Raw genomic sequence first — 258,241 nt, 5'->3', positions numbered from 1 at the left:
CGGCGGGAGGGAAGGCGAGGGCTCCGGCGAGCGCGGCGCGCGGTCTGCGTGTGCCGGAGCCAGCGCCAGCCCGCCCGAGCAGCAGGCGGCGAGGGGAGGCGGCGGCGGCGGCGGCGGCGGCGCGGCTGGCGGGAGGAGGGAGGCAGGAAGCCCGTCACGGCAGCAGCCCCTCCCGCCCAGCAGCCGGCCGGCCCCGGGAGCCCTGCGCAGGCGGCAGGCGGGGAGCGCTCCCGGCCGGAGGGTGCTGAAACGGACAGCTCCCGCCCGGCCCCAGCCTGGAGCCGCCGCCCCGCCCCTCCGCCGCCCCGGCTCGGCTTTACCGCTAGGGAAGGGGCTCCGGGGCCACCCTAGTCCTACTGCCCGGCCTGGGCTCCAAGGGAAACGGGCAGGGAGAAGGACCCGGAGGGAGGCTGTTGATCCCCCGGGACGTTCTCGCCAGGAGACCAGCCCAGCCCAGCCCACGCACCCCTGCCCCAGGTCCAAAGCTGGATCCACCCAGCGAGGATCCACCCTAACCCTAACCCATTGAGACTGGTGTCGCTGGCTGCCATCTGCCCGAGTCCGAACACCCCCTGCGTGGCTTCTGTGGGTCGGGGGGGGGACTTAACCAACAGGTAAAGGTTCGGTGGCGCCTGGGGCAGAGAGAGACGCCCACGGACTGGAAAAGCGGAGGGCAGCCCGGGCCAGAAAGGATTCAGCCAAGGTTGCTGCAGCAAACAGAAGTCCCCAAACCGAGACTGGGCAGGATGGAGCGGAGAAGCTGTTCCAGGGGCTCCTTGTCCCACCTGTAGCCCTAGGAAAAACCCTCAAGGGATGGAAAACCAGCCCAGGGTGGGGCTGCAGAGCCACAATGTCCCCAGACAGCCTGGGCTTTCCCTGGGCCAAGATTTGTGTGGTTGCTGATAGAAGGAGGTGAAGGAAGGGACTGGCACATGTTTAGCAGCAGCACCACGTCTGATGTCTGCATGTTGTTTCCCAGCTCCTCCAGTTGCTTCTGCCCTGCCAAGCCCCAGAGCAAACCAGGGCCCAACACAGCCAGAGGGGGGTACAGGTCTGTCTTTAAGAGTCCAGGTTTCTGGAGCCAGGAAGAGCCAGGCCTGCGGAGCAGGAACTGAAGAGGAATCGAACAAAAGGTTCCAACTGTGAGACAAAAAGTCTTGTACATCGTCAAGAGGAAAAAGGAGGTTTCAGCTGAGGAAAGAAATCCCTGAAAAACTGCCAGAGGCCTCAGAGGGCTTTTCAAAGAGGGGCAGCAAGAGGAGGACAAAGGGCCCCCAACCCCAGTGGTCAACTCATTTTAGGCTTGGCTCCGTGGAACACATGTCGATATTTGGATTTTATTGTCTGTCTTAGCCCTAGATGCACCCCAAGGCTCTGGCAGTAAAACCAACCCCTCCAAGGACATCTTAGCAGCTGAGATGTGGGAACTGGAGGCTAAATTTAGGGGGCTGGAGGATAAAAGATACAAAGAACAGTTACAGAAATTGGGTATGTCTAAAGTGAAAAAAAGTGACATGATAGCAGTGTTCCAGTATTTGAAGGGCTGCCACAAAGAAGAGGGGGGTCAAATTATTCTCCAAAGCACCTGAAGGCAGGACAAGAAACAATGGATGGGAACTAATCAAGGACAGAAGCAACCTAGAATTAAGGAGAAATTTCCTGATGGTGAGGACAATCAATCAGTGGAACAGCTTGCCTTCAGAAATTGTGGGTGCTCCATCACTGGAGGCTTTTAAGAAGAGACTCAACCGCCACTTGTCTGAAATGGTCTGGGGTCTCCTGCTTGGGCAGGGGGTTGGACTAGAAGACCTCCAAGGTCCCTTCCAACTCTGTTATTCTATGTTCTTTGAGAGTATCTTGCTGACTTTGGCTGCTCTCAAAAAGCAAATCCAGGCCCAGGCTTAGCTAGAATTTGGGGGAAACTCCCCAGAACCCCCTGGACTGTAAGCGAAAGTTGGAAGTTGGAGAACAAGCAGGAAGAAACCATGTCACATTGTGGTCTTGAGGCAATGGATTGACAGGTCTAGGAGCTGACTTTGCCTCAAGGCTACATTTGCCCTTAGCAGATTCCTGCAAGGGAGGAAGCAGTATTTTCATGTTATCACAAGTCACCAAAGCGTATAAAGAATCCTCCCAGATCTGGCGTATTCCAGAATTTTCTGATTCAAGGAACAAATAGCAACTTTCACCTCCCTCTCGTGAATTCCTCAGAGGCACTGACAAAGCCTGTTGAGCCATAAGAAAAAAATATCCCCAAATGTGTGCAGATTTATTAAACATAATGTCACAAAAAGAGTGGGGAAGGTTTCAAGTTACCCCAAATCCCTAAATACTCTACATCCGTCTTTCTCAACCTTGGCAATTTTAAGTCACATGGACTTCAATTCCCAGAATTCCGCAGCCAGGTTTAAAATGGTATCCAAGGGAAATTGCAACCATTTCTAAAAATGTAAAACCGACAGTGACCCAGAGTTGTTTAATTGGAATCTGCCATGTTCCTTTTCTTTAGAAAACAAAGTGAAGCTGGTCTTGTGGATTGTGGAAAGGATTCTGGTGGGCTGGACTCTCCGGTCTCCTTTGCTTGAAGAGTTTTCTAGACAAGGTGCCATTTTCCAGGCCAAGTAAATATTTCAGCTGTCATCTGGAGAGGAACTGCTAACCTTCCCGATGCTTCTGGCAATAACCACCTTTCTTGCTGTGACAGGTGGAGGCTGAACCAGCCAAGAAGGAGAATTTAGAAATTAATGCCTCTTCACACTCATAGTTCCCTCAGGTCAGAAAAATAAAAGGCCTCTATACCCCAAAGCACAACCACTCACCCCAATTCTCCAGAATGCCTGAAGAAACACTGTCCTCGACTTACAACATTCATTCAGTTACTGTTCAAAACTACAACAGCACTGAAAAAAGCGACTAATGACCATTTTCCACACTTATGACCGTTGCAGCATGGTCACGTGATCAAAATTCAGACCTTGGCAACTGACTCACATTTATGACAGTTGCCACTCCCCAGGGTTACATGATCCCCTTTTGTGACCTTCTGGCAAGCAAAGTCAATGGGGAAGACAGATTTACTCAACAACTTAATTGTTACTAATTTAATTGTTGATTCAGTCAAGTACTGTGACAAGAAAGGTCGTAAAATGGAGCAAAACTCGCTTAACAATCATCTCATGAGCAATAGAAATGCTGGGCTCAATTGTGGTTGTAAGTCAAGGACTCCCTGCACTCAGTCTAAAAGAGCCATACTCGGATAGGAGATGGTTGATTAATCAGCCAGACTGTTTGGTTTGGTGTCCTCCATAAAGGCCAATGGTGAGGATATGATCTTCTGGTGTCTCTCTGATCTTGCAGGGAAACTGGACTCGGCTCTCCCTGAAAAAACATGGACTACACAAATCCTAGAAATTAATACCCTTCAGAGCTTGAGAAGGAATAGGCATCTCCCTCCCAGAAGAGGCTCTGATGTGCTTTGGAATGGAAAGACACAGCAGGAGCCATGAGAGAGATGATTTGGCAGGGGGTAGCAACTGCTAAAGCATATGAAGAACAGTTGCAGGAACTGGGCATGGCTAGTCTAGTGAAGAGAAGGACCAGGGGAGACATGATAGCAGACTTCCAATATTTGAGGGGCTGCCGCAGAGAGGAGGGGGTCAAGCTATTTTCCAAAGCACCTGAAGGCCAGACAAGGAATCATGGATGGAAACTGAACACGGAGAGATTCAACCTAGAAATAAGGAGAAATTTCCTGACAGTGAGAACAATCAACCCAAGGGACAGAAGTTGCCTTTGGAAGTTGTGGGAGCTTCATCCCTGGAAGCTTTCAAGAAGAGACTGGACTGCCGTCTGTCAGAAATGGTGTAGGGTCTCCTGCTAGGGCAGGGGGTTGGATTACAAGACCTACAAAGTCCCTTCCAATTCTGTTATTCTGTTATTATTCTGTCATACCCAGATGTGATTAACTACAATGCACATACTTCTGCTTCAGCCTTGATAATGCCAGTCTTACTAGATAGGCCAGATGGGAAACACAACCAATGAGCTCTCCCTTGATGTCCTGTCTCCCAAGGTCATTTCCACACATTCTTGGAGAGCATGGAAGGTGAACGCAGATGGAGGATGTTGGGAAAGCTTTGCCCCAAATATCTGGAGTGGGAGGGGGGGCATATTAGGCTTTTCTGGTATCTGACAGGGTGAACCTGTGGATATGCCACCCTTTCTACCCTTGTGTACTGTGCATATCATTCTCCTAACAATAAAAGCACTGTCAGAATTATAGCCAAACAGGGCCCGTGAGAAATCAGCAAGCTGGGGAAATATTAGTGTACGTAAAAAATATCTTGCCCATCTCACACCCTGGAGGGGCAAAACCATCCCTACTGGCTCTTCTGCACAGCCGTGGAACGTTTCCCCCGAGGACGGCTTCAGCATCCCTTTCCTGCTGATTGGCTTGGATTATGACTCACCTAACCTTTTGAAACACGCTTCTGCCAAAATCACTTTAGAACTGAAGATTTATTTAAAGCCTCTCTCTGTGTATGCATTATGGAAACAAATTATTTGCTTGGATATGGTCTATGCACTATGTAAATGACATGCAGATATCAACACGTCATTATTATTGCTAAGTGTCTGGTAGACTTTATCTGGTTTGGCCCTTTCGGTTCAAGTCTGCCTTTGTCTTTAGTGAGGACAGTGGAAGGGAGACTGACTTCACTAAAGAGGCTTTCAGAAAGGAGGCCCTCAAATTCCAGCTTTCCAACACTTGGTTCTCAGGGCCAGGAAGGGCTGGGTGGGGGCTCCGGCAAATCTAAATTTGGATATCTTTTCAGTGGAAGTCACTCTCCCTTCCCACTCTCCTCACTAAAGGGAAAAACAGAATAACTGTCAGGTCTGTCCCGACTTGGACACTTAGGAAAGAAAGACCCCTGACTCCATTTCTTTGAAGTGAACGATTCTTTGACTAGACTAGAGTCAAGTGGCTACAGTGAAAGTAAAGCTGGATCTGAGTATTCCTGCACAAAGGTTACAATTTTCCCTTTCCCCTGGCCCTTTGACCAGTTCATCAGTGTCTAATACCATTCGTGTTTGATGTTTGATTTAGGGCCTCTCAATGTAGTTTAGCATTCTGTTCTCAGTCTATGTGTCCTTGGCAGCTGGTTTATTCCGGATCAACACCTCTGGTTCCTGTTAGTGTGTCAGCTTGTCTCCCGCCCTCCTTTTCTTAACCATTCCCATGCCCAACCGTTACCTTCCCAATTGCCAACCCTAACCCTTGCATTTTATGGCAGGATGCCAGCAAAGGGAATAAGCTGAAGGTGGCAGGCCTGACATTAACAGAACAACAGAGTTGGAAGGGACCTTGGAGGTCTTCTAGTCCAACCCCTACTGAAGCAGGAGACTCTATACCCGTGATGGCGAACCTATGGCACGCATGTCACAGGTGGCATGCAGAGCCATATCTGTGGGCACGCGAGCGTTGCCCTATATTAGCTCCAGTGCGCAAGAGCACCAGCCCCCCACGTTTTCGTCCTCCCCAAGCTCCAAGAAAGCCTCTGGAGCCTGGGGAGGGCGAAAAACAGGCCTATTGGGGCCACCGTGCCAGCGCAGGGGGGGTCGCGTGTGCATGCATGGGGGGGGCGGGGTACATTGAATTATGGGTGTGGGCACGCATGTGCGTGACCTCCTGTGCTCCCCCTGCTTTTGGCATGCAACGCCAAAAAGGTTAGCCATCACTGCTCTATACCATTTCAGACAAGTGGCCAGCAGCAAAAAAACCTCTAAATTGAACCTGGTATCCACATCAGGTTCCTCCAGATTTTGGCCCCCCAAGGCTCATCCCACTCTCCCTCTCCATTCCTCCCTGGAAGTGCCTGGGTGTTCCTGCTTCTCAGACAGATAATTCTCCATTCCTGTTTGAACTCACCTGAAGAAGAAGTGGCCACTATGGGGAGACCGGGATTAAGCAGGAGTAAAATGCATCCTGCTGAGATGCTCTGATTAAACTGATATTATTTGTTTTTTCAGTTTTTCTCTTAATGTGGAGGTTTTTCATGATTTTTACTCTGGAGGGCTTATCTATACAACACTGTTAACCAGCTGTGAGGGCTGCCCTACAAGTTGAACTTTACGTAAGGTGACACATCCTGGGAGACTCCTCACCCCCACAGAGGAAGGGTGGGCTGATGGAGATGGACCAAGAAAAACAAAGAGTTACAGTGGGAGGTTCAACAGAAAAATCTGCAGTGGTGTGAAAAATGTTAGCCTACTAAAGTTGATCAAGAAAGGAATAAAACATAACTCTGTCAATCTGATGGCATTTTTATTAAAATATACCACTTAACTCCACTGATCACCTCTCAAGGGCCCACACAGCCATAGAGATCCGCACAAGAAGACCTTGGGGCAGTGGTGAAATGTAAAATGTGTTACTACTGGTTCTGTGGGCATGGTTTGGTGGTGGGGTAATGTGACTGGGTTGGCATGGCCAACTTTTTTTTTTAACTTTTAAAAGCATTTTTTCTACAACTCCTTCAACTAAAGAGGTTGCAGAAAAATGCTTTTAAAAGCCTTTGACAATCCCAGCTGAGCTGTGCGATCATCAGAGGTGGTTTTTTTAACTTTTAAAAGCATTTTTTCGGCCGAAGAGGTTGTAGAAAAAATGCTTTTAAAAGTAAAAAAAAAGCCTCTGATGATCATGCGGCTCAGCTGGGCATGGGGGGAGGGCAGGGATTTTTGCTACCGGTTCTCCAAACCACCAGCCGCCATCGCTACCAGATCGCGTGATCCGATCCAAACCAGGAGCATTTCACCCCTGCCTTGGGGACCCGCAGTGCCAAAAGGAAACAGGCAATTCCAGAAAGAGAAGCCGTTCCCAGGGAGAGGCAATTAGGGCCCAGGCTCTGGAAAAAGCCTTTCACTCCCCAAATGGCAGCTGCAGGTGGAGCTAATGACAATTTAGTTCATTGTGGAGAGGTGGTGGGAGGCAGAATAACAGAGCTGGAAAGGAACTCAGAAGTCTTCTAGTCCAATCTCCCTGCACTAGCAGGAGACCCTAGACCAGTGATGGCGAACCTTTTAGACACCAAGTGCCCAAACTGCGTGCACATGCCCAAACTAAAAGATATGCGTGCGCATGCGTGCCGCATGCATGGACATGCATGGACATGCACACATGTGCAAGCATGCACACATGTGCAGCAGAGACCTGAAGACTAGCTGGCCGGTGGGGGGCGGGGCATCCCAACACTGCCAGCACGGCAAGAGGTAAGATCTTATTCTTTTGTGAGCTTCTATTTCGTAGTTTGCACGGAAATAGAAGCTCATGAAAGAAACACCACAGAGATCTGACCTGGGGCTCTGCGTGCCACCTCTGGCATGAGTGCCATAGGTTTGTCATCACGGCCCTATACCAGTGGTGGGTTGCCCCCAGTTTGGACCGGTTCACAAGAACCGGTAGTAAAACTGGCAGGAGGCTCCGCCCACTGCCCCGGATGTCGTCATAGGCGATCTGCACATGCGCACAAGCTTCTGCGATCCCGTTGTGAACCAGTAGTAAAGGTAAGTAGAACCCACCCCTGCCCTATACTATTTCAGACAAATGGCTGTCTAATCTCTTCTTAGAAGCCTTCAGTGATGGAGCCCCCACAGCTTCTGAAGCAGAGGTGGGTTCTACTTACCTTTACTACCGGTTCGCAACGGGGCCGCGTTTGTGTGCTTGCTTTGCTCGTATGCGCACGAGCTTCTGCACATACGCAGAAGCTTCCTGATGATGTTGTGGTCGGTGGTCGGAGGCTCCCGCTGGTTTTACTACTGGTTTTACTACTGGTTCTATAGAACCGGTCCGAACCGGGGGCAACCCACCACTGTTCTGAAGGCAACCTGTTCCACTGGTTTATTGCTCTCATTGTCAGGAAATGTCTCCTTAGTTCTAGGTTGCTTCTCTCCTTGATGAGGGTATGGCCATCCATTGTTTCTTGTCTTTCCTTCTAGCACTTTGGAAAATAGGTTGATGCCCCCTTCCTTGTAGCAGCCCCTCAAATATTGGAACACTGCCATCACGTCTCCCCTAGTCCTTCTTTTCACCAGACAAGCCACACCCAGTCCCTGCAACTGCTCTTTATGTGTTTTAGCTTCCAGGCCGGCCTAACCATCTTGGTTGCTCTCCTCTGCAACTCCTTGACATCTTTTTTATATTGTGGTGACCAAAATTGGATGTGGTATTCCAATAATGGTCTTAGAAAGTGGCAGTAAAAGGGAAGGGAAGGGAAGAGTTAGAGTTATCACCCAAAAATACAGGGAAGCTTTCTGGGGAGAAGAGAGGAGATTAAATTAAGAGAGAGAAAGAAGAACTCGGTCAGTGGAAGAAGCTACTCCATGGTGAGTCCTCTGCAGGGGGTCTCAAGAGAGGCTGGGGGCTTCTCAGGGACAGGCGTTCTTGTGGATTTTGCTCCGAGCAACAGCTGGAAGAAGACAACCTCTTTGGTCCCCTCCAACTCCACCAATCAGAGATTTTGTTTCACAGATTTAGAAGGAAATTTCTCTTGAAAATTTTCCCCACGTGCAAAAGTGCACAGTTCTGCTGCCACTCCTTGGATTGCAGGAGGAGCCCCTGATTTATTAATTCCCTGATTAATCAATTAGGGAAATGATTAAGTCTATTTCCCTGAAGGTAGAAAACATCTGCTTTTCTCCTGGGAAAACATCTCCAGTTTATAGCTGCCCATGTTCCTTCCCTTCCCTTCCCTCTCCTGCTCCTTCCATTGTCTACCTGTTCTTATTTTGTAAGCGGGAGGGCAGCACTTCTCTCAGTTAATTGAAGGGAGCCAATCTGAAAGAAATTAATCATCTGAAATATGAGATAAAAATACTAGAACTAACAAAAAATAATCAGCTTCTTCAGCAGCTGTGCCATATTGCTGACTCACACAGAATTTGAGAATGACAGAAGAGCCCACCCCAACTAATGTTTATCCCGAGCAATTCTTCTACTGTTTATTTTTGAATGGTATCATTCTAATTTCAGGACTTTCCTTTGACCTCTGGTGAATTTTACCACATTCCAGCTGTGAAGAACCTTTCAGATTTTGACCCTGTCTTTTATGGAGTTGCTGGTTCCTGACTTGCTTCCGGGAGGAGGCATAGCTGGTGTGGAGAGTGTTTGCGTAGCTGCAGGTGTTCTGTTCTCATGGATTTCTAGGAATAGAGGCAGCCCTGCTTTGCTATGGACTTCCTGAAGCCCAGAGAAGCCAGCTGCTAAGTAGGCATCATTCTCTGGGAGATATTCCATGGCTGCAATGGATCTATGCCAGGGGTGTCGAACTCAAGGCCCGTGGGCTGGATCCAGCCCATGGGGCACTTAGATCTGGCCCGCGGGTCTGCCCTGGAAACAGTGAGGGACCAGCCCACAGTGCCTCTGCCAGGGTTGCAGGAGGCCATCACAGCCGAAAACAGAGCTCAGGAGCCCGTTTTCTCTGGCAGAGCTCTTGGGCCGCCACAGGCATCCCTGACATGAGTGACATTGAGCTGGCCACGCCCCCCTTCCCCCCCAAGGTCAAACACAACCCTGAATGAAATTGAGTTTGACACCCCTGATCTATGCTCTGTCAGCCCATTTCCACAATGAAATGAGATTGGTAGAAAGAAGTATTTTTTTCCTTTAAAAAAAACCCCTTCTTTTTTTTTAAACCACACAGCCAATAGGATTGCTGTGCTGCTTTCCTGTCTTCTGATACCTCAACTGATTTTTCAAAGCATTTCTGACATTTGATGCAAAGAGAGCATGAAAGGAGAAAGAAATAACATTTGTGAGGTCCTGAAAATGTGAGATGGAGGATCATTTCAGATCTTTTCACCATCAATGGAACAGAGAAATGAAATGGTAGATTATGCTTAATATTTCAGCCCATTAAAGCGCCATCTCTCGACTCTCTACCTTTTGCCTAGAGTTGGTGATATATACTGAAGTCAGTCAAAAGTGGCAATAGGGCAGAACAAGCCATTTAGAAAAAGGAATTAAATTAAACAAAAATCTTAATACTGACCAGGTAGAATCTTTGTTACAAAGATGTTCTAGCTTGCAGATTGTGTTAGAGGAGTTTTCTGGTTCAGGGTGGATGAAATGTTACAAGGAAGGGAGGGAGGGAGGGAGGGAGGGAGGGAGGGAAGGAAGGAAGGAAGGAAGGAAGGAAGGAAGGAAGGAAGGAAGGAAGGAAGGAAGGAAGGAAGGAAGGAAGGAAGGAAGGAAGGAAGGAAGGAAGGAAAGGTTTGGGGCATGACATAGTGAAGTTCCAGAAATGCAAGAAATTTCAAATTTAAAAAGAAAAACTGATTTTTTTTCTACTAATCAGAGCTTTCTGGTTATTTGTAGGATCCAGGCCCTGGTTTCAGGCTGGGGTTCTATATGGAATCAGCATTGATTGTGCTTGTTGATGTCTTTTGATGGAGGTGGGCTAGGTTGATGTGTCCATCCGAATGCTTTTTAATTTCTTAGCAGCTTTTGATACAATTGACAGTTCTGGGTCTCGTCAATTAAACAGCATCCTATTGTGGGACTCTAGCAATACATCTCTGTTGCAGGGCCTGCCCTCTGGAGTGACATTTCCTGAGAGGCTTATGGTTGAGGGTAAAGATTCGTTCTCTGAGCTCATGGATTGGTTTCCAAATGTTTTGTTACCAGGCAAAGTAACATCTTCAGCGGAGTTTAAACTCTGCTAAAGATGTTGCCTAGCCTGGTAACGAAACATTCAGAAACCAATCACAAGCTCAGAGAACGAATGTTCACTGTCATCCTACACCCAAGCTACAGATATTCACCACTATTGTAGGCTTATGGTTCTCACCCTAATGACATTTAGGGAATCACTAAAAGCTTGGTTGTTCTCCCAGACTTTGTGAGGGGATTACAGATTACAGATTAACAGAGTTGGAAGGGACCTTGTAGGTCATCTAGTCCAACCCCCTGCTCAAGCAGGAGACCCTACACCATTTCTGACAGATGGCAGTCCAATCTCTTTTTGAAAGCCTCCAGGGATGAAGCTCCCACAACTTCTGAAGGCAACTTCTGTCCCATGGGTTGATTGCTCTCACTGTCAGGAAATTTGTCTTTAAGCCCTACATGGCTTAGGTCCAGGATACTTGTCGGACCATCTGCAACCAGCAACAGCTCCCCATCGCCCGGTGCGTTCACACAGGGAGGGCCTACTCAGGGTGCCATCGGCTAGACAGTATCGACTGGCGACCCCTAGAGGCAGAGCTGCTCCCACCCTCTGGAACCAACTTCCTCTGGGGCTCCGGTTGGCCCCTGACCTCCGCACCTTCCTCTGCGACTTAAAGACATGGCTGTTCAGCCTGGACTGGGGGGGTTAACATGTATTTTAACATGCTTTTATTTGGATATTTTATTGTTGTGAGCTGCCCTGAGTCCTACGGAGATAGGGTGGCATATAAATCCAATAAAATAAATAAATAAATAAATTTCCAGGTTGAATATCTCTTTGGTTTGTTTCCATCCATTATTTCTTGTCTGGTCTTCAGATGCTTTGGAAAATAGCTCGACCCCTCCTCTCTGTGGTAGCCCCTCAAATATTGGAAGACTGCTATTATTGTCTCCCGTGGTCCTTCTCTTCACTAGACTAGCCATGCCCAGTTCCTGCAATCATTCATCGTATGTTTTAGCCTCCAGTCCCCTCATCATTTTGGTTGCTCTTCTCTGCATTCTTTCTAGAGTCTCAAGATCTTCTTTATAATGTGGTGACCAAAACTGGATGCAGTACTCTAGGTGTGGTCTTAGAGTCTCCATTACCTAAGGAGTGCCTTGCTGCATTGTTCTTCTGGTGGGCACTAGTTTCCTTATATATATTATTTTCCTTCTTATTTTAAGCCACCCACGGTTTTGCTCAGGATTTAGGCAGCTTCAGAACTGGATAAACAAACAAACAAGGGCATTCCTGCTATACTTTCAGCAGCTCCTGACTTAGCCTGAAAGGTCAACTTAAGTTTATTACTTGGAGTCAGCCAAATCTAATGCAAATCCTTTCTGCCTGCTATCTCTGAGCTTACAATTGTGCTCCTTATTTTAGGATCGGTTCTCCTAAATTTCTCATAATTCCCTTATGAAAAAGAACTTCAGGGCCAGTGAATGTCAAGTAGTTGTTTTTGTTGATCTTTTGCCACAAAAAGAGAGGCATAACTAGTTCTGCTCCCTCTAGTTCATATTTTATTAACTTGCATGAAACATATTTGTTCTTTGAACTCTTAATGGCTCCTAACATTAGGTGGACTTCAGCCAGAGATTTTTCTCAGTTTATAGCAATGTCTAACATGGAATATAAATGGGGCAAATACTCCCCACAAAAGAAAAAAAAATTCATTATCTGAAAAAAATGTCTATAAGAAATACATAAAGAAAAAAAATGACAAAAATTATTTGATTCAGAATTGAAGAAACCTCTTGGATGAGGAACAAAACATTTTCAAGGGGAAAAAAACCTCAAGAAAGTCCAGTTGCATTTTGGAAAAGCACCTTTGGGACAACCATGACCTGGATGATTGAGAATCTCCATCAACATTGGATTCATAAAAAAGTGGCTTTCCATTTTCCTTAAGTTGTCCCCACCGAAAGGAAAATGGAATTGTTTTGTATATAAATCCACAATAACAACCAACATTGATATTATAGACTGATGATGAACATAGTAGATATGTAAGGGCTGAAATTAATTGGAATGACACCAAGTTTTTGATTTTGGGTATATAATATACTCCAAATAAAAATAAAGCTATATTCTACAAAGGACATATGGAACAACGAACAGCCTTGTCACATGAAAATTGGTGTTTTCAATTTTGGGGAGTGGTAGAATCATTGGAGTGATTTGCCCATAAAAAGACAGAATTTCTGTGAAAGGAATTAACCCAAGGCAAGTAACTGAAAATATTTTTTGAAGTGATGGGCAGCTTTGAACTTGTAGATATATGGAGACATAAAAATTGTGATTCCAAAGTATGTACTGTACATGTTTTTCTGAAAGACACAAATCTTTTTCAAGAATAGAGAATATTTTGGACTTCTAAAAAGCTTGTTACTTATATTGATAAAATGGAGATATTGCCAAAGACTTTTTCAGATCGTAACGTAGTAGTAACTCTAACGTAAAAGAGTGCAATTAGAACATAAAAGCGAAGCTTTGCTACAAATGGAATTAATAATAGAGGACTGGGAAAATAAATTGAAAGAAAAATTTGACAATAATTTTGATAAGCACAGTATGGATTAATAGTATAGTCTTTTATGAGAGGACAATTTATGCAGCAAAATAATAAACTGAAATGCCAAAGAGAAGAGAAGACGCAAACAATTTTAATGGAGAAATAGATGAAACAGGAAGAATTAAGAAGGAAAAAATGTCTCACAGCAAACTGAACTTTTATAATGCCAGCTTCCTATGTTAACGATAAGATAAAAAGAAATAAAATTGAACTTTATAAAAAAAAAGGAATTTTGAATTTTCAAACATGCCAGGAAAATAGTTGGCATATAAATTGAGAAAAGAACCTGAGAAGAAAATATTAAATTATAAACTGGGAAAACTACAGTAACAGACTATGCAAGTATGCAAAGAATATTTCTTCAGTACTATACAAAATTGTACAAAGGAGACGACATTTCCTGGCATAACTGGATGAATATTTAAAGAAACAATTTCCCCCCAAAGATAATGGATAAACAAAAGTAGATGATGAATGGACCTATAACAGGAAGGGAAGTGTGAAAGCCTTCTAGCTGTCTAGACCAGGGGTGGGCAATTGTGACTCTTTTACAACCTGTGGACTTCAACTCCCAGCCGTCTCAGGAATTCTGGGAGTTGAAGTCCACAGGTTGTAAAAGAGCCACAATTGCCCACCCCTGGTCTAGTGCATCCATTTTGGAGCAAGAAATTCAAGAGGATAGTAGCTACTGTACGTATCATCAGATATTCTCAATTGGTTACAGTTATCTGAATTAATCTCAATCATGCCCTCCAGTTATGACGACGACAATCCAGTTATGTTGATTAGAGTGATAACATAACCAATGACAGCTCTCCATGGCCTACTTCTGGTAGTGATGGTGGTGGGTTCTTCATCTCTGGAGGTTTTCAGGAAAAGGCTGGAGAGCCACTTCTCCAGGATGATTTCATGTGTCTCCTTTCGGTAGGTTGATCTTGATGGTCCCATCCAACTCTGCAGCTCTATGAGTCTATGACAGTGTCCACCTTTCCAGCCTACGTGACCACAGAACAGTTTAAGTAGGGATTATGAGAACTTCAAACCATCACATCTCATCCTCCTTTTTAGAACAAGAATGTTTTGAAGGAACAAAATGAGAACACAATCTGAACAATTCTCCTAAATTATGTAGAAGCTTTGGACACCGTCAAGAATTCTGAATTTACTTTTAGAGTTTATACTGTATTTGGTTGTTTGTCATGTAAGGCTGTGTTGAAAAGTCCAACACAGCCTTTGTTGCACAGATTTCTGGAGAACTTGGTAGTACAGTGGCACCCTGTTATTAAGCTGGTTATTAAGACCAGCTGCCTGCAATTACTGCAGGTTCGAATCTCGCCAAGGCTCAAGCCTTCCATCCTTTCTAAGGTAGGTAAATTGAGGACCCAGTTGTGGGGGCAATAAGCTGACTTTGTATAAATATACAAAAGAATGAAGGCTGTTGCTTAGTGCATTGTAAGCCACCCTGAGTCTCCGGAGAAGGGCGGCATATAAATCAAATTTTAAAAAAAAAACAAAAAAAAACCAGGGTGATATCTTCTCTTGTGGAAATGACTTGCAATATCTGTCTGCCACCACCAACCTGCTTCTCAAACTGTTTTTCTGAGGAAATTGCTTTGGATACCTTTTACTTCTTTGAATCTCAGACCAGCAAAAGGTGTTCTATGAACTTTCTGGGGTACCTGCTATGGGAGGGGTTGTGTAGGAGCAACAGAGCATAATGCTTCATTCAATCACTGAACTCCCACTGGGGTTCTCCCATTGGCCATTCAATTGATCCCTAACTTTTGATTGAAAAACAGTACATTCACACAGTAAGACACTCAGCTTCATGGCTGGGTAGGGCTTGAAGCCAGTCTTGGCTCCAGGCCAGCAGCACCTCAGTTTTAAGAGTGCTCCTTCCATCACCCCAAGTGGATGTTCTCTGAAGGAAGCTGGTTGTCCCATAGATGAGCTGAAGGAATGGCAGCCAGTTGGGTAGAAAGGCGAGCAGATCCTTCTTGCTCTATCCTATGCTAGTCTCAGTCTCCCCCTCCCTGCCTGGTCCTACCCAAACAGATGTCTCCCGCTTTGACGGAGTCACTGGGGAAGAGCTTCAGGCTTCATTAGTTGTTACCTTTGAAAAAGCTGACTCACATATTTTCAATTGCAATGTTTAAACCGTGTCACAAAAGCCAAATACTGTATATCATTTGGGAGTAAAATTGCGACAGCTGTCCTTCTCCTACCTAAGGCTTTTGGGAAGTAAGCCATCCACACTTCAATAGCTGATGGATCTGGTCTACCCCACTGCTCTCTCCCATTGCTCTTCAGGGCCCAATTCCGGAGCATGTTAATGCCAGGAGCATTTGAATGAAGGTGATAACGGAAGGCTCATTATTCCATTTTTACACTCCATTCCACAAAATGTGGTGTACCAGAGCATTGGAAAAGTTGCCCCCATTTTCAAGGGATTTCCCCTTTCAGAGAGAAATGTTACAAATTGAATTGCCATGTCCTGCTCTACTTCTTTAGCAATTGACCCCACCAATCTTCCACTGCCCCCTCTCCACAGCTAAACTGCAAAACCTTTGGTGCAGACGAGGCAGAGATGAGAAAAAAGTTGTGAGAAGGGGCAAACGGCTCACTTGGAATGCTTCATGCAGTTCTTGTGTATCACTGCATTTCTTTATGATGGCTTTTTTTGGGGGGGGAAACTTCTCCTGTGTTTTCTTCTACAAATGCAATAAATGCAGCTAGCAATTATAAAGATGACAAATAAAATAATTGCAATATTCCAGTAAAAAAAAATGCTCTAGCCAGCCAAGCTGGGGAATTTTGGGAGTTGAAGTTCAAACACCTTCAAGTTGCCATGGTTGAGAAACACTGCTCTAGAGGTAGCACATCAAATGCCTCTGGGAAAATGGTTTTCAGAGGTAGTGGCATGGAGCCCTTCCTTGACATAGCTTCCCTTGCCTCTGGTCAGCCACCAAATGTCCTTCAGCATGAGGGACACAGATAGGGTTCAGCAGACCTCAGCAACGGACCTCCTAATGCAACTGTTTGGCCTCTCTATTCAGGGCTTCTTGAAGACACGGACCAATAGATCATTTGGGTGTCTCCTTTTCTTGGACTGGACAATCATTTGTTCAGGGTGGTACAAGGATTCCTGCTTCGGACAGGGGTTGGGACTCGAAGACCTCCAAGATCCCTTCTAGCCCTAGGACTCTATGTTTCTGATTCTTATTGCATCATACCATGCCAAAGTAATTCTCCTCATAGTTATTTGTCCATTTAAATGGCGCAGTAAAAAGTGGGGAAACCCCAAGGGCCAAAACTTGGGACTTTAAACTGATAAGCTTTACAGCTAATCCTTGCTGCCCTCTAACAAATATCTGTGCTTTGGATTATGGAAAAATGACATTTCATTCATTCTTAATTGTACAATACTTTGTTTGTTACATACAGTAGTTTTGTGTTCCCTTTAGTTGTTTGAGCAGTGTATAAACTACTGTATGTAACGAACAAAGTATTTAATAAGGCTATTTCATTCATTCAGATCTCGGATGTCTTCTGCTTGTGTTTCCTTTATTTTTTTGAGCAGTATAATTATAATCATATATTGTTAATATGTGTGCAAAGTTCACCATTCCATGGACAGAGCCTCCCAAGAAACAATGGGACATCCTGCTTTGCTGGACTACAAAATCCCAACCATTCTGGGATGGCTTGTGGGCCGAGGAGAAAAATTGAATAGTCTGACATTCCCCAAAATTTTGTCCACAGAACAGTAAACTTCGGACATTCCTAGCTCATGTTTTTATCATTTTCTCCTTTAATGACTCAATTAGAAAATTACAATTCAGTAACAATCTTTGGAGAATTCCAGGGATGATATCCTAGGCCCATGATGGCGAACCCATGGCACGCGTGCCACAGGTGGCCTGTGGAGCCCTCTGTAAGGGCACGTGAGCCGTTGCCCAGCTCAGTTTCACTGCGCATGTGTGCGTGCCTCCCACCGGCCAGCTGATTTTCAGGTCTCTGGCGCGGAGGAAGGGCGCATGTGGGAGGCGCACGTACATGCGTGGGGGGGTCACACATGGGTGGGACAGGGGTAGCACGGGGGAAAGTGGTGCACCCCCCCGTGGCGCCCCCCCTCATGGCCCATTTTTGGTCCCAGGAGACTTCAGGGAGGCCTGCTAGGTCACACACACATGCAGGGGGGGACATGGGTGCATGGGGGGGGTTGCACGTGCATGCATGGGGGGGGCGGGGCACATGGGGGGCATTGCAATATGGGTGTGGGCACATGCATGTGTGACTCCCCTCACGCTCCCCCCACTTTTGGCACACGATGGCAAAAAGGTTAGCCATCCCTGTCCTAGGCTTTGGGGGGTTCTATTCAGGTTTGACAGGTCTCCATGCTGTGAAATTATATTCCAATCTGACACCAAATTAGGTGTTTACGGCTTCATTGGAGCCATTTACATGATTGCTTTTACATCACAGCCTCCTTAAATCTCCTACATTTTTAGCCCAACAGGAGAAAAGAGTTTTAAAATTGACAGGTTCACATATCATCCGAGTTTCCGGAAGGTTTGGTAGCCATAAAAATGGAGGTGGTCAGCTCAGTTAATAACCCAATTGGCAGACAGAAAGTGTCTCACTCTTGCTTAGTGTAGGGGCCCCTTCTAGGAAGTCCAATTAACCTTCCCCAAAATGCTGCTGTCCGGAGAGAAGGATGGAAGAAAAGAAGCCATTCTGGAACTCTCCATCCCATCATACTCACAGGTCAGTATTCAATTTGCTTCATGCCCCATTTATTTCCTAGGAGGAAGAGGCAACTGGCAAATGGGTCAGAGCATTCGCATTGCAATCAGGTCGTGCCCATAAGTCTTTCAAGATTTCCAAGAGGCAGATTGTTGTATGTACTCATAGTCCATGGAGGATGTGAGGAGATTGAATGGAAGCCTTTGGCCCCTGAAATATGCCCCACAAGGAGTAATGTACCATCCCACAAATCAAAGACCCCGCAGGCCTCTCTCACGCTTGTGTGCCAGGACACCTGTGATCATCAATTCCACCACCCTCATCAAATCCAAAATTCCTGTGTCCTTTTCTGGCTGAGAATAATGCATAATGGGGCAACCGTTACTAACAGCAACCGTGAAGAAGGAGGTTTGGACTAACAGTAAACAGTTCAATTAAGTTGCTGACAGAGTGTGCATCTGCCGTAAAAAAAAAGCATGATAAGAATAATAAGAAATAGTATGGAAAACAGAGATAGATGCTCATATCATAATGCCCTTATATGAATCACTGGTGAGACTGCATCTGGGTGATTGTGGGCATTGCTGGTTCCCACACTTCAAAAGGAGATCGTGGAGCTGCAGAAGGTTCAGAGGAGGTCAAGTTAGAGGGTCAAGGAGCTGCAGCGGCTTCTTTATGAGGATCACTTGGGGCTTTGGGGGGTCAAGTTAGGAGAGGAATGATTGCGGTATACAAAATTATGCCTGGTGTGGATACAGTGGACAAGTGTCTCCTTTCCCAAATGCTATAACCAGAGATCACTCAATAACATTGAAATCCTGGAGAAGAGGTCAGAGGCAGGGGTCCGATCCAGCCTAGCACTGCTTATCCTCTTAAGTCAGGGGTGTCAAACTCGATTTAACTGAGGGCCTTATCAGGGTTGTGTTTGACCTCGGGGGCGTGGCTGGGATGGACATGGCCAGATTGACATCAATTGTTGAGGCTCCTGCAGCCCTCTGCCAGCAAAAACGGAGCTCAGGGAGGCTGCGAGCAGCCTTCCCAGGCTCAGTTTTCGGCCACAACAGCCTCCTGCAGTCCTCTGCCAGTGAAAACAAAGCTTGGGGAAGCCATGCACAGCCTGCCCAGGCTCTGTTTTTGGCCGCAACGGCTTCCTGCAGCCCTCTGCCAGCAATAACGGGGGTCTTTGTTTTTGCTGGCAGAGGCACCATTAGCCAATCCTTCGTTGTTTCCAGGGCAGCCCCGTGGGCCAGATCTATGCATGGGCCTTGAGTTTGACACCCCTGTCTTATGTGTATGAAACCACCTCTCTTATTTCAGCCTTGTCTCTCTTCATTACCCATCATCTCTAGATAGCTCAATTTAAATTTTGGTGAAGGAATAGGCTTTCCTGGCCTACCTCTGGTCCCCCTTCTCCTCTGGTGCAAAGGCTAGCCTTTGGAAAGAGCCACAGAGATCCAGCTATATTAGTTCAAGTAGCATAAAGATGTAGTTACAAAGTTGTTCATGAGCAGGAAAGCTGCCTGAGTCTGCTACCCATTCAACAACTGTACCCACTGAAGGGTGCTTGTCTTCTGGAGTGAAGATAGACAGCTGCTGGCATGTCCAGCACAACATTGGCACTGATGAGTCCGTGCAAAGAGGCCACAGAGCCCCTGGTTTTTGGGAAGTGTGTCCCCCAAATGAGAGTTTGCCTGGTGGTTCCCGGCAGCCAGAGCTGGTCCTCGGGGCCAAAGGGCCCCGTCTCACAGTAGAGGAGATGGTTGAGTGGCAATGGGGCATGGAAAGAGGACACCATGGTGCACCAACATGAATTAAAGATCACTGATTCAGCCCATAAACCTGCAGGGTTAGATGAAGCCCTGAACAGACCCAACATGGTCCGAGGCTGCAGTAGTTATGCCAAGCCATGGTTAAGAGCATGTGAATGTTAGAGGCCTCCTGAGAAGAGGACCTTTCTTGGCACTTCTGTTTCTTACACTGTCCTAACTATTACCTCTCTGCAGCCATTGAGGGATGAGTATGACAAATGTATAGAAACGGCTGGACCGCATTTCTCTGGGGCATCACCCTGCTTATTCTACCTTGACTTTGAGATGTGGCAGCTTCTGCAATTCTCGGTGTTTCTCAACCAGGGCAACTTGAAGATGTGCAGATTTTAGCTCCCAGAATTCCCTGGCCGGCAGGTTTAGGGTTCTTGTCCTGATTAAACTGAACCCTCTCCTTGAAATTTGGGGAGCCCTGGAAAGGCAGCCAAGATCTGATAAGAGGGGCCTGCCTGGAATCTGTGGGTCTCATTTCTACAAACATCCATCCGAGTGAAAGAGCGTGTCACTGGGCTTTTAGCTTCCAAAACTTTTAGTCTGTTCCTTTGCGCCCCAAGGCTCTGGCCCAAAGCTTTCTCCTCGGAAGGAAGGAAGGCAGCAGCTGAGGAAGGAGCCCACCATTCGTAGGTGCTGCCAAACTCATCCACATTTGAACGCCTTGCCGGAGTTTCAAAATACAGTGTGCTGACATTTTAACATAAGAAAGAATGGAAACAAGAAGCCACCCACATCCACCAAAGTGTTTAACTCCACAGTAATATATTTGAAAATATGGTACATGCTCCCCAAATCAAGAATATCTACATAGAAGAATTCAAGGTGGCTTCAGGCAAAATGTGAAACTTGTGAAAAAAAAAATCACACGGGTGCTGAAGTGGCCGCAGAGCCTGGCCAACCCCGACCGGTATCCTGGTTCCCTTGGCAGCTGGTTTCCTTTCTCTCCCAAGAGCATCTCTGAAGGGCTGGTGGAGGCAGGAGGCTGGAGCTGCTCCATCACCTCTTTTGTCAAGAGCAGGAAGGCGGACTCTGCCTGCCAAGGACTGGCATTGCCTCCCTTTGGGCTGCACCTGTCACTCATCCCTGCACCCCCCAATTCTGAGATCTTCTTACAGGTATTCAAGTGAATTATGCCATACTCTCTTCAATGGATTATTGCCAAAGGGTAGTGGTGCTGGGGAGATGGGCTCATGGTGTGGTCTTCGAGGGCAACTGGTTGCAAAAGGAGAGTCCCAAAACTGAAGCTGCCATCCCAGTCCAATTTTCTGGCCAACCTGCCATCCTCGTGGCCCATAAGTCCTCCTCCTTAACTTCCCTGGGATCAGGTTGTCCAACTTCAGAAGTTTTCTCTTGCCCTGGCCCTCACTGAGGTGGTGAAGAAAAACCCTTGTTTCTCCATAGCTTTAGTGGAAGGAGGCAGAGCAGAACGATCTTCCCAGAATATTTACAAGAAATCTATTTCTGACATACACAGAACATTAAGCCTTTGCATCAGAAGTGAACTTCAACATCAGTCAAACAAACAAACAAAACAAGAAGGCACTCTAGGAAAAACAGCCTGCAATTTGTCATTTGAACACATCACAAATAAAATATTTTTTTTTTCAGAGACGCCTGCCTTCCTCTTTGGGCACATTGGCATTTTTCAGCCGTGAAGAATGTTGGTACCAAGTAATACAAATACTGGCAAGATTCTAAAGACGGCACTTGGAGAGAACACATATGGTTTGGGGTGACCAATTGTGGAAAACGCAGACCTTGGAAAGAGTTTGTGTAGTTTCAGATGCCTGGAGAAATTAGTCAGAACCGAGATTCAGGTTATATCAGATAAAATCATCCCAAATGTGCTGTCCGTCTCCAATGAACACACTTTCTACCATATGCTCAAGTCACCAACAAAGGAGTTGGGGTGGGTGGGTGGGTGGGATTTGGCTAATTCTTTCAGAATGATTAAGACCATTTCAGTCTTGTGGAATAGGATCTCCCCCCCCCAGGAGATCAGGACCCCTCCCATCCTTTGAAATTGGATGCTGCAAATTGTTAAAGAGCTCGTGGGCTAGGATGGTGGCTGAGCCCTAGGGGTTGAGATAGTATCTTCTGGTCAGCTGCATTTTTTTTCTTTGATATACATCTATTTGTTTTAATTTTTACATTATAAACTGCCCAGAGTAACTGTGGAGTGGGGCAGCCTCAAAACTGAAACAAATAAATAATAACATAAACAAAAGCTTGTTTTTAAAAGCCAAATTTAACCAAAGACTGCAAATTACCCTAATGACATTTAAATGCCCTCTTATTATTTATTTTCTCCTTTTGGGCTTTTTTCTCCTGCCCCCAAAGCAGCAGAGCCCTAAGCTACACAACAAGTAAACCCATCAACTGTATTAATTAGTGGTGGGAAGGAAATTTGGCGCTAAAGGTGTGTTCACAGCCACTAAAGAGGGAGACAGTCATTTTAGAAACAACTTTAGGACACAAAGTTCTCTACACCAACAGAAGGTTTGTTTCTGGCCTGAACAACAGGGTTGTCTGCTGTGTGTGTGTGTGTGTGTGTGTGTGTGAATATAGTGCATAATGTAAAGGGGGGGAGGGCTTTGATCCCATGGTTGTGGCCACCATGTTGATTTTTTGGACTCTTGGACACCTTGGAACAACAACCAAACAATAATATGGGGTCACAGTTGCAAGCATACATGTGGAGGCTATGAAGCATGCTTAGCATTCCAAGACACAAAAAGAATCAGGGTTTCAGTTCAGAAAAATTGCAAAATACAAAGACAGAAGTAAGTCTCCTACTTTGAGGCCAGAGTCTTGAAATCAGACAGAAATACACTGGCTAGAGATTCTGAGAATGCCAGCCGCTCTTTACCTAGAACCAGTGGGAGTCCCTCTGTGGATCAGGGTGTCTCTACCATTTGCGCATACAAAGAGGAAGGGACACTGAAAACCATCAGCCACCTCGGCTCCTACCTGGGATCGTGTGCACCATCAGCCCCGGAAGACTAAAGACCATGAGAGTGAGCGTGGGGTGGGTTCAGGCATACATTCACACACACACACACACACACACACACACACACACACACACACACACAGAGCAACCTGGAGTTCAGCCCTACGAATACAACAGTAGGAATATTTGCCAGGTGGCCTAAACGTGAATGACAAACTCAGGATTAGTGTAGGAGAAGCCTGCAAACTCGTTCTGGTCCAAATTCATGATGAAGAGTTTGTCCGTGGGCGTGAGTTCCACAGGCTGTCTTGTGAACTCCTTATCGAAGTTGGAAGTGTCGTGCTTGTCTTTCTGTTGGATGAAAAAGCAAAAGAATTAAAAGCAGTGCGAGGGAAGGCACAAGGAGGAGCCCCCAGCAAAAGGGGCCACATCACCCAAGTGCTGGGGAAGGGTGAGGGGGTCCCACTGCCGTTGCCTGGCTAGGAGCACCTCTCCAGATCAGTACTTACACAGAGACTCTGCTGGTGCAGGAGGAAGCCACCACAAGGCTTCCAGAACAGCCAGGGGCCCAACCCAGATGCGGCGGTGGTGGCAGCAGCAACGGAATGGAGGAAGGGGCTCCATTTGCTGAGTGGCTCCACCCTGCAGATGCCCTCAGCAAGTGGGGCCCTCGGGTGGACTCCCCTGCAACCAAGCTGAGAACTGCCTGAATTCAGGAGCAGCGTGAGGAGCCACAGGGGCTGTGAGGAAGACACAACTGCTTGTTCCCCTTTCAAGTTCAGAGGGCCAGAACAACGTTGTGGGGCTCACATGATATGAACCAAATGCAGAGGTGAGAATTGAGCAACCCGAGAATAGCCGTTTATGTAACAGTTAGCGAAATCCCCATTCTTTGTAGGTAAAGATACAAATCCTGCCTACATGATGCCAAGTCATATGCCCTGCGTCTCTGGACACAGAGTGCCTCCAAGAGATTGCTCAAAGTTGGTTAGATTTGAATGCAATGGAAGAAAAAAAAAAGATGAAGCCACACTAGCTACATTCCATGTGAATTAAACTGAAAGGCCAATAAAATGAAATCTGATTTATTATCTAGCCTCGTCCGCAGCGTTGCATCCAAAGACCAAGAGCAGCTCTTGAGTTCCACCGGCTGATTTTCATAGGGCAACGATGAAAGGCTGACTTTCCAGCCTCCCCATGAAAGAGCCTGGAAATTAAGCCCACAAAAAGTGGCCTCTTTCAGGCCTCCACTGGTTTTTATGGCCAATTAACTGCAGGACAATTTAATCATTCAATTTAATTATTTAAAATAAATAAAAAAATATTTGGATTTTTGTCATTCACATTTTATTTTGCCCCTCCTTTTGCATCCTTTCTTCAATGATTCTATTCCACCATTTCTTCGACATTATGTAACTTTTGTCCTGTGGCGAGTTGACCTGTGGTGAACTGGCTGTGGCGAGTTGGCCGAAGCGAATTGTCATAGACCAGTGATGGCTAACCTTTTTGCTATCGCGTGCCAAAAGCTGGGGGAGTGTGGGGTGGTTGCGCGCGTGCGTGCCCATAATTCTATGCGCCCTGCCCCCCCCACGCACACGTGCACGACCCCCCCCCCATGCTCCCCCTGCTTTTGGCATGTGATGGCATGGTGGGCACAGTAGGCCCGTCTTTTGCCCTCCCCAGGCTCCAGAGGCTTTCTAGGAGCCTGGGGAGGGCAAAAACAGCCTTCCCCACCTCCCTGGAGGCCCTCTGGAGGCTGGAAACGGTCCATTTGCTGACTTCCGTTGGGCCCAGAAGGCCCAAAAATCAGCTGGCCAGCATGCACATGCGTGCTGGAGCTGAGCTAGCGCAACGCTCGTGTGCCCACCAATATGGCTACGTGTGCCACCTGTGGCACGTGTGCCATAGTTTCGCCATCCCGGTCATAGACTCTGCTGAGCAACACAGACCCCCATTTTGCTTTGAACATTGGTATGGAAACAAGCATACAGCTGTAGGAAAGGGAAAATCCCCCTTCAGCTCAACTATGGGAGGTCCTGAAGCTTTCTACCTCACCCTTGCTCCACCTAGGAGAATCCTCCACAATCTGGTGCTAGTCAAATGTGTTGGACAGAGTCTCATCATGACAAAAGGGCCAGGGGAGTTGCAATCCATGGCCCGAGACTGGGCAAGGTTACTCTAGGCCAGTGTTTCTCAACCTTGTAGCTTGAAGATGGGTGGACTTCAACTCCCAGAATGCCCCAGCCAGCTGCTGGCTGGGGGATTCTGGGAGTTGAAGTCCACCCATCTTCAAGCTTCCAAGGTTGAGAAACACTGCTCTAGGCCAAAGAACCAGAAGACAGTGGCCCCTTGTTATTGTAGGTGGTTGTGTCAGTTATTACTGAAAGGTAAAGACAGTTACTGATGAAATCATGTGGACATGAAGAAGCCGGAAGGAAAATGAACTGAAAACTATGTTTCACCTGTTTCCTTAGAAGGGTTACAAGGAATGTGTGTGTTCTCCTGGGTAACCTTCCCCATGTTTTTTCTCACAGTCACTCAATGGGAAGTGTGGAGAAGCACAATTTGTTATTTCCATCTCTCTCCTGCTTTCTCTCTTCCAGGAACCCTTTCTAATTGCCCAAAAGGACAGCTGGCTCCGAGCAAAGCTGTGGGCTGATGATGAGTCATGGGATGACCACATGCCGCCTGATGTGACAGAGAAGCTTTCGGGCAGGTGTGGGACCTTGGCCAAGGCCTCCCACAGAAAAATTGCTGTGGGCTTTGAAAGAGCCAGTAAAGGAAAGTTGTGTTGTTTGTAAGCATCAGAGAAAACTGGAGGCACCTTCATCATTTGGGCTGAGAAAAGAGCAGCCCTCCTGCTTTCCTTAGGCACCATCGGAATATTTGGGAAGAAGTCAAGGTCATGCCATCTCCAGTGGTGGACGCTTGGACAACTATCCCACATAGCCATCACATCTCGTCACGGACTCTGATGATGCAATTTTCAATTGCTTAAATTCCCGAGTCCTGAGTTGATTGAGGGCTCCATTTCTGTGGAGTTGGAATGTTAAACTTTTATCTCCAAGACCCACATTCTCCAGGTAAGTGCTACTACACGGGTCTTGTATTGCTCTCCCTGAAGGTCTGGAGGAAACCAAACCATCAACTCAATGGTGGTAGATTTTAAATTTTGAGTTAGAGGGTAGCATTTTGGGAATAGAGTTCAATCCCTGCTCAATGCAAGAACCCTAAAGAATCATAGAAAAATTCTGGGGTTTTCTATTCAGAATTTTTAACACTCTGATGCAGATTACCTAATATTTTGTAGAGTTGGAACTAAAAACACTCATACCTGAAATTTCAAATTTTTACAGAAGGCTTTATTCCTTTCTTTTATAAAAAATTGAGGTTAACATATATTTCTAAGGAAGGATCCTAAACCTTGCTGAAAGTTCATTTTGAAGTTTTCACATATCAAGTTCAACAGTTTGGGCCCTAATGGTTTCTAAAAAGTAATAAATGTAATGTAACTGTTAATGCTATCAGATTTGAACTTCTGAGCAGAGATTTTGCTTTCAAATTATTCCCTTCTCGTTGAAGACCTGTTTTAGAATAAATTGAGGTTTCCTCAAAATAAGATTTACTTTTTATTTTATAACTGTTTCTGGAAAAAAAGTTGGCATAACATAAACAACTCAAAATCAAACTGGTAGTTCTACACCCCACAAGCATGATGTGGGAAAGAACAAAAGAGAAAGGTATGCATAATCCAAACTTTAAAGGATCTTTCTTTCTTTCTTTCTTTCTTTCTTTCTTTCTTTCTTTCTTTCTTTCTTTCTTTCTTTCTTTCTTTCTTTCTTTCCTTTTTCTTTCTTTCTTTTTCTCAAAAACACAGACAACTTCAAATTCCAACAGAAAATATTTCTTATTCTATGAAGAATATTAGCCAAAACAAAAATATTTTACAGCGTCAGTCAAATTACACACAAACTTTTTGGATTTTAAATATCAGCTTAATTTTAGTAAAATACTAAATTTTTGACACAGATAAAGCACGGTGGGACATATGGAATTTGTTAATTTGGCAGCTGGACAAACGGCACCCCCCTCCCCCAAAATACTTGCAAAGGTGCCACACAGGGTTGATACGAATTAAACATAAAAACTAACATGGAATGGTAGATACAAGGTTGACCATTGACTCCAAGATGGAAATTTTGATGGCCAGGTTGGGGACTCCTGAGACAAAGTGATGACGTTTTGCTGAAATGTGCCTGGGCAAGGCAACCTGAGCTAAAAAAAGAAAAATCAAAAGCAGAAGTTGCTCCATAAACTCAGTTCCAGCAGCCAATTCCCCCTCTCCATGGGAACCTTCTCATTTTCCTCTCTTCTAGCACTGAAAACCAAACCAGGGCTTCTCAGTTCTGACTGGCTCTGGAGGACCTTCCTGGCCTCTTCCCTTTCCCTCCCCTGGAGCCGTGTCCCCACAAAGCCTGGGGTTCCCTCTTCTCCACTCTCCAGAAACACCGAATCCCACCTTCTACTGTGCCGGGTCACTTGGTCCAATGTTGGCAGCGCTTCTCCATCCTTTCAGGTGCCCGTTTTTCTCTGAACTGAACCAGCCAGGAAGTATCATTATCCTCAAGAGGAGGCTGTTTTCTTCCACCTGAGACTCTTGGGAGCCACTCTCTTTCATGCTGGGACCATCCAGGGATTCCCCCAGGAAACCTTCCTGGCTATCTACAATGATGTTGTCAGCATGGCTGGGGGAGACCAGAGAGCGTTTGTCTCTGTGTGCTGCTTATGATTTTCAGTTAGCCTTGGGAAGGCCAGATCCAGTTCCAGGACTTCTTTTATGTGTGAATTTATTAATGCAAATAAACAGAATAGTTAAGAAGAACATGAGAAATGGCAATAACTGATGGTGGAATTCCTATGGAGCCCCCTCCATAGGAGGACAGCTGTGTAAACTTCAAACATGGCCCACATGGGGACAGAAGCTGCCTGCTTCTGCCTCCCTCACCCCATCTAACTGGCATGACTTCCTTCAAAGGGTCTGGAGACCGTCCTGGTCCCCCATCTCAATCCCCTAGGATTTCTGGGAATAAGAATAATAAACATCCTGGAGTATGAACATCTACTGACAGGCTTCACGGATTCCCTGACATTTGGGGAACTAAACGCAGGCTGTACCTGAAGGCCTCTGGCAGCCAGTTCTGAGTCATTGTGATTTTTGCAGGTGCCATGGAAATAACAGAGAATTGTCTCTCTGTGCAGATGGGCTGCACATCAAAGTGAAGCGAGAAGACCAGGAGGCAGCATCCTCTAAGCAAGGGACCAAGGAGCTGAGCCAAGTCGCATCTTGCAAAGCCAGAGCACGTCCACTCCTTTTGCCAACTGCTTCCTTGGGAAGAAGCCGAGTGGGGTGGTGGAGAAGAGGAGAGCGCCATCAACAGGTGCTCAAGATCCAGAGGCATTTCGCTAACTTTAAAGGAAGTGGGTCTTTCCAACGCTTGTCTCCTGCTAAGCCTCCAAGAGGACCTGATCTTTATAGACTCACAGCCATAACCCTTCAGTTGCTCTTTCTCTTCCCTGTGCCACAGATGCAACCACACTCAGTTGCAGCTCAAGTCTTTGAAGGATGGTCATTCCAGTATCACCACAAAAGAAAAAAAATATATATATCCAAAGCATGACAGCTAATGGTTGCAACAGAGGGTGCCACCACACAGCAGCCGGGACCAAATGGAGATGGCCATGGGTGTGCAAGGGGTGGGGATGGGGGGGGGAGGGGGAGGATGGTCTACTTAGCTCTTGACTTCAGGCTTAAAAAACTCAGAGTTAAGAAAGGAAAAGCCTTCAAATTCTGATTGGTCAATGTTCCTGATGACTTCCTGGTCAGGTGGAGTTAAGACAGGTGGATGGCGGGTGAAAAACCGGTCGAAGTTTTCAGCATTGCGTCCGCACTATGAAAGGGGAAGAAAAGAACTCATGGCAGGTGGCAAAAGGAGCAAAGGAAAAAAACCTGAATGCAAAAAAGTTGGATGCAGCTTGTTATGTCCCTCTTGCAGCCTTGCCAACCACCCCCACCCCCACCCCCGCCCCGCAATCTGGGCTGCAGGCAAGTCATTCCTCATGAGCAAAATAAGAGAACCGAAAAGAACCAATGCAAAATCCTTATGGCCCCGGTGGCAGCAGGGAGCAACCCAGAGTCACTGAAGTCATGGATGGGAAGCTGGGGACGACTCTCGGCTGGCCTCAGCAAGTAATTGCAGGAGGAGAATGGATGGCGAGGCAATTACTTGCAAGGCTCTGCCAGACACATGCAAGGCTGCTACATGCAGAGCTTCTCTGGCTGCTCAGAAAACAAATAAAGGCTGCCTTGGACTTCTATCCCACGCTGCTGCCCAGTTCGCCAGGGCTTCCCATGCACAGGACCCCCAGGGAGTTTCAGCCAGGGCTGCAGCCGCTTCACACGGGACGCCAGGCATTGAGCACCAGGGGCGGGGGTTTTCCTCTTTTATCTGCATGCAAGCCCACTGTGAACAGCGAGGGTCTTTTGACATTGAAAAAGCATAAAGAAATTGAGCGGACAATTTTTCTGAAATGAAAAATTCTGCAGCCATTTCTTCAGGGAAAGGCAGCATCGCAACCGTGCTGAATTTGGTGCCTCGGTGGGAGAAGGGCCACCCTGATGTCTTTCTTCGGGATTCAATGGAGTTTAAGGCATCAGGTTAGAAACCGGGAGGCAGGGAGTTCTAGTCCCACCTTGGGCGCAAAGCCAGCTGTGTGACCTTGGGCCAGTCACTTTCACTCGTCTGTAAGAAGGAGGCTCTGGCAAAGCACTTCGGAAAAACCTTGCCAAGAAAACGGCAGAGACTTGTCCAGGCAGTCTCCAAAAATCAGACACAATTGAAGGGAAGAAAAAAATATTAGAAGCTAAAAAATCTGTTAGGAAATGATTGCACAGAGAAGAAGAGCCTGTTTATACCCATCTCTTCTCCCTCTTGTCATTAGTAAGAGCAAGAATTTCTCTGACACCCCACCCCCCTTTTGCTTTGAAAGACATTCCAAATTTGCCTTTATAAACGGAATAACAACTGGTAGGAAAACACAGGAGAATTTTTTTGCCTGGCAACTGAAGGCAAATGGTGGGAATCCCATTTGACCAGATCTGTTTAAGAACCAAGCCATAAACACTTGTCAGTCACAAAACCCTGGAGAATGTTGCAAATGCACCCAATGAGGGCCCTGGGAGGGTCCAGAGAAAAAGAGGCAAGAAGGAAGGAAATGCTACTCTAGCAAACCGATGCAGGGCTGCCTACAGGTAAAGACTCCCTGATCCAGAAAATCAGACATAAATAATGTGAATTGGATTCCGGCCTAAAACTTTTCCAGCGCAACAAGATGCTGAAAACCTCTCTGTCACTCTGGAAATGGGCTTTAGGTTTCTGTGGCCAGACAAGGTCTGCATTCTAGTCCACAATTCAAACTCAACATTACACTGCAATTGTGATTTTAACAGATTTAACAGATTAACAGAGTTGGGAGGGACCTTATAGGTCATCTAGTCCAGGGGTCTCCAACCTTGGTAACATTAAGCCTGGAGGATTTCAACTCCCAGAAGTTGAACTCAGGATTTCAACTCCCAGCTTTGCTGGCTGGGGAATTCTGGGAGTTGAAGTCCTCCAGGCTTAACATTGCCAAGGTTGGAGACCCCTGATCTAGTCCAATCCCCCCACCCAAGGAGGAGACCCTACACCATTTCTGACAGATGGTAGTCCAGTCTCTGAGTCTGCTCCCCTTTTGGGGGTCTGTTACAACCTTCTGGCAAGACAATAGAATAGAACAGAATTCTTTATTGGCCAAGTGTGGTTGGACAAACAAGGAATTTGTCTTGGTGCATATGCTCTCAGTGTACATAAAAGAAAAGATACATTCGTCAAGAATCATAAGGTACAACACTTAATGATAGTCATAGGGAACAAATAAGCAATCAAATCATATCAAATCAAATCAATAAAAATCAAGGCAGCAGTATTTTCACCTGGCAGCTTTTTAAAAGGACAGAGAAAATTCCCACATAGGGCGATGCCTGGTTTGAACCCAGAATCCTTCCTAGAAGAATTCAAGTGCAATCAGCCAAACACAATGAGAATATCAGCTCAAGCAGTCTTGACGCCACCTGGCAACATAAAAAGAGTGACCCACCCATTCCCTTCTTTTACTTGCTGGAGAAGAAGTTGAAGCTTTTGACTTGGTTTCCCCCAGCTGGGATTCTGTAATCCACCATTCCAGTGGTCAGATTGTCCAGCCTCCAGATCATACCTTGGAAGCCAAGACAGGAAGCCACAAATGGAAGAGACAGAGCCGCATTTGAAGGGCTGTGCCGAGTAAAAGCTTGCCAGTCAGTCCTGCTGGCCTCACAATGATGGGCTCTTCATTCGTGGCTGCTTTGATCAAAGCAGCTCCAGAGCTTCCCTTGCTTGGCATGAGGTTTCCGAGGAAAAAAGTGGAGCTTCAAAGCTTCCCTCTTCCCTGCTCATGTACACAGCTTGAAAGCTCACTCAGCCTCGGTGGCGGCTCTTCATGGACTCTTTTCAAGCCCCCTTGATGGCTTCTGAGCTGTCATTTGCTGAGACAAATGGATTTGCATCATCCGTAAACTGAGCGGTAGGAGTTGAAATCATCCAAGGCTGATTCAAAAATGCTTTTTTCCAAAGGGCAGCTGGACTTCCTTGGTTTTGTCTTTGAAAACATTTTGCTTCCCATCCAAGGAGCTTCTTAGGTTCTCTTCGAGAAAAAGAGATGGATCCTCATTCTTGGATGAGAAGCGAAACGTTTTCAAAGACAAAACCAAGGAAGTCCAGCTGCCTTTTGGAAAAAGTACCCTTGGGACAACTATGACCTGAGAATCTCCACAGACATTCAAGACTAACTTTTGCAAACTGTCCAACCTCTTTAGGCCCTCACAGTTGCTGACTGGAGAAAGGTGATGCTGCTCTGAGCTTTTGGGCCACAACAACTACACAAAAGTTCACCGCCCAGATTCCAAGAAGAGGCTAATCACAGGAGAACTACATCCTGAAACAGGGTCACTGCCTCCTCACCAGTCAGCCTGCTTGCCATCTCCCAGCCCAGCCAAACCAGCACCCCTTCAGAGACTCCCTTCTGGAATTCCCTTTGAGGGAAGCAGCTACAAACACAACCAGGACTCCAGTCGACAAGAAGGCAAACAAGGGGGCATGGAGGGGGTGGGTGGGTGGGAGTGGTGGGAACAGAACCAAGAAACACAACATTCCCTTCCACTCATATTATGGTGATTTCTTACCACATTTTCTGGACAATCTAATTTCCTTACTTCCTTTCCCCCTCTTCTCTCTCCAGGATTAGAACATTTTCAGTAGCGAGGCATCCTTCTACCTGTCCCATATTTCCAAATTCAAATACAGCATTTTAGTGCACACAAAGATGAGCAGAGTCTGGTTCCAGAGAGGCTTCCTTGTCTTTCTTCAAGACACAGGATGGCAATTTCAGCACCAATAGAATATTTGTAGTTCAGAGTTGAACTGTAGGGTCCTTGGTGCTCTCTGAGCTCGGTGGTTTGCTTGCAGACATTTCATTATCCATCTAAGTAACACCATCAGTGCTAGAAGGGAATGGGGTTTCCTCTCCGTTTATTTACAACTGACTGTTGGTGTTGATTAGTGTTCTCAGTGGCTGCTTGATTAGGCTGTTGTTTACTGTTTGGTTTTATTTTGTCTGAATGGGTTGTTATAACAGAGAGCAAACACCACTCCCCACTAGCACTGATGATGTTACCTAGTTGGGTAATGAAACATCTGCAAGAAACCACCAAGCTCAGAGAGCACCAAGGATTCCACATCAACGTTTCCTGGCAAGGGGCTCTGGCTTTTCCTTGACCCTGTTTTTAGGAGAAAAGCCTGGAAGAGGAACATCTGTGTGCACACACATCTTCCGTGCAACAGGAAGGCCTGCCTATTCGGATCGTCTGCCAGAGAACATATAGGCCAGATGGTACTGAGGCAAAACTGCCAACCAAGGCATTCTTCCAACCACTACATTCCTTCTGTCGGCCTCTTCAATGTGGGGTGACAAAAGAAGAAGGTTGTCAGAATTGCCAACACAATGCAGGGAAATTCTTTTGCGCATTCTTTGGTCTCTCATTGTGCTCAGTGTTGCAGCGACCCCAAGGCCACCAGGAAGCAGCTCCGTTTGGAAAGGAAGGAAGAGTCCCTTCACTTCCCCAGGTGCAGGAGGAGCCAAGCATCAAACCTGCCCCACGTTTGGCACTGAAAAGCTCACAGCCCTGCTGAATTGGGCGTACTTGCCTTCTGAAGAAAAATGCATTTAAAAGTCTTCTAATTATTGACTACGTAAAACGATTTACATTATAATATAGCTATCTATACCTCCTCTTGTTATTTTTAAACAGTACTTCTTTTAGCATCATCTTTTGAAAAAGCTGCTCTTCTGTATGAAACAAAAGATACCCATGCTCAAAATGTCTTTCCACAGGAGTCCCAGAAAACACGAATCTCTCCTCTCCTAGCCAGAGAGAAGGAACTGGCACCTCCGTCTCTATGATGTGATCTCTAAGCCCATTATGACTGATAAGGGACTCACTACTTGCCCCCCCCCACCTTTCCATTGGAGATTTGCCTGACAAAAATCCAACACCCAGCCACCCCCACGGTTTACCCAGGGGTAGAGTCATCCTTGGCTCCTGGGTGGCCCCACCAGTCACCAGAGCTCTGGAGAAAGGCGGAGGTGTATGCCGAAATCCACCAACCATGGAAACCAACCAAGTCAGGGAAGAAGCCGGAATGATTCTATTTTTAAGTGCACAGGAAGCTGAATTAAATCTCTCCCCTCTCCTGATGTACATTTTGAGAAACGCAGGGATAATTACATGAAGTTCATTTGCATTAGAGATTGGAGGCAATCAGAAAGCCTGGAACTGGGTTCCTTGTTTTGCAACATGTGAGAGGTGGTCAGATTTTGGTGGTCCAGTCCTGGAACGGACTCAACAGTCTGACCTGCTATTTGATCTCCAAGGTAACCAGGAAGCCATAATGCTACATGAAGGCAATGGTGCAGTATAAAGAACAGCCCTCCCAGCTTTGCACCAGAAGAGGGGCAAAGCAGGGCTGAAATCCAGCAGGTTCTGGAGAACCGGTAGCGAAAATTTTGTGTAGTTCAGAGAACTGGAAAATGTCACCTCTGGCTGGCCCCAGAGTGGGGTGGGAATGGAGATTTTGCAATATCCTTGTGAGATGTAAATGCCTTATTCCCTAATGTGTAAATAATGTATATATGGGACATCGGGGGTTAACTTATTCTTTGGTTCCTAATGTATTCATAATTCACCACTCCCATTCTTGGCTCCACCCCTTGTATATATAAGGAGCCACCTTCACCATTTTCCTTGCTTCTATCTGTGAATATTCAGTGAATATAGAATGCCTGTTATAATTAAAGAGAAATATATTTAAACCTCTAACTCTTATTATCATTATTGAGTCTGATCCTGAAAATATTGCAACAAGCTGGTAGCAGAGGATGGTTAATTGACTCAATAAATACTTAAAGATGTCTAAGAAAGATAGGCCCAACACCAGGGCCTACAGCAAAGAAATAGAAACTGAACAAGAAATAATCAACGAATCCACAAACGCGATTTCGAGAGAATCCGAAGAATACACCACTGAAGAAGAAGAACTAATAAATGAAAATAATGACCAGGAGGAAATCGAAATAGAAAATAACGAACTCAGGTCAGAGATATTAAAACTATTAAAAAGCCAGAAGAATGATGAAAGCCTCATCGCGAATCTCCAAGAAATGCTGAAAAACAGCGGAGCAGCGAGAGAGAAAAACATTGCTAAAGAGAAACCCAAAGACCAAAAAACTGTGAGTGATATGACTACAGAGAAAGTCGTTATGAAAAAGAAAAGATGTGATCCCGCGCGAAATTTTGAATGGCAGCCATCTTGGTTCCAACAAGCCTCCAAAGTGAGCGAAGCAGAGCCAATCAAAATGCTCAGTTCAAAATTTCTGGCGCGAAAAACGTTATCAGACAACGAAAGCGAAAAGGAAGATTCAAACTCTTCAGAAGAACCAGAATCAGAAAGCGAAGACGACTTAACGAAATCCCAAGTAAAGTCAGCAATGAAGACGCTTTTTGCTGCATTTGGGCCAAAATTAAAAATTTCCAAAGCGACAACGAAGAAGCTAGAGAACAAGCCGATACCTCAAGACCTGCACGCTCCCATCCTGACTTCGAGAGCGACGACGCCCGAGCCCAGAGAGCCATGTCGATTCCGCCCTACACCGCAGACCGGATCAAGTACCAACGCACACAAAAGAAAGAAAAGAGCAGTCGCCGCCATCAAAACTCCAAAAACCGAGCCAGAAACCGACTCGTCTGAAGAGGAGCAGAGCGAGCGAGCTGCAATGGAGAGAACCTTCCACGACGACGCCAAAGAAGAAATGAGCAACGCGCATGTGCGAAACTACGTAGACGGTCCGGAAAGACTTGAACTGGCCAGAGAACCGCGCAGACTCGTTGCGAGCATCCCCATGCCGTTTTGCAATTTCCTGCACTTGCGAGACCACGGACTACCTCAGGTTGTAAGTAATGGACAAAATAATGTGGGAAACTTACCCAGTGACTTCCCAAAACTTAGAGTTGATGGCATTAATTTGCAAGAATGGTATCAACAGCTTCAGGTTGTCTTTATGAAAGAAAATTTACTATTCTTTATCACTAGTCCTCCAAGAAGACCTTGGACTTTAAAAATAGATTGTTTACATCATAGAGCATTTTTCTTAATAATATCTAGCGTGTCTCCTGCAATGTATCATAGCATCAAACCAAACCTAACTGTTTCAGAAATAATTCAATGCATGTTTAATCTGTTTCACAGCGATAGTGTAGCTACCACTACAAGAATGTCTAAGGATTTCTTTTCTTCCAGAGTAAAACCAGGGGTTTCCATAAGTGAGCATTTGATATCTCTAAACAAAATAAGAGCTGAGCTGCATTTGAGGGGGGAAGTGATTTCAGATCAAACAATGAAAAGTGTTATTATCAATTCACTTGATTCATCATGGGATAGTTTTATGTCACACTTAGACACCATCAATCTAGGATATTTATCCATAGAAAGTCTATCTAACAAATTGATAGCAGAAGACAATTCAAGAAAAAATCGTTCCAGCAATCACACAGAACACAAATCTTTTAGGAAGGTAGCTTTCCAGGAAAAATACAATGAAGCTTTTAAATGCCATAATTGTGGGTCCAGGGAACACAATAGAAGAGACTGTCCCAAAATCTCAAAGGAGAGACATAGGTCAGAGTATAGGAGCAAATACAATTATAGACAGTCTTCCACAGATAGACATAAATATAGAAGCCCACCAAATTACAGAGATAGTAGAGGGGGTAGAGAAAATTCAAAAGAGAGAAAATCTGGTTCACTGAATGGACTAAATAAACAAGACAGCACTAAAACACAACAAAATGAGAACAATAATTGGCTTATTGATTCTGGGGCAACCAACCACACCACTAATAACAAAAATATATTGTCTTCATTTACAGAAGATAAATTTGTAATAAAGGTAGCTAATCAAGAAAAGGTTCAAGTATTAGGCAGAGGAAATGTGACCTTGCCTGGCCTAGGAAAAATAGAGGGGGTATTGTTAATTCCAGAAATACCTCATAACATACTAAGTGCCATAAAACTAAGCAGAGATTCTGACATCAATATAGTTTTCTCAAAGGGGAAAGCAACTTTAGAGAAGGACAAAACAAATGTAGGCACTGTGATGATTAAAGGAGGCCTACCCTATCTAATAACAAAAGAAAGATGGTTACATAACATTGATTCAAATATGGAAGATTGTATTGAGGCAGATGATGAAAATGTTAGTAACAGTGACAATGATGAATGTAAAATATCTCATGATCACGCAAATACACACAATGAGAAGAAACCAAGAATAGGTAAACCAATTCATGATGAGTGTGCTCACATCTTGCATAGGAAGTTAGGACATGCAAGTTTTCCTGTAGTACAAAAAATGACTGAACACGCAGAAGGTGTCAAAATAAAAAATTGTGAAAATTATTTGGAATGCTCAGTATGTAAATCCACTAAACTAAAAACTAGTCCCAGACCAAAAAAATCCAACAGATCAACTAACAAAATTTTTGACTTAGTACATATGGACCTAGTTGGTCCATTAACTCCATCAATCACTTATAGAAAACGTTACTTCCTAACAATAGTAGACGATTACAGTCGCTATGGTTTTGTTTACACATTAAAACACAAGGATGAAACCTTTCAGAAATTTAAGGAATTCTACAAACGCATAGAAACACAACATAATATCAGAATAAAACAAATTATGACAGATAGGGGATGTGAATTCATGTCTAAAGAATTCTCCCAATGGTTAAAGGATAGAGGAATGCTACATTTCACGTCTAGTCCATTTTCTGCGTTCCAAAACGGGATTGCAGAGAGAAAGAATTCCACACTACAAACCATGATTAGGTGCACATTAGAGGATGCTGGTTTAGGCAAACAATTTTGGTCAGAGGCCTTACATTATTCAAATTACACTCAAAATAGAACCTGGTCCAGTATTGTGAATAAAACACCATATGAGGTGATGTATAATAGGAAACCCAAATTAGCACACATGCACATATTTGGAGTCACTGCAGACGTACACATACCTAAGCAGTTGAGAAGAAAGGGAGAAAACGTATCCAGAAGATTAAGATTTATGGGATATGAAACTGGCACCAAAGGGTACAGATTCATTGATAATAATAACAAATTTATAGTCTCCAGAACAGCTGTGTTCCATGAACAGGCCAATTGGTCTAAATTACATCTTAATGAAATATTTCCAAATAAATGCAAAGATACAAAATCTTGTGAGGAAGGGACAATAGAAAATCAAAATATCAACAAAAATAAAAACAAAACCAAAACTTGGACAAATAGTCAGCACAAAATAAAGACAGACACATTAACAAAAAAGGAAGCAAGATATTTGCATGATAACCATAGCAAACCCGAAAGAGCTATTAGAAACAATAGAAATCAAGTACCAAATAAATACAGAGATTACATAATGCATATGGATGGTGAACAAATGACACCTAATACATATGAGGAAGTATTAAAACTCCCTCGTGAAGAAAAGGAAAAATGGGAACTAGCTATGAAAAAAGAGATGGAAAGTTTGCAAGGATTAAATGTGTTTACACCTGCGATTGCACTTAAAGATAAAACGATTATAGGTACCAGGTGGATTTATAAAATTAAGAATCTAGAAGGAGGCAATACTCTATACAAAGCTAGATTGGTTGCACAAGGTTATGCACAAAAATATCCGGAGGACTACACTGACACATACTCCCCCACAGTGAGAACAGAGAGTGTTAAAACAGCTCTAGTAGTGGCATCTGCACTCAATCTTGATGTATTTCAATATGACATACAGACTGCGTATTTACACGCAAAACTAGATAAGGAAATATATGTAAGAGCACCACACAGTCAATACACTAATAAGAATGAAATTTGGCTATTGAACAAGAGTCTATACGGATTAAAGCAATCTGGCAAAAGATGGTACGATTGCTTGGTAAAAGTACTTAAGACCATGGATTTCAACGCTACCACTGCTGATAACTGTTTCTTTGTAAAAAAGAGTGATGATCATATTGAATTTGTATTAATTTATGTAGATGATATTTTATATATAGGAAAACACAAGGAGAGAAGAGAAACCTTTGTAAATAAGCTAAACGAACATTTCTCGTTGAAATCTCTAGGTAAGGTAAACAAATACCTTGGCGTACAAATTAACAAAACTAGAAGAGGATTCAAACTTACTCAGAAAGATAAAATCATTGAACTTCTGAACAAATGCAATTTAAACAATGCCAAACCCTGTGACACTCCTATGCAAACTGATTTCCTTAGAAACACTGATGAATCTTCCCCTGAATTCAAGGATAATACATTTTATAGATCAGTCATAGGTTCACTTCTTTATATATCTAATTGGACCAGGCCAGATATTGCATTACCACTCAACTTATTGTCAAGATATGTTAGCAAACCAACAATGTATCATTGGGAAGCAGTCAAAAGAATTCTAAGATATCTGAAAAGTACATTAGACTTTTGCTTAGTATTAGAACCTAGTAATGGTAAAGAACCAAAACTTACATGTTACGCAGATGCGGATTGGGCTGGAGATATATCATGCAGAAAGAGCACTTCTGGTTATATTTTTCTATTAAATGACTGTCCAGTTTACTGGTACACTGGTAAACAAGAACTGGTAGCCACTTCGACCACAGAAGCGGAATATGTTTGTTTGTCCAAAGCTGCAAATAATCTTGTATGGTTTAATGATTTGATTTCAGATGTTTGGAAAAAACCTGCTTTGCCTTTTGTTATGCATGAAGATAATAAAGCAGCCATTGAAATATCCAGATCCGATGCCATTGGACAAAGGTCCAGGCATATAGATATAAAATTTAAACATGTGAGACAATTGTCTCAAGATGGATTTATCAAAGCAGTGCATTGTGATACCTCTGAACAATTAGCTGACATATTGACGAAGCCTTTACCTTCTAAACAGCACAAATATTTAACATCAAAATTATATGTCTTATATTGTCCTGAATCTGAATGTAATTGGTGTTGTATAGCGAACCGGCATTTAGAGGGGGATTTGTGAGATGTAAATGCCTTATTCCCTAATGTGTAAATAATGTATATATGGGACATCGGGGGTTAACTTATTCTTTGGTTCCTAATGTATTCATAATTCACCACTCCCATTCTTGGCTCCACCCCTTGTATATATAAGGAGCCACCTTCACCATTTTCCTTGCTTCTATCTGTGAATATTCAGTGAATATAGAATGCCTGTTATAATTAAAGAGAAATATATTTAAACCTCTAACTCTTATTATCATTATTGAGTCTGATCCTGAAAATATTGCAACAATCCTTCCCCCAGGAGTGGGGTGGGAATGGGGATTTTGCAGTATCCTTCCCTTGCTATGCCCACCAGACCACACCACGCCCAGCAAGCCATGCCCACAGAACCGGTAGTGAAAAAAAAATAGATTTCACCACTGGGGGAAAGGAAGCCTCTCCATTTGCCATGCCAATCCCCATCTCCCTCCAACAGGCCAGGAGAGGGCCCTGGAAGAGGGCAGGAAGGAAGGATGGAAGATCTCTCCCCCACTAGGATGTTTTCAGTTTTAGCCTCCAGCCCTGAGATCTGTTAGGGCTTTGTCATCTAAGGGCTAAACAAATCCAAGACAGATTAGCTTTCAGAGAGGCTGCCAGTTTGCTTCCCAGTCCCGTTCAAGGTCGTGCTGCTCTTGATCTTTAAAGCCCTACATGGCATAGAATTAGTTCCCTGAAGAACTGCCTCTTCCTGGTCGCATCTACCCATCCCATCAGGTCTGGCAGGAAGGGCCTGTGGTGGGTCCCGTCTGTGAGGGAGGTCTATCTTGATGGCGTTTAGGGGAACAGCCTTTTCTGCCTCTGGAACATCCTCCCTCCTAAGGTGAGGTTGTGACCTTCCTGACAGCTCTTGAAACCTGAGCATCCAAGAGGGAGCCTGTGCCCTGGCTGTTTTACATCCTATCTCCCATCTTGTGATCTTGCTTGCTTCGTTTTGTTCCATCCAGTTTGTTTTCACTGGTCTTATTGAATGTTTTAACCCCTGGTTTTATTGTTCACTGCTCAGAATCACTTCGCATGAGATGAGCAAATTGATGATAATTAAGATAGTTTAACCAAATGGAGTCGAGGGTCTTTTCTTTCCTAGGGACCGGGCTGGGGTGGGTCTGATAAGGAGTCTTTAATGTGCTTTCCCTTTGCACCATTTCCCGACTGACCTCCACGAAGGCCATAAGGCATATTTGGTTAACAAGACGGCAGTTCTGGATTCTGCAGAAGGTAACTTTGAGCTTGTCTCTTTTGTGAATGAGAAATAGCAACTGTGCTTTCTTCAATGAAAGGCTAGAAAGTTCCTACCAGCAAAACTCAGTCTCAGCATAGAAACAGAAGTGGCAAAACAATGTTGTTGTTTTTTAACCAGAAAAAGCAGGGCGATATTTAGGGACAATACAAAGTGGCTCTAGGCTGTTTCCTTGCCAAACTGACCTCTCTTTAAGGAGCAAAATCACCTCCTTTTCAAGCAGAAGCAAAGATTTCTGTCCCCTATAAATATCACAATTAGCAGAAATGCCTGGAAATAAAACTGTCACTCTCAGTGCCACATTAATGTCCATACCAAGCTCCAGAATAGTCCCCTAGAAGAAGAAGATTTATTTTTTACGGCTCACTAAAGAATCACCTCCAGTATTTATAGCTAGAGGAAAATTGACTTGCATTTATTTACAGCTGCTGATATCAAGCTCGGAAAATAGTCCTTTTATTTCAACTGGTCAGAATTTGCTTTCAATGCCAAAGATGTGCTTAAAAGTCTGAAAAACCAAAAAGTGACCCCTGCCACTATTTATTTTCACCGGTGGTTGAAAAACATCACCAGGCCAAGAGCAATCTGTCTGGAGGAGACCCCAATCTTTCCCGACAGCTGGCAGTCCTGGCGTCTACAGAATGTGACCCCCCACTCAATAGAGCAGATCCCTCCTTAACACCAAAACTGCAAAGTAGCCTGATCTAGTTGGTGTAATAACTATTGGTGGTTAAACATATTGAACCAGTTGAAGTTTAGTTCCAGGAACACGGAAGGGCAAAGCAAAAGAGTAAGGGAATCCAGAGTAGAAATAGACGCAGGAGATGGATATGGAAGAGGAAAAGTCAAAGGGAGATTGGGAGTAAGGAATGGAGAACGTTGCAGAGCAACAGGACACGAGAACCTTGGAAGAAGGTTCTTGCAACTTCCCTTTGGGAGAACATAGCCTAACAAATGGACCTGGCTAGAATTCATCTACTCATGGGCTTATGTTTTGCTTGAAAGAATTTTTAATTCTACCAATCAGAGAATCCTTCTAGACCACGGGTGTCAAACTTGCGACGTCACGTTGTCATCACGTGATGTATCGCGACTTTTCTCCCCTTTGCTAAACTGGGGGTGGGCGTGGCCAGCGTGTGATGCATCCAGCCCACGGGCCAGGAATTTGACACCCCTGTTCTAGATCCTCTTTCTGGAGTCATGATGGAAGATCCATCTTAGAAAGTGCTGAAGGGACAGTCCTCTTCCTTCTCATGGTCACCTTTTTATGGGATGCTACAAAGTTCTCTCTTACTCACTGTACACCTGAAGTGAACAACTGGGCTACTCACTGGGTAGCTTAGATGGACATTTCATCAGTGCATGGACAATACTCTGCTCAACTCTTATTTTCTATCTACAGTTTCCAGGGAAGTCGAAAGACTTTTAGGTTGATATATGAAAATAGTTTGGACTGAACAAACTACAACTTAAATCCAAAATAAAGGTAATATGGATACATTTCAATAGTATAAAGCTCACAGTTGGATTTAGACAAGGTTGCTCTCCTTGGACTATTTGGGACTTCTCTTCAAGTTAACCCTAAATGGAGAAGCTTGGAGGGCAGTGGTGGTATTCAGCCGGTTCTATCCGGTTCGGTCAAACCAGTAGCGGCGGCAGCAGTGGGCTCCGCCCACCTGCCCAGACGTCATCACATCCTGTTTTTGACGTTCTGCGCGTGAGCGGAAGGTCCTGCGCATGCATGGAGGTGGCACGTGCGCTCACATTCGTGAACCGGTAGCGAAGGTAAGTGAATATCACCCCTGTTGGCAGAGGACCCGGCCATATCTAGCTCCACAATGAGGCAAAGCCAGGGTACGCAGCAGAAACATACCTTATCTAGCTTGCTTATCATCATAGGTTTGATGATTAAAATGAAAATATATATTGCAATATAATGATATAAACCCTGGTCATTCATAATTGTGTCCTGAGCTGGACACAAGAAGGACACAGTTTGTGTTGTAACGTCACAACACATTTTCCTCCTTTGGCCTCCTCCATCCCCCAATCCATCCAATAATTTTCACTAGGAGGGAGAGACAAAAAAACAGAAGGGAGCCACCGGAGAACTTTCTATTCCGAGAGTCCATGTGCAACAAAGAGCTCATGTCCTGAATAGCGGCTGATTTCTCATTGTGTTTGACTGAATTATTGCTTCCTGCTGAGTAAGCAGAGCTGCTGCAAAGACTGTAGAAGGAAGTTAAAAACTCCAATATCTCCGCAAAAAAGGAAAGGGGAGAGAACTAACAGAATGTCGGCAGGCAAGTTCAAAAAGTGAGAGCTCAAGGAGAGATTTCAGGTTTCTCTACTGAAAGCAAGCACAGATAGGAATTCCAAACACAAATCAGTAGATTGTAAAAAAAAAAAAAAAAAAAAAAAAAAAGCTTACAAAGTTGTTAAAAAAAGAATTCCAGTAACTGTTGTACTTGAGATGGAAGATATTTACAATAGTTTAATTTTTGCATGTTTTTCTCCCTTCTCCACAGTGTGAGAGCTTTGAAGCCATTCTCTCAATCAGAGGGATGGTTTTCTTCACAGGCTGTTTGCTTCTGACCTAATCAGAAATAGTTTTTCTACCACTTTCCACCAAGTCTATCCCCACTTCTTCCTTCTTGGAAGAGCCTAGTGCTTTCCCATTCCCTTTCTCCTAACCAGGAGTTTTCTCTCAAATCTGAAGAATTCTCCTCTTCTCTCTCCCCCCATCTAGTCATCCTACAGCAGGGATCCCCAATCCCCAGGCTGTGGCTCACTACTGGGCCATGGCCTATTCGGAACCAGGCCGCATGAGAGGTGAGCTGAAGCATGTGCACATGCATGTGCAGCTCCACTTGTGCAGTGTCCCAAAGGCTTCTCTTCTCTCTTGTGCGAGTGAAGCTGTGCGCACACATGTGCACAACTGGCTGCCACTCGTGCAGCCCAGTTCCTCTCTCCCCCCACCCAGTTGGGCTGCCAAGCCACCTTTCTCAATGTCCAAAAGCAGACCAGTGAGAGTAGAGGCTGAATGGGATGAATACGCCCTGCTCAGCTTTGCTGAATCACCGAGGCTGCCTGTGCAGGACACCTGATCTGCTTTTGAAGTGTTGGGCAGCCTCGGTAAGTCTGAAGGAGCACAAGACCACACCCCCAAAGGCTCCTCTTCTCCACGCCAATGGATGAAAGGGTTCAGGGGAATGACCTCACACTGTTTCAGGCCTTTCATCTCTTTGCAAAAGCTTTTGGCATGGGGAAGCCTGAAGGAGCGTGAAACTCTACCCCAAAGATTTCTCTTCTCTCTTGAGTGAGTGGAGCTGTGCATGCATGTATGCACCCTGGCCCAGTTCCCCTCTCCTGCTCCCCACCAAGCTGCAAGTGTTGGGAACTGTGTCCTAAAGGAAAAGGAATTCCTTGCTTCTCATCCCAGGGAAACAGGAGGAGGCTGCAGGCAGCAGTCATCTCAAACCTTAGTAGTTCATATAATCACAAAGGCATTGCTTGGGGTAGTATTTATCTTCTCTGGTTTACCATTGGCTTATGGTTGATGTGCTAAGGGACAATAACATTCAGAAGTTGATAAAGAGTTCTCCAAACTCAGAGTTGTATCTCTGTTGGAAATGAGATTGTTTGGGATGCTTTCAGGTCAGAAAACCTAACAGTGGGACAACTGAGCGATTTCTGCTATGGAAGGGAGGCTCCTACAAGAGATGAGATGAACCATCTTCATTAAAAGGTCAATGAAAACTAGTAGAATATCCAGGACTTTGGCATGTGTTAAATCAGCAATCTAATCCAAGGATACCAAAGGACTATATAGGGAGATAAGGAGATGCACCAGACTGGCTGATTTGGTAATTAAAATTTTGGCAAAGCAGCAGATTTGCCAAGTAAGGTCCTTAAATAAGGACCTCTTAAATAAGGTCCAGCTGGGCAGTTGCGATGATGCAACCATAAAAATTCCTTGTCTGGGAAGAAGGAATGTATAATTGGCCCCTCTGATACTATTCAAGAAAAAGGGGAAGATGAATCTCTAAAGGTCATCTATCTGAGAGCCAAGGAAAACATTCTGCTGCTGCTACTGCATGAGGATCTGTTTGCTGTGCCTTCTGGTTCCCAGAGTATCACAGTGCACTGTTCATGTGGGAGGAAGGTCATAGGGAACAAATATTCAGACTTGCATGAAAGCCAGGGGTGAAATCCAGCAGGTTCTGACAGGTTCTGGAGAACCGGAAATTTTGAGTAGTTTGGAGAAGTAGCAAATACCACCTCTGACTGGCCCCAGAGTGGGGTGAGAGTGAAGATTTTGCAATATCCTTCCCCTGCCACACCCACCAAGCCACATCACGCCCACCAAGCCAGGCCCACAGAACCGGTAGTAAAAAAAATTGAATTTCACCACTGATGAAAGCCCATCACTTTCTTTGCTCTGTGAACTAGGAATGTGGGTGAGTGAGTATTAGCCCCCCAGAGTTCTTGAGAGTCAGTTTAAATTATTAAGTTTAAATATTTCTCAAAAGATTGAGGGGAAAGGGGATAAAGATAAAATCTGGGAATGGCTTACCACTAGAACATTAAAATAAGAAAACAAAGGCTTGATTTTGTCTGCTCGAGGGCAAGCTATTCAAATGAAGGCTAGAACAGAAAAATCATCAAATGATTCAAAGTACAGATTGTGGAAAGAGGCAGAAGAAACAGTAGATTATAGCCCGTGCAAGAAGATTGCACAAACTGATTATAAACAACATAACCCAGGAAAATTACAACTAAAAACAATAATTTTGAATTGCCATGTAGTTCTTTCAAGGAAGCAAGGGAATTGCATAATGGAATTGTCATGCGTAAACCCTACATTCCTCCAAATTAGTTCTTAATCCTGAACATCATATCTCTTGTCTGAGAAAGAAAATATCTTATTACAAGTGTCCAGAAAGAGGCCTACTGCTCCGGGGCTATAAAAGAGAACGGAGAAAGAAAGGAAAGGAACTTACAGCTTTGGGCTTGAAGGGAGGCTGGATTTCTTTCTGCTCGAGTTTGTCCCAATCAATATATCGGAAAAAGGCATGCTCCTTGATATCTCGTTCTCCTTCCGGGCCGCACCCCAACCGCTTAGCTGGATGCTTGGTCATGAGCTTGGGAAAAGGAAGAGAACATGGTTCACCTGCCAGCTTTCAGAATGAGAGAACCAGGTTAATAACTATCATCCTCAACCTCTAAATTGCTTATTTTCTACAACATAATCCTGCTATCTGACCCTTTCTCTCCCTCTTCCTCTCTTCCTCTCTCATCTCTCAGAGGGAGCCCAAACAGCTTTTCTGGGACAGACTGAGAGGAGGGCAAATTCAGTTCAAGAGATGCGTTTGAAAGAGTCAAAACCAGCATTTTCAATTGTACACTGAAACCTCTAATACAGGTCGTGCCTGGGTAACGACAGTAATTGGGACTAGAATTTCTGTCACTAAACAATGTGACCATAAAACACAACATCTCATGACCACATCACTTAGTGACAGAAATCAAGGTAATCCCCATTGCTGTCATTCACTGAATCCCACAGCAGCAGGTCTCCTGTGGAAACCTCAGAGCACTGGAGATTGCCGTGTGTGAGTTGGAGAGGACCTCCTCACAAGCTTTGTGAAGGACTCAGAAGCATCGTAAGAAGGCAGCACATGATTTGGAGACATGTGCACAGGGCCTTGGGAAGAAGCAGCTGCCTCACACAAGGCCAGGCCAGGCCAGATGCATAGGGCCAGCAGTGGGAAGAAGAAGATGGTGAAAGTCAGCCAGACAGGTGGATATGGTAGGAGCTTTGTGCTGTGGTGTCAGGGTAGCTGGCTATGGTGCGAGGCTCGATGTGGCACTCGTCGGTGGCAATGGTGGTGCCAGGAACACTGGGGCTGAATAGGGGCTTGGTACCTTCAGCAGTCTCAGCTGGCTGCTGCTGCCCCTGAGCCTTTCCGTCAGTCCCAGGGCCACCAGTGCTGCCCCCCACATGCACACACGACTGCATTTCAGGCACTTGGCAACTGGCTTGCAGCATTCGGCAATCACACAACTGCATGTCAGGGTTCTCCAAAAGAATCAAAACTCCAAGGCAGGCATTTTCCTCAAAGTTTGAATTTATTAGAGATGTCATATTGGCACATCTGGGAAAACCCAAATCTGAAATCCCCCTGGGTTTTCCCACCCAAAATAAAATCAAGTTCCTTTCCCCTGCATCCACATGTTCATCACCTGGTCCAATCAGGTCACTGTCCCAACTGTAGGTGACTTCCAATCACACCTCCCCAGGTGCTGGCTGAACATCCTTGACTCCCAAGGGAAAAATGTTGTTATGACTACACAGCTCACATTGTCTCCACCCCCATCCTGTTCCTACAGCTTGCCCATCCACTGCTGTGGCAGCCCTGAAGACTCCAATTAAAGATGGCTCCAGTTTTTGGCAAAAAAAATGCCTCTAGGAGTACATTGATTTGCTTAATGACTGTGCCATTCACTTAAACGCTGCCATTAAAAAGTCATAAAATCTGGTCCAGATTTTTGACTGTCTTGACATATGATGGAAATTTTTGGCTCCATTATGGTTGTGAAGTTGAGGACTATCTGTAATTCTCCTTTATTATAGGCTATGTTAACTGAATCTTGCAAGTCTGAAAGTATGAATCCCACTGTCACTTTTTACCATCTGAATAGTCTGGATGGATCTTTTCTAAGGTTTCTTTCTCTGCCTGTTACTTGGTTGCAGGCTCCTCTCCCTTTTATCTGCTCATTGCTTAGGCAATATCTCTACCTCCCTCTTCCAAGGTTGTTCTCGTATTCTGTAAAGTTTAGCTAGTGGTGGGATTCAAGTAATTTAACAACCGGTTCTCTGCCCTAATGATTTCTTCCAACAACCAGTTTGCCAAACTGCTCAGAAAGTTAACAACTGGTTCTCCCGAAGTGGTGCGAACTGGCTGAATCCCACCACTGGGTCTAGCCCAAGAACAACATCACACAATCCAGCCAAAGTTCACTTGTTTACTTGCTAACACCATAAAGAGAGAATCGTGCTAGACTAACCTACCCTACTATAATCTAATGGATGAACCCTGATAGATTCTAGAGAGTGGCTGTCCTAAATCTCTTCTTCTTCCCATGATTCAACTCCAGAGTGTGCTGTTTGTTGTTTCACCCCGTCTTTGGAAGGTGCTCCATTCTCCCTGGAGAACCTGCTGTGTTACTGTAGTGTGTCACATCACTTCCCCTTCTTAGACACATTCCATTACCTATTCCATTACAAGTAATGCTGCATGAATGGTCCTTGAACAAATGGTCCTAAGTGAGGACTACCTGTAACCAATGGAAGATCCAGAAGACTGGGGTTATCTGGGTAAGATGGCTCTTAGGGAGCACCAGGCAGACTGGATTTTTGGTTAAACTGCAGTTTTCATGTAGTCTTTATCAGCAACACCAAGGAAAGCGCATTGTAACAGTCTAATCTAGAACTTCCTACTCTGAAGTGGACAAAAACTCTTCTGGTCCAGCTGGTTATGGTTTAGCTGGTTGCTGAACAATATTCTATTGATACAACATGGAAAGTGATGGTGTTTTGCAGCTCTTGTCACCACCATTTACGTCGGAGGGTGAGGTCATAGGATTCCATCATGTTCACTCTTGAATCCTGAAACCACTGGAGTCCAAGATGTTGCTTCAACTGCTTCATCTCAGTAAATCAGGGAACCCCTAAGAGTGGTATCCAGAAAACCATCTTATCCTGCACCCTCATCGTCTGGAGTTGCAGAGCTCAATTAGGCATGTGGGAGGAACTGCCAGACATCTAGCAAACAGCCCTGGTGTTAGGCCAGATGCTGCAAAGTTAAATGAGATGCCCAAGGAAAATTTCACGAAACTGTTCATAATCTTACATTTAAAATCCCCAAACTGTTATTTTACAGCACTGGGGAAATTTGTGTCTAGCCATCATTCTCAACTGGCGAATCGACCAGTTAAGCATCATTTAAAATTTAGGATTAGAACTGGAAGGGCTGCTGGTCCATGCACGCTACCCCTCAGCTACTTATCATTTGAACACATAAAAATTCACCTTTCAGAAGATCTACACCAGAGGTCTTCAAACTTTGAAGTTTGAAGTTTGAAGACCTCTGATCTACACAAACCCTGGTGGCATTCCAAGAGGGGCAATGTTGAAATGGAATTAGAACATAGAACAATAGAGTTGGAAGGAACCTTGGAGGTCTTCTAGTCCAACCGTTTTATCAAGCAGGAGACCCTATACTATTTCAGACAAATGGCTGTCCAGTCTCTTCTTAAAAGCCTCCATTGATGGAGCACCCACAACTTCTGGAGGCAAACTGTTCCACTGGTTGATTGCTCTGTTAGAAATGTTCTCCTTTGTTCTAGATTGCTTCTCTATTTGGTTAATTTCCATCCATTGTTTCTTGTCTTCCTTGTTAGAGCATTAGAAAATAATCTGACCCCCTTGCCTTTGGAGAAGCCCCTTAAATATTGGAAGACTGCTATCATGTCTCCCCTAGTCCTTCTTTTCATTAGACTAGACATACCCAATTCCTGCCACCATTCTTCATATGTTTAGCCTCCAGCCCCCTAATAATTTTTGTTGCTCTTCTTTGCACTCTTCCCAGAGTCTCAACATCTTTTTTATATTGTGTTGACCCGAACTGGATGTAAGTATTCCAAGTGTGGTCTTACTAAGGCTTTGTAAAGCAGCACTAATACTTCATGTTATCTTGATTCTCTCTCTCTCTGTTTATGCAACCTAGGATTGCATTGGCTTTTTTGGCTGCTGCCACACACTTCTGACTCATATTTAAGTGATTGTCCACTAGGAATCTAAGATCCCTCTCACAGTTATTGGCATTAAGCCAGGTTTCACCTGGTCTGTACCTATACAGTTGGTTTTTCTGGCCTTACTTTTATCAAAATCTTACTTTTCATCACTGGAGGTTTTTAAGAAGAGACTGGACAGCCATTTGTCTGAAATTGTATAGGGCAGGGGTCTGCAACCTTAAACACTCAAAGAGCCATTTGAACCCATTTCCCATATAACAAAGAGATAAAGTATCTTATTATTCACATCTTAACAGCGGCACATATAGCGTATGCTCAAAACTGGAAATCCGAACTTCTACCAACAGAAGAAAAAATAATTGCGAAAATAACAGAATGTGCAGAAATGGACAGACTTACAAAAGAATTGCAAGAGAAAGACGATACTGATTACTATTTAGTCTGGCAAAGGTGGTACTCCTGGTTAGAGGGAAAGATAGGACCAACAAATAATACATTTTGTCAATCTAACCAAGAAACACAGACAATCATGTAAGAGGCAAGATAGAATGATGGTGTAGATAAATACCTAGAAGGATGTCTAGAAAATTATATAGATGTAGTTGATATTTTTATAAAAAAGAAACCTTGGATATGTATAAATGTCTAAATAAGTAAACATCTAAAACAGATATGTATAGATAAAAATAGACGAAATAGAAAACAACCACCGATGCAACAGCTTTCAGAAGTCAGTCAGTGGACTGAGTTAGTGTTGGTCTGTTTTTTCTTTTGTATTGTCTTAATGTATCCATGTTTGTATGTATTTTTGTTTTGTGTTTTTGTTTAATTTATAAAACCTTAATAAAAAAAAGAAAAGAAAAGAAAACACCGGGAGCCACAAAATCCTTCCCGTGCCTGACTATTTCTTGAATGGCCACAAAACTAGCATATGTAGTTGAATTAAACGTTCTGTTTTCTTCTGAAATTTTTCTTTTCTTGGATTTATCCATGGTTGGCCTACCGGGGGTTGAAAAGCTCAGTAAATCGCGTGCTGGCGGGTTTCGTACGTTGGCGGTTGTGACGCATATTTTGAGTGACAGGGAGCCACAGCAGAGGGGTGAAAGAGCCCCATGCAGCTCCAGAGCCACAGGTTGCTGACCCCTGGTATAGGGCTTCCTGCTTGAGCAAGGAGTTGGACTACAAGACCTCCAAAGTACCTTCCAGCTCTATTCTGATTATTATTAATAGTAGCATTATTTATATTGAATTTCATTTTGTTGGTGATCAGGAGATCAGTTGTGTACAAGGTTGTTGGTTTCAGTTGCATGCATACTATCTGGAAGGAGAAGATGAACACAGAAATTCTGGGTTTGCCCAATGCTAAAATAACTCCAGTTTACTGTATAATACATCCTCGTTGTAGTATCCTATAGCAGGGAGCAAGGTACACGAATGGTTGACTTGTTTAGGCAAAGCTGGTCAAGAGAGGATAGAAATTCTGTGAATGGAGATTGGAGCTTTAGTATTTTCTGATGGGGAGCAGGCTAGGGGGAGAGCCTCTGCCTCCTCAAAGGAGCCCTGTCTGAGCAGACCCCCATCCCCAGCAAGAGATAAGAAGCCGAGCCTTACTGTGGAGGAAATATCTACGAGTCTACAGCATCAAAGCAATTAAGTGCAAATGCTGCCACCCCGTTCAAAGAATAACGATCTGTTCTTGGAATCTCTTTTTCATTAACACCAAGAACACGAAGGAATTGGCAGCCTCCGGCCCTGAAGGCTTTGGCTTAATGAAACAGCTGGTTCTAAGCAAAAGCGGAGAATGCACAATGGCTGTTTATCTTCCCCAGCCTCCTCCTCCAGCCAAACCCTCTCTGGCAAGCAGGAGACGACACAGTGAATCTGGCAGCAGCAGAAATGTTAATATCCTGGCCGTGGTGTTTGGCTTCCTTCCTTTCTGAGATGGAAGACAGATGGTAGATCCAAAGGCTTGATAAACCTCGGAGGAAACATCCAAGAGGGACCCAAGAATAGCAGACCAGCCTTCTTTTCAGGCCTGTCGGGAAGGAGCCACGTGCAGGGAAGGGCTAGGCTGAGAGTTGAGATCTGGCCAGGAAAGAGCACCATCAGGAGGGCAGCAAAGAGCCTGCTCACCAATGTGAGCAACTTACAATATGCTCCTCAGCCAAGAGACAGGCTTCAGCAAAGGCTGTGGTTCAATCAGAGGTCCAAACTGACGGCCTCAGAGTGAAGGGGAAGCCTGCTGCGCATCTGAAGGGGATGACAGTTGACACCCAGTTCAAGAGTCCCAAATCCTTTCATTGTCTGCTTATGGGAAGCCTCATTTGGCTGAGTGGGAGAAACCTTGTGAAGGTAGAGGCAATAACACCAACCGGTAAGTAGATGTTGTGGGCTGTTGGCCGCTGGTCCCTCCAGCAACTGGATCAGATGAGGAGGAGGCATGGGAGTCAGGGTCAGCATCAAGGCAACCTGAGAGCTCCGAGGGAGAAGAGGGAATGGAGCTGGCAGAGAGAGAGGGGTCCAGTGCCTGATGCGTGGATGCACAGAAGGCAGAGCAGAGGAGAGCAGTGGAAATCTATGGGCTGGTCCTTCGGAAGGAAGATCCCCCGCTGCTAGCGAGGCCCCACCCTAGCTCTGGGGATCAAAGGCAGGGGTGAAGATGAATAGATGTGGCAGACAACTATTCATCTCCCTGCCGGACAGACTTGTTAGCCTGAAGTGAGAGAGAAACTTTTTGCCGGGGCTGCTGGCGCTCCTAATAAAGGAATCATTGAATTAACTTTGGAGGGTTTGCCGTGTTTGGGGAGCTGGATCAGAATAGTAGAGCTTTGCTCCAGGTCCCACCTAGCAGGAGCAGGATGAGGCTCAAAGGAAATTACGATGTGCAAATGTCAGCCCTTGGCAAATTCGCACATCCTTCTTATTCAATTATTCCCACAGAGCAGAATGAAGAGGCTGAGTGGATTGTAGCATCTGATTGCAGGGGGAAAGGCCTGATCGGAAGAGGGCTGGGCCGGAAGTGCTGGCTTCTTCACGATGGGGAGGATGGAGAAATGGCTGTCTCCTTCTGCAGCCTGAAGAGGGTTCTGTGCTACTCCCCACCCCCGGCGCTCTGTGGCTGTGTCCCTTGTCACAGAATTAGCCATTTCATACCGCACCAACCAAGCTCCCACTCTTGGTGTCTCTTTATATACCCTGCAGAAGCAGCTCATTGGCAGAAGTGAGCTCGGTGGAATTAAACTTGTGCCATATGCGATGGAGGCGGAATGGCAAGTGGTTCCATTCCTAGCTCTTCGTTGCCAAGCGCAGGGCTGCCTCCTCCTCCTCCTCCTCCTCCTCCTCCTCCTCCTCCTCCTCCTCCTCCTCCTCCTCCTCTTCTCCAAAAGGGAGGGACATGGTTTCAGGAGGCAATACTTCTGCCCAGCCACCCTGCATTGATGAACTTCTCAGCTGCTCCGAGGATGAAGCAGGATGAAGCAGGATCCTCCGACCAGGATGAAGTTGTGTGTGTGTTTTCAGCAAAAGAAATTTCTCAGATGGATACACTGGTGTTGGAGGGGGGTGGGGAGCTTGCCAGGCACAGCACATCTCAGACAGCTTCAGCTGGTCTTGCCTCAGTTAAGCAAAGCTATTTCCAGCCAGTTGAGACTTTGCCCGTGGAGAAACAAGCCACACCATCAGCTCCATTTGGGAACATGCCAGCCAGATACGCTGCTACTCAACTGGCTGCAGCAGAGGCTGCCAGAAGGGGCACCGGTTCCCTTTGCCAGGGAGCAGCAAGCTGGCTGTTGCACTGAGCATGTGAGCACTTCCTTGGGAGTGGGGGGTGGAGGGGAGGCAAAGCTTCTTGATGCTGCCAGTCTGTTCACCTGGAAACAGGGTTATTCCAAGCGCCTTTGAAAGTCCCCACACAGAGGTGAGAGCAAGCGCTCCTGTTTAGGTGTGACAAGCCAGGGGCTCTGGGGCAGCTGAAAAGAGACTCCAGAGATGATAGTAAAAGCTGTTGTTGTACAAAGCATCTCTTTCCATGAAAACACGGCGCACACCTCTTTCACAGCCAACTCCACGCGCTACCAAAAGGGGAAGATTGGAACCACTTCCACAAAGCTTGCTACTCAAGTTAGTATAGTCCCATCTGTGGAAAAGGAGCTCACAGTTTGAGTGACAGGACTGCTTCTTTCATTGCAAGCCCTCCGGTGATTTCAGCAAGAACTCCAGATCCTGAGCAACCCAGTTTCTGGGGATAAAGACTTTGGGGGGTTTAGAGTTGGGAGAGACTCGGGGCTCACTTAATATTGTGTCCTGCTCAACCTGCAGTGCAAGAGGTGTCAAGAACCACAGGACTGGGATCTGAAGTGCCAGATCAGGGTTGGCCCCATCTCAGTTCACCAGTGCCTGTCTTCTTGGCATCTGTCAGCACCTGAGGAGATTCCCTTGGCCCTGGTAGCTCAGGAGGCCTTACGAAGACCTCAGAAGCTGCAGTGGCTGATCAGGGCCAGAGGCTTCCTTTGCTCAGAAGCAGCTGAGCAGCAGCCAAGCATTCTAGCTTTTCGAGCCCTCCCTTGGAGGGGTCTAGAACCAGCTGGGCCTCAGGATGCGCACCCAAGTTCTCCTTTTCTCTTCTGCTCTGGGTCCATGTTCAGCAGCTGGAAGTCACCTCCTTCTTCCTGGGAATTGCTCCGGTCCTCCCTTGCAGCCAAAGTTGAATGCATTGGCCAAACAAATATCTCACTAAGAAGCAGCTTAAAAATAAACATGGCTGCTTTTCCCAGAGGCCATTCTCCTTTTTCGCCTGGGGCTGATGGGTGTGTGTGTGTCTGTCTCCCCAGGCCTGGGGTGGGTGGGGGAGGCATGCATGCAACACCTGGTATCAAGAAGGCGTGTTATAGGAAGGATCCCTCCCCTTTTGATCATCAGAGAACACCTGCTGCGGATGTTGCTCTGAATACTATTGTAGCCAGGGCTGCCACGAGGAAGGAGATGGCATGGCATCATCAGGTTTTCTGAGGGGTATATTCAAGTTCACACTGCATGATTTTGGTGCGTACACAAATTTAGCATTATGTAAGTGTGTGTCATATTTTCCTCCAGCCCAAAATAAAGGCAGCAGTGCGACAGGAAGGGAGGGTGTCCACAGCTTGCTCCCCCTCCCCGCCCTTGCCTGCTTCGGTTGCTTTCCATTCAGCCTTGGCATTTGCCAGAAGTGTGAAAAGCCATTACTGAAAATCCAGCAGATGTTTTAATCAGTCTTATCTCTTGCCAATTTGCAGGGAAAGGAAATAAAACTGATAGGAAGTTCATCATGGTTATCTCTAAATTGCTCCCCCAGGAGAACCAGGCACAGCTTCCTGGAATGGTTTCAGCCACAGTCTGGCAGAGAGGCTGGCTCTGTCTTGGTTCCCGTCCCCACCCCCCACCCCGGATTCACTGACCGCAGGGTCTTTGCGGCCCTCCAAGTAGAAGGAAGCCCTGAGACCTGCTGGACTCTTTGCCCAAAGCGAGGGAAGTAGGGAGGGAATGGGGGTCCCCCCTCTTGGAAGCCCAGCCCCTTCTGTCCAAAGGATGCACCTTGAGCAGCAAATGCTGGGCTGGGGGGCCTGAAGAACAACAGTTACTCCCCTCCACTGTGCCTTGGCCAGGTTCCAGGACAGAGTCTGAAAAGCCCCAGAGCCAAGTGGGCTGGGTTCAAAGGAGGACTGGGCAAGATAGTTATAGCATTAGCAATAGCACTTAGACTTATATACTATTCCATTGTGCTTTAATAGCTCTCTCTAAGAGGTTTACAGAGTCAGCATATTTCTCCCAACAATCTGGATCCTCATTTTACTGACGTCGGAAGGCTGAAGGGCTGAGTCAATCTTGAGCTGGTCAGGATCGAATTCCAGGCTGTGAGCAGAGTTTGCCTGCAATACTGCATTCCAACCACAGAGCCACCAGGGATTGTTTGTTAAAGGATGTGGAGACCTACAGCCTGCCCCACAGAGAGAAAATGGGAAGGAGAGGATGCCCATCTTCAAGATCTACAGCAGCGACCCCCAATCTTTCCAGTTTGGCAGACTAGTGGCATGGGGGAAGAAGGGATGGTTTTGTGTGAGTGGCAGGCATGCACGCAAGCACACACAACTCCATTTGTGCAAGTGGCAGGCACCTGCATCTGTTGCTCACACAAATGAAGCTTTGTGTGTAAGCACATGTGCCTGCATGCAAGGGTACTTGCCCACCACTTGCGTGGCCCGGTTCTGAACAGGTCACGGCTGGTAGTGGGACGCAGCCTGGAGGTTGGAGAGCCCTGGTCAGAAGGGTTGTCCTGTGGAGGAGGGCAGGACCAAAATCAGTGGAAGTAGATGCAGGTTAGCCATTAGGAGGAATCCTTAGAAGAGCAAGGGTCATCGAAGGTGGGCCAGATGGCCTCATTTGGTGCTATGAGCCCTCTCACCGGAAGTCTTCAAACAGTCAGATCACCTTCTATCCGAAATACTTTGGCAGGATCCTTCCCTGAAGAAAGGGTTGGGCTAGATTCCCCCTGAGATCTCTTCCCACTTTATGCTTCCATGACTTGAAAGTAGCTTTGGCCAAAATATTTGCTTCCTCCCATGAAAAGCAAAACACACATCTTCGTCTATCTGTCAATTGCTGAGACAAGGTCTGCACAGTCTGGGAACGTCCCTCAGGATCCGAGGAGATTTGGCAACAAAGGTCCCATGGGGAACCTCAAGGCACCGAATTCACAGAAAGCCCAGCCAGGTTTTGGCTGCCCAGCCAAACTGGGCAGAGCTCTTCCCCCCCAAGGTCTGGGAAAGAGAAGGGTGGCTGCAGGGGCAGAATGCTCTGCAGGCCCTGTGCGGAATCACCAGCCATCAGCCAAGGGTCTCCGAGTGGCTCCTCACGGCCCCTCTGCGTAGACCCCTCCAGACAGTGGTGAAATGTAAAATTTGTAACTACTGGTTCTGTGGGCGTGGCTTGGTAGTGGTGGTGGGTAATGTGACTGGGTGGGCATGGCCAACTTTTCTTTTTTTTTTTTACTTTTAAAACCATTTTTTCTACAACCTCTTCGGGCGAAAAAATGCTTTTAAAAGCCTCTGATGAGCCCAGCTGAGCCGCACGGTCATCAGAGGCTTTTTTTTTACTTTTAAAAACATTTTTTTGGTGGAAGTGGTTGCAGAAAAAATGCTTTTAAATTTTTTTTAAAGAGCCTCTGATGATTGCGTGGCTCAGCTGGGCATGGGGGGGCAGGGATGTTTGCTACCGATTCTCTGAACCACCCGCCACCATTGCTACCGGATCGGGCAATTCGGTCCGAACTGGGAGCATTTCACCCCTGCCTCCAGAGGAGTTCCAGTTACTGCAGCCAAGCGGGCACAGGGAGTGATGGGCTCTGCGGGGTAAGTGGCCCAAGATGGGAGTGCTGATGAGTGGGGGGAATGAGAAAGAGGGCCATTTGAAGCAAGAGCTAACCACTCTGGGATTCCCTGCATTGCCTAGAGCAATTGGACTGAGAATGAATGAATGAATGAATGAATGAATGAATGAATGAATGAATGAATGAATGAATGAGCAATGATTAACAGTAGCCCTGATGATGTTACCTAGTTTGGGTAATGAAACATCTGCAAGAAAACCACCAAGCTCAGAGAGCGCCAAGGACCCCTCATTTCAACCCTGAGCTACAAATATTCTCCTTTATGGGAGCAATGACTTGAATGCACCAGAGAGGGAGAATACCACTTTCTGAGAAAGTAAACTGCCCAACATCCCACAAGGAGCCTCACAGGCCTCCCCCAAATCCAGCCCCTGTGGAACAGCTTTTTCCCACCACGCCAGCCGGCCCCCAACCTAGCCTGGATTGCCATGGCACTTCAAAATGGCCACAAGTGACCTGCACCTCTTCTGCAAACCTCAAGGGCTTTGCATCACTCAAGGGACACATTTGGTTTTCAAATGCCCCCTCGCCAAAGTTTCTGGGGCTGCCCAGATTGACCTGTTGGTATGGGGGTGGAGCGCTGGAAGGGATGCTTAATGGTGAGGAAGCCCAATGGTGGAACCTCCTCTGATCTTCCAGCAAGAGAAGGTCGCCAGTGCATATGGAGGGCAGAAGGGAGAAGCGTGGCTGGATTTAAAAGAAAACCCAAGTCAGTCACAGTGTCTTGGACTTCAATCACTGAGGCTATTTCAGGATTACTTAGCCTTTACATTGTCAATTACTCAACGGGTGGAAAGACTGGAGCTGCAAACCTAGCAAGACCCCCTCACTACTTTTGCTGACAACAAGAGAGAGAGAGAAAATTTGGTCTCAGCTTTAGCTGTTCCCTTCCAGCCTCCATCCTGCCCGTCTCCTGATCATTCTGGTCACTACTAGGTGAGGCATTTTCAGGAAAATCCTAAGTGATCTGTTCTGTCCACTCCAAAGGGAGGAGGGGAATATGTTTCATTCGGCACTGGAATTTCCATTGTAAGAGCCTTGAGCTGTTTTTTTATCCTGTCCAAGCTGAGCCAAGGAAATGCCACGGGGCCCCTGCTGTCCCAGCCATAAATCCAACTGGAGCCTCATAAAGCAGAAAGCAGAGCCTCATCAGCCCTGCACGTGGGACGGTTTCGTTTGCAACAGGATGCAGAAGAAGAGGAGAGACAATCGGCAGTCCAACAAAGCAGCTCCGATGGCTGTTGCAGCAGCCGGACTCTTCCGGTCTGGGAGTGAGGCAAGGGAGCCAGTAGGGCCAACTTGTCCCACTCAGAGAAGGTGGGAAATTCAGTGCCATGTCCCTCCTGTGTCACGGCACCCCATCGTAGCTACTGCTGCCTATCCACAACTCAGCCCCTCATGCTGTGAGTGTGGGGAGAAACGTGCTCCCTCCTCCCCAACCCCAGGGGAGCTGAAGGCGTCACTCACCCCCTTGCAGATGGCCACTGCTTCTTTGCTCATGGATTTGGGATAGGCCACGTTGTGCTCCATGATCGACTGGAAGAGCTCGTCTTCATCTTCTCCTTCAAAAGGTGCCTGTGTAATTGGGGAGCAGAAGAGGAAGGGGTTTCAGAGGCACCCACTCTTTTCTCTAGGGAGCTCTGGGGATGCTCCACCTCAAAGGCAACCCCCCCCCCCTACAGCACAAGGCTGGATTACCTGCCCCGCCAACATCTCATAGAGCAAGACGCCGAAGGCCCACCAGTCCACCGATTTCCCATAGGGTTGATAGGCAATTATCTGAAAGACAACAGAAACCACATCACCATTATAGCAAAGGTCCCCATCCTCTGATCCACGGCCCGTTGGGAACAGGGCCACAAGTGGTGGGTGAGCATCTGAAGCTTCATTTGCACATGCATGTGATTAGGTTGAGAATGCAAACCTGTCCGACCCCCACCCCTCCCACTGCATGCCACCACACATCACTGCCGGTCCATGCAGCCAAAAAGGTTGGGGACCACTGCATTATAGGACTAAGTCCATAGTCCTCTTAGTTCCACAGCCATGTGGTAGCAGCACTTTGATAGGAAATGTGGATAGGAGGGGAATTGTGCCCATCCATGGTGGCCAAATATCTTAAGGAGCCTGGCACCACTTTTTCTGACTAGCACATTTGATTAAAAGGCCAACGTTTTTCATGAGCTGCAGCTCCCAGTTACAAGAAAGGCAAAGGAAGGCTGGTTGCTTAGGAGTCTTGCGCCATGGGAACCGATCCTCCACAAAGAAGGAGACACGGGTTTCTGAAATGGCAAATCGTCTTTCCACCAAGCATGACCCCCCCAGCACCTGCTCCCTTATCTCGCTGTTTGCAGTCCTTATGCTACATATTTGTAGAATATTTATTATCTGACTTTCACAGCAAATACCCACAGAAGGGAGTTTCCATGGAAATAGAATGACACATCCACAAATAAAAGAATTCCACAAGAACAACAGGATATAATTATATAAATTCAACCAAATCTATACCTAACTTCCTCAGAGCAGTATTTCTCAACCGGGGGCATTTTAAGACGCGTGGACTCCAATTCCCAGAATTCCCCAGCCAGCATGGCTGGATGGGGAATTCTGGGAGTTGAAGTCCGTGTGTCTTAAAGTGCCCACGGTTGAGAAACACTGCCTTAAAACACCACATCTTTTAAAAGGATGAAAACAACATTAGGCCAGCCTCCACTGCCCGTGTAAGAGGAGACAAGCGTTCCCACTCGGGAGGAAAGGTGTCCTTGAAAAAGGATGGACTGCAATGAGGAAACCAACCTATCCTACAACTCCACAAGGCTTTACTGAAACTTAACTGGGCCAAAACAGAGCAGCCACAAGTACAAATCGTAAGAGCTTATAGTTTCTCTCTATGATGCATGAAGCCTTTTCTTGAATGATTGAATTTCACACACCTGTACACCAATAGTGGGTTTCAAAACCCACTGCTACTGGTTTGTTCATGGGTGTATGCTTACTCGCGTGCACGCACAACATTTCTGCGCATGTGCAGAAGCGTCCGCCTTGGTGGACAGAGCCTCCCACCACTGCCGCTACCAGTTTCCCTGATCCGGGGCAAACCGGTAGCAACCCACCACTGCTGTACACTGATTTATGGTAAGTGTGAGGTTAAATATGCATGTAATACTCCAGTATACCACTAGAGATAGTCCTCGACTTACAATACTTCATTTGGTGACCGTTTGAAGTTACAATGGCACTGAAAAAAGTGACTTATAGTAGATAAAGCTAGTTAGAAATAAATTAATGCTAAGAAATTAGGATTAGTACCACTTTATAGAATCTTAGTAAGACCACACCTGGAATCCTGCGTCCAGTTTTGGTCACCATATTACAAAAAAGAGGTTGAGACTTTGGAAAAAGTGCAGAGAAGAGCAACTAAGATAATTAACTGTTGCAGGAACTGGGCATGGCTAGTCTAGAGAAAAGAAGGACCAGGGGGGACGTGATAGCAGTGTTCCAGTATTTGAGAAGCTGCCATAAAGAAGAGGTCAATCTGTTCTACAAAGCACCAGAAGGCAGGAAAAGAAGCAAAGGATGGAAACTAATCAAGGAGAGAACCAATCTATAGCTAAGGAGAAAGTTCCTAACAGTGAGAACTATTAACCAGTGGAACAGCTTGCCACCAGAAGTTATGGAGGGTCCATCAGTGGAGCTTTTTAAGAAGAAACTGCCCAGCCACTTGTCTGAAATTGTATAGGGTCTTCTGCTTGAGCAGGAGGTTGGACTAGAAGACCTCCAAGGTCCCTTCCTGCTCTATTAGGATTCTGAAATGTTCCTGGTAGATGGTCACCTGGTCCTCCAATGACTTTGGGACCACCACCAATCTATTCTCTATTCTTTCTAGGAAAGTACAGTTCACAGAGTATAGGCCCGTGATGGCGAATCTATGGCACGAGTGCCAGAGGTGGCATGCAGAGCCCTCTCTGTGGGCACGCACACCATTGCCAGCTGCTCTTCTGGTTTCTGGCATGTGCATGCACTCCGGCCAGCTGGTTTTTGGGTTTCTGGCACTCTGGCACGCGTTCTGGTTCGGGCACTCGGTGCCAAAAAGGTTCGCCATCACTGGTATAGATAAGCAAACTTCCTAATTCCTATACTCAGGAATCTCCCAGCCATCTTGTCATGATCCACTTTCAGTTTTCTACATCCTGATGCTAATTCAGAACATGCACCAATAGCTTCTCTTGATTGAGATAATCTACAAAAATACAATGGTCATCTTTTCAGCCTGCGATAGTCACAAAAACTCTCTCTGCAGACGTTAAACCACACTGCAGGCTGAAGAGCGTTCTGTGGCATTCACAGCATTATTGCCCCCAATCCAAAACTCTTAAAGATTATACAGCATGACACCATGGCTGTGGGGGTTAAAAGCCCAAAAAATCAAGCAGAATTAATAGAAAAAACATTCCATCGCTTTTCTGCAGAAGTTCATCTATCAGGGCAACCATGGCAGATTTTGTCCCCAAACCCTGCCTGAATCCAGAGTCAGAATAACTGATGCCTTCCCAAAGTGTCTAGAGCTGCAAGGATAGCCCATTCTCAACCATCCTGCCCCCTCCCCAAACTAATTGTGACTGGGTAGTAATTGGCAACATTCAGTGGAACCAGGGAGGGCTTCTACAAGAATGAAATCATTATTGTCCCTCCTTTAGGGCTAGTAGATTTTGGAATGTAGACCTGGCCTTGGGAAGGGTAGAAAAGATTATTCAGTCCTGAGAAACGGGAATTCTCAAGGCTCTTCTTCAATATCAACATGTTAAAAGCATCAACGCTTTTTCTGTCTTGCTTCAAAGCCCAACTTTATATTTCATAGTGACAGAAATCTATTGCCTGAACAATTCTGTTCTTTATAGATACAGATCATCACTTCTGAATATAACAAAATAACAGTTGGAAGGGAGCTTGGAGGTCTTTTAGTGCAAAGCAGGAGACCCTTTGCCATTCTAGACAAGCACCTGTCCAATCTCATCTTAAAAACCTCCAGTGATGGAGCACGCACCACTTCTGAGCCCAAGCTTTTCTTTGATTAATTGTTCTCACTGACAGGAAATTTCTCCTTAATTCTAGGTTGCATCTCTCCTTGATAAATTGTTGATCCCAAGACTGGCTGCTCTTCCTACTTTATTTGTTTAATCCTCTAAGTCCCTTTTTTTCACTTTGCTCCTTGGTTTTCATTATTTGTGGGCTTGTGGGTCCTTTGCATCTTCAGCTTTTCAGATGTTGTGGCCTGCCAGTGGCCTGCGCGGATTGTTGCTGATCCCGACGACGAGGAGGCTGGTGTGGTGCTGCGCCAGCAGCCTGTGCAGCCGGCGCTCGAGTCGGACAGCAAGGAGGCTGAAGAAGATGTGGTGCCAGAGGCAGGGATTCAGTCAGGGCCTTCAGAACCTCCAGAGGCCCCTTTAAGTGAAGAGGATGAAGAGGAGAAGCCTCTTCTCAATGCACAGGCACGCAGAGTTGCCAAAAGGCAGGAGTGGTTCTTCAGGAAGATGTCTCCTCGAGAGTAAGGCTTGGGGCTACTTGGCCACTCCTTAAGCCTATTTAAGAAAGAACGCAGCTTGCAACAAGCTGCAGGAAACAACTTTAGTTCGCTAATCATCGCGTTGGGATTTCTCTGCAACCTTGCTTCTGGGTTTTCTGCCAACTCCAGTAAGACTCTGACTATCTTATCTGTGGAATTCTGGCAGGCTGTTAAGAACGCTTATTAACAGCCGGCGTTTGCTAAAACTGTGTTATTTGAGTAAACTAAGTTTTGTTTAGAGTTTGTGTGTGCTTGTTCTTTGGGATCCGTAGCTGGGGCAGAACATCAGAGTAGCATCAAGTAGCACAGATTAGTGATGGTTCTTTGTCCAGTTTTAAAACCATGCTCATCTTCTTCCAAATCAGGTCCCTCAATACATACTCTGCTTAATATATGTTCTATTATGTTCCTTTCTGAGAATATTTCTCATTCTGGGCTTTGGCTTCTCTTCCAGGCAATTTTCCTCCTCTTCTGCCATCCAGTTTGCTTTCTTCCGTTTCTTGGTCTTTGACAGTTTCACCGTTTCATCCTTAACAACCTCTTTGATTGCATCCGCAGTTTGTCTGGTTCTCTATAGGCCATCCCCTTTAAGAAAGTCCAGCTGAAGGAGATGATGATGTAATATATGTAAATATAACAGTATATAGGGGATCAAATATGTGTATATAGTTAGCAAGGTGTGCTGAATATATAAGATATTTGTGTTATACTTTAGTACAGGGGTCTGCCCCTGGCTGGGGAATTCTGGGAGTTGAAGTCTTCCAGGCTTAAAGTTGCCAAAGTTGGAGACCTCTGCTTTAGTGTGTATGGCGGAGATAATGCCAGGATGGTCACACCATGTCCAATTTCTTTTTCAAAATGATATATATATAAATAATAATAAAAAAAGAACATCCAGCCGAAGGAGAAGCCCAAGATATGAATACTCTGCAAGTGACTAAAAATGGCAGACAGCTTTCTCTTGAGCCGACGAAGCACTGAAGTCACACAAGGTTTTCGGGAACCAGGGAAGCCACACTTTTAAAAAATACAGCCTGTTTTCAGCAGTTTGTCATCTTGAGGAAGGACAAGGCCATCCATTTTTTTTTTAGTAACAGGCAGTCTGTCAGCTTCGAAACGGATCAGGCCTGCCGCAACCATCTTTGTTTCTCAGTTGGGAGGGGGGAGAGGTTGGAATGTCAGACCAGACAATAACAACAGATCATCCTGTGGGAACCAAGGTCATCTCAACAGGTGCTGGCCAGAGACTAGAAGGAATTGCCAGGGAGATGCCAGAACACTCAATTGGACAATGTGACCTGTGACAACGGGGGAGGGAATGATCTATTCTTTAATTATACTGAAACCGAGGGAAATAGTTAGAGCTGGTTTTGTTTTCATGAGTGCCGAAATGATCTATTCAATAAAACAGTTCATTGAGGAAGCTGTTCGTCTTGGAGTGCTGAATTGGTTGGGTACATTAGTCGGAACCTTCACACAGTCCCTACATAAGAATGATTTCTGACTTAAACAGAAATCTGGGTTAAAGACAGAGTTAGGGAACGGGGGATGCCCTGTATCTATGAGGTTCAGGACGTGAAAGCGATTCTCGTTGATCTAAAAATGGAGGGTTCAAGATCCTATCATGGGAATGGGGGAGGGAGCCTTTGTTCTTCTGCTTTGGCTGACTTGGAACCTGCACACGAGCAACTCTTCCCCAGCGAGCCCCCCCCCATCTCTTTGCTGTTACAACTGAGCTTTTCGATGCCATTTCTGGGTGCTCAGCCTGGCGATCTCCGGGTCTGAAGGCAGCCTTTGGGTTGTTAGCAATGCAGAAATTCTTGGCTTGGCAGAAACTGTTGGGTCCTTTCTCCGCTTCCTGCCTGTTTCTTGGGCCATACAGTCCAGCTACATTGTCCTCTTTCCACCGTTGTCATTTCGGTCTGCAGGCAAAAGCAGCACATCTGGGCTAGAGAATTGGGTTTGTCTGGTCCAGTGAAAAGAAGGACCAGGGGTGATGTGATAGCAGTGTTCCAATATTTGTCTGCAATGGTATAGGATCTCTTGCTTGAGCAGGGGTTGGACTAGATGACCTCCAGGGTCGCTTCCAACTCTGGTATTCCATTATCTCGCTTGCATCTTATTTCAGCTTGAACTTGACCGTCAAAATCATCAACCTCCTCCTCTTCCGCCTGAGTGGTTGGAGCATAAACGTGGATGATCGACATGTTGACGGGTTGTCCACAAAGTCTAATGGATGCCCTTCCTTTGCTCTCTCCTTCCTATGAAAGCAGCCCCCCTGCCCCTCCTTTCCTTGCGGCGTCCCGAGTAGCAACCAGAACCCTCTTCTGATGGCCAGTGTCAAATTCTACTCCGTTTCCATTCACTGGTGCCTGTCAGTGTGTGGCTGTTTGATTTCATCTTTCAGGGAGTTGAGCTTTTCCCCACTTCCTGCGTTCCCAGGTAGCTCTGCCTTTGCAGCTTTGGCTTTTCTTTTTCTGCCTTGCAACATCTGCATCTGGACCTCCCGAAGGCTTTAATCTGGCCACATCGTAGCCACCATAAACACCGATGGGGCTCCAAAAGGTCCACAGCTCTTCCTCAGTGGCTGTCATTTAACATGAGGAGCCCATCATCTGGCACTCAGTGTCAATCATTTTATGAGGCCAGATTGAATGGCTTGGGGGGGTTGTGGCCTGCTACTTAATGCAAACCATTACATAGTTTATTTGTCTTAATTACAGATTTCTATTCTAAAAAGATTCATGTATTCAAACATGAATGCAAATTACATTTTAACTGAAGTGAAATATACACAGACTCGATCCAGTTTATTACCAGGAGAGGAGCTTCAGAAGTCTTCCTAACATCTCCAGTTGCTCTCAAACGAGACCAAGTGATTCCCAGGCAGCCTGGAACAAGCTGGTCCTTCCCACAAATGGCGATTCTCCAGGCTTTGAGGGGGAGCAGGCTCCAGAGAAGGCCAAGGCCAGTCACTTGAAGCCTTCCTCATCATCCTTCTTATCTGCTTTGCAGCTTTTCTAAACCATTTTGCATTAATTGTCTCATAAAACACTCTAAAGAGCAGAATTATGTCAAGAAGGCAGTCAAATGATGTATGCAAAGCAGCTAAATCCAGGCAAGTATTTCAAAATAAAGGGTGCCACCTAAGTCCAGCAGTCCTCTCCCCTGCCCCTTTTTTCCTTTCCCCTGTCATAATCCAACTTTTGAGCTCTCTGGTGCTTTTCTCCGGAAAGAGGAAGCACCAGGAGGCAGATCAGAAGGGAGATAAGTGGGCAAAAGCAGAGGACCTTTCTCTGATTTCTCCCTCACTTACTGTCCTCACACAACACCCTAAGCCAGCTGAGTTGGCTGCATTCATGCAACTTGCTACATCTGCTCTGCTTTCATTGGAAGAGTTTTCTGTAGCTTTTTGAGTAATCCAGCTGGCTTCTCTTTGGGGTTCCCTCTGACACATGTGGACATCCAGCCAGGATGAAGAGCGGGGAGGCCAAGCATGTAGGCTGGTCTTCTGCAGAGCTCCCTGGCCTTGTGGTCCAGCTGAAGCAAGAGCTCTGCATTTGCCCAGCTGGAAAGTGCATGTAAAGGAAGGCAGCCTGACCTTGGAGATGTGGAGGAACTAACAAGCCATGAAGATGCAAGTTCCTCAGTCTCAAGCTTGGAAAGCTTGAGGAAGAAACTCAAAATCACCCCATCTGGATTTTGTTTGGTCTTAGATGAGGCAGAAGGAACCTCTGAACGTCTTTCAAGATTCTGTCACAATAACCACAATAAAGTGTCATTCTTTGGATCTCGGCAATACTATTCTTGACTGGCCTACCTGGCAGGGCTGACAGTGCCCTGAAAACCCTGCACGTGCACAGAAGCCCACGCAAAAAACCGGCTGAAAAACAGCCCAGATCAGAGGCTTTGAGGCCAGCCTTCCAGCCTTCATTTTGGCTCTCTGGAGAAATGCCACCCTTAAGACAGCACCTCAAATGCAGGAAAGCTTCTGTTTGGGAAATATGCAAGGAAATCCATTCATCTCAAAAGCCCTTCTTCTTCACCAGGAGTGCAAATGCCTGCAGGCTGGGCTCTCACCTTTCCCTCTTTATTTCCCAATGCAGCAATATGAAAGTGTGTGCCTGGAAAAAAATTATTTTGGAGAAAATAAGGAAAAAGTTTCTCCCTCCCATGAAATCCTGGGCATTCCCGACTTCCGGCGGTGACGTAGGGCTGTGGCGGCACAGGAGAGGAGCGCTCTCTCTCTGTTGCCAGTTTTCTGAGCTTTTGGTGCCTTATTTGGTGAAGACCGATCTTGGAGAGATCGGGAATAGAGAGGGGAAACTTCGGGGGAGGCGTGGAGAGGTGCGATCTCCCGCCGTACTGAGAAGATCCCTCAATCCAGGCTCGGGAAGAAGCTAGCTGGTGAGCGCAGCTGGCCCAGAGGCCCGACAAGCCGATTGAGACCAGCGGGGAAGAGGAGGAGTGAGTACAGTGCAAAACTGCCGAGGGTGAGCAAGCGAGGATCGTTATCTTGGAGTATTTTGGAGCATTTTGGCGCAAAACTGAGGAGGAAATAATTTTCCGGAGGAGCAGCACGGAAGAGAAGATCTCAGAGCGCAAAGGGTGGCAACTGAGGAGGTGAGCAGAAAGGAAGAGGACGAGACAGAGACAAGCGGAGAAAGACTTTAAATAGTGAAGACGAAAGTGAGGAGAGGTGGATTTGAAGTGCAGAGATTTAAAGACTTAAAGAAAACAAACATTCCTTGTATCCTCCTTTTTTTCTGGCTGCTCTAACGGAAGGAGAGAGGTAGTTTGGCAAGAACAAATTGTGGACTGTGACTGTGCAGATTGGAGATTGCCATATTGAAACAGGAAAGACCTCTCTTTTGTTGAAATTATGATGAAAAAGACTTATAAAAGTCATAGAAATTGAATAGAAAACTGAAATATATTACTTTTATATAATCCTCTTTTTTAAAAAAAAACATAGATAATTGCTATTGTTATTGATATTTATTGCAATTAAGAATCATAGTGATATTTGTGTTTATTAATAAATAAGTTAGTATATAGTATATAGTATATAACAGTATATATAGTAAATAATAAATTAGGATTCACAATAATTGTAGTGCTATAAAAGTAAATAGTGGGAATTAATTGAATTAATTGATTTGTAAAGCCTGTGATTATCTATTTTTATATATCTATATTTATATCTATTTATATTTATATTAGCTATTTAGATTAATTTATATTAATATATTGTAATATCTATATTATACTCTAGCTTATATTTTTATTGCATTTTTATGAAGTATTTTATAAGAGATAATTAATTAGTTAAAGGAATCTCACTTAAAGAAAATAGATAAAGTAAATGAGAGACTACTGAATTGAATTTTTTACAAGTGAAAAGGAAAGGGAAAGAAAGAAATTAGACAAAAGTTGGATGGTGATTTGGGAGAAAGTTGATAAAATACTGGTGGAACAATATAGAATCCTGAAAGAGATGACGAGCACTACTACGACAACGTTGAAGACTGCGAAGAAAACGACATCAATTTTAGCTGGACCATCGGCCTCACCGGTGTCACAGAAAACCCTAGAGGGAATGTTTGCATCAGAGAAACAACCTAGCACACCCAGTTTGCCAACAATGCAGGCTACTTTAATGTCAATCCAGGAAACAATGGTCAAAATGCAGGAGTGCATGACCAGAAACCACGAACAATCTAGAAAAGATATGGATGAGGTAAAGAAGGAAGTTAAGAACGACATCCAAAAGATTGATGAAAAAATAGATCTGATTCAAGAAATTATTCAAAAAAATGATCAAAAGATAAAAGAAATAGAACAAAAAACTGAATTGACAGAAGAAAAGTTGGAAGCATTGGACATAAAAATGACGGGATTAAATAAAGAGTTTGAGAACACAGTAGCTCAGCTGGAGATGGAAAAGGCGGCATTCTTCCTGCGTTTTCAAAATGTAGTCGAAGAAAGAGAAGAAGATTTGACAATGATAATGGCGGAGATGATAGCTGAGGCTCTCCAAAGAGAAAGGGAAGAAATAATAAATGAATTAGATGAAGTGTACCGGGTACACACAAACTACGCCCGACAACACAAACTTCCGCAGGAGGTACACATAAGATTCGTGAGAAGAAAGGTGAGAGATATCGTTTATAAAATAACAAAGGATGAACCTATGCTTTACAAGAATAAAGAAATAATAACTTTGAAACAAATTCCCAAGAGAATAAGAGACTTGCGAAAGGATTACTGGTTCCTGGCCACGTTGCTAAACAGGAGATATATACCTTTCAAATGGACGATACCCGAGGGAATGTTGGTAACATGGCAGGGAAGGAAAATAAAGGTGGATTCGCAGAGTAAAGCAAGGGAACTATATGACCAAATGATGGCCAGTGAGATAACACACGATAGCAGAGAGGAGGGAGGAAGAAGCATTAAAGGAAAACAGAGACAGGAACGTGAAAGAACCCCACCACAGGGAGGAAAAGAGGAGGAAGGAGAGACTCAGGACGAAGGAGGAGTACAAACAAGAGGCAAAAAAAAGGAACTAGAAGAAACAAAGAAGAAACAACGGGAAAGTCAGTAAGACATGGAAAGAACCCTAAGAATTCTATCAGTAAATGTAAATGGTCTCAACTCACCATCTAAACGACACCAAATTTTCAAAAAGATTCTGAAACAAAAGTCCGATATAGTATGTCTCCAGGTGGTACACATAAGAAAACAAGATATAAATTACATACAATATAAGAAATTAGGAATAACATATTCATCACTGGCAGAAGAGAAAAAAAGAGTAGTAGTAGTATATATTAAGGAAGGGATAGATAGTAATATAAGATATACAGACACTGAAGGTAGAATTGTGATGATAGAGTTAAAATTTGACTTCAAAAATATATTATTGGTTGCGATATATGCACCAAATAGTAAACAATTAGAATTCTACAAAAAAATGCATGAGAAAATCATAGAGCAAAAAATCGAAAATGTATGTCTAATTGGAGATTTTAATGCCATTTCGGATGTAAAAAAAGATTATAAATCTGACCAGCAAAATAAAAATAAGAAAAACATATTATCTAGAACCTTTACAGAAATGGTCGAAGAGTTAAACATGATAGATAGCTGGAGGTTTTATAACCCCGAAACCAAGAATTTCACATATTACTCGAATCCACACAAGTCTTGGTCCAGGTTAGACATGGCATGGGTATCTGGTATGTTAATGAGAGAGATAGAAACCGTAGAAATCTTATCAAATGATTGGGCAGATCATAACCCAGTAATGATGACGTGGAAGGGGCATCAGAGGAAAAAAAACAGATGGACAATGAATTTACAGGTAATCAAAGAGAAAGAATATAAGAAGTATTTGGAAAAAGAACTAGAATTGTTCTATAAGGAAAATACAAAACAACACACCTCCCTACAAAATTTATGGGACACTACTAAGGCGTATGTAAGAGGCCTTACAATAGCATATAATGCAAAAAGGAGAAAGGAGAGAGAAAAAGAATATAATAAAATACGGGAGGAAATTCAAAATTGGGAACATAAATTGCAAGGGAAACCAGGAGATGAAGAAATAAGGGTGAAGTGGATAGCGGCAAAACATAAGCTCAACATATTAGAACAAGGGAAATATGTACTAAATTTGAAATATATAAGGCAGAACTATTTTGAGCATGCAAATAAACCAGGGAGGTGGTTGGCATATAGGCTAAGGAAAGAAAGGGGAAAAAGAACAATCCAGAAATTACAAGATGATGAGGGGAAGATCCAACAAAGCATAGAGAAGAAAAAGGAAATAATACTTCAATATTATCAGAAGCTTTATGAGAAGGACATAGCAACAACAGAGGAAATTGAACAGTACTTAAAAGGAGAGGGGGTACAAATATTAACAGAGGAGGAAAAAGAATTACTAAATAGGGAGATCACGATGGGTGAATTAAAAGAAGCATTGAAGAGACAGAAAAATAATAAAACCCCGGGGACCGATGATTTACCAACAGAATTTTACAAAACATTTGGAGAATTATTAAATGGAATATTATTAGAAGTGCATAATGAAGCCCTGTCGGAGGCAAAATTACCAAACACATGGAAGGAAGCGTATATCTCCCTAATACCAAAAGAAGGGGCAGATGCCACATTAATAAAAAATTACAGGCCAATTTCTTTGTTGAACACCGATTACAAGATCCTAATGAATATAATCACTAATAGAATGAAAAAAATATTACATAACAAAATACATCTGGACCAAAACGGTTTCTTGCTCACAAGACAAATAAAAAATAATTTAAGGATGGTAATGGATGTTTTAGAGTATTATGAAGTGCATCCAGAAAGACAGATAGCCCTGATCTTTCTGGATGCACAAAAAGCATTTGACCAAGTAAACTGGCAATTTATGAAAGAACAAATTAAAAGTATGAATTTCGGCGATAAATTCACAAAAATGATATCATCAATATACCAGGACCAAAAAGCATGTATATTGGTAAATGGGGACCCAACAGGATTTTTTGGAATAAATAAAGGAGTAAGGCAGGGATGCCCGCTGTCCCCCTTGCTTTTCATTTTAATGTTAGAAAATTTATTAATTAGAATTAGGGCAAACAAAGAGATACAAGGACTAAAGATTAAGAGAGAGGAGTACAAGGTCCAAGCATTTGCGGACGACCTTGTCTTTTTTATAGAAGACCCAATAGAAACAATCCCCAAGTTAATAAAAGAAATTGAAAAATTTGGAAGAGTAGCAGGCCTAAAAATCAACAAAGAAAAAACAAATATGATAACAAAAAATATGACAGCAAAGCAAGTAGAGCAATTAGTAAATGTTTCACAACTACAGGCGGTAAAGAAAGTGAAGTACTTAGGGATCCATTTGATGGCTAGAACAGTAACAATAAAACAGGACAATTATGAACCCTTGGTCCAGAAAATTAAAGAAGATTTAGATAAATGGGGGAAGCTAAAGTTGTCCCTTCTGGGGAGGATAGCAGTGGTAAAATCCAACATATTTCCAAGACTCCTTTATTTATTCCAAACGATCCCAATAAAATTGGATAAGAAATTTTTTGATAATTTGGATAAAATAACCACAAAATTTGTATGGGAGGGGAAAAAATCGAGAATAAAATTAAACATATTACAAGATGATAAAATTAGGGGTGGTTTCGGTTTTCCAGCGTGGCAAAAATATTACAAGGCTGCCAGTTTACTATGGATCAAGGAATGGATAACTTTGGAGAATCAAAGACTGTTAAAGTTGGAAGGACATGACCTAATGAAGGGATAGCATGCCTTTATTTGGAATTCTGGAAACAAATCATACAAACATTTTAACAATCATACCATTAGGAAATCTTTAATTAGTACCTGGCAACAAATTCAACGTAAACATTATATGAAAATCCCTGGTTGGCTGTCGACAATAGAAGCAACCACCCACCCAAACATATTATCAAAACAAAAAATTCTACGATATAGAGAAATATTGGATACACAGGGTAAATTAAAAACTAGGGAAGAATTAAAAGAACAAGGAATAGCAATAGACTGGTGGCCCTACTCACAAATAAAAATAAGATACAGGAAGGATCAGGAGGAGGGGGGGAATAGATTTGAAACAAAATAGGTTGGATAAATTATTAGAATCTAAAGAAGGGAAATTAATTTCAAAAATCTACAAATATTTACTTGAATATGATTTGGCAGAAGAATTAGTGAAAGGGCAGATGGTATCATGGGCGAGAAACATTGGCCACAGTCTACAGCTAGAAGATTGGGAAAGAGTGTGGGAAACTAACTACAGTATGACAAAATCGGTGGCTTACAAAGAAAATCATTATAAGATGTGGTATCGATGGCATCTGGCCCCCGCAAGACTTGCGAAAATGTACCCAAATGTAGATTCGACCTGTTGGAAGTGCAGAAAAACACAGGGAACCTTCTACCATGTTTGGTGGCTTTGCCCGGTCATTAACAAATACTGGAACAAGGTAAGGATATGGATAAGAGAAATTACAGATTGTGAAATTGAATTAGAAGCTGAGATTTTCCTATTGGGCATGATCAAAAAGAACATCCGAAATGACATAAAATACCTAATACTTCATATAATCACGGCGGCAAGATTAGCACTAGCACAATTTTGGAAAAGCGATCAACTGCCAACAGACCAGGAATTAATACAAAAAATATATACATGCGCAGAGATAGACAGACTAACTTTAGAGTTACAGGATAAGGAGGACTCTAAATATTATGAAACATGGAATAGATGGTACCAATGGATAAACCAGAGGAAAGGAAATGGGTAGAGATGAAATTTAGAAGAAATTAATATAACAAAAACAGCACTGTCAGAGGTATAGAATATGGAATATTTTATTGTATGTTTGTATATATGTACATATAATATATATAATATATTTATATAGTATAATGGAAATTAGTCAATAGGTGACGTTTATGTACTGTATATGCAAATTTGTTTCTCAATTGAGAGAAACTTGTATGTTTTTTAAATGTTTTTTCTTTTAAACAATAAAGTTTAATTTATTAAAAAAAAAAAAAAAGTCCTGGGCATTCCCCAACTGCCAGCATTATTTGCATGAGGAAGGAAAAGGGATTGCAAACAGTTGTCAGCATTTCTGGGGGTTATTTAAATGCCCGTTTCTTGCCCTCTCCACCCTGGCATGATTGGCAGTATTGTATTGCAGCATGTGGCCCATCAAAACCATCAAAAAGCAAAAGTTAGAATATTTTGGGTATGTGATGCGACACCCAGAAAAATATGGCATCCTTCAGTTAACCCTCCAGGGAAAGACTGAAGGCAAACGAGGTCCAGGCAGAAGAAGAACATCATGGCTTCAAAATCTAAGGGACCAGTTTGGACAAAACTCAGCAGCACTTTTTCGTGTGGCTGTTGACAAAAATAGGATGGCCAACATGATCGCCAACGTCCAATGACGGACATGGCACAAGAAGAAGAAGAATGGGACCCATCGTGGGTGTCTTTTAGATGGCAGCTCCAGACCTCCTGGGATTGTAGCCCTGATGCAGCGGGAGGCATGAAGTGGGGGAAGGCTCTGTGGCCACTTCCTTAAACCTGAGATTTGCCAGAAAAGAAGTTGGAGGTTAGACAGCCACATAGGTGTCTCTGCCTGCAGTTACACCTGAAACGAGGAGGAATTTATTTTTCGCCTTTTCCATCTTCTCCAAGTGATGTATCCACGTCCTACCTTTATTTTGCTAAAATTGTGGGGTGCAGTTTCAGGTCTTCCTCTTTCATACACTTGAAAGAAAACAATTAATTAAAAGCAAAATGTAAGAAAATGAGCATTTTAGAGATGCAGCCGTGTTGCCCAGCAAAGCACATGGCCAGTTCTTCCGTTCCAAAAGAGCATTAATCACCCTGGCAGGGCTCCCGTATTAATCTTGGCAGAACAAGGGAAAATAACAGGCATTAGGGATAGTAATTAAATATCTCCCTGGGAAGCATGGAAGGATGCGCAAAATGGCTCAGTGTTACTCAGAGAAGGAGCAGAACTATTTTCCTTGACTCAGATGCTCATACAGCTTTCATAAAGATCACCAAACTGATTTTCCTTATAGCCCATTTCTCTTCCTTGGAGGACAAGCGCCAGCGACAATGGAGTTTTAATTAAGGTTCCAACCAATATTTACTCACTTAAGCATCCTCACTTTGACTAAAAAATTAATCCCAATTAATCACGGCATGGCCCATGCATGCAGTCCATGCATGCGTGCATACAGCAAGTAGAGAGACTGAAAGGCCAAGGATTTAGGGATTGCATAGCCACCTTCATTATTGCTGAGTAAATAAGCAGCAATGACACCTCAGTCTGAGGCACAGCCACATGCCACACCACAGAAACTGCCTTTGTATCCTCTTGGCTTCACCAAGAGACTCTTCAAAGGCCTGAACTGAATTCACCAATTCTCATTGGCTTCTATCGGCTTCTCTGCCTGGCAACTGGTTGGCAAAACTGTTTGCTCTCTTCCCTCCCCCACTTCCTTCCCTCCCACTTACCCACACAGCTGACACAGACAATGGCACTTAAGCCAGTTCTTGCCCTGTGGGAAGACTCCTAGACTTTTGGTTGCAAGTGTGAAATATTGAAATTTTTTTTACTCAAACTAACCTCCATCTCATGTAATGCAGATTTGGGACTTGGGATGACCTCTCATCGGTTGGAGCCTTTGCTGAGAAGTAGCAACAAAAGTTTAAGGTAGAGACAGGAGATGCCTTTGGCTCACCTCAGGAGCAATGTAGTCGGGCGTGCCACAGAAAGTCTTGGTGGTGACTCCATCCCAGATATTCTCTTTGCACATGCCAAAATCAGCAATTTTGATATGGCCCTCGGAGTCCAGCATCACATTGTCAAGTTTCAGGTCTCTGTAGTGACAGAGAGAAAGAGGGAGGGAAGGAGGGAGAAGAAAGAGAGAGAAAAAGTGAGTGAGAGACAGAGAGAGAAAACGAGAAAGAGAGAAAGAGAAAGAGAGAATAGAGAGAAAGAGAGAAAAGAGAGGGAGAGAAAAAGAAAGGAAAAGAGAGGGAGAGAAAAAGAAAGGAAAAGAGAGGAAAAGAGAGAGAAAGAAAAGAGAAAGAGAGTGAGAAAGACATTCCTGCGATCAGACCTTGGAGCTGAAATGTGAAGCTTCAGAAATGTTTTCCATTGAATGATATTTAGTTGGAAGCTGAATATAGGTCGTCCTTGACTTATGGGACCCGAATTTCCATTGTTAAGTGAAGTAATTGTTAAGAGAGTTGTGGCCAGTTTTTATGACCTTTTTGCGATAACTCCCTTCGCCTTTTCGCCACCATCATGTATCTACGTCGGTCACGGTATTTGGTGGCCACGTGGTCAAGATCCCTGGCTGGCTTCTGATGAGAAAAGTCGACGAGGGGAGCCAAATTTGCTTAACAACCACCTGATTCACTTAACAACTGTGGCAAAAAATTGTGGTAAAATTAGGCATGAGTCACTTAACAATCACCACGCTTAGCAACGGAAGTTCTGATTGTGGTCGTAAGTCAAGGACTACCTACATTGTTGGATGATGGCTGAGGGTGCGAATGGCAGGCAAATGGCGGAAAAGGTGAATAAACAGGGAATCATAGGCATTCAGAGATGCATTTCTGTAATTTTTTTGTCTTCTGCTGAAGTACGGAAATGCCCCCCCCCAACCCCAGCCCCAACCCCAACCCCGTTCTTTTGGACCTGGAGGGCAGCAGAGCCTTCCCTGCCCTCAATACGAGTCTCATCTAGTGAGCTTCAAAGGCCTCTTTGGACAGGCCCCATCAAGGTTTAGGAGAGGTCTGGAAATGGAAATAAAATCACGTTGCTGAATTCTCCATCAGCAGCAGCAAGCAGCTCTCTTCCACTGGAAAAGCAGAAGCCTCTGCAAGCGTGTGGAAGGTCAGAGCAGCCAGTGCCAAACGCAAATGCCGCGGAGTCTGGCTCTCCCTCTTTCACGCTGTTCCAGCCCGTCCTTCTTCCCTGGAGCCCTAGAACTGAAATCTGGGGACGGGGGTGGGTGGGGAGGCAGGCATTGCTTGTCTCCGAAGGGGAGGCTTGAATGCCTGCTTGGCTGTGCATGCTTCCAAGGGATCTGCGAGACGAGTGCCACTCTGTGCAAGAGAGGGTCTGTGGAACATCATCAAGGCGGGCACAGACAGCCCTGGTTCAATGACACCTGGAGGCACACAGCCGCCATCTCTCGCCCTACAGCTGCCGCCGTGCCATTCCCAACCTGCTGCCCGTAAAAGCTGCAGTGGGGTGGGGGGGAAGGCAGGCAGCAGAGGAGGAGATGCAGAGTGCTGAATGAGCGGGGGAGGGGAGGAGCAGGGAACAAAGGCAGCCCCCTTTTCGCTCCGGAGATGAGATGGTTGCTTCTCCAGGAGACACCGGGGCTGCTTCTGAGGCCAGGCCCAGCGATGAAATTTACTCACCTTCTCTACCAGTTCAGAAATGTGAGCGGGCGCCTCCTCCAGGCATGCGCAGAGCCTTCTGCACATGTGCAGAGGGTCAAAAACGGGACATGATGATGTCCGGCCGGGTGGGCAGAGCCTCCTGTCGCTGGCTCTACCGGTTCACCCAAGCCAGATAGAACCAGCTGGATTTCACCACTGGCCAGGCCCCCTGTGGCCCCCTTACAGCTCTCTGGGGCCTTGGCTGGGCTGCCGGCCTGGGGGTTTTTGCTGGTATCTGATGGTGTCTGATGGTCCTACTCTGCATTTCTGCTGCTTTCCCAGAATTCCCATTGGGGGATCTCCAGATGCTTCTCAGATGCCAGTCTAGAGGGAGCAGAGCAGATGAACCCCAGGAGTCCCTGGCCTGCCCATCCCCCCTCTGTGACTCATCAGTCCGCTTGTGTCTCATCAAGACTGCCGAAGTGTGAGATGCCAAGGAAGGGGTGCCTCCAACCCCTTCCTCTGATCAAGACAATCCCAGTGGGGCTTCCAAGAGGAGGAAGGCTTTGGCTGGCGGTGGACGTGGGCCACAGCAGAGCCTGGGAACTACAAGGTTGGGAAGTCATAGAGAGGAAAGCAGCCCACCTACCGATAAATGATCCCTTTGCAGTGCAGGAAGAAAAGGCCCACGGCGATCTCGGCTGCATAGAACCTGCCAGTCAAGAACGGAGAGTCATGGAGAGGCCAGGAGGTGCCACCTCGGCCCCTGGCACAGGAGGCCCTTGGCATCATTGGTCCTCAGAGGGAGAGGGAGATTTATTTGTTTGTTTGTTTGTTTGTTTGTTTGTTTGTTTGTTTATTGAATTTTTATACTGCCCTTCTCCCGAAGGACTCAGGGCGGTGTACAGCCAAAATAAAAACCAACAATATAAAAGTTAAAAACAATTTAAAATTATTAAATAGTTTGGCCAATCATCTAAAATAAAATAACCCATTCCAATAAAATTTTAGGCCAGCCCTGCTTGATGGAATAATAGTGTTTTAAGGGCTCAGCGAAAGGTACGAAGGTCGGGAATCCGACGAATCTCCGGGGGCAGCTCGTTCCAGAGGGCAGGTGCCCCCACAGAGAAGGCTCTCCTCCTGGGGGTCGCCAGTCGACACTGTCTAACTGACGGCACCCTGAGGAGACCCTCTCTGTGGGAGCATACTGGTCAGTGGGAGGCTATCGGAGGCAGAAGGCGGTCTCATAAGTACCCAGGTCCTATGCCATGGATGACAGAAATCCTCACAAGCACACACCCCTCTGCCCTGGCACTGCCCTGGAATGGCAGTGGTGACTTACACAGCGTGGGGCTCCTTGAATCGCCCGACCTGTTGGATCTGGTACATGAGGTCACCACCGTTCACATACTCCATCACAAAATACAAGCGATCCTGAGAGAAAAGGGGAGAAAAACGGTGGAGGATGCTTAACCAAAGTCAAAAGAAGCACCACGCTGGGCCTCTTGGGTGCCCTGCAAGCAACGTTTTCTTCTCAGTTGGAAAGACGCTGCCACGGGGCATCTTTGGGGCTTGTACTGCAAAGTCAAGGCAGTGGCTGTAGCTGTGCAATTGAAGCATGTGCCACGCGTGTCAAAAACAAGCACAGTTTTGATGGCCTCTGGTGACCTCCTCCTTCAGCCTCTCCTGTGTCCTGACTTTGCATCCAGCAGGAAGGAGTTCCCGTGTCCTGCGGGATGCCATTCTGTGCAGCTGAGCTGAAAAAGTCGGGAGGAGGACAGGTCCTCACCAGGACACCGTCAGTCTGTTGCAGCCACTGCAATAGACAATTTAAAGCCCGATGAAAGGAAGGATTTGGTTGCCTTTTTGGTATTAAAAAGTAAAAAAAAAAAAAATCCCTTTGACTTCCTTTTGTGGGATTAGATGTATTGCAGGAAAGCACAGCTGGTGCGAGAGGAGAGGGGAAGGATGAGGATGAGGACTTAAAGGGGACATTTCTAGATTAGAGGAGAGACAAGGCAAAGTGGGAAGGGTGGATTTGGGCTTTGAATTGTCTTTTAATTGGCTCCCTTGAGCTCCTTTGTTCACAACCACCGTGGAGGAGATCAGGCCAAAGTTGTGTCCTGTAGGACTTCCGAAGCAAGAGGGGCAGAGCCTTTGGGCCTGGTTGAGGCAGGGGCATCTACCCCTGGGGGTGGAGTGGGGACAGAAAAGTCCAGATGGCGGTCACAACCGTGCCACTGAAGACCTGCCCTGCCCTGACAGCTAGAACAATTAACCAGCGGAACAGCTTGCCTTCTGAAGATGTGGGAGCTCCATCACTGGAAGTTTTCAAGGAAAGATTGGAAACCATTTGTCCGAAATGATATAGAATAAGGGTATCCAACCTTGGGAACTTTTAAGACTTGTTTTTGTGGTTTGGCAGCAGCCTGCAGAGCTGGCAGCGGAGTCAGAGAGTGATGAGGCTGAGGAAGAACATGGGCCAGTCCTGGAGTTTGAGGAAGGCCCAGATGAGAGCTCTGTGTCAGAGGCAGAGATGGGGCCAGGGCCATTGGGGAGTGAGGTGCGGACTCCAGAGCCTCCAGAGGCAGACAGTAGAGAGGCAGAGGAACAGGAGGAGCCTGTTCCTAGTGCACGTATGAGAAGAGCTGCCAGAAGGCAGGAGCAGCTACAGCAGAGAGTACGACTCGGGAGTAGGGCCAAGAGATGATTGGCCCCTCCCATTAGGCTTAAAAGACCAGCAACGGCTCTTGGCCTCTTTGCCGGAAAACAACGTTGATAGTCTTGCTGCATAATCTTGTCAGCGTCTTCTGCTTTTGAACTTTTGCCAAGAGAAGCCTTTGACAGTTTGCCTAATTATACCAAAGTTGGTGATTAGACTGAAGAATTTGTGTTATGAAGAGTTTGTTTTAATTTAGTTTGGACTACGCGGAGAATGAGTTAATTCTCAGCTGTTCTAATAAAGTCTGTTTGTTTTGGAACTGTTTGCGTCAATTATTACCTACTCGGGCCTGGGTCACAACACTTGCGGACTTCAACTCCTAGAATTCCCCAACCAGCCATGTGGCTCCACAAGTCTTAAAGTTCCAAAGTTGAACATTCCTGGTCTAGGGTCTCTTGCTAGAGCAGGGGCTTGGACTCCAAGGTCCCTTCCAAATCTGTTATTTTGTTATTCTGCCCTCCCTTTTTACACAAATTGCACATTACATGTATGTACAAATGGAGCGGGTGCCATGTGGCTGCAGGTACCACCTTGATTCCCCCACCCCACCCCTGATGCCTTCAGTTTAGGAGAGCTACTGGAGCCTCATCCGAAAACTCTGCCGAGGGCATCTCACACACATCTAACATCTGTAGATCAGCTGGGAGCCTCTCAGGCTCCTGAAATATTGAGCAATTGGTTAACACCCACCCACCCCCCAATACACCCATTGCTGAGATGGAGAGAGAAAGTTCCCGTGCATGGAATGAGCACAACTGCTCCTTCTCGTCCACTTCTGCCTCCGGCCTGGTTGCTGCTAATACCCTTTGCTACAACCTGTGATTATGTCCCCAGTCCAATTAGTGCTAAGCCCCGGGCAGGTTTGCGCCGTCTAATCCTCTTCAACCAACACACTTCAGATGTCAGAAAGAGGCTAGGCAAGACGGATCTCAGCAAGCCGGCCTTTCATCACCAAGATGGGAGAGTTCTGGCGGTTGCCAGCGGGCTTTGCCAACTCCAACTGCTGAGCTGACGTCTCAGGGTAATCCTCTAAGCCTCCATTGTTGCCGTCCAAGAGCTGCTGCTGAGGAAGGGCTGCTCTCAGCATGGCCCCTCTGCCTTTATCCAGCCGCCAGCTGGAAACAGCTGGAGAGAAAGTGCTTTGCGGGAGCTGCGCCTGGCGTCCTTTGCTGCGTGGAGAATGGCTCGCTGCCCTGAGCCAGAGGTGGGAAAGCTCCTCCTTCATGCCCTTTGCCCCCCCCAATTCCTGCTGCCAACATCCAGCGTGTTAAATCGCTGCATTGCAGTAGCAGAGTTGGCCACTTTGGGGGCAAAAAGGATCCCCCAAACAAAGGCATTCGGCGCTCTTCATTCTTAATCAGTCCTCCCACCCAAATTGGGAAGGCTTCCACCCCGTCTCCGCTATCCAGTCTCTCTGCTTCCCCCGGGGTCACTGCACCCCAACCCCTCCAAAGGATGCCAATTGTTTTACAGAAACATGGCCCACCTGCTGCAGGGAAGTTTTCTGATTTCTATTGCTTCACTTTATCGTGGTGGTTTTATCTGTTGATGTCCTTTGAAAAAGGCGTTGTGAGGCAGGTTGGCAGAGGAGTCACTTCCTTGCACTCATGTTGGGCATACACAGAGCAGCCTTTCTCAACCTCAGCAACTGTAAGACGTGTGGACTTCAATTCCAAGAATCCCCCAGCGATCTCTGGAAGTCCACACATCTTATAGTTGCTGGGGTTGAGAAACAAAGATATAGAGAATTAGAAAGAAGATTGAAAGTAATTGATGCTAATTGAGGTGCAGAATAGAATTCATATCTGCAGGTCACTCCAAGATGTAGCAAGTTCCTGCCTCCAAGCCCCCTCCCCCCTGGCTCAGTCAGTGAAATTAGACTATTGGGATCAGGTGGGACTGCGGCCCACCTGGCCTCCTTGCATAAGCTCCTTGTGGCTATTGGGCTAGTGCTGAAATTCCCCAAACAAAGAGAATGGACAACTTTAATTGATTTCTCTGGAAATGGATTCCAAGTTAGCTTCAGAGTTCATGGCCACCATGTTCTAGCCTAGAAGGTTATGGGGCCAACTCACAATAGTGGCCCCTCATTAGACTTTTTGGATCCTGGGACAGCGAGGATGTAATCTGGAATTGGGTAATATCAATCTCTTGATATGGTCAGATCATTCCATTAACTCTAGAGTTGGAAAGGAGCTTAGGGCCATCTCTGGAGCTCTGGCTTGCCCGAGATCCTTCTTCTCCCAGGAGGAAATGCCCCTGGCTTTGGCTCAAGTTGCATCTGGGTGTTTCTCTTTCTTTGCAGTTCTAGTTGGGTTCCCTGGGGAAGGTTGAAGAAAAGATGGTTGGCTTACAACAGGGGTCTCCAATCTCGGCAACTTTAAGACTTGTGGACTTCAACTTCAGCTTTGCTGGCTGAGGAATTCTGGGAGTTGAAGTCCACAAGTCTTAAAGTTGCCAAGATTGGAGACCCTTGGCTTACAGCTACAGGGGACGTTGGACAAAATGGACTATTTGGGCCTCTCTTCAGACCACTGAAATGGCAGTGGTCACACTTTTAGAAGACCTCTGCTGAGACTGGAGCAGAGGTAGTGCATCCATTTTAGTCTTTCTTTATATTTCATTGATGATGGTATCCTCTTAGACCATCTTTGAAGTTTAGGAGTGGGAGTTTTAATTTATATTATTTCTCCTCCTTTCTCTAAAGAAAGGAGGAGAGAGTAGAGAGTAGAGCCTAAAACTCTACTCTCTGGGTTCTGATTTAACACCTACGTAAAGGCACTGAGCAGCAGCATCGGTTGGCATGGGATCAGATAACGCCATGCCAATAATACCCACTTAAGCATCTTTATCCAAGGCTGAGTAAGTGAGACCATTAAGATTATCTCCGTGTCTGGAAATTCTGGATGTGGAAAAGCAGACTTCAGCTCAACCTAACAAGATGGAGTTGCTGTGGGCATTAGGGTCCTCTGTGGGTGCTCTCCACCTTTGGTCCCGGATGGGGTCACCATCCCTTCCACAGAACTGTTGTGTAACTGGGGCCTTCTTACACTTTCGGCTCCTTTACACAAATCCATCTCGTGCCCCACTTGTTCTTTTTTCTGAATTGGGAGGCCTTACTCATTTGAGACTGGTCTACTATGGTGCACCAAGGTTATGTGTGCTGATTTGGCCTTCCTTGCCTGCTGTTGTCTCAAGCTATCCACCAAGCAGGAGGTTGGACTAGAAGACCTCCAAGGTCCCTTCCAACTCTGTTATTCTATTCTATTCTATGTCCAGTTATGCAGGGTTAATCCCCTTCCTTTTGGCCAGGAAACATGTCCCTTTTCTGCCAGGGTTTCTCTGTTCCTCAGGACTTTTCTCTCTTTCCTGCCAGTCCTCCTTCTGTCCTTCCCTTAAGTTTGCTGCGTCTTCTGTGCCTGTCCTTGACCTTCCTGCTGCTGAACAGCCCTCACTGTCCAATCTCCAGAGGGCATATCATTCTCGCTCAGATGACTCTGTTTTTAGCCAATGTCTTCTTTGGTCTTTACACAAGGCAATTGTGATCATCCAGGTTAAATTTCCAGCACAAGGAATACCCTTCAAGGGACAAGTTTCTCAACTCAATTGGGGAGCTTTTGCAGGATTTAGGATGAAGGGTTGTCGGGGAGCTTACCATGGTTTGGAAGCAAGAATGAAGCTGGGTGAGGAAGGGGGGCTTTCCGGCCAGGGCCAGCACTCGCTTCTCCACCATGGTGCATTCCACATCATCGTCTTGGATGACCACGTCCTTCTTCAGAATCTTTACGGCATAAAGTTCATCCGTTCCTTTCCTTTCCGAAAGCATCACCTGGAACAAGACGAAATAAGGTGTAAATGAGGATTCTGTCTGTCCATACACATAAGCTTAAGGCCCCAGGACTCCACTGTTCAGTCAGTCCCTAAGGTTCTAGGACAATTCGTTGCGGCCAACTCGCCATGGCCAACTCGCTTCAGGACAACTCACTGCACGACAAGAGTTACACTAGTATCAAAGAAATGGTGGAATAGAATCATTTTTAAAAAGGACAGAATGAAATGTGAATGGAAAAATTAAAATATTTTTTTATTTTTTTTAAATAATTAAATAGAATTGTTAAATTGTCCTGCAGTTATTAGTCCCATAGCGAGTTGTCCATGGTGAGTTGGCTGTGACAAGTTGTCCCATTCCGTTCCCCAAGGAGGGAGCTGAGCAGGTTTGACAGCAGTCATAATCTGAATGAATGTTACTCATGAACAAGCAAGAACAAGTGCAAAGAGATATAGATTACATCTTGGAGAATAACCCATCCCTTCCCCTGGCCCCACACCTCTGGTTTCAATAGACATAGAGGAATACTCAACACTTGGCCTGTGTCCTACCTAGGAGCATCTTTGAGCTGACCTGATGCTGAGAATTCTCCACAAATGGAATGCAGATTTTCCCATACAACCCTTTTTACACAGTGGCACAACCTGTGAATATTAATCTAATAGAAGAAGACAACCTGAATCCTGCCTAATGACATCCAAGCAGGAGCCTCAGGTGATCTCTCTCCAACCTGTCCATCCTCTGTGATAGACTCATGTACTGAGATCCAAGATTAAAAATGAGGATGATGACAATTTATTAAATTTATTATAGCTATCCACTCCAGAAGACTGGAGATCTTTTTCAAAGAAGTAAAGAGCAATTAATGTGGTAGGATGCTGTATTGATTTTTTTTACATTTTATATGAGCGTTATCTTCTCTTGGTGTATCTGTGTGTGTTCCCTTTTTCTTCCGTATTCTATAATTTGAGTAATAGCTTGGAATACTACAACCCCCCAAATGATAAATGAAATTATATGACATCCTCTCCCCACAAATAAAACAAATGATTTAACTGGTGTCAAGGTTGTGTAATAAATAACGATGGCACTTACTCTTAATGACTGAATATTTAGTTGCCATGAGCATGCGCACACACACTTGCACATACCCCTGTGACCTGATCCACAGCTCAAGAACCCTGATCTAGAGAACTGGAACTATTAGTTTAACAAACCTTGTTTCTCATTAAGTCTTCATGGCTGTCATTGCTAACCTTTGTGATTCAGGATTAGTTGTTGAGATTTATCAAGTTCTACCTGGCTTCCTCCCTATTTCCCTGGTGCTGGGCCAGAGGAAGAGAGTTAAGGAATCCCTACCTGGTCAGAATGTGGAAGAGGTTCAGCTTCCTGCCATAAACCGAAAGTGGAGAGGGAAGGAATTTGGGGGAGCTTGGGCTGGGGAGAAGAAGATGAATAAAAGGGGGGAGGGAAACAAATCAACAGGAACCAGGTCTGTCAAACTGGAATAAACCAGCCACCAAGGACACCTGGCCTAGAAATGGAATGTGAAACTACTTTGAAAAGCACCCAGCTTCAAAGCAGTTCCCAAAATTGGGATGGCTGTTGGACACTGTTGAACTGGTCAAGGGGGGCTGGCTAGGGAAAGGGGGAAATTGTAACCTTTTGCACGGGAACACTCAGATCCAGTCTTCCTTTCATTGCAACCACTTCTCTTTAGTAAAAGAACCAATCACTTCAACTGAATGGAATCGAGGGTCTTTCTTTCTGAAGGATCTAAGTTGGGGCAGGTCTGACAATCAGGATGTTGCAGCAATATTGGGACGCTCCTACCCTTCTCCTTTGCTTAGATGCCATGGCTGTCCCCTCACTCATCCTGGCAGCAGAATCTGTGCCCTGGTTTCTAGGCATTTAGTTCATGTAGGCACAGGCTTTCTGAGACGTATGAATGGAGCCTCACTTAGCTGCCCTGATCTAGCTCCCTTTGGCCTGGAGGAGAGCCCTTCCTCACATGGCCCATGGATCTGATGTGAGACATGGATGGCAGTGCTGGGGCACACAGGTGCAGTGGAAACATGGGTGGTCCTGCAAACCCTCTGAAGATTATCTGAAGCTCTGTTTATCTTCTGCTCTTCAGAGACCTTTGCCTCACAGCCACCCCATGAGAGGGTCTTCTCAGAAGGGTGGCTACACTGAGATCTCCCAAGGAGGCCCATGACCAAGGAAGGCCAAGGATCAGAACCTTTACCTATCAACAAATCAACAAGTGCTCCCAGATCAACTGTAGCTCAGATGAGGCCCCCATATCCCTGAATGGGATGGCATTCCCATGTTTTGGCGGGACAATTTTCACTTGCTTTAGAGATTTAGCAAAGGATGGGAAAGCAAACAAGAGGTCATCATGAGCAAATTGTCTCCATTTTGACTCTTAATTTCTCCCAAAAAAGTGAAAAAAGGACGAAGCTCTTCAGCCCTTCCAGCATTAAGAGCCATGGTAGCGCAGTGGTTAGAATGCAGTACTGCAGGCTACTTCTGCTGACTGCCAGCTGCCTGCTGCCTGCAGTTCGGCAGTTCAATTCTCACCGATTCAAGGTTGACTCAGCTTTCCATCCTTCCGAGGTCAGTAAAATGAGAAACCTGATTGTTGGGGGCCATATGCTGACTCTGTATACTGCTTAGAGCGGGCTGTAAAACACTGTGAAGCGGTATATAAGTCTAAGTGCTATTGGAAGAGATGTACAGTCCAGCAGTTGGTCAGGAGGCTGAACTGGGCTCCACAACCAGGGGACAGTTCAGCCTCCCGACCAGTTGCCTATCGCTCCTTGCAGTATATCTACCCTCAGTCAATCTCTGCTTGTTGCTACTATTAAATGAAGCACATACAGTACATGATACGCCCATCATTCTGCAGGGGGTGCGGGAGAGCTCCTGTGGAACAAATATCCACATTGAGAATCGCAACCTGGGTTTCTTCTTGAAAATGCAGCTTCATAAGAAGGTGGGGGGTTTTTTTGGCACTGAGGCTGCATGGAGATCAATAGGCATGCTTATAAATTATTCACGAGGCCTCTAAGACTCATGCGAGGGCAAACTGTCCTGCAGGATCCAGCAGGTTGAAAACATAGAATAACAGAGTTGGAAGGGATCTTGGAGGTCTTCTAGACCAACCCCCTGCTCAAGCAGGAGATCTTATATCTTTTCAGACAAATGGCTGTCCAGTCTCCTCTTAAAAGCCTCCAGTGATGGAGCCCTCACAACTTCTGGAGGCAACGTCTGTTCCACTGGTTAATTGTTCTCACGGTTAGGCAATTTATCCTTAGTTTTAGGTTGCTTTTCTCCTTGATTAGTTTCCATCTGTTGTTTCTTGTCTTGCCTTTTGGTTCTTTGAAAAATTGGCTGACTGCTTCATCTTTGTGGTAGCCCCTCAAATATTGAATGACTTCTATCCTGTCTCCCCTAGTCCTTCCTTTTGCTAGACTAGACATACCCAATTCCTGCAACCATTCTTCATATGTTTTAGTCTCCAGAACTTTAATCATCTTAGTTGCTCTTCTTTGCACTTTTTCCAAAATCTCAAAATCTTTTTCATATTGTGGTGACCAAAACTGGACGCAGTATTCCAAATGTGCACTAACTAAGGCATTGTAAAGAGATACTAATATTTCAAGTGATCCTATCCCTCTGTTTATGAAACCTAGGATTGCGTTGGCTTTTTTGGCTGCTGCCGCACACTGTTGGCTCGCATTTAAATGATTGTCCACTAGGACTCCAAGATCCTTCTCACAATTACTAGTAATGAACCAGAGGTGAAATGCTCCTGGTTCGGACCGGCTCGGGCAAGTAGATAGCGATGGCGGTGGGCAGTTCGGAGAACCAGTAGCAAAAATCCCTGCCCCCGCCCCCCATGCCCAGCTGAGCCGCGATCATCAAAAGCTTTTTTTCTTTTAAATGGCTCTGACGATCCCAGCTGAGTTGCCTGCCGATCAGGCAACTCAGCTGAGATTGTCAGAGCCTTTTGAAAGCATTTTTTTTACATGGTTTTACATGTAAAAAATGGTTTTAAAAATAAAAAAAAAATGGCCACGCCCACCCAGTCACATTAACCCCCCCAACAAGCCACGCCCACAGAACCGGTAGTAACAAATTTTAGATTTCACCCCTGTATTGAGCCAAGGTTCACCCAGTCTGTCCCTGTACAGATGTTTTTAAAACCTTACTTTTCTCTACACTGAATTTCATTTTGTTAGGTGGGGCCCAGTGTTCCAGTCTGTTGAGATCCATCTTCTGGGGTGTTGGCTATTCCTGCCAGCTTAGTGTCATCTGCAAATTTGATGAGTTTTAGAATAGAATAGAATAGAATAGAATAGAATAGAATAGAATAGAATAGAATAGAATAGAATATAGAATGTATAGAATAAATATAGAATAGAATAGAATAGAATAGAATAGAATAGAATAGAATAGAATAGAATAGAATAGAATAGAATAGAATAGAATAGAATAGAATAGAATAGAATAACAGAGTTGGAAGGGAACTTGGCGTCTAGTCCAACCCACTGCTTAGGCAGGAGACCCTACACCACTTCAGACAAATGAAGACAAACCATCAATCGTATCTTAGAGAGTCTGTAGTCAAAACAGTTGATGGACAGATCTCCTTCCTGCGCCAGAGTTCCTTGTTGCAACTTCCATTTGGAACAGCTCTCTTGTCTTTATCAGCCATTCCCCTGTGGCCCAACTTAACTGCCAGCCCGATAAAATTATTTTTAACAGTTGCCCATGAGTTCATCTTCTGGAAACGCTCGGTTCACAGCTGTTGCTGCTCTCTCTCTCCCCCCTCCCCTTTTAAATTCTATGTTTCATCGGACAAGCTGCCTTCAATCCAACCGGAGATTAAGGGAATAAAGGAAACTGTTCCTCCAATGTCAGGTGTTAGTCGGGACCTGCAAACTGGCAGTTTGGTTTGGTGAGCATGTGGGAATGGATCTTCTGCATGGAACTGGCAAGGGTTGCCCTGCAAGATTTGGCAGGGTTGGCCCACGAGGTCGGCAGGAAGTCATGAGACACAGGAGAGCTTTAGAATAATAGAGTCGGAAGGGACCTTGGAGGTCTTCTAGTCCAACCCCCTGCTTAGGCAGGAAACCCTACACCACTTCAGACAAATGGTTATCCAACATCTTCTTAAAAACTTCCAGTGTTGGAGCACTTACAACTTCTGGAGGCAAGTCGTTCCACTGATTAATTGTTCTAATTTGCTTTGGGTCCTATCAATTAAATAGAGCCACCCTATGGGACCCAGAAGGCACAACAACTTCTTTGACACAGTGCCTGCCTAAAAGTATCCTCTCAAGATCCAGTAGCCTTGACCCTGTTGGGTCCAAGGAGGCTGTTGGGTTCAAGAGTTGATTCTTCACCCAGGATGACAGATACATCCACCGTAAACAGATGGTGTTTTGTTCTTGACATGCTGTGTGTTTTATCCTTTTATTGTTGCTTTTATGCAGTGACATTTCTAACCCTGTTAGATGCTCAGAGTCACTCATGAGTGGGCAGTTATATAAATTGAGTAATTAAATAATGAACAGCAGAGAGCTTCTGTGCTTCAAAACTACTGTTGACGTGTGCGTAGCCTTGTAGATTAATATTTTGTTGTTCCCTTTGTCCTAATTCCTTAACTTCAATCCTCCCTGCCTGGAAATACTAATAGCTTCAGATGTAGAAAGAGGGAGATAGGGTTATTCTGCCTACCTATGTTCCATTGTGTCATGCAATTTGGGGGGTGATCTGGATGATCACTTGGGTTGATCTTGTGCCTAATATTTGCCCTTGGTCAGTTGCCTGAGCCTACTGGATCAGAACTTTGGGCTGCCTTCACAAACTGACCAAAGACCAGCCAGTCACGTCTGAAAGCATATAGTAGTATGCCCAAGAATTGTCGGAACTGCCATCCTGAGCTTCAGCCTTGTTGTGCTAGATGCCAGCCTGCCATAAACTGGGGTGTGTGTGTGTGAGGGGACTGCCGGGAAGGGGGAAAATTGAAACTACTCATCATGCCATCCCAAGTCATCGGCTCATTGTCCCAAGGCCAAAGGCCTGGGAGGGAAAATGAAACGGCCTGCCAATCTAGCGGGGACTGTTACCTAAACAAATCCTTTGAATGTAACTGGACAATAGGGAGATAGCAGATACCTTTTAATTCTGGCTTTGCTGTACTTTAACCACTTGGTCTTTATAAAACTATATCTTTCACACAAATGGAGTCGAGGGTCTTCCTTTCCTAAAAATCCAAGTCGGAGCAGGTGTAATATGAATTAAGAATCAGGCGGGCCTTCTACCCTTACCTTCCTCCTTTCCTTGGGCTGGAAACAGGGTTTTCCAGACTCAGGGATGAAGACAATCAAAGAAGAGAAGAGCTACAAATCAAGACATGTTGGACTCTCACCCAAGCCCTAGAAATGAGTTGGATGTGGGGCTATGGCCTTGACTAAGATTGAATCACTTTGCTTCTTTCAAACCCTAATGCTTTTCAACTTGCCAATGAACTGGGGGGGAAGGGGGAAATGGAATGCCAAGAATGTATGCAGAGATTGGGCAAGTATGGAAACCATCAAGGTCACCCCTGCAGGTGCTGGAGAAAGAGATGGACTATTCCCATAACAAGAGGACATCTCATAATTGGACAATGTGATTACCCAGGAGTGGGGAGAAGAGGAAGCTATAGTTTAACATGCAAGCATTTGCGTGGGAAAACCAGAGCTGGTTTTGTTTCTTCAGTACCAATATGGTGTATCCAATAAAGTTTTACTTTTGGAAATTCAATTCTCCCGAGTGTGTTTTTCATCCTGAACACTGGCGAACAATCATGAAGGTTACAAAGCCTTCAGTGACCAGACCCAGGCTAGGTGCTCAGGAAACTGGTGCTTAGGAAACTGAGCTGATTCCACACCCATTCCATGTCTAATAAAGAACTGGGACTGGAAGAGAAGGAAAAGGGTTTTGCAATCTCTCTCTCATCCAAATCAGCTCATTTGTACCTGCCTGAGACCTGCCTGAGACAGTTTTGGAGGAAGAGAACACCACTGGCCATTCCAAAAAAGGAGCCTGTCCTTTGCCCAGTGGACCAGCCCGGGTCAAGATGAACAAAGCTGCAATCCAGCTGTGGGTGCAGGACAGAGGCCAAGTCCCCTCTGAGAGGGGGCCACACAGCAGGGCAAGCCAGCCCATGGCTCTCCTCCCAGGGCTTCTCTGGCACTTCAAACCAGTTGCCATGGCTTGTAGATTTATTATAATAGACCAAAACTGCAGCACATCCTGCCAGGATCATTTCCCACTGTGAATCACATCAAGGCAAAGGAAGCCTTCTGAAAAAGTGCCACCATCACCCTGCCAATTATTAAGACACACGGCTTCAATTTGCTGGGACAATTGCTTTGGAAGGAAGCACTGCCAGGCCACCCCAGCTCATTCCAATAAAACCGACACCTTCTCTGGAAATGAATTATTCTGGCATGCAGAGAATCACCACCAGGGAAGCTCTGGGACCTGGTGAGGCTCCTCAGGATGCAGTCAGTTCTCCTCCCAGCTCTCACACCTGGCCCTTGGACTCTCCTTCCAGGTGCAAGGTGGGAAATCCCTTGGTGGAAGCAGAATGCCCTTCAGCTGCCTTCCACATCCAGGCAAACGGGAAGCAAGAGGTCAAGGTGGGAGAAAGAGAAGCAGAGCCTAAACCTAGGACTTGGCCTAGAGGCAGGCTTCAATTTATTTATTTAGCAACCATTTGAAGTTACAAAGGCACTGAAAAGAGCAACTTATGACTGGTCCTCTCGCTTACGACCGTCGCAGCATCCCCACAGTCACATGATCAAAATTCATCTTAGCAAAAGGCAGCTTGGTAAAATGCAGAGCCATGGTGGGGCAGTGGTTAAGAGTGCAGAACTGCAGGCTACTTCTGCTGACTGCCGGCTGCCTGTAATTTGGCAGATCGAATCTCACCAGGCTCAAGGTTGACTCAGCCTTCCGTCCTTCCGAGGTGGGTCAAATGAGGACCCAGATTGTTGGGGGTGACAGGCCAACTCTGTAAACCGCTTAGAGAGGGCTGTAAAGCACTGTGAAACGGTACAGAAATCGAAGAGCTATTGCTCTCCCTTTTTCTTTTCCCTGAGCCAGTCTATGGAGCTGGCTTTATTGGGGCCAGAACCACCTTCTCTAGGTGTGTCAGTTCTTAAATTGGCTCTGAGTTGGGAAGGGCAGCCCCAAGTTACGGTCCATGGCTACAGCTACAGTGTCAGCATTCCAGAAAACCCCCCAACTCTAAGTAAAAACTCTGAAGCAAGCGTTTTTCAAAGTTCTATTTTTTTTTTTTTTTTAAATTTGATTTATATGCCGCCCTTCTCCGAAGACTCAGGGCGGCTTACAATGTGCTCAGCAATAGCCTTCATCCTTTTTGTATATTTATACAAAGTCAGCTTATTGCCCCCACAAACTGGGTCCTCATTTCACCTACCTTAGAAAGGATGGAAGGCTGAGTCAACCTTGAGCCTTGGCGAGATTCGAACCCTGCAGTAATTGCAGGCAGCTGGTCTTAAGCAGCTTAATAACAGGGTGCTTTAAACCCTTGTACTACCAAGGCTCTTTACTAGAATAGGTAAACTGGCACATCTGGGAAAATCCGAATCTGAGAGGTCCGGGTTTTCCCTCAGTAAATCAAAATCCCCAAAACCATCCCCTCACTTCTCAGTCGATCACATGCTCCAATCAACCGCTGTCCCATCTCGAGATCTCATGCCGACCACTCCTTCTCCAGATGCAGGATCGCCCTGACCTTGACAGGAAGAATGCTATTATGTCTACAGACAACCCCTCTACTAAATCCCCCCTCCTACTTTCCCACACATGAGAAGGTGGCAGCATGGAAGCTTCCGGCCTAATATGGCTTCCAAAGCTGACATACAGCTCTCTTGGATTCTGCTCTAAATAGAGCTTGGCTTGCAAATAAGAGAATTATTGGCACTTTCTTAATGTTAATCGTAGCAGTACTGAACACAATCAATTACTCTGACTAAGTGAGGAATCCTGCATTCTACACCTATGCGTTTAGCTTTTGTTTCCTGAGTGAAGCACTTCCCATTTGTCTCTTGTTAAATTTCATTCTTTTCTGTCTATCTCAAGATTGCTTCAAGCTGTGTATTTCTGTCTCCGAGAGCATTAGCTGTGACACCCAATCTCCTATCATCCTATTCTCCCCAGAGACGAAGAATGCTTTTTAAAAAATCCTTGTCACAGATCTGCTCCTACATCAAGATAACAAACCAAAGAAAAACAGTTTCGTATATCAATGATGCGTAGTCAATTGGAAATGAGGCAAATAATGTAAATCCTTATTCAATTGTGACCTAGCAAATCCTGAAAAATAAGACTGGCAGACAAGGCTCACACAGCGTGCCATACCACAGCAAGCTGAATGCACCAGAAAACAATCTCTGAAGTGTAAAACAGAAAAAATTAAATCGACTAGACTTCGGAAACAAAAAGCCATCCCTGGAGATCAGGCACCAGTAACCAAACCTTCCTCTGCTGCTTCCCCTCCCCTGCCTCCGCCGTGCTGCTTATCTCCTCCACCCCTAGGTTGCACGTCTCTTGAGACCCTCACCCACCACCCCCCAAGCCAGGACAGTCTCCAGGCCCTGCCTAATGCCTCCCTCGTCAGCAGGCAGGGCCATCCCCCTGCCACCTGCTGCGTGGAAACGCTGCCACGGAGTGTAAAGCTGTAATTTCCCGGTGTGCAAAATTAAATGGGGAGAGATATGGGAGGGCTTGCCACCGCTGTAAATCTTTTAATAGGCAAGCCTTGTACAGAGACTTGTGCGGGATCACACAGGTTGCAAGCCAAACCCCGGAGCAGCTCATCTTCCCAAAAGACGCGGTTTGGCATCAGCAGAAAAATGACTCATCCGAGAAGGCAGGACTGGGGCCGAGAGATAGTTGCCTTAAACCAGCTCCAAGCCTCGCTGCTCCCCCTCCCCACTTCAGAGCAGAGGCAGACTCCTTCCCTTTGCAGAACCTACAGAGTCTCCTCAGCTCCAGCACAAAGGAGAAAAGTTCAGGAAGGAGCCAGCCAACCCTCTCTTCCCCAAAGCCCTCTTGGCCCTCTTCTCCTTCGTCCTGTCTTCCTCCCGTAATCAACTGAGCAGGGTGCAGGCTGGCCTGACACTGAGCTGCAATAGGAAGACTCTAGAAGCCCCCCCCCCCTCCTAGTACCCTGGAGCAAAGAAGGACTGGCATTCCAAGGAGAGCCTTTGGAACCAACAATCCAGTTCAAACAGCCTTCCTTCCTTCCTTCCTTCCTTCCTTCCTTCCTTCCTTCCTTCCTTCCTTCCTTTTCTCCTTCCTTCCTTCCTTTCCTTTCCTTTCCTTCCCCCTCTATACACGCACACATATAATTTTATTGTAAAAAAATTAAAAGAAAAACTAATACAAACTATCATAAAGTGAGAAAAAGAAAAGAAACTGAAAGAAATAAAAGTTAAATGTGGAAGAAAGGAAAACAGAAAAGAAAGGGAAAAGATACAAGGAAGCAACTTCCGATCTTCATCACAGCAGTTATAAATACAATCATAAATTTACCTCTTACTCTACAGTCACAATGTTTGTCTTTTTTCCTATAATAGCCATCCAAACCATAAACCATAAATTTATTTTTTTCTGCTTTGTGAATCAAGTCCATAAGGGGCTGCCCATCAGCAGTAAACATCTTTTCTCTGATCAAAGAAGTCAATTTAGCCACCTCAGTCAGTTCCATCATCTTCACCAACTCTGCCTCCATTGAGGAAAAGGCCGAATCTTTCCATCTTTCTGCATACGATAATCTCACTGCAACTACCGGTAACTACCATGTACAAAACAAAATTCCATGACTTTTTTTCCAGCTGTTTTTCCTCTGATCTCAATTGTATATTAATTTTTAAAATCCTGGGATCAGCGTATGTATTTGTATTCAGACTCTTCTAGATTTTTACGCTTCCACAAAACATGGTAAAATGTCCCATTTCACCTTTCCAGCATACATTTGAAGTGTTTTTTATATATTCTGGACAATTTCTCTGGTGACATATGCTCAGGGTGCATCCTTTTTACATGTTCAGCATTTGTACACAGTTCTTTTTCAAACTCAGCCTTACAAGTTCAAAACCATAAATACTTCTGCCCACTTTAAATCTTTCTCATAGTTGGAAATAAAAGAACCATTGACAATTATATCCCTCTGCCACCAGTTCTTCTCTTGGTTTTACAGGTAGTCCTCGACTTACAACAGTTCATTTAGTGACCGTTTGAAGTTACAACAGCACTGGAAAAAGTGACTTATGACAGTTTTTCACACTGTCACATGGTCAAAATTTAGACACCTGTCAACTGACTCATATTTATGACAGTTGCAGTGTCCTGGGGTCATGTAATCACTTTTTGCGACTTTCTGACAAGCAAATCACAAAGTCAGATTCACTTTACAACCGGGTTACTAACTTAACAGCTTCAGTAATTCACTTAACGACTGTGGCAAGAAAGGCCATAAAATGGAGCAAAACTCACTTAACAAATGTCTCACTTAGCAGCAGAAATTTTGGGCTCAATTGTGCTCATAATTTGAGGACTACTTGTATTTTCCGTTCCCCTTGACAAAATGTTATTATCTCATGATGTTTGCCATTTGTGTTAGTGTATTATTTCTTGTCTTTCAAATGCCTCTTGTGCTGAGCCACAAAGGCGTTTTCAGGCCCAACCTGGGTTTGTATCTATTCCATGTTCTCAGCCTGGTATGATGATCTAACATGATGATTTTGAAAATCCACATTGACCTTGATTCTATAGTATCACAAACATCCCTGCCACCCAAATCTCGAGTCCTGCTCTTCTAACTCAGAGAGGCTTTTGTTTCTCAGCAATATTTGCTCTTTCATAGAAGCCAAAAAGCAAACTGCAAAATACAATTTCCAGTCAGGTAAACCTTGTCCTCCTTTTCCCTTTGCATCTTGTAACACCTTAGATTTAACTCATGTTTTTTCCCTCTGCCACACAAATTTAGATATATCCTTCTGCCACTGTTTAAATGGAACATCAGCTGTCAAAACAGTTATTGTCTGAAACAAACAAAAGTTATAATTCTAGGCAGGACATTCATTTTATCATAGAAATTCTCCCCAGCAATGACAATTGTGGTTTCTCCCATCTTAACATATCTTCTTTTTAATTTCATTCATTCTTAACATAGTTATGTTGGAATAGCAATCAGTATTTGTCATAATGATGATACCCAGATATTTTATCTTCTTCTCACTCTTAAAACCTGTTTTATTCATCCATTCTGTTTGATCTTCCATTTTCATATTTTTGTTAACATCTTTATCTTCCATTTATTAATCTTGAAACCTGTTAATGCACTAAACAGGCCCAGTATTTTCTATTGTTTCCTGCCCAGAAAAAGGCTGCTCCTTCACATCAGCTGGGAAAAGGTGATACTGCAAACCTCAATGTTTTAATCTTGCAAAAACCTATAGCCAAATTTGGTATGAAGTGGTACCAGAGTGGGCACTGCCTGGGAGACGTTGGTGCTGAAATCCTCCCTTTCCAGACAGCAGTGGCACTTATGCCAGAAATTGAGAAGAGTCTGGAAAAATCAGGTTGTTTGCAGCTCAAGAAGCATTCTATAGAAAATAAATAGCAGGCAAAGAGAAATATCAAGATTTCTTAGTGTAAGAATATGGAGAATTTAAGGAAGTCAAGAGAACAATTGAGTGCAGAGAGATTTAGATTTCAATGGTTTTCAGACAGTCAAGAGAAAGATTTAATATAGATAAAAAAAGTAATAGGAATTGAACAACGTTAAGACAGAATTCAAGACTGAACTATGCACAAATGATGAACATATGATTGCTAAAACGTATAAACTTTTGTTGAGACTTGAAACAGAAAAAGAACAAGTTAAAGAGTGCGAGATAAAATGGATAAGAATTTTGGTTATAATATATGAATCGATGGGAGAGAATGTGGTTAAAAGGATTGAAATTCACATTGTATTATAAGAGAAATTTTTAATAAAATGATGCACCATTGTTGTATGATATCAGAGAAATTATCTAGGATGTATAATAGTACTTCTAGTTAATGGTGGAAATGTCAAAACATGAAAGGTCATTTTACTATGCATGGTGGACTTGTGAAAAAGCAAAAACATACTGCGGACAAATATAAATGAAGATAACAAAAAATTTAAAGGTCAATATTCAGATGAACCCAGTTTTTGTGCTAGATTTTATGGATAACCAATTGTAAAAGTCTCATGAAGACTGATTTTGTATCTGGTGATTGCAGCAAGATAATTAATATAATTAGTAGCATATAATGAATAATTTATGAAGAATGATTACAGGAATTGAGTATTTCTAGTCTAGAGAAAAGAAGGACTAGGGGTGAAATGACAGCAGTCTTCCAATATTTCAGGGGCTGCCACAAAGAAGAGGGGCTCAACCTATTTTCCAAACCACTAGAAAGCAAGACAAGAAACAATGGATGGAAACTAATCAAGGAGAGAAGCAACCTGGAACTAAGGAGAAATTTCCCAATGGTGAGAACAATTAACCAGTTGGAACAACTAGCCTGCAGATCAGTGGTGGGTTGCTATCGGTTTGCCCTGGATCCGGTGAACTGGTAGCGGTGGCAATAGGAGGCTCTGCCCACCCGCCCAGATGTCTCTGCGCATGTGCAGAACCTTCTGCACATGTGCAGAAGTGTCACACGTGCAAGTGCGCACCCATGAGCAAACCGGTAGCAGCTGAAATTGAAAACCACTCCTGCTGCAGATGTTCCATCTTTGGAGATTTTAAAGGAGAGATTGGACAATCATTTGTCTGAAATGGCATAGGTTTCCCTGCCTGAGAAGGGGTTGGACGAGAAGACTTCCAAAGTCCCGTCCAACTCTGATATTCTATTAATTATATACACTACATTGAAGAAATACCAAAACACCCACAATGGAGGAGTGGATTCTGATGATGACAGAATTTGCGGAAATGGCAAAATTGAGCTGCTTTGTTTGATCAGGGATAAAACAGTTAAGTACTTTTAGAAAAATTGGAAACCTTTGATGGCCTTCCTGCTGAAAATGGGGAAAAAAATGAAATGTTGATTTCTGGATTTGCTGAATAAAAAGGGTTGAAAATAGGAAGAAGGAACCCGCGTAACACAATTTAAAGAGGAGGGCGGGGTAAGAAGTTTGTTTCTAATTGCTGTAAAAAAAGATTGATTTTTTTCTTTTTTTAATCTTTTCAAGTGTTTTCGCATTATTTAACATCTTTTTCTTAACTTTTCCTTATTTATTTCCATATGATTTTTTTTTACTTCTGCAAAAAATTCTAATAAAAATTATATATAGAGGAAAGCTTTATAGCAGTAGCACTTAGACTTACATACTGCTTCACAGTGCTTTCCAGCCCTGTCTAAGCAGTTTACAGAGTCAGCCTCTTGCCCCCAACAATCTGGATCCTCATTTTACCCACCTTGGAAGGATGGAAGGATGGGTCCACCTTGAGCAGATGAGAATCGAACTGCCAAACTGCTGGCAGCCGGCAATCTGAAGGAGCCTGCAGTACTGCATTCTAACCACTGCACCACCACAGCTCATGGTGGCACTACAGAATGGATAGTTCATGTTGAACTGTCCATTCTGTAGGGCTGCCCAAGATTTCGCCTCCCTCTTGCCCTGCTGAGTCTCCCTAGATCAGATGTGTCAAATACGTGGCCCACGGGTTGCATCCGGCCCAGAGTTGTCCTGCAGGGCTGTCCCAGAGACGGCAAGGATCGGCCTGTGCTGCCCGGCCTCAGCCCACCCTGGCCATGGCCCCTCAGTCAGCCACAAGGACCAAACCATGCCCACCCCGGCCCCCCAAGGGCAAAACAATGGGATCAAGTTTGACAGCCCTGCCCTAGATCATCATTTATGGTTGGGACAAGGCTCAACCAACCTCAGTCCTCCAAAGAGACCTTTGCTCTGATTAATGAAGACAGTGATTACACTCTTTTGGCAAGCTCTCCCTCTCTGAGGAAGCAGAGCTGGCTGAAGACTGAACCGTGAGCAAGGAGTCACTACCTTTCATGCTCTTTGTTCATTTTTCAATGAGCAGAGGAACCTTCATGTACATGGACTAAATGTTTCCATCTTTAACATTTCTACTGGATGGTTTGCAGATTCTGCAATCATAAAATCTAGGGCTGGAAGAGACCTTGGAGACCTTCTAGTCCAACTCCCTGCCTATACCATTCCAGACAAGTGGTTGTCCAATCTCTTCTTGATAACCTCCAATGATGGTTTGAAAGAGGAGTCAAAGTGGCCGCCTACATTAAGCCTGACCAGCCCTTCTCAACAGAGGGAGAGGGCTTCAACACAGTCCTTTCAGCAGTTCCAAGAAGACTCCAGCCCATTTGCACTATTCAGGTGACCCTGAGGGCACAGATGAACCTCAAAGTGGCCTCAACGACTCTGAGAATGAGTGCTAATGACCAGATGATTGCAAGAAGTATAAATCCTTCCAACCTCCACCATTCAGTCAGAACTGAAGAAGCGAAACAGTCTTCAAGGAAAAACAAAATCCAGTTGCCTTTTGAAAAAGCATTTTTGGAACTCTAATGATGGAGCACCTACAACTTCTGGAGGCAAGCCATTCCATTGATTAATTGTTCTACTGTCAGGAAATCTCTCCTTAATTCTAGGTTGGATCTCTCTTTAATGAGCTTCCACCCATTACTTCTTGTCCTTCCCTCAGGTGCTTTGGAGAATAGGTTGACTCCTCCTTCTCTGTGACAGTCCCTCAAGTGCTGGAAGATGGCTATCATGTCTCCTCTGAGCCTTTTTTCCCTTAAGTTAAATATACCTACAGTACTTCGCTTAACTGTTCCTTATAAGATTTATCCTTGAGATTTTGGGCACTGTGACAGAAGAGCCATTACTGTGGCATACCTATTGGCGTTCTGTTGAGGCCCATTCAGTCTTTGTTCATATATCTCACTGGAAACTCCCAACTTCCCATCACGCCAACTTCCACACAAGTTTCCATTCATGGCATTTCAATCTCAAAACGTAGGCCTGCTGATACTCAACTGGCCAACAGAACCCAAACTGTGAAGCACCAGTTAGAACATTCTTTCTATGATTGAGAGCCCAGGTGGCATAAGGCTAAATGCAAATTGTAACCCAATTGGAAAAACAACTTTCTGGAAACAACTGAGCTCATTCACTGTGACATAACATGGTTTCTGTTGTTTTGGCTTAGTGTAGTGTTTCTCAACCTTGGCTTCATGGTTTGAGTATTTGGTAAACCATATTCAAGCAAACTATGGCTAAGCAGAAGGCTGGATCCCAGTCAACAATGAAAGAGAACCTGAGTGGTTGCACACACCTTTCCGAAGCTGCCTTTCCCCAGAACCATCAGGAAGTTGAAGTCAGACAGTTTCATGCGATCACGGTTCCCGTTGTTGTCAAATTTGGAGATGGTGTTGGGTGTCTTTTCTTCCGCAACTTTTGAACCTGGACCGATTCTGGCTCTCTAGAAAAGGTAAAGACAATGAAATGAAGGCAATGAAAGCATTGGATTTGGCTAGTCTAATAAAAAAAGAATTCGGGGGGTGACATGATAGCAGTATCCCAGTATTTGTGGAAAGAAAGTATTTGCCACAAAGAAGAGGGGGTCAAATTAGCACCAGAGGGCAGGATAAGAAACAATGGATGGAAACTAACCAAAGAGTGAAGCAACCTGCAATTAATGAGTAACTTCCTAATGGTGAGGACAATTAACCAGTGGGACAGCTTGCCTCCAGAAATCGTGGGCTCTCCATCACTGGTTAAAAACACAAGAGACTGGACAGTCACTTGTCTGTGATGGTATGGGTTGTCCTGCTTGAGCAGGGAGCTGGACTAGAAGACCTCCAAGGTCCCTTCCAGCTCTATTCCATTCTAAGCAAAGGAAGACATACTGTATACTCCAACGTCCAATGTGCACCAGTGATGGCAGGACCACCTGGAGATTCTGTTATTTGTTTTTTGTTTGTTTGTTTGTTCAATGTCTACAGCCGCCCATCTCATTCAATGTCCATTACAAGCAGTCCTTGACGTACGACCACAACTGAGGCCAAAATTTATGCTGTTAAGTGAGACATTTGTTAAGTGAGTTTTGCCCCATTTTATGACCATTCTTGCCACAGTTGTTAAATGAATTGGTGCAGCTGATAAGTTGGTAACATGTTTGTTAAGTGAATCTGGCTTCCCCATTGATTTTTTTTCTTGTCAAAAGGTTACAAAAGGGGATCACATGACCTTGGGACACAGCAATGGTCATAAGTATGAGTCAGTTGCCAAGCAGCTGAATTTTGACCACATGATCACAAGGATGCTACAATGGTCGTAAGTGTGAAAAATGGTCATAAGTCACTTTTTTCAGTGCCACTGTAACTTTGAACAGTCACTAAATGAACTGTTATAACTTGAGGACTACCTGTACTTCTAAACCAAGGATCTTCAACCTTGGCAACTTTAAGAAGACTTGTGGACTTCAACTCCCAGAATTCCTCAGCCAGCTTTGCTTTGCTGGCTGAGGAATTCTGGGTGTTGAAGTCCACAAGTCTTAAAGTTGCCAAGGTTGAAGACCCCTGTTCTAAACAATCTCTAAAGTCTCATGAAGACCCCATAAATAACCCTTTTTTCCTAATTGTGCTATTTGCTTCATGGTAACAAAACAGCCTTGGGAAAATCCTTCTTACCATCCAAGTTTCCTTGAGAAGAGTGAATTGCCATTGCTAGGGCTTTCCTATTACATCAGATCTCTCTCTCTCTCTCTCTCACACACACACACACACACACACACACACACACACTCCCAGGCACACTTCTCGAAACGAGTTGTTTACAGGGTTCCAAACGGGATGGAAGGGAATTGCAGGGGGTGGGGAAGAGAACCCCTGCCAGCTCAGGGTCTTCCTTGGCCCTGAGAATCTGCACCCCATTTGGCCCCGTGATGGATCTGGAGGTGGAAGTGTTGTGGGGGCCAGGAGACAAAGTGCCTACCCAAATTCATGCTCCCCACAAGATGGAGCCCTCCTTCCCCACCACTGCACCTGAGGATCTCTCATGCCCTGGACAGAAAGAGAAGGAGAGAGGTCTCCCTGCATGTTGCCAGCACAGACTTTTAAGCTCTGCAGGAGGAGGGGCAAAAGAGTGACCCAGGACCCTGGAGTGGTGGAGAGGGGCTTTACCAGGAGTGGGTTTCACTTACCTTTGCTACTAGTTCGTTCGCTCGCATGCCACTTCTGCACATGCACAGAAGCATGCGCAGATTGTATTTGATGACGTCCGGGTGGGTGGGCGGAGCCTCCCACCGCCACTGCTACCAGTTCACCCGAACTGGGGCGAACCGGTAGCAACCCACTTCTGGGCTTTACCTCTTACTGCTAGTCCAGCTCCCAAATCCCAAATGGGGAACATGGGTCAATTCTTAGCAACGGGAGGAAAATGCTCCTTGCCATTCCTTTGTGGAAAGAAAGTATTTGCCACAAAGCATCTCCCCCCGCCCAATGGAAACTGATGAGCATAGAGCAGCCACAAAGTCCAAGGAGTAGGGAACAGGCGGGGCTAACACAAATCGGGCCACAAAAAGTCAGGGATGCCAGGAGAGTAAATGAGAGTAGAGGGGCCTGCAGAGACGCATCCTTCTTGGACTCTGGGCAAGGGTCTCTGGGTGCTGTTTTTTCACACTTGCAGGCTTCAATGGCCTTGGGAATTCATTGCTTCTTTTTCCTTCCAGCTGCATTTTGATGAGAGTTAGCTTCCTGTATTTTCCCAATCAATCCTCAGCACCTGAAAACCTTTTAAAAACTCTACTCGAACCTTTCCTATCACTGCCAAAAACGCTGTTTCTGCATCTCTCATTGAAAATAATTTGGAAGAAAATATAATAGGCTCTGCCTGTCCCAGCCGGAACTCAATTCTGAACTGAACTCAGCAAACACGTTTGCAAAAGAGACGGACGGGGCTTCCTCCCTCTTTCCAGAGCTCTCCATAACTGCTGAGCTTTCTGAAGGGGTGGCAGCATCGCTCTTCTCCCGCTGAGCTGGGGGTGGGGAGCATAACTCATTGGGGCATAATTTGTTAAACACACAAGCACATACAGATAGCAATCTCATAATTTATTCATTTTAATTTCTGCGAAATATGTGGCTTCGGAGGCACCTACTGGGGTTCAGCCTAGCATGAAATTCCATTAAACTGAGTCAATTGGACGCTCCTCCAGGCTCCAGCAGAAGCCCAGAAGATCTGCTGGTGCTTCCCTTGGTGAGGGGTTTGCTGTCCTCCCCCAGAAATCCCATCTCCTCCACCTCCTCCTCTCTTTTTCCTCTTCCTCCACCTCCTCCTCTCTTCTTCCTCCTCCTCCACCTCCTCCTCTCTTCTTCCTCCTCCTCCACCTCCTCCTCTTTTCTTCCTCCTCCTCCTCCACCACCTCCTCTCTTCCTCCTCTTCCTCCACCTCCTCCTCTCTTCCTCCTTCACCTCTCTTCCTCCTCTTCCTCTACCTCCTCCTCTCTTCCTCCTCTTCCTCCACCTCCTCCTCTCTTCTTCCTTCACCTCTCTTCCTCCTCTTCCTCTACCTCCTCCTCTCTTCCTCCCCTTCCTCCACCTCCTCTCTTCCTCCTTCACCTCTCTTCCTCCTCTTCCTCTACCTCCTCCTCTCTTCCTCCACCTCCTCCTCTCTTCCTCCTTCACCTCTCTTCCTCCTCTTCCTCTACCTCCTCCTCTCTTCCTCCCCTTCCTCCACCTCCTCCTCTCTTCCTCCTCCTCCTCCTCTCTTCCTCCTCTTCCTCCACCTCCTCCTCTCTTCCTCCACCTCTCTTCCTCTTCCTCTACCTCCTCCTCTCTTCCTCCTCTTCCTCCTTCACCTCTCTTCCTCCTCTTCCTCTATCTCCTCCTCTCTTCCTCCCCTTCCTCCACCTCCTCCTCTCTTCCTCCTTCACCTCTCTTCCTCCTCTTCCTCTACCTCCTCCTCTCTTCCTCCACCTCCTCCTCTCTTCCTCCTTCACCTCTCTTCCTCCTCTTCCTCTACCTCCTCCTCTCTTCCTCCTCCTCCTCCTCTCCTCCTCCTCCTCCTCTACTGATATTTTGGAAGATGTTTGCTGATAGCATCCCTCCCCAGCCATCCCTCTGTTACTGAGGGCCAGTCTTGGACCACATCACAAGCTGTTTGCTGTCTATTTTCTAAGCTGAATATGGTTCTGGCCACATGTCCAGATTTCCTAAGCACCTCGTGGCCCTGACCCCACCAGCTATGTTGGGAAGGCTAAGCCAGCCTTTAGTCTAAACCCCTCAGCTGGCCAGTCATATTGGGATGCTTGGCAGAGTCCTGGGGAGGGGGAGTCAAGAAGCCCAGGGTTGCCTTAGCAAAATTAACTTTCCTCCACAAGTTGGATGGAGAGAGCCCAAAGCCCCCATCCCCCTGCCCTCCCTGCCAGCGGCGTCTGCACTGAGTAAGCCGGTTGCTCTCGTTGCCTATGGATTTACTCTCACTCAAGCCATTTTCTTCCAAATGTGCAGCCATTATTAAGAGTGTTAATTTCTCTTGAATGGAGCTCCTGGGCTCTTGTTTTTCCTGCGGTGGTGAAAAACTATATTTCACTCTTTGTGTCAAAGCAGCTGAAACAAAGCAGCTGCCTAAGGCTGGCAACACCAAGCTGAGAGCGTAGGTGGTGTTCATAAGGATTGGGATTGAGGGAAACCCACCTGAGTTGCCTTCATGGTTCCTTCTCAGCCTTTTTATTTCTCTTCCTCCCCACCTTAAACTCCCTCTCTGTTTCCTCTTCATTCTCCTCAGGACAATTCTGGGCACCAAGGGCCACCCAGAGGTTTCCATCAGGACCTCTGTCCTGGTGAGCCTTGAGGGCTTACGGACTTGGCCCTTTGCCCAACTAGTGGGAGAAAAGGGTATCCAAAAAGTCGTGGCTGCAACTACCCACCTAAAGCACCACCCATGTTTTACATGTATTACGGTCACAGCCACCCATCTTGACCCAAAGGTGCTTTTTCAGGAGGCAACTGGACTTTCTTGTTTTTCTTTTGAAGATGTTTGCCTCTGACAGGATAGTGGGGAAGAGCTGAAGAAGCTTCTTGGATGAGAAGCGAAACATCTTCAAAAGAAAAACAAGAAAGTCCAGTTGCCTCCTGAAAAACCATGACCTGAATGACAGAGAATCTCTACAGACTTTCACCCATCTTGACATTTCTTGCCCCCAAGAGAGTGGGTGTGGGGCAACCTCTCCAAACTTGCAGCTGATGCCTCTGACAATCCGAGATGGACCCATTTCTCTGGCCGAGCAAAATATCTCTGAGGGGCCGCCAAAGCGGGTCCTGCCCCAGAGCCCCTTGGGATGGGTTTTTTGATATGACAGGTAGAAAAGCTAATTAAAAATGGAGGGAATTGTTTATCATGTTATTTGCATTTAAATAGCTCAATTAAGTTTAATTAAATTCAAATGAAAACAAATTTACTCTTTGTCCTACCTTGCCTAATCTTTTGGAGTGTGGCTCCCACTGTTAATCCCTGTCACACATTTCCTGGTACTTCCGCCATTTTACGCACAATCAGTCAGCAAATTCCTTGGGGTTGCCTGATTCTGCTTGTTCTCTCTCCCCACCATTTTAGCTGGGAATAAGCTTTCCTGGACAGCAGGGAGACCCATCTGAGCAGGTGTGCCCTGGACTGCCCTCCACACACCATTGGTGGTTGCCACATGTGGTCAATGCAGCTTTATGCCCTGCAAGGAGGAATCAGCCCCACTGAATCTCAAATCTGGCCAGGCAGCCAGAGAAGCAGTTGCCTCAGCCAGAGTTCCTGCTTCCTTCCCAGCAGCTTTCAATAGGAAATTATCCTGTTATTGGATATTCTGCCTTCCTTCGAGAGACGTATAAAGCATCCTTCCTTTATTTCCCCCCCAACTCTGTTATGTCTGAGTTGGGCTCACAGCAAGTGATTCAAAGTCACCCAGGGGCTTTCTGTAACTGGGGGTGGGGGTGGTAAAATGGTTTCCCCTCCCCCAGTACTAGTCCAATACTTTAGCCACCCTTCACATTCCCACTTTAAGGGCTTAAGATACAAAATACATATCAGGGCAGTTTCAACATATCTCCTCCCTTATAAATTTAGCAAATCATTTGCTGTCACTTCTAATGGCCTTCTTGAGCTCATTGTTAACTGTCCAGTTGGTGAATCCAGAAAAAGAAACTCCTAGGACAATATTTTACCAAGAGTATAAATTTTTATCGAATAAATCATATTGGCACAGAAGAAGCGAAACCAGCTCTGGGTTTCCTGAGCAAAAGCAAGTGTAGTTAATTCTCCCTTTTCCCTATGGGCCACCCTCAGTCCATTACATCCACCAATCACTTCTGTTCATTTTGTTATGGGAAACAGCCAGCCACGCTGGGACATCTGCCTGGTTTGTCCTTGAGTTGGAAGCAATGTCTCACGGAAGCCGACGGATGCTTGAATACCATTTCTCCCTCCCTTGCATCCCATCCACCCCCCCTCCCAGTTACTGTCAAGCTGCGAGCGAAGTAAAATGTAGGTGAAAATGCGAGTCAGTCTTGACATGCCGACCCCCCGGGAGAAGGGTAGACCTGAAACAATAATAAACATACATACACATTATTACTTACAACCCAACTAGTGCTGCATTCCCTATTGGCGCCATTGAGTGTTCTTAGTGTGAAACCTCTTAACTAACCTCACTGCCCTAACATCTGGAGCAGCCACCCACTCAGCATCCGCTAATGGATAACTTTTCCACAGTACTAGATATTGTAACTTTCCCTTGTGGTACCTGGAGTCGAGAATCTTTTTTACCTCATAGTGCTCCTCTCCCTTAACTAGGATGGGAGGAGGAAGTTGATCTCTGACTGTTCTCAGCCCAGATTCTCGAAAGGATTTTAAAAGACTGCAATGAAATACCGGATGAACCCGCCTGAGGTTTTTGGCAACTTCAGCTCCACCATCACCGGATTTATGATCCAGATGATTTGGAAAGGCCATATGTATTTGGGCCTAACTTTTTGCAAGGTTGTCTCACATTCAGATATTTGGTGGACAAACATTCCTTATTCCCCACTCTACATTCTCTCAGGAGGGGGGATCTTAGCCAACCTGCTAGCCTTTTTTTGACTTTCCCTAGCTTTATTTAGCACCTCACTCACGGTGGCCAATGTGCCTTTTAGAGTATCCATCCACTCAGCTAACATCACTGGGGATGGGGCTTCCTGTGGGAGCCCTGGCATGGGCACGAACTCAGTCCCCATGACCACTTGAAAGGGGTAAAACCTTTGCCTCTGTGCACCAAGTTGTTACATGCCACCTCTGCGAAAGGCAGGAGCTCAGCCCAGTTAGTCTGTTAATAATTTACATAGCCGTGCAGGTATTGCTCTACTAATGAATTGGAGGATTCAGCAGTTCCATTGGTATGAGGATGATAGGCGGAGCTAATTCCATGGGAGGAGCCTACCATTTTCAAAAATTCCCACCGAACCTTTGCAGTGGACTGCACCCCACCAGTCTGAGATAATGCGCTTTGGGACCCCGTGTAGTCTGTAGATGTGCTGCACAAACCTCTTGGCTAGCACCTGGGCAGAAAGAATCTTTGGACACACCACAAAGTGTGCTTGCTTTGAGAATGGGTCGACGACAGTCCAGATTACTGTGTTCCCAGCACTCTCAGGCAATGCCAGAATAAAGTGCATGGATATTTCCTCCCACTGGTTAGCTGGGCTGGCTACCAATTGTAGCAAGCCTGAGGCTTCCCAGGTAGGCGATTCATGGATGCAGACACAAGGCAACTGCCCACAACAGGCTATGTCCATTTTCATTTTTGGCAACCAAAACTGTCTCTTTACCAAATGTAGGGTCTTCACAAACCCGAAATGCCCTGTGGTTTCTGCGTCATGGCTTCTCTTCAGGACCAACGTTCTCTGGCTGGTTGGGACATACAATGTACTCCCATGCCAAGCCCTCCTTTAACACCAGGTCTTCTTTATGACTTTGGAGCCACTTGTCCAGCCTCAAGACATCTTTTAGTGGCTGCGTCAAGGAGTCCCCAGCTGGCTGTGGGGGGATTGTTCTCTGCTGCCTCGCGAGCGCTGGTGCTGCAAACTGCCTGGATGGGATAATGGAGTTAACTGCTTCCTCTCAGGTACTCCTGTATGCGAGAGAGGGCATCTGCTAAGAAATCCCCCCCCCCAGCAAGTAGCGAAGGGTGAAATTGAAATGATTAAAATACTGGGCCCATTGGACTTGCTTAGGGAAAGCTTCCTCGGAGTCTTTAATACCTCCAAGTTCTTGTGGTCTGTCCACTATACTCTCTAAAAATTGCCTCCAGGTCAGAAGAGCCCATCAGACCACGTAAGCCTCCTTCTCCCAGATGGCCCAGCACCTCTCAGTATCAGATAACTTGCGAGGTGTGTAGGTACATGGTTGCAACTCTTCCTTTTTGTTCCTCTGGAGTAAAACCGCCCGAACTGCCACACCGCTTGCATCCGCCTGGATCACAAAAGGCTCACCTGGGTTTGGATGCTTCAAGATTAGCTCAGCAGCGAAGAGCCACTTCAGCTTTTCGAAGGCTGCTTGGCATTCGATGGACCAATTTAAAGGCTGACTTGGTTTGGGCTTTACCACCTCCCCATCTTGAGCAAATTGGTGATGGGTAGGGCTATCTGGGCAAACATGGATGGACTGATAAATTGTCGATAAAAGTTTGCAAATCCCAGGAAACTCAGTAACTGCCTCCTAGTGCGAGGGGCCTCCCATTCCAGGATCACTCTCACCTTACGTAGGTCCATTTCCACCCCATGCTTGGAGATACGGTATCCCAGGTAGTCTAGGCTGGTCTCGTGGAAGTCAGATTTAGATAGCTTCTTGTACAACTGGGCTTTACGCAACTTCTCAAGTACTTCCCTCACTGACCTTACGTGTCCTTCCATAGTCTCGGTATTCCAGGAGTCACAGTAAAATGAATAGTCTCTATGTGGGTCCCAAGCCTGAGGCTCACTGGCTTGGTTAGGCAAGTTGCTGGTGACCCTCTGGTAAAGGAGCCATTTATATGGGAGAACTCCAGGGGCTGCCTTAACTTCCTCAGCCTCAATCCTAGTTTCTCCACTGTCTGAAGGCTAATTAGGCACCGAGTGTACCCCGAGCCCAGCAAGGCCACTAGGCCCCTCCCTTACTCCTGAGGAGGGCACCAAAATCTCCACCCAGGTCATCAAAGGGATGATGGTGCCACTTGCCATTGGATCGTCTTCCCTTTTGCTTTCGCTGTTGTAGAAGACCAAGCTGGGCTTGTTGTGGGTCAGAGTTCCCTCCCCTTTGCTGGATTGGGGAGAGACCTCCATGACATGTTGAGCTGCCATGTTTTCTCTTTCGGCTTTGCGGGTGGTTTTTTCAGCTTTGCCTGGGCCAGGGCTCACAGTGCAGAGGCCAGCCATGGCACAAGGCAATTGGCCGCTCAGTGGCCTTCCTTCCCACATTGAATACACACTCCCAGGCTCCAGCAAGACTTCTCCCCTGTGGCAGGGGATACACCCACTCTTCCTCCATGGGCCACTGGGCATCTCTCGGGCATTCGGTGGGGCCGGTTGTCATGCACAGCTTGCTCCCAGTACTCCATCAGGTCGAGCTCCACATTTGTGGCTAACTGGTACCACATTTGAAGGTTGCAGGGCACTCACCCATTGGGATGGGCAGTTTTGATACAGCTCCTTGTTCAGCCCCTCCCATAATTTGTAGACCAGTATACTGTAGCTCAGGCCAATCTCTCAGGTGAGCCACCAGGCTACAAAAATCTTGGATGTATTCTGCCACTGGCCACTTGCCCTGATGTAAGGAGCAGATGCAGTCTATGCACGCTGGGCTGTTGTGGGGTCTTTGAATCTGTCTCACAGCGGCTACATGAAAGCATCTTGCAGCTTTGGAGCCCCCTCGTTGCAGAGAGCCATCCCGCTGCACCCCCCTCCAGGTTAGATGTAACAGCATTGACCGGGTGTGCTTGTCCTGGAACATCACTCCATGGCGTTCCATATAGTTCCAGATCTGGGTCAGGAAGTAGGCCAAGTTGTCGGGTTTCCCATCAAAGCAGACTGCTAGGGGAGGCAGTGGTCGGTCCTCTTGCTCCTCCTGCATTAAGATCTATCCAGATGGCAACCCCACTGCCTGAACAGGGCTGCATGTGCCAGCTCCTGCCCCACCGGTTGAGAGATGGCAGGGATAAATGCTTCCATCCCTTGGCATGGGGTTCTCATAGCCCCAAGTGGAGTCAGCACCATCAGTTGCAGGAGGGGAAGAGATGGGGTTGGTAGTGGTTTCATGGCCCTTGACCCCACTTCCATGATTGCTGCCCTCAATTAGGTGGCTCCCTGGATTTGCAGTCTGCTGAACTTCTCCCTCAGCTGTTCCATCGACGGACTGTGATCTGCGGCTGGGAACTTCCACTCATTTGGGTCATCCCGCTCATCTGCTCACTTGCTCCCTCGGGTCATGGTGACTCCATGAGGGATCAGTTGGTCCTTTGCTTCCTCCGTCTTCCCCACATGGCTTGCCCAACAGCCCTGGGGACCTGAATAGGGTCCTTCTGTGGCTCTCTTCCCCTTGAGCACAGGTTGTCGCTCCAGCTTCTTAGCCCTCAGTTTGAGGCGTGTGCCAACCGCTTGCATCCTGGCTGTGGCTTGGACTGCCGCCGAGGTCTCTCAAGAGAGGGCTTCCCCTGGCTTCCCCTCTCCCCTCCATTTCTTTGTTGGATGCCGACATCTCAAAGCTGCCACGCTCCTGGTGGGGTCCAGGTAGGCTGCTACATTGAGAGCTGGTTTAATGACAACTGTCCAGTTGGTGAATCCAGAAAAAGAAACTCCTGGGGCATTATTTTACCAAGAGTTTAAGCCTTTACCAAATAAACCACATTGGCACAGAAGAAGCAAAACCAGCTCTGGGTTTCCCCATGCAAAAGCAGGCATAGTTAATTCCCCCTCTTCCCTACAGGCCACCCACAGTCCAATACATCCATCAATCACTTCTGTTCATTTTGTTATGGGAAACAGCCAACCATTCTGGGACATCTGCCCAGTGTGTCCTTGAGGGTGGACGAGTGGCTCCAGAGACATAAAGATGAGCTGATGTTAAAGGAGGGCTTGGCATGGGAGGGGAGTAAATTGTATGTCCCAGCCAACCAGAGAACCTTGAAAAGGGTTCATAGAAGATGAAAAAAGACATAGAAGCTTATTGGAGGCACACAGCCAGTTGCTCTTTGTGTGCCACCATGAAACACCTACCTAGAAAGCCTCTAGGCTTGCAACAATTGGTAGCCAACCCAGCTAACCTGTGGGAGGAGATATCCATGGACTTTATTCTGGCATTGCCTGAGAACGCTGGGAACACAGTAATTTGTGATCACAGTGAAAAATAGAGCCTCGGTGGCACAGCAGACTAAAGTGCTGTTAAGTAACACCAGCTGCCTGCAATTACTGCAAGTTCAAATCTCACCAGGCTCAAGGTTGACTCAGCCTTCCATCCTTCCGAGGTAGGTAAAATGAGGACCTGGATTGTGGGGGCAATAAGCTGACTTTGTATAAAAAAGAACACCGCTGGGGGGGTGGGGGGGCGAAAGCCCTACTAAGCAGGTATATACAAAAGTATGAAAGCTATTGCTTAACGCATTGTAAGCCGCCCTGAGTCTCCGGAACACATTTACAAACTACACAGGGTCCTGAAACACATTATCTCGGACAAGGAGGTGCAATTCCCTGCAAAATTTTGGCAGGAATTTTTGAAAATGATAGGCTCCTCCCAGGGACTTAGTTCCACCAATCATCCTAGTACCAATGGGGCTTCTGAACGTACAACTCATTAATAGAGCAATACCTGCGCTATTATGTATATTATCAGCAGAGTAATTGGGCCGAGCACCTGCCTTTCGCAAAGGTGGCATATAACAACTTGGTGCACAGCAGCACAGGTTTTGCCCCTTTCAAAGTGATCACAGGGACTGTTTGTGCCCACTCATTAGCTGACTGGATGGATAATCTAAAAGCCATGTGGCCCTCTGTGCCTGAAGCACTAAATAAAGCTAGGGAAAGCCAAAAAAGGAAGCAGATCAGAAAAGGGCCCTACAAAGGGAATTTAGAGTAGGGGATAAAGCGTATTTGTCCACCAAGTATCTAAACCTGAGACAGCCTTATAAAAGTTAGGTCTCAAATACGAGGGCCTTTCCAAATCATCTGGATCATGAATCCAGTGATGGTGGAGCTGAAATTGCCAAAAAGCAATAGGTGGGTTCATCCGATATTTCATTGCAATCTTTTAAAATCTTTTCCAGACTCTGGGCTGAGACCAGTCAAAGAACCACCTCCTCCTCCCATCCTAGTTAAGGGAGAGGAGCACTATGAGATCAAAAACATTCTGGACTCCAGATAACACAAGGGAAAATTACAATATCTAGTAGTATGGAAAAGCTACCCGTTAGCAGACGTTGAGTGGGTGGCTGCTCCAGACATTAGAGCAGCGAGGTTAGTTAAGAGGTTTCACACTAGGTACCTTCAACGATCACAATAAGGAATGTAGCAGTAGTTGGGTTGTAGGTAATAATCTGTATGTATGTTTATTATTGTTTCAGGTTTATCCTTCTTCTGGGGGGTCAGCATGTCAAGACTGACTCGCACTTTCGCCTATATTCTGCTTTGCTCGCAGCTTGACAAAAAGAGGGAGGGGGTGGAATGGACTGGAATGCAAAGGTAGGGTGAATGGCTTCCAAGCATCCATTGGTTCTCGTGAGACATCGCTTCCACCTCAAGGACACATCGATCAGATGTCCCGGCATGGCTGGCTGGTTCCCATAACAAAATGAACAGAAGTGATTGGTGGACGTAATGTACGGTGGGTGGCCCATAGAGAAAGGGGGAATTAACTATGCTTGCTTTTGCAGAGCTGGTTTCGCTTCTTCTGCGCCAATGTGGTTTATTCAGTAAAGTTTTATAGTCTTGGTAAAATAATATCCCAGGAGTTTCTTTTTCTGGATTCATCAACTGGACAGTTGACATTGAGATAGAAATTGATCATAAAAAAAGGGAGAGGTGTGTTTCATGTGAAATTTTGGGAGAGATTTGTGTTGTTTTGTTCAGATTTCTGAGTGTTTTTCTGGCTTGGGCCTAGCTATTGGATTTTCTGTTCCGGAGCAACCGGGGGGAGGGGGGGCAGTCAGAGAGGAGGGGCTAAAATACAAAATTAGAAATATTAGGGGTGAAAGCTTGCGAGGAGGAGGGGCAGGGGGAGGGTCTGTGGGGGGGGGAAGATGAAAGGTTGAGAGGAGGAGGAGAAAAAGGAGAACGAGGAGGAGGAGGAGGAGGAGGTGGGGAGGAAGCGTGGGGGTGTGGACAAGAAGATATTTTCCCCTTCATGAGAGAGTCAGGACAGGATCCATTGCACCATTTTGTTCAACATAAAAGGAATAAGAAAATATACTGCCGTGAAAGGGAGACTGGGAGGAGAAACAGGAGGTGGGTACAGTCCCCAGGAGTGAAAAAGCACAAAAAAAACACTTGCCCAGGGCTCCCTTGAGCATGACAGATGGGAAGAGGCAAGTAGAAAAGACCACCCTCTGGTGGGTTCAAGGCCTTCAGCTGGCACCAAGTTGAGGGGGGCTGGAGTAGACTTCCAAAATCATGTCCAAAAGGGTGGTGGTGAAAGTTCTGATCCCAGGGGTGGCACAGAGGGACTGGCCTCCCAAATCTTTGTGGTCACTAGGTATGCCCCAATGGAATACTGAAAGCATGTCACACGGACACTTTTACAAATTAGTTGCCCCACTGAATGCGGACAACTTCAAAATGCCCATTTCTCAGAAAACAAAACCCTTTTATGCGCCATGGTGGTGCAGTGGTTAGAATGCAGTATGGCAGGCTGATTCTGCCAACTGCCAACAGTTCGATCCTGACCGGCTCAAGGTTGACTCAGCCTTCTACCCGGGTTGGGATGCTGCCGGTTTAACAACCGGTTGGGTGATCGTATATGAGCAGTTTTACAAATACTAACCTTCTGTGTTACCACTTGGGAGTAACACAGATGAGGCATGGCAATCTGCTCTGTCGTGCCAATCAGCTGAGAAGATAAAGGTAAGTAAAGCACAGGGGCAGGTGGGCGGGCCAACCTGATCGTCAGAGTGAACCGGTTCGCTTCCAGCTGATCGTCGAAGCTACTGGTTCACCCAAACTTATCCAAACCAGTAGAATCCCACCCCTGCTTCCATCCTTCCAAGGTCAGTAAAATGTGGACCCAGATTGTTGGGGGCAAGATGCTGACTCTGTAAACTGCTCAGAGAGGGCTCTAAAACACTGCAAAGCGGTATAGAAGTCTAAGTGCTATTGCTATTATTTTTAAGAATGTGGCTTAAAAGAAGTGGGGACCAGAGGTGCCTGGACGACTGCAATGCTCTCTACATGGGGCTCCCCTTGAAGAGCACCCGGAGGCTCCAACTGGTCCAAAATGCAGTCGCGCGGGTGATTGTGGGAGCGACATGGCGCTCCCATGTAACACCTCTCCTGCACGAGCTGCACTGGCTTCCGGTGGTCTTCTGGGTGCGCTTCAAGGTGCTGGTTACCACCTTTAGAGCGCTCCATGTCTTAGGACCCGGGTATCTTCGAGACCGCCTTCTGTCACCAAGAGCCTCCCGCTGGCCAGTACGCTCCCACAGAGAGGAGCTCCTTGGGGTGCCGTCGGTCAAACAGTGTCGGCTGGCGGCCCCCAGGGGGAGAGCCTTCTCTGTGGGGGCACCTGCCCTATGGAACGAATTGCCTCGAAGATAAGGAGGATTCCAGATCTACGCACCTTCCACCGTGCCCTCAAGACCTTTCTATTCCAACAAGCGGGCTGACCTAACTCTTTTAATTGAGTAATTTAGTTCTTAATTTGATTTTAAATTGGGGGTGTGTTAATTGTCGTGGGCCAATACTATTTAATTTGTTTTAAACTATTTTTAAATTTTGTATTCTATGTATTTTTATCTTCGGCTGTTCACCACCCTGAGTCCTTCGGGAGAAGGGCGGTATATAAATTTGAACAATAAATAAATAAATAAATAAATAAATAAATAAATAAATAAATAAATAAATAAATAAATAAATAAATAAATAAAATTATGTTGGCACAGCATGCAACTTGGCCATTTCTAAAAAAAATAAAAAAATCTTTAAAAAGGGGATATGAGGCAGAGCAGTCCCAGCAGGCTCTTCCTTGTCTGTTCCTTTGAGCCACATTCTCTTCTTCCCAAATCATTGAATATAATTTATCTGGCCTTTAGGTTTGCAACAAGACATCCTGTTTTTTTGACGCTATTGTGACATTCATCCAAACAGTTTAAAAATCTTAGCCAGACTCAAGGGTCTCATATCCAGCTAGACTGAAGGGAGGGGTTAAGAGGGGGCCAGGTTTAGAGTCCTTGCCCTGCAGGGAGCAGCACAGCCTGTCCTCCCCCAGAATCCCTGAAGTCTTATCTGACCATTCCCAGGGGAATGCAGTCCATCTGACAAGATTCGTGTAACAGAGGTGATTAACAACAAAGTTTATGCTTGAGACTTATTCACGAGTGGTTCTGGGTTTCCTCCTTCCTGACATCACTGTATCAAACCAAACAGTGTGAGTCGATTAGCCATTTCATCTGTTGGTATGTTGGATCCTGCATCAGTAAGAATGGGGCCACTTCTACATACTGGGTTTCCCAGTTTGGTCTAGTGGTTAAGGTCCCAGGCTAGAAACTGCAAGATGGTGAGTTCTTAGGCACGAAAGCTGGCTGGCAAACTTTGGGCCAGTCACCAGAAGACCGTGAGTTCTAGTCTCGCCTTAGGCATGAAAGCTGGCTGGGCGACTTTGGGCCAGCCACTCCTTCTCAGCCCAGCCCACCTCATAAGGCTGTTGTTGTGGAGAAAAGAGCAGGAGGAGGGAGTATTGTGCATGTTTGCCATCTTGGGTTAGTTTTATATATATATATATAGACTAAATGAATAAAACAAATACAATTTCCTGAAATGAACAAGGAGTCTCAACTATGAGGAAGAAATTCAGAAGCCAAGAAGTGCCAGATGAATCCTGGAATGCATGTTGGCTGAGTCATGAGTAAGGACGGGGGGGACCCACTGTCTTTTTCTGCAGGAATGGGATTTACAAGATGAGCCAAGATCGACTGTTGCAATACTAAACACATTGGCTCATGTATGACTTTCTCTCATTGGAAAGTTGTGTGCAAAATTTCTCTGGATTGGGAATGGATTTGGAATGGAATAGAATATGGAATATGGAATATGGAATATTGAAGAGAAGAGAATATAGAAAATGGAATAATAGAATATAGAATACAACAGAATAGAATATAGAATAGAATAGAATAGAATAGAATAGAATAGAATAGAATAGAATAGAATAGAATAGAATAGAATAGAATAGAATAGAATAGAATAGAATAGAATAGAATTCTTTATTGGCCAAGTGTGGTTGAACACATAAGGAATTTGTCTCTGATGCAGAAGCTTTCAGTGTACATGCAAAGCAACAGAATCATCATCATCATCATCATCATCATCATCATCATCATCATTATTATCATCACCATCATCGTCCCAATAAGAGCGGGGAGTAAAGAAGTTAATAAGAAGGATAAACGATAATACTACAGCCATGCTGGGTACACAGACATAAGGCCGTGCTGTGAGAGTTAGCTGTTTACCAGAGTGATGGCAGGAGGGAAAAAGCTGTCTTTGTGTCTGGTTATCTTGGCCTGCAATGCCCTGTAGCATCGTCCCATGGGGAGGAGTAGAAACAGTTTCTGAGGTCTCTAGATATTTTCTCAGCCCTCCTTCTGACCCATGCAATATACAATCCGAACTATTCAGATATTTGCCCTATTAATGCCAAGGGCTCAAGTGGCCAGATAGACCTTGATCTGCTCCTCCCGGTGTGGCCAAGCATCTCCCAGAACCCAGGGCTAACCCGAGTTAACCTCTTGTGGCCCCCTGCTTGGCGAGGGCCACGGAAGGAGGCTTCAAGGGCTGGCTTCCCAAGAGCCCTCCACCGTAGGGTGGCCTTTTGGAAACGCCTCTCACCTCAAACTTCTGCCTGAACTCTTCATTGCCTTCTTCACCTTCGGCGGGGACAGGGACGTTGAAGTATTCTCCCTCTTCCTGGCTCAGGAGCTTAAACCTGAAGGGGAGAGGAAAGGGAGATGTCAAAGGAGGTGTGTCCTGTCCTTTGTTTTAATTAATTGTGCTCACTTTTAAAGAAAGGAATGATCCAAGCAAAGCAGGTACCGGTAACAGAGATCCACACTCAAGCACTCCAAGAACAGAAGCGGACGAGTGAGGGCATTGGGATGCAGGCGACACCTCTGAACCCTTTTCCCTTGTCCAAAAATGCTTAAAAGAAGCAAACAGAACCCACAGCGAGAGGCAGAATGTGGCCTATGCCTGGTGCATGTTTTGATTTGCAGGTTATTTTTTAAAATGGCCAATTCTTTCTTTTTTAACTCAAATTTTCTTTTTTATTGTATAAAATACAGAAAAGAAAATAGGAAACGAAGGGAAGGAAAGGGAGGTGTGAAATGTAAAGGGGGGGGGAAGAGAAAAAGAAAGGAAAGGGGGCGTTGACTTCCAACTTCTTCCTAGCACAGTACAAGATAAATACACTCCAACCTCAAAAAATATTTTCCTTTTACAGATCAATATATAACTAGCCATTTCTATAACACCAAATCTTTTTAATCAACAAAACCAACATCAAAGTTTCATTTATTTATTTTTTGAAATTGAATACTTTATTTCAAGAGGAAAATATGTTCTTATTTGGATATCACTTCTGGAATTTGTGTTTGTGAAGAAAAAAAACAGGGGCCATTCTTTCAAAATGGTCTCTCCGGCCCATCGCTCACTTGGCCTGCTTAACATTGGGCAGCCATGCCAGCGGGGAAGGCCTCCGTGGCTCCAGACCCAGAGGGGATTTTCAAGACTAAAAGAAGGAAGAAGCATCTCCTGCTGGAGGATGGGGATTTGCATCGTGCAGACCCCGCCCTCTTCTCTGGATACGTACCATGGCTCTTTAGAGATGAAAAACAAATGGAGCTTTCCTCCTCGCAGAGTTTATTTAAGCCAAGGACTGTGACAAGGAAAATTACTTAGATCTCCACTTACTGGTTTTTAAAAATGCAGCACGTAGCTGCTTACCATATATTTTACATGCTCTCTAATGTGCTCAGCTGGCTGAGCCAAACTGGAGGCAAGACCGCAGGTGGCGAGGAAGCCAAAGGAAATAGGGGAGGCTGAAGGAGGACCCAGCTGGCAGCCAATGCACAGACGGGGCACATTGTCCCCAGCAGTCCTGAGCCTCTGAAGGCCACTCCTGACCCCCCACCCTCACCCCGGCTGCCCGAGCCCTTATGAAATGGCAGCGCTGTGAAAGGGCCAAGGCTGCACCCAAGTGACAAGAGGCTTCCCTTCCAAGCATCTCCCCACCCCCAGTGCCTTCTCCCCCACGGCTTTGGCCGAGCCCACACATCACGCTTAATCTGCTAGTGACTGGTTATGCCCAATAAATATGCCAGGCTTTATTAGTTTTCACCCAGGCTGGATTCGGGCAGGGTGAAGCCCTAAATTATGGGGAGCCGTAAAAGCTCTTTTCTGGCAAGGTCTTGCAGAGAACGAGGCCGCATCACAACTGAACTTGGCAAGGATGCCATCCAGATGAGTAACAAGCCCAGGTTGGCATGCAGAGATGGTGTGATTGCATGCAGACTCAAAGCGTATCTTAATCAATGACCAAAGGTCATGTGAGCCACATAGAGGACTTAATTTATGGAGACCTTCGTAAATGACATTGGAACTGTAACGAATGAAAATAATTTTGAGAGGTGCCTTTAAGCTATAGTTTGCTTAGCTTATGCTTAAGTGCTCTCAAGTTCCTCTTTTTGTGACTTGCCATAAGGTGTGTGATCACAGACCTTTGTTTAGATTTTCATTTAATGTACTCTAATTCAGGGGTCTCCAACCTTGGCAACTTTAAGACTGTGGACTTCAACTCCCAGCAAAGCTGGCTGAGGAAATCTGGAAGTTGAAGTCCACAAGTCTTAAAGTTGCCAAGGTTGGAGACCCCTGCTCTAATGCAACCCCAGAAAGTGGCTTAAGCAGGGTTTCCCCCCCAAATCTCTCCCATAACTGCCCAAATTGGAGGGGTTTGGCAAATACCAAATATATTGTCAGAACTCTGCCCCTGGATATCAACTACCATTTTCCAACAGCTTCATTAGCTAGCATTTCAGAAAGGAAAAGAAATGCTAGAATATTCTGCTTCTTCAAATGACAGGAGAAGTCATTTTACAACTCCAAGATAATGTACCAGATTAAATCCTAGCATGACTCAATGTCCCAGTTTTGCTGGGTAAGCCTATTTGGGAAGAGGAGTCTGGGGCAATGCCCTCCCTGCTCAGCCAAGTGCCCTCTCTGTGCCAGGCAGCCAAGAAAACAAAACAAGGGGCAAAGCCACAGCGCCAGAAGCAACTTTGGCACTTGCCACTCCTTGCCGCTGTGCAAGTACTTGAGTGAGGCAGCCCTACCTCAGCAGCAAACATCTGGGTGATAGCAGAAAGGTACGGAAATACATGGTTCAGCATGAATTGTCTTTAATATACACATTCTTGCAAGCAGCTGATCTCAATGTCTTTCTGTGCATTTTTGCAATATACAAAATATTACTAAGTTAATATTATTAATTAACATACAATATGTCATTTTGTGAATACGTAAGTGCATACACCCCATAATACGTATTGTACACATATTGTGCATCATTTATACTGTGAACCACATCACATTTGGAAAACTGAGGTTCAGATTAAAATATGCAAAATGAATAACTTAGCATAAAAATATAAATAGAAAAAAATTCTCCTCCCCTTGCCTGAGAATCAACATGAAAACTGCATCTCCTGATGAAAAGAAATGAGTGAGTTTACATTATTTATCCATCCCTGGAAATCCTCAGATGCAGGAATCTATTTTCTGTTAAATGGTCCTTCACTAAGGACAGCCAAGCCACAATGGTGTTTCTCAAGAACTGGCCTGGACAGATAACATTAATTTGCCTCCCCCATCCCCACTTTAAAAAGTCACTTCTCAACTTCACTTGAATGGGTACTAAAACCCTCCTGCCCATAAAGAAAAGGACAGCTGGCGAATTCCTACATTTGTTGCTGTACTTATAGAACTATCATTCATTCATTCATTCATTCATTCATTCATTCATTCATTCATTCATTCATTCTCATATTTAGGAACTGCCTATCTTCCTCACAGGGGGACTCTGGTGTCAAGTAAATGTTAAAAACATTAAAACTAAATCATCATCATCATCCTAGCCACTGTCTATCCACTGCAGGATGAAGGCCTCTTCTACATGTTTCCACCCAAAACAGTCCTGAACTTTCTTTTGCCAACTGGGCCCACCATATTTGCTGATGTCATCTCTCCATCTTGTTCTGTGTCTCTTTCATGGACAGTTTTGATCAAGTGGAATCCATTCAGTGACTGCCTTGGTCCACCTGCCATTGGTTCTTCTTGCTAGGTGACCAGCCCTTTTCCGTTTCTATTCTTTTATTTCCTTGATGATATCATCGTTTGTTCTCTAACCCATATGCAGGTCTTTAGATCTTGTCTTGTAATGCCGAGCATGGATCTTGCCATGGCTCTTTGTGCCACTCATAGCTTTTGTATCAATTGTGAGGTTAGTGTCCATGTTTCACTGGCATATGGTAGAGTAGGTAGCACACATTGATCAAAAACCTTTCTCTTCAGGCACAGGGGGAAGGAGGTTGTTCTTGAAAATTATGCTTAGCTTGCTGAATGCCTGCCAAACGCCATTCAATTTCCTTTATTGTATCACCTTCCATTGAGATCCATTGGCTGAGGTATATATGGTGGTCTATTACATCTAGGTTTTCTCTAGATATAAAAATAAATTCTTTCTTTTGTAAATTTATTAAACATAACCTAGCTCTTCAGGTTTATTTTTAAACCAAATGATTCTCCTGCTTCATGCAGCTCTTGAATGTGTCTCTGTAGCTCTTCTGGGTCTTGTGAGAAGAGAACAACATCATCTGCAAATCTTGAGTGATTTAAATAGGCACCATTGATTTTTATTCCATCTTTTGCTCAGTCTAGTTTCCAAAATACTTCTTCAAGGCAAGCTGAGAAATGGATAGGTGATATTGTATTGCCTTGTCATTCACCTCATTCTATGTTGATTTCCACCTTAAGATCATTAAGGAAAATTGTCGTCATTGTTTTTTCATATATTGATTGTAGTAATATAAACTTTAATATAGAGGTAAAGTTGACACTGTAAGTTAATTAAAAGGCAGGGTTCTGGTACCTGGCTCAACAATAGTAACTATGAGAGGGACCTAGGCAACCACCACTTAAGCATAAGTCAGCAGTGTGCTGCAGCCACCAAACAAGCCAACATAGTCTGAGACTGCAACAACAGAGGGATAGAATCAAGATCACATGAAGTGTTAATACCACTTAATAAGGCCATGGTAAGACCACACTTGGAATACTGTGTCCAGTTCTAGTCACCACAAAACAAAAAAGATACTGAGATTCTAGAAAGAATGCAGTAAAAAGCAACAAAGATGATTAGGGGACTGGAGGCTAAATTGTATGATGAACAGTTGCAGGAACTGAATAAGTCTGCTCTAACCAAGAGAAGGAATTGGAGTGACATGATAGCAGTCTTCCAATACTTGAGGGGCCAAAAGAGAGAAGAGACGGTCAATCTAGTCTCCAAAGTGTCTGAGGGCAGGACAAGAAGTAACATATGGAAAATTATCAAGGAGAGATCCAACGTAGAAATAAGGAGAAATTTCCTGACAGTGAGAACAATCAATCAGTGGAATGAATTGTCTCCAGAAGGTGCGGGTGCTCCATCATTGGAGGTTTTCAAAAATAGACTGGACAATCAATTGTCTGGAAATAGTATAGGGTAGTGATGACAAACCTTTTTGGCACAGAGTACCCAAACTGGAAGGTGCATGTGCATGCATGCGCGTGCCAGAGCATCGGAAACCCGACAACCAGTTGGCTGAGTTGGGGTGATGGCACATGTGCCCACAGAGAGGGCTCTGCATGCCATCCCCGGGCACACATGCCATAGGTTCTCTATCATGGGTATAAGGTCTCCTATTTGAGCAGGGGGTTGGACTAGAGCAGGGGTCTCCAACCTTGGCAACTTTAAGTCTGGCAGATTTCAACTCCCAGAAGTTGCCAAGGTTGGAGACCACTGGACTAGAGGACTCCAAGGTCCCTTCCAGCCCCATCATTCTATGTAATTCTACATAGGGGGAGGGGTTTTAGGCAGGAATGGGTTCTAAATTTTTTTACTACTGGTTCTGTGGGGGTGGCTTATTTTGTGGGCGTGGCTTGATGGTCATGTGACAATTCTTTAGGATTTAGCAGAGGTACTGGTCTATCAGGCTTTCAACTGCTTGCAGAGCTGTACCGGTCTACCCATTTATTTTTGCAGGCACTGGTCTACTCATGTATTTTTGCAGGCTCCGGTCTACCCATTTGTTTTCCGAGCGCACTGATCTACCACCAAACTGCCTTTTACCACTGATCAGCTGTAGGGCGGCCCTTTCAAGCCCCGCGGCAAGAGTTTAAACAGTTTTTTTCCTTCTGGCCGATCAGCTGGGACTCGGGAGGCGGTGAATAGATTGGGGGCGGGGCCAAATAAAAGGTAAGAATAACGCGGGGGGCGAGGGGGGCAGAACCGGTTCAGTGACGTCATATTGTAACCGCTACCGGCTTGGTGGAACTGGGCCGAAGCGGGAGGAACCCACCACTGGTTTTAGGGCCTTTTTAATGGTTCTAATGTTGTTCAGCTCCTTGAAAACAAGAACTAAAGAAAGAAAAATGGAATGCTTTTTTGGGAGGACAGAAATGAAGAAAAAGCAGGGAGATTTTATTCAGCTGAGGGTTGCTTGCTTCGTGATACTTTTTGGCCGAACACCAAGATGGCTTTTAGAGAGCATCTCCCTGGGAAAAAAGTCTCCTCACCAACTAACTAACCTTAGAGCAGGAGGATGCTGAGGGAGCCAATTTTATTGAGAATCTGCTGTTGGTTCCAAGGCTCCCTGGGACGCTGAGGCCAGATTGAGCATCTGGTTTCTCTCAGGCACAATCCCTCCAGGAAGGGAGAATTCATGGAGGGCAGCTATGAAACCACAGAAGCGAGGAGATGGGCTTCCCAAATCTTACCGCATGTTCTGGTTTTTCCCACCCCACCTGGAGGCCTTTCAGACCATTATTCCAGGGCATCGCCTTTTTACAATGACATTTTAAGCTGGATTTAATTTTACTATCAACACGGCAAAGATCATATACAATCAGAATACTTATGTCCTTATTTAATTAAATCATTTATGAATAGGAAGTGTATCATAAACATTTTCTATTTTCCACGACTGATTACTTCAGCTACATTGGAAACAAGGCCCCGTATTACAATTTTTGGTTCACTTTTTTCTCCTCTAGAGAGGTTTCCCAATGTATTTGCCACCCTATGAAAATAGTCCAATCTGTTCTTGTTCCTCAAATTTATTTGTAGCTCTTCTTATGCTTTAGGAATATTTCTAAGATACAAATATTTTAAACAATGAAGCCTTAGACGATTAGTTTTTCTTCATCTTCATCATCAAAAGAAGGATGAAATATATAGGGGTGAAGATACAGACTTAGGACCTCTTCCAGATTTAGAAGGCAATGACATCTGAAGGGGGGGAGGGGTTCAAAACAAGCAAGAAAGGAGCCCCAGCGGTGCAATCAACTCCCCCACTCCCACCCTGCCCTCTGTCTGTGTGCATCATGCTGATGCATACATAAAAGGGGCTGCACTGATGTGGGAAGCATCTTATAATTTGTCCACATATTTAGGAAGATTCCCTAAATAGTAAAAAAACAAACAAACAAATGTTTAAAATTTTTAGTCCGACATGATTTGGCAGATAATCTTTGGAGATTCTCTGCCATCCAGGTCATGTTTGTCTCAAAGGTGATTTTTCAAAAGGCAGCTGGACTGTTTTTTCCTTGAGGAAGTTGCTTCCCTTCTCATCCAAGAAGCTTCATCAGTTCTGGCAGGATGGTGGGGATGATGGAAAGGTTTGTTCTGACAGGGGTGGGGGGTTTGGGGGTTGGAAGCAGTGGTGGGTTGCTACCGATTTGGTCCGGATCTTGCAAACCGGTTGTAATGGTGGTGGGAGGCTCTGCCCACCCGCCCGGACTTCAACACGGATGCTCTGTGCATGCATAGAAGCGCTGCACGCAAGCAAAGTGAGCACATGTGCACGAGCGCTCCCATTGTGAACCAGTAGCAAGGGTACCGGTAAGTGGAACCCACCCCAAGTTGGAAGGATCATATTTCTTTGCAGTCATTGAAAACGTGTTTTACATTTTAGCTAAATAATTCCTATTATTTAAGGATTACATTCTTCTGCTTTGCATAGTGTCAAGATTGAACTGCTTGCCAATGAACTGGAGGGAATGGAGGGCTGAGATTATGTGCATGGATTGTGAGAGCCTGGAAACCATCAAGGTCACCGCTGCAGGTGCTTGAGAAGGAGATGGACTGTTCCCATAACAAAAGGATGTCTCATAACTGGACAATGTGATCGCCCAGGGGTGGGGAGAAAGGGAACCTATTGTTTAACTAAGCAAGCATTTGCGTGGGAAAACCAGAGCTGGTTTTGTTTCTTCAGTGCCAAAATGGTGTATCCAATAAAGTTTTACTTTTGGGAATTCAAAGCTCCTGAAAGTGTTTCCTTGTTTTGGGTTCACTAGTCAGACAGTTGACACATAGGTTTTCAGCATATACTTTTATTATTCTTTTGGACTATTTATTACTTAGCAGTGTTTCCATATCTAAAGGGCTGCCACAAAGAAGAGGGAGTCAACCTGTTCTTCCAAAGCACCTGAAGGCAGGACAAGAAACAATGGATGGAAACTAACCAAGGAGAGAGCCAGCCTAGAACTAAGGAGAAATTTCCTGATGGTGAGGACAATTAATCAGTGGCTTGCCTCCAGAAGTTGTGGGTGCTCCAGCACAGGAGGTTTTTAAGATGAAATTGGACAACTATTTGTCTGAAATGCCCTAGACCATCCTGCAGGGGGTTGGACTAGAAGACCTCCAAGGTCCCTTCCAATTCTGCTATTCTGTTAAGATTGGATAGTTATTAATTCTAATAATTTTTGGTCTTTTTACTTGCTCCTTGGAAAATGAGTCCCGCTCTCCCTTTCAGGACATCAGATTAATTAATTGTTTGCTTAAACTCTCTCCCACAGTGGTATTTCCAGATCCTCATGAGTTTATTTTTTACAATGTGGTGTAAATTCCAATTGATTGGCCCTAAAATTACATTTACTTGTAATTTCCCTTTTATGAACACAAATCTACTCTTGTTGTCTATAATTAAACTAATAATCCTAAAGTCCAGTGGATTTGCAATCCAACTTGCTATTCTTTAGGGCCTTAAAAGTATCTCTGCTTAAAAAGATTCTTCATGGGTATTTTTAACTTTTTGGTACATTTCCTGTAGCCATAAAATATTCGGCTTGCTTTCCTTTAAGGCTTTATTAACTATTTTGTGCTCAATTTGTGTCTATCACAGTTCCATAAAACAGCATTCACTACTTTACAAAAAGGGACAAGTGCATATCCAGTGGTGGGCTGCAACTGGTTAACAACCGGTTCTGTGACCGCTTATGTGCAGCGTTCAAAATACAGCAATTTGAAGCTCAGCTGCTTTTAAGACAGCCCGGGTAAGTAGAACAGCGGAGGTGTGGAAATCAGCTGTGCCGCACAATTCAGCTGAGTTCTGATCGTCAGAACTACCGGTTCGCCTGAACTGGTCCAAACCGGCAGCAGCCAATCACAGTAAGGTAATTTGAATAATTTGCAAACTCTCCCTTTTATTTCCTTCTCTTGCCTCCTATCACCCTACCAGGGATGGGTTCTACCCAGTTTGCAGCGGGGCCGCGCACATGCGCTCTTCTGCGGATGCGCAGAAGCGTTTTGATGACATCAGGGTTGGTGGGAGGAGCCTCCCACTGGTTTTACTACCGGTTCTATAGAACCGGTGCAAACCGGGGGCAACCCACCACTGCACCCTACATCAAACCCACCACCTCCAAAAATGTCAAAACAATTGTATTCAGAGACCCTCTTCTGGGGTTGCAAGTTCCTTCATGCAAACAACCTTCTGTCTCTTCCCCTTGATCCCATAAATATATAGGTAGCCCTCAATTTACGACAATTGAGCCCAAAATTTTTGTTGCTAAGTGAGACATTTGTTAAGTGACTTTTGTCCCATTCTATGACCTTTCTTGCCACAGTTGTTAAGTGAATCACTGCAGTTTTTAAATTAGTAACACAGTTGCTAAGTGAATCTGGCTTCTGCATTGACTTTGCTTGTCAGGAGGTCGTAAAAGGGGATCACGTGATCCCGAGACACAGGAGGTCATAAAAGGGGATCACGTGATCCCGAGACACAGGAGGTCGTAAAAGGGGATCACGTGATCCCGAGACACAGGGTCATAACTATGAACCAGTTGCCAAGCATCTGAATTTCGATCACATGACCATGGGGATGCTGCAATGGTTCTTAAGTGTGAAAAACGGTCATAAGTCACTTTTTTCAGTGCTGTTGTAACTTTGAACAGTCACTTAAATGAACTGTTGTAAGTGGAGGACTACCTGAGAAGAATTCTTGAAAAATAAAGACGGGAAATCTTTATTTCTTTCTCTTATTCCCCCTCTTATTTACTAAATTATGTATTAAATATTAAATGTAATCCAGTACTTCCATACTCAACATGATTCCCTCCTAAATATTTATTCCTTTTTATTGGAATTTCTTTCCTCCTGAGTTGATCCTCTGTTCTAGTCGAAGATCTCTTGCCATGCTTGGTTTGTTAGTTCAAAATATATTAGCTTCATCTCGTTCAACGTACAGTAGAGGTAATTTTTTCTTCACCTTTAAATTAAAAATTAAACCAGAGGGGAATGTTCAGTGGTAGGTTTTCTAAGGAATTCATTCAAATATTTCAATTAACTCCTTTTCTGGAGACTTTTCAGCAGGCATTTCTTGATGAACGTGGACTTTGCAGGGTATCCTTTCATTGTCCTAGCCTTCTGCATAATATATTTTTAAAAAACAGGAAGTGAGAATTTATGATGGCTCCATTTTTTTTTATTACCCAGGAATTTCTAGCACCTGGATCTCCTATCTGGAACACATGTTCTGTATCCTGAGGATTCTGAGAATAAATCATTGAATCGATTTACTCCAAAGGATTATTTATCCCATTCTTTATGCAATTCTTTAATATTTTAATCCCAGTGTTGCCATAGCAAAACTCATCTTCCAAATATATAACTCTTTCATATTAGCCTTGCAACCTTCTTTTGGCTGCCTGGATTGAATTTGAATTCTTTTCAAATTCCTTTATTTGCACGATCAGAAACACTTGAAGGCAGGAAAGAAGCAGTGGATGGAAACTAATCAAAAAGAGAGCCAACCTCAAACTAAGGAGAACAACTTGCCCCCAGAAGTTGTGGGTGCTCCATCACTGGAGGCTTTCAAGAACAGACTGGACAGCCATTTATCTGAAATGGTATAGGGTCTCTGCTTGAGCAGGGGGTTGGACTAGAAGACCTCCAGGGTCCCTTCCAACTCTGATATTCTGTTAAGAGGGGCTCCAGGTGGGCTGTGAAGGGGACTGCTCCTCCATTTGTCAGGCAGGAGAGTGGCTGCTGCTAAGAGGAAGGGAGCAGGCAAGGGAAGGAGCTTCTCTTACTAAAAAGAGAGAATAACAGAATAAAGTTATTCTGTAAAAAGGACAATTTAGGAAATTTCTTCTTGTACTTATGAAATTATTTCTGTCCATTCATTAATTACATTTTTTTTTCAACTCAGCCAGAATTTTAGTAAAGAGGGAGGAACAGTTTCATTGCCTTCCTTAACTTCTAAATCCTTCATATCACCCTTACTGATTGTTCCTCCTCCTCTGAGTTCTGTTCCAAACAAATCTTTATTTTCTATTTTCTTCTTAGAAATGTAGTACCGTAGATTTTTTTTTTTCCCCTTTAATGATTTTTTGTTCTTTCGGACATCCTTGAACATTTTGAGCTTTGTCGGGAGAGGAATAAAATGTTTTTTCCCAGTGTAATTAAACTGGGGAGATGCAAGGCAGGCCGGAGACAAATTTATCCAGCTTAGCATAAAGGCTGCGTGGGTGGAGTTGATCAAGCATAGATCAATTCTGTTCCATGAGTGTAGTTGGATCCTCAGAATAAATGAACAAATCATCCAGATGAACTATCACCTAGCCTGACCTAAAAGATTTATAAATTTTACACAGATATACAGATTGAAAGGTAAATCAAAAGCATTGCCATGCTTTCAAATTTTTCAGAAGAGATATTTATGGCTCTTCTTCATCCAAATTACAATATAGTGCATTTTCTGACACTGGTTAAAAAAAAACATGCTTTCTGTAGTTGTACTAAGAATTTAGAGAACAGTGATTCCTAATGGTTACAGAGCCACATCGGAGTGTGGAAATGGCCTTGACGAAGGTATCAACACCAGCTCAGGTATGGAAGGGATGAGCGAGTCAGAAAGAATATTAAGATTGCTCTGCCTTGATTTTCTTTGGTATGAGAGTAGAGGATAGAATCTCTGTCAGGCTTTGAGATACCTGTCTCAAAGGTGCTTTTTCCAAAGGCAACTGGACTGTTTTTTCCTTGAGGAAGAAGAAGAAGAAGAAAGGATGGGGAGCAGTGGTAGGTTGCTCCCAGTTTGCACCGGTTCACAAGAACCGGTAGTAAAAATTTGTAGTAGTTCGGAGAACCAGTAATAACATTGGCTGGCCAGGCCCCCGAACCGGTCCCAGGTCCGGTCGCTGCTCGCTTACCCCGCCCACCTCATCAGAGGCTTTTTTTAAAAAAACTTTTAGAAGCATTTTTTCTACAACCTCTTCGGCCGAAAAAATGCTTTTAAAAGTAAAAAAAAAAAAGCCTCTGATCGTGCGGCTCAGCTGGGATCATCAGAGGCTTTTAAAAGCATTTTTTCTACAATTTAGGCATTTAGAGTTTAGGCTTGCAATCCTAGCCATGTCCAGGGGACATCGCTTGGTGATGCGTGTCTGGATAGAAGCAGAATGTCCCAAACTCATCCTTAGGTCAGAAAGGCTCCTGCAAGATGTGCAGCCTAAGTAGACTAATGGCAGCAATTTCTAACATATTTCACGAATGTATTTTATTTATTGGCTACCCAATTCCAGTGGGATTCCCCAAAGAGCTCCAAACACCCCCATGCAGCTTTCCCCATTTATTTTCTCCACCCCCGTTTTTATTTAACCAGAGAGCCACCGAGGGCCCAAGAGACAAAGCCACCATACCAGCCATCCACTCCGGCTTTCTGCAGCTCTGAAATGCCAAAGGACAGAGATCCCATAAAGTCATTTCTGCTGGTCAGATCCCAGTCCCAGATCTCCACCGACAGTCGCCTGCCCTTGTCGGATTCTTTCAACTGGCTGGAAAAAACAGAGGGAGGAGGAGAGAGAACAGATATTAAGATGCTACTTTCTGGGGAAGGGGCTGCTTTCAGCAAGCTTCCATGCATTCCACCCATCAAGAGTAGCCAGTGCCCTTAATGCTGACATTCTAAACTAGGGATCTCCAAACTTGGCAACTTTAAGACTTGTGGACTTCAGCTCCCAGAATCCCCAAGCTAGCTGGCTGAGGAAATCTGAAAGTCCACAAGTCATAAAGCTGCCAGGTTTGGAGACCCCTGGTCAGACAAATGAAAATGTTCAAAAATGTCAGTTTCGGATGCCACAATGTTATAGTATATTTTTCTGAGTTACACTGACTGGTGGAGGGGAGGGGGAAAAATCCCACTTCCCCATTCTCTTTCTTAAAATGCAACATTTTTTCCTCTTCATTAATTCTAGGAAATTGCAGGTAGTTAAAATCCTGCCTTGAGGCATCTGAGCCTGCAAACTATAATAAATTAAGCAGGGATGGATGTGAGATGGAGACCCCTGAAAATCCCAGAAAATTTGGCAACAAAAAACAGACAGAAGATGGAGAATGGAACGATGGAGGGACATGTTAAATCTAGCTTTACTTTCATGCGTGGCAGTCGATTTCTCTCCTCGGGCACCCTGACAGCTTGAAGCTCAGCACGGCTCCCTTGCTTGCCAGCACTTTGCCTCTTGCAGAGAGGCAGCATTGGCACAGAGAGGGATTTGGGAATGGGTTCCACCCCCTTAATGCTATGCTGCAGCAGGCCCCACGCTGAGGGAGAAATCTCAAAAGATTGCCCAGGAAATTAAGGCAGGGAGCAGAACTTCTTGGAAGCCTCCTCCTTTTGTGGAACACCATAGTTCCACCTAGGTTACTCTTGTCTATGTTGTGAATAACAGAATAACAGTGTTGGAAGGGATCTTGGAGGTCTTCTAGTCCAACCCCCTACTCAAGTAGGAAACCCTATACCAGTGATGGCTAACCTTTTCCGGACCAAGTGCCCAAAATGCAATGTGCGCGGTCCCCGTGCATGTGCCTGCCCCTGCACATGGAGCCCTGCATGCACCCCTGTGCATCCTTGCATGCCCCCTCTGCCCCACTGCCCCTGCACATGCCCTGCCCCCTCACTTGCGTGCGCAGACCCACACATGCATCCCGCCCCCCACGCATGCACGGCAGAGACCCGACGAGCAGCTGGCTGGCGAGAGGCATGCGTGCATGTGTGGCAGAGCTGAACTGGGGCAACAGCTCATGTGCCCACAGAAAGGGTGCTGCGTGCCACCTGTCGCACACATGGCATAGGTTTGCCATCACGGCCCTATATAGTACCATTTCAGACAAATGGTTATCCGATCTCTTCTTAAAAACCTCCAGTGTTTTTGGAGTCAAAGCTGTCTACGATCTGCAATTGGGGAAGGGTCTTTTCCTTCACCTGGCATGTGAATATGGGATTTTCTGCCTGGGTTCTGCCTGAGTTATAGTCCCTTTCTAGTTACCTACACAGTTGAGGATCTGCAGGAAGGGATGACATGAGGTTGTCCAGCAATATTGTCCTCTTTCTTGACCTTCTGTTTTAAGATATGGCTAGCAATAGCAATAGCTCTTATATACCGCTTAATAGTTCTTTACAGCTCTCTCTGAGCGGTTTACAGAGTCAGCCTCTTGCCCCCAACCATCTGGGTCCACATTTTCCCAACCTTGGAAGGATGGGAGGCTGAGTCACCCTTAAACTGGTCAGGATTGAACTCCTGGCAGTTGGCAGAATTAGCCTGCAATATTGTGCTGCATTCTAACCACTGCGCCTCCATAGCTCTAGATGCCCCAGATACCCAACACCCAACCTTCAAATGTTGCATCTAAGCAATACTCACAATTGGAAGGTCTCATTCCACTCAGGGTTCAAAGAACATTTGATGGTTTTAGTCTTCTGTTTGCTCTCGCTTTTTGGATCAGGTATGAGTTTGAGTTTCACATATGGGTCTGACAAGCCATTGGGATCCATCGGAACAAGGTTTTTAGCATCCCGTACTAAAACAGAAAGAAAGAAAAGACCTTAAATGGTGCAAAGGGCAACAATATCCATTCTCTCGTGTATTTACATGAAGGAAAACTCAAGGGGCTCAATTTGTGGTGACATGTCCTGCCACAGGTGAAGCAGAATTAAGTCCTCCAGAACAATTACATACAACGTGGCTTATTTGCAGAAAAAATAAATACCCACAGCCTGGAGAATCATTATTTTCTGTGCTGTGTTTGTGTGTATTCAGTACCATGGTAATCCACTCTCCAATTATCCCGCACTCCATGTGCTGGCAGATCTTTATATATTCATTTCTTTTCAGTCTTTATTTTTAACTCAGAATCTTTTAAAATGGAATTGTCTTTTGCTGCTCCTCTGAGTCACCCAGAGGTCTCTGGTCCAATGAAAAAAAAAAACCCTTCACAAGGAGAGAAAAAAGAACCTTCCCACTGGTGTTTCGGACTTAATCTGGCCATGTTATCTGTGCAGCATCCATTCCATTTAGGATGTCAGGAAGCAGTGAGAGAGAGGGAAACTCTGCTTGTCATCTTGGTCCAAGCCTCTTCTCAAAAGACACAATGTTCTCATTGAGAAACAGCTGCTGAAGCTGCTCAGCCATCCCTTAAGTGCTACTTATATAACAAAATGCAAATTAATAACATCCCCACCATTAATAAACATCTCAGACTTGGGCCAAGAAGACAGGACTGAGTCCAGCCACTTTCTGGGTGAACAGTCAAGGGCATTCTGGCATCTGTAGTAAGGAACACCCCGTATCCAGAGATGTCAGGAAGAAGGGGGGGGAGGCTGCCATTTGACTCAATGATGCTATGAAGATACCCATTATTGGGCTATCAAAATGTCAATAGAAATGAAGAGCAACTTTGCTGTAATTAAAACGTGATGAAGCAAGGAATTAGAACCATCTTGAAATAAAAGAGATGGCCATCACAAAATTATTCTTATCTAAGAAATCTCTTGCAAAGAGTCTCTGGTCTATTTCAATTAACAAATGGACAATTATCTATTCCATGAATATTAAGACACGTGGATCTATTTATGCCCAACAGTGTAAAATGAAAGATTTTAGAAGGAGCCCAGAGGAAATGGAAAACACAAGTACTGCACTCCAGAACAATGCCTGCCCCTGAAAGAACAGTCCACAGATGGATGGATGGATGCCACTTCTTCAATATCAGCAGCTGGCAGAAAGATGTATGCATTTAATGCATACTACATTGCAGTGAATTTTCCATAGCCAAATATGCTAATTGAAAGATTAGCCCTTTAATGACTTTTAGCAAATACAGGCAATCATTGGAGATTAAGAAAAATGGGAAGGCCCAGATCAAATCTGTCCAAAATATTTGGGTTTTATTGAAGTCACCAAACCCAAACAGCTGATGGAGGTCTATCAGCAGAAGCTGGACCCCATCTATTTGGGATGACTTCATTCAGATCCCTGCCTTGACTGGGTAGCTTTGAAGATCCCCTCCAACGCCACGATTAATAAAAGCCCAGCCACAATGCACAGATCACATTGGGAAAGACACAAGCAGATTCAAGAGGCTACTGGCATCCTTAATGAGAAATGACAGCGACACTATTTCCAAGAGAAGACGCCTTCCTTCAGAAAGGGAGAATGTTGTCCAAATGAGAGCAGAGCAGACACATTTGCATAATAGAAGGCAATAACAGTTGCAAAAAGGATTACGGACATACACAACTTATGTAAATAAATTTTAAAAGACATGGGAAAATGCAAATAGCCAATCCCCGGAGAACAAAAGACTTGAAGAAAATCTGAAAGAGGATAATGAGATAGCACATCAGCTGAACACCGTCTGTGCACCAGTTTTCATTGAAGATGAAGGGCAGCCAGTATTCATTTCTCAACTGATTTTCTCAAGAATGTGTTTTAGGAACTCAGAAAAACCTTGTAACAACAATGAAGTTTGCATCTTTACTGACAAGCCCATTGCTCTTTTAGGTTCCGGTGCGCTGGCCAGCAGGTCTTCATGCACATGGGAGCACCTGAAACTGGAAGAGCAGCTGCCCAGTGCGCATGCGCCCACCGGGAAGATCATCATCCGGTTTCCAGCGTGTGCATGCACACCAGCCACCTGGTCTTTGGGTTTCTGGTGTGCACATGTGCACGAATGACCTGGTCTTCGTGTGCGCATACGCATCAGAAACAAAAAGATCATGTTCCTGGCATGCGCATGCGCACTGGGCGGCTGCTCTTCCGGTTTCCGGCACTCCCACGTGCATGAAGACCAGCTGGCTGGCGTGCCAGAATCTGGAAGAGCAACGGGCGATGGCTTGCGTACCTGGAGAGATGGCTCTGCATGCCACTTCCAGCACATGCGCCATAGGTGTCCCATCACGGAACTAGTCTGACACTTTCTAATGTTGACGTTCTGCTGTTCACAAGTTACATCCATTCAATTGTCCATGACAGACAATTGCTTGGGAATTTAATTTAAAATCCAGACTGGAAGAGCTCCTCTGTCTTTTCAATCTTGTAACATTGTTTTGTTTTACTGTAGAGGCTTCTTTGAACAAAATAAATGCATTAACTGTTGTTTGCCAATTTGAAAGACTTTGGGGGTTGAAATTAGCACCATTTGAAATTTTGAAAAATATCTTCAGGGACCAGGCTAGAGACTCGGAGACCATGAGCTCCAGTCCTATCGTGGGAAAGAAGGTGGCCAGGTGAGCCTCAACAGTCATTCCCTTGAAGTGCTAGGAAAGAGCCAACAGCAAATCACTTCCCAGATCTTGCCAAGAAAATGCAGGGATTTGTCCAGGCAATCACCAGGAGTCCACACAGACTATATATTCATTTTAATAGTCACAACCGATTCTAATCAGGAGAGTTTTTAAATTTTCCACCTTTTAAAACCTTTTTTATAAACTTCTCTATATAATTTTGTGCAATTATTTTGAAATATATCTTTGTTACTGCCTGACAAATACAGTCCCAAATACTTCACTGAATCCTTTGTTCTCTGGCAACCTGACTTTTTCTGCACAAAGCTTTCTCCTTCTTGGGATAAATGTCTCATTATTATCTTTGATTTTTGTGCTTAATTTTATATCCTGAGAATTCACCAAAACCTTTAATTGTTTTCATCAGCTGTCTTATCACCCTTTGCAGCTGCATAATAGTTAGTACTACTTTGTCTGCATAGCATTTTAATTTATATTCCTCTCCTTGAATCTTAATGCATGATATTTGCTTATCTTTTAGAACCTTATTGGCTAGTAAGACTAAAGCGATTGCAAATAGTGAAGGAGAAAATGGACATCCTTGTCCTGTAGCTTTGCTTACTGAAAAATCTGTAGAAAGTGTTCCATTAGTCATGATCTTTGCCCTCTGCTGCTTATAAATGCACTTAACTCAAGCTTTCAATTCTTCTTCTGGATTTCGTTTATTTAATACTGCAAATAGGAATGACCATTCCAAATTGTCAAAGGCTTTTTCTGATCTAAAAGAAATATTGCTGCTTTTTTCGCTTCTTGTAGATCTTTTCTATTCCTTTTATTATAAATCTGCCACTGTCCTTGATATAACCTGCTTAATCCATCTGTATTATCTGGAATATAATTCTGTAAACATTCAGCTATTAGTGTAGTAAAAAAATTGTAATCAACATTCGATACAGAGATTGATTTTTATGTGACTTGAGTTTTTCCAGATGATTGCTGTCTTACAAATCAAAGATACACCCGCTTCTTTTTATGTCTGTGGTATTTCTTTTGTTTCTATCATTTCATTTTGGTTTAATCTTCCCCAACACAATTCCACTAGGAAATTGTGAAGAGCAGGATGAAAAAAGTGGATTGAAGCCTGAGAGTTACAGGAACATGGTTGGGGAAAATCTGTTTACTTTGAATGAGTTTAAACTCCAGGGACTGATGAATAGCATTCTAGGGTAGTGAAATAGCTGGCTGATGTATAGTTGAACTATTACATATTGCATTTAAGAAACCCAGGAGAACAGATGGATTTAAGTTACCAGAAGGCAGATTTTGTTTGAATTTTAAGAGCAAAATTCTGACAATGACAGCAGTTCAGCAATGGAACCAATTATGCAGAGAGGTGGTGGGCTTCCTGTCACTAGATACATTCAAACAGAGGGTGGACAACAAGCTGTTCTGGATGGTTTAATTAGGATTCCCAGAGGGAGAGACGAGGTGGATTTGACAGCCTAAAAAGAATCCACTCCCGTTCTACATTTTATCATTCTATTGCTTGAGAAACAATAACAGAATTAATTCTTAACAGAAGGAATCATGTGTACCTCTTTACTTATGCCTCCACCAGTGGTGGGTTGCCCCCGGTTCACACCGGTTCTATAAAACCAGTAGTAAAACCGGCAGGGGGCTCCGCCCACCGACCCCGACATCATCAAAATGCTTCTGCGCATGCGCAGAAGAGCGTGCACGCACAAGCGAAGCAAGCACACGCGCACGGCCCCGTTGCGAACTGGTAGTAAAGGTAAGTAGAAACCCCCCCCGGCCTCGACCATATGACTGTTATGTTACTGCAAAGAGTTGTGGACTAGCATGGAAATAAAACAAGGAAACAGAAGAAATGTACCTCAAGAACTGTCTGGTTTGGCACAGCAACCAAACAGGACAGATACGGACTTCAACGGATAGTTAGAACTGCAGAAAAAACAATGGCAACCAGCCTGACTTCCATTGAGGACTGCATGAGCCAGAAAGAGGGCTGAGAAAATATCTACAGACCCCTCCTCACATCCTGGACATAATTTATTTGAACTTCTCCCCTTGGGATGCCACTATAGAGCACTGCCTGCCAAAACAATTAGACACAAAGATAGTTTTTTTCCTCCATGCCATCACTCTGCTGAACACCTAATTCTCACAGCTCTGTCTTAAGTCTGAAGATATTTACCCATGTAGTATAAGACTGTACTACTATTATCATTCTCATCTTCTCATCTTTCCTACTATCTTTTCTTATTGGTATCTATGATTTATCGCTTGTTGGATATTATGATTAATGATTGTAACTATGATCTATGATATATTACCTATCACTTTGTTGTTTGTATGTACACTGAGAGCTTAAGCACTGGAGACAAATTCCTTGAGTGTCCAACCACACTTGGCCAATAAAGAATTTTATTTACAGTATTTATTTATTTATACATACAGAAGAAGGCAGCAAAGGGAAGCCACTTCAGTAGAGTATGCAAGAAGGCATGACCAGGCAGTCACCAGATGTCAGATAGGACTTGAGGTAGAATTCTAATTTTATTGTTGCATTGTATTCATTTTTATTCTGCAATGTGCTGTGGAGTTCAAGAGGGCTGCACTGGAAGAAGTGAAATGTACATTGCACAAATATGGCTATTTTAACATAAGAATTGATTGCAATGACAAAAATTGACTTATGGACCTACAACCTGAACATTGTTCAACAGCTTGACTAATTGTTGGAATTATGCAAATTCTTTGCTCAAACTGCATATTAGCAGAGATACTTATCTTGGTTAAGGGCCATACATGATAAATTTTAAAAAGTGGGACAAGAAATATGCTGAAAAAATCAAAGTGAATTTCAGAGCAACTCAATTAAAGTGGTTCTAATTGAGTGCCTCTTCATTACCGTCCCTTTGCAAGGGGTCACAACACATTCTGATTTGTTGCACAAAGAGAACATATTTCTGAAGCCAACATTCAGTGTAGTTTCATCCTTTGGTGTAGAGTAGAGGGGGTGGCTTGGTCAACGTCTCTCACCTTGGCTGCAGGGCATCTGAGTGAAGCAATGGCACCTCAAGGCCCTCCTGGATCTTTTGCCATCTGCCCCATGCAAGATGGGTCCATGGGGGACTCAAACCAGATTACAGTATCTCTACTGTACTCACAACATTTACCTCTTCTCCCTTCCTCAATGATGACCCTTCAGGATTAATTGTTCATTGTTTAACCAATAGCTCCACCTGGCCTGGGGGGTGGGGTCTGTCTGAAGGTGTGCATTTAGAGTTGCACTGGGGCCAGGGGAGTTCCCTTTTAGAAAACTTAGGTTAGGTTAGGTTTGTGTTTGTTTTCTGGATCAGTGCAGAGGGACCTCAAACATTAGGCTGCTTCTTCCCCAACCTTTGATTAAATCTTCCTAAAATCATGGCCCAGAAATAAATTTACCTACATCCTTCTTTCTGGGTTTCAGGAGCACTATCACAGCTTAAATGTTTAAGCTTGGTAACCTTGGTTGATGGTTTTGGTTTGGTTTAGCTGCTGCTTATGAATACTGGGAGTTGCAGTCCAAACAAAGGGATGGGCATCCGGTTGAGGAAGGAGGAACTAACCATGGCTGAGATAGAAGGGCAGGATGAGAGAAGGAGCCTCACAAAATGACTTCATCTGGAGAGCAAGCCTTGCTCTCTTCATGAATGCCTAGAGATGGCCAGCATTCAATTGCCTGTTGCTTCAAAGAATTTCCCCCAAATCTGCCTAATTCAAATTTTTCCATATTTTTCCAATAAATTGGACTAATCTCCCATTTATTTCTCCTTCAGACCAAATCAAATCTTTATTACAGTCATAGACCAGATAGTATTACTCTTTCAACTGATTATCATTTGGTTCTCCCAGGCTGCATTACGGCATCATCATCATCATCATCATCATCATCATCATCATCATCAACAACAACAACAACAACAACAACATGTATATGCTGCCCAACTCCCAGTGATTCTCCTGTTTGCAATAGCAACTTTCTGGACAAGTTTTCTTCACAACATTTTTGGAAGTGATTTGCCTTTAACTTCTTCCTAGGGCTTCATATCTATAGCAGAACAACAGAATAACAGAGTTGAAAGGGACCTTCGAGGTCTTCTAGTCCAACCCCCAGCTCAAGCAGGAGATCCTACACCATTCCAGACAAGTGGCTGTCCAGTCTCTTCTTGAAAGCCTCCAGTGATGCAGCACTCACAACTTTCTGGAGGCAAGCCATTCTGATGATTAATTGTTCTCACTGTTGTTCCCATTGTTCCACACATGGAAAATAGTTTGACCCCTCGCCTTTGTAGCAGCCCCTCAAATATTGGAAGACTGCTGTCATGTCTCCCCCAGTCATTCTTTTCACTAGACTAGCCATGCCCAGTTCCTGCAATTGTTCTTCATATGTTTTAGCCTCCAGCCCCCTAATCATCTTTGTTGCCCTTCTCTGCACTCTTTCCAGAGTCTCAGCATAATTTTTATATCGTGGCGACCAAACATTCGTGGCAATATTTTATAAAGTGGTATTAACACTTCATATGATCTTGATTCTATCCTTCTGTTCGTGCAGCCTAGGAGTTTCTACCTTAAAGCCTTTAATGACTACACCAAACTAGCTCTAACTTTCAGTTGCATCCGACAAGGACAAGTTTATGCTTCTGTAGTACACCATTACAGCTCGCAAACCATGCAGATCCTCCCCCTTTCTGTCAGATCTCTGAGTTATATGGAGGTGACAGAACAGAGTTCCAGGGAGAAACGTCCTTCAAGTCAGCCCACAAGCATTACAGGTGCAGTCAAAGGCAGAATTTGGGGTCAGTCTATTCTAGAAATTTGGGGTGGAAAGATTAGCCCCTGTGCTCCATAAACAAATACTTCAAAATAAATGTGCACAAATATATATCATGGAAAACACATTTTCTTAGGACAGCCTCTTCCCAGAGTAGTGCACTTTAATTAATGCATTTCTGACTCGCTTATCTAATTGCTGCATAATTTGTTCAGCTTGGCCCAATGTCTCAGTCCATCAACTCATTCAATTAGCAAGTATCCAGTCTGTGCAATAAAAACAATCCCGTGTGGAAAAGGGAGAAATTCACCTGAAGCAACCAGGAGAATTTGCCCTTCAGAATGGGACAGAGTGGTAAAATGATAGCCCAACAATATCCCAGTTATTCTGAGTAGATCTACACGTTCTACCAACGTCTTCACCTAAGCTAAGGCTCTATGGAGACCACAGCCATGGTCCATGTTTGGTAGATGCAGAGGGGCACTCTTCTGACATAAAGGTATATCATACCATACATACATAGTGGCATGGCTATAGGGATGATATATCATACCATACATACTGGTATGGCCACTATACCATAAAAGAAGGACTAGGAGTGACATGATAGCAGGATTCCTGTATTTGAGGGGCTGCCACAAAGAAGAGGGGGGGTCAAATTATTCTCCAAAGCTCCAAAGGCAAGACAAGAAACAATGGATGGAAGCTAATCAAGGAGAGAAGCAACCTGGAATTAAGGAGAAACTTCCTAACAGTGAGAACACTTAACCAGTGGAATAGCTTGTCTTCAGAAGTTGTGGGTGCTTCATCACTGGAGGTTTTTAAGAAGAGATTGGACAACCATCTGTCTGAAATGGTAGAGGGTCTCATGCTTGAGCAGGGAGCTGAAAAAGAGACCTCCACAGTCGCTTCCAGCTCTATTGTGGTTGATTGATTGATTGAGTAAACACGGTGGAACGGATTGTCTCAAACAGGGATTCCCGAAAGGACCTTCCAGAACTTATGGAAGGTCAGCAGACAAAGAGTTTTCTCCACCAACATTTCCTCTAAGCCAGTGTTTCTGATCCTTGGCAACTTTAAGGGGGTGGACTTCAACTCCCAGAATTCCCCAGGAATCCACCTTCCAAGGTTGAGAAACACAGCACTAAACATCAGAATTTCTGGTGTGGACCCCAGAAGAGAGGCTGCTCTCCAAGGTTCTGAAAATGGTTTTCCTAAAGAGAAGCCCTGCATTCAGCCTTCAGCCCTCTGCCTCCAACTTCCTGAGGACAAAGCTACAACATTCAGTTGCAAATGGCATGTTATGGTTTGTGTGGCTTCTGTTTTTATTTACCCCAAAATAAGAGAGCCCCCAAAGGTTTCCCAATTATAGGCACTGAGGCCACCAGGTGCCTCTTGTTCAGAGGGCAGAAGGCAGAATGGCAGCTTCAGCCACTCAAAGGATGCCCAGCCCTGGTTTAATTCTAAGTAGGCAATAATGGATTTGGTGCAAAACAGAGCAATCTGCAGTTTCAAAAACTTCTCCCAAAGTACTCCCACCCCACCCCACTTTCTGAAACCATAACTGATGGTTTCTTCAGTATTCCAACTGATGTAAGACAGTTCCCCCCCACCCAAAACAATGGTACTAAATCAACCAGGATACATGGGAAGAGAAACCAGGGTCTATTGGCCTGGAAGGAAAACACTTTTCCCCCCAATTATTTGACAAAAAGTTGCATTAACAGAGGGATACAATGAAGATCACATGAGGTACTAATACCACTCTACAAAGCCTTAATAAGACCACACATAGAATACTATATCCAGTATTGGTTACCACACTATAAAAAAATGTTGAGACTCTAGAAAGAGTGCAGAGAAGAGCAACCAAGATGATTAGGGGACTGGAGGCTAAAACATACAATTTTGTATGCAGTTGCAGGAACTGGGCCTGGCTAGTCTAGTGAAGAGAAGGACCAGGGGAGACAGGATAGCAACGTTCTAATATTTGAGGGGCTGCCACAGAGAAGAGGGGGTCAAGGTATTTTCCAAAGCACCCAAAGGCCAGACAAGGAACAATGGATGGAAACTGTACAAGGAGAAATTCAACCTGAAAATGAGGAAGAACTCTCTGACAGTGAGAGCAAACAACCCATGGAACAGAAATTGCCTTCGGAAGTTGTAGGAGCTTCATCACTGGAGGCTTTCAAGAAGAGACTGGGCTGCCATTTGTCAGAAATAGTGTAGGGTCTCCTGCTTGGGTGGCCAGGGGTGGGGGTACAAGGTCCCTTCCAACTCTGTTATTCTGATCATAAGTGTGAAAAATGATCATACGTCACTTTTTTCAGTGCCATTGTAACTTTGAACTAAACAAACTGTACATGGTCACTATACAACACAATCCCATTGCCTCTTCCCCCTCCAAACTCACAGATTTCACTTGAAATTCGAAGGTAATCAAGCCAGTTGCTGTGAGCAGCCTCTAAAGAGCTGCTCTTGACAGCTGATGGGCTACAGGAGGAGGGACCCCCACCCCAAAGACCAGGTGCCTGATTTCTGCAGCCTTAAGGCAACTGCCAAGCTGTGCATCGTGTTCCCAGCCGCCTGAACGGAGCCTGAAGGAAGCAGCCCTAAACTTTGCCATCATGTGCTGCCATCTGTGGGCCAAAATAGTCATTGCTGCATGAAGCCAAACATTCTTAATCCCCAATTCAAGGTCACCTCTAATTAAGTGTCACTTGGGACTAATTAAGTGGATAATCAAGGATGATATACTCTTTAACACAATTAAGTACTATTTTTAGTCCTTCCCAGATAGCTTAAAAGCAGCAAAAGGAGAAATATTCTGGCCCTCTCTAAGAGCAGACTGAGAAATTTATTTGATGGATAGAAACGATGTGTGGAATCGGGGGAAGGGACGATGTGTGGAATCAGGGGGAGGGGTGATGTGTGAAATTGGGGGAGAGGGGCGACTCCCCCCCACCAGCAAGGTAGGCTGTGCTGGCTCTGCTTGCCCACAACTCCTCCTCCCACCGGTTCTGAGCAACCCTGAGAGATGGTTGTTCAGAGCATTCAGGGTCACGTTTATTAAATAGGCGGCTATAGAAATTGGAGGGAGGGAGGGATAGATGATAGACAGATATAGACAGATAGACAGACAGACAGACAGATAGATAGAAAGATAGAAAGAAGGATAAGGGAGGGGGAGGAGGGGTGAGAGAGAGATTCTCTGCATTTCTTATATTATGGTTTAGTTCCCTCTTAAGGATTCAGAAGAAATTTTATCCTCTCCTTTCAACTTCTTTTCTCCCATTCCCTTTAATTTTATATAATTGTTTTCAATAACCCTAATATTTTGTTCTAGCCCCCGGGAGCTATTGACAAACTGCTCCAGCTTTTCATCTTCTAGTCTATCCTCTTTGCGACCAGAGTATCCATGTGTTGATTTTCAGAGTATGTGACGTCATCATAGATAGATGGTGATGTGATTCCTCAGACATTTTTGGCTGAGGCCCAATTTATGGATGGGCCTCCCCAGGAGGGAAATGTGGTTGCCAAGAGTCTGCAAACTTCTGAGGTCCAAAAAGTACCTTTTCCTGTCCAGATCAAGGGAAACGGGATCTTCTGAGGTGGGTTTGTGTAAACAGGAGGCAAGAGAAGAAGAGATGCTGGAGAGAGAGAGAGAGAGAGAGAGAGAGAGAGAGAGAGAGAGAGAGAGAGGGAGGGAGGGAGGGAGGGAGAAGGAGAGGGAGAGAGAGAGAGGAGCAGGAGCCCTGGGCTTAAGACAGAGCCTACTCCATGCTGCCCTCCCTGTAGACATAGTGCCATTAAGGACTACACACTGAGTGCGCATTGCCAGCCAGTTGTGAATCCATCTGGTGGTGATACTGTGGTAATACCACATTTTTCTAACTTACCAAGAAGTCAGCTGTGGTCTTCTTTGTTTACTTTTTTTTTTTTAACCATACCCTGCAGAGGCCCCAGCAAAAGAACAAAAGTTTTGCCTGGCAGTGAACTGGGCAATGGAGGAAGCTGCTGGCAGAACCAGATCAGGGAAGGTGCCGGGATGTGCAGCCAACTCCAAAAAGACAGAGGCAAACTTTGTGCAATGCCAGGCATCTAACAGCCAATGTTGGAGAAGGAAAAAATACTTTGTGGGGAGCTGAATGACCCACTTGGCCTACAGTCTGCCACTGAGGCTGCCAGCCAGCAGCAGCAAGAAGAAGAAAAGCTGCTGGGAGAGGAAGGATGCCCCTTTGGGGCCAGGGCCTGGGCAAGGAAGGGCAGGAGGCCAAAGGCTGCTGCCATAGCTAGCAGCCTTGTCTCTCCTCTCACGGTTATTCCAGCTCAGTGCCGACAAGGGTTCTCTGCTTAAGCCACTGGTTGCTATTAGAAGAAAATGTGGTTCATTTTTTTCATGATTATTTTCTTTGTCTGGATTTCCCAGGGAAGAGGAGGGGAATGGATCCCTTGGAGATCCCTCGGCTGCCCTGCATGGAGCCACTGAATTGGTGCCAGACGTTCCTCAGAGAGAAGCGGAAGGGAACTGGGGCAGTCTAGGGAGATTATTGGGAAAAAATAGGTTTCAAATTTAGGAATGAGGGAATGAATGTATATATGCATAGGAGGGAAGAAGCTAAAAAGCACAACTGATCCATTATGGATGAGGAGAGACTGAGATAATGTGTGGATACGAGGCTGCTCAGGCCTTGTATGGAGCATTTTGGTGATGTCAAGAGTGGAAAACGGAGGTGGAAGAAAATATTAACAGTGAATAAATTCAGAGCGAAGATAAAATGACTGTAGGTGTGAATGGAACAGAAGCAGGTTCTTGCCCCAATAGGGGAACAGAAAGTGGACATGAGGAATGATCTGGAAGCTGCTTGGCACTCTTGCCAGAGGAAACTACCTAGACTCCTAGAGTGGATGTAAAAACTGTTTGTGAAAGGAGCTTGTGAAGCTGTTTGGCAGATTTTGGGTTCAGAATGAGCCAAATCTCAAATAAATGTAATAATAAATAAAAGTAAATAAATAAAAATCTGGGAGGTACAGCTCAGCTTTAGACTGGGCAGGTTGTGTGACAGGACATGTTTTTTTTTACTCCAGCCAGTCATTTTGAAACAGCTGGAAAATAAATTTTATTATGTATTTGTTGGTTTACAATAGCATTTCTCAAGCTTGCAATTTTAACAGATGTGTAGAGTTGAACTATTACATGTTGCATTTAAGAAATCCAGGAGAACAGATGGATTTAAGTTACCAGAAGGCAGATTTTGTTTGAATTTTAAGAGTAAAATTCTGACAACGACAGCAGTGCAGCAATGGAACTTCAGTTCCCAGAATTCCCCAACCGGCATGCAGTCCACACAGCTTAAAGCAGCCACGTTTGAGGAACGCTGGTTTAGAGGAGGCATATAATAAAGCAAATAGGCTTGGATTATGGAACACTTTGGGTGAACATGGAATTGAAAGTCGGTGGTTGAAGGCAGGAAGCGTGTGATAGAAGTAAACGTGTGAGGGAACCACGGAAAAGCTTCAGCACTGAGCAGGAAGCAGGACAAGAATGTGCTTTGTTTGACATGTTTATGGATAAATGCATAAGAAATACTTGTGCAGATCTCACAAGTAGAGAGGGGGTGTAAATGTATGTGGGTTTTTGAAGATGTCAAGTTGTAGGCTGAGAATCCAATTGATTTGCGGCAAATGTCAAATAGATTCTATGAAGTAATGTTAATTACGAGTCAAAGAATTAATTGTTCAAAGGCCAAGGGAGTTGGCAGAAAAAACAGCAGAGAATGACTGCAAGTCAAATGTAAATGGCCCACCTGATAGTGCAAGTAACGAATTTGCCTGCATTGATGGAATGTTTACTAAGGATGAGGAAATAGATGAAGAAAGTTTACGATGTTTACAGAAAAAGAGTTGAAGGGAGGGTTGGATATGTCAGGAGAAATATGAAAAATATGTCGTATGCAGTGGAAATGGGTTGCTTGGCAAAAGAAGAAGGGAGAGGATCAAGAATTTGTGGACAGTAAATGAAGGTGGATTGAAACAGTGATTGAAATGAGTGACCTTAAATCAAAGTGGGCAACTATGGCCCCTTTACAACCTGTGAACTTCAATTCCCAGAATTCCTGAGTCAACAAAGCTGGTTCAGGAATCCTGGGAGTTGAAGTCCACAGGTGGTAAAGGGGCCATAGTCCACCCCACTCCTTAAAAGAAAGAAGTTCATGGAAGGGGTTGGTCATTGATAATACGGAGAGAACAAATGGGGATGGATGGAATGGCCACACAAATCTAGGAGGGAAGAGAGAAAGGCCTGAAAGGAAAGGCAACACCAGGACAGATGCAGCCAGATCCAACTGATGAGACCTTCCAAAAGGAGGGGGAGAGTGGGGGAGGGGGGAAGTTGAAAGCAGAGGTTTAAAGAACAAAAAGCAGTAAATGGAGAACAGACAGATGTGGTGGAAAATAAGATGTATTTCCATGAAGAAAAGTGGAAGGGCTCTGGTGAATGAGAAATCTATCACCTATCTCATGTCTTTAATTTACAGGTAATCCTCGACTTATGACCACAATTGAGCCCCAAAATTTCTGTTGCTAAGTAAGAAATTTGTTAAATGAGTTTTGCCCCATCTTATGATCTTTCTTGCCACAATTGTTAAGTGAATCACTGCAGTTGTTAAATTAATAACAGGATTGTTAAATGAATCTGGCTTCCCCGTGGCCTTTGCCTGTCAGAAGGTCACAAAAGATGATTGATTATATGACTTTATGGCTGACAGAAGCAATTGGAGAAGAAATAGAATATAAACTATTCCTATTGGGAATTATAAATGGGAAATATAGTAAAGGGGTAATTTACTTAATAATACATATTATAACAGCAGCAAGAATGATTTTTGTCCAAAATTGGGAAAAAAAGGAAATCCCCCTAGAAGTGATGTGTGAAGTGAAGTGATGAAGTGATCAAAAATTTTTTGACATGTGCGGAAATGGACAAATTAACATTGGAATTGAAAAATAAAGGCGAGTCAGATTATTATAAGATATGGAACAAATTTTATCAATGGTTGGAACGGAAAGGAGGGATGAAAAATATGAACTGACTAGAATTTATGGAATGGAGAACGAAGGGTATGTATGTAATTACAATAGAATGAAAGAGGATAAGACAAATGTATAGGTAATATAGATAGAAAAATGATGTCTTTATATATGTAAATACTGAATAGATCAAATTATTTAAGTAGCAAAGTATATATGATACTTATTGTTTATTTTAGTATCTATGGCAAAGAGAATGCCAGGACGATTACATTGTGTCCAATGTTTTAATATGTGTTTAATAAAAAAAAATTCAAAAAAAAAGAGATGATTATATGACAATGAAACTGTCATAAATTATGAACCAGTTGCCAAAAGTTCAAATCACACGGCCATGGGAATGCTGTAATGGTCATAAGTATGAAAAATGCCCACTGTAACTTTGAATGATCACTAAATAAATGATTGTAAGGCTATCTGTCATTTCTTTACTTTTCTGTGCTTTGTATAATACTGGTTACTATGAAAAGGAATAGTGTGATGGGTACGTATGTGCTGTGAGTTTGCTAATCTGCATCCAAAAGAGGAAAACGAAGAATGCCTGTTATAGCCTGAGCATCCCTTTTAATTCCTCGTGGATGCAGACACCAGGAAGGACATGGAAGAAGCCACAGGTTGAGCCGAGAGATTCCCTGGCTTGAATCCTGGACAGGGAATTGTTTTACAGCTAGTCAGCAGTTACTAGAGCTAGTTATCTGTGCACCTCAAAAATCAGCATTACCAGTCTGTGACAATTTGAAAGAATGTAAAAAAACGTGGCCAAATTGCAAAAAAATAAGTGTGGGGATTTTTGCTCTAGTCCAGTGGTTCTCAACCTGTGGTCCGTGGACCCCTGGGGGATCTCCATGTCTCACGGGGGGTCCTCGAAGGCTTGAAGAAATGTTTTGATTTAAATCTTAGGTCTTGGGGGTCCATGGCCACAAAAAGTATTTAAAGGGGGTCAAAGGTGAAGAAAAGGTTGAGAATCACTGCTCTAGACATCTCCAGTCTGAGGGGGACACACAGAGCAATGGAAAGGAAAACCCTCCCATCTCTATGGTTTTGTGGGCCAATTGAAGGAAGGGGGCATTCAGGACAGTGGTGCCCAGAGGCAGGCACCAGAGCTAAGAAGTGATAAATTCTTGAAAAAACACGGCACGTAAAGTTTTTAACAATTCTATTGAGAAAATATCCACAACACATTAAAAGAACCTCACCACAAACCCCCTCCGAAGCCCAATTGGCAGGGGCAACCAACCACCTGCAGGGTGTCTGAAAGGGTCTATGACAACTCACCATGGCCAACATCGCACAGTCTATTCGCTGCAGGACAAAAGTTAGCAATAGCATTAGCATTTAGACTTATATACCGCTTTACAGCCCTCTCTAAGTGGTTTACAGATTCAACATTATGCTCCCAACAATCTGGATCCTTATTTTGGAAGGATGGAAGGCTGAGTCAACCTTGAGCCTGGCGAGAATTGAACTGCCAAATTGTAAGCAGCCGGCAGTCAGCAGAAGGAGCCTGCAGTACTGCATTCTAACCACTGAGCCACTGCGGCTCTCACACTAATATCAAAGAAATAGTGGAATAGAATCATTGAAGAAAGGATGCAAAAGGAGGGACAGAATTGTTACATTGTCCCGCAGCAAGATGGCCGTGGCGAGTTGTCCCACTCGGGGTCTGAAAGGCTGGCCCCATGCTGCACTGCCTCTGCTTCTCCCTGGAACAGCTACGAGTTTAGAGGGGATCTTTTCAGAGTGGGAAAGTAAAAGACGTCAGAGACCCCCGTGATCCCCCCACCCTGCATTTTGAGCCAGGAGAGCCAAGAGAAGAATCGCTTAGCAATGTGCTGAGCATTTGGTCCCCTAGACCAGTGGTCCCCAACCTTTTTATCGCCGCGGACCAATCAGCCTTTGATAATTTTACTGTGGCCCGCTGAGCGCGCGCAGGGGTGGGGGCTTTGGGCCACACGTGCGTACCTGCGCGGGGCTCTCTTCCCTGGAGCTTTTGCGCACGGCCCAGGAGCTTTTGCGCACGGCCCAGGAGCTTTTGCGCACGGCCCAGGAGCCTTTGCGCTGCAGCGTTCATGTCCCCCGGCCGCTGCGCGGCCCGGTGCCAGGTACTCCACGGCCCGGCACCGGTCCGCGGACCACTGCCCTAGACCAGAGGTCTTCAAACTTGGCAGCTTTAAGACTTGTGGACTTCAACTCCCAGAATTCTCCAGCCAGCATAGTTGGACAGCATAGCTAGAACTCCCAGAATTCTCCAGCCAGCATAGCTGGACAGCATAAGTGGCTGGAGAATTCTGGGAGTTGAAGTCCACAAGTCTTAAAGCTGCCAAGTTTGAAGACCTCTGCCCTAGACCGACTTTCATTCAGTGGCAGCCTCTCTGTGACTTCCATGCGGGACAGGAGATCAACACAGCAGGTTGTTGTGAATGAGCCAAGAAAAGCAGGGTTTCCCCAGAGGCTTTGGCTCAGCCAACTCAATAGAGGTAGTCCTCGACTTACAACAGTTCATTTAGTGACCATTCAAAGATACAACGGCACTGAAAAAAGTGACTTATGACCATTTTTCACACTGACCATTGTAGCATCCTCACGGTCACATGATCAAAATTCAGACACTTGGCAACTGACTCATATTAATGACGGTTACAGTGTCCTGGGGTCACATGATCCCCCTTTGCAACCTTCGGAAAAGCAAAGTCAATGGGGAAGCCAAATTCACTTAACAACCATGTTACTAGCTTAATCACTCCAGTGAACAACCTTAACAATCGTGAAATGGGACAAAACTCACTTAACAAATGTCTCACTTAGCAAATGAAAGTTTGGGCTCAACTCTGGTCGTAAATTGAGAACTATCTGTAATCCCTTTTCTAGCCACCAAACATTATGGACCTGTGCAGCCGTCACACAAGAGCATGAAATCCCTGTTGTGGCCCACCAGTTGCCAGTGGAGCTGGCGGCAGACTCGGACGATGAGGAGGTTGGGGAGGAACATGGGCCAGTTCTGGAGTCTGGGGAAAGCTCTGATGGATGCTCTGCGTTGGACGCCGAGATAGAGCCAAGGCTGTCCAACATTTCCCAGCCACTGGAGAGGCAGCTGCCTTTGGAGGCTGAGATGACTGAGGAGGAAGAACAGCTGGGGCCTGTTCCAGATGTACATATGCACAGAGCAGTTAGGAGAGGAGAACAACAGAGGACGAGGAGTCAACTCGGGAAGCAAAGCACACGTGGATGCTGAGTGGCCCCTCCCTGTCTTGGGAATAAATAAAAGGAAAGGGGAGTGGTGATCATAGGAGACAACTGTTCGGATTTCTGAAGATTTGGCTCATCGTGTTTCATGCCTCAGAGACTGCTTGCCAGAACTCAGCGACCCTGAGTCTCCGGAGAAAGGCGGCATATAAATTGAATTAATAAATAAATTGAATTAATAAACTTAATTTAATTTAACTTAACTTAACTTTAAGGTAAAGGTAAAAGTTCCCCTCGCACATATGTGCTAGTCGTTCCTGACCCTAGGGGGTGGTGCTCATTTCTGTTTCAAAGCCGAAGAGCCAACGCTGTCCGAAGATGTCTCCGTGGTCATGTGGCCGGCATGACTCAATGCCAAAGGCGCACGGAACACTGTTACCTTCCCACCAAAGTGGTCCCTATTTTTCTACTTGCATTTTTTACGTGCTTTCAAACTGCTAGGTTGGCAGAAGCTGGGACAAGTCACGGGAGCTCACCCTGTTATGCGGCACAAGGGATTCAAACTGCTGAACTGCCGACCTTTTGATCCCTATCTTAACTTTAACTTAACTTAAATTATTACACGGAACTGATAAGATCTGTTACTGCAGTTAACTCTTCGAAGGACTCTTGCCTGCACTTTTTGGTATGTGAATGGAGATAAAAACAGGAGATAAATAAAGAGGTTTTCTTCCTGACAAGGAGTCTGTTCCCTGTTGCTGCTAAGGCTGGGTCAGAACAATCCCTTGCAGCAAAAGGGATCCTTTCCAGAGGTGAAATGTTCCCGATTCGGATTGGATCGCCCGATCAAGTAGCGATGGCGGCGGGTGGTTCGGAGAACCGGTAGCAAAAATCCCTCCCCACCCCCATGCCCAGCCGTGCAATCATCAGAGGCTTTTTATTTTATTTTTAAAAGCATTTTTTCTACAATCTCTTCGGCCGAAAAAATGCTTTTAAAAGTAAAAACAAAGCCTCTGCCGATCAGGCAAGTCAGCTTGGATCGTCAGAGGCTTTTAAAAGCATTTTTTCTACAACCTCTAAGAGGTTGTAGAAAAAATGGTTTTAAAAGTTAGAAAAAAAAAAGTTGGCCATGCCCACTCAGTCATATTATCACCCCACCAAGCCACGCCCACAGAACTGGTAGTAACAAATTTTACATTTCACCATTGATCCTTTCTTCCTGGTATCACCCAAAAGCTGGACTTACCGATAACCGTCAAGACCTCGTTCTCAATGTCCGCCTTGATGTGTATCCGGCCTCGGCGCTCGGTGTGGTCCGTCCCACAGAGACTTGGCACGTTCATCACGCAGCGCTTGTGCACATTCATCATGCAGGCTGAGGCAGAGAGAGAAATGGTGTCAGCCCCAAACGGAAGACCAGCCAGGTGGGGGGTTGCACTGAGAGACCCTCTGCTCGTTCCTGAAGACAAGGCTGGGGGAGGCTTGGGGCACTTCTCCAATCTCTGGAGGGCCGTCCCCGGGAAGCAGGCAGGGCCTTAGCTGCCATCGTGCCCAAGGGCAGGACAGAAACCAATGGGGAGGAACTTTGCAAGAGACCTCCAAATTCAATTCCTTCAAAGGAAGGAAGATTTTCTGACTCTCAAGGCCTACCAAGCAATGTAAAAGCTTCCTGGAGTCACTGGGGCTCTGTCTACTCCAGACAAGAGTGGACAGCCAAACATCTGGGATGATCTGAGGATTCCTGCCCTGGACAGAACAGGGGCTCAACTAGGTTTTCTAGAAGACAGTGATGGTTAATCTTTTCCAGACCAAGTGCCCAAGCGCACACGTGTGCATGCAAATATGTGCACTCATGCCTGAACCTCCAAAATGCAATGTGCATGCAGCCCCCTACATGTGCCCCACCTCCCCGTGAATGCACGCATGGCCCCCTACATGCACCCTGCCCTCTGTGCATGTACATGCACCCCCCACATGCCCCCACCCCGTGAATGCATGCACCCCCTCCCTGTACGTGCCCTGCCCCCTATGCATGCACCGAAGAGACCCAAAGACCAGCTGGCCGGCAGGAGGTGTGTGTGCATGCGCAGTGAAGCTGAACTGAGGCGATGGCTCACGTGCCATCAGAGAGGACGCTGTGTGCCACCTCTGGCACACGTACCATAGGTTTGCCATCAAGGCTATAAGGTATCTAGGATTCTGCCATGCTATTTTGGCATGCTGGGAAAATGCTCTTTAAATCTGGAGCCCCTCAAAGGGCTAATAGGTACTTCTTTTCATTGCACTTCCTTCTGTCTGTTTTTCCAAACTGTTTCCTTCCCAGGGAGATCTAAGATGAAATACTGTTGGGTGGGGGGAGCAGGAGGCCATGCCCTCCCACATGCAGATTGCGCCCTACCCGGCTGATATTTAAGAGCATCCACAGAGCAACTCCTGCTTCAAACATTAACTGGGGTTCTTCTCCCTGTGGAGCCCCTGGATTTCCTAAAAGCCTGGGATATTCCAGGGGTGCAGCCTTTCTCTCCCGCCCAGCCTGTTCCTTCCTTGGTCTCTGGCATCTCACTGCATTAGGTAGGTGGCTGCGATTCATAAGGTGGGCCCTAGGGGGCTCCCTAAGCTCATATTTCGTGACTGCTAGCCTACCTTTTCTGCATTGGGAGTTTTCAACTTGGAATCAGAGAATCCTAAGGGTGGAAGGGACCTTGGAGGTCTTCTAGTCCAACCTCTGCCCAAGGCAGGAGTCTTTGTACCATCCCGGACAAATGGCTGTCCAACCTTTTCTTGAAGACCTCCAATGATGGAGCACCCACACCTTGGGAGACAAGCCATTCCAGCGATGAATTGTTCTCACTGACATGAAATTTCTCCTTAGTTGCAGGTTGGATTTCTGTTTGATAGTCTTCCACCCATTACTTCTTCTCCTGCTCTCAGGTGCTATGGGGGATATCCGTCTTCTGTATGACTGCTCTTCAAATGTTGGAAGACTTATGTCACCCCTAATACTTCTCTTTTTAGGCTGGACATCAGGGATGAAATCCGATCCGGTAGCAATGGTGGCGGGTGGTTCGGAGAACTGGTAGCAAAAATCCCTGCCCCCCCAATGCCCAGCTGAGCCGCGTGATCATCAGAGGCTGTTTTTTTAACTTTTAAAACTATTTTTTCCTGCAATCTCTTCAGCCGAAAAAATGCTTTCAAAAGTAAAAAAAAAAAAAGCCTCTGATGATTGCGCGGCTCAGCTGGGATCGTCAGAGGCTTTTAAAAGCATTTTTTTCTGCAATCTCTTCGCCGAAGAGGTTGTAGGGAAAAAAATGCCTTTAAAAGCCTCTGGTGATCCCAGCTGAGTTGCCTGATCGTCAGAGGCTTCTAAAAGCATTTTTTTCTGCAACCTCTTAAGGTTGTAGAAAAAATGCTTTTAAAAGTAAAAAAAAAAAGTTGGCCATGCCCACCCAGTCACATTACCCCACCACCAAGCCACACCCACAGAACCGGTAGTAACAAATTTTACATTTCACCACTGCTGGACATACCTGGTTCCCGCAACTGTTCATCATATGATTTAGTCTCCAGGCCCCTAATCATCTTTGTTGCTCTTCTCTGCACTCTGTCCAGAGCCTCTGCATCTTTTTTTGTATAATGGTGAGCAAAACTGGGTGCAGTATTCCAAGTACGGTCCCACCAGTGCAAAATGAAGCGGTACTAACACTTCACATGATCTTGGTACTATCCTTCTGATCATACAATCTAGGACTGCATTAGCTCTTTGACAGCTGCAATACACTGCTGGCTCATACCACAGTGGTTGTCTACTAGCACTCCTAGATCCCTCTCACAGTCACTATTGAGCCAGGTGCCACCTATTCTGTACCTGTGCTTTTGATTTTTCTTGCCTAAGTGGAAAAATATCTCACTTTTCTCACCACTAAACTGCATTTTGTTGGATAGGACCCAATATTCCAGTCTGTCAAGATCCTTCTAAATCAGGGGTGTCAAACTGGCAGCCCACGGTCCAGATGTGTCACACGCAGGCCACGCCCACCCCAGCTCTGCAAAGGGGGGAGGGAACATCACAAAATGTCACATGAGAGCAATGTGATGCGGCGAGTTTGACAGCCATGTTCAAAATCTTATCTTTTAAACTATTTAGGCTATTCCCCCTAGTCTGCTGTTAGCCAGTTTGATGATTTCCTCTTCTGTCCCCTCATTTAAATAATTTATGAGAAACTCAACAGGTAGTCATGTTTACCTGTTTCCCCGTACTCTTTGAGAGGGCTGCTCCAGCTTAGTCAGTGATGGAACTCCCAGTAAGACAGTCTGTGGCTCTATGGGCTTTGCCTGGCATTCCCTCAGGTAGCAATCCCAGAGGCAGGAAACCTGAGCCCCAGGCACCATTCGCACAGGGACCTTCTGGCTCTGATTTTGTTGAGGGTCTCTACCACCACGAAGGGATGAAGCTGTCTGCAGACTTTCTTGGCCAAGTCTTAGGAAGAAGCTCTGAGGCTGCCCGGAGAAAGCCACCTCTGGCCCTTGACAGTCCAATCCTAACCCCCATGGATGGCTGTGCCCCTGTACCAATCAGGGAGTAGCCAGCCCTGTGCAGCTGGGCTGGTGGCTTGTGCGTGGCATGATAACCAAGCATTTCAAGGAGAGATGAGTTAGGGCAGGGGGGGCTCTGGAAGTTACCCCTGACATCTGATGCGCCTGGCAGCTTTGCTCCGCACATTCAGTGTAGGAAGGAGAAGGCTGACACACACTTTGTGAATCTAAAGGTGCTTTTTCCAAAAGGCAAGTGGACTTTCTTGGGTTTTTTCCTTTGAAAACATTTCACTTCTCACCCAGAGAACTGAAGAAACTTCTTGGATGGAGAAGCAAAACATCTTCAGAGGGAAATAAAAACCCAAGGAAGTCCATGACCTGGATGATTCAGGATCTCCACAGACATAGGATTGGGAAAGGACCCCCTCACACAGTACACACAGACTCCTCACCTGCAACAGGTGAGAGACAAGACTGTTGGGCGCTTCCTTGCAATCACACCCCTCCCCCCAGCCCTGTTTCCTCCGAGGCAGCTCTGGTCTCTGCTCATTTATCGTTTTCTCAGGATGTAAGAGCTGCAGCTGCTCAGACCCACAGCTCCCCCACGCAAGGAACCCCTCGGTTCCCGGTTCTCCCCCTTGCTCCCATACGCTCAGAAGGAGAACAGGTGAATGGAGCAGGGTGTTTCCCTAGGACCGGACCCGGCCAGCTGGGACTTACTGTCACATTTCATCCCCTGGTGGAGAAGTCCATACAACAAGGAGCCGCAGTGATCGCAGAAGGTTGGGCTGGAATATGTGTGGATTTTGAACTTGTGTTTGCTCCGAGGGTCCTAGAGGGAGAGAGAACGGTCAGGTCAGGTCAGGTCAGGTCAGGTCAGGTCGGGGGCCCCACAGCAGGTTCTCCCAGATCTATAAGTAACCACCTGCTGGCATGCAACATTACTAATACAATTACTGTATTTTTCAGAGTATAAGACGCACCTTTTTTCCCCCTAAAAGGGGGTGAAAATTTGGGTGCGTCTTATACATTGAATGTAGCCCCACCCACCCGCTGGCCCACAGACTTTGGCCTCTGCCTCCCAGCAATTTACCTCCTTGCAGCAAGCAGCAAGAAGAAACAGCCCGTTTCAGCTTCAGCACAGCCTAATTAGCACAAGTTGCTAACATCCGATCTAATGGACTTTGGATTGGCCTCCTGACTCTCAGGCTGCAGGGATTGCTATTGCCTATTGCTGCGTGGGCCTCTGCTGCTTGCTGTAAGGAGGTAAATTGCTGGGAGAATATTTTTTTTCCTTGAGCTAATCAAGTTATGCTGAAAATGAAAATGAAAGTAAAGCAGGCTGTTTGCTGTTTGCTGCAACAAGGCAAAACTGCTAGGAGGCAAAGGGAGATTTCTTTTTCTTCTTTTCCTCACCAAAAAAGGTAGGTGTGTCTCATAGTCCGGAGCATCTTATACTCCGAAAAATACGGTACTGTTCATGCTGGAAACAACTACTGCACTTTTTCATTCACTCTCATTCGGTTGGGTACAAAATAGATGGTTTTTCATTTATTTTTCTGAAGAAGGAGGCATGTTCAGTGACCCTTGCACGGGTGCAATCTCCTCTCGCTGGGCTTCAGTCCAGAATGGCTGGAATCTCCCTGACTGACCCTAGAAGGAGAAGCATCCCTTGCACCAGGAACTGTGGCCAGCAAAGGAGGCTTGGGGAGGGGGATTGAAAAGATGCCCCATAAAGCAATCCTAGTGTTATCGGTGACTGAGCTCCAAAACATGGATTTGACATAAATTGGAAAGCATCTTTAAAATGTAGAGGAAACTCTTTTTGCCATGGAAAAAATGCTGGGGGAATATGAAAGTTCTGATCTTCACAATTATCTATCCTGCATTTTCATCATTCAAGGACAAGTGGTGCGGTGGCCTAGAGGTGGAGCTCTCGCCTCACAATCAGGAGACTGTGAGTTCGATCCTAGGTAGAGGCAGATATTTCTCTCTCTGGCCACAATGAGACTATATCTGTTGAATATAACTCCACATTGGCGACAGAAAGGGCATCCGGCCAGTAAACACTCAGCTCTGTTCAGTTGCCCAGCTTCCACCCCACAAAGGATTAAAAGGAGATTATAATTTTCATCATTCAAGGCACTTTCTCTGTAGTTGGCCATTCTTCCCAGGAGCCTGATGCAATATCATAGTAAAGCTGCTCTCAAAAAAAAAAAAAAAAAAAACTCAAGAGGGGGAGGGGGCAAAATCAGGCCTCCCACCACCACCACTCAGCCTTCACTCTGGGCTGCTGTCAGGAAGCAGCAACCACACCCAGCCTGTGGCCAATGAGTGGGACTCCATGCCTGTCTTCACATGAGCTGCATCCACCCGGGAGACCCCCTTCTGTAAAGAGGAGCTGCTGCACCCCAGACCCTAAACTTTTTTTTTATTTCAACACCGTCCAGATTTCACTATTCTGGAAAGCAAAATTGTTTCGTGCCTATGACAACACTTAAGTCAAGTCTCTTTATTTCAGTCATTGACCAGCTTTTAACCTTAAAGAATCTAAATTTTTTACCAGGCAGGTTGTTTATTGGGAAGGTGAAAGGCGAAAATCTCACATCCATCACTTCACTGAGCACTTCCTTAACACGGAGAGCAAATTGGGCTGAGGCCCTCTGATCCAAAAGGCACCAGACTATTGCTTACCCATCTTTTCCCAAGCTTTGGACTACAATTCCCATCTCTCGTGTTTTAGTCCCAATATCTGGCACACATGAGCCCAGAAAGGTACCCTGCACGTTCATTCTTACAGTCAGACTTCGTGTGACCTGATAAAAGGGCCTGAGGCACAAGGGAGAAGCAACAAGAGGAAAGTGATGCAGCCTCCTCAATGCCTTCTGAGAAGAGAATGATCAGTGTAGGCGATTCTTAGCAAAGGTACCTTCAGGACAAGGCATCAAAGGTTTCTCTCCATCAGGTTCTTTTCCAGTCAATTGTGCCAGCACCCTGCTTGAGCCCACAGCAGAAACTCCACTGGAAGAGAGTGGGCAGCCATTTCTCTGGAATGGTCTACGGCACTGATGGCTAACCTTTTTGTCATTGTGTGCCAAAAGTAAGGGGAGCATGGGGGGTCACCCATAATTCTATGCACCCCGCACCCCTTGCGTGTGATCCCCCCTGCCCTACCCCCACTTTTGGCACACAATGGCAGGGCGCGTCCAGCAGGCCTGTTTTTCACTCTCCCCAGTTGGGAAACGGACCGTTTCCGGCCACCGAAGGACCTCTGGGGCGTGGGGAAGGCTGTTTTTGCCCTCCCCAGGCTATTAGAAAGCTCTGGAGCCTGGGGGAGAGAGAGAAACGGGGCTTCCCCCCCTCCCCACAGAGGCCTTCTGGAGGCCAGAAACAGCGTGTTTCCTGACTTCCAGTGGGCTCAGAAGGCCCGAAAATCAGCTGGACTCGTGTGCCCACCAATATGGCTCCGCGTGCCACCTGTGCCATAGGTTTGCCATCACAGGTCTAGGGTCTCCTGCTTGAGTAGGGGATTGGATTAGAAGACCTCCTAAGGCCCTGCCTCGCCAGTCTTCTCAAGAAATCAGAACTCTTGAAACGAAAGCCATTTCAAAAGGAAACTTTTATTGGAAGATTGTGATAGCAAGAGATGTAGGCAGGAACTAAGATTTCCTGCTCAAAATGTTTGATTAAACCATTGCAGACAGACCCCCTCCCCAAATCCAATTCCTCATCCAGCCAATCCCGAGGTGTGAAGATGTTATTGGAAACTCAGGCCGAGAAGGTGATAAATGCCAGTCTCCAAGGCAACGCTGCGGCTCTTCTCCAGAGACTTTCCCCCTCCCAAGATCCCGAAAGTTACAGCAAAGCAAAGCAAGGAATAGAAACAGAAGCCCCATAAAGAGATTCCCCCCAAGCCTGCTCCCTCCCACCAGAATGACAGCATCCCTATAGGAATCTATGGGCCTCCAAGGTCTCTTACCTTCTGCTATTCTGTTATTCTGCTTGTTTATGGAAGATGTCCCTTCACAGGGACACAACCTATCTAAAGAGGCTGCGAGATGGATCCAGTTTTATGGAAAGGGACATGCTGATTGAGCAAAGCAACACAGGAGCAGGCAGAGGCCAAGGTCAAAGGCTCTGGACTTGGATGTCTGTCTGTCCCAATCAGCAGGTCAATGGCTCCTCTGCTTTGGGAACCGAAGAAAGTCGGTATGAAGGAGAGTGGAGTGAAATCCTTCATCTGCTAGGATGCTCCTGTGCAGCCGAAGGTCCAGAAAGGAGGCTGGAAGTGCAGTTCAATGCATGTCTACAACACTCTCACTCCTGAGGGGGCTACACAGATTACACACACACACACAAAAAAAAAAAAAAAACACACACACACACACACCAGTGATGGGTTGCTACCGGTTCGCAAGGACCGGTAGCGATAAATTGGCAAGGGTCAACAGAACCGGTATTAATTGCAGGCTGGCCACGCCCCCGAACCGATCCCCATCCCACCCAATCACTTCCTTTTCCTCCTTACCACCTGGGCGGCTTGGCTGCCTAAGCTGCCTTCCCACGTGGTGCCTGCCCTGCGCCCCAACTGAGCTGCCGCCTCCTGCCTATAGATAAGTTTCGCTACACCCCCCCCCCCCCCAGCATGCTGCCCCACCCCCACCAGGCTCACGACCTTACCTTCCCTGCCCCTTACAGGAGTCCCCCCCCCCCGCATCCTGTTTTGGCTCCCAGGGATGCAGGGAGGCTTGCTAAGGCCAAAATGTGGGTGGGTGGGTGCCTAGCAAGACTCCCTGCAGCCCTCTGAAAGCAAAAACGGGCTGGGGGGGGGCTTCAAGGGAGAAAGAAACAAAGAAATCCTCACTGTTTAGGGAGATCCCCAGGTGCACTGAGCTTGAGTTGAGAGCTTACTGTAAGTCCTGCACTAGCTATCCTTGCTCAGACTAAGCTAATCAATAGTGGAGCTCTAAGAATGCCAGATGATCAATAGGCATGTTCTGAGTTTCAAAACGTCTGGTTTTTCTTCCTCCTACCAAAGACCTTCTGGGGTTCTTCACAGGAAGGGAGAAAGGAGAAAGGGAGGGAGAAAGAAAGAAAGAAAGAGAGAGAAGAAAGAAAGAGACAAAGAAAGAAAGAGAAAGAAAAAGAAAAAGGAAGGGGGAGAGAGAGAGAGAATGCAGGTATCTCTTAACAGAGGCTTGAACTTGCCTGAAATTAGATCAAGCCCTAAATCACTTAACCTAATGTATCAGATTAAATTGTTATTGAATTATTTTTGTATATATACTACATTCTCTTATGTAATTTAGTGATGGTGTAAAATTAGTTTATTGTGTCTCAAAATAAAAGGGAGATCAAAAATCCAATTAGTGCCATGTAAATTCTGGAATCCCCAGAGACCTTTCCCATTGTATTTATTAAACAAATTTATATAGCTACCCAACTCATATACAGTGACTTTATCACTTTCATGTTCCTTTCATGTAGTTCTCAATGTGTCAATCTCCTAGCTACTCTATTTCCTCCACCAAAATTCTATTATAAATAATATTACCACACATTACAGCTCTATTTTGTGTATTTGCACCAGTAATTTTCAGAAAAAGATTTATTCCTCTCTTACATAGTTATGTCAGTTTACTTTTACCCTTAAAAGAATGTTTTGTTGCATTATATGACTGCAAAAGCCTTTTAGCAGTTTCATGTAACAGGAAATATCCAGTAACAATTTTGAAAGTAGTTGTCATAGCCACAAACACCCTCCCCCCAAAAAGACAGAGAAAGAGAAGAAAAGAGAGAAAGAAAGAGGAAGGGAGAGAGAGAGAGAGAAAAAAACCCTCTGTGCTATTATTTTTAATTGTTCCATTATTTATCATGTGTTAATATTTTACACTGTCCCTACACGTAGAATGATTTTACTGCCTTTCTTTTGCCCAGGGCTACCACATATTTTTCAGGGATTTACATGCATTCAATGTCTATAGTCCAGAGCATAAATATGTGCGTGTTTATTTTGTATATCAAGTTGCATAAGTCCATCTTAATATGCTATTCCTGGTATGTGATGTTTTGTATACATATAGAGAAAGAAGCACTCTCGTGATCTTTGACTTTTACGCTTGCTGTCAAACAGCAGCCATAATACTAATGACTGTTTTGAACAATATGCACGAATGGCTATTTTATATGTGAAATTATGACTGAAATATTTCTGCACCTATATTGGTTCTCACTGTCAGGAAGTTTCTCCTTAGTTTTAGGAGAAAAATTAACTTCTCTCTTTGTTCAGTTTCCATCCATTGCTTCTTGTTTTGCCTTCTGGTGCTTTGGAAAATACATTGCCTATACATTCTTTCTGGCAGCCCCTTAAAAACCTGTTGCCTATCACACTCTTGGGCAAAGCATGTGGGCCATTTCCTCCTTTCAGTGGTCCATAAAAGTACATCTATAGTATGTAGATAATAAAGTTGAAAAAAGGTGAACAACATTTTTACAGAATTATAGATACGTTGAGGCTGGGTGTGACAAGGAATGGCTGGGAGGGGAGGGGCCAGGCGAGAGACCCCTTGACGTAACATTGAATTGGCCACGCCCACCCAGTCACATGACCATGAAGCCACTCCACCATCACATGACCAAGCCACACCCACAGAACCGGTAGTAAAAAAAATTAGAACCCATCCCTGACACACACACCCCAATTCAAGGCTTCCTTTGTGGGAAGAATGGTCTGTCCTGCCTCACCGGGTTCTTGCAACTCAAAGCAGAAGGGATGGGAGAAACCTACCTGCTACCATGAGGGAAAACAGCTTAGGCCGCAGCTCTAAGGCTTCATGAGAAAATGAGATTTTGAAGTGGGATTAGCTTGAAGGCTAAGAGGCAACTAAAGTGATGGAATCGAATCCCAGGGCTTTCTTGCCGATGAGTCTGGGACAACATAATCAAGGTAGCAAGCCCTCCAACCTTGGGGAGACGGAGCTCTAATGGAATTTCACCTTCTCAAACTGCTGAACGGAGATTCTTCGGGCAGCGGCTTTGGCAAAGTTAATTGCTTCAAACTCTACAGGGCCTTCAGTCTAAAGCAACCTTGCCTCTAATTCATTAATGTTCCAGATGCTCCTTTTAATGGCTGGGCTGACAACTGAGTAATGAGAAGCCAGGGAAAAAAAATGGGGGTTAACAACAATTAACCTCTTTTCAGCAACCGTCAAACACTCTAAATCACTAATTAAGCTACAGTATTCGGAGAAACATCTCTGCTTCCAAGGAAGATGACAGTCTTTAAGAGGCCAAGCAACATGGGGCACTCCAGTGGAGGGTCAAGGGTTAAGTTTATGATGGACTCCTTCACCCTTCTTGACTTCTGGGCTTCTTGTAAAGAAGGTGAACGAGATGGATTTAGGCTTGATCAGAGGTGGCTTCGCATAAGTTAACAACCGGTTCGTCCAGAATCAAAAATGTGAGAGCGTGTGCACACACATGTGCTTCACTTCCTCATGCACGCCTTGCGCACATGCGCGCTGCATCAAAAACACAGCAATTGTATAGGACAGGATAGCTTTGCATGTGCATGTACCTTGCACACATGCGCACTGCATCAAAAACATAGCGATTGTATAAGTAGCGATAGTGCTGCGCCAGGTGGGCAGGCCCAGCTGCTCACCGTAACTACCGATTCGCCCGAACCAGTCCAAACCGGCTGAATCCCACCCCTGGTCTTGATCTAGGAGGCATTTCAGATGAAGCCTGAGTAACGCCACACTTGGAATACTGCCTCCAGTTTTGGTTACCATATTATAAAAAAAGATGTTGAGACTCTGGAAAGAGTGCAGAAAAGAGCAACAAAGATGATCAGAGGGCTGGAAGCTAAAACATACTAAGAACGGATGCAAGAATTGGGTATGTTTAGTTTAACAAAAAGAAGGACTATGAGTGACATGATAGTAGTGTTCCAATATTTGAGAGGCTTCTAAAAAGACAAGAGGTCAAACTAATTACCAAGCATCTGTAGGCAGGACAAGAGACAATGGATGGAAACTAATCAAGGAGAGAAGAATGCACTCTAGAACTAAGGAGAAATTGCCTAACAGTGAGAACCAGTGGAACAGACGTTGCCTTCAGAAATTGTGGGTGCCCCATCACTGGAGACTTTTAAGAAGAGACTGGACAGCCATTTGTCCAGAATGGTATAGGGCAGTGATGGCTAACCTTTTTGCCGTCGTGTGCCAAAAGTGGGGGTGGCGTGGGGGGGGGTTTGTGTGCACGTGTGTCCACACCCATAATTCAATGCCCCCTGTGCCCCCCCACTTTTGTAATGGCAAAAAGATTACTGGTGGGCCTCGTAGGCCTGTTTTTCATCCTCCCCAGGCTCCAGGGGCTTTCTTGGAGCCTGGGGAGGGCAAAAACGGCCTCCCTCACCCCTGCCTGGAAGCTCTCTGGAGGCCGGAAACGGCCCATTTCCTGACTTCCATTAGGCCCAGAAGGCCCGAAAATCAGCTGGAGCTGAGCTAGGGCAATGCTCGCGTGCCTGCAGATATGGCTCCATGTGCCACCTGTGGCACACGTGCCATAGGATCGCCATCATGGGCATATGGTCTCCTGCTTGAGCAGGAGGTTAGGCTAGAAGACCTCCAAGGCCCCTTTCAACATTGTTATTCTGTTAAATACAGTCCAGCAAACTGAGAGCAATCAGCAATACCACCTGAGTCAAGAGGCCAAGGTCTTTGCTGGCCCAGAGCCTCCAGCTCCCAATAGCAAAATGTGAACCAATTCCCTAGTCTGGGCTGTGTAAAAAAGCCAACTATCCAGGTATCCAATGAGCAACTACCTCCACTGCACCGGAGGAAGGACTTGTAGCATAGTTTGGGACATACGTCTCTGTCTTTAACACTGCCCGCCTCTGAGCCCTGATGACAACAGAGTGCGAGACTGTGGTTTAGAAAAACAAATTAGGGATATTTTAAAGCATGTTGCAATATAGTGTACTCGTTCCCTGTCCTTCAAAGCAAAGATTCCCCAGGCAGTTTACAACAATAAGTTTGGGAATGAGAACCATAGTAATAAAAGGATAATATATAAGTCAGAAAGGCACAAAATACCCAGGTCCCTTTGGAACATCCTGTCCTCAGTGCTGGGGAAAATGCAGAGAGTGGCTGCTTTGCCAGTCCAGCCATATGAGGGGCTCTAAGACTGCAGGAACACAGTCTTCCTTGGCTTCCAATGGGCTGTTTTGTTACGGGGTGGTGGGAGAGACATCAGAGACAAATAAGTTGCTCTCAGCAGCAGAAACAACCCCAGGGTTTCCTTGGCAAAGATAGAGCCACAAGTTGCTGAGTCCCAACAGAAATGAAAGAAGGGTTGGCTTACAACAAGGGAAGATCAATAAATGCCAATGTGCATTGCCCTAATGGTAATCTAAACCAACTCATGGAACCCATGTGCATATTAAGATAATCTGTTGCATTCATTCATTACATTTGTAGAATAATCAGGTGGGATGGATCATTGGAAATCTTCCTGTACTGGATATACAAAAGAAACTGGTTGAAGTTTAAAAATAAAAAGGGAAATGCAAACGATAAATCAAGCGTATGACATGGAAAACGTTTTCGTATTACAAAAGAGGATTGTTAAAACCTTTAAGGAAATCTGTGCAATTGGACAAAGAAGAGTTGAAGAGAAATAAAAATCCTGCAACAATTTTTGATTGAATTGAAGATTAAGACTCTTAGAAGTAAAAAGAAGGAATGCAAAGTTAGTTTATTTGATTTAAGGTTAAAATAAGATTATTTTTGGCAACCCTTTATAGACTTTTTGCTGATACCAGAAATGAAAAGTTGATATTTTATGTATTTGTTATACATAAGGAATAGGATATTTTCTTCTCTAAGGTTAGTTTGTGCTAGTTTTTACTAGCACAAACTAACAATTTGTTTTAATAACAAATATATATATTTTTAAAAAGTCTTCTATCTTCACACCATCCCAGACAAATGGCTCTCCAATCTTTGTTTGAAAGCCTCCAGTGATGGATCATCCAGTCTGGGAGGGAGGTTCTTTGCTGCTTTGTAGCTCTCATGGAGTGGGAAACCTTCCCTGGGTCAATCTTCTACCCATTGGTTCTTCTCCTAACATCGGGCACTATGAAGAATGAGTCCACAGTCTCTTCCCTAATCCTTAATTTTTTTTCAATATATTATAATCCCCTAATCCAGTGGTTCTCAACCTTTTCTTCAAAACTGACCCCCTTTTAGATACCTCTTGTGACCACGGACCCTCAAGACTTACTTAAGATTTAAATCATAACATTTCGTCAAGCCTTTGCGGGCCCTCTGTGATGACATCATGGACCACAGGTGGAGAACCACTGCCCTAATCAATCTCTTGATGATTGGAAGATCACTTATCATGTCTCCCCTTAGCCTCAAATAAAGATACCGAGAGTCAAGATTGAATTCGTTTATGCTTCCTGTGAACATTATTGCTTTTCAACTTGCCAAAGAACTGGGGTGAGGGAAGGGGCAGAGGGAGGCTGTAGACTTCAACTGTGAGAACCCAGGCCCCACCAAGGACACTTTCTGCAGGTGTCGGCCCAGACATGAACTGTTCTCAAAACAAAAGATTGATTCATAATTGGACAATGTGACCTGGGGGAAGGGAGAATCTATTCTTTAACTATCCAATATTGCATGGGGAAAGCTAGAAGCTGGTTTGCTTTCAACAGTGCCAGAATGATGTACTCAATAAAGTTTTGCTTTTGGGATTCCTGAGAGTGTCTACATTTGTTGGGTTCATTGGTTGGACTGTTGACACCAAGTTCCTTTAACGGTTCCACATAGGACTCAGCCTTCAACCCCTTGTTCTATATGACTTTCTTTTTTTTAATAGAATTATTGTTAAAGATTTTTACATGAGTAAAAGATAGATATATAAAGGAAAGTTAAGAAATAGAAAAAAGATAAAAGGTGTGAGAGACAATACAGATAAAGAAAGGAGAAGTTGATTAAAGAAGCAACTTCTGATCTTCTTTATGGCAGCTACTTATTATCCCCCCTCTCTCTTTAAAATGACATTAAGTGGTTATATTCTTCCTATATTCAACCCTTTCTAATCAGCAAATCCAGAAATCAACATTTTGGGGTTTTTTCCCATTTTCAGCAAAAATACCATAAAAGATTTCCAACTTTTTATAAAAGTACTTATTGTTTTTATCCCTGATAAAACAAACAGCTCAGTTATGCCATTTTTGCAAATTCTGACACCTTCATAATCCACTCCTCCATCGTGGATTTTCAATTATTTCTTTATTATGTAGATATATTCATCATCCTGCAATTATCATATACAAAATCAATCTTCGTGCATTTTTTAAAATTGGTTATCCATAAGTCCCAATAAAAAAGTTCTGATTTCATCTGAAGATTTTATCTTTAAAATGCTTTGTTAACATCCTATGCATTTGTATCCAATTTTCTTTTTTTTTTAAATAGTTTTTATTGAATATAAATATTAAAAAAGACATACGTAACATATACACAACGAACATTTATACAACATATACACAAAAAGAATATAATTTCTTCTTAAGCATTTTTTCAGAGTGACGTTCTACAATTCTACTTATAATATATTCCTTCACCTTTCTGTAATCTAATAATATTTTTATTACATATATATGTATCAATCGGTAATATATCCCCTATATTTTTTGTATATTTCTAATTTTTAACCAATTATACCAACTATTCCATATTTTATAATAGTCTGATTCAATCCAATTTTCATTTGCTTTTTCACAAGTTCACTGTGCATGTGTCCCTTCAGGTTTTTCATATTTCTAATACTGACTAGTATAACTTTATACATCCTAGATTATTTATTATTAAATCTTCCTCTTAATTGTGCATATGAAAACCGTTGAAAACCAAATCCCTCTGCAGGGAATTGTTTTCTTGATTTCTCCATGTTCCTGTACTATTTTGTATCAACAAACCTTGACATGTTAAATCTTTTTTTCTTTTGCCTGCTGTTTTTTTCTATAAAAAGCTTCTTTACTGAAAACCAATAAAGGTATTTTCGGACACAGCTGGAGTTTATTCCATTTTCTTAATAAGGTACTTCTAACATAATGGTTTTTAAAAATCTAACATTAACTTTAACTTTATCGAACCATAAAAAGCTGTGCTAACCAAACCACATTTGAATCTTTCTAATTCCAACCTTATCTTGTTTATCAACAACATCCACTCTTTCATCCAAACTAAGGATGAAAAATTTGAAAATATGAAATAATATAGAATTCATATTAATAACAATAAGGTCAAGATGTTTTACTTTTTTTCTATCTGAAACCCAGTTTTAGCAATCAATTCTTTTTAATAATCCATCTCATACTTTTTTTAACATCTTTATTTTGTCTTTATTAATTTTACAACCATCTCATTTTTATATAAGCACAGTGGCTCAGCGGTTAAGATGCTGGGCTTGTCGGCTGGAAAGCTGGCAGCCCAGGTTCGAGACCTGAGCTCCATGCGATGGGGTGAGCTCCCATCCTCTCCCCAGCTCCTGCCCACCTAGCAGTTTGAAAGCATGCAAATGTGAGTAGATTAATAGGTACCACTTTGGTGGGAAGATAACAGTGCTCTGTGACATCATGCAGGCCACATGACTGTGGAATTGTCTTTGGACAGCGCTGGCTCAGTGGCCTTGAAATGGGGATGAGCAGAGGTGTCAAATTCAAGGCCTGGGGGCTGGATCCTGTTGTGACCCAGGCCCACGTAGTTGATATTAAATGCAAAACAGTTCCAAAAAACAAACAGATTTTATTAAAACAGCTGAGAATTAACCCATTATCTCTGACCTTGGGATAATTAGGCAAACTGCCAAAGGCTTTTCTTGGCAACAGTTCAGGAACAGAAGAAATAACTACAGCCAAACACAAAGCAATTCTCTCAACGGTTGTTTTCCGGCAAAGAGGCCAAGAACCGTTGCTGGTCTTTTTAATCCTTATGGGAAGGGCCAATCATCTCTTGGCCCTACTCCCGAGTCGTCCTCTCTGCTTTAGCTGCTCCTGCCTTCTGGCAGCTCTTCTCATACGTGCACTAGGAACAGGCTCCTCCTGTTCCTCTGTCTCTCTACTGTCAGCCTCTGGAGGCTCCGGAGTCCGCACATCACTCCCCGATGGCCCTGGCCCCATCTCTGCCTCCGACACAGAGCCCTCATCCAGGCCTTCCCCAGCCTCCAGGACTGGCCCATGTTCTTCCTCAGCCTCATCACTCTCCGACTCTGCTGCCAGCTCTGCAGACTGATGGCGGACCACAACAGATCCGGCCTGCGGGGTGCTTAGATCCGGCCCATGGGGCCGCCCTGGAAGTAGCAAAGAACTGGCCCATGGTGCCTTCTGCCAGTGAAGACGGAGCTCAGGAGGGCCACGGGCGTTCTTCCAAGCTCTGTTTTTGCTGGCAGAGGGTTGCAGGAGGCTGTTGCAGGCGAAAACAGAGCTCAGGAGCCCATTTTCACTGGCAGAGCACTCAGGCCACCACAGGCACCCCTGACATGAGGGACGTTGAGCTGGCCATGCCCACCCTGGCCATGCCCCCCATCCCCCAAGGTCAAACACAACTCTGATGCAGCCCTTAATGAAATCGAGTTTTACACCCCTGATCTAGAGTCAACGACGACTAGCAGAGTAAAATCTGCAGGGGGACTCCTAGGTGGCTTACAATAAAGCAAATAAAAACCCAAGATACATAATATAAAACAGAAATAAAACACACAGCAGCTGGGTAGAATCTATTCTGTGCAATCAGGAGACAGGCGCTAACCCACGCCCAGGGCTCCAGACGTGAGCACAAAAACATATTTTCAAGGCCTCATGAAAGGCCAATAGGGATGGATGGGGCCAGTCTTAATTTGAGTGGGATGATGTTCCAGAGGATGGGGACCACAGCAGAAAAGGCTCTCTTTGTGGGTTTCACCAGCCACCCTACCTAGTTGACAGAACCCAGAGCAGGCCCTTCCTGCCAGATCAGATCGCATGGGTAGAAGGAACTGGGCAGAGGAAATAACCAGGTTCTAAGACAGGAAGCCCTTTAAAGCAGTGGTGAAATCCTCCACAGGTTGCCACTGGTTTGCTGCCCAGGCATGCGTGCTGTGCGCCAAACACATGCTGTACGTGCGTGCTTGCGCAGTATGTGGCAAACACACGCTGCATGTGTATGTGTAATGCACGCCAAACGCATACTGTGTGCACACATGCACAATGCATGCCAAATGCACACTGTACGCACACATGTGCAGTGCGTACCAAACACATGCTTCACGTGGAAAAAGGAGCCATGTGAAGGTAAATAGAACAGCAAGGGGGGGACAGCTGTGCTGCGTGATTTAGATTCACTAGAAAGCAGGATTTCCTGCTTTCTAGTAAATATAAATCGCGTGGAACAGCTGATCATTGGAAATACTGGTTCGGACGAAACAGTACCTTTTTTTTACTACCGGTTCACCTGAACTGGTGCAAACTGGTAGCATTTCACCCCTGCTTTAAAGGTGACAACCAATACCTTGAATTGCATTAGGAAGCCAATTCAATTGCCATTGGGTAAAGGGCCATATTAATTTTCATATATAAAGTCTTGCAAGACATTTTTCATCCTATCAGCTACAATCATAAATATTTTATAATCAGTACTCAGAAAAGAAATCGGTCCATCATTTTAACACATCAGGTCTTGAATTTAGGAAGTAATTCACCCCTGTCCAACGACCAACTTTTTCATACTCTTCATTGCATTATATAATCTCTGCAACATTTGCCACAAATCATTTGGATACTCAGCTAACAGCATGGCATTGTCCGCATATAAGGCAAACACACACCGGTGTCCATAGCTAACACACCTTAAAATTCCCGGAAGCATTCATCCATCTCTAGAGACATTAAACAGCCAAGGGGACATCATACATCTTTGTTTTATTCCAGGGGGTTCCAACCTCAGCCACTTTAAGACTTGTGGACTTCAACTCTATCGCTGGCTGGGGAATTCTGGGAGTTGAAGTCCACAATTCTTAAAGTGGCCAAGGTTGGAGACTCTTGTTTTACTCCCTCCTCCCTGCTGAATCATTTGGCCAGCGCTCCAGCTCTGCTTTCATCAGAAAGAATTCTGATCACATTCAGCAACCGACCTTTCTCTGCTCGTTGCACACAAAAATTCCATGATTCAAGCCTGGGATTATTTGCCATGCATCAGGAATACATTCTGGGGCTGCAGAGTGCCATCAGGCTTCCTGCCTCTGTTACAGGGATCCCCCATCCTCTACCTCAGCGCTGACCTCTTTTTTTGAAACAAAGAGTATCTGATCACAATGCAAACCGATCACGCGTCTCTGCTTTCTAAATAGCCTCAAACCAATTTTAGTTCGGATTCTGTAAGGACAGCCCATGTCCTCCCACTGCAAATGTCTGGAACCTGGCCCAGCTCCAAGCCTGAAAACCCGGGTGGCCTGGATTTCATGGGGGGGGGGGAGGTTTCCTTGGCATCCCCTCTTTACATAGTACTGCATAGGTATAAGTGGAGATGGGGGGAAGCCACTTCCCCGCCCCCAAGAGACAGCAGAAGAGATTCCCCACCCACACACTCCCCCCCGCCTGGCCCAGCTTTGGTGTCCCTCAGACTGATCTGCTCCCCTCCTTCATCTGCCCCCCCCCCCCAAGTCCCTCTCTTCCCTTGGACTCAGACAACCTTCACCGGCACCTGGCCTGGCTGCCTCTGCTGCTCCCTGCTTGCGTTTCCATGTTTGCTGCAGCAGCATTGAATTCTGTCTCTCTCCCCAGCAGCAAAAGCCTGGCAGAGGCTGGGAAGGGGGCTCCACAACGACCCTCTGAGCTATCACAAATCGATCAGGAGCCCAGGAGCCCCATCGTTAGTGGCTGCTAGGATCAGAGCCAGCGACGCTCATAATGTAGTCCAAGGATGAGGAGGGAGCAGACCGTTTTAGCATGACTGCAGCTGCCACAGCCGAACCACTCTGCACTCTGAAGATACGCCTGGATGGAATCTCAGGGCTGCAGATTAGACCAGGGAGCTGACAAAAGATCCCGGAGGGAGCCACATCCGTTTCAGTCCTCAGAAAAATAGGCAGACCTGCCCACGACTCCTCCAGAGTCCAGCTCAGCTGGAAGGAGTCTAGACTAGAGATAAATTCCAGACTGGGGAGGAAGAAAGTCTTCTAAACAAGAAGCTATTGCGAACCGAAAAGAAGCCAAGTTCTCCTAGCCAATGTGAAAGAGAAATGATTCTCAAAGTTTCACCCACAATTGTCCTTGGATTTCATATATGAGCCCCCTTTTAGGACTCCTTTTACAGCTGGCTTGGAAGTTAAAAACGGTGGGGAGGGGATGCCCCAATTCCTGGTGGGCTGGCAAAGCTGAAGCCCTCAGACGGGCTGTGTTGAGCATCCTTCGGCTTCCCTGCCCTGCATCCTGGCATCACCCCAGGAAAAGAGAGATTTGACTCCCTCCTGGCTGCCTTCCCTGTGGGCTGTCAATCAAAGGAATAGAAAAGTAAGTAAGCTTTTATTGCGGTCAGAGACCAAATTAAAATAGACAAAGAAAGGGAGCATATTTTACAAATATGGATAGATCATGGGACAGTACACCATCTACTGCCTCAAATACAATCTGTACTGTCAATACTAGTGATCCTCTGCTGTCGGGCTTACCCGTCTCTTTTCCCGTTTTTTTCCAGCCACGACTGCAGCAAAATTTTTTGCCACCTTTAGAGTTATATTGGAGTCTGCGTCCTGGAGTAGGAAATAAAGGCTGAACATATCAGGTGAACCAGGGAATCTCTGGGAAATAGGAGAAATGAGTCTTGATCTTATATCCCGGTAGTGGGGACATACGAATGTAATATGAACAGGGATTCCGGGGATCAGCCGTCACATGTACAATGGATGGATTTTACACCCCCCCCCGAAAGCCTACTGTCGAGGACATTCGAGGGGATCACATTAAATCGTGCCTTCATAAATGCGAGCCTATGTTTGATAGAGTGTAACGCAGAGAGGTAAGGCGGAGGGTGAGACGAGGGAACAATACCAAGGGAAAACGGTGAGCATGTTCCCGATCCATGTGCCAGATTTAGTTGTCTATCAATGTCATCCAGCCGTTGAAAGATCAACAATTTGGCAGCATCAGGGCCTAGAATAAAAGCTTCAATGGGGGAAAATTCCAATCTTCAAAAGTTTTGTATGGATATTACGGGCCCAGGGACTATGAAAAGGGTCCCGCCATAGGCATTGGCCTAGGTAATAGCCTGGGAGTCTGGTCCACAGGGACAACCAATAGCCAATTGCACGTTTCCACAAGACTGTTGCAAGTGAGGAAGTGCCCAGTTCCAAACGAATTGCGGCGTTACTTACACAGGGGGGGGACTCCCATCAGACGGCGTAGGAACTGGCTGTGAACAGACTCAAAAGAAGAGATGTTGGATTGGACCCAGAGGGAGGCGCCATAGGTGATAGCAGCTACCACCTTTGCCCTGTAGACTTTTAATGCTGAGGGGATGTGATGAGCTCCCTCAGTATGAAAAAAGTGCAGGAGGGCATGGGTGGAGATCTTAGCCTTATTACAGAGGGACTTAACCTGCGCAGGCCACTTGGTATTGGATTGAAAGAGGATACCTAGATATTGGAATCTGTGGACCTGTTCCTCTGGGATGCCATCAAGGTTCCATTGATAGATTTTCCTGCTTCTTGCAAAAATCATATTTTAGACTTTGAGTGGTTTATATGCAGTTGGTTAGCAGAGCAATAGGCAGAAAGGATTTTTAAGGCTCTAAGTAGGCCCATCCGGGAAAATGAAAGTATTGCGGCATCGTCAGCGTAGAGCAGGAGCGGACATCTACAATCAGCTAATCTAGGGGCATGGATGTAGACCATGTGATCCGAAAATGCCTTTCTCCAGTCACTGATATATAAGTTGAAGAGAAAGGGTGCCAGAATACATCCCTGCCTAACCCCCTTGTTAACGGGGATAGCGTTAGAGAGATCCCCCTGCGGGGTAAGGCGCACTTTTGCTTCTGTTCCGTCGTGCAGTTGGGAGATAAGCCAAAGTAATCTTTTGTCAATGCCCCAGGCGGAAAGTTTGGCCCACAGCTTAGCTCTAGGGATGCTGTCAAAGGCAGCCTTTAGGTCTATAAAGGCAACGCAGAGACGACCCTTCCTGGGGGTGGAATATTTTACGGCAAGATGATGAAGGATCAGGGCATGGTCAATTGTAGAGTGGTCTGGACGGAACCCTGCCTGCTCATATCCGAGCAGGTCGGCCTCTTCAGCCCAGCACTCCAGTTTAATTCAATGGCTATTTACACCCATAATTCTGGACACGAAGAAATCACTGGGCTGCTTGGGATCTGCCACTGGGAAACCTGTGGGGAGTGGAGCTAAGGAGCCTCTCATGAAGACCACGATGCGATCCTGCTTGCAATGCAGTCTTTACTAAGGAGGAAGCCTCTCGGGGCTCCCTGCAGACCAGAAACCTGGCCCTGGAACCGCTCTGGAAAGGAAGCCGAGCAGATTCAGCTCTTTCAGGGCTGCCAGCTGCCCAGCTCATGCCTGGCATTGGGCCAGGCTGCAAAACCGCTGCTGGACCAGCCGCTTTGCCTGCAACCCAAGGAAAATGTCAGCAGGCAACATTCCCTCCCCAGCTTCCCAGGAATGAAGAGCCAGCAGGACTGGCTCCTCCCAGGTGGGGGCAGGTGGATGGCAGCGATTTGGCAGCCCCCTCAACCGCTTCTCAAGTGACGCTCAGGATTCCAAGCTGGTAAAAGATGCAATTAATGTGCATTACATGCCTGGAACTAAAAGGCATCCAAGAATAAAATGGGTGCTATTCTCTATATGGAGAGGGGGGAGGAGGGAGGGAGAAGGAGAGAGGGGAAAACTGAAGCGCTTTTAATAAAATCATATCATATTATCTAAGAGATAGTTATGGGAGGGAGGGAGGGAGGAAAGAAGGAAGGAGGGAGGGAGGGGGAAGGCAGGCAGGCAGGCAGGCAGGCAGGCAGGCAGGCAGGCAGGCAGGAAGGAAGGAAGGAAGGAAGGAAGGAAGGAAGGAAGGAAGGAAGGAAGGAGAGGAGGAGGGAGGGATATGTTGCTGTATGTTTATTGGACAGGATAGAAAAAAGGATGATGGAGCCCGAATCCTGCTATGGAAGCCAGACTCCTGACACATTTTAGGGCACAGCAATGGGTTTGGCGCATTTTTGGGGGGGGGGTAAACAAGCTTTCAGTGTGGAATTAGTCCCATCGCAAGTTAAAGTATAACTGCAAATAAGGTTGAAGGTATTTGTTTTAGATGTGGACAGGAAAATTATGGCTTTTCTCTTTTGGGGGGGGCAAAATTTGGACAGTAGTATCATGGGATGTCATGTTTAAAATTAAAGTGTCTCCAGAGCCCCACCCTCTGCCCCTCCCCAGTTCTATCCCCACATATGAAGAAAATGGGTTCCCCGTGTGCAGGAATTTGGCTGCAAAGAAACATCTGGGGAAATCAAAGCTGCAGCATCAGGCGGAAGAGAGGCAGCCAAGCCAAAAGTCAATTATCACACAGCAACTGTTAATGAGATGAAAGCTGGAGGCTGGCTGGCCACTTTCAGGGTCCAAGGCAGCCCCCCCCCCATCACCCCCCCCACACCTCCCCCCCACACCCCACACCCCATGCAGAAACCAGCCGTCAGCTCTCCTTGTTTGGGGGGGAGGGATTGTCACATTTTTTTCAACGAGAAATAATATTTTGGAAATGATCATATTGGTCATTAGTTTCCCTGCATTTTCCATTGCAGGGAAACTAATGGTCTATTGAACTAGATTGTTCCATTTTAGTAAGAAGCAGATACAGGCATGTCTTAAATGAGCCTTGAGATTTATCTCGAATCACATGGGAGCTGTCTTTTGGACAGAGAAAATGAATTCATAATCAAAAGACTTATTATGGTTTACCCCTGGAAGCCCAACCATATGGCTTCAACTATTTAGTGGATTGCATAATTGATTAATCTAGATCACCTATGGATAACTTTAATGAATCATGGCTTCAAATTATCAATATATTTATGTCAACAAAATACATTTTGCATGTTTTTGCTTATTTTCAGTTTCCTTCTTTTGTAATTTTGTTTTCCTTCATTATTTATATTTAGTTCATTAAAAATGAAAAACAAAAAACAGTTAGGTCTCCTTGGGCAATTAAATCAAATGCCAGGAGGCCCATTTGGGAAGAAAATCTCCCTCATAAAAGACATGCAGGAACAGAAGTGAAAATGGAAGCTGCTGACAAGGTCATTTCCCAGTACAGGAACTACCAGGAACAAAGGAGTAAGCTATCAATCAATCAATTAATATCCTGTCTTTATTATTTTTATATGGGTTCAAGGATGCTTCCAGGGTCCAACCCTCTCCCACCCCCTATCCCAAAGCTTCAGAGGGAAGGCTTTGCTCATTCAATAATGTATGCAAACACAAAGTAATTTATGGCCTCTAGACTCCACCAGTTTTATTAACCTCAAGAAATCTCACAATATAAAATTATTATACTCTAAAAAGAGGATTGCCTTGTTATTCATTTAATAATTATTAAATAAGCATAAATTACTAAATTTGTTACTTTAATATTTGATAACTGTATTTCAGCTTCACTGGCTTCCTTTGTAATATAATCCACATCTGTGTATTTCATTTTATGTCTTTAAATACATAAAAAGTCCACCAGATTACAAGAACACAAGCGAGCAATCAGACAAGGAGATCCAAAGTCATCGGTAGCCTCACATTGCAATGAACAAGGACAGACTTTCAATTTTGCAGTTACTAAGATTGTTGGCTGAGCAGGGACAAAAATTGCCAGGGAAATGATTGAAACTGGAAAATGGGCCCCCTGTCAGTCAATAAGTCAATAAGATTTACCATCAGCTTATCAAGTACTTAGGAGCCCAGGGCTTGGCAGCACAAGGAAACAACAGCTAATGAATTAATAGCCAGCCATCAACACACCAATGAACAACTAAAAAGCAATAGCAATAGCACTTAGACTTATATACTGCTTTACAGTCCTCTCTAAGTGGTTTACAGAGCCAGCATATTGCCCCCCAACAATTTGGGTCCTCATTTTACCCACCCCAGAAGGACGGAAGGCTGAGTCAACCTTGAGCCTGGTGAGAGTTGAACTGCCAAATTGCAGGCAGATGGCAGTCAGCAGAAGTAGCCTGCAGTACTGCATTCTAACCACTACACCACTGTGGCTCACAGTGCCACAGACAGTCACAGACAGCTAAGCATCACATAAATAGTACACATAGAATAGCCAAAAGCACATGTTCTGGTGAGAGAGAAGTTCCCTGAGGATGGGCTCCAGCACAAATCTGAAAGCTCAGAAGACACAACCTCTGGTCCCAGTGACCGACCCAGATTGAATTCTGCAAAAAGACCATCCAAAGTTTCCCCAAACCATCCAAAGGCTCCATGGCACAAAATGGTGAAGAACACCTGATCTGGGATGGTGGGTGGTTCAATTTGTCCCAACATTGGGGAGATTTAAGAAAGCAATCCTAATTGGTTTATTTCAGGAGAAGAAGAACTGCAACATTTTCCTTTTCCATTATATGGATGTTTATGGTTCCTCAGACTTCCTGTGGTAGCCTTCTATTTCTTTCTTATTTATCCCATTTATATACCGTTATCTTTATTTATTCATCACAAGTTATATATTACTCAATCCAGTTTACCCGAGCAGACTGTAAAACTGCTCAGAGGAGATTAGCAACTGAAATAAGTCTGATAAAACTTATAAAACACTACTTGATAAGGCCTTGGTAAGGCCACCCTTGGAATGCAGCATCCAGGTTTGGTCACCACGATATAAAAAAGATGTTGAGACTTTGGAAAGAGTGCAGAGAACAACAACCAGGATGATTAGGGGACTGGAGACTAAAACATATGAAGAACAGTTGCTAGTTTAGGCATGGCTAGTTTAATGAAAAGAAGGACTAGGGGTGACATGATAACAGTCTTCCAATATTTGAGGGGCTTCCACAAAGAAGAGGGGGTTCAACCTGTTCTCCAAAGAACCTGAAGGCAGGTCAAGAAGCAACAGATGGAAACTCATCAAGGAGAGACCTGGAATAAAATCTAGGTTTTCTTTTTCCTCTCTGCCTCTGATTACTCAGCTGTACTGATGAGGCAACACTTCTGCAGCTCCTGAAGGATTTACGTCTTTCATAACCATGACAGAGTTATGGACGTCTGACTCGAATCACTGTTTTTCTCTAGAGGGATCTCTTGGGAAGGCCTCCCATTAAGAGCTCTTATGTCCCGTAATCAAATGAAGTTGAAGGAAACAACTTATTATGATCCTGTCCCAAAGCTCTCGGTTGAGAGTTTATTAAAACACACATTATATGGACTTAAAACACTTGGGATTCGAAGCTTAACCAGCTTCAGAAAGAGCCCAATTCTGCCAACTCTTGTTCTGCTGTAAATTGCCCAGAGTTGTTTGAAATGAGATGGGAAGGGAGGGAGGGAGGGAGGGGAGGAGGGTGGGTGGGCTAGCGTTACAGAGGAATGACTCCAGTGGGTCCCCTCTCTTTAATAGGGGAGGAGGGAACTGTCAAGACTCTCTCCAGAATCTGGCTGTCTGGTGGCCTTCTTCTCATCAGAATGCCCACGGCAAGGAAAGAGGAGCTTTGGTCATGCAACAAGAGAGAATATAAGGCTAACTGGAGCATTAGCCAGAACCTTTGACCCTGCAGGATTTCCCACTGGTGGGAGGGCTGTCCTGGGGCTGGCAAAGTCCAGAAGGAATGCAAAAGGGGCAGATTTGCTCCGAATCGCAAACCACGTGCCGCTCATCAAGCTCCTCTCAAGACGAAGGAGGTCCTGCCCATCAAACTGCTTTCCAGCCCTCTGGCAACTGCTATCAAGGACAACAAGGAATGAAATCAGAGTCAAGCGTGCCCTCTTTGAGAACTAAAGGCAGCAGTCACAGCAAAGGAATTAAATCTGATTCATTCCGGTTCCTAACCAATGAACGGGGGTTGCTGGGGGGCTTTGTAGCATTGCAGGGAAGAAGGGGGAAGTCTTGCATATAAGCCTCACTGAAAGAAAAGGCTTTCCTTTCCATGCTTTTAGAAGTGCCAACCTCACACCCTGTTTGCGGGTTCACTGTCCTACAGGTGTTGTGCAAGAGCATCCCACCTTCCCCTGGGACACCAAGACATAGAACATAGAATAATAAGAGTTGGAAGGGACCTTGGAGTAGTAGTCCTACTGCTCGAGCAGGAGACCCTATGCCCGTGATGGCGAACCTATGGCACAGGTGCCAAAGGTGACACGCGTAGCCATATTGGTGGGCATGGGAACTCAGCTCCAGCTGATTTTCGGGCCTTTTGGGCCCACCAGAAGTTGGGAAACAGTCTGTTTCCTGCCTCGGGGAGTGGTGGGGAAGGCCCATTTTTTGCTCTCCCTAGCCTCCAGAGCCTTTCTAGGTGTCTGGGGAGGGCAAAAACGGCCTTCCCCACCTCCTGGAGGCCCTCCGGAGGCCAGAAACGGCAGGACGTTGGCAAATGGGCCATTTTCAGCCTCCGGAGGGCCTCCAGGGGGTGGGGAAGGCCATTTTCGCCCTCCCCAGACTCCTAGAAAGGCTCTGGAGGCTGGGGAGAGCAAAAAATGGGCCTACCATGCCATCGCATGCCAGGAGTGTGGGGGAGGTTGCATGCGCATGCGCAGGGGCAGGGCACATAGAATTATGGGTGTGGGCACACACGTGTATAAATCCCCCGCTCCTGGCATGCGATGGCAAAAAGGTTAGCCATCACTGCCCTATGCCATTCTGGACAAATGGTTGTCCAGTCCCTTCTTTTTTTAAAATTTTGGGATATACATCAATATCATTATATGAACAGCGAGGCATCTGGGTATCATTTGTTTAAATGCAAATAATAATAGTAATATTAATAATATTTGTTACATTAATCATACTTATGTAATTGTGGTATTATTATACATATTTGTATTAGAGTGTGTTCCTTCATTGTTTAGTTGTTTTTGTGCGCCATTCTAATAACAATCACAATATTATTTAAATGTACATAGTGATACCATCTTTCAACATCTAATCTTTACATTTAGCTATTACTTTTAGTATATTATATAAAAATATGTATAATAATATTCCCCCTTGATCTTGTCTCTCTTTCTATTCTAGCTCTCAATAAAGCCAATCTTATATTAAACAGCATTCCCTTTCTAACCCTCATCTCTTCCCTGCTTTAGTATTTGAATTCTTATTCATTTTTTGACTTGCTTCCCAAACTCCTCCCTTGGGTCTTTGTCTCTGTCTACATCTTTCCTATTTAACCCAAATATTTCTTCCATCTCTACTATCTTTTGCTGCCGTACCTTCGGAGGATCTGCCCAAGCCCCTAACTTCTCTTCAAAAATATATTTATCCAATCCCATTTTTTGATCTCTTAATATATATTGTCCCTTATTTGATTCATAGGTCTTTATTGTCTTCTCCTTCTTCTCTTCATGTTTTATTTGTTGATTTATCTGTTCTGTCTTTTCCTCTGGTCTTTCTATTATCTCCTCTATTTCCTGTGTTTTATTATCTTTATTCATTGTCCCTTGTTGAACATTTTCTGATTTCCCCACAGTGTCATGCATTAAGTCTTTTATCTCCCTGTGGTTCTTTATCAATGTATCATAAGTGCTTTGGAGCATCAAGACCATTTTTTTTTTGAAATCCATTCATCTCCCTCTGATGCAACATCTTGTCTTATAGGTCCAAATATTGCCCAATAGCCTGTCAGTAGTCTGTCAGCGCCCCAAAGTCTCAATTGTCTATGACCTCAGAAAACCAGCTTAGAAACCATTTGCTCAATCCTAGCGTTGCTCCTCAGGGGAATGCAATAGTTATAGTTCTTTGTGTCCCACAGTTAGTCAATTAGTTCCATTTAGGTAATCCAGGAAGATTTCCAAATGACTCCTTAAGTCCACTCTGTAAATTCAGTCATAGATCCTGGCATTTAAAAGTCGCTTTCTTCAGATGTCTTCCATAATCTCACAGTTAAACCTCCAATAACCATGAAGTAGACAGATATAGAACAATAGATGGCACAGAAATCCTCCAGGTGTTATTTATTTCCACTTTTTTCTCCTTTGTCTTATCAGTACTTCCCAAGGTTGTAGGAGTTTAGTATATATTCCATTCACCAGTAGATGGTGAATGACAAATATTTATATCAGTTTTTTGCAAGTAGTCAATATTCAGACAAATAATTCCAGCATTTAAAAATACCTTACTAAAATATTGCCAATAAAGTTTAAAAATCCAATCTTTCTATATTTTAAAGATTTTGCGCTCTCCCTTTAGTTCCTTTTCTTTTGGGTCTATAATTTTTCTCTCTGCAATTATTCGCCGCTTTGACAAGCATTTCAAAGAGTCTCTTTTCCAGGGTTTATTTTCTTTGGGGTTAGGTTCTAGCAGTGGTGAAATGTAAAATTTGTTACTACCGGTTCTATGGGCATGGCTTGGTGGTGGGGGGTAATGTGACTATGTGGGCGTGGCCAACTTTTTTTTTTTTACTTTTAAAAGCATTTTTTCTACATCCTTAAGAGGTTGCAGAAAAAAATGCTTTTAGAAGCCTCTGACGATCAGGCAACTCAGCTGGGATCACCAGAGGCTTTTAAAGGCATTTTTTTTCCTACAACCTCTTCGGCTGAAGAGGTTGCAGAAAAAAATGCTTTTAAAAGCCTCTGACAATCCCAGCTGAGCTGCGCGATCATCAGAGGCTTTTTTTACTTTTAAAAGAATTTTTTCGGCCGAAGAGGTTGTAAAAAAATGCTTTTAAAAGTAAAAAAAAAAAAAAGCCTCTGATGATCGCATGGCTCAGCTGGGCATGGGGGTGGCAGGGATTTTTGCTACCGGTTCTCCGAACCACCCGCCACCATCGCTACCGGATCAGGTGATCCGGTCCGAACCGGGAGCATTTCACCCCTAGGTTCTAGGTTAAAAAAAAAAATCACCTCACCCAGCTCCAATCACTGTTCATCTATACTACTGTTTTTTTGGCTGCCCCGGCTTCACAGCAGTCATAATGACAGCCTCTCCTCTTCTTCGTTAATGGGAGGGAATCCCTGGAGGGAAGTCACCACTCTCCGCGACCTGCAGGGTGCCCCTCCTTTCTTTGTCACCCCTACAGGTGGACTTTAGCGCCTGGGGGGGCTCCAACGAGGAGGATTCGGCGAGAGTTCATGGAGCCCTGCTCCTCACATCCAATCTCTCCACGACGTCAAATTGGAAGTCGTCCAGTCCCTTCTTAAAATCCTCCAGTGATGGAGCATCCATAACTTCTGAAGGCAACCCATTCCACTAGTTGATTGTTCTCACTGTCAGGAATTTTCTCCTTAGTTCTAGGTTGCTTCTCTCTTTGTTCAGTTTCCATCCATTCCGTCTTGTCCTGCCTTCAGGTGCTTTGGAGAATAGGTGGACCCCAGTAGTGGGTTCCACTTACCTTTGCCACTTGTTCAGTATCGGGAGCGCACTTGTGTGCAGAATCTTCTGCACATGTGCAGAGCATCCGTGATGAAGTCTGGGTGGGTGGGCGGAGCCTCCCACAGCCACCACTACCAGTTCACCTGAACCAGGGCGAACCAGTGGAAACCCACCACTAGTGGGCCCCCTCTTCTTTGGGGCAGCCCCTCAAATATTGGAACAATCCTTCTTTTCGTTAGACTAGGCATAGCCAGATGCAAAGCAGCAGGCTCTCCACAGCCTTGGTCACCATGCTGCACCATATCAGAAGAGGCATTTCCAAGGCAGAGCTGCACATCAATTCCTCTACTGCTTGTTCACTTGCTTCTCCTCCCATCATGCACTCCCTTCTTGGCCAACTAAGTGACACTTGCCAGACCCACAGCACTCCTGCTTAGCAAAGAATGTTTTGAAAATCTCATTTTGCTCTCTCATTTCAGCCTTTTTTTGGCCTACTTATGCTAGCTTCCTTTTGGAAATGGTGTCTTCTTTCTACAGATTCAATTCAGGTCTCCATCTCATCCATCCATCTATCCAAGCAGAACATAAGGAATCTCCTCAAAGCAACTCACCTGGACCAAACTAAATGTCTATGGAGATTTTCAGTCATCAGGGTCATGGTTGTCTCAAAGGTGTTTTTTCAAGAGGCAACTGGACTTTCAGCTTCAGAGATGAAGAAGCTTCTTGGATGAGAAGTGAAACATCTTCAAAGAAAAAACCCCAGAAAGTCCAGTTGCCTTTTGAAAAAACACCTTTGGGACTGGACCAAAGTACTTTTTTCCCGTACCCTGCCCCAGAAGATCATGGAAGATATGAGTTGGGAGGATTTTAGAGGTCACATAGACCAACCCAAACGCAGGAATCCACTAAACCAGCTTTGTGGCTGACAACCTTCTATTGGCCTAATCACATTCTTGTCTTCTGAGAGAAAAGAGTTTTGCAGCTGGCTTGCAAAAGTGTAAGTAACGCAATAGAGTTCTCAAAACTGAAATGCCATTTGAAATGCGAACCTTCAGAATATGCAGATGGGTCTGTAGATCCTTTTCCTTAATTAAAACAAAAACTACCCTCTAGTTAGGTCTGGCCTATCTAGCATATTTAGAAAGTAACAGAATGATGGGTTAGAAAATATTTTTAAAACATGGATGGGATTTTAGGGTTTTAATGGTTTGTTGTTGTTATTGTTTGGCTATTTATTTGTGTCTGCTTTTGGAGATGTTTAACTGTGTGAGCTGCCCCAAGTAACATTAACTGAGATGCGTATTTATACTAATTGAAGAAGCAAATGAACAAGTAATGAGGACAAAAACAATATGAACCATCAAAATTAAGGAATATTTTGTCAATCTGGAACAATGAGCAGAAACCAAGCCATTTGAATTTCAACAGGGACAATGAAAAACCCTCCCTTGGGAGAGGAAAAATCAAAGCAACGAGTTGAAGACGAAGGAGATTGTGTTTGAGCAGTAGCGGAGGCAAGACAGGAAGCGATGGAGGGAAACTAATCAAGGAGAGAAGCAATCTAGCACTGAGGAGAAATTTCCTGACAGTGAGAAGAATAAACCAGTGGAAGGGCTGGCCTCCAGAAGTTGTTGTTCCATCACTGAACAACCATTTGTTTGAAATGGTAGAGGGCAGGGGTGAAATGCTCCCGGTTCGGACCAGCTCGGGTGAGTAGGTAGCGATGGCAGCAGGCAGTTCGGAGAACCGGTAGCAAAAATCCCTGCCCCCGCCCCCCATGCCCAACTGAGCCGCGATCATCAAAGGCTTTTTTTCTTTTAAATGGCTCTGACGATCCCAGCTGAGTTGCCTGATCAGCAGAAGGTTTTTTAAAAACCCTCTGACGATCAAGCAACTCAGCTGGGATCGTCAGAGCCTTTTGAAAGCATTTTTTTACATGGTTTTACATGTAAAAAATGGTTTTAAAAGTTAAAAAAAAATTGCCCACGCCCACCCAGTCACATTACCAGCCCCCACCAAGCAACGCCCACAGAACCGGTAGTAACAAATTTTAGATTTCACCACTGGTAGAGGGTCTCCTGCTCGAACAGGAGGTTGGACTAGAACAACAGTCTCTAACCTTTTCAGCTTTGATGACCACCGGGGGTGGGGGAGATGGTTCTGTATGAACGGTGAGTGGGCACATGCACCTACCTCTTGCACAAATGGAGCTGCAGGCACTCACTCGCCCACCCACTCAACTGCTGCTTCATGGCCCGGTTCTGAACAGGCTGTGGCCCGGGGGTTGGGGACCCCTGGACTAGAAGACCTCCAAGATCATGTCCAACTCTATGTTATTCTATGTTCTAAGAACAAGTGCTGATGAAATGATTAAGCTATAATTATTAGATTAACAGAGTTGATAGGTACCTTGTAGGTCATCTAGTCCACCCCCCCCCCACTCAAGCAGGAGACCCTCCACCATTTCTGACAGATGGCAGTCCAGTCTCTTCTTGAAAGCCTCCAGGGATGAAGCTCCCACAACTTCCGAAGGCAACTTCTGTTCCATGGGTTGATTGTTCTCACTACCAGAAAATTTCTCCTTATCTGATCAGTAAATTCATTATTTCAAGGCATATTGACTGGGAAATTGAGCTCAAATGGGTGCTGGGCTAGGAGAAGACCCCATTTCTCAGGGGTCGACCCTGAGTCTGTACCTCCAGACTGTGCATGGTAGCACTAGAGGAAGCTACAGTGGTAAAAAATATGGTCTCACATTTCAATGCCACTCCTCAGGAATGTGCGATTGTTTTGACTTGCACAAAATCTCATCCTTTACACGGCAGAAATTGTACTGCTTTGTACAAATAATTAGGGAGTAACCACGAGCTCTGGGGTTTGATGACTATCAAAAGGAAGCATTTTAAAATAACTCTTTAAAATGAAAGATGAAGCTATTTTGTTCTTAGAGTGACATCCTCCGTCAGCAAAAGATGTTCTATTTGAAAGTAAAGATAGATTCCTTGAATTTGACTGGTTAACAATGGTGGCTTCCTTGACATATTTTGACTTTTAAATCAGCTAAAACTGGATTTACAAGGCAATAAAATTAGTGTTCTTAAAGTTCACAAAAAAGTTGAAGTAACAATTTGAAAAGTTTGTTTATGGCGAAAGCAAGTTGACAAGAGAAATATTAAATCTTTTTTTCAACATTAACTGAATTACAGGAGAAATATGGTGAAACTAATACATGAGATATGATTTCTGTATGAACTTGTATCAAATGAAGGAAAATGAATATTTTCCTTCTGAAAAAATATACATTAACAGCCCATTTATCATTAACCCCCCAAGATGAGAAAAATACCACTGACTATATCAGATGTAAATTCATTAATTGAAGTTGCCTGTGATATTGCCTTAAAGGAAATATTGAAAACATGAATATTCACATATGTATGAAACTGCTATTTCTTCATGTGCAACATATAAATATGACATGATTTTTCTTCTTTCATTTTCTTCAAATATAAGTATAGCAATAGCAATGGCACTTAGACATATATACCGCTTCACAGTGTTTTACAGCTCTCTCTAAGCAGTTTACAGAGTCAGCATATTGCCCCCAACAATTTTTTTAATTAATATAATATATCTTTTTTGGTCCACATTTTACCCACCTCAGAAGGACTGAGTCAACCTTGAGCCTGGTGAAATTTGAACTGCCAAATTGCAGGCAGCCGGCAGGCAGCAGAAGTAGCCTGCAATACTACATTATAACCACTACACCACCAAAACAAAGATTTGTTTCTTTTGCTCCAACTAAACTGGACTGAAGACTGGACTAAACTTGTATGTAAGTATCAAAAGGAAAACAGGAAAAAAAAACCAGCTCCCATATAAAGTTATATGGCTAGGTAAACTTGGATAAACTCTGCTAAACTCTCCCCAACCAGTAGCCCTCCAGCCTCATCTTAAAAAAATTGGAAAAGAGAAATCCACTTTTGCTTTAGGCCAGCACCTCTCAACCTTGGCAGCTTTCAGATGGATGGACTCCAACTCCCAGAATCCCCAGCCAGAAAGCTGGGAGTTGGAGTCCACCCATCTGAAAGCTGCCAAGGTTGAGAGATGCTACTGCACTACAAAAACAGTTCCAAGCCCTAGAGTTTCTACCAGTAGGAAATTCCTCCTAATCTCTTTGCATGTTCACTCTTGTGCTTGCTGTGACCTTAGAGTCAAGAGAGAAAAAATCCATCTTCTCTTGACCTTTTAAAAATTTGATTTGCTCTCCTGCGCTTGATGGTCTTCTTGCTATTGTATCTCCCAATCTTGCAGGATGCCCCTTTTCATCCCTCAATAGGCATTAGAAGAGCACACAACTTCTCTGAAGTAAGGCGGGCAGCTATTTCTGAGTAGGGAAGCAATGAGACCTTCTTTTCCCCATCAAAGCTGGCCATAACCCACTATCTTTGCCCCCAAACCAGCATGCGGCTGTTCTGCCCTCTGAATGGTGGGAGATGCACTCTGGAGACCCCTAGTTGTCTGCCCTCATTCAGATTTGGAACCTGTTGTCAGGCTCCAAAGGCCAAGCAAGACACGCTGAGTTTCTTCTAAGCAGTTTGTTTTATTCTTCCTCACCTCTAGACAGAGAACTTGCCAAACTGAAACAGAATGTTTGCACCGATAAATATACTCTGAGAACTCTTGGGGAAGAGCCATCTTGACTCTCTTTCTCCCACACAAGCTATCTAAGCTTTGTTCTCGCTTGGTCTTCTGGAACGCCTCCTTCCCTGCCTGCTGGAAATGAGGACTGCATTCCACCCCACTAGCTGGCCCATGGGGAATGGAGCAGTTCCAGTCAACAGAAGAGGTTTCCCCAGAGGAACTGAGCAGAGCGGCCTCACGGAGCATCAGAGATGCCGCGCTCTGATGGAAGGTGGCCTGGAGCGGATCAGTGGAGGACTCGTCATCCGATGACCCAGAAGCATCTTGACATTGGAGAGTGGCAGCATCTGTCTCCAGGCCAGGAGGTGGAGAGAGAGGGAGAGGAGGGGTATGTGTGTGCAAGGCAAGATTCAAGAGTCAAAAATGCCACGACCATCATTCACATCCTTCAAGTACCATCCCCATATCCAGCACAGAGTTCCTGAAACCCTTGAAGGATCCCCTAATCTGCTCAAGATGGAGGATCAAGTAAGCAGGAGGGGAAGGAAGAGAACTGCAGGGGGAAAACTCTCTCCCCCCCCCACCAACTCCCCACTTCCAGGTGGGAAAGGGACAAGTGGTGGAGAGAGAGGTGGAGGCCTCAGACAGCCCACCTCGGTCAACATTTTAAAGACCTTCTCCACACCTGCCTGGCAGCTGGCCTGCGAGGACAATCATCTGGCTGTATTTTGGTCTGCTCATCACCAAAGAGACTAAAAATAGAGGGAGAACAGAGGCTCATCAGCCCCTCCCCATCAATCACAGTGGCAGCCTCTGAAATTAGCTCTCCCCCACTGACAGCACATCGCTTCAAAGAGTGTGTGTATGTGTGTGTGTCTTGCCTTGCTTGGTGCCCAGAATGTGGATCCTCTCCAGATTTTCTAAAGACTGCTGAAAGCAGAATCTGTGTTTTTATTGTTAAATTAATTGCTGGGTTTCTAGCTCAAAGGGCCCCGAGGTATCATTTATAGATATGTATAAGCGTTTGGAGTATGGCAGGAGAAAAATGGGAGGGTTTGGCTCCAAACGTATTTTGCATTTCCTCCTAAACTTTCAAAACTCTGAATGTTTAATTTGCCTTTTTGACAAGTTTGACAAGTTTTGCAATTGGGCATTTTCCAAGTCAGCTGGAAGAATCCTCTTTCGTTGCTCTCCCAGAGATGGGTTGCCACGAGCACGTGGATCAAACCACCCATTGCAAATCATGGCTCCATCTTGGCAGTGGTGAAATCTAACATTTATTACTACTGGTTCTGTGGGCGTGGCTTGGTGGTGGTGGGATAATGTGACTGGGTGGGTGTGGCCAATTTTTTTTTTTTAACTTTTAAAACCATTTTTTCTACAGCCTCTTCGGCAAAGAGGCTGTAAAAAAATGCTTTCAAAAGGGTTTAATGATCCCAGCTGAGTTGCCTGATCGCCAGAGGCATTTAAAACAAAAAAAGTCTCTGCCGATCAGGCAACTCAGCTTGGATTGTCAGAGGCATTTAAAAGAAAAAAAGGGTTTTTTCCTTTTAAAAGCCTTTGATGATCCCAGCTGAGCCGCACGATCATCAGAGGCTTTTTTTTTTTTTTTTTACTTTTAAAAGCATTTTTTCGGCCTGAAGAGGTTGTAGAAAAAAATGCTTTTAAAAGAAAAAAAAAAAAGCATCTGATGATTGTGCAGCTCAGCTGGGCATGGAGGGGGGCAGGGATTTTTGCTACCGGTTCTCTGAACCACCCGCCTCCATTGCTACTGGATCGGGCGATCTGGTCCAAACCGGGAGCATTTCACTCCTGCATCTTGGGTTGTTTGGTCATATCCTGCAGACCCCTCCCAAGCATGGCAGGTGGGTTCCACAGGAAATGGAGGAAGGGGGTTAGGAAAACAGCCCCTGAGCGGAGAAGATCCTTTTGGCATGAAAGGTGGACTCTGCCTTTCAGCCTGGCTTGTACTCAAAACAGTATTTTAAAAACCAAACCTAGAATGTAGAAAGTATATCCGGGGACAACAAGCTGCGAATGGGCTAAAGGGGCTGGCGGCAAGAATATCACAATGATGCCCAGGACCATGTGATCAAATCCCCCCTGTCTTTTAAACATCAGGACTCTCCTCCCTCTGCAGACACACCTGTAAATTAAGATAGTTGGGGGGGGCTGAAATTCACCAGGTATCGTGATCCCGGATAGGCCTCAATTCTGTTCTCCAGGCTTAGCCTTCCCTTATTTTTTGCAGCTAAAATACACACACACACACACACACACACACACACACACACACACACACACAGTACTTAAATGGAATTAAGGACACCAGCTGCAAAGGCTGTTCAAGGACTGAACATTCAAGTCTGCAGTGAACTTTCCTCCTGTTCAAATCAAAGCACACGAAATGTGCAATTTTGATTTTTTTTTTTTTTTAGATCTCCTAATGGAGCCAATTGGCTTTACCCACGTACATTCTGCCTTTAGATCATATAAATTACACACCCACTTTCCCTCCAGGGAAAGCACCCCCGAGCATCCCCAACTGGGAATGGGCTCCATGGTGTCAACCACAACCCCAGGCTGGCCCTCTTTAGTTGTTGCCCCTCAACCATTCCCTCCGTCCTTCCAGCCAGCTCTGCTGAGTTTACTCACGTCGGAGGCAGGTCCCTTGTCGGCCCCCGGGCAGGAGAAGGTAACAAACTCATGGCACCTCTTGTGGACAACGAAGCAACAAACTGCAACGAGAAAAGCGAGGATGCAGGTTAATGGGGGGGCTCGTGAGGTGTCTTCAGTCCGGTTTAGGGATAATCCTTGGGGTACCCCATGTTATCCCTGTCAGATCGTTTACTGCATTTCCTGAGGCTCACATCCTGATTTTGCATTTAATGTGGATTTTATGGCAAAAGTAATTTGTTTTCCTGTCTTTTAAAAAATAAGATGAATTTGTTTAATTTACAAATGTAACAAGATTATCCCTCAACTTTATATGGAGTGTGTGCATGTGTGTGTGTGTAAAAATAGACCTTGCAAGATTTTGCTCCGCAAAATTCATGAAGGATTTTGCAGAGAAATCCATTCATCTGTGTGAATTAGTGGCAAGCAAAGTCAGACTCTGCGGAGGCCTTTGCTAACTCTAGTGACCATGGCCCACAGCCAAGATGGATGGGAACTGTAATCCAAGACATTTGGAGATTGAGGAAAGGGGCCCAAGGGATGCGGTAAGATCAAGTTGTTTGTTTGTTACTCTACTTTGGGTGGTTTAGGGGTGGGGAATTTGTGGTGAGTGGGTGGGTGTTTGGGATTGTTATGTGTGTTGGACCTGGTCTTTGGGTGTTAAGTGAATTTTGTTGTATGGGTATACTGTGTATACACGTACAATGACAATAAAGTTGTTGTTGTTGTTGTTATTCATCATCATCATCATCCAAAGAACAGTTTTAGCAGATTCATTTTAATCCAGACTCAGCCCTTTGTGCCCAGGAACAATAAGGAAACAAGAGGCAGAGACTGGTCTTCGGATTATCCCTAAACCACAAACTCCGGAGTGAGTTGGTCGCTTAAATCTGCTGACAAATTACTCAAAACATCTGGCTCTCCTTCTGCACTTAACCAGCATTGCAAATCACTGATTTGTCCAGAGAGACCTACAATTCCTGGGTGATTCAGAAGCAGAGCTAATCCCCAAGTGCCACAATCTGTTTCTTCTGGTATGGTGGTATCAGTGACCTGCTCATTGGGCATCCAGATTCACTCCACATCTGCAACGATGGATCTGTGGGCTTTTACCACCCCAGTTACTCCTGTGCCCAGAGCAGAGGGACAACCGTACTTACCTATTTTATTTTATTTTATTTTATTTTTTTAGTGTATGGCACATGTTAGCCAGAGATCACCGAGTTAGCTGGCTGCCTCAGTGAAAGGAATTTTTTTGGGTGGTGTTACCTTTTACCCGCGGGACACCTGAATTCCGGTTGGCATTCGGGGGAGGCTCCTTTCTTGTCCCTACGCAGTTTGTTCGCTCCCGGGAATCGAACCGCTGAGCTGCAGACCTTAGTAGTGCACAAGCCCAGCATCTTACCACACAAGCCACCATGGTAATGCTTAATTTTTTTAAAAAAACCCAATCCTATTTATTGAGTTTATATGACCCCTCCCCCCATCCCAAGGAAAAGGACTCAGGGTGGCATGCAATAAAACAATATATTATAAAACCACTTTTATAAATATTGTAAAATACTTGGTAAAACTACTAAACCAGGGATGTCAAACTCAAGGCCCATGGGCCGGATCTGCCCCACAGAGTGCTTAGATCTGGCCCATGGGGCCACCCTGAAAACAGTGAGGGACTGACCCATGGTGCCTTTGCCAGCAAAAACAGGCTCCCGAGCTCCATTTGCGGCTGCGACTGTGTCCTGCACCCTCTGCCAGTGAAAACGGAGCTCAGGAGGGTCGCTCCATTTCCCCTGGCAGAGGGTTTCAGGAGGCCGTTGCAGCCGGAAACAGAGCTCAGGAGCCCGTTTTGCTGGCAGAGCACTTGGGCTGCCACAGGCGCCCCCGACATGAGTGACATCGAGTAGGCCATGCCCGTTCTGGCCACACCCATCCCGGCCCCCTGAGGTCAAACACAACCCTAATGAGGCCCTCAATGAAATCGAGTTTGACACCCCTGCACTAAACCAAAGCAATTAAACGTACATGAAAACAAGATCGGAAAAGGACTAAAATGTTATACATGGTGCAGCCAACATGTGCAAGCTTCCTGTGGCCGGTACTGTAAGCGAACATCGGTCAGGGAGGAAATGCAGATGAAAATGCATATACTGCGAAGGTTGAATGCATAAAAAAGCTGGGCTCTCCCAGTTCAAAGCCGTAAAGACGCCTCTTGCAAATGCCAGAATTGGCACAGCCGGCCCTCTTTGGGGCCTAGGGCTGCCCTCCAGATGTCTGCAAAGGACTAGCTGAGCCACCCACGGCAGATTGGGAGTGCGGCGCCATCTCAGCAATCGATCGATCGATCGATCGGGCCGTTCTTGCCACCAGGCTGACCGTGGCGAAGGGAAGCCATTTCGTTCACAAGGGAGCTCGATCGGCCTGCAGACTTTGCTGGGCAGGGGCAAGGAAGCAGAAGTGTGCAACACAGAGGCTGCCTGGCACTGCGTCTCCTCCTGCTGGCAGCCAAACAGAGGCCGGTGGGAAGAGAGGGGAGAGCACGTCAGACCGTAGCAGCTCAGCAGAGCAGAGCATCCACCCCAGGAGATAGTCAATTCAGTTATGATGGCCTTTTCATGTGATGCTAAACAAGAGAATCCATATGGCAGCTTAGAGGCTTTGCGGCATTTCATGCAGGGGAGGAGAGACCGAGGAGGAATACAGATTTGCCCAGTTCACATATCTCTGATTGGACTGTGACTGATACTCTTACCAATACTCCACCCAGGGAGGCTGTCTTTCCCTGGATCATGACTGCATCCATCCAGGGTGCTTCCTTGATGCCAAGAGCCCTTGTCCAGAAACTCCCCTCCAGCCCAGGCACAGGGCATCACTTCTGGTGAGCCTCTCGGCTATTGTGTGGCCCTGAGAATAAGACTCGCAGACGGTCCTCGCACAGCTCCTTGTGCCAAAAGGATCTTTCCCAGCTTCCAGACACAGACTGTGTACAGGTAGTCCTCGACCACAATAGAGCCCCAAATTTCTGTTGCTAAGCGAGACAGTTGTTAAGTGAGTTTTGCCTCATTTCACGACCTTTCCTGCCTTCGTTGTTAAGTGAATCACTGAAGTTGTTAAATTAGTGACACCATTGTTAAGTGAATCTGGCTTCCCCATTGACTTTGCGTGTCAGAAGGTCACAAAAGGGGATCATGTGACCCCCGAACACTGCGACCGTCATAAATATGAACCAGTTGCTAAGCATCTGAATTTAGATCATGTGACCCTGGGGAAGCTGCAACGGTCATAAGTGTGAAAAAGTCATGTCACTTTTTTCAGTCTTGTAACTTCGAATGGTCACTAAACAAGTAGTTGTAAATCGAGGATTACACGTACAGACATCAATAGGAGAAATCTAGAAAACAGGCTGCCTCTCACCTGAGATGGGCTTTTCAGTGACCCACCCCCCACCCCAGCATTTGCAGCTACTTGGGGAAGCCCGAAGGGTTGACAAAATGCACAGGGCAGGTTCTCTCTCCACCCCGCAAGGCAGCCCAACCTCTGCAGCTGCAAAAGACATCCAGGGCATCTCAAGTTATCCTGAGGATCTCCTGGATAAATTACTGGGTTCCCATCCTTCTCAATTTCTCAAAGAGAAAGGCAACCTGCCTTTCTCATCTCCCTTCCCCCTCCTGAGCTGAGCCTGCCCTTCTCAGCTTGGCCAAGCCGCCCTAGCCAGCCTTGGGGGTCCCGTTTTGGGAAGTTTTCATGGCTTGCTAACATAAACTACCTTTATTTATTTATTTAAGTATCAGCTGCCTTTGAGGCCCGGGGGCCTTCGGGTGGCGAAAAGGAAATCATCTTCCTCTAGTGGCTCAAGTGAAGATGCCGCGAGGAAGCAGCTACTGGGTGGATTACATCTGCATTCACACACACACACACAAACAAACAAACATATTGTTTTGAAGACCTTCGTTCCCCAATGCTTTTTACTTTGGCGAGCCTTGGAAACATGTCAGTTTCAATTCTATCAGAATGTCTCGGCAATTCTGTTTGCACTGCTCTGTTTTACTTATTGATGGTTTACATCCATGTAGTGGACAAGCAGCTTTTCCAAGCAAAATCTGTTCCAAACAGAGAACAGGCTAGTTGAAAAGGGGAGGGAGGCCCTGTATTTTCTCATAATGGTGTGTAAAGGCCACTCAAACTAAGCAAACACATTGTGTTGCCTCCTTGTGTTGAAATGCAGCAGCCTGATCTCCTTCCCCCTTTGCACTACTATTTTTTAAAACATGAAAGCAAAGAAGAGGGAAAGGAAGGGAAGCCCCTGAGCAGCATTTCCAAGTTTTCTCCCTTATGCAGCCTGGAGTATCCCCAACCACCAGGGAATCGAGAAGCAGAAACAAAGAAGGAACGTTCAAAGAAGCAAAGAAAGGTTCCCCAGAGATGGTCTGTAAACAGGGCACCTCCTCATTTAGAGCTGTCAAACCATGGGAGAGAAACGACTGGTGGCAGGAGATCCTTTGTTCTCTGCAGAAGACAGAAAGGGAGGAGACCAGCCCACTGCAGGGTACACCAAAAAGCCTTCTGACTAGTGGTGGGATTCAGCCGGTTCGGGCCAATTCAGGTGAACCAGTAGTTAAATTGCTGGCTGGCTTCACTCTTCCCGCCCCACCCCTGCCCCAAGGGCCCCATTTTGGCTCCCAGGTAAGTGCAGGGAGGCTTCAGGAAGGCTGCCTAGGCCCAAAACGGGCCGTGTGGGGGTCATGCCCCCCCACAGCTCGTTTTTGCTCCCAGGGGAGTACAGGAGGTCAAGTGCTGCCTGTCACACACCCCTGGCCACACCCACCCATCTGGCCATTAGAGCAGAGAACCAGTTGTTAAATTATTTGAATCCCACCACTGGAGACCATCTACAGTTGTTCCATGTATCACAGCCAAGTGGGAGAGGGGAGCTGACGCAAGAGGAGACTCTGGAGGGAAGGAAGTTGTTTGGGGAGGAGGCAGCCAACTGGGATGCTTCTGCCTGGGCGAACTTGTAGAGACAAGGGTGGACAGTCCATGCAGGAATTATCTCACTGCCAAGGAATGAGTGAGCTTGTTGGAGATGCAACAAGAATGGTGCCCCATTCGGACACATGTGTTTACAATAGCCTGACAGTCTAGTCCACAGGCGTCAAACCTGTGACACCACGTTGTCGTCACGTGACGCATCACATCTTTTTTCCCCTTCGTTAAACCGGGGGTGGGGGTGGCCAGCACATGATGCATCTGGCCCGTGGGCCGTGAGTTTGACCCCCCCAAGTGTCTTGACTGAGGCTCTCAATCAAGTCATTGTATATATTACTCTCCCATTGCCATTTTCTCAGACCTGTTCATGTTCTTTTGAATCGCATATCTACTACGTGGAACTGAGGGAATGGCTTCTCTGGGGCCTTCTCTTGGCTGACAAGCTAGTCCATCAACACTGTAGGCTGAGGAGTTCCAATCTTGAACTTTAAAATGTGTGGACTTCAACTCCCAGAATTCCCCAGCCAGCATGAGCAATTCTGGGAGTTGACATCCACACATCTTCAAGGTGTCAAGATTGGGAATACTCCGCCAGGAAATTATCCAGAACCAAAGACAAGATACAGAAGGAGGAAAGAAACAATGTAATTGACAAAATCAACTGTAACAATTGCAACCAATTCTAGTGGGACAAACATCAGTCAATTGAAAACCCAGAATCCGTGAACAGTAGCTGGCAGCCCATCGCCATGATCCCAAATCCCTAATCTCTACCCTCACTGACACGGAACAGCTCCAATTCAGTTGGAGCAATACAAGAGTCATCGGCCACGCTACCATCCTCCTCGCTGATGAGTTTATCGAAGCCTGGCACTCCACAAGCAATTCCAGCAACAGACACAACAACCTACAACCAGCCTGCAAACCTCTCGGAATTGACATCAACCATACAGCCAACCAGCGATGGCACCGACCATCAACCAACCCATGCGACCTCTTCCCCAACCAGCAGTTCACCTCCTAATGACCCTCACCGGACATGACCTCCCCATCGCAAGACCCATCACAAAACCCTCACCTGATGTGACCTCTCCATCTTAATACCTTCTGACCACACAAAGTCCTTATAAGCAGAAGAACACCAACACTGACATTCCCTAAACTCTGCTGAAGACATTACCTAGCCTGGTAATGAAACATTCAAAAGCCAACCCACAAGCTCAGAGAATGAACTTCCATCCTCATTGGGAACCCCTGCTGTAGGCTCCAGACCAGGGGTCACCAACCTTTCGGACCTCAGGGACCACTAAATTCATAATTTTAAATCTCGCGGACCACTAATATGATCTGCCGAATGACTGGCTGGGTGGGCATGGCTAGGTGGTCATGTGACTGGGTGGGTGTGGCCAACTCCTCACCTCCCCACCTGGGCTCCTTAGGGCCCCAACAGGAAGCAGTTGTTGGAGCTAAGCAGCCACCACGAGAAAGAGTTGGCAAAACAGCTCAGTTCAAATTGGATCTGGCCGAGAAGGAGGCTCAGCAGAAGCACCTCACTGAGGACTAGGAGCATAGGCTTTCCAAGCAGAGGAAAGACCTGGGGGAGTGCAAGGCCAGGTACCGGTGCCTGGAGGCTCAGCAGGCTGAGGTGGTCAGCCATTTCCAGGCCATGAGGCAGTCCCACTGGAACGAGACCCTCCAGCTCTTCACTACCAGCAGCACTTCCCTCCAGCCTTTGCCCAAAGCCCCACACCAGGAGGACGAAGCAGACCCCGAGTCGGAATTTCTGCTCCCCTCTGACCCACACAAAAAGACCCCAAAGGGGGAGATTCTCTGAAGCAACACAAACATTCATTGCAGGTATCCAGCCAGGGGCCATACTTTGAGGACCCCTGATTTAGTGCAGTATAAAAAATGCAAATGATTTTTCTGTGGAACACCAAAATTTTCGCGCGCACCACCAGTGGTCCACGGACCACCAGTTGGTGACCGCTGCTCCAGATAGTACTCCTGGGTTGGAAGACTGGATGGACTTGCAACTGATGAACACGTCCCTTATGGTCAGAGACTATGAACGGATCGTTAGGATGAAATGCAGGTCATTCATTCATGCATTTTGACCTGCCTGAGATACGCAGGTCAAAAGAGCCTGAGGTGGCCTCCACAGGGTCTGGCAGCTTTCATCAGAATGACAAAAATGTCTGCCCTTCACGGGTGTGTCTGTGGTGTTGCTCAAAGAGACAAAAAGGGTGGAGTTTGGGATGTGACATGGCTGCTTTCATCAGCCTGATCCCCCGGCCCACAGTTGGGGACATCCTGATGAGAAGCCTCTGTGTATTCTTTGCTTTCCCTTGTTTTTCTTCCTCCATCATTTGTTCTGTTTAGTTAAATAAAAGGATTGGGTTTTTTTAAAAAATGTGTTCTTTCAATAGGAAAATCGCAGGCAAAATTGGAAAGGTTTTTTGCTGCAGGAATCAGATCATCCATCTCCAATTCCGGATCCCCAGTTAGCAGCTGAACTCCCTCAAATCTTGGCTTCTGTTTGGGGTCAAAGGCAAAATCCTCACCCCTGCTGAGGACTTTCTTGAGGTTTTAACTCTCATGGTGACTGCAGGAAGAGCCCAGCAAATATTAGAAACTGTTTGGAAGCCGGGGGTTTAATCTGCTGTTGTTAAGCATATAAACAGGTGGCAGTTTTATCCGTTGCACATAAAAACCCGGCAGAGCTTCATTCACTGTCATGGATACCATCTTGATTTTTCTGACCATGCCCTATGGACGCCCCACTGGGGATTCCAGGAAAACAGAGGTTGTTTCCCCCAAATGGCAAAGAATTTTATCCCTGGGAGAAGCTGCTTCAGAGAACCTGCGTTATTTGGATATCTATTTCATCTATTTCAAGGCTGGCTTTTTGCTTTTTGCAGAACCACTTCCTGTTTTCAACAGACCACCTCAGGTTTGCCTTTGGGAGAAAGCCACCGCCCACGAGACCAGCAGGTGCTTCCTTTGGCCCACCCAGCCACGACCGGTGCCTAGCGGTGCCCCGAGACTGTGATGCTTGGCAGAAAAGGGAGGCAGGGGAGCCCGACCCAGCCACCGGTCCCCACCGAGCTCAGCTGGAATCCACCAGGCAGCCAAAAGCAAAGGCCTTGCTAGGTGACACAGCTAACCCCAGTGCAGAGACCAAGCGCTGCCTGCAGGCTCTGAATTCAAGCCTGGAAAAGGAAGCCAAAGGCCAAAATCCAAGATAAACTCAGACTGATCCAGTTGTTGGCCAATTAACAGAAGGCAACGTGGTTCACACTGGCAAATGCATTTACACTCCTGGAAACTCCTGGGACACACTTGCCCACTGTACATGGTGGTGTTTACAGCAGGATGCCATGGGTGGGAGAAAGCAACAGGGTGGCAGGGAGAAGGACCAGAGGAGGGCAAAATATGGTTGAAAAGATGGGAAGAACTGGTGGTTTCTGCCAAGGAGACCTTCCCTCTCCGTCTCATCTGGTGGGGACACTAGCAAGCTCCAGCCCCATCTCAGGCAGCAGCCAGCCTTGCCCAACACGCTCTCTGGATTAACTGAATATGGGGAACACCCAGGTAATTAAATGAGCTGAGTTCATGCGGCAAACTAAGATTATTATTAACCAGGTTTAATGTGCACTCACCTCTCCACTGCATCCAGTGGGGATAATGAGTAGGTTTAAGGCTGTTGCTTAAATGCTATATAGAGGTAATTAATAGCAGTAGACATATCTGCACTCCCCCCATTGGATACATCATCCCCTTCCCCCAGATGGTGTGTTGAATGGGTAGAAAATGAAGGAGGATCGCCTGGTGGCCTCCTTCTCACCTGTTCATCTCTGTGTTCCATACATACAACTGATAAGAACCTAAAGCCTCTCCCTTGGGGGCTGTCCACAGGGCTTGTGTCCAGCAGCTCTAGAAAGTTCTGATCGATTGAGTGGCTGATTGGCTGCTAATGTGAATTCCTGCCTGTTGTTCCCTTTGTCCCTGCTTTTAATCCCATTCTGCCAGTTAACTGTTCCTGCCATTTGCAGATGTTTCATAAATAAACATCAGGCTTTATTATATTTGAGCTGAGCTGAGTGGTGTGTATGCTTGTTCTGATCTGGATGGAGTGTGCTAGGCATAAATTAAGATGGAAAGTACCCACAGTAATTTTCCAACATAGCCACTCTTTTTCTCCCCATGCGCACCCCACCCACGTGCTCACAATCACAGCTCTGCAGAATGCGCTGGGGTCCCGAGGCTAAGATGTGTTTTTGCAGGTAAAGGTTGGATCTCACACCTTACTGGGGGGGTGGGCTGAGGTACAAGCAGGCTGCCACACATTAGCACTCCCTCCCAGCGGGCAGAGAGGTTTTTTTTTCAGAATTTCACAATTCAGTAAAGTGGAAAGCAAATGTCGACAACAAAGGTAACCTTTATAGAAAGTGCTAGGGGGAACACGGCTAGCTGAGGAATTCTGGGAGTTGAAGTCCACCCTACCCCACCCCACTTCAAGTGGCCAAGGATGAGAAACTCCGCTCTGGAACGTCCTGGGAAGTTTCGTGGAGAGCAGCTTTGCCCAGCCTTGTAATCTAAGAACCTTAAACAGGAAATCCTGCTAAGGGATGAAAGAGGGGGAGGGTTCCTGATATTGGGGCCTCAAAAGCAGTGGGGTAAAGAATGGCTCCCAAAGACATACACTCCTCCATACAGCATTGCCACTTTCATCTTGCTTGGAGCCCTCCAAGGAAAATCTTCAGTTCCTGGCCCTCCTTTGCCAATATCCTGATGGGAAATGTGATGCTTAGCTCCATCCTATACATCTGTGTAGCCCCAAGGATGGGGCAGGATTTGCACTCAGGTCAAGACAGTACAGCAGATCTCTACTTCTAAATCATTTGGCCCATTTTCTCCTGGCCCCGATAGAGGACTCATCCCTCAGAGGCTGTCCCTCGGGAGCCAAAGGGCACCAAAGTGCAGCCCAGCAGGCTGGGAGGGAATCAGGGGCTTTGCCTGCTCTCCGTGCAGACCTGGAAGGAGCTGCAGAGTTGGTCATCAGGGGAAGCCATTCTTCACCCACCGCAGAGGCCAGACCCTGGGTGCAGACTCAGATTCGCACCTGCCCTGAGGTTCTCGTGCTACCTTGCGTGAGGTTAGGGCAGCTGGTCCTCTCCTTATCTAGTGGACGCTTCCTGAGCAGGAGGAACCTCGGCCAGCCTTCTCTGCCTGCCAAGACAAGGAGAAGGGGCCTCCCTGGGGAAGCAGGGCACCTTGCCGCATTTTGCAAATTCTTCCCCCACCCCCTTTTAAAAAGGTCACGAAGGTTTAAAGGCTTGGTGGGCAAGTGGAGGGGGAAGAGAACTGGGATGGCTCCAGACAAAGTCCTCCTTGTGTAATCCTCTAGCCTGATTCATCAAATGTCACCATCGTCCATCTGGACCCCTCCCGCCTCGCATTTTCCCAGGGCTTCATCTGTCCTCTTTGTTTCTTGTTTCCACAAAAAAAAAAAAGAAAATTGTTCAGGAGAAAAAGATGTCATGCTGCACGCTTAGTTTGGACCAGCGAGGGTGATGTCCTCCTTGTGGAAACTCCCCCAAATGTTCTTTTCTGCAGGCCGAACAGACCTGAGCAGCTGATGCCACCCACCCACCGGGCCTTACCAAAGGGGTCGCCTCTTCGTATCAATTTTGTTGCTGCTCATGGGCAGGACCAGGGGCCCATCTGCACACTTGAAAAACACCACTTCCCCAGTGACTGACACACAATCCAAGAAACGACTCCAATTCTCCATAGTGATCCAATGTCCGATTTGAAAGAAATCTGGATATTGCAGCAGATGCTTCCATGCCTTGCCGGACTTTGGAACAAGCCGCCGCTGCAGTTTTTCTAACCCCCTGCCAAATCCTGCAGGCAGATCCCAGACTCCGGACTAGTTGCCAGTCTAAAGCCAGAGGGCAGCGAGGCGGTGGGTGGGGGACAAGTAAGGCTCTTTGCCCACCCACCCCCCACTTGAGAGCTGCACCACTGGAGTTCCTGCAGCAGCTCAGAGGTGGGTCTGCAGAGGGTCAGGCAGTGGATCAGCCTGATGTTCCTAGAGGACTCGGGAACCCCACTTCATGGAACGGAAGCGCCCCCCCCCTTTTTTTTCCTCCCCTCTCTCTCTCTCTCCCTCCATAGCCACTCTGCAACGGAGCCTTGCAAAGAAGCCCACCACTCTTCTCTTTTTACAGGCCTTGCTTCCATCGCTTTTGGGTGAGGAAGGAGCAGGGGCGTCTTTCCTTGCTGCTCCCCTGGAGAAGCCCCAGGGGGCTGGCCAGAGTCTGCTCACGCACCAGGGGTCCCAGAGCTCCAAAGGAGCATCCCCCCTCCCCCCAAGAGATCAGCCATACAGAGGCACCTGCTCGAAGGAATCGTGGGCCCTCCTCGGGCTTTGAGGGGGGGCTGCTACTTTTGCAGAGCCTTGGGGTGCTTTGTTGCCACCTGAAGAGGGGGAGCTGGGGAGAGGAGGTCACGGCCGTTTCTGAGCAAGGAACGGCAGCCCTTGGCTACGGCTGCAGTCCAAAGGGGCTGCATTCCGGTTCTGACATGCTTCTCTTCTCTGGGGTATTTCTGAATAAGAACAAGAGCCATTTTTCATTCATTTGGCCTCTTCTAACAGTGCAAACCAGTTGATTACTCATCAATCCTGGGGACAGAACCATTTCATTTCAAAAATGTGTGATCTATAATGATTTCAGGGTGAAAGAAAGAAGCCTCTTGTCCCCTGAAGTCCTGCTGTACTATAAATCTCACCCTCCCAGCCTTTGCCCACTCTTTGCCCATCTCTGCCATCCAGAGAATTGGCAGCAACCCCGCCCCAGCTGCAGCCAAGAGCAGGCCCACCTCAGGGCCCGCAGCCTTCTTGCCCCTTCTCCTCAGCCGGCCAGGGGAGCCTGCCTGGAAAGGCCCAAAGTAAACCCAAGCAGCGCCCTCAGGACAGCCAGCGGAGAAAAAGCCACGCTGAGGCCCTTTGGAGAAGCTGTCATGGAGGACAGCCAGTTTGCCTACAGGTGAAAGCACTAGGCGGCTGTGAATTCTAGTCCCCACTTTGCCATGAAAGCCAGCGACTTTGGGCCAATCACCAGGAGACGATGAGTTCTAGTCCTGCCTTAGGCATGAAAGCCAGTTGGCTGACTTTGGGCCAGTCCCTCCCTCTCTTTCAGCCCAGTCCACCTCACAAGGTGGTTGTTGTGAGGAAAATCGGAGGAGAAAAAGAGTCTTCCATATGTTTGTCATCTTGAAAGTTATTTATAAAAATAATAAAGACAGGATAAAAATCAAATCAGTAAAATAATTAATGAGCTGTGCCACCCTTCCCTCTCTGCCCCCAGCCTGCCACTCCTGAATAACTAGCACAGCCAATACTTATGGGTGAGATGGCCTGGCTCACAAACCCTGGGGAGGGCTTCTGCGGGTTCTCCCATACCGGTGAGCCTGTGGTCGCCCATGTCCGCGGCTGCCCATGGACCAGCCCTTCTCCTGAGGTCTGGTGACCACCTGGGAACTCTCCCCCTGGGGCTGGACGGCATCCCCGCTTTCTCTTCCATCCAACCTGTCCTTCCTTCCCTTCCTTCTAGTCCTTCCTTGCCCTCCCTGTGAACTGCCTTTAATTTGCACTTAATTAACAGCCTTTCATTTCAGAAATCATCCAGGCATCCCAACCATTTCAGGAGAGCACCTTCCAACGCGCTGCCACCAGCTGTGCCCACCCTGCACCAAAGGGCAGCCACATCTGCTTCAGCTCTGGAGCTGCCCAAATTTATCTGACTGATGGAATCTGGGACAGCAACTGCGAGAATCGATTAGCCAGCATGAGCTAATTACGGAACGCCTTTCAGTTTGGAAGAAGCATCTCCTGCTTGGACAGTTCTGGCTTTCCTTCCCTTCCTTGGCTGCAGCCTTCCTCGCCCCTCTTCCCAGGGGAAGCATTAATTCCCAGCCCAAGAACGAGGCAGAGAGGTGGCGGCAGCAGCTGGAATCAGAAGGCCACAGCCCAGGGAGACATGTGTGTGCGTCATAGAGTGTGACTGTTTTGTCTGGCAGCCACTTCCATGACTGGCAGGGCCAGCAAAGAATTTTTACATGGAAGAAAACACCAAAAACAACGATCTGAAGTGAGATGGCTCAGAAGACTGGGTGATGGGATAAACAAGCAATCCAGACCGCGGGCAAACAGAGGGCAAGGGGCAAGTCTAAAGGAGGTTTTAGGCTTTAGGGACAGAGACCTTCTAGAAATGCAGAAATCCACTGCAGCAAACCAGATCCAGCTAGAGGAGAGGGAACTAACCATTTCTTGTTTGTCTGTTTGTTATCTATTTATTTAACAGAATAACAGAGTTGGAAGGGACCTTGGAGGTCTTCCAGTCCAACCCTCTGCCTGAGCAGAAAACCATTTTCTATTCCAGACAAGTGGCTGTCCAATCTCTTCTTGAAAGCCTCCAGTGATGGCAAATCATTCCACTGGTTTATTGTTCTCGCTGTCAGGACTTTTTTTGTTAGTTTTAGGTTGCTTCTCTCCTTAATTAGTTTCCACCTTTATATTTATATCTCACTTTTATTATATTTAAAAATAACTCAAGGTGACAAACATATGTAATACTCTTTCCTCCTCCTCCTTTCCCCACAACAACCGCCCTGTGAGGTGGGCTGGGCAGAGAGGGAGGGGCTGGTCCAAGGTTACTCAGCTGGCTTTCATGGCTAAGGGAGGAACTTACCATCTCCTTTCTAGCTTGGTGCCTTAACAATTACAGCAAACTGGCTCTTATGATTAATTATCTGTGCCTCTGTTTTAAATTTTGTATTCAATTTATGTTTAATATGTTTGTTTATGTTTATAATATTTGACTTGTACATGGCCCAGAGTCTCTATGTGAGGGAGATGGGCAGTTTCTAAATATGATAAATAAATAAAATAAATTAAAACTTATCTTGAATGTTTAAAAAAACCTGTAATGGCAGTCATCACATCAATGTCAGGGGTGCATTAAAGTTCCGGAAGAGAATTTAAACCCTACTCCCCAAAACCCAACACAAAAAATGGGTATTGGACAGCCAGACCATTAAGACTGCAGATATTGTAAAACACTGACCATTCAGAATCATAAAAGAGCATCTGAATTTGGCCCAGAAACTGACAGGCCAACAAACTACGCTTCTTTTCATTGTAGTTCTGGGGTCCTTTGAACAAGCCTGGTTGGGCCCATTAAAACTGCCAATTTCTCCCCAGGTTGTGCCAAATACCAGCCGTGTTTAAGGCAACTCAAACCCAGCCTGGCAGGTGGCTGAGCCTGATCTCTATGAACCTGTGCCACAGATAACAGATTGGTTGTATAAGAATTACTGCTCACCCACAGGAAGATGGAGAATCTATCGACAGGCAACCTGTGTTTCCAGGCAACTAGTAATGAAACCTCTCAACTCAAATGTAATGTTTCTGAACCTTAGCAACTTTAAGATGTGTGGACTTCAACTCCCAGAATTCCCCAGCCAGCCATGCCTCTTAAAGTTGCTAAGGTTCAAAAACACTTCTGTAATTTGGATCTTCTTAAGCACACAGCCAAAGTGTTTGATCAGAGGAAGCAACTTGGTTACCCAACTGAAGCATTGGAGCCTTTGGGCTGTAGGAGCTTCTGGAATTGTTCTTATTTTGAGGCGGTCCATAAATTGGTCTCTCCCTCATGCACAACTCTTTAAAAAGTGTCTAACTCTTTAAAAATTATACTTTGGCTGTCCTCTACTCTTCTGGCCTGGCCTCTCCCCCACGCCATCGTGTTTCTCCTGGGTTAATTATCCACTTTTGTACATTTAATCCTTAACAAACACCCCCCCCCCCTTTCATGCTGGAAAGAATGGAGTGGGACCAGCATTTTGGGGGTGGGGGTGGGGTTCTTTATTTACCCTTGTGTAGCAACCAGCAAATCAATGCAGAGGCCAGGGGAGGTGCACCTCCCCCCTTTTCAGCCATTCAGCATGTTGCCTTTGGAATAGACAATAGGGCAGCAATGGGCAAGGTACATTTCCTCGGTCTCTCCTGCCACGGCTGTGTTCATTAGCCACAGAGCAGATGCCCCAGGTGAAGGTGTGTGGGAGGGCAACCAGTTCTTTAAACAATCAACCTTGGCATTTGCTCCCCCCACGGCTCCAGCGGTTTCTGCCCTTTGCAGAATTTTACATCCGTGCAATTTCTCCACAAAAGGTGCCTGGCTGGCATGTTTTCTTTATGCCACACACCTCACCTGCAAACAGCTTTTTGCAAAGCAGTGCCAAGGCACAAGGCACCTTCAGTTGTGGGCCCATTTACCCCCCACGGGAGATTTTAAATTACACAGGAACTGGTTAAAGAACTGCCACTTTGAAGCCCGTGCCAAGGAAAGCCGGTGGAGCCTTCAAATGCGGGACAGGGGGCCTAACGCAGCAAGGCCAGGCCTCCCCCAGCCCAACACTGGGGGCAGGGGGGATGCACAGATCATGCCCCCACATCAGATCCCTGAAGAGGAAACCACATCAGCAAGGGAGTGGATGGTATTTCAGATTGAGAAATTCTTTCAGGGATTGACCAGAGGAAAGGGGGGGGCACAGAAATAGGGAGGGGAGAGTCAGATTCTGCACAGATTCTGCATTTCAGGGAAGGCAAAACCCACAAGCTTTTGGTTCTCTGGAGACCCCAATTCATTTCTTGCTCCTCTCTTCCAGGGCACTGGTGCTGGCAAACTGCCAGCTGCTTCTACAAAGACGGAATTCTTTCAAACGGCAGAGACAGAGATTGCTGGCGTGTAGGCGAGAACTGTGGCCGCCATGGGACCCCACCCTGCAGCACCACATCAGCCTCCACCCCCCACGGCAGGACCACTTTCTCCAAGGAGATCCAATTCGTCCACTGCACTCATCCTAACTAGGGGCGCAGGGGGCTCCCCAGGTACAAGCAGTGGGGATGTGGGGACCCAGAAACGCTCTTTCTCTGAAGCGATCGCCACCTTGGAGCGGACTTGCCCCAAAGGTCAGGATGGTACCAATCCTGCTGTCTTCTCCTAGAATGGCCAAATCAGACATTTTCTGCAGGTGGACGGTAGCATCCCTGGATCCCTGATTGGCCTCAACAGAGTTGACAATGTCCTTATACCGTCTTGTTGCGTTTACGGTTTGATTCTTATTTTGTTGTTTTAATGGCTTATTGCAACCTGATGAAAATCAGTAAAACAGAGTTGGAAGGGACCTTGCAGGTCATCGAGTCCAACCCCCTGCCCAAGAAGGAGACCCTACATCTGCCTCTACCTAGGATCGAAGGTCTTCTAGTCCAACTCCCTGCTCAAGCAGTAGACCTTATATTATTTCAGACCAAAAGATGATCTAAAATTTTATACCATTTTAAATCAGAAGATGCAGCCCTTTGGAAAATAGCACTTAGCACTTAGACTTAGATACCAGTGGTGAAATCTTCCGTGGTTTGCCATCGGTTTGCTGCCTATGCATGCGTGGGGCATGCCAATCGCACAGCACACGTGCATACACTTGCACAATGCGCATTAAACACGCGCTTCACACAGAAAAAGGAAGCTTAAGAAGGTAAGTAGAACAGGTGGAGGGGGTAACAGTTGTGCCATGTGATTTAGATTCACTAGAAGGCAGGATTTCCTGAACCGGTGTGAACCGGTAGCATTTCACCCCTGTTATATACCTCTTTCAGTGGTGGGTTGCCCCTGGTTCACACCAGTTCTATAGAACCGGTAGTAAAACCAACGGAAGGCTCCGCCCCCAACCCTGACATCATCAAAATGCTTCTGCGCACGCGCGCGGCCCTGCTGCAAACCGGTAGTAAAGGTAAGTAGAACCCACCCCTGACCTCTTCACAGTGCTTTACAGCCCTCTCAAAGAGGTTTACAGAGTCAGCCTCTTGCTGGATCCTAATTTTACCCACCTTGGAAGGATGGAAGGCTGAGCCAACCTTGAGCCGGTGAGGATTGAACTGCTGGCAGTGCGCAGAGTTAGCCTGCAATACTGCACTCTAACCACTGCACCACCATGTCTCCTATAAGGAGGGAGTTGAGGACTCTTGAACTCATTGGGGATGGCTGCCCTGCTGGTATTTAGGAGGATTTTGTTGGGTTTTTTTGTTTTCAGGCAAGTCCAGATGGGGCAGAGGCAGAAATGCCATGGTAGTCCGTTTGTCAGAAGCAGATGGGGCCAGAAAATGACCCCTGGAGCCCACAGCTGACTCTTTAATGTTAGCAGATGCTCTGCAATTATAAGCTTCCCACTTCTCCCTGACTTCTTCTCTGCACAGGCTTCTTCTCACCCGCCTTCTGCCTTCCCTACATTCAGGAGAACACCTCCCGCCCCCAGCTGATCAACAGGAAAGGAGGAGCCCTTAAAATGCTAGGAGATCTGCCTTGCTGCTCTTCAGAGGTCTCCCCTCCACCTCCCAGCCCACCCTGCTCTGCTGGATTTCTCTAACAAAGTTAGAAAGAGGAAACTAAGAAGCCTCTTTGTCACTATCGCCACCAGCAAAAGAGTCGGAGGCCCTTGGAAGGAAGTTCCTCTAAGTGTTATCAAGGGCTATTTTAACCCACAAGGTTTCCGATGCCTCTGCTGCAGGCCCACTTATTTCTTCCTTCAAGAGAGGGCAAACGTGCCCTCCCCCACCCCGCTAGGAGGCCTGAAAAGCCACCATCTGGCAAGGGGCTGGCCATGCTGGCCACTGGTGGACCCCTCACAGACGCCCCTCTGGCCTCCTGCACCAAACCCCAGGATCTTTCTCCAGCCTTGTGCCACATAGGCCCAGATGCCCAGCCACCAGCCAGTCCTTGCAAGCTACCCTGGCTCACACCCAGAGGCAAGCATTCAGACCCAAGAAGAAAGGCCCTTCTGTACCATCTGAAAAGCCTTTTCCTTCCCTCTCTCCCTTAAGGTGCCTTATTCTCCCCCTGCCTGCCCTGCCACAGCTCCTTGCATCCCAAAAGGGGAGGGGGTGCGGGCCCCGAAGGACATCTTCTTCAGTGAAGACCGCAGGCACAACCTGGGCTGGGCCTCCTCAGGAGGTTTGCAAGAAACCAGCATTGGGGAGGGGGGGGTTGTCAGGCTCTGCCACTGGAGGGAATCACCCCATCTGGCCAGCCAGCCCCTCTTCCAACCAGCAGCATCCCCGTCTTCTAAACCTCACATCCACCTGCCTGGGCAGAGTCCAGCATAGTAAACCAAGGTCTGCTAGAGGGAAGGCAGCACCCAGGGAGCCTTCCCAGATGCAGCTGCCAACCGCTTCCAAGCTTTCTCCACTCCAGCTCCCTTCAAGGAGCTCCCACTCACCTCCCGCTGCTTCATCTCCCCTATTTAAATCCAGAGCTTCACCTCCTTTGAAACGGCATTCAGCCCTTCCATTACATCAGAGGGAGGAAGGGGGGGGGGAGAGAGAGAACCTGATCCATTTTATTCACTTTGCAAAATTATCTCCTTCAATATTACTCCCCCTCCCTTCCTCCCTCCCAAGCAGCAGATCCACCTGACAGTCTCTGACACTTGGCAAGACTTGCAAATTATCATCCAGGGAGAGAAGAAAGGAACCCCCTCCTTCCTCCCGCCATTAATCCTGCTATTAGACTTTCTCTCCGGCTTTGACAATAGGGAGCACCTGATTTAGAAGCACCCCAACCCAACTCGAGTCCTGGAGGGTGGAGAAGAGAGGCTGTTGCCGGGGCAACCCCTTGCGATGATCTGTTGCCCCTCGGAGAGGTCCAGAAGTTGCCCCATTGAAAGTCTACCAGGGAGGTGACTTTCCCAGCAGCCAGGAATGGGTAGGTGGGGGGACTGGCCCAGGAGAGTCAACCCACCAGCAGCATCACCTGCACATTTATGCGTGTGTATCTGTGTGTCTGTGTGTCCTCAGCTATGTCCTCAGCTATGTCCCAGACTTAATGAGGAAATGAAAGCATCTATGGAGATTCTCTGTCATCCAGGTCATGGTTGTCGCAAAGGTGCTTTTTCAAGAGGCAACTGGACTTTCTGGTTTTTCTCTGAAGACGTTTCGCTTCTCATCCAAGAAGCTTCTTCAAATGAGAAGTGAGAACAATCAACCAATGGAATGCCTGGTCTCCAGAAGTTGTGGCTGCTCCATCACTGGAAGCTTTCAAGAAGAGGCTGGACAATCATTTATCTGAACCGGTACAGGGTTTTCTGCTTGAGCAGGGGGTTGGACTAGAAGACCTCCAAGGTCCCTTCCAACTCTTCTGTTATTGTTATTCTGATATTCTATTAAAGGGAAACTCTCTTTGCAGGACCACTCCCCCCATACTCACACATTGAGTATGTGCCATCCCTCCCTCCCTTGAAGCCCAGGCCTGTCCTCAGTGTATGCCACTGTAGCTCCCTTGGGCTTTGCCACAAGAGACCCAGCAGCTGCTTTCTAGGATGGCAAGCAGATTGCTCTCTGCTTCCAGTCCATGAACAGCCAGCAACCTTCTGCAAACAAAGCTCCTGGCTTCTCCCCAGCCCAGCAAGGACATGAAGTAGAAGAAAATCCACACAAAACGCAGCTCGGGGACCCCGCCTGCTTCCCTGCTCCACCCAAACTGTGGTGGCTGCAGGCTGGTGTGGGTCATTGATCTGACCCAGAGCTTCTGTACTGGAAAGTTGCTGATTTGTGCAGAGAAGAGAAGGAGCCAAGGAGGAGGAGGAGACCTTGGGGATGGACAGAAGAGCATCAGTAAATCTGAAGGCCAACCCTCACCCTGACCAAGCCTTTCGCTACCAAGGGTTGGCCAGAGAAGCGATCCTTAAGAAAAGGTACCGTTTAATCCAGGAAAAGCCCGGTTGGTCCTCCCTTCATCTGCTTGTTGACCGCTGAGTCCCTCCCTCACGGTACGCGAGTTTGAAGGCTGACTTGAAACAAGGCCAGTTTTGACTAATCTCCTTTTATTTACTTGTTTTGCTTACATTTCCTATTTCTAGGCCACTCATCTCCCTCAAAGGAAGGGAGGGGAGTCCCTTCACCTTCTGTGCCCCAAAGACATCTCTGGCTACAGGCTCTTGACCCGGAGAGAAGGCCCAAATATTTAATTCTGGGTCTTTAGCCTCTTGGTGCTGCCCACGGTGGTCTGGGCAAAGGTCCACCCTGGCCATTTAGGCTCTCTAATCTTCTGCCAGGCGCTTTATTTTGGTAGCCTGGTCAGTTATCTAAACACAACTGCCCTGGAAGTTTCAGAACCTATAAAGCTCGCATTCAACCTGGTGATTCTAATTTTGCTTCCCACGTTGTCTTCTTCCACACGAAGGACCGTTGTTTGGCCCTGACTTCCTTATTGAGAGCCGCATACAGTAATCGAGAGACCGTAATTACTTAAAGCATCTATAATCCATTTCCCTGAGGATCAACGAACATGAAACCCAGTCAGTAGCTGCGAGAAGCTTCAACTACCTCTCTGTTGTATCATGGACTTCTTTTCAACTGTATTAATACTATACACCTAGGCCCAGGATGGCGAACCTATGGCACGCTGCTAGAGGTGGCACGCAGCGCCCTCTCTGTGGACACGTGAGCCATCGCCCCAGTTCAGCTCTGCTGCACATGCACAAGCGACTCCTGCCAGCCAGCTGGTCTTTGGGTCTCTGTAGCGCATGCAGGGGGTGGGGCACATGCGGGGGGCCGCACGCGCATGCATGGGGGTGGGACACATGCACAGGGGCCATACACACATTGCATTTTGAGGGTTCGAGCACATGCGCGCACATTCGCAGGCGCATATGCTTTGGGCACTTGGTCCAGAAAAGGTAGCCATCATTGACCTAGGCAATGTGGGTGCAGGTAGTCACTGACTTACAATGTTCACCAGAAGTTGCAACGGCACTGGAAGAAGTGACTTACAAGTGATCCTTGCACTTACGACGATCTCTACAGTTATGTGATCAAAATGTGGGCACTTGGCATGCATTTATGACGGCTGCACTGTCCCACTTAGTGTCCCAGGGTCCTGTGGTTGCCATTTGCAATCCTCCCAGCTGGCTTCTGACAAGCAAAGTCAATGTGGGAAGCCAGATTCACTTAATGACTGCAATGATTCACTTAACAAATGTGCCCCCCCCAAAAAAAGGTAATAAAATCAGACATGACTCACTCAATCACCAACTTGCTTAGCAATGGAAATTCTGGTCCCCAGAACCAAGCATCTCGTTCCCCAATGAAGGAGAATATTTGTAGCTCAGGGTCGAAATGAGGGGCACTTGGTGCTCTCTGAGCTTGGTGGTTTTCTTGCCGACATTTCCTTACCCAACTAGGTAACATCATCAGTGCTAGGAGGGAGGGAGTGGGGTTTGCTTTCTATTTATGTATTAGTGGCAGTAAACAATATCTCAATCAAGGAACTACCAACTTAGACAAATAATGAAGCAGTAAAGCAGCCTCTAATCAAGGAACCACCAAGAAGAAAGCAACCCTCCCACCAACAGGGCAAGCCGCTTCTATCTAACCCGACAGCAAACCCCGCTCTCTCCTAGCACTGATGATGTTACCTAGTTTGGGTAATGAAACGTCTGCAAGAAAACAAACAAGCTGAGAGAGCACCAAGGGCCCTTCATCTCATTCATCTGCATCCCTCACACTGTCTGCATGTTAAAAGGTAAAGATCACAGTGACTAAATCCATAGTCAATATCGGAAACATTTCTGCCTAAGCCAGTCTGATGAAATGGTTAAGATGCTGGACTAGAAACTAGGAGAGTCGGGTTCTTGTCCACAGTCAGCCACAGAAGCTCACTCTGACAATGTTGGGCCAGCTACTCTCTCAGCCCATCTCACAGGGTGGTTGTTATGGAGAAAGTGGAAGGCAGGCAGGGTGTTATATACACTGCCTTGAGTTATTCAATTCCCCACAAATTCAAAGAAATAACATATCGAAGAATGAAGAAACAATTTGAAACTTCTAGAGACTGAATATGGAGGAGGACCACAAGCAGAAGCTACCACTCTCTTGAACATCTGCTCAATCTTTCTCATCCAACTTTCTGGCCAAAGGAAGTTCTGCTTGGTGCATTCTCACATTATACTAAGCTCAATTAATATTAATCTTGGTTAGGTTTGTTATGGCTCAACCCATTCTACCAATCCAAGCCATTTGCTTCACTCAGCCCAGAGAATTATTAAGTCACTGGCTTAACTATATTGGTGACTCTGGATTGCAGGTGGAAACCAAGAAGAATTTCAGTGGCAACATGTGTGCTTCTGCAGTAAATGAGACAGCGACTAAACTGAGAGTCAGGCCTGAAAGCCATTTCTGTTGTTGTGCCTTCAGGCCTGCCACATTTCTTAGTGTGGGAAACTGGGAGGGGGGGTTGTATGGAGCATGGGTGATACATAGTTATAATAACACTCCTTTCCCAGAAAGTCAAGGCCATCTTGCCCTGCACCTGGGAGCAGTGGTGAAATCTAAAATTTGTTACTACTGGTTCTGTGGGCGTTGCTTGGTGGGGGCGGGTAATGTGACTGGGTGGGCGTGGCCAATTTTTTTTTACTTTTAAAACCATTTTTTACATGTAAAACCATGTTAAAAATGCTTTCAAAAGGCTCTGACGATCCCAACTGAGTTGCCTGATCGGGTTAGGGTTAAGGTTAGGGTTAGGGTTATAGATCTCCACCCTGTGCAAAGTGAGGGATGCTGTGGGTGCCCTTTCATGGTGCTTGGAGGTTGGGGGGGGGTGTCTGAATGGGGAAACAACAGGGTAAGACAGAGCAGCTGTGGGAAGGGGCTTCTTTGTATGCGGGTTTACCCGTCTTTGGTCCAGGATGGGATTGCACTACCCCAGATGGAGCATAATCTGGGGATCCTCCAGGATTCACGACTTCTGCGGAAGGAGCAAGTGGCATTCGTGACTAGGAAGCCCTTTGCTCATTTCACCTTCTGCACCAGTTATACACCCTTTCTGGATTGAGAAGCCCTTCTTCCAGTCACTCATAGCCTGCTCATCTCCATCATGGACTGCTACAATCGCTCTGCATGGGACTGGCAGCAGGGGTGGGTTCTACTTACCTTTACTACCAGTTCGCAATGGGATTGTGTGCCTGTGAGGTTTGCTCGCGCACGCGCCTTGCTTCTGCGCATGCACAGATCACTGATGATGACATCCGGGGCAGTGGGCGGGGCCTTCCGCCGGTTTTACTACCAGTTCTTGTGAACTGGTCCAAACCGGGGGGAACCCACCACTGACTGGCAGAATGCAGCAGTGTGAGCAATTTTTGGCACCCCTAGAGTTGTGCATGTAACACCTCTGTGCATGAGCTGCATTGGGTGCCAGTTAGCTTCAGGGTCCAATTCAAGGTGTTGGTTATCACCTTTAAAGCCCTTTGTGGCATGGGTGCAGGTTACCTGAGGAACTGTCTCACCTTAATTATATGGTCCTGTCCCACCCAATCAGGCAGGGAAGGTACATTGTGGATCCCATCAGTTAAAAGAATTTCCAACTCGTGGGATCCAAGAGGACAGCCGTCTCTGCCATAGCCCCTGCCCTTCGGATCCTTCTCCCTCCAGAGGTGCATCCAGAAAGAGTGTGAAGACCTGGGTCTGCCAATTGGCATGGGGGAGTGAGAGGGTGCTGTGCAACCCTGGGGGTGATTGGTGCTATGAGGGTGAGCTTTTTAATTCTTTAATATGTTTAGCTTAACCTTTTTAATTCTGTTTTAACTTGGTTCTTATCTACGTTTCTATATTATGAGATGTTTGCTGTATTATAAATTGCCCAGAATCACTTAAGTTTGATGGGCAGGATGGAAAATGTGATGAATAAGTAAATAAAACAAATAATAGAGATACCAAACAATGAAGAATGTCACCGTATGTTAAAAATATCCACCCCTGCTCAAAAACACAACTGAATGAACTTGGCAGTGCTCTAGACAGCATCCAGGTTAAATAAATGGAGGAAGAAATAAAAGCTCAGCCGATTCTGGTGCCAACTACTGATCACCCAACTGAGAAGATGTAAATAACACCTTCCAAAAGCAAATTGTAGATCTTTCAGAGAGGCATGAAATAGTAGTGATGGGGGACTTTAATTACCCCAACATCTGTCAGGAAACAAGCTCTGCCAAGCGTTTCTCCTCCAGGAAATTCTAAACTAACTTGCTGACAACATTCTCCTTTGGCAGGTGGGGGGAAGGGGAAAGGCAGAATTTCAACTTTCCAGGGCCCAACAAATTGCATCCCAGAAAGCTGGAGGAACAAGATAGTGATCTGGCTGAATGCCCTGCCTCTCCCTCTTGCAAGAGTGGCTGAAGAAACACTGAAAAACTGGAAGAGGGCAAACATTGTTCCTAACAGGAAAAAGGAAAAGGAAGATTCAGCCAAATAGGATTGCAATAGGAGGGAAGTGATATCTGGGAAGATTTCCTAGCAAACAACTAATTGATACGGTTAAAAAAAAACCCTCCCTTTTTAAAACACTGCAATCCCTTAATTTGGGGTAGAGTCAGGGTGACTGAATGGAGCTGAACATTTACTGGCCGGATGCCCTTCCTGATGCCATGCAGGTTGGCAGCAGATATTTTTTCACTGCGCCCTAGGAGACAAACATTTGCCACTACCTAGCATTGAACTCTCAACCTTCCAAGTGGAAGGCAAGTGTTTTCACCACTAGGCCACCACACCCCTCAACTAACTGATAGAGTAACCCACCTTAAAACCAATGCAGTTCTTTTTTTGAAGTCAGCATGGATTTGTCAAGCAAAAATCTTGTAAAAGATTTTAAAATCTGATTGCTACCTTGGTCTAAAAAAGTAAAACAATATAAATTAAAATAGAGCTAATAGCCAGTTAAAAAGTCTGGGAAAATAGAAAGCTCTTTGATGTTAATTGGGCAGCAGCTGAGCCTCTCTGCGGGTGGGAATTGCATAAGAGGGATGCCCCCACAGACATCCCTCAGCTCATCTCCTTTGGGGGGGAGGAATGTGGAGGGCAGTCTCACCAGATAGGCTTAAGGTCTGGGTAGGTACATGCAGAAGATGCTCTTCCGCCAGGCAGGGCTAGCTTCATAATTGAGTTTTAAATTCGGAGTTCTTAAATTTTTGGGTTTTTTAGTTAATTTTGGCCTTAAATGTAATACTTTTAATAATTTTTAAATTTAAATTGTGATATTTGTATTGTGTTTTTACCTGGCTGTACACCCCCCCCCCCAGTCCTTCGGGAGAGGGGCGGTATAGAAATAAAATTATCCTTATCCTTATTATCCTTTGGGTAACTAAGACCATTTAGGGCTTTAAAAGACAAAACCAACGCTTCAAACTGAGTGTGGAAACATACCAGCAGCCACTGCAGATGGTGAAGAATCAGAATAACATGGAGCCTTTGGTGCTGTCTGAGCTGGGCTGTTTGCTTGTAGACTTTCATTACCCAATTAGATAACATTATCAATGCTAGTGAGTGTGAGGTTTGTTCCCTGTTTATTTCTCATCGATTCCCCTGGCAGTGTTGGTGGGGAGTGGTTTTATTAGCAATAGCAATAGCACTTAGACTTTTATACCACTTCAAAGTGCTTTAAGCCCTCTCTAAGTGGTTTTCAGAGTCAGCCTATGGCCGCCAACAATCAGGGTCCTCATTTTACTGACCTTGGAAGGATGGAAGGCAGAGTCAACCTTGAGCCAGTCAGAATTGAACAGTTGGCAGTCAGCAGAGTTAGCCTGCAATACTGCATTCTAACTACTGTGCCACCATGGCTCAAGTAGTTATTTCCTTGATTAAATATTATACACTAATCAGAGTTTTAAAAAAATATATAATACATTGAAACACTGGCAGAACAAGCTACTGCAAATAAACAGGGAGCAAACCACACACACCCTCACACTGTTGGTGGTACCTAGTCAGACAATGAAACTTCTACGGGTAAATAACCAAGCACAGAGAGCACCAAGGACTCCAGAGGTCAACTGTAAACTACAGAGATTATTTTATATTGGAATTGGGATATCAACTAGTACCTTTTACCCTAACCTAATATACATCACAGGTTTGTTGTGGTGAAAAATAGGAAGGGGACACTGTGTTTTGAGCTCCTGAAAAAAAGGTGGGATATAATAAGCCAATCAATCAATCAATCAATAAAAGGAAAATCCACAGATGATCATACGGAAAATGTTCATCAAGAGCTCCTCATCAAATGCGGAGCTCAATCAAATATTTGATACCCCAAGGTGCAGTGCTGGCATTGTACTTCAACTTTATCATGAATTACTTGGAAGATATGAGGAGGGGATGCTTGTCCAACTCACAGATAATAATTAGTCCAGCTTTATCACACCTTACTCCTGTCAGGCCTGGAAGCCATCTTTTGTATTAGGCCTTCAGAACTGCCACGTTTACTACCCTGGGAAATTGAGAGGGGGGAGTGTATGGAGCATGGGTGATATATAGACATAATAACATTCTTTCCTCAGAAGGTCAAGGACAAAATGCCCAGCACCTGGAAGGCTGGGAGGCATTTCCAGTTGGAACAAAGTTTGATTGGACCATGTGATGGACTTGTGGGTGTTGGGCAGGGACTTGAACTTTTCTTTGGGTGGGGAAAAGCTTGAAACTTTCAGATTCGGGTTTTCCCAGGCGTGCCAATATGACATCTCTAATAAAACAGAACTTTGAGGAAACTCAAGCGGCAGAGTTTTCTTTCATTGGGGGTGTTACTTGGAACCCTGACATTGTTGAGATTTATTATCATGAAAGGACAAAGGAATGTGTTTGCTGGAGAAACAACAAACCACATAGACTGCAAGATTTGTTCATAATAAGACATGATAAAATATTTTGAGAATCTCTCTTTGAAATGGTCAGAACTATCCAGCTGGTTAGAATATTATCAAATAACCAAGGTAACTTTAAAAGAACAATGAAACCAGGCAGTAACACTTAAAGAGACTTGATGGAATTTGAAAAACTCATAGCACAAACCCTGAAGTGTTTGTTGGACCTTGTTTATAAATTGTTGATGAAGTACGACTTGGAAACTAAAGAAGACTGTGATCAAATGGATGAAGAATTGTGGATGCTCTCCGAGCTTGGTTGTTTTCTTGCAGACATTTCATTACCCAAGTAATGAAAGAGTTTGCTCCCAGTTTATATTCTGGTGGCTTGCCCTGTCTGTGTTGGTGGGAATGGTCTTGGAGATTCTTTGGTTGGGCTGTTTACTGTTGGCTTGTTTGGGAGCTCCTTGATTGGGGTGTTGTTTACTTTTCAGTTGTTGTCTGAAGTTGATCTTGATGTTAATCTATGCTCATCTGGATGTTGATTGCTGGTGGGAAAGTGTTTTGGTCTTTTTGTCCCTTTTTTGGCTTGTTGATTGTTTCTTTTCTGTGGTATGTAAATCTTGTTTATGCCTATGTGTCTGTTGATGGCTGATTTGTCAGAGTGCCAGGCTTCTAGAAATTCTCTCACATTTGGATTTGGCTTAGTCTAGGATGGTCATGGTTTCCCTGTCAAAACTATGGTTAAGTCTGTCCATACATTGTGAAATTAAAGAGTCTAGGGAGGTTTTCGGTCATCCAGGTCATGGTTGTCCCAAAGGTGCTTTTTTCAGGAAGCAACTGGACTTTCTTGCTTTTTCTTTGAAGATGTTTCACTTCTTGCCCTCTTCAGAGCTGAAGAAGCTGAAAAAGCTTCCTGGGTGAGAAGCAAAATGTCTTTTTTTAAAAAATCAAGAAAGTCCAGTTGCCTCCTGAAAAAAGCACCTTTGGGTGAAATTAAAGAGTTTTCATCAAGTCTTGGTGTTCAGAGATGCACTCTGCTAGTTTTCTGTCTGTTCTGTTCTGCTGTTGCAGTCTTTAGAGTTTACAGATTGTAAATGACTCCTGTTTGTATATTAGATTAATATTCATCTAAGATAATTAGATGTAATAATTGAGATGCAACAATAGAAAGAATATTAAATTCACAGCAAGTATTATACTGATTAAGTTGGGCAGTTTATTTTAATAAAAGTTGTTGGAAATAAAAAAAAATATGCTAGGCAATTTTTCCATATTTGGTAGCAATGTTGTAGAACTTAGTAATGTTTGAAAATAATTTACTGTATAATGGAGTGAAGCAAATGAAAGAAAAAATGGATGGAAACTAATCAAGGAGAGGAGCAACCTAGAACTAAGGAGAAATTTCTAACCGGGAGAACAATCAGTGGAACAGAAGTTGCCTTCAGAAGTTTTGGGTGCTCCATCACTGGAGGATTTCAAAAAAAGACTGGACAACCATTTGTCTGAAATGATATAGGATCGCCTGTTTGAGGAAGGGGTTGGGCTAGAAGACCTTAAAGGTCCCTTCCATTATTCTATGTTCTAAGTTTTAAAAGCTTAATTTCCTTTCTAACTTCCTATTTTTCCTTTGTACTGTATATTACCATTTCCACAAAGCATGTTGATTTTGCTGCATATATCGTTAAGTGCTACAAGAATACTTCTCACTTCCTGGTGGAAAGCACACACTGTTCTTTCTGTAGCAGTCAGGCTAAGTTTGAGGAGTGTATTCAAAAATACAGTAAACCTGTCATAGAAAATAATTCAATTTGGAAACCATTTTGGATTTGGATTTGTATACAGGCTCGTACAACATCATAAATTTGGGGCTTTTTTAAAGTCTTCAGTTGCTCTCATAAACATCGTTGTTATTCTTAGTTTCATTTTATGATTTATAGCATTGCTATTGATGTTGGTGGCATACTTGGATTTTAACCATCTATATAGCTTTTACAATGATATAATATATTCAGTTACTTAAAATTGATACAACAAAAATTTGAAAATATTAGCATTTAATTATATGATGCTTCTATTGGGGGAGGACTTGCTTTTCTTTACCCTTTTGTTTTTTATCCTTTTTTCCTTTCTCCTTTTAATATATATGCATGTGTGTGTATTTGCAGAAGATACAAAACTGGATGGGACAGAAAACAAAAACAAGACCGAAGATAATTTTAGTAGGGTAGACAAGTGGGCTGAAAGATAACAAGATTAATTTTAATAGAAATAAAGGCAAAGATCTTCACGAATCAAATGCAGATGTTTTGGATGGGGGATTTGGGTAAAAGCATATGCAATCTTAGAATTGGAGTTGATTACAAACTGAGTGTGAATCAGCAGTGTGAAATGGCTGCTAAAAAAGCAAGTGTGATTTTTAGGTCATATCAACAAATGGATAGATTCCAAGTCAAATCCTGTAACAGTTCTATCATGTTATTCAGTGGTCAAAATCCCCTTTTTCAGTATCGTGTCCATCTCTGGGTGCTTCATTTAGCAAAGATACACAAGACTTGAGGTGGGCCAGGCAGGGATTAGTGGTCCCCAAGCCAGATAGCCATTAGGTAAGCACTCACTAACCTTTAAAAGGTTCAAGGTTACCCAAAATTGTGCTAAGAAATGATTAGGAAAGATGACAGAAAGATGGTTTGAGCTAAAACCCCTCAAGGCAAAGGTCTCCAACCTTGGTGACTTTAAGACTTGTGGACTTCATCTATGGTATGCTGGCTAAGGAATTCTGGGACTTGAAGTCCACAAGTCTAAAGTTGCCAAGGTTGAAGATCCCTGCTAAGACTAAGCTATTTCTATCTTCTACCAGCAGTGGGCTGCCAATTTTTATGTTCAGCTACATTTCTCTCTGCAATAAAGATTATGCTTCAGCCATGGTTTATCTGTGAATCTTCTGCCAAGCCAAGTGAAAAAAAAAAAACCATGCAAACACCAAGTGGTGATGCTTCATGATATCTGGGAAATGTGCCAATTCAAGGTCAAGAGAACATTACAGATCTGGAGAAACCATAGAAAATTCAGAGAAAGGGAAGAATGCTGCAAGCTAGCCCTTAGAAAGAGAAATAGAGGGATGTGTGCATGTTTAGCGTTAGACAAGTGAGTGGGGACATTTTAGATACCTGAAGAGGAGTCACATAGAAGGTCAAGACTTGTTCTGTCTCGTGCCGGCATGCAGGAGATGGAATAATGTTGTTATGGCAAAGGAGAAAGATTTCAGCTGAATCTTACAAAGGCATGCCAACAGTAAGACGTGGAACCAGTGGCCCAGAAAATTGTGGAGCATTAGACACGTGCAAGTGGAGACTAGACAGCCATCTGCCAGAGAGGCTTTAATTTGGATTTGTCCCTAAATACTTCCTTCCAACTCTGGTTCTATGAAGATCAGGAACATTGAATGACATAGGGGGAAGGGTTCTTAATCTAGATTGTGCCTCCTCCTCCTCCTTTCCCCCCTCTCCTCCTCAAGATGGGATCAACCTATTCTCCAAAGTACCTGAAGGCAGAACAAGACGCAATGGACAGAAGCTAATTAAGGAGAGATCCAACCTAGAACTGAGAAGCTAATGCTTTGCTTCTGAGCCTAATTTGTTCACAGAAACTAGCTAGATGCATTTTTGTTTGTTGGGTTCCTGCATTGTGCGAGGCTGACAGCCTCTGTGCTACATTTTTGGAGGATCAGCAGTTACAGTGGGAACAGCAAATAGTCCTCAACTGGAACCAGAATTCATGTTGCTAAACAAAGTGGTTGTTCATTGAGTCATTCCCGGCCTTACGACCTTTTAGCCACAGTTGCTAAACAAATCACTGCTGTTGTTAAGTGAATCGTTTTGTCAGACCTGTCCCAGTCTGATCTCTTAGGAAAGAAAGACCCTCGACTCCATCTTTCTTTTACTGAAAGATGCTGGCTGCAATAAAGTCAGGCTAGAATTGAATTTCCCGTGTTCAAACGATACAAAAAGTTTCCCCCATATCCCACCCCTCCCCCCAGGACCAGTCCATCTTCAGCCAATAAGAGTCCGCCTAGGTGTTTTGAGAATGCTGAGGTGTTTAGGGTAATTCACCTTCTTCCTCAGGGTGCCTGGCCTTGGGTGCTGGCACAAACTGCTTCCAAGCTCACCTGCTCTTCATCAAGCTGTCTTCCCCCCTCCCAGGTTCCCATCACGTACACATGCAGTTTGATAGCTCATTTGTTGTCGTTCTCCCCCTCCCCCATGTTGCCCTCCTCCCACCCCCCAAACCTTTGATGGCTCAATGCATGGTAGACCTGACCCATGTGGTTGTTAAACAAATCCAGCTTCCCCGTTGACTTTGCTTGTTGGAAGTTGGCTAAGAAGAAGGTCACAAATAATGATCACATGACCATATTTCGTAAATACATGCTGTTGCTAAGCGACTGAATTTTGATCGTATGACTTTGGGGTTGCTGCAATGGTTATAAGTGTGAGGATCAGTTGTAAGTCACTTTTTTCAGTGCCACTGTTACTTTGAACAGCCACTAAATGAATGGTTGTAAGTCAGGGTATATTTTGCACCTTTCTACCTTCTAAAAGGTAGAAAATTGTGTTTTTGCCACCCAATCTTAACAATTCAAACTGGAAGTGTCCTCTCTCATATCCAAGGTGAGGTAAAGAATCATTTACAGCAGGGGTGTCAAACTCGATTTCATTGAGGGCCGCATCAGGGTTGTATTTGATCTTGGGGGGCCAGGGTGGGTGTGGCCAGGTGGGTGTCACTCATGTGGGGGGCACCTGTAGTGGCCCAAGTGCTCTGCCAGTGAAAATGGGTTCCCGAGCTCTGTTTTCGGGTGTGACGGCACCCTGCAACCCTCTGCCGGCGAAAACGGAGCTCGGGAGGGCTGCCCACGGAGCTTCGTTTTCGCTGGCAGAGGCACCGTGGGCCGTTCCTTTTTCCAGGGTGGCCCCACAGGCCAGATCTAAGCATCCCATGGGCTGGATCCGGTCCCCGGGCCTTGAGTTTGACACCCCTGATTTACAGGTAGTCTCCAACCTACAAACATGTGTTTAGCGGCCAAAGTTACAATGACAGAGAAGAAAGTAACTTATGACTGGTTTGTGACCCTCTGACAAGCGAAGTCAAGGGGAAGCCAGATTCACTCAACAGCTAACTCAATGACTACACTGATTCATTTAGCAACTGTGGCAAGAAAGGTCATGACAGGGGGCAAAACTCCCTTAACCACAGTCTTACTTAGCAACAGAAATGCTGGGCTCAATTGTGGTCATAAGTCAAGGACTACCTGTACCCCGAAGGCCTACATGGCACAGGGCTGGTTACTTGTCCCCCCGTAATATCTGCCCAGCTGACATCACCCTGCAGGGCTGGAGCATTTGGTTTCTTTGATTCAGAGGTCTTCAAACTTGGCAGCTTTAAGACTTGTGGACTTCAATTCCCAGAATTCTCCAGCCTGCTGCCAAGTTTGAAGACCTCTGCTTTGATTAAACAACCTCATCTCTCAGGACCCTGGAAGCCCACCTTCTCTGTAAAAGCCCCAGCCCCCTGGAATGAGGTTCCTCCCCCCCAAAACTCCGGATGGCCAACACTCTGCTGTGCTTCAAAAGAGCCATGAAGCTCTGATTTTCCATCCAGATGTTCAGCAAAGGAGAACAAGCCCCCCTGCTTCATTGTGCTTCCCACCTTTTTATCTTTACTTTTTCTCAGCTTTATTGAAATTTCTTTGTTTGTTGTGAGCCACGCAGAGTCCTTGACTTTGCCAGCATACAATTACTATTATCCTTGAGGTTGCACAATAGTTAAATCCCATCTTGGAAAACATAGAATGGAGGCGACCAGTCATTTAGCAGCTGTTCAGATTTATGGAGCTGAAGGAAAGGTAGTTACGACCAGACCTCCTACTTATGTTGGTCATGGTGCCCCGTCCTGCGGTCACACGATCGCCACCTTCTTTGCCAGCTTCTTACAAGCAAAGTCAATGGGAAAGCCAGCAGGAGGTCGCAAACGTTGATCATGTGACATCCTTCCTTAACAGTGATTTGCTTAACGGTGGCAACCAGAATTGCTGAAATCACTGTTGCTAAGCAGCGCAGTCACATAATATCATGCTTTATGACTGCATCACTTAAGGATGGACATTCCAGCCCTAATTAGCATCGTTAAGTGAGGACCCTGTAGTGCAATAAGCAAGCAAGCCTGCAAAAATTGATTTCCTTAAAGCTTTAGTTAGCTGGATGAATATCCCACTTTTACACTGAAGAAAAAATGGCAGTTAAAGATATAGCAAAAAAGATAAATTAAAAACAAATATACTGCTACAAACTTGAGGAAAACTCAAAACCAGAGGTAGATTTCAGCAGGTTCTGACCAGTTCTGGAGAACCAGTAGCGGAAGTTTTGAGTAGTTCGGAGAACCAGTAGTAAAAATTCTGACTGGTTCTGCCCCCATCTATTTTCTGCCTCCCAAGTCCCAGCTGATTGGGAGGGAATGGATATTTTACAGTATCCTTCCCCTGGCGTGGGGAGGGAATGGAGATTTTACAGTATCCTTCCCAAGCCATGCCCACCAAGCCACACCCACAGAACCAGTAGTAAAAAATTTTGAAACTCACCACTGCTCAAAACGTGTTAGTAGGTGTTCTCTAAAAGCCGGGATTAAGACCCATAACCAAGAGCAGGTTTTCCTGTCTGGAAGGAGATTAAGCCTTCAAGCAAGACTTCAGAGTTTTTGAGTGGGGAAGCTGCCAACTCCATGAAAGGAGCTCAGGGTTAAGAGCAGGAAAACAGGAGACCAGGCAGTGCAAATCACCATACAGTGCGTTTATTGCATGCTAATGCTCTCTACAAGAATCTGAACTACTAACGGTCAAAGCAATTTGGCAGTAGATAAGAGTCAACGGAATTCCAGGTGGGCTGGACTTAGATCTCTTGTGGGCACGAAGGGACTCAAGACTGATGATGTGTTTAACCCCTCTCTCAGACCTACACTCAGGAAGCAACCAGACCTCATTTTTCCATATTGGTGGGAGATGATTCCAATACCTTTTCTAAGACTATACAACCTCAAGTACAACAGTAAAGCAGAGAACTAAGGGCTGAAGATCAGAGGAACCAGGAGATGCATGAGAGTGGCCCTCCCCAGGCTGTGGGGGGGGCTTGGGGGGGCTTCCAATGCATGGACTTCCCCAGCCGTGAATCTGAAGGGTGTCTTTTAAGGACAACTTGAAAATCAGCAAGGAACCACAAAGGCAGAAAGAGGCAAGACCTACACAAAAGGGGTTTTGACCTGTAGCACTCTGACAGAGGGAACTGCCCTGACCCTTCATGAGACTTCATGAAGCAGGTATTCATAACAAATCAGGCACTTCTTTAGTAGCTTTCCAACCTTTTTTCAGTTTAAAGGATTTTGTCAGAACATAAAATTGGACACAATATGGGTTTGTATTTGCCATCTTCCAGGATGTTTTTCAGTTTCTAATTTTCATTTTCCAATGGTCTCTCATCTCAGAACTAACCAGGTTTGTCCCTGTTTAGCTTTGCAAGATCAGGCTGCCCCCTTTATGATCCACTGGATCAACGTAAGGTTGACAAGGGCCTCTTGGATGCCTCACCAGGGTGGATTCATGGATATATTTGAATCCAGTAGCTTATGATCTTACTTCTGTCTTTAGCTTACTCTGCTTTCTGCTCTATTTTGAGTTTGTATTTGTCTGACCTGGAGAACATTTATGTATGGGGCAACCACATAAATAATCAGAAAGGTTCAAAATTTACTACTTCAGTGACCATGGCAAATTGCTACTTGTTACTGATCCATCCTCCAATGAATTATGTTTAGGAAAAGTTGGCTGAAAGGGACTGAGGGATCTTGTAACAAGCTCACCCAATCTAGAAATGAAGGACAAGAACAGAGTACCAAAACGCCTCAGGCCGGGGGTGGAGCAGCCCCAGAGCCTGTGGGTCATCAAAGAAACACCTGTGTGACACAGCAGTATTGTAGGGAGTTGGTGGGACGCAACAGGGAAAAGACAGGGCTTTGCTTATCTCACCAGAGAATCAGAATGCCATAGTTTAAGTTTGTTTTAGTTTTTATGTCAAAAGTCCAGACAGACAAGCCAACCCACAGAAGAAAGTAGCTTGCTGGCTTATTTATTTATAGAAAGCCCACTTCCACAAAGGACCTGCAGTGGTTTACATCCAGAAAGCAACAAACTGCTAAAAAAAAAATAATCCGTTGCCTTACAGCAACTAACCCAAAGTAGCCCTTGTATCAAGGCCATGCAGAATACTGTTTGCAAGGCCTTTGTGAAGGCGATTGGGGGCTCCTGATCTCAGGGGGCAAAGGGTTCCCAAGAGAAGGGGCTGCCTGAGAAGAAACGCTGTCAAGCCCACATCCTCCCTCTTGCAGGGTAAAGATCCCCAGGATGCCCCCCTCAAAAACTGCCTGTGCTGGGCCCTTCTGGGTGGAAAGCAGCTGCAGCTAGTCAGGCACCAACAACCCATATAAGCTTTTAAAGGTGGTCGCCATTTTGAGTTGGACCAGGAAGCAAACCATTAACCAATGAAGGAACTGCAGCAAAGGCAAAAGATTGCTGAATCTGCTAACCTCAGGTGGACTGCCACCCTGTAGACCAGTAGCAGATTCTGATTTGTCTTCAAAAGTCGAGTGGGATCTGCAAGTTTAGGAAATTTCTCAAATTGTGGACCTGCTCCTTTAGTGGGAATGAAAGCCGCTTCAGTAATATTGGAAACAAACTGAGACCAGGTCAATCAGCAACAATTCTTGATCCTGGAAGTTTGAGCTTCTTTGACCCTTCAGGCATAAAGCAAAACCAGAGGGCAGGATAAGAATCATTGACTGGAAACTAATCAAGGAGAGAAGCAACTTAGAACTAAGGAGAAAAGTCCTGACAGTGAGGACAATTAATCAATGGAAGGGGTTGCCTTCAGAAGTTGTGGGTGCTTCATCACTGGAGGTTTTTGAAAAGAGACTGAACAATCACTTATCTGAAATGGTATAGGGCCGTGATGGCGAACCTATGGCACGTGTGCCACAGGTGGCACGCGAAGCCATATCTGTGGGCACGCGAGCGTTGTCCTAGGTCAGCTCCAGTGCGCATGCGCGCACCGGCCAGTTGATTTTTGGGCCTTCTGGGCCCACTGGAAGTTGGGAAACGGGCTGTTTCCAGCCTCTGGAGGGCCTCCCGGGGGGTGAGGCTGTTTTTGCCTTCCCCAGTCTCCAAGAAAGGCTCTGGAGCCTGGGGAGGGCGAAAAACAGGCCTACCAGGCCCACCGTGCCAAAAGCAGGTGCCAAAAGCAGGTGTTGCACAGGGGGGTCACGTGTGCATGCACGGGGGGAAGGGGGCATTGAATTATGGGTGTGGGCATGCGTGCACAAGACCCCCCCTGTGCTCCCCCCGCTTTTGGCATGCAATGGCATGCCATTATTGGTATAGGGTTTCTTGCTTGAGCAGAGGGTTGGACTAAAAGACCTCCAAGGTCCCTTCCAGCTCCATTCTATTCCAGCATCCTGGTCCAGCATTTGGTAATGGTGTACAATTGAATATCATCAGCATACTAATGTTGCTCCATCCCAGCAGCTTCATGGAACTAGGTTGAAGTCCTATAGGACTCATAACTGGGGTGGCCTGAGTGTAACCACTCTTCCTCCATTCATGCTGACTGGAATCACTTGCTTAGAAGTGGAACCACTGCAAGAAATGGAACCGCCAAGTCTTATCTATCTAGGACAGTCCAGAAGGACACCAACGGGCTCTTGAGAAGCCTGATAATACCAGAGGTCCACTCCCTTCATCCAGTCTTGATAAAAATCATCCACCACTCGACCAATGTCATCTCCATCCCATGCCTGGACCTGAACTCTGTCTTCAGGGCTCCGGAAAATCAAGTTTATCTACAGAAAGATCCTCAGCAGCTGAAACATCATCACCTTCTCCAAAGCTTTCCTGAAGAAGAGAAGGTTGGATTGGCTGATAGTTCCCCAAAGTGGCTGGATCAAAAGCACTAGCCCCTCCCTCAAAGAAACATTAAGCACCATTGCAAATCCAAGTGTGCCTGTTCCAAGCTGCACAAATGTGTCTCCCAAACAGACCAAGCTTACAGGCAGCAGAGCTCATGCCACAGATATCCATATCTCCATCATAAGTGCAAGGCAATCTTATAAGATCTCTCATGGTCATCTCATTGTATTCTGGTCAAGTGCAGTCAAACCTGGAATGAACACAAGGAATTTTCTCTCTCTGAAAGTTCAGAAATGTGCCCTCAAGAGGTCCCCCAAAAGGGGACAGGTAGATTTGGCCAAAGCCACCAGTCTAGAAAAGCAGCATGAAGGCAGAAATGAGGACATTAGCTGGTCTTAATGCCACACTGTCTTCCCAGATACAGTTATGCAACTCTGATCATAGAACATAGAGCATCAGTCTGGTTCACTTCGTTTCCGCCACTTCTCTATGGCTCTCCATCTTCTGTGGCTCCTCAGTTAACTAAGGGGCTTTCTAGGATCCGCCATGGAGGAGGAGGGCACTGTGAGGACCACTCTCCACTGCTTCTGCCATCTCCATGTTCTAGAGACCATTAAGAGTCATGGCATCTGCCCCCAAATTGCTGGGAAATTCCCCAAAGGGCCTCTGAATGCCCAATGGGCCCATTTGGTACCAGGAATGGGACACCTTAACGGGTCTGACACCAGGCATCCTGACAAAGCCCAGGGAGATCAGGAGGTGATTTGACTATGGCCAAAAGACTCCATCTTCAGACTGGGTTCCAGCCAGATGCTTCAAAGCCCAGCCCAGTCTCTCTCCAGTAGGGGTACTTCCCTTACCACCACCACCCGCCACCCCATTTTTCACCTGCAGAGAACACCTACCTATCAGCACCTCTCTTTGACAGCCACATTTGAACTGTTTGCCCCAAAGCAATTCTCCTGCTCTTAAGGCTAAACATGGGGAGATAAATGGATACAAATTGCACAAGTCCCATTGAGATTGCACACTCCCCTGCTTCAAAGAACTATTTTGTATACTTACTGCAGTCTAACTTCAACCAATTTTATAGATACAGATACAGATTCATAGAGCTGGAAGGGACCTTGTAGGTCATCTAGTCCAACCCCCCACCTAAGCAGGAGACCGTACACCATTTCTGACAGATGGCAGTCCAGTCTCTTCATGAAAGTTTCCAGTGATGAAGCTCCCACAACTTCTGAAGGCAACTTCTGTTCCATGGGTTGATTGCTCTCACTGTCAGAAAATTTCTCCTTATTTCCAGTTCAGTTTCCATCCATTCTTCCTTGTCTGGCCTTCAGGTGCTTTGGAAACTAGCTTGACCCCCTCCTCTCTGTGGCAACCCCTCAAATATTGGAAGATGCTATCCTGTCTCCCTTGGCCCTTCTCTTCACTAGACCAGCCCTGCCCAGTTCCTGCAACCGTTCTTCATATGTTTTAGCCTCCAGTCCCCTCATCATCCTGGTTGCTCTTCTCTGCACTGTTTCTACAGTCTCAACATCTTTTTTATAGTGTGGGGACCAAAACTGGATGCCGTATTCTAGGTGTGGTTTTACTAAGGCTTTATAGAGTGGTATTATACCTCAATGTCCAGTTGTGCTCTCAATCACATTTCCTGCAGCTTTTAGACTCTGCTACAGTCATTTTTATGTCACAAATGCCATCACAAATGCTGTCCGTCCACAAGGAAAGTTGCTATCTGGCCTAACCATACAATGAATGTATCTTTTCTTTTATGTACACTGAGAACATATGCACCAAAACAAATTCCTTGTGTGACCAATTACACTTGGCCAATAAAATTATTCTATTCTATTCTATTCTATTCTATTCTATTCTATTCTATTCTATTCTATTCTATTCGGATTTAATATGGCAGCTCAGATGTTCTCTTGAGTCAACGAATTCTCTGAAATGGGCAGCCATTTATCACAACAGTTAAGCCTGGCAGTGATGTCCATCGCTGAAAAGGCTGAGCCCAAAGACATTTATGCAAGTGGACTCTGCCTTCTGCTGAGGCACTTGGTCAGGATGACTCCCAGGAATGTATTGGGGAGCCTTTGCGGTGAGACATCAAAGCTTCTGAGAAAAGCCCCTGGAACCAATGCTAAGATTCAGTGCTATGACTTGCAAGCATCTGGCTTCCTCCAGAAGAGCTTAGCTGCCTCTGAATTGAGAAATCCTTGGCTGTATAAACAGAGGCATAGAATCAAAATCACATGAAGTATCAGTACCGCTTTATAAAGCCCTAGTAAGGCCACCTGGAATACTGAAACCAATTTTGGTCACCATACGTACTACAAAAAAGATGTTGAGACTTTGGAAAAAGTTCAAAGAAGAGCAACTAAGATAATCAAAGGCCTGGAGACTAAACCATAGGAAGAACGGCTGCAGGATTTGGGTCTGGCTAATCTAAAGAAAAAAAAAACATTAGAGGCGACATGATAGCAGTATTCCAGTATTTGAAGAACTGCCCCAAAGAAGCAGGGGTCAAATTATTCTCCAAAGCACCAGAGGGCAGGACAAGAAACAAAGGTTGGAAACTGATCAAAGAGAGAAGCAACCTGGAATTGAGGAGAAACTTCCTAACAGTGAGGACAATTAACCAGTGGAACAGCTGGCCTCCGGAAATTGTGGGCTCTCCATCACTGGAGGTTTTTAAGAAGAGTCTAGACTCTAGACAGTCACTTATCTGAAATAATATAGGTTCTCCTGCTGAGCAAGGGGCTGGACTAGAAGACCTCCAAGATCCCTTTCAGCTCTATTCTATTCTGATAATTCTTCTGTTCTGATATTCTTGATAATCAAGACAAGGAACTGGGGAAGACAAAGGGAGGACCAAACTGACTATGACTGAAGCTTAGTCAGAGGGGTTATGAATGAACTTTCCTTATCACCTGAGGGCAGGACAGGAGTTATGGAGGCCACTGGATTATGAAAACTGCTAAAGGTGATTTTTTGCCACTTCTTATCGACCCATTCAAAATCTCTACTTTAAAAGGACAAATGGAACTGATTTCTTATTGACATACTTCCTTAGTCATTTTTAAACTGCTCTTTTCTATGTCTGAACTGTTGTTGTTCAGTTCTGGATCATTCTGAATTAATTTTGTAATTATTGTTCGTTATTGAGTGCACACCTGAGGGGCAAATATATTCAGAATTTTGTGACTTCTTAAAAAAAAACAGCCTCTGATTAACATGTTTGATTGGTATGTGACTGGCAGCAATCTATTCTGGACATTTGTTAGTGGAAGAATAGTTATCCACATTTTGAAGAAAATGGGGAATAAAATCAAATCGCCATCTTTTCTCCAAAATATTGTTCAGACAATTCTCAGAATGGGAAAGAAAGCCCAAACAAAATTTACCATATTCTCCTCCGTCAAGAAGGATCAGTAATGGAATGCAACATAAAGCATTTTGTTGTTATTGCAAACAGAACAGAAAGGCACCAACGGGGTAGGAGAGAGCATTGGAAAATGGCTTTTAGGCCAGTGGGAAATGATGGCAACCTCTTTATGTCCATAAAGTAAAGCACAACAGATCCAGAAATTTGTTGTGAAGAGCCAGAAAGGTCCAAATTCAATTGGAACATGGTTCCTTTCAAGAGGTGATTGCTAAAGACTTCCATTCAGGAGGAAAAATGAGGAGAAGGGCAAAAGAGGGAGAGCGGCTTGGCCATCAATCCTTCCTGCATCTCTCAGCTTCGCCATTTCATTATCATTATTTATTGTTACTTGACAAAGCACCACATGTTGCGTTAATGTCCCTTTTCATGATCCTGCTGCAAATCTTGGACAGCAGATTGCTGGCATATAAGAAAGCCATTCTTTTCTCTCTCAAGTTCTGCAGAATGAAAATGAAAGGACATTGCAGAATTTCTCATGGGAGAATCTCGTTTGTCCACACCGTTGATGCTTGAGTGGGTTGTGAGTCCCCCCCAAAAAGGAGGAGGGTCTGCAGAGCCTCATGTGGCCCATTCCACTCTAAAGGGCGGTTTGCATGAAATGCAGGATGAGTGGCAGCTGAACGTGTTTAAATATCTCCAATGCGAGAAGCATTTTCTCTGCAGGGTTTTATCTCTGTTGGCTGATTGGGAGGCATGCATGTTATTGTTTACATGACAAGCACATAAGAACGCCTCCTGAAAATTAAACATTGTTATACAACACACACACACACACACACACACACACACACACGCAGTATTTGCTCAATGTGTTCAACTTGGGTAGTATCAATTTTATTTAAAAATGTAAAACTTATTCAGTTGACCAGTTTGGGAGACTGTGAGTTCTGGTCCAGCCTTAGCTGGGTGACCTTGGACCAATCACTCTCTCTCAGCCCAACCCACCTCACAGGGTTGTTGTGAGGAAAAGAGAAGGAGGAGGAAGATGTGTTGGATAAGTTTGCCGCCTTGAGTTATTTGTAAAAAATAATAAAGGCAGGATAGATAGATAGATAGATAGATAGATAGATAGATAGATAGATAGATAGAAAGAAAGAAAGAAAGAAAGAAAGAAAGAAAGAAAGAAAGAAAGAAAGAAAGAAAGAAAATATGACTCAGTTACTATCCAAATCTAGCTCCTTTGAGTACTTTATGATTCAATATATTGTACAAACCCAGAATATGAGTTCATTCAGTAACCAAGTTCAATTTGCTGAGTAAATGTGGCCTTTGAACCATTTTTACAAGGTACAAATGCTGGACATTCACCTGTCAACAGAATGAAAACAAATTTGCTTTTCATTATCTTGGCATGTTGCATGAAGTACCAGACCTTCACATGAAATCATCCCATTATAGGCTTGTCTTGGCCTAGCACGCTGTCTGATCACAGGAGCAATATCTCATGAACCCCGTTTTAGGGTTTAGAGTGTCATGTGAATCCAACCACTCTCTGCCATATCAAGAGCTACCTGGGCGACATGATAGCAGTGTTCCAATATCTCAGGGGCTGCCCCAAAGAAGAGGGAGTCAAGCTATTCTCCAAAGCACCAGAGGCCAGGACAAGAAGCAACGGATAGAAGTTAACCAAGGAGAGAAGCAACCTAGAACTAAGGAGAAATTTCCTGACAGTGAGAACAATTAACCAGTGGAACAACTTGCCTCCAGAAGTTTTTAAGAAGAGATTGGATAACCATTTGTCTGAAATGGTATAGGGTTTCCTGCCTAAGCAGGGGATTGGAGTAGAAGATCTCCAAGGTTTCTTCCAGCTCATTCTATTCTATTCTATTCTATTCTATTCTATTCTATTCTATTCTATTCTATTCTATTCTATTCTTATTCTTATTCTTATTTTAGTCTATATTTTATTTTATTATTTTATTCTATATTTTATTCTTATTTTATTCTATATTCTTATTTTATTCTATATTTATTCTATATTCTATTCTATTCTATATTTATTCTATATTCTATTCTATTCTATTCTATTCTTATTCTTATTCTTATTTTAGTCTATATTTTATTTTATTATTTTATTCTATATTTTATTCTTATTTTATTCTATATTCTTATTTTATTCTATATTTATTCTATATTCTATTCTATTCTATTCTATATTTATTCTATATTCTATTCTATTCATTCTATATTCTATTCTATTCTATACATTCTATATTCTATTCTATTCTATTCTATTCTATTCTATTCTATTCTATTCTATTCTATTCTATCGACTCGACTCGACTCTATTCTTGCTCAGACCCGATGAACACGCCTGGAGCCAAGCACCTAAGCTCCAGCTCATTACTGGAGTCCACAGAAGGCCGTCTGAAAGAATTGGCCATGTTCACGCTGAAGGCCAAGCCAAGATGACAGAGAGTCCTGGACTGAGACCTCCTGAACAGCCAAGTCAGTCCCACATTGCCCTTCTCTGCCAGCAGATCCGCTGAGCAGCCCAGCCAGGAAGGGGGAGCCTGAGGCCGCTCTATCTTCTGGGGTGGCTGGAGGGCCCTGTCCCAGGGCTAGCAAAGGACACCCAAGGGGGGAGCCTGTTTTGGAGAGGGAGCAAAGTGTCTTGTCAAGCACCTGCACCGGACTGCCCGATGTCCACTCAGATCACCGCAAGTGACCATGGCTGGAGCCCTGCTGAAATATAGGTAGTCCTCAACTTGCAACCATTCTCTGAGTGACCATTCAAAGTGACAACAGCACTGAAAAAAGCGGGTTACGGCCATTTATCACACTTCTGTCCGTAGCAGCATCCCCATAGTCACGTGATCAAAATCCAGACGCTTGGTAACTGGCATGTATTTATGACGGCTGCGGTGTCTTAGAGTCACGAGATCCCTTTTTTGCAAACTTCTGACAAGCAAACTCAATGGGGAAGACAGATTCACTTAACGACCATGTTACTAACTTAATAATTGCAGTGATTCACTTAACAACCGTGGCCAGACAGGTCATAAAATGGGGCAAAATTCACTTCACAAATGTCTCACCTAGGAACAGAGTGTTTGGGCTCCATTGTGTTCATAAGTCAAGGATTACCTGTAAACAGGAGCTGAGCCTTGGATCTTCCCTACAGGGGTGGGCGAGGGGTGGGTCCTCCCTGTCTCTTGAGGGCTCTTCCTCCCTCCCTCCCTCCCTCCCCCCCCACAGGGGTCACAACTCCTCCATGTTCCAACTCCTTACTTAATGCTTGCTGTATGTTGTTTCTTTCCAAGGTCCCTCAGAGGTTAGTCCAGGCTGCCAATTCGGTTCAGCAGCACAGCTGGATGGGCTGGATGGGGGAAGCGGGGGGGAATGGGGGGGGCTTGCCTTTTCCCCTCTTGTAAATGAACCCACACCATGCATATATATTCCACGCACATTCACAAGAGAACGCTGCAGGCCTCCAAGCCAGGGACCTTCAGCCAAACTCAGGGCAGGGCTCAGTCAGAAATAAATTTCCATTTTGTCTCTATTTTTTTTTTTAATATGATGCAGTCACAAAAATATTGATGGATCGCAGAGGGGTTTTCATGCTCCCACCCCTTCTGTTCCCAAAAGTGCTGAGATTGTTAAATCAGTGGAAATATTAACCACAGCCTGTTGCAAAACCTCCAGACATAACTTCCCTTTTGTTTTGCCAGCCCTGTGGGAAGCTGGAAAGAAATTGTTTAAAGGGACTTACATCTCCCTCTGTCCCTTGGTCAGCTTGTTGAACAACAGGATAACTCCCCAAAAGGGGCTGGAAGAATTCCTGAAGTTAGGCACTCTCTGCTTTCCCTAATTTTCTCTGGAATGCTGGAAAGATGCTTCATCCAATGTCCCTCAGCCCCATCTCTCTCCAAAGGCTGTGAGAACAGAGCCAAATTTAAGGGGGGAGGAGAAGCTGGTGGAAGGAAACTCATGAAGGGAAATGGAGGGGAGGTAGGCCGAGACTGTAGAGGAAGAAAATCCTGAAAAAGTCCCCAGTGCTCCCCAATGGGAGGGGCAGTTACGCAGCAGTTGGGAATTCCCCACTATCCTGTCAGAGCTGAAGAAGCTTTTTGGATGAGAAGCGAATCGTCTTCAAAAGAAAAAAGAAAAGAAAGAAAGTCTAGTTGCCTCCTGAAAAAAGCACCTTTGGGACAACCATGACCTGGATGACTGAGAATCTCTACAGACTTTTAGCTATGCAATTTGGGATAAACACCCTTGGAATGGTGTGGGAGTAGGACTGGATTTCCAGAGGAAAAATTGCAGACTACAGGAACCAGGAGCACTACTCAGGTGACCCTGAGGATACAGGTAAACCTCCAGGTACTTCAAGGACCCTCTAAAAGAATGCAAATGTCCAGCTGTCTGCAAGGAGTGTAAATCCTTCCATTCCCCACCATTCAGTCAGAGCTGAAGAAGCTTCTTGAATGAGAAGCGAAACATCTTCAAAAGAAAAAACAGAAAGTCCAGTTGCCTCCAGAAAACGGACCTTTGGGACAGCAGTTGGGAATGTTGGTGGTTCCCTTCTAAGCCCCTCCCTCAAAGTCATGTGATCAGAAGCCCACAGAAAAATACCCCCCTAACCTCAATAGCCCGATTCTTCGTTGCAGAAAAGACAGTGCAGGCAGCACCCACAGCCACAGCTGCTAAGCCAAGAATGGTGGGCAAATGTATGTTACTCCCCAGGATCTGCTAATCAGCACTTGAGGAAGCCCGATGAGCATGACAAGTAAGAGGTTTCTCTTGCAAGGGCACACAAGCTGGGCAGATCCTCTCAGCAACTCTCCACAAAACCTGCCTAGATGAAAAGGGCCAATCCATCACAGAGGCTCCCTAAACTCTCTCAGCCAAGAGAGTGCCCAGTTCTTCCTAGCCTTCAGGTTCACATGGTCTCAAATGCACAACATTGTTCACCACTGGAGCAGAACAGAGGTGGTATTCAGCAGGTGCTGACCAGTTCTGGAGAACCAGTAGCAGTAAATACCACCTCTGACTGGCCCCACCCCCATCTATTCTCTGCCTCCCGAGTCCCAGCTGATCAGGAGGAAATGGGGATTTTGCAGTAACCTTCCTCTGCCACGCCCATCAAGCCATGCCAAGCCACGCCCACAGAACTGGTAGTAAAAAAGTTTGAATCCCACCACTGGATCAGAGGGGGGCGGGTGGCCCTGGAAGTCCAGCTAACCCAACCCCTCCCCATTGCAAGAATTCTTTCCTGCAAATCCCCCAGCCCCAGCCTCCGAATTGTTTTCTGGACAGCCACAAATTGATGGGGCATGATGGAAGATGAAAACTGGATGGGGATGGGGAGCAAATGGAAATGAAAGGTTTTGGCCTCTCCCTCACCAAAATTTGAGGCTTCAAATAGGAGCCCAGTTTTTGTTTTTTACAACCAAAATGCCCAGTCAGAGGAGCTTCAACCCTTGGGAGTGTCCAAGCAGCATTCCAAAGGTTTCTGCAGAATTTGGGCTTAATAAGGTAAAGGGAAAGCACTGTGGAATGCATCTGGAATAATTCTTTCACCCATAATTGATTCACTCCATTTACATAAATTAATTCCAGTGTGGTCCCAGAACACACACAAACCCCATTCCTTCCATCCAGCTTTACCAGTCCAGTTCCTGGCCCAAAACTGGGCAGGGAGCAAAGCTGTGGCATCCTTGTTTTAGAGAAGGTGGAAAGGCTGAGTGAGCTTCTCCTCCTGAAAGATAAGCCAGGCCCCTCTCCACCTCCTTCTCAACTTCCCAACAGGCAGGAAATGAACCCAGGATCAAGACTTATTTCTTTTTCAAAAGCCATTTCTCTAATGGCTAATATGGGAATAAAGTCTCTAAAGACACCGAAAGCACAAATCTTCCTGTTACTGAAAATCAGCCTGGGAAAATTAAATTCAGGGTGCCTGACTGAGGGTGAGGGGATGTGTTATGCGTTTCTTTTTCCAGTCAAAATTGCCCTCCAAATTTAAACCCTCTTTGAACCAAAAGGGAAAAGGTGCAGATGAGCCTCTCTTCCCCCAACCTCCTCTTCCTTTCTCCGACCATCCAACGCAGCCTCGTGAATCTGCTTTTCATTTCAAAAAATAATGCCAGGAGAACAGAAGGCAGAACTTCCTATTTACTGAAGACATTCACGTCCGTCTCTTTGTGGCTGCCTGGAAAGAGAAACGATGGAAGAGAAAGGAAGGAGGGAGAGATCGAGGAGCCAGGAGAGCTCAGCCTGAGCCACACACTTTCTGAGGGAGGAAAAGAGAGAACCAAGTTTCTTTCCACTCTTGCATTATTGAAAGCACCTTGTCCCGTTCAAATGCCAAGGATCTCCTACGTCAGATGAAGCCATCTGGCTCAGAAAGCAGTGAACTCCTTTGCAGAAAACTTCCATGGAGGAGAGACAGTGTGGCTGGCTCTCTGCTTGCCCCCCCCCCCGCCACTTCTGCTTGAACCAAGGGTTCTTCTCCACAATCAAAAGCATCCCCACCCTGGTTTGTTTAACAATGAATAAACCAGAACTGATTGGATCCACCCAAGTTGCTGAAGCAAAAGAAACCACACTACTGTGAAGTGTGACCCTCCCCCAACTCCATCTTTCATGAGATCCTGGTAGCAACATGCAAGAGTTTTGTTCAAAGAGTTTTGTCCAAAGGTTCAATCCTGGGCATTCCTGAGAAATCTTGTTCTTGGCAGGGTCAAGTCAAGCTTGAATCTTGGGGAGTTCACAAACAATGCTTGCTGTTTTCTTGACAATAGGAGAGAAGGCCGTTGGCCAATATCCCAGGGGAACAAAGTCAATATGGCAGTCACTTTGCTTGTAACAGTTTCCCAATGTATGTTTAAGTGAGAAAAACCTACCAACTTTTGATAGTGCGAGGGACTTCTTGGCACATCCTTCTGAAATTCAAGCCCTATCCTGAATTTAGCATCCACCTGTACAGAAACGTTACAGCCAGTTACGTCTTCCGTTCCCTTTCCTCCTACACACTCAAGGAAAAGCAACTTTGGAGTTTAAGGGACATGGAGAAGGAAGGATGCCGTCCTCCCTCTCAAAGTTCATCTTGGCTCTCCCCAGCCCACTTCCCAAAAAAGGCTATTATGGGAAACCAAGCTGCACAGCTCCATGGACTAGTAGAGTTTGGGATGCACCTCCAAAAATTGCCAATAAATTATTGCACACCCTGGTTTAGCACAAAAGCAGGAGGAGCCTAGAGTAACAGCTCCATAGTTAACAACTCTGCCTCACCTCCTTCCTGGACCATGAAAAGCCACTATCAACTGAGATTTGGTGTGACAATTGCAGGTTAAACTGCCTGAACTTCACATGCAGGGGTTCCATCTTGCCAGCCAGATGTCACAAAAAGCTTGGGGAATGCAAACTTGCAAAGAAATTCCCAAGCAATTCCTATACCCTCAGATCTTTTGAAATGGACATGGTGCTGCACTTGGAGAAGGATTGCATAGAAAATCCTATTTCTATTATGGCCCTGTGTCTTCTCAAAGTCTAGAACTTGGTTTCCTTGCTGCACAGTGTTGTTATGGTCCACCAGCAGCCTGCGGACCTGGCAACGGAGTCAGACAGTGAGTAGGCTGTGGAGGACAATGGGCCAGTCCTGGAGTCAGGGGAAGGCCTGGAGGAGGGCTCTGCATCGGAGGCAGAGATAGAGCCAGGGCCATCTGGCAGCGATGCGTAGACTCCGGAGCCTCCAGAGGCGAACATCAGAGAGGCAGAGGAACAGGAGGAGCCTGTTCCTAGTGCAGACATGCGAAGAGCTGCCAGAAGGCAAGAACAGCTGAAGAAAAAAGGACAACTCGGGAGTAAGGCCAGAAGATGATTGGCAACTCCCACAAGGCTTAAAAGAGCAGCAATGAACCGTTGGGTTCTTTGTAGAAAAGCAACATTGATTCCCGTGCTTCTTGTCAGCATCTCTTGAACTTAGTGGGGCTTTTGCCAAGAAAAGCCTTTAGCTGGTTGCCAAAGACATCAAACATTGGTGATAAGGCCGAGGGACTGGTTATTAAGAATTTTGTTTTGGACTAAGCTGAGAATGAATGAATTCTCAGCTGTTTTAATAAAATAAGTTTATTAAGGACTGAATTGTGTTTGGTAATCACTACGTGGGCCTTGGCCACAACAAGTGTTAAAGCAATGCACATAAGGGAGACCAGCACCCGAAGCCCACTTCCAAACTGCCTCCAATTTCCCTCTCCTCAGCAAGGGGGTCTGCAAAGGGTCCCATCTGCTTGGCCTCAAGTGGAGCTCTTGATGCAAAATAGACAAAGTAAGACAGGGTCTTCTTCTGGCAGTCCAGCCAATGTAAGGAGAAGCCCCTCTAACTGAGGAAGACTGGACCTCAACAGCCCACTCCTTACTCAGGTTTTTTCATCAGACCTAAGGAGACTTCTCCCTCAGGGAGGTGGCCTCTCCCCAATTCTTCAGCCTGAGCTTGTTAGTTTAAGGTCCCCCGCTTCTTCTACCTTCAGTTCTCTGCCATTGCCATCAGCCGGGGCAGCTGGGGATTTCATGACTTACGTTCATAGAACAGGATTAAACATTTGCATTCACAAAGCACAACTTTGCTTAGCTTTCCTTTGTTTGGCTGCTTAATAAGTTGTCCCAAGCAGGGAGCTCGATTAGTTTACAATTCAATATATTGTATGAAGTGAAAAAAAATAGCTCAGCCAGTAACCAATTTCAGTGCGCTCTGTGGAAGGCGGTTGCTGGGTCTTAGGTGCCACCGCCTTCACAATTGACTCCCATTTGGAGGCGAAGGCAGAACCCGCTGGGCAGCTCAAGGGGGCTCTGCTGATGGACCTCATGATTAGAAGGTTGGACAAAGAGATTGGCTGAAGCTGTTTCACAAGCCCAGGATAGGCTCAGATTGCAGGTGGGAATGACATTTCAAGAGAAAAGCCCATGGAGTGGGTCCCCTCCCACTGGAAGCCCCATCCCCAGGCCTTCTCCTCCAGCAACCGCCTTCCACAGAGCACACCCACATTGGTCACTGGCTGAGCTATTTTTTCACTTTATTGAATTGTAAACTAAACAAGCTCCCTGCTTGGGACAACTTATTAAGCAGCCAAACAAAGCAAAGCTAAGCAAAGTCCTGAGGTCCATCAGCAGAGCCCCCTTGAGCTGCCAAGGGGGTCCTGCCCAAGACCCACATCCCATCTTTGTCTGAGGAAGGACCCATCCTCCCTAACACAAAGCAGCCCCAGGAGGTGTGAGAACAGGCATGGTGGCCTCTCCCTCACCCACTCACCACAGAGTATCCGCCATACCATTTCTTCCTTTGGTCAAAGAGGATTAATCTTGGGCATCAAGTGGTGAAGAGCTCTGCTGGACTAGAGGCCTTTTTAAGGAAAAGTAAGTGCTAGAAGTTGGGAGAAGATGTTTCTCCGGGAACAGCAGTCAGCAGCCTCTGCTCTGATCATAGCTCCAGATATGTCTGGAATGAAGTTGGTCCTTCTGGTTGATTTCCTACAACAGCAGTCACCAACCTTTTGGGCAGCAGGGACCGGCACAGTGGAAAGCTATTTTTCCACAGACTGGATGGGGCGTGATACTGGTCCAAGGCCCAGGGGTTGGGGACCCCTGTCCTATAAAACGGAAGCTGAATTTCCCCAGCACCACCCTTATGCTCTCTCCATTTCCATTCTTTTCAGTGGTAAACCCAAACAGGGACCGTTCTCTAGAACATCCATTTTAGGGCAGCAAATTGGTCTTGGGGAGGTTGCTTCAGAGCCACAGAAATTGCCTGAAGATGAACCTTGATTCTGTCTATGCATAGTTAGGATGTCAAAGAGGAGAATGAAAAGAAGAGAGCATCAAGGGGCTATTTTTAAAATGTCTCTTCCAAGAGGACGTGGTGATAGGACAGATGTCTGTGGTCAAAAATATCACCTTTCTTGAAAGAGCTAAATAGATTCAGTCCCAGAATAAAATATGAGCAAAATATAAAAGAGCCCTGTAACTCACTCACTCACTCACTCACTCCCTCTCTCCCTCTCTGCCCCTCTCCCTCTCTCTCCCTCTTTCTCCTTCTCTCTCCCACCCTCTTTCTCCCTTTCTCCCTCTCTCTTTCCCTCTCCCGCCCTCTCTCTCCCTCTTTCTCCAGTTGTCACTGACTTTCTGAGACTTTCTAGTTTACCTCTCTTCAGTCTTTCTGTTTTCTTTATTTATTTGGTAAATTTATATAGCTCCCCTTCTCATATATGTATACATACTACATACACATGAGCAGCGTACTAAGTTTAAAAACACAAAAAATCAACAAAATAATCAAATCCATAACAAAACATCATTTTAAAAAATAGGGGGAAAACCATTAAAAAACTATAATCTCTGAGAGAGTACACTCAGCTTCCCTACTAATACAGCTATTCAGTTTAACGTCTTTAGGTTTAAACCAGTATCTTGTTTGACAGTATATATAGAGAAGTACGTATAGAGAAGCTCAAAACATAAACGTTTTATCCCTCTTGTGCTCAAGCTCTTGGGCAAAAGCAGCTTCTTTCTAACCCAGCCGTGGCTTCCTGGCTGTTTCTAAGGGTGAGATTTCTTCCCTTCCATTTGGGTTTTCCCTGGATCCAAACCCAGGCTGTTTCCCAGCCCTGATCTCAGGGCTGCAGGGTGGCAGATGCTGAGGTTGAGCCAGGGCGCAGGGACAGGGGTGCATGATGGAAGCACCTCCCCCTCCCACGATACCCTCTGCTGCGTTCAAGCTCCTGTCGCAGAAGGATCGAAATGCAATTCTCTCTTGCAAATGCCACTGACAAAAATATGTATCAGCTATTCTAATCTATCAGTATTTGACACCCAGCGATGCATTTTAAACTGTGAGGTTTTGATCTTGGAGGAATAACAACTAAGAATAAAAACAACATGGGCTGGTGAGTGTCACACATTATGCCCTGTTAAGCCTCAACACCTCGGCCGGCCGCTAAAGTTCGAAGGGCCCACATTTCAGAGTTGACTGAAAAATCTCTCAGTCGGGGCTGGAAAGGAAATATTCACATCGCAGGCTGACTGCCTCGCTGCCCATCAGGACCGGGCATCAGCTGCAGCAAAGAGTGAGTCCCCGTCACTTCCCAGCATTTGCAATGAAGCATTTGAAGAAGTGAGCTTTTTGGCTGTCTTTCAGGGCTGGGAGGGTGAAGCTCGTCTCTTGTCCTTTACTGGGGGGCAAAGTGTGCCCAGAATGGGGCAGTCGCTCCAAGCCAGCCATGCAGGGGACCAGCAGAGCAACCCTTGAGCCTGGTAGGCGCCTTTGCCAATGCCTGGCAGCAGAAATCCTTTGCTGTTGCTGCTGGCGCCTCAAATTCCCCTGCTCCTGGTGAATTTGGGGAAGGGAGGAGGTGTGTGAGCAACCATGGGTAGGAAAAGCAATAATCCAGTTTTAAGGTGAACACTTATGTAACTGTTCAGAGTTGGATTAAAATATTTGCTCTCCTCCTCTGCCAGCACTGCTTTTGACCCAAGAAAGAAAATTGGAATATCTCTCAGCAGAGCCAAGTTGTTTGAAATGAGTCAATGTGTCTAGAAAGGAAGAGAGACAGCAGTGCACAAAAGGAGATGCCTCCCACTCGAAGCCTGGGTGAGAGAGGGCAAAAGAGCTGGCAGTTCACAAGCTTGTGCCCAAATTAGTCACATCAAATTACAGGAAGCTCTGCAGTCAATCAGATGCGGTTACTACTTTATCTGATGGAACTGAAAGTCAAAGTCCTTTCAGAGCGAAGGCTGGGCAGGAGACACATTTCAAGAAGTTGCTAAAAGGCCCTCAAAGCAATCAAAGGAGGGGACTTCAGTTCTTCCCAAACTGTGCGTTGGTTTGGCTCATCTCCTTTCTCAACCAACGTAACAGAATAACAGAGTTGGAAGGGACCTTGGAGGTCTTATAGTCCAACCCCCTGCTCAAGGAGGAGACACTACATACCATGTCAGACAAATAGCTGTCCGGTCTCTTCTTAGAAACCACCAGTGAGGGAGCATACACAGCTTCTGAAGTCAAACCATTCCACTGATGAATTGTTCTCAGTGTCAGGAAATTTCTCCTTAATTCTAAGTCAGCTCTCTCTTTGATAAGCTTCCATTTGTTACTTCCTGTCCTGTCCTCGGGTGCTTTGGAGAATAGGTTGACACCCACCCCCCCTTCTTTGTGGCAGTCCCTCAAATACTGGAACACTGCTATCATGTCACCCCTAGTTCTTCTTTTCTCTAGACTAGCCACATTCAATTCCTGTGACCATTCTTCATATGTTTTAGTCTCCAGGCCCTTAATCGTCTTTGTTGCTCTTCTCTGTACCCTTTCCAGACTCTCAACAATTTTTTTATAATGTGATGACCAAAACTGGATGCAGTATTCTGAATATGGTTTTTCCAAGGCTTTATAAAGTGGTACTAATTCTTCACATGATCTTGATTCTATGCCTCTGTTAAGGCAGCCTAGGATTGTATTAGCTTTTTTGGCAGCTGCCGCACACTGCTGGCTCATGTTTAAGTGATTGTCCACTAGGACTCCAAGGTCCCTCTCACAGTTATTGTTTTTGAGCCAGGTTTCACCTAATCTCTACTTGTACCTTTGCTTTTTCCTGCCCAGGTGTAAATCCTTGCTTTTCTCCATATTAAATTTCGTTTTGTTGAATGGGGCCCATTGTTCAAGTCAGTCAAGATCTTTTTGGATCCTCAGCTTGTCTTCTGGGGTCTTAGCTATTCCTGCCAGTTTAGTGTCTTCTGCAAATTTGATGAGTTCCCCTTCTATTTCCTAATCTAAGTCTAAATATAAACATGATCTCAATTCATATTTATCTAACGTAACTGAAAGTCAAAGTCAATTCAGAGTGAAGATTGTGCAAAATGCATCTCCAGCAGTCAACAACATTTCCTTAAAGGGGAGGAATTGAGTGGAATTTCAATTTCACAATTTCAAACTGCACATTGTTTTGGCATGCAACAGACCCTTTCTCTCTAATATTATGGGTAATTCCACAGTCCTCCTTGGTGGAATTCAAGGCCCCCTGCACTCAGATCATTTTCTAGACCAAAGTAAAATCTTGCACACAGCTAAATCACTAAGACTAGGCTGCAATGCCTTACATGCAGTTACCCAGGCAGAGAGAAGGGGGCTGCCCAAAGGGGGCCCAGTTCCCCACTGGACCACTCCTCATTACACTGGTGCCCAAGATGACAAAATGCCTTTCCATCTTGAGTTTCCATTGATCAAATCTTCATGACAAAATTCTGCTCAGGGCTCAGTAATGTTCTCAGAAACGAAGTATGAATACCAACCAGACATTCCCCAAGCAAATTATTAAAACTCTAAAAGCTTTAAAAGCATTAAAAGCTTTTTTTTAAAAGGCTTTAAACGTTTAAAGCAAGACATCTGGAGCACCATGAAAACCAACAGATTCAGCCTCTGCCACAATGGAGCAGTTAGTATAATTCAGCTGCGCTCCTTCAAGGGGTCACACTGCTGTTCTGCTGAAGATACAGGTATTTCAAAAGCAGCAGGTCCAAGGGATCAATGCAGGGAAGGAAGGAAGGAAGGAAGGAAGGAAGGAAGGAAGGAAGGAAGGAAGGAAGGAAGGAAGGAAGGGAGGGAGGGAGGAAGGAAGGGGCTGACCTATTTGCAATGAAGGCCAAGATTGGGGTGTTTATGGAAACACCAGCAAATGGAAAAACTGCCTCCTAAAGCATTAGCTGGTTGCAATCTAATGATGCAACCAGAGGAACCATCACATCCCACTGAAAGCAATGCTAGCATGCCAGAAGTCGGATCTGACCTACTCTCTCAAAAGAATAAACTTTCCTTTTCTGAAGAAGCCATATCTCCAAATTGCTTCTTCAGCTAATATGGTAGAACATCTAACAGACCCCCGGAGGGCGTAGGAAGAACAGGACTATTGAAAGAGACCACAGGAAGCCCACAGGAAGAAGACTCAAAGGAACTCTGCCTTCATGGCATGGGATGTAAGTCAATCAGGATAACTGCTTTCCAGATCCTACTGCATTACCCTACTGGCAAGAAAGACCTTTCCACAAATCAAGTTGGCTTTTATTTTCTGAGCTTGTCCACCTTGCAGGGTTTGACAGCCAGCATCTGCTGAGGTCCATTTGCTCTCTCTCTCTGCTTCTGCCATTCCCAGTCCTAAGCCAGAATTTGTGACTGGCTTACAAATCTTGGCCTGTTGCCCGTTTCTCCATCTACGTTGAGGAGAAAGCCATATGGAAATGAACACAGCGCGTGTAGATGAAATGTAGCTTGTGCACAATTCGATTTAATAAGCGGAAATTTCACGAGCCGTTGGCTACTGTGGCAAGCATTTTCATGTGCAATAATAAATCAGGCTTTTTAAATACACTTTGTTCAAGAAATCATTGGACAGGTTTATAAAAACCATAAAACCATGTTACATCTTGTGATGTGTGGATTAAAAATAATAAAATCTGATTTTCCCCCTTTCTTTAAGTTCTTTCAAGGAATCTCACTTAACCTCCAGCTGCAAAGGTTTCCGCTGGCAGTTCAGAAACCAGGTGTGCTAAACCTAAATGTAGATTCCATCCTGTTCAATCTCATTTGAAAAACAAGTGTTATTACTGACGGTCAGTATATACATCTAAACCAGGGTCTCCAGACTTGGCAACTTTAAGACTTGTGGACTTCAGCCAGAATTATTTCTATTAGGCATTATATCAGATGCTGTGATAAAGGGACAATATACCTAATACTACACATCCTGACCGCAGCAAGAATGGTGAATGCACAGCAGTGGAAGAGTGAAAACACCCCTTCGGAGGAGGGGATAATAAGGAAGATACTAGTCTGTGCAGAAATGGGTAGACTAACGTTAAAAATAAAAGACAAAGAAGAGACAGAATATTATGATACATGGAACAGATTCTATCAATGGTTAGAAGCAAGAGGTGGAAGTTGGAATATGAAAAAATTAGGTTAGGTGGACTTGGAAAGGGATACTATATATGCATCGTTGTATTAGAATGAATATGATGGTCAAAAATAACTGTACAACACTAGCACTGTTTAAATTGTATATAAGTTATGTGTTTTCATTTTAGTTTTTGTGGCAAGTGAAATGCCAGGACAATCACACTGTATTCAATATATATTTATATGTAAACAATAAAAATTATATTTTTTTAAAAAAGAAGACTTGTGGACTTCAACTCCCAGAATTCCTCAGCCACGGGAATCTCCCAGCTATACTGGCTGAGGAATTCTGGGAGCTGAAATCCACACGTCTTAAAGTTGCCATGTCTGGAGACCCCTGACCAAGCATTCCCTCAGCCTTTTGCTAGAACGCCCCACGCGTGGACTGCAGAAGAAAGAGGATTTCGTTTCAAAGAGGGAAAAAGGCCACAGACGGAATTAAATTCTTATGTGGTGCAGGGCACAGAGCAGATCTGCCTTGCAAGCCAGCAGAGACTTCCACAGGAGGCATCAGGAAGGTCAAGACAGTGGCCCAACCACATGCCTGAGATCCCACTGTTTTAGCATTTGTGTGGCACCTGCAACACTTGACAAACGGGAAGAGGACTTTGGCCACGTGCTTGTGGCCATCAACCTCAGGAAGGCACCAAGCCTTCTCTAGAAGCCCCTGGGCTTCCCTGGGGAAAAGGAAGGATCATTGGACCACAAGGCCATGCGTATTCAGTTGTATAGGGAGTATAGAGTACGGGTAGTCCTCAACTTACAATCATCCTTTTATTGACTGATCAAAATTACAAAGGCACTGAAAAACGTGATTTATGACTGGGTTTCAAACTTACAACCATTGCAGCATCCCCACGTCACATGGTCAGAATTCGGTTGCTTGGCAACCGGCATGTATTTAGGAAGGTTGCAGCATGTCAGGGTCACATGATTTCCATTTGTGACCTTCCCAGCCAGTTTCTGACGAGTAAAGTGAGTCCGAGGGAAGCCGGATTCACTTCTCAAGTGCATGATTCATTTAACAGCGGCAGGAGTTCACTTAACAACCATGGCAAAAGAGATGGTACCATGGGGCGCGACTCACTTAATAACTGCCTTGATTAGCAATAGAAATTTTGGGTTCAACTGTCGTCATAAGTCAAGAACTACCCATAAGGCAACCAGACCACAAACCACCAACTTCTGAATCCCTTCCTCTGCAGAAAGGAAAGGACTTCAGCAAGGAGCAGGTGAGCAGCCAGGATCCAGGTTTCCTTCCAAGGTTATGTGTGGGTGGTTTGGAGTTCATGTTCTGTTTTCTCAATTGTGTTAAGTTTATTTTAAGTTCTTTCATTCAAAAGGGCAGGAAACCATCACGCCACTAAATTTGGCATTGTGATTGGAGGGAGTTTTAAGCCAGGAAGGTGGATTCAGAGGCTGCAGCCTCTGATGGTCTACATCTGGATGACCTGAATTGATCGGATTCAAGTCTAAGCCAAGTTGCAATGATCTCCTAAAGGTAACAGGGGCCCTGTGGTCCATGCACAGGGAGCACCAGGTCCTTCACTCAAACAAAGGGAAGAAGGTGGCACTTGAGGAGCGTGGCCATGCTCTCCTTGAATTCGTCATGTCAGACCTAATAAAGGAGAATGTTCGTAGTTCAGGGTTGACATGAGGGGTCCTTGGTGCTCACTGAGCTTGTTTGTTTTCTTGCAGACGTGGTAACATCATCAGTGCTAGAAGGGAGGGGGAGTTACAGAGAGGAGGAGGAGGAGGAGGAGGAGGAGGAGGAGGAGGAGGAGGAGGAGGAGGAGGAGGAGGAGGAGGAGGAGGAGGAGGAGGAGGAGGAGGTGGTGGAGGAGGAGGAGGACAATGACATGAGGGGTCCTTGGTGCTCACTGAGCTTGTTTGTTTTCTTGCATACATTTCATGACCCAACTAGGCAGCAGCATCAGTGCTAGTAAGGAGTGCAGGTTGCTGTCAGTTTATATTCTAGTGCAGGGGTGTCACACTCACGGCCAGATGCATCACATGCTGCCCCCGCCCCTGGTTTAGCGAAGGGGGAAAAAGTCCTGATACGTCACGTGACGACGACATGACGACGTGAGTTTGATGCCCCTGTTCTAGTGGCTTGCCTGTCAGTGTTGTTGGGGGTGGTCTTAAGAGATTCTTCTTAAGAGATCCAACCAAAGAATCTAAGAGCTCCCCCCACCAACACTGACAGGGCAATCCACTAGAATACCAACTGAGAGCAAACAGCACTCCTTACTAGCCCTGATGATGTTACCTAGTTTGGGTAATGAAAGAAAGAAAACAAGCAAGTTCAGAGAGCACCAAGGAGCCCTCAGAGCCAGCCCTGGATTATGGGCTTCAGAAGAGTGGCTTCTCATGAACTCTGAGGAAGGGTAAGTCAGTCTCTTACCCTGAATGGGAAGTTTGGGTTAGTCCTTGAAATAAGATAGGGAGGGCTAAAGGAAAACAGGAAATCTCTAAAGAAGCTGTGGCAGATACACACAGAGAGAGAGAATGTCCAGGAAAGAAGAAGGATAGCCAAGGTGATCTCCAGAAACGGTGGGATCAGTGACAGGTTAAAGCTCAGAATGAGTTGAGGTTTGGGAGACACACCCAAAAAAACAACAAGGTGTTCTTGAGTAGGTTGTTTTTTTTTTAAAGCCCCAAGAAAGGTGTAGGAGCCCTATGGGGAGAAAGTGGGGCTTCACAGCAGCTTTGGCTGGTAGGTAGTCAAAATGGTCATTACATCCATGCATTAAAAGCCCCACATCTTTGTTATGTGCGTTGCCAGGCGCTTTAAAAAGGGACATGGCTTTGGCCAAGCAGTTCTGACCAAAACCCTTTTTCAACACACGGACACAGACACAGAGGGATGTCCCTGTTGAATCAGCAATAGCTGACAATGAGAAGGAGGAACTTTGTAACTCCTATTTTCCACCTGAGGTCTCTAGCTGGTCTTTCTTAGGGCATGGAGGAAAGGAGAGAAGAGGAGCGGGGAAGAGAAGGAGAGGCTCAGAGAGCACTTAAGACAAATGCGGGTCTCCCAAAGGCAGATGGATTACATCCTCAGCCACAGAGGGAAGAGCTGACTGCTCTCCAGAATCTCTGAGAAAGGAGGGGAGAGCAGCTCATGCTTAGAAGAAAGGGGGAAGAAAATCCAGGCAGACTTGAGCAGTGGCTGAAATGCATGAGAGGGAATTGAGCAGGGAGAAATCTGCAGTTCCTCATCTGGATAGGAAAAACATAAGGCCCAAGTCTAGGATGAGAGCAAGGGGGTTTGGCAGTCATCCATGTGAAAGGGATCCAGTTCAACATGAGCCAACAAGGGGGTGGGGTAGTCGCTCAAGAGGCAAAGGCTGCACTGGGGGCAGCACCACAAGGGAAGCCTTGGGAAGGAGGGCTTGAAGATTGGACAGCTCCCACCACTATTTTTGCTCCACACTTGAAAGGTGTTCAGTAATCTGTAACTGCAATCGCCCCAAACTCAAGTGGGGAGGGAAAACCCCCACTGGAGAAAGTCAAGAGTGCAGAGAAGAGCACCTAAGGCAATTAAGCGCCTGAAAACTAAAACATTTTTTTTTTTGCTTTAATTTATATGCCGCCCTTCTCCGGAGACTCAGGGCGGCTTACAATGTGTTAAGCAATAGCCTTCATACTTTTGTATATTTATACAAAGTCAGCTTATTGCCCCCACAAACTGGGTCCTCATTTCACCTACCTTAGAAAGGATGGAAGGCTGAGTCAACCTTGAGCCTGGTGAGATTTGAACTTGCAGTAATTGCAAGCAGCAGATGTTAATAACAGTGCTTTAGTCTACTGTACTACAGGCTCTTTGAAAAATGGTTGCAGGAATTGGGTTTGGCCAATCTAGAGAAAAGAAGGACCGGGGGGACGTGATAGCAGTCTTCCAATATTTGAGGGGCTACCACAAAGATGAGGAGATCAACCTATTTTCCAAAGTGCCACAAAGCAAGACCTCATGGTGCCCCTCCAGAGATCCACTTCTGATGAAAGCTCTTTGAGATGCTCATATGACTGTGGAGTGTTCTAATGTCTCAGGGGCTGCCACAGAGAAGCTATTCTCCAAAGCACCTGAAGGCAGGACAAGAAGCAATGGGTGGAAACTAATCAAGGAGAGAAGCAACCCGGAAGTAAGGAGAAACTTCCTGACAGTGAGAACCATTAACCAGTGGAACGGCTTGCCTTCAGAAACTGTGGGTCTCCATCACTGGAGGTCTTTAAGAAGCGATCGGACAATTATTTGTCTGAAATGGGATAGGGCACAGGTGTCAAGTCATGTCATGTGACGTATTGCAATGTTTTTTGCCTTTGCGGAGCCCGGGTGGGCATGGCCTGTGTGTGATGCATCCAGCCCGCAGGCTGCCAGTTTGACACCCCTGGATAGGGTCTCCTGCTTGAGCAGGGGGTTGGGCTAGGAGACCTCCAAGGTCCTTCCAACTCTGTTATTCTGTTAAGAGCTTATTGAGGGAACCAACATGGCAAGCAAAGGAGAAATGCTTTGTAATTGCAAAACAATGAATCGAGCCAAATAACTCAGAGGTTGGGGCCCATGGAGACTTAGGACGCTCACACACTGAGAGATAAAATAAGGGCACCGGTGGCTTTTTGTGTCAATTAATTAGGGCTTGCAAAGTGGGTTAGTTTCTAAGAGCAATTGAGCTAAGCAGGTACGAGGCTAATTACTGGCTCAGGTGTTTTAGTGAATACTTAGCCACGTCTACTGGAGCCTTGGAGGGCCTTGAAGAACTGGCTCTTCACCTCAGCCTTTGGAAGCGCCTTTTCTTCTTTGCTCTGATCTGGGTCAGTCATTTCTGCCATTTTATTATTTGTTTGTTTTTTAAATGCTTTTAACAATTTCTAAATTGCCCAGAATTGTTGGGAGTCAGGGAGCATACACACGATGGTGATGATGATGATGATGATGATGATGATGATGATGATGATGATGATATGACAGCACCAACCCCAGATACAACCAAAGCCTGAATTTACTGTCTGGGTTCCCACAATTAAGTGCAGCCAGAGAGTTTCTGGCTAGGGGATCACAGCCAAAGTCTTAGCAAGCTGGGTGAAGTAAGACAGCACCTTAACCCTTTGGATAGAACATGTTGTATGAGTGTTGCAATTGCTTCGATCCTGAGTTTTAGGGGTGTAGGAAGCCTGGCACTGCTGGCCCTCGGCTGAGCACCCTGGACCTAACTGCGATGCCCCTTCAGTGCCCAGACACAGCAGAGCAGACGTCCTCTTCCTGCGGTGTGGAGCTGTGCTGCATGAAAAATCCTGCCTCATTCGTGGTGGGCGGGAGAGGATCTTGCCAAGGAGATCTGTTTGGGTGGATTTCCCCCCTTCTCTTGGAAACCAACTGTGTCAAAAATTGAAGATGCTACATATTAGCAAAGATGGGGCTGTCAAACTGCCAAGACCAACAAAATGAGCATTCACAGAGAACTAACTAGCTAGTGAACTAGGTTCATTGAGGGTTTCTTTTAGCCTGCCATCAAGATCTGGCGCTTTTCAAGACAATGAATCAAGGTGTTAGAAAAGGAACGGCACATCCCTGAGGTCTAAGTGGCTGCTCAACCTCTATTCTAGGGGTCTCCTCTTAGTCTACGCCTGGTGCTCTGTAGGAAAATTCAGCTACAGCCCAGAGGAAGAAGGAGTTGCAGTGGTAAGATCCTCAGATCATGTGTCTCCTCCTCTTAGGGGGCCCATGGGGTTCTCATGACTTGCAATGATCAGGACAAGTTTGGTTCTTGCAAAAGGGGCTAGACAGACTTGGAGCCTTGAACAGCTTTCCTATTCTCCACAACATTTCCCTATCTGGATCCAGTTCAAGAACCCACGCGCTGTCTTTCCAGACAGCTGGATAATCTGTGGCCTCTGGCTGACCTCCACACTGGAGTGATGGAGTGACTTCTTCGTGGTGACCTACCATCATTCCACCCAAGGTCAACCTCAATCTTGCTGGGACTATCAGTTGACTCCTCAGTTGCTCAGTTATCTCCACAAGGACAGAAACTCTCTGGACGTGAACAATAACTTTGCCTATAGACGATGGTTATGACACCACTGTGCTACATACTCATAGAGGGTTATACCAGGTTGGTTGTGCTATGTGCTTAGAGCTCAAAGCATTGTTAGAGACCCCACACTTTAGGGTCTTTTCCTGTTGCTCCCCTCTGGGAGGAGGTTTCAGAGTATTTCTAGCAGGACCTCCAGATTCTGGAACAGCTTTGTTCCCTAGGCCATCCGTCTGGTAAACTCCCAAGATTCGTTTCTCTCACCATGTACATGTATACATCCGGACTAGACTGTGTTATTTCTCCATGTCATATAATATATGTGGGTACGTACATAACTTTGTATTTATTTATTTATCTTGTCCTGTTTATGTAGTGTATATTAGAGGTGGGGACCCTTTGAGAGGTGTATGCAATGAAATTCCATTTTCATGTATGCACATTCAAAGAGACAATAAGGTTAGTCTAAGTCTTGTGTGACCTCCCAGAAGTGATGCTGTGTGTTCTCTACCAGAGAGTCTTAGTTCCCCTTGCGGTTCCAAGAAAGAAAAAATAGCCTAATGGCTTCACACAGTCCCATTCACTTCCTCCTCATCTCTTAAACAAAAACTGATCATCTTCCTCCATCAGCAATAGCAATAGCACTTAGACTTGTATACTGCTTCACAGTGCTTCACAGCCCTCTCTAAACAGATAACAGAGTCAGCCTCTTGCCCCCAATAATCTGAGTCCTCATTTTACCCACCTCTGAAGGATGGAAGGCTGAGTCAACCTTGAGCCTGGTGGGATGTGAACTGCCAAATTGCAGGCAGCTGGCAGGCAGCAGAAGTAGCCTGTAGTACTGCACCCTAACCACTGAGCCACCGAGGCTGAAGAAAAATGACTGAGAATGCCTAGATCTCTTGGTCTTGGAGGGAAAGATCAGAATGGATCTGCACTAGAGAAGGAAGAAGGCATTGTTCAATTGCAGTTCTTTCTTGGAACACCCAAAGCTCTCTTCTGACCTATCCCCATTGACTAATTGACAAAGTGAACAACACAGAATAATTGACCAATCATGGTTTCAAAAGAGAGGCTGATCTCAAGCTGCCAAAGACAATGCCAGAGATGTTCCTGCAGCACAAGAAACCAGAGCTCTCTTCTCAGCCAGAACCTTTGCAACCCACAGCTTTCTCATATTGAGACAAGCACAGGATGCCTTGATCTTCACAAGGACTAGTTTTATGAATCATAGCAAACCAGTTGGAGAAATATTTTCTTTTGGGTTAGTATGTTGTGTGAAGCCAACCATTGTAGCTTCTAAACTATGATTAAGGGTTTCTTATTAAATGTGAATGGTGGCATCAACAAACTATGATTGGATGTCATGAATAAAGCCAACCAATGTGTTTGGCTGGAAGATGGAAGGTCTGTGAATACATGCCCCCTCTTCCAAAAACACACATGTCCTTCCTGTGCAACAGGCTAATCCTTCTACAATCAGCAGGCAGGAGTGGTCTGCATCTCCTTTGTTAACCTCCAATCCTGGCTAGATTCACTTGAGCTAGATCAGGTGAAGACCTAGCAGATGCCTTCACACAACATACCAAGCTTGGCTAATGTTAAGTTCAATTAGTCTTGTTATGGCTTAGCATGTTGTGTTATTCCAGCTTGTTTGGTTAGTTCATAGTTCGATGTATGGTATGAACCCTAAAAATGAAAACAACAGTACTCAGGTTCAGCATATGTGAATAGAGTCCATGTTTCTCCAGAAAGTCACTAAAGAGGGACCATGTTGCTAAACCCTGGCATAGGAGCCTTTAATGCTGCCTCCAAATGCACTAACCCTCAAATCAAGCGTATATTGGTACATACCCACCGTCAGCCTTAATAGCGCTAAAATGTGGATTGAAGCACCTTGACTTCTCCTGAAAGGCTGGAAAGACATGTATGATTTGCTCACTTCCATCCAAACAGAGGAAAAGGGTCTTAAAGGAAGAAAAAGTTCAGAGGTTCTGGATCAAGAGGCAACGATGTCATGGAATAGCATACAAAATTCTGAAGAGGCAACAAAACAGCCACCACCACCCATCTTTCTGCCTTTGCTGGTTTAATGGGCAAGAAATGGGCAAGGGGTCTTGCGGGGGGGAGGAGGGGAAGCAGGAGTTTAGAGAACCAAGCACCGCAGAGCAGCTAAAAAAAGAGGGAACCGAGGAAGGCCCTGTAGACATCCAGCAAAGAAGCCTTCTGAAGTGCCTAGACATGTGAAGAGTTTGCTGCTCATTCTGGACTTTCACTGTTCTAACCATCTGTAGGTTTTTCTCTGCTCCTGAGAAGGAAAAAAAGCCTCAGCAAACAAGCCGGCAGCAGCATGTTTTAAGTTCCAGATCAATGTCTAATTGAATGCCTATCAATTCTACTTTATGGCCAACCGTAAATGCCGCACCAAAAGAACGCTAAGAAAGAAAGACAACTAGAAACACAACAGCCCCAATCATGACAGGCCAAAGAGGTCTGGCCCAGGACTGCTTCCCATCTCTTCTAAGCATCTGCCAGGTAGCCTTGGCTACAAGTGCAGAGGTGGGGAAGCCAGACTTCTAAGCTGGATTTCAGGTCTCAAGGGAGCCTCCAGATCTGTCATGGGCCTGGAACTGCATGGCCTGACCAAACCTCCATGTTCTGAGGCGGCACCTGGAAGACTCGGAGATGCAGAAACAGGACAGGGTGGCTTTATTTTATAGCTTTAGCCTTCCCTTCCCAAGTGCTGGAAACCAGATCTCCATTATTAAAATTTCTAGTTCCAGGGGCCATCGAATCCCAAGAGAACACTGCAAGAATTGAGGACCCAGTTTGTGGGGGCAATAAGCTGACTTTGTATAAATATACACAAGTATGAAGGCTATTGCTTAACGCATTGTAAGCCGCCCTGAGTCTCCAGAGAAGGGCGGCATATAAATCAAATTTTAAAAAAAAGAATTACCTCTTTTGCACTGCAAATCCTAAAGGTGTATCTGAGAGCTTCACCTGTAATTAATTTTCTGACTCTCCTAATCAATACCACCAACTCCTCAGAGCCTGCAGCTCTTTCTGAAGCGAAGGCACTTTTGATCAGTTCACCAACTGCTGTTCATCAGAAACCCCCTCCTATCAAGACAGGCCATGATTCCCGCCCCCCATCTTCCCTGAAATGTCTCAGGGTGGACCTTCTGACCAAAGAGGGTTTGAATGGGAGATGCTCTGGGCACTCTTCTGCTTGGCCAACAAATTCGAGGCCTCCATGTGCTGGGGAGGAGCCTTCTCAAACGAGGGACTCCCCCTGGCCTGCTGGAGACCGTCAACAGCTACAGGCAAAGACAAGATCCCACGTGAGCTTGTGTGTGCGCACAAGCATGCACACACACACACGACTGAGAGCTACCAGCCAGAAGTGAATAGAACCTTATTTCAACCCAGGCAGAAAATGCGGCATTTGAGATGATGGTCTTGACTTGTACCCTGAGATGAATGGCTATGGATGGGGGGGGGGGACAGAGCAGCACACAAAATCTCCACTGATAGGTTGCTGCATGTGCTGCACCCCCACCTCACATCTGCCTTCTGAAACAGCTGCTCAACCAGCCTCAAGGCAGGACTTGAGAGAAGGTGGCTTAGCTGGGGAAAACAGGACAGACAGGAGGAAAATTCAGGTGCGAAGCAGATGTGGGACCTCTTAGCATCGCCCTGGCCTTCTAATCCTGCTCCCCCTCCGGTGGGATCCTATACAGGATGGGGAGTGGCACCTACAATTGGATCTACCTGCCCAACGACAGTAGACAATGATGCCCATTCCTCTCTCTCTGCTCCGAAGCCACCCACCACCCGTGTCTTCCACTCTTGCTGGTGGGGCTGGATAATCAAAGCCATCCAGAACAAGGAAGCCCTAAAAAAGGTAGGAACGAGGCCGTGCAAACCAAGGGGGGGGGGGCATCTCTAATGTGAGAATACATGTCAGATCCCATTCTGTTCTCAAGATGTCCCTTTTCTTCTCAAGCATCCTCGGAATTAAGCTATTGCAACACAATGACCCTTTCAGGTCCTTGAGGATTGCATGAAATCCAGCTGTGGAGCACCATAAATAAACTCAGTTTTGTACACATCTCGTGAACACTTTGGCTGTATTAACATAGCTTGAGTAATACAATCTGGACTCCTCCGCAGAAAAGCACCCGAGGAAGAGCTCCTGACGGGAAAGCAACCCGATGTTTACTATCCAATTGCAACAGCATCCTGGCTTCCTTCATCCTGCAAGTAAACTGATCCTGGTAAAGGAGGAATCTATCAAGAAATGAAAATTTTCTGTAAACTAAATCCTGCATTTATGATGATCTCAGTGAATCAGCTTGCCTCCGAGAGTTGTGGGTGCTCCATCATTGGAGATTTCCAGAAAAGACTGGACAGCCATTTGTCCGGAATCGTGTGGGGCAGTCTTTCTCAATCTTGGCCACTTGAAGATGTGTGGACTTCAATTCCCGGAATTGAAGCTATGCTGGCTGGGGAATTCTGGCAGTTGAAGTCCACACCTCTTAAACTTCCCAAGATTGAGAAGCATTGGCGTAGGGTCTTCTGCTTGAGCAGGGGGTTGGACTAGAAGACCTCCAAGGTCCCTTCCAGCCCCAGGGTTCTGTCTTTCTATGTTTCCTTCAAAGGAACTCAGCCAAATGGGTACAGCACAAACTCAGATGCTATCATCCTAACTCTGTTGACCTTTCTTTGACCTGTTGCATTCAATCCAGCATGGGGGGGGGGGTGTTCCCCTGGGTAAATACGGTAAAGGAAAGAAGGTTCACATGCCCGAGAAGACGATGTCTGAATCCACCATGGCATTCCTGGCACCAAGAATTCCCCTTGCGTGAAATTCCACCCCTTCACCTTCTTTGCACAAGAGAAATCACAGGAAACCCCACCGTTTTCCCCTTCAATGGCGTATTTTACCTCCCAGCCAAACAGCTTTCAGAACCGGCTAACAGAGTATAATTCAAATTATACACAAACAAATCAGAGCAGTGGCCAAAAAAGAAAAGAAAAGAAAAGAACCCCAGCCTCAAAAGAAGTAAACAAGGTTGCAAATCAGTCCAGCATGTTATTAAAACAAGAAGAGTTTTGTAATTTCATATTTCAAACACGAACATGATTTAAATTATGGCAGGATCCCAGATAGGCCCCTCAGGTTGCATCCTTTTCTGCATAGAGTGCTGAGCATCCACAGGGAAGGGGAGTGGGTGACACAACCAATTCACTAGCCCCAAAGCCTTGCCTACAAGTGCAAAAGATCCCCCCTCTCTCTCTCCACTCTGCCTGGACCCCCTCTCTCTCAAACTAGAGCAAGCCATCCATTTCTCCTTGAAGAAGCCAGCCAGGATGAGGAGCAACTCCTTGGGGCAGACTGCCTCTTCCTCCCCCACCTTCTGCCCCCAAATGACTGACAGAAAGACAGAGGAAGCAGTGGGGAGGGGGGAGGACCTCAATGAGCCTCACGTTAAGGCGGCTTCTTCCGCTTCCCCTTCAGCCTCACCAGCCACCCCCACATCCTGGATGCTGACAGGGGGGCCGTCCACTGCTGCTCAGAGGCTAGGCAGCTGGGGAGGGAGGGAGGGGAAGGGGCTGCCTTTCTGAGCTTCCTCCCAGCTCTCCAGCACCCATCGGGGTGAAAGTGCTCCCTTCCCGAGTGGAAGAAGGAGCACCTCGGCCGGAAGAGGGAGGCCCTCTGCCAGAGGCCAAATAAAGAGATGCTAAGCCCTTCAACCGCCAGGAAGATGAAGCATGAGAGCTGCTTGCAGGCGATGTGGGCTGCAGAGAGGGGAACTTGCTTGGAGTCTCTTGTGGGCAGCATTCAGGCTTACAAAATGCCCCCACCCGGAGAGCCTCTTCTTCTTGTGACAGGATCCCATTGGACAAGCAGCCCAGTTGGCCAGGAGAAGCCCCAGGTGGTGGAGACCCACTCAGCCAGCCACAACCAGACCTCAGCATGTGGCAGGATGCAGGCCTCGCTCCTGAAAGCCAGCCTTTGCTTTCAAAACGAGGCAGCCTTTATGGCTGGGCCACATCCAGAGGACAGGTTCCGAGCCCTCCATGGGATTTGCACACAAGACAAAAATACGTATCTCGAGCCTGTAACTCACCCTGACACTGGAAGCCTTGCTTTCCAAATCCCCTATGAAGGAAAAAGAGAGAACACCGCGTTAGAATTCGTTCACGTGCCAACACGCTCCTCTTTCATGTGGTTTTCAGGTGAGCTTTTAACAAGGCTCAGCACAAGTAAAACAAAACAAAAAAAAAGAGCCAAAACCCACATTTCATTGAACCAGGAGGAAGAGGTCACAAAGGTGGCCTTGAGTCCCTCCGCAAAAGGGACCAAACGCAGCTGTTGTGCTGGACAATGGCAGCCTTCCCCAACTTGGAGCCCCACAGCTGTGTTGGACTCCAACTGTCTAAGTTCCATCCGGCACAGCTGCCGACCCAACTGGCTGAGACACACAGCAGTATTTGGGAAGGCCGGAAATGGACCCAAGCTGGGCAGCCACCAAAGAGAAGAGGAACAGGGAGGCATCCTTTGGTTCCTCCTGAGCAGGAGCTGAAAAGGGACAGAAATAGAGAACTCCGGGGGGGGGCTGAGAAGTCAACATTGTAGACCCCTCCCACGATCCTTGTATAGAAAGGGGAATTTAGTGGACTTCAGCATGGTCCAGCATAGAATATCTTTTAAATCAACCCTTGGCTGTGAGAATCACTGGTCCTGCACTGGTCAAGAGTTCCTGTGACAAGTATGCGTATTTAGCACATGCTGGGGAGACTCCAGCTAAAGGAGTCATGTTCACCTTATCTTTCTTCCCCAAAATTGCAGGTGATGGTAAGCTAAGAAGATTTGGCACAGGCTTAAAGAACAGATATTCTTACATGTCTCCCTCTTGCCTCTGGTGACACAAAAACCTGGCTTCCTTCCCCCTCCTCCACCCGCCATGAGTTTTCTCCATCATGCTAAGATCCCTGTCCTCTTGGGGGGCTGATGTTCAGGCCCAGCACAGAGGGCCATTTCCCCCTCCTGGAAGCAGCCAGCTTGGCCCAAGAGGCTGCAGGGAAGTTTCAAATGGAGCTAGATCTCCGGTTGTGGGAATCCAACCGTTGGGTGAAGGTGGGCATCACGCTTGGCCACCATACCTCCGTTTGGCCCCTCCCTGTAGCTTATGGGAATGCTTCAGACTTATTCGCCTTGCATTGCGATTCCGAGGACAAGCCCCCTCCCCATACCTGGGGAAAAGTTGCAGGGCACGGAACTGTCAATGGGACAGGGCCGCCCTGGAGCAGCTTCCCATCCCGATCAGCCAGCCCTTCTTTCAGCCCGGCCATCAGGCCCGAGTTGGCCGCGGACAATGGAACATGTAGCCCATCCTGCCCAGGTTGGGGAAAGGCCGGCAGGGCTAAGGCAGCCAAGAGGGAAGGCGGCTCAGATCTCGGGGAGGGGGCAGGGGGAGGGGGCGACGGGGGGAGGACCTATCAGCCGGCCTGAGAAGCGGGGAGCGAAAGTTGCCCGCTTGGCCACGAGGGCGGAGGGGAGGCGGCGGGCGGGGGGCCGAGCAGGACTGGGGGGGGCGATGAGCCAAAGGGCGACGCCGGCGCCGAAGCCGTCCGACCGGCGGCGGGTGGTCCCCCCCATCCCACCCCCGGCGGGCTGCTCACCAGATGAAGTCGGTGCAGTGGCTGCAGAAGGTGGGCTGCTTGAAGAAGCGGGCGGTGAACTTGTGGTTCTTGACCTCGTGCACGTTCTTCTGGCGAAGGGCGCCTTTGCGGGCGAAGCGGACGAAGCTCTCCTCGCCCTCCGGCCCGGGGGCAGCCGGGGGCTCCGTGGCCGTGGCCGTCGCCGCCGCCTCCGGTTCGGCCATGCTGCCGCTCCTGCCGCCGCCGCCGCCGCTGCACGGATGCCGCCGAGCTGCCTGGCGCGACCGCCGCTCCGCCCGCTGGTGCTGAAGCTGCAGCGGCGACACCTCTGGCCGCCACTGGGCAGAGGCAGCGCCGAGCCTCTGGCGCCCGCCCCCCCCCGCCCCGTCCCGCCCCCCGCCCGCCCCGCGGCTCCCCCCCCACCCCCGCCCGCGTCTTCCGGCGCCCTCGCGCGGCCCCGAGCCCCCAGGGCCACTGAACGCGCGCGCCCCCCGCGACCGCCCCCCCTTCAGCATCCCGAGAGGAAGGCTAGGCCAACGGAGATGAAAGGCTGCGAAAAGGCGAGAGACCCCGGAGAAATCGGCAGAAGGCCGGGAGGAAAAGTCGGGGTTCCGATGGCCCCTGCAGGAATGGTGCCTGTAATGCTTTCCATTCAGGGCCCCTTCCCATCAGTCCCTTTGGGGTGCCCGGTCTGTGTGGCACAAGAAGCACCCTAAACTGCATTCTGGCTGGGTTTGCATTTCATCCTGCATGGAGAGGATCGGAACTCAGGACCCAGAGTCCAGGTATTATGTGAATGCAGCCAGGAGTCCGGAATGAGGCCCGGTCAGAGCCCCACTGTGGAACCCAAGGATATGATGGATGTGGCCAAAAAGGCATCATGACCACCTGGTTTTGATGCGCATCACACGTAACTTGGTTACTTCATCCTGTGGAGCCCGAGGAACCAGGGGCCACAGGGCCTGTCTCTTGGAGGTAGGTGGGTCCCCAGAAGCCTCTGCCAGCCACCCACTAAAGGGAAACCAGAATAGTTGCTCAAAGGGCCGCTGATGCTCTTCCGAGGTTCACGACAGCCAGATCAGCCCTGGAAGTGTTTCTCAAGCAGGGCTGGACTCTCCAGCCCATAAATCACAGCCAGGGCCTCTGAAGTCTGGCATTTCAGCAACAGCTTTTTTGCTTTGCTTTTTTTCCCCCTTGCTAAAGGGGGGTGGGAGGGTGCACCAAAGGCCTCCCGAAGGGGGCTGTGGCCACCAGTCAGCACACAACCTCCCCCTCAGCCCCAGAGGCTGAGTTGCTGCCCCAATCCTGCTGTCAGAGTTGGGCCCTGAGCTCAGCCGTAAATCTCCCTCTAGGACTCAGGAACAGAAAAGAAGCTTCCCGGATGAAGGCCAGGCACCTAAGTCACTTTAGCGCCTATGCCACATCTGAGGTCTCCCCTATCCTGCCTTCTTGGCTCTTCCCATAGATGGAGGGCCGTGGCCTCCTCCCCACCAGCCCTCGATGGCTGAGCACAGGTGGAGTTTTCTCTTCCCTCCAGACTGAGATTATGTTGCCAGCCCAGGTGCAGGACCAGCATCTCAGCAATAGGGATGCTACCAGTGGTGGATTGCCCCTGGTTCGCACCGGTTCTGTAGAACCGGTAGTAAAACCAGCAGGAGGCTCCACCCACCAACCCCAACATCATCAAAATGCTTCTGCACATGCGCAGAAGAGCGTGTGCGCAGCCCCGTTGTGAACCGGTAGTAAAGGTAAGTAGAACCCACCCCTGGATGCTTCACAACATAAACCAAACCAAATTCATTGTTCTATAAGTGTCTCTCTCCCTCTCCCCTCTCTGTCTCTCTCCCCTTTTCTCTCTGTCTCCCTCTCCTCTCTCCCTCTCTCTCTCCCTCTCCTCTCCCTCCCTCCTTCTCCCTGTCTCTCTTCTCTCTTGTCTGTCTCTCTCTCCTCTCTCTCTCCCTCCTCTCCCCCCCACCTTTCTCTCTTCTCTCCTTAGCTTCCAAATAACACATTGTTGAAAAATATATTTCTATAGTGCAGCAGCACAAAATACTTTCCAAATATAAGTTTGGGTATTTTTTATTGTTTAAGAGTGAGGGCCATGGCAGAAAAGCTCCACCAGTCAGGAGCACCTGAGATCTGTCTGAGACCCCTTGTGGGGGGTGGGGAGTAGGCTGAGAAACTTTGGCTTTCCTCCAAAATGGAGTGCCAGCTTCCTTCCTCCCCCTTCTCTGGTGGCCTTGCAAATGGCTCCCCTTCTGTCTCTT

The 258,241-nt window shown here is 45.6% G+C and overlaps 1 protein-coding gene across 2 annotated transcripts; it reads right to left on the bottom strand.

The window, feature by feature from the left end:
* Positions 1–20,612: 20,612 nt before the first annotated feature.
* PRKCB (protein kinase C beta) lies at positions 20,613–256,274 on the bottom strand. Of its 2 annotated transcripts, none has more exons than XM_070955146.1 (17): positions 255,996–256,274; positions 254,441–254,472; positions 187,123–187,205; positions 153,993–154,104; positions 149,986–150,114; positions 130,770–130,926; positions 128,769–128,903; positions 116,373–116,469; positions 99,617–99,763; positions 82,998–83,171; positions 77,963–78,054; positions 77,270–77,332; positions 74,964–75,102; positions 58,778–58,858; positions 58,547–58,654; positions 45,843–45,983; positions 20,613–23,142 (listed from the first exon to the last, which is right to left on the bottom strand). In XM_070955146.1, the coding sequence occupies exons 1-17, from the start codon at positions 256,196–256,198 to the stop codon at positions 22,990–22,992; spliced, it is 2,046 nt and encodes a 681-aa protein (XP_070811247.1). In that variant the 5' UTR covers positions 256,199–256,274; the 3' UTR covers positions 20,613–22,989. The 2 variants fall into 2 exon arrangements, with proteins under 2 accessions (XP_070811247.1, XP_070811246.1); XM_070955145.1 differs by lacking the exon at positions 20,613–23,142 and adding an exon at positions 26,681–28,739.
* Positions 256,275–258,241: the final 1,967 nt, after the last annotated feature.

This window comes from Pituophis catenifer, unplaced genomic scaffold (assembly GCF_029215685.1).
Source record: "Pituophis catenifer annectens isolate HBS135680 unplaced genomic scaffold, rPitCat1.0.hap2 SCAF_16, whole genome shotgun sequence".
Classification (NCBI taxonomy): Eukaryota; Metazoa; Chordata; class Lepidosauria; order Squamata; family Colubridae; genus Pituophis; species Pituophis catenifer.
This window is presented reverse-complemented; position numbering and strand designations above follow the sequence as displayed.

Coding starts and splice junctions, on each gene's coding strand:
- PRKCB (XM_070955145.1), bottom strand. CDS start 256,198: ATGGCCGAACCGGAGGCGGCGGCGACGGCCACGGCCACGGAGCCCCCG. Junction 150,115..153,992: donor CCAGGGGATGAAATGTGACA/GTAAGTCCCAGC, acceptor TCTCTGCCTCAG/CCTGCATGATGAATGTGCAC. Junction 99,764..116,372: donor AGTTCAGGCAGAAGTTTGAG/GTGAGAGGCGTT, acceptor TACCTTTTCTAG/AGAGCCAGAATCGGTCCAGG.